The sequence below is a fragment of the Talpa europaea genome (genome assembly GCF_964194135.1).
Source record: "Talpa europaea genome assembly, chromosome: 14".
Classification (NCBI taxonomy): Eukaryota; Metazoa; Chordata; class Mammalia; order Eulipotyphla; family Talpidae; genus Talpa; species Talpa europaea.
Genome location: NC_140082.1, coordinates 85,646,490 through 85,934,847, shown reverse-complemented (window position 1 = coordinate 85,934,847; position 288,358 = coordinate 85,646,490). Strand labels below are relative to the sequence as shown.

The 288,358-nt window shown below is 42.7% G+C and overlaps 1 protein-coding gene across 1 annotated transcript; it reads left to right on the top strand.

Annotated features, from left to right (window-relative positions):
• The first annotated feature begins 92,056 nt into the window (after positions 1-92,056).
• On the top strand, positions 92,057-251,392 carry MCTP2 (multiple C2 and transmembrane domain containing 2). Its single transcript, XM_084254074.1, has 22 exons — positions 92,057-92,546; positions 104,940-105,002; positions 106,095-106,203; positions 126,400-126,542; positions 127,308-127,384; positions 127,882-127,993; positions 131,628-131,663; positions 141,418-141,582; positions 143,715-143,845; positions 153,016-153,202; positions 155,357-155,450; positions 166,251-166,353; positions 167,684-167,786; positions 179,733-179,834; positions 181,975-182,049; positions 184,525-184,644; positions 209,334-209,456; positions 212,035-212,076; positions 229,588-229,697; positions 240,987-241,096; positions 249,049-249,146; positions 251,224-251,392. The coding sequence occupies exons 1-22, from the start codon at positions 92,079-92,081 to the stop codon at positions 251,290-251,292; spliced, it is 2,640 nt and encodes an 879-aa protein (XP_084110200.1). The 5' UTR covers positions 92,057-92,078; the 3' UTR covers positions 251,293-251,392.
• Positions 251,393-288,358: the final 36,966 nt, after the last annotated feature.

Below are 288,358 nucleotides of genomic sequence, written 5' to 3'. Positions count from 1 at the left end.
GGGAGCAGCGGGCGAGACAGGAGAGGTCTGTCCCACCATGTGGGTTTCTCCCTGGCCGGCTGGGAATCAAACTCATGCTGCAGTGGCTGTGGATTGCTTCATAAATTGCGTCTTAACCCCCGCACCACCAGGGAGGCCCTGAGGTTATTTTAAATATTTCACAGAAAAATGAAAAAAAAAATCAAAATCATTTTTGTAAGACCAGCATAATATTGAAACCAAATCTTGCAGAAAACCACAGACCAAACCCCCATCCTGAAAGAGACTTGTGTAGATCATTATAAGAAACATTTGCTATAGGCAAGTTCATGGCAGGGTTTAAGGGGGCACACTTAATAGGAAATTGATTAACATAATTAACCACAAGATAAGGTCAAAATGTCAACATCTGAGAGACATGGAGATGGCACTAGATTCATGATTTGAGATAAAATCACTTGATTATTGGAATAGAAAAAGGTGAATACTTCCTCAAAAGAGTAAAAACACTCAGCCTCACAACCCAGCCTGATGCTTATAAGCCAGCCTGATGCTCAATTGTGAGAAACCAGAAACACTTCAATTAAAGAACAAGATTAGGACATCACCTGTCATCTCAGGTCAGAAGTCAATCAACAATTTGAACACAGGTTTGCTCCCTACAGTGGGTGTCAATTTTGGAAGAGGAGGAAGCCAAAGGATGGATCCGTCAACACATCAAAAGACATTATCATTTGAAAAATGTGGATTACAAATCCATTTTCGGTAAGCTAAACTATGAATACTTAGATTAAACATTTGCATATTTATCTCCTCTTCATATGTTTTGATATGCACAGAAAAGATGTTTCCATGACCCTGGACGGACGCATCTGATTTGCTACTGATTTGCTACTGTTTATGACTTACGGAGCTGCCTCAAAATCAGTGAAAAAAACAAATTTCCAATACAGGCAAAAATAATGAGTCACAGGAATATTATGGCAATTGCTATTTATGAAAATATTTCTATGGCACAAGGAGAAGCATAATTTCCCTGCCAAAAAAAGCCAAAGAAAACAATTTAAGAGAGCAGTTTTAGGACTATTTAAAGCTTCAAATAATGAACGCTTGCTTGGGGGACTTTCTTTGAAGAAAATAATAAAAATCAGCCTTCTCTTCCAGTGACAAGTGTTCTGGGGGTTATTTGAACATCTTCAGCCCCAGGAGACCCCACGGGAGCTGCTGCGGTGGTCCCGGGCCCTCAGGGTGCCCTGACCCCCTGGGGCCTCCCTCGGGCCTCCTGGGTTTTCCAGGAACACGGGAGCTCCAGGCTGGCAGGCGAAGGTTGAACTTGGCTCCCATTGTGTTTTGTTTTTCCTGCTGTAAATTATTTGAATTAGTTGCCAATCTTGGAGAATTGGGAGACTCCCACATAAAAATATCCAGATCTGGGAAACCCTGCGTGGAACTGACTTGCCCCATGGCCTGCGCGTGGCTGTGCCTGGGGGGTGGATTTTCCACACCTGGGCCTGACAAATACTACAAAACCTGCTTCTAGCCGGCACCTTAAGCCACGGATGATTGATGAAGATGTATTGTGCTGTCAGGTCATGCAGACTTTTCATGTCATATGAAAGCCATGCTTTCTGGTCTACATTCCAGGTACAAACCCGGCAGGTGAGATGCTGTTTGGCCTGAAATAATGCCAACCACCGGGAAGAGGCAGCCTCTAGAAGAGTCACCTGTGGAGTCCAGAGAAGGTAACGCTTGCTTTCAGTCTGTGGGGATGGGCTTTTCTGTGAAACAGGCTTTACCTCGCAACTTCAAGCAAGGCTGCCACCCTGTGGCTGCGGCCACCAAGCGTCCCCACTGCCCTTTTGTGGGGACGGGTCTCCACCTGCTGGGCACTCTGGGCATGGCCTGGCGTGTCTCAAAACTGGAGGCCCAAAATATCCCTGACCTACAGAAATGTCAATTTGTGCTGGTGTGATTCAAACACTGGCTAATGATCTGTGGCTGGGGCGACAATGCCAGTTCAGTGTCTGTGGAGGCCCTGGTCTTGGTGCTAGAAGACTATGATTCTGCCCCACCCCCAACCCACCCCTCCACCCACCCACACAGTTTGAGCGACAGGTGTCTTTGTGAATTAAGAGCTTGTGTATGTGAAGTGGCTTGGAGCTCTGATTCCCAAATGATTTCTGCTGGTTGTGTTAGAATCAACTTTGGGGCTAGTTAGAAATCTGCATCTTGGTTCTAAGTGAGAACTACTTGGGATTTATATTTTGATGAGCTGCTCTGATTCATCATCCACTGGGTGGCGTGGCGACATGGCCAGTCAGAGGGACCAGAATGCATTCACTCCTGCTCAGAGTCCACTGTCTTGGTGAGTGGGCTGAGCGAGGCTTCTTTCCCAAGTTCACAGCCCCACCTCATGCTATTGAATGCACAACTACAGGTAAATTAGCAAGGCCATTTTGCCCCTGCAGGAATGTCCGAGAAGGCAGCTCTCCATAAGCCATCCCAGTGAGGACAGAATGGCTTTTCAGGAAACTGCAGGCCCAGGCGCTGGTCAGCAGGGAGAGAAAACCACATTTCTAGGTCAAGAAAATGCACAGTGAGTGGCTATCTGAGAGGCTGGGAGAATGGCATTATTCCCAAACTGTAACATTTTCAGTGCTGGGGCAAGCCTTGCCCTTAAGTAACCCCCCCCCTCCAAAGGAGGTCCAGAAAGTGTTCATTATACCGTTGTAAGTAGTGTTATTTAAGAGAGAAGAGTGAAGGCAGATGAGAGAAGCTGCTGCAGAGGGGAGAGCAGAGACAAACTCACTGCTGGGAGAGCTGGGCCTATGATGGGGAGGGCATGACCATGGCATCAGAAAGGAGGGGTGGCCGGGGGGCACCTCCCCTCTGGGCAGGCGGAGATGTGGGCTCGGGCCTGGAGGCCAGGCAGAGGGAGAAACTAAGGTCTTCCCAGGGCTAATATGTCCTGTGCCTGAGCATCTGGGCCGAAGGAGCTGTTATCCCCAAAGAAGGAAATAACAGCAGGTGAGATGACCAGGGATGTTAGCATGACGATGTGGAAATATTGTAGAAATATCTAAGAATTAGTCAGGAGTTCGAAGACGGAGGCTGAGCTAGTGGCTTGGGTGTGGGAGTTAACCATGGATGTGGGTGTCAGCGGTCAGTTGTAGAGACTCATAGACTATCAGGAGGAGTGACCAAGGACTGGGGAGGGTGGGCTTGGGAGGATTCAGTGGGAGGAGCAGGCAGAGGGGCTGGAGAAACAGAAGTCAGTGAATCGAGAAGCAGAATGGAAGACCCCGGGAGGGAAGAGAGTTCCAGAGAAGCAGGGATGGTGAGTGGTGTCCAGGGCTGCAGAATGCCCAAGTAGACGAGGTGTTCACTAGAGCACAAAGGGAATCCCAGTAGCCTATTAAGAGTGGTCACCAGTGGCAGAATAAAGATGAAGGATATTGGGGGCCTTCCTGCTTGCCTAGGGGTTTGGTCTCAGTGCTATCACCACGGCCTGGGTTCAATTCCAGGCCAGGGATCAACCCACATGGCGCAGCAGACCTCTCCTGGCTGGCCTGCCGCTCTCCTCAGCGGTGTATTTCACTCAGTCTGCCTGTTCTGTTCCCCACTCTGTCTCTGGTGAGTTCTCTCACCCCCCACACCTCTGGCCTGTACCCCAGTTCTTTTAGGCAAATAAAAAAAGTTTTTTTTTTTTTTAAAAAGATGAAGATTATTGGGTTCTGAACTGAAACTTCCATCTTACTAATGACAGCAGAGGACATCTCAAGTTTGGACCCTTACCCCTACTTCTGACCTTGTTATAACTCCTGATTTTCATGGAGAAGAGGAACAAAGCTCAGAGGCGCAAGGTCTGCCTTCCCAGGTAGCATCTCTCCCTTCCAATGGAATTATCAGGGCCCCACTGCTCCTTCAGTCTGGAAGCTTCCCACCCCGTCTTTGCCTGCACAGAATCATTGCATCCTTCTAGGTGTGTCTCCAGGGCCAGCTTCAACACGAGGTCCACGCAGACCCCAGCACCATTGGTGCATCTTGGTTGAGTCTCTGTATCACTTACTCGTGAACACCCACGATGATGCCTACTGCTGTGTGTGTCTGTGTCTTCCTTCTATTTATTTATTTCTTTAAGGATTTGTTTTTTTAAAGATTTATTTATTTTTATACAAGAGCTGCGGTACAGGCCAGATGTGCGGGAGGGTGAGTGGATTCACCAGAGATAGAGCAGGGAGCAGAACAGGCAGACGGACTGAAATACGTTGCTGAGGGGAGCAGCGGGCACGACAGGAGAGGTCTGCCACACCAAACGGGATTCTCGCCAGCCAGCAGGGATCGAACCCACACTGCAGAGGCTGTGGACAGCTTCACAGAGCAGCGCTCAACCCACTGTGCCACCAGGGAGGCCCTCTTCTTTCTATTTATGACCAGGGTTTCATTGTCACACCAGGCGGAGGCAGGCGGGGGCAGCACCAATCCCCAGGCTGGCTGCCAAGTTGCTTCCTGAGCCCACCCCTGCTCTCAGCTAAGTCAGCACAGCTTAGAGTCTGGTGGGAACCTCGCAGGCCTCGGGCCTCCATACGCAAGTCCTCCAGAACACTGATCTGTGAGGAGGCTTTCTCGCATTAGCCAATTTTACCAAGCTTTTCAGAGTGTGCATAATGGAGTTTGGCGTCCTCAAGTATTGGTGTGTGGGGAGGTCTCGGAATCAAGAATGGCAGGGATTAATTATATGAACAACATAAGTGCCAATATCAGCCTGTACTTCTCAAGAGGATCTCTGCCACCCTGGGGCTTCACTTGTCAGAGGGGAGATGCGGGGAGACGAGAGGTCTGCTGAACCATGTGGGTTGCTCCCTGGCCACCTGGGGATCAAACTCTTGCTGCAGAGGCTGCAGATAGTTTCATAGTGCTGTGTCTTAACCCCTTGTGCCACCAGGGAGGCCCCTATCTGTGTTCTTTCTGCAAATAGAGGAGAATGCAGTGGGTTAGAGCTTAAGTTTTCCATATTATAATCTGTCCTTCTGGACACTATGTCATACAACCTTACTTTCAAAAGTTCTCATATTCTTAGACCCCATGATAATTAGCCATTTCTTGCCCTCTACACCCCATAGCTGATCTGGATCCATCCATTGTGTGAGGCTTTGACTAGTGGGACTCCCAGCAATAGCTCAAAGGTGTGGTCTGCACCGTGTCCCTGGTGTCCCTAAGGCCACATAGTATCTGGCACTTTTGAGGTCCCTGCTACAGAGCTTGGCTCAAAGTTCTCAGAAATATTTCAATTGTCTTAAATGTGTCCATTCAGCTGTTTATCCCACTCATGAGGTAACCCTGGCACACTGCCTGGACTTGAAGCATGTTGGAGCCACTACTGAGGCTTGGCACTATGCTAAATAATGTTTAATTTGTCATTTAGTTTGCTAGCTCCAAAACTAAGGACAACTGCTAGCCTTTTCAAGTGAGGAGGGAAATCATAGTGATTGCATGGGATAAGCCACCTCCACATTCCACAGTCCTTGTGAGACCACTTTATCCAGGTGTGGCCTCGGAATCAGTATCCCCTGGGGACTTTGGGACAGAGCACACAAATTGAGTCAGAAACTCTGGGCTCAGGACTTCCCTGTGACGCAAGGGGTTAAACACAGCACTATGAAGCTATTTGCAGCCTCTGCAGCACAATTTCATTCCCCAGCCAGGGAGCTGCCCACATGGCACAGCAGACCTCTCCTGGCTCCCCACTGCTCCCCTCAGCAGTGTATTTCAGTAGACCCACCTGTTCTGCTACCTACTCTGTCTCTGGTGAATGCTGTCACCTCTCCCACCTCTGGCCTACACCCCAATTCTTGTATGCATAAAAAATAAAATAAATCTTAAAAAAGAAAAGAAACTCTAAGCCCAGGGCTGAACCCCATATCTTCACAAGTCCTCCAGGGGGAGAGGCTGCTGCCCTGGTCTGTCCAGGCCTCACACATGACTTCAGTGGCTCTGCCTGCAGATCAGCCCGTTGGGTCTCATGTAGATGCCCACAGGTGTTGATGCTGAGTGGCATCTACACAATGTGTGCAAGGGTCACACCCAACCCTTGCAAGCTTCAGTTGACATTGCAGAATGGGTTGATTGCAGAGTGGAAAGTTCCTCCAGGCAGATAGCAGGTGAATGATGAAGTCACGGTGAGTGGAACTGTGTGTCTCCTGTAAACATAGTGAAACATCAGAAAAGAAGAAAAAGGACGAACTCTCACTAACATGCCCCCAATGAGGTTGATTATCAGCCGAGGGATGGGGAAGGGGATGGTCTCATGTCTTATTATTATTATTATTATTATTATTTTTGGTCTTTTTTCATGTCTCGCAGTCTGGGTATTTTGCACTGACCTGTCTTACAGTTCACTGATCACCTGTTCTGTCATTTTTAATTCTCTCTTAAATCCATACATTATTTTCTTACTTTCTGATAGAGTAATTTCTCGATTATAAAATTTCAATTCAGATTCTTCTTTTCTGATGAAATCCCCCATCTTTATATCCATTTAATTTTTTTAAAAGATTTACTTTTTATTCAAGATTTTAAGAATTTTTTTCTGTAAGATTTTAAGATTTACTTTTTATATAAGAGCTGGGATGTAGGCCAGAGGTGAGGGTGGGTGAGTGGATTCACCAGATGCAGAGTGGGGTGCAGAACAGGCAGATGTACTGAAATACACTGCTGAGGGGAGCAACGGGTGAGACAGGAGAGGTCTGCTGCACCATGTGGCCCAGCTCCCTGGCCGGGGATCTAACTTGCTGCAATGGCTGTGGATAGCTTCATAGTGCTGAGATTTAACTCCTTGTGCCACCAAGGAGGGCCCTTTATTTCCACTTTAAAAGCAAGTTAATTATGGTCTAAGTCTAACACAACCATCTGGATCTCCTGCATCTGTCTGTATGCTCTTTAATTTTGTTTTTCTTTTGAAACAGTTGTTGCTGTCTTCTGTTTCTCCTGGTAGCTGTCAGTGGATGCGTGACATCACAGGTGGCTTAAAGGTTATTTCAATGTCATCCGCCTCCTCCTCTAAGTGTCGTCAGGTTTTCCTTTGGGAGAGAAGTTGGGACTAGAGGTCACTGGAACCTACTTGATGTTGGATTTCAGTGTTTAGACTTGTGGTACTTTAGTTTCGCAATTATTCCTACAAAGTGGTTCTGTCTTCTAAAGTGTGGTATTCATTCCAAGGCGGTGGCCTTTATTCCTAGGTCAGGGCTAAGTTCCTCCCAAGTGTCAGGTATTTGATTTCAGTAGCAGCCCATTCTGTCTGGCCTCACGGAGGTTGCAACCCACTAGACTTCACACTCCTGACCTGCCATATTCAGGAATGACTTCAGCGGACTCAGTTAAAGGTTTGGGGGCTTTCTCTGTAATTCCCTACTTCTGAGGATTTGCTTTTCAGGCCGCAGTCAGAGCGGCAACTCAGAACTCTGATTTCAGTATTTTTAATTCCAGTTAGACAAACACTTTCTGCTTGGCTTCCATCCAATTCTACAGAAAACTGGAAAATGTCTTCATGGAAAAGGCCAGGATTCAGCAATCCCCTTGGGTGCTGTTCTCTTCTCAGAGTTCACAGTCATAAAAGCTGCATCGCTGCTTAATGACTCTCGATGAGCTCCAAGAGTTGTTTCATAGAAGGTTTCGACCTATTCAAGCGAATCCATCTGTCCCAGGAACAGACATCTGCAATGCTCATTATGTTTTCTCTGGCAATTTGAAGTATCCTGTATTGGAAGGTGTTTCTTTGAAATTCCATTTTGCCCTATTTTCCTCAAAAGACCAAAATTTGTAATAAACCATACTACTTGAAGAGATCCATTTATAAATATAAATGTAGAATCATCTTTTCTTCTTAAATTTCAAAGTTATATTTAATCTCCCTGGACAGGTACTTTTGATCTATTAAGTGACTTAGAGTCACATGTGTTTTTATTTAATAACCTATAATTTTAAGAAGTCAGAAAAAGAATAAAGGGGTGTCAGATAGTTCAGTGAAATGTGTAAGATTAGGGCCTCCCCTGGTGGCGCAGCAGTTTGAGCGCTGAGCTGAGAAGCTGCCCAAAGCCTCTGTAGCACTGGTTCGATCCTCGGCCGCCAGTGAGGGTCCCACATAGCGTGGCAGACCTCTCCTGTCCTTGCCTGCTGCTCCCCTCAGCAGTGTACTTCGTCAGTCTGCCTGTTCTGTTCCCCACTCTGTCTCTGGTGAATTCTCTCACCCTCCCGCGCTTCTGACTGTACCCAGTGCTTGCATAAATAAATAAAAAAATCTTTAAAAAAAAAAAAAAGAAATGTGTAAGATTAGAAGCAATAAGATAGGTGACCATTTGTACGTTTCTTAGCTACAATTTTCTCATTTGTAAAATGCAAATAAGAATTTCTCTTCCTTGTGTGGTTGTTATACAAAGTACAAGATGTGGTGTTTTCCACAGAGACAAGTAAACAGTGTCCATGTGTTTCAATAACTTACATTTTACCCACATGAAACTAATATACAACCATTAAAAAATAACTATAGGGCCTCCCTGGTGGCGAATGGGTTAAAGGACAGTACTATGAAGCAATCTGCAGCCACTGCAACTTGAGTTCAATCCATGGCTGGCCAGGGAGCCGACCCACATGGCACAGCAGACCTCTCCTGTCTCCCTGCTGCTCCCTTCAGCAGTGTATTTCAGTCAATCCTCCTGTTCTGTTCCTCACTCTGTCTCTGGTGAATCCTCTCACCTCTCACCCCACTGGCCTGTACCCCAGTTTGGTATACATAAATAAAAAACCTTACAAAAGTAGTAACTATAAACCTTGACTTTGGGGCTTCCTCAGAGGATGGCAATAGAGACATGTGAATGCAATTTTAAAAGTCTGTGCATTATGTGTGTACACCTGTCCTTATATGACATTGAGGAGAGCAATGGAGGGGCTAGCCTTATGTTAACATGTGTTCCCTGGATGAGGGACTGTGGAAGGAGAGGTGAAGGCAGGCGGCTATGGGAGAAAGAACAAAAGAGGGAAAGAAAGAACAAAGGGACAAAAAAGATATATTTAAGAACTGCAAGTAGGTGATGGTCACTAGAATACAATTTTATAACATGTTATTCATGTTGTTTATAGGAGGAAATTGATGTTTTTTAAAGATTTATTTATTTATACAAGCACTGGGTACAGTCAGAAGCACGGGAGGGTGAGAGGATTCACCAGAGCCAGAGCGGGGAGCAGAGCAGGCAGAAGGACTGAAGTACACTGCTGAGGGGAGCAGCGGGTGGCAGGAGAGGTCTGCGCGCCATGCGGGACCCTCACCAGGCGGCCGGGGATCAAACCGGCACTGCAGAGGCTGCGGGCAGCTTCGAAACCCAGCGCTCAACCGCTGTGCCACCAGGGAGGCCCAGGAAATTGATTTTTTAAGTGCTGACCTTTTGATCTTAGATTTCAAGTATAAATGCAGTACCAATTAATGTAAGTTGTTTTAACAAAGCACTTGAGTCATAAAAGGCAGTTACGATGAATAGAGCTGATCCTAAACTGGACTGATGTCTTGCAGAGGCAAACCATCACACTTACTTACAATCAAGTCTTGATTCCTGAGTCAAGATGTTCAACCAGGCAGTCGACATACTGGCCTGCCACAATGTGGCTTGTGGGTCTGATATTTGTCATGCTCGATTGAGTTCTAATGTTCTCTATTTGAATTCTGATCATAGAAAGGCTGATAATTCCAGCCAATTCTCTCTTGACAATATAGTCACTGTCTATAATTCCTTCCTTGGTTCCAAGTGAATGGTTTGGCAAAAGACTTTCAGAGTGCATCTGAATTTGTGGCCATAGCTATAAGCCCAAAATAGTACCAACATGCCCTTATTTACCTGAACCTTTCCAGCCCTTCTCCTACCTTCACCATGCTTTATAAGTTTCAAATAGTTGTTTTATAAATAATAATCAACATGCCTGCCAGGGAACTCAGAAATTTCTAGATGGCCAGGAGGTCAGTAGAAAAGGCTGAACAGGGAATGATGCTTGTGCCCCTGGGACCAGTCCAGCAAGGGTCCTGCCAGTCTCCAGACTGGGAAGACATCACACATCTTACATTCTAAACTACATTGATTTACCCTATTCATAAATGTTTTGGGGGACCCAAGTCCACGCTGTGATTTGCGAAATGGCCTTTGGTCTTTGGGCTCCAGAGATTTGGTCTAATGTGCTGAAAAGGCAGATACCTGTGGTCAAAAGGTGTGAGCTTGTTAGCAAAAGTGACTCATCACAATTGCTGACAATTATTGAACACATTTTCTGCCTCCAGGGCTTTTGATTTAAAACTTTGTGCAGAAAAGAGTCCTTAACCCTCAAAACCATCCTAAGAAGTAGGAGGGATGATTGTTCTTATTTTATAGATTAGGAAACTGAGGCACAGACAAATTAGACAAATGACTAACTTGGATAAAGCACCAGGTGTAGACGGCAGAACCAGGAATTGAACTGAGGGATGTAAATCTACATGCCATCCTGCCAGGTCCTGGGTTGGGTCTGTTTAAGGCTGGAATGTTCCACAGTAGGCAACATTCTCATCTACTCCGAACTGTGTGAAATATTTTTCCTACCTCAGAACTAGGAAAAAACTGTTATCTTAGAAAATAATAAACTTCTTGGGCCTCCCCAGTGGTACAGCAGGTTGAGCGGCATGCTGTGAAGCTGTTCACAGCCTCTGCAGTGCAGGTGTGATTCCCAGCCTGCCAAGGAGAGACCCACATGGCACGGCAGACCTCTCCTGCCTTGCCCGCTGCTCCCCTCAGTGGTGTCTTTGGTCCATCTGCCTGTTCTGCTCCCCACTCTGTCTCTGGTGAATTCTCACACCCTTCCGTGCCTCTGACCTGTACCCCAGTTCTTGTATAAATAAATAAATCTTTAGGGGAAAAAAAAGAAAGTAGGTGACACATTTGTCTTTAAAAAGGGGCCTGTAGTCAAGAAAAATTGGGGAGACACATGTCATAGATACTGCCAGTCACTAACACTCCTGGGAGATATCTACAATGTTCTTTACATTCTACAAGATGCTAACAGTAGTTTGATTTAAATCTAGTTGAGTGCTCAGGAAGGAATTCACTAAACAGTGCCACCAACCATAAACCATATCCCTAAGGATATTGATGTACGTACTAAATGCTGTGCTCAGTGATCCAGCCCATCCCATGCCAATTTATTGGTCTTTGTGACCAGGTACTACTCAAGCTAGGCTGGCAGTTTAAGAGTAAATAAATTTATAACAGACCAAGCCTTTAAAAGTTATAGACTTACATGATATAGATCTCAACTAACAATTATTTTCTATGAGGGTCTTCTCTCTTGCAAAGGAACTTGGTTGGGAGAGTGATGGTGAAGAAATGTGTTCTGGTAAATCTGGGAACAATGCTAAGAACTCAATGGAAAGGAATGAATATGAAACCTTTGGGACTCGTAGAAAAATATATAGTGATGATCAATTACAAGGTTGGTTGATTAAAGAATTCAAAAAGCTGTGTCGTAGATATAAAAGACCAGAAACACTTATGCAAATGAAAAGCACTAACTTGTTGAAAACTAGGGTAAATTATGTACTGTGGGATAGTCGATTTCACATCTTTACCACGTGGATATTGGTCAACATTAAGCTTATTCTCACATCATTTATAACGCCACTGGTTTATTGGTGTGTCAGAAAGTGGTACATATTATATGTCCGTAACACTCAGGACTGCATAGAACCATGACCACACCCTTCCCTGTGCACTACTTTCTTCTCCAAACTTTTTGATTAGAAGTTCACCAAGAGTGATTGCATGCTTTTTACAGGAACCATGCAGTCATTCAAATGTGCAAAGAAAACAGATAAACACTAAACACCCAGCTAATAAGAGGCAGAGCATCCAAAGGTGAATTAGAAATGAGTTTGGAAAGGGAAAAATGTCCCCATGGCTGCCATCTTGTGTCAAATTCCACCTCTTGATTCAACTCTGTGCTTGTTAGACAAATGCAGTGTGTGTTTTTATTTAACTGATGTGGGAACAGGGAGAAATACCCTAACAGTCTAGTTGCACAGTTGCGATTTAGTACAAGCCCCCAAATCTGACAAAGATCAATGTTTTACAGTATCATAGATTTTGTTAATAGATGAGAAAAAATGCCTTTATCTGTAAATATCAAGCAGGAAGGAGTGATATATTTTCATTTTGGAACATTTATTTCCTCCTAGACTTGGGTAAGGACTGTAAGTTTGTGTATCAAATTCAGTCAGTACAAATTCATTGACAGTCCATTAGTATTTGACAAACCCTAATCTAAGGACTTGAGCTAAATCCACACAACCCCCTGCCTGTGTGATACTTTTCTCTTCTCCATCTTTTCAACTTCATCAAAAGTGATGCATTATAAACAGACATATTTATCTTCCAGCTAATCCCAATGGAGAAATAAAGAGCTTGACACCAATTTTAAGCTTTTCTTTCTTTTCTCCCTAATCATTTATTACAGAAGAAAAATAGCCTTACAAAAATGGATTTTTACTGCATGCTCAATAAATCCTAGATGCACTTCCTTTATTCTCAGTCCCACTGCAAACATGTCTCTATCAAGATTAATATTAAACTCAAACCAAGGCTGAGCACCCAATTTGAGCAATGACAAATTCTTCACCATTTCCCCTCAGATCTTTTACTTTTTCTGCAAAGTTGTGAATTTCTAGCTTGCCTCCAAAATAGATTTGATGGAAAAGCTTCCTTGTCACTGTCAGTTAAGCATTTTGAACTCGCATTCACAAACTGGTACAACTTTTTATGTGTCTGTTGATCTTTTGTTCTGCTCATTTTTTTGGACTTCTGCAAAAGTTAGATTGTTCATAGTTGAAATTCGGTTGAATGTCTTGAGAGAAGAACAAGGAATTATATCATGTTTTTATGTCAGTTTTCACCCAGTTTTGAACTTGCTTTTTTGTCTTGCATGCACAGATTATATACTCTTTCGATTGGTGTCACCTTATTTGAAATATTAATATCTGTCAAGGTCAGTCCCTCTACCTTTTTCTAATTCAAAATTATTTTAACTTTTAAAAAATTCTTTTACCTCTGTTTTCCATTTGCATTTTATAATGAACATTCTAAGTTCTACCAAATACTCTGATGGGATTTGAAAGAACCACATGGAATTTATATGCTAATTTGATTACATCTCTATGAATATGTGTTTCCCAATCCAAGAGTTTGCTTTATTCTTCTCTGTATGGTTCAATAAAGTGTTATTTTCCCTCCATGAACATCTAATATGTTTTGTTAGAGTCATTTTTACTTTTAGCTATTTGCTGGGCTCACAGAGGGGACATACTTGATTTGTTTATAACCTGAAGAAATATTTCTACAATTCACCATTGAGTATAATTAAGGAGTTTCGTGGGATTAAATTAGATAATCTTTAGAAGTTAAGGTTGTTTTCTTCAACAGTTAATGATTGTGTGTGTGTGTGTGTGTGTGTGTATAAACCTTGAATGAATATTGGATTTTAACAAATGTTTGTATGGTATATATTTATTTATTTATTTTAAAGATTTCTTTATTTATGCATACAAGAGCTGGGGTACAGGCCAGAGATGTGGGGAGGGTGGTGAGAGGATCCACCAGAGACAGAGTGGGGAACAGAACAGGTAGACTGACTGAATTACACTGCTGAGGGGAGCAGCGGGCTAGACAGGAGAGGTCTGCTGCGCCATGTGGGTTACTCCCTGGCTGGCTGAGGATCAAACTCGTGCTGCAGAGGCTGTAGATTGCTTCATAGTGTGGTGCTTAATCCCTTCTGCCACCAGGAAGGTCCATGGTATATATTTAGGTAAATACCTAAATTTATTCTAGTTTTATTCTTTAGTTAATGTGGTGAATCACCTTGATAGTTTCTCTCCCTCATATTAAATTATCCATACAGTCTCATGAGAGATCCTACTTTATTATAATAGCTTTAAATATGATAAATTGAAAGCTTACATTTGCTAGTATTTAGTTAAGATTTCTGTGTTTACGTTCATGAGGTAAGTTACAAAGTAATTTTTGTGCTGTTCTGTCCTACTTTGGTGTTCAAGTTATTATTAGCTTCAGAAAATGAGTCAGGGATCTGAATGACTGTCAGGGGGAATGAAAAATTTAGGGCCTCTATAAAAAATGCATGGAGAGTCCTTAAAAATCTAAAAATAGAGGGGCCTCCCTGGTGGCGCAGCGGTTGAGCGCTGGGTTGCGAAGCTGCCCGCAGCCTCTGCAGCGCCGGTTCGATCCCCGGCTGCTCCCCGGCCACTGGAGGAGGGTCCCACATGGCGCGCAGACCCCTCCTGCCGCCCGCTGCTCCCCTCAGCAGTGTACTTCGGTCCTTCTGCCTGCTCTGCTCCCCGCTCTGGCTCTGGTGAATTCTCTCACCCTCCCGCGCTTCTGACTGTGCCCAGTGCATGTATAAACAAAACAAAAAACAAACAAACAAATAAATAAATAAAAGCATGCCTCTATAAAAAAAAAAAAATCTAAAAATAGAAATACTATATGACCCAGCAATACTGCTCCTAGATATTTATCTGAAAAATATGAAGACACTGGGGCCTCCCTGGTGATGCAAGGGGTTAAGACGCAACTTATGAAGATATCCATAGCCACTGCAGCATGAGTTCGATCCCCGGCTGGCCAGAGAGCAACCCACATGGCGCAGCAGACCTCTCCTATATCACCCGCTGCTCCCCTCAGCAGTGTGTTTCAGTCAGTCTGCCTGTTCTGCTCCCCACTCTGTCTCTGGTGAATCCTCTCACCGCCTCCCAACACACACACCCCTCTGGCCTGTACCCCAGCTCTTGCATGAATAAATAAACATATCTTTAAAAAAATATGAAGACACTTATTTGAAAAGATGCACTCCTGTGTCCTTAGCCTTAGTGACAGCTGCTGAGACATGGAACATCCTAGATGTCCCTAGGTGGGTGACTGGAGAAAGAAGTTGAGGTACAGCCTTTCAATGGCTTTCTACGCAGCTATTGAAAAAGATGAAATCTTGCCTTTTGTGACAACATGGATGGATGTTAAGCAAAATAAGACAATTATCACGTGACTTCTCTCATATGTGGAATATAACCAAATCAACCAAACTAGCAAATAAATTCAGAGTATGTGAAAAATATTAGGGTTGCCAAAGGGGAAAAGATGGTGGGGGTGGGGTGGATAGGAAAGGTGAGGATGTGAACTCAGTCGTGGAAAGGGCACAGGAACTTTGGTGATGGGGGAGGTGAGGCTTATACCCATAGAGATGAAGGTATACCCTAAATTTTATATAAATCAATGGGAAATCAATGCAATTGTATTAAAGTAATTGCAATTTCCATGTGAATGGGGTCTTTTGGTTATTCTGTTATCATTTTCTAACTTATTGTCATCAGACATTGCAGACTCTATGCTATTAATGCCATATTAATTTGCTTTTGGGAAAAATGCATGAGCTTAAAAGCCAAGACGTTGCTTCATATGATTCGTTACTTTTCCTGATGGCTATGCTTTCCCGACTGATCGATTTTAAGATCTTTTGTGTGGTTTTAGAATTATCACTCTCTCTGCTGTCTGGGTTGCAAACATCTTTTCCCAAATCTGTTTTTCCTATTGATTTTACTAAGTAATCTTTTATCATACAAAAGTTTCTATTTAATATTTATGGAGTCAAATGTGCTTATGTTTTCTTTTACTGCTTGGGGGTTCCACATTGCTTATGAAGGACTCCACCAATTTAATGGACTATTGGATTCCTATAAATCCCTGCAGGAATTGCATGCATTATTTTTTTCAGGTTAAGAAATTTATGTATTTCCCCAATACACATATTTTTATTGACATATTTTTTGGGAAAATTCAAGCAAGCACAAAAACAGGTATAAAGTGAATATTTGTTTAGATTACTAAAAGAAATCACAACAAAATAAAAAGTTTATTCTGTTGACAACTACCTCAAACATCCCCCAAATTGAAAAAGACACACTCACTATAAAAGACCACTGTGGGGTTGTCCCTTTCATATAGGAAGCCTGAAATATTGCATTGCCTACAAATAAGAACAACAAAGAAGAAATAGATGATGCATTTGTAATCATATACATCATATTCCCCAGTCATTCCTTGAGACAGGCGAACTTCTGTTTTGAACTGGTATCAATGAAAATTCTACCTTCTGCCTTCAGTTGTGTGCCTTTAATGATATAGACAAGTTTCTGCACATGGACTTCTGGCCCCACATGGTCCAGACCTTGCATATCCTTCAACTACCCTTGGCTGTGGGTGCTTTGGCAGGACACGATCAGTGTGTCCTGGGTCTCAGTGCGAGGACACTGACTGGTCAGTGTGTGGGCCGTGCTGGTGTGCTGGAGGTGGTTGGATACCGGTATGGTTACCTATAGTTTCACACACAGAGATTAGACGACATAGTGACTGAGCCAACTAGGCCTAACTTAATGTACTTCTTGTTCAGCCTTGCTCCCTGCAGATCCCATAAGTGCCTGTGTTTTTTCCAGTGCCATCTGAAAAGAGCTGTAAGAACATAGTGGAAAATGGAATGACTAGACCTGGTTCGCCAGGGTCTTTGCTGAATTTAAAGAAATCCCATGTCCAGGAAATTCAGACAGAAGACTGATTGTTCTAGAAGGGAAGAGGCAGTGGTGTGTATATACACACATGTAAGTATGTATGGATGTCTATGTACATCTGTGTTATATGTATGTACATGTACGAGATGATATATGTATTATATATATGTATTAAGAGTCTAAACAAAATATACATGTGTGCATAACTGGGTCAGTAAATGACATGCTTCTGGGTGATAAACATCATTTCTTAAACTTGTTTACATATAATTACACTAACTTCTTCAACAAAGGACTTGAATATCTTGAATTAACATCAGTTCATATTTAAGAATATATTTATTAAATCTAATGTAAACAGAAGGCTAAAATTTCCCCAAACCCCAAATGCAGCTACTTGCCACCCCTGTCCCCAACAACTTCCAGTTAAGGATCAGCTTGACATCTGAAATGTACAAGGAAGAGCCCAGGATGGGTCACTTCGACTTGCCTTCAGTATTTATTTAACTGCTAGATATTTTAAGCTTTAGGGGCGAGGTTGAGGCTGGGAATACCATTTACATCTTATCAGGAGAAGGTGAAATACACACACTAATGCCCGTGTGCTTGCTGGCTGTGAGTGCTCAGCTGCTGACATCACAGACTCATCACTCCCACGCCTCCATGGGCAGGTCTGCTCAGCAAAACTCATTACAGATCAGAATGCCCAGAAAAGCAGAGACTGGGGCCTCCCCAGTGGCACAGCGGTTGAGCGCTGGGTTGCGAAGCTGCCTGCAGCCTCTGCAGCACCAGTTCGATCCCCAGCTGCTCCCCGGCCACCGGAGGAGGGTCTCACATGGCGCGCAGACCTCTCCTGCCGCCCGCTGCTCCCCTCAGCAGTGTACTTCGGTCCTTCTGCCTGCTCTGCTCCCCACTTTGGCTCTGATGAATTCTCTCACCCTCCCCTCCCACGCTTCTGACTGTACCCAGTGCTTGTATAAATAAATAAATAAATAAATCTTTAAAAAAAAAAAAAAAAAGAAAAGCAGAGACTGTCAGATGATCGATGGGGCATCTCAAACCTGACTGGGGGAAAGGCATGGACATTAAGCCACCATGTCCAGGTTCTCATTTTGGATCCAGTCCTTTGAGTTGTGGGGTCTCCTGCAGGGACTCTCTTTTGCTCTGCACCTTTTTTCCTGTTTGCCACAGTGGAGATGATAAATAGGGTTGTTCGGAAGAATAAATGCTCCAGCTTGTCCCAAATATTATTTCACTTCACCTTCACGACCATCCTACAATGTCAAGGCCATTAGCTTTATGGAGGAGAGGCTCAGTGTGTCAAGATCTCAGCAGAGGATGCGCGGGCTTCAGTGCCAGGTATGCCTGGCTTCCTTCCAGTTCATCAGAACTCAGCAGGTGTCTGCACTGGAGCTGCTCCAGAGCTGCCTCCCCGGGGCACGAGCCCATCTAGGGCAATGCCAGCTGCACATCTACCCTTCAGCAGAGGAGAGCATGCTTTGCCCCTGTGCCCATGTATTCAGAGACAGTGCTGTGTTGCTGTCCTTCCTCCAGGTGCCGAGCGGCCCTGGTCAGGCCAGTGTCTTCTTTTTTTTTTTTTTAAGATTTATTTATTTATACAAGCATTGGGGTACAGGCCAGAGGCACGGGAGGGTGAGAGGATTCACCAGAGACAGAGCAGGGAACAGAACAGGCAGAAGGACAGAAATACACTGCTGAGGGGAGCAGCGAATGAGACAGGAGAGGTCTGCCGCGCCATGTGGGTTTCTCCCTGGCTGGCCGGGAATCGAACCCGCGCTGCAGAGGTTGCAGGACAGCTGCGCTCAACCCACTGTGCCACCAGGGAGCCCTCAACTGGCTTCTTTAATGCACTGACCTGTACACTCTGATTTCATTATCAACGCAGGAGCAAAAACAGACCATGGAGACCCCGAGAAGCTCATGGAAAGTGTCACTAAAATTGTTACCGTTTTTATTGACTTGAAGGAAATATTCAGAGAGCTATAAATAAATCACAAATATGAACCCATATTGAGTGAAAAGGAAGTCCAGCGTTCATTAGGGAATCATCACCATCTCTCCTCACCCAGCAAGCCATCCTTGTTGGAGATGGAAACTTAGGAAACCTCAGCACAGTCATCACTTGGCCAACCAAATCGGACATTTCTGGAAATTACATGCTTGAGGCCACGTTTTAAGTCCTAAATCTGGATGGCCCATCCTAGCGCAACACATGGGGTTGGTCATTGTCCATCCTGGGCTAGAATATGAACTTGGCAGTGGGATTGTCTGTCCTTGGGACTCAGAGTTTCTATGCAACCAGACTTTTCTGGGGCATAAATAAATGAACAGATGTTAACGTACTTAACATATAAGGAGTACAAACATTTATCCTGTCTGCAGACAAGCAAAATTATTTATTTATCAGAGACAAGCAAAATTCTTACTCCATCCAGGACACCAAGGTATAAAAAAGGCTTACTGGCCCTAAGAGAGCGCGGTGAGTGTCAAATTGAATTTTGGCCAGAAATAATGGCAGAGGAGATAGAGAAACAGAGTTGGAAGAGGCGTATTTGAAGGTCTCCAATCTTTCTCCCTTCATCTCCTCATCCCAACACAAGTCCCAGAAAAGCTAAGATGGTCTTAGGAGAGGAAGCACCAGGCAGCTGCCCTGAAAAAGCTTTGATTTCTTCCCCTTCCTATTGCTGCTTCTCTCTGTTTGCAACTTGTGCTAAGAACTTGAACGGTACAATTTCATATCATTTAAGAAAGGAGGGAGATTAGGGAGTTCAAGGGGCGGCCACTTGGCAAAGATGAAAGGCTACTTCAGCACATCTTTATCAGCTCCGTCCCCATGGGGGTGCTCCTCAGAGCTGCCCCCCTGCAGGGCTAACAAAGCCTTCCAGACCATTCCCTGGCAGCAATTAGAGAAGCTTCCCTCACCCCCAGCCCAGCCTTTACTTTGCCCTGCGATTGCTGGGGAGAGGCGCAAACAGCATCCAGCAGGGAGTGAGTGCATTACCTGTTATCATCATCATTTCCCGGTCTAGTTGATGTTTGGCTGCCTTAAATCCTGGAAAAGTAGTTTTACTTAAAAGATGGGGCTCTGCACTTGCGCATTTATCAGAATAAAGCAGAAATCAGCCCGGGCAGTTTTAAGGACACGAGGAATAACACAGTTTGGTGACAGGAGGCTTTGAATTACAGTGGGTAAAGATAGCTAGGTTCTACTTAAGACTTTAAACATCCAAATAGGTGCATTTCACATCAATGCCCCTGCAGACTCCATCTGAACCCTCAAGCCTTTTGTTATCAGCATAAAGTGAGCATCTCCGCGGGGGGTGCTCATACATTCCCAGGATTAAGCCCCACGGATTGCATTTGGGATTCAGTGGTGCATCGTGAGAATGAAGTGTCTGGCTGGATGCTCTTCTCAGAGGCAGGAGCTGGAGTGGCCATCTTTGTTTGAGACTTTAATTTGGAAATGATAATAGTTATTTACAGAGTACTTTCATGTGCTAGCAGAACTATTTGAGTTCTTTATGTATAATTGCACGGAACATTCACAAAACTGAGTAAGACACATGTAGTATTCATGAAGAAGAAATCGACACTCAGAGAGATCAGTAATTTGCCAAAAACCAAACACCAGTAGTGGAGAGCCAGAATTTAAGTGGAAAGAGGTTTAAGAGGGAAGCCTTTCATGCTACAAAATCAATCCTTTCCATCAGTCGCACCTCCAATATATGCAAAATAAATGCTATTCCCTTTCTCCATGTCGAAGATGACATCAGTAGGAAGATTCACGTATCACAGAGGGGGAAAAAAATCTAATTAAACTGACAGACCATCAATTCCAAGGCATATTCTAATTTCAGAGGTGTAAAAATGTGGAGATTTAAAAGAATACCCTTGAAGATTCATGACAGATATCCATTTCAAAGTGAGGCTGAAGTGGGGTGAACAAGAAGGAACGTGCCCACCCAGCTGGAGGGCAGGTGGACTTTGCCACCAGCATGTTCTGGCTCCATCCAGCTCCCTCCAAAGAGGACGATCATACCCAGGCAGGAGCGCCTGGTGGGCGTTTCACTCCTACGACCGGCAGGTGGCAGTGCAGGCCTCTGGATGTGGCCTTTGGCCTTCCCAGGCGGAGGGCTGCAGGCACAGGACAAGCTTGTTTGCAGCTTTAACTTGTGTCACCTGGGTCAGTTCAAACCCTCTGTCACTTCCCACCTGTTTTTCTCTTCCCTTCTTTTTTTCATCTGCATCTTCTTTCACTCCCTTCACCATTTCCCCCCTGTATTCCCAGAGCTCAAAGCAGGCTGATTTGGGATGGAAACAAATGCATCCTCCTATTTTTCCTTAGGAACTTCCGATCGGAATTTCAGGAATTAGCTAAAAAGAAGGAATTGAGTATCTCTTTTTCTATATCTTTATTTCAGAAAAGTCAGAATATATAGATGAGTGCAAAGAATTAAAGGGCATCTACCCTTCCCCCACCCTGCCCGATTATTCTATTATTCTGAGATGTTCTGGTGTCTTAACTATGTCTACTGAGAAAATGTTCTAGATAGAATCTCCAGAGAGATTATTCTACCTAGAGATTCTTAGGCAGGTCTTCCAACTGTTGTTATACCTGTTGATCAAATCTGTTTGTAACATTTTCCTAGAAGAACCCTCCAAATACCTCCCCACGGTCCATAAGAGGATGTCAGAACATGGGGACCCCCTCTGGGCTACTTCTGCCCCCTCCTTGCACATCACCTACCAGGCTCTGGCAAACCGATCACAGAACAGAGCCCCAGGCTACCTTCTGCAATGTTGTTCCCCTATTCTCTGCCATTAAAACCTTATTCTTCAGGGCCTCCCTGGTGGTGCAGGGGTTAAATCTCTGCACTATGAAGCTATCATCAGCTGCTGCAGCACAAGTTTGATCCCTGGCCAGGGAGCTGACCCACCACCCCGCACCTCTGGCCTGCACCCCAGTTCTTATGTGCATAAACAAATCTTTAAAAAAAAACCTCGTTCTTCAAAAATGAGGTTCAAGATTGTGAATAAAGCTTTTCCTCATGTGAACCCCCTTGTCCTCCAGAGGCACCCACAGCCCTGAGCAGATCTCTGTGCTCAAGTTCATGGTAGACTGGCCACTTCACTACCCAGTTGTCAATGTGTCAATCTCTCCCCTGCTGCTTTATTTCTGTCTGTATCTCCAGCACCTAGCACTTGGCTGGGGTTATGGTAGATACTCTGTTGATGTTTATTGAATGAATAATTGAGTGTCTCATCTCTAAAATATACCAGCGCCAATGTTGTCTAGGGAAGTTATTTTTAACAGTTGCACATGATAATAACCTGGAGAGCTTTTAAACTCTAGATATTCAGACCTATCACAGACCGATGAAATCAGAATCTCTGAGGCGTGGGGCCAAGGCATTGGTGTCCTTTAGAGCTCCTGAGGTGAACTCAGCCCAAGCTGAGCCTGGCCACCAGCGCAGTGCTTCTCAAAGTGTGGTCCTGGAACCAGCACTGTCAACATTACTGTCACTTATTTGACAAGAAAATTCCTGGGACTCACTCCAAACTATAGAATCAGAAATGGGGAGCAGGGGCATGACACTGATCTGTTTCAACAAGCCCCTTGGATGACGCCCACTGAAGTTTGAGAAGCACTGCTTGGAGGTTTACTTTAAATAAATCTGCATAGCTCCAGGTGAATCCGCCCCCCTCCCTTTTTTCCCTGATTTGGTTCAGATTCTAGATATAATTTCAAGATAGAGACTCTTCAATCTGGACTTTATTGCTCAGGTAGGTGCTCCTTCTCTTGATGTCACTGGTCATCAATTTCTCTGTATCACTTCCCTCCTATGACCCTTGAGTTCCTCCCAGGGGCCTCATTCCAACACATAATCATGTCTGTAGACAGACAACAAATCCCTCTGAGTTGAATTCTTTTTCTTTTTTTAATTTTATTTTTATATGAGTTGAATTCTTTTTTTTAATATATTTTTTAAATTTTTAATTTTTTTTAAAGATTTATTTATTTATTTATTTATACAAGCACTGGGTACAATCAGAAATGTGGGAGGGTGAGAGAATTCACCAGAACCAGAGCAGGGAGCAGAGCAGGCAGAAGGACCGAAGTACACTGCTGAGGGGAGCAGCGGGCGGCAGGGGAGGTCTGCGCGCCATGTGGGACCCTCCTCCGGTAGCCAGGGATCAAACCGGCGCTGCAGAGGCTACGGGCAGCTTCACACCCCAGCGCTCAACCACTGCGCCACCAGGGAGGCCCATAAGTTGAATTCTTTTCCCCAAATCCAACTTGGTCTTGTGCTCAACATCAATTTATAGTAAATTAGCTTGAGAAGGCACTTAACATATTTTCCCCCAAAATATTAAAGCAACCATGGGAGTATATTCTCCTATTTTTTTGTAATTTATGGAATAAAAATGGAGCCATCTAATGTACAGACATCGTGCTGAGTAAGCCCCTGACACTACCTGGCATGAGCCGTGACACCAGGTCCATGGGTGAGACAGGGCAGGCTGGAAAAGGACTGGTGACAGGACTCTAGTCCAACATCAGGCTGTTCTGTGGTTTTTCAAGGTCCCGCATGTCCTATTTTCTGGCAATCTTGTACTTTGGAGGAGAGAATCTGGTGCTCTCCAGAATTCCTGGCCAGCTCCTGAACAAAGAACTCCGAGCACATCTACCCATGTTCTTCACTCATTTGGCCAAATGGACACATAAGGGCGGCCTGTTCTTCTAAAATTCTGTCAAAGGGCGTGAACTCCATGCACATGGGATTGGGAAGGTGGTTTTCTTCTAGGGAGACTACATTCTTATAAACTTACCCTCTGTGTTCCTAACATAGGGTTGGCATTCTTGGTCCTCCTGAAACTGGTTCCTTGTTGAATCCAGCAATATCATAAAAGTTGTACTGCATTAGCCTCTGTGGGGCACAGCCATGCAAAAGAGCAACCAGAGCCCTCTGATGGACCTTCGAGAAGAACCCTGAGGTTAATAAATCAATGAAGTGCAGCGTGGTTGTTATGGTTGTGTTACCCAGGGCAATAGGACAGAAAGTGGCCAGATCTCTCTGGACTGAACTTATATTGAGTGTGGGTGTAGGTGTATGAGTGTGAACATGTGTGTACATGTGAGAGGAAGTGTGTGCATGTGTGAGTGTGTGAGTGCTTGTGCATGTACGTTGGTGTACTTGTTACAGGGCAGGGAGAGGGGCACCCCAAACCCCCCAAAACCTGCCTGCTCTAAATAGGTTCTGCCATCTGCTCCATCAATACAAAATATTATGAGTCTTTAATGGGAAGGAACTTTCATACAATTAGGAAACAATACAGGAAAGGCAAAGAATCTAGTTTCTAAATCAAGCACCCAAAGTTCCCCGTCCACTCGTGGACAAAAGTCCACCCAAGCAGCATTGGCCCAGAGCAAGGCCCCAAAGCCTGTCACAGGTCTAAAGCACCTTCCAGTGGGAACCCACAGAAAAGGGTCAGAAACAACCAGACAAGTTTGGAGGGAAAAGAGAAAAATCAAGATCAAGACAAAAACCGCCACTGTCACCTCCCCACGGGTCTCACCCACATCTGTGTCACCCCGTCCACGACCAAAAGGCAAGCACAGTTTCTTCACGAGTCTCTCGGCTCCATGTGCCTCCTCCAGGTCTCCTTCTGGCTCCATCCTGCTTCCTTCCTTCCTCAGTCTCCTCTGCAGCTTCTTCTCCCCCTGCTCAGCTCCACCCTCCCTTGGGTGGGGCAGGAAACCTGGAACCTCCCCCTTTCCTGGGGACCACCCTGTTCTGTTACATACTCACACTCTGAAGGTGTGCTGGTGGTTGCCAGGAAGCGAGGGGGCAGTGGGTAGTTGTAGCTCAAGGGCAGTTTCAAATTTGCAAGCTTCACATTTCTAGAGAGCTTTGCACGACTATGCGGCCATCATGAGCACTGTGACCTATAAACTACAAACAGCTAGGATGGTAAATTTTATTTGTTTTATATCAGTATTAAAAAATACTTAAAATGGTACCAAGGAATGTGCGCTTTGGGAGAGGAGTAAGAGGGTTAAACTTAGCTCCGTCCTGGAAAACGATTTCATGTTACACTGTTTCAGTTTCTTCCCTAATGAGGGGAAGGGACCAGGGGTTGAGGACTGGGCTGTGAAGCTCTGCAGCACCGGTTCGATCCCGGACCCCGGGGGCGGGTCCCACATGGCGTGCAGACCTCTCCTGTGGCGCCCGCAGCACCCCTCAGCAGTGTATTTCATCAGTCTGCCTGTTCTGTTCCCCATTCTGTCTCTGGTGAATTCTCTCACCCTCCTATGCTTCTGACTGTACCCGGTGCTTGTATAAATAAATAAATAATTCTTAAATAAATAAATAAATAATGGGTCCCTATTCTCACTTTAAAAAAAAAAAGAATGAAAAATATTAAAAAAAAAAAAACCTAAATAGTCTTTAATATCCTTGCCAGTTCTAACTCTCTTGCCTTGCTCGACTTACCAATGAGGATAAACCAAACTGCATTGTGGTTATAAAGAGACTATCCTAGTCATTGACTCCAAAGAAGAACAAAGGCCTTGACAGTGCAAAATCTTGTAAAAAGTCCTTCTCCTGGCCTGCTGTGCTGTCAGTGGTGTTGTTATAGGGCAGCCCCAATACAAAACAGGGTGCCTGACTGTGGGTCCTCACCCGCGCGCTTAAAAGGACTTATCCATGCTCTACTGCAGGCACACGCGAAAGGTTCATAAAAGGTTTATTTACAAGGGAAGGAGAAGTGAGGAAATGTACAGCTCAGGGAGAAAAGTGGGAGACAAAGTTTTAAATGAGTCCTACCCGATCTGCTGATCTGGAATCCCAAATGGCACTGTGAGAGCTGGCCGGCTGGCCGTGAGCCAGGAGCGGTGAAGCCAGGAGGCAAGCGACAGAGCAAGAGACCCCAAGGCCCACGTGTTTGCTTTTTATACCACACCTGGCTGCTTAACTCCACCCTCAGGTCCCAGCCACCTTCCCTTTGATGGTGACGGGATTTGTCTTTCCCCATGTCTTGATGGCTTTGGTCTGGAGAGGGGGTGGCGTCCACAAAACCTGTATGGGTTTAGCTCAGGACAACCTTTCCCCCTAACAGTGTGGGAAAAAAGGCCAATCACATTCACTCTCTGCTGGTCGGCCTCTTACCAAGTAACTCAGTTTGCAATAACATCATGATTTGAAAAGTGCCTGCTTCCCTCATGTAAAGGAGTGTCTCCCTATTAAATATTCATGGTGTGTTCGTTCTATTTTGATTACTCATCTTTATTGTGTGTGTACATGACAAAGTGAAGCAAGGTCATTGGAGGAAAGAGGATTATTTTAGAAATGATCTAATAGCAGATGAAGTAAGCTGGAGACAGAGGGCTGGAAAGGAAGGGATAGAGATGAAAAATGTGGAGGAGCCAACCGAGTAGGCATTAAAAATAGAGGAGTTGTGAGCTGCTCTGAGATTATGTAGTATAGAGGGGTTGGGGTGCCAGGGATCCCAGCAACATCTGGAAAGTCTGATACTTTCAAAGACACAAGAAAGACATGGGGTGCAGAGATAAGAGGTATCTTGATGAGAGCCTTTGATAAGCCTGTTTTATGAGAGGGATGAGCAGCCAGCTTTGGGGCCGCCTCGGGGCAGAGCTGCGCTTCCTCAAGTTACTGTATTTACAAAAGGTACCTTGATGTTGTACAGTTTAATGAATAGGGAAGTTTATGAATAAAGAAGTAGCTCAGAGAGGGTGTAAACAGGAAGGAGGGAGGTGGAAAGGATGAGGAATGAGGCCAAGAGGCAGAGAGTGGCCCGAGAGAAGCCGAGGAAAGTGCTGGCAGGAAGGTGAGCGTGAGTGGTGTCCGTCCTGGGCGCCCACGTGTATGGGAAGGACACCCAGAGTGGGAAAATTCCAGAAAAGGCAGGAAGGGGAAAGATTTCTAGGCACAGATAGGAGAAATCATCTTGGAAAGAACGATCATAGAAAGAGTTTATTAGCGGGAACTCAACGCTGTAAATCACAGCAGAAGAAAAAGCTGGAGGGTGGAAGACAAGGGCTGCGTGCTTTTATTCACACGTGGAATATAGAGAAACAAGGAACTATCAGAACTAAACCAAAAGGATGTCTAGGGGTGACTCCAGAATTGAGGCCACTAGAAGAGGGGGTGGGCAGGGACAAAATGGGGAGGGGTCCCCGGGGTATAGATGAAAGGATAGAGTGCTCTGGGTGGGTGGGTTTGTTGGGGCCCAGGGGTGTTCAGGGGCCCTGAGGTTCTTGACTTCTAAGCAGGAAAGACTTCATGTGTGAGTCAGTAGCTGAGTTAGAAATGAAACTTTATTTTTTTAAAAAGACTTATTTTATTTATTATGCACATAAGAACTGGAGTGCAAGCCAGAGGTGCGGGGAGGTGAGAAGATTCACTAGAGACAGAGTGGGGAACAGAACAGTTGGATCTACTGAAATACACTGCTGAGGGGAGCAGCTGGTGAGTCAGGAGAGGTCTGCTGCACCATGTGGGCTGCTTCCTGGCGGCCTGGGGAATCGAACTCGTGCTGCAGAGGCTGTGGACAGCTTCATAGGTTGTGTCTTAACTCATTGCGCCACCAGGGAGGTCCCCAAAATGAAGCTTTATTGTAGATGAAAGTACACACTCAGGAGTGAGGGTGGGCAGAGTCAGGGGAGAATCCTCCTTGGTTTTCAGGCCCTTGATACAAATACTTGCTTAGTTTTAGTTTGAGGGGAGGGCTTATGGGGAGGGGGATCCTGAATTGGGTTCCTACAACTTTTGCTTAACAAAAGGGGCAGAAATTTACAGGGTGGGGTAAGGAGATGTGGCCATTTTGTTTAACAAAAGCCACCTGACCCTAACCTCCAGTTGATTAGGTAAGACAGGAGTTTTACAACTAGTGGCTCCAGGCCTGAGATAAGCCCACAGGACTTGAAGGGAACTAGTAGGCTTGAGTGACTTTGTGCTGAAATGTGCCGAATTCCTGTAATACCTTGCACATGATGTGAATCAATGTTACCCCAAACGATATTTTGATAAATAAACAAAATAACAAATGTCCTTCTTTCAATAAAGAGCAAAACAAAAAGAACTTAGCTAACTCACCCAAAACAGAAAGTTGTTAGAAAGACTTTGAGGAAATTAACACTTGCTTAGATACAAGCGGGCAGGAAGAGCTGCCCCTTACTGGGGGCAGCATGAAGTTTTACCCTCTTCTTTTGGTGGGAAGGGGCTCATCTTTCTGAGTGGTCAGAGTGTTAGATTTTTGCCAATTTTGGACAACTATGCAAAACCAGGAAGGGACTGGAGATTCCAGGGTGGGGCGCAGGCATTCCAGGGTGGGCCCAATCTCCTATCTCAGGCTTGTGCGTCACTCCCATAGTAGTCTGATCCTGCTCGGGTCTTCTGCCTTGTGAAAGGTACTGTTAGGGGAAAAGGCTGTCCTAAAGCTAATTCCTTACAGGCTTTGTGGACTCCACCCCCACCCCAGGCCAAAGCCAAAGACACTGGGGACTCCAAATCCCATCACCACCCAAGGGAAGGTGGCTGGGACCTGAGGGTGGGGTTAAGCAGCCAGGTTGGTATAAAGCCAGACACGTGGGCTTTGGAGGGGTCCCCCATTTTGGCTCTCCACCAGCTCGCAGCGTCTGGCCAGCTTGGAGAGTGCTTTTTGGGTTTCCAGGTCGGCGGATCGGGTAGGACGCATTAAAGACTTTATTTCCCTATTTTCTCCCTGAGTTGTACATTTTCCTTATTTCCTTTTCCCTTGTAAATAAACCTTTTATGAACCTTTTGTGTGTGCCTGTAGTGGAGTATTCATAAGTCCTTTTTAAGCGAGCGGGTGAGGACCCACAGCCAGGCAACCCATTCAATATCGGGCTGCCCTATAACAGTACAAGTGCCAAAGGATCATGACCTCTAACATTAGGTTAATGGTCATGTTGCTTCCCTCTACTCTCACCTCCTTGTGAGTCAGGTTCTGGTCTTGGGGTACCTCCTTTCCAGTCTTGCTATTCTTCTCCTCCATCATTGACACGGTGATGATGGTGACGAGTGGAGATGCTGTGTATTTTTTGGGGGAAAAGGGTATTCTGAACAAACTGCACAAATAGGTTTTTTTTTTTTAAAGATTTATTTATTTTTATTTTTGTACAAGAGCTGGTGTACAGGCCAGAGGCGTGAGAGGGTGAGAGGATTCACCAGAGACAGGGTGGGGAGCAGAACAGGAGGATCTACTGAGATACACTGCTAAGGGGAGCAGCAGGGAGACACGTGGGAATCTCCCTGGCCGGCCCGGGAATCAAACCCGTGCTGCAGGGGCTGCAGACAGCTTCACAGTGCTGCACTCAACTCGCTGCACCACCAGGGAGGTCCCACAAATAGGTTTTAAGGACCCCAGCCCACTACAAATCCCATAAAGTCATCACCACGGAAGGGAGGGCTGCTGGCAACTGAGGGTGGAGTTAAGCAGCCAGGTTTATTCTATAATCAAACCTGTGGGCCTTGGGAGTCTTTAGTTTTTCGCAGACTTTCAGCGTGCTGTTGGGGTTCCAGATCAGCGAAACTGGTAGGACGCATGCACCAATTTAGCTCTCTCTCCCCCTGAATTTTTCATTTCTTCATTTCCCCTTTTTGTAAATAAACCCTTAATACCCTTTTTGTGTGTACTGCGGTTAAGTCTCATTCTAAGTCCCCTTTAAGCGCGCAGGTGGGGACCCCCAGTCAGGCCACATTTTACACTGGGGTTGCCCTGGAACATCTTGATGATGTGAACTCCTCCTGATAGTCGGAAAGGAGGGGCAGCTGCCCCCAGAGGCACTTGTTTTGGGGAAGCTGGAAACAGACAAGGCAAAGGCAAGGATAGATGAAACCTGCTGCCTGGAGGGGTCCCCCTATATCAAAATTAACAGGCAGTCCTGATAGATGCCCCTGAAAAGTGAATAAATATAGGCACCGAAGTTGAGACAATTGGAGGTGCTCTGGCCTCCAGGTCCTTGCTCCAGCAGCTTCTCCAGACTTTGGAAGAGTGGCCTGGACACCTGCCCCAGAAGGGCCCCCCCCCCTCCTCCCTGCAGGGGAGGGGTCCTGATGCTCTCCAGACTAGTCCTGCCCACCTGAGTGCCACTCTTCTGGAATTTTGCCAAGAGATTCATTACCTTCCCCTTTCCCCCCTTTTATCTTTCAATTAAATTGTAGGCCTATATTTATTGCAACAGATGTCCCCCAGTAAAATTCATAGTGTGGTTACATGCATTTGACTCGAGTCATGAGTGACATCTTTCTCTTTGCAGAAGCCAGCACTGTAGAGATCATGAACCCAATAAAACATCAACCCAGAGCTGTGAACCCCCAGCTGTTCCCTCTCTGACAGCAAATATCTTATGAGCCGAACCTCCACCACCTGCAGATCTCCTCTACCATGAACTCCAGGAAGACCTGACTTTTCTGCTTTGGAACACAGCAAAACTGGGCCCAACAGGATATCCAGTGCAGAAATTCTCTCAGAATTTCTCAAAGAAAATTTAAGTAATCCACGTCCATCCCATCCCATCCCACCTTGCCATTCCCCAGACCTGCTCTTTGAAAACAAATCCAAAACCCACCTTGAAAAAGATTTCTACCTAACATAAAACCAGCTCACCCTGGTATACCTGAAGATTTCCTGCTCCTCAACTGAGCCAATAAAACGTCCCCCCTTCATTGATGCTACAGGTGAGAAAATTAGTTAAACTATCTATAATTATTCATAGAGAAGAAATGTGTGAATTACCGTTTGGTCTCATTGATATTTTTATATTTTTCATGGAAGGTATACATTTTGTAATTACAAGTAGGAAAACATTTGAAATCCTAAAAGCAAGTCAGCAACAGAATATTCTGCTGCATTGGAGAGGCACTGACAATGCTTCCTTTTTTTTTTTTACTTTTGGCTCTGTAGTAATCCTTTCCTGGATATAGTGCAAACCACAGACTAATCATGAAGTCAGAAGACAGATACCAATGAACATGCAATCTGGGTGCAAAGAGACAAAAATCAGGGAAGTTAGTTAAAATACATGACACAATAAGGAAGGAAATTCTGGGCAAGAGCCCTAGTCATCTTCTGTGCTAAAGGACTGGGCAATTCTGAGCAGACACAGCAGCCCATCCTCTGCGTGTCCACTTTGCCTTTTTCCAGCCCTGGGGGGGTTGGCAGTTGGGGGGTGTTCCGTGCGGTGACCCAAAATTACATAGGGGTCCTATATGTGTGTGTAGGGTTTTGATAGTGTTGTTTTTTTTTTTTTTTTAAAGATAATGCATACAAGAACTGGGGTGCAGGCCAGAGGTGTGGGGGTGAGAGAATTCACCAGAGACAGAGTGGGGAACAGAACAGGTAGATTGACTGAAACACACTGCAGAGGGGAGCAGCGGGAGAGTCAGGAGAGGTCTGCTGCGCCGTGTGGGTCACCTCCCTGCCTGGGAATCGAACTTGTGCTGTAGTGGTTGTGGATATCCTTCATAGTGCTGCATGTTAACCCCTCCGCCACCAGGGAGGCCCCGAGTTTTGATAGTGTTTTAATGGTCCTGTTAACTTTCACTTTATTTAAAAAAAACACTTTATTCACATATTGAACACTTGAAATAAGGGCAGCTCAACCCTACCATACAATTACTCAATCATGTCCTTCCCCACTCTGCATTATGATTATCAGCCAATACTATTCTTGATTTCTTTATGGGGTGCTATGCGATGTAAAATCATAAAAAGATAGTTATATCCCTAACAGGTAATTCCAGTCCCTACTCAAGTCCTATACAAGTGGCTCCAATTGTTTTATTATCAAAACAAATCTTTTTAAACACAAGGTGGTTTAAGAATAAATCAAAATAACTGAGAGCCGGAAACCAAACTCCAGCTCTACCTGTGTAAACGGCGAGGACCATTTGCCTCTCTCTGCTTAAACTTTTTCCATTCAAAATAGAAGCAGAAATCATTCACACTGGAAATTCTTATTCCATATGTAACTGTAATGTGCTGAATTTGTCCCCCCAAAGTCATATATGGAGGTCCTAAATTCATCCCATATGTTCATCCCCACACCTCAGAATGTGACTGTATTTGGAGATAAGGTTTTAGAGAGATAATTCAGTTAAAATGAGGCCATTAAGATGCATCTAATCCAATCTGACTGATGTTATTATATATAAGAAGATGAAATCTGGGCAGAGGAGGAGGCACCAGGGATGAGAGTGCACAGGGAGTAGATCAGGGGAGGACACAGCATGAAGGGAGCCAGTGAGAGGAAAAGAAGCTCACCCTGCTGTCACCTTGAACTTGGACGGGCAGCCTCTGGAACTATGAGAAAATACCCTTCTGTGTTCCTGCTGGCTAAGCCCTTTGTGTGAGGTCCTCTCTCATGGCCCGCCACCCAATGCATAGCACCAATTTAAGGAAGCAACACAATTATTAGTAGAATTGCTATTTGGCTTCACTGATTTTTTAAATATTTTTCATAGATGAGAATACATTTTGTAAAACAAGGAGGACAACAAATTCGAAAACCAAAAAGCAAGTTAACAGTAGAATACTCCTGCTGCATTAGTAAGGCATGTAGAGCACCTGCTCACTAACCAGATAATTGATGACAATTCATTATTGTGACTTAATTATTAGTCATTTGTGATTTGCTGGAATAATTAGTGGTATTTGTGAATCAAAATACTGTTTGTTTCTTGACCTCTGTAAGCCCCCATTCTGACCATGGGAAGCAAAGGTCCAAGAACTGATGTTGTGTATGGCCAGTGTCCAGTGAGTCCAGAGAGATCCTGAGTAGCTCAGCAATATAATCCTGATAAGTGGCTGCAGCAAAGTTATATATATGTCCTTCTGATTTTGTTTATCAAAGTCTGTCCTCAGGGTTGGGGGGGGGGTGTACTGACAATTAGGCAAGGAGTCACAGCATTTTTATTCAAATTGGGTCTCTGTTCTCCAAACCAACTTTCTAGTTGGTTTTCAATTATAAAAACCATAGACAAGGGGATTGGCCCTCGTTCAGAAGCTAGACTAGGTGTATTTATCTCTGTTTTTCTCATTAAGTACAACAAAAAATCCTGGACTTTACTTATAAAGAAGAGCTAGAGCAAGTCCACAAAGAGAGTTGGAGGTTTCAACCCCTTTCTGTCAACAATGGATGAAATAACTAGAGAAATAATCAGCAAGTTCTATAGAAGAATTCAATATACCATCAACCAATAGGATCTAATTGACATTTGTAGAACATTTCACTGACAACAGTAGATTAGACATTTTTAATTGAGACATATATGAAGATAGGTCATACACTAGACTATAAAGTAAACCTCAACAAATTTAAAAGGACCAAAATTATATAAACAATGCCAGGAAGACAGAGGCAGCTGATTAGCTTAGAAGGTCAGAGACATCCTCAGGGAGAGGCTGGACACATTATAGATCCACCAGGGGAACTCTTGTGTCCTAAAGTCTTCAAATTATTTCTTTTATCTTCTGTAATAGAACTTCTGTGCAGGTTATAAGCTGTCTCTGATGCTGGAAATGAGAACTAAAGTGGTAGCTGTTGTTTCTGTTATCACTATTGTTGTTATTATTATTAATTATTATTGCCATCACCTTCATAATCATTATCCTGATTTAAGTTATCACTATTCATCCTACATAGAATAGGTCGGTATTTAATAAAAACATCACACCTGGGTATATGCACATGATTTCTTTTTCATCGTATGTGCTTTTACAGACAGGGTGGAATAATCTTTCATCCAAAATCCCTGCTCACATGTGCTTTGGAGTTCAGAACTTGTGGGGTTCTAGGCAAGTTATGCAGTCAGCAAATTTGGGGGCAGCACCAGCAATCAGTTACATTCAACTCTGTCAAGGGTGCCCTGGATGCCCCCGCCCCCCAGGTCTGGTGATTTGCTAGAAGGACTCACAGGACTCAGCATATAGTTGTGGTCATGGTTGAGATTTTTTTTTTAAGGATTTATTTATTGGGCCTCCCCAGTTGTGCAGCGATTGAATGCTGGGCTGCGAAGCTACCCGCAGCCTTTGCAGCACCGGTTCGATCCCCGGCCACCAGCGAGGATCCCACATGGCACGCAGATCTCTCCTGCCATGCCTGCTGCTCCCCTCAGCAGTGTATTTCGTCAGTCTGCCTGTTCTGCTCCCGGCTCTGGCTCTGGTGAATTCTCTCACCCTCCCGCGCTTCTGACTATACGCGGTGCTTGTATAAATAAATAAATAAATCTTTAAAAAAAATTTATTTATTTATGCATACAAGGGCTGGGGTACAGGCCAGAGGTGCAGGGGTGAGAGGATTTACCAGAGACAGAGTGGGGAGCCGAACAGGCAGATCTACTGAAATATACTGCCGAGGGGAGCAGTGGGAGAGACAGGAGAGGTCTGCTGTGCCACGTGGGTCAGCTCCCTGGCTGAGGATCGAACTCCTGCTGTAGTGTCTGCAGACAGCTTCATAGTGCTGAGACTTAACCCCTTGCACCACCAGGGAGCCCCCCACAGCTGAGATTTCTGACAACAAAGGACTCTGAGCAGAATTAGTAAAGAAAAAAGACCCAGGGGTCAAGGTCCAGAGGAAACAGACCCCAGCACCGCCCCACCCCCAGGGGCTTCACCCAGGCTGGTCTCTCCAGCCACCAATTGTTACCATGTGAGTAAAATGCTGAGAAGCTCATTGGAGACTCCTGGAGCTCAGGGGGACCTGCTCATATCCTCCCCCTGCCTAGCTCGCGCCAACATTTGAGCCTCCCAGAAGGAAAATGGGTATCAGTCAGCATGGGTCGAATTGTCTGTGAGCAGCTCAGACCCTTGATATTAGGAATGGGGGGGTTGGTCCTGAATGCCACGTGCCCCTGGCCAGCCAAGAGCCAGCTTTGCAAGTAGACCTGTCTAAGGGGCATCTCAGGCCTGCTGAACCAACTGTTCAACCTTCTCTAGCAAAATCTGAGACTGATTGTGCTAAGAGGGATAGACATTATTTGGCTTCATGCCATTTTCCGTCTAGGTCTTGCCACCAAAACTACCAAATTGACTCACGTTAGGTGGGTGCTGCTGTGCAGTTTTTCATGTAATTCTGGTTCAGAGCTTTTTGGACTTTGGAAGTGCAGATAAAGGATTAGAGTTCTATTTTGTTGTCTTTCTCTCACTTCTGCTCTTCCTTCTTACCTTTAACTTTGCTCAGCTTTTTCATGAAATAGAATGTTTAGCAGCAGCACAAAGTCAGGAGGTGAGAAACAGGAGCACAATTTCTGGACTTTACACAACATATAAAGGGTGACATCCCTTGAAAGCACACGGGGATGTTTTCAAGGCAAACCCTAAAGTCACGGCTTAAATAGAAAATCAAACATTGCCACTAGTGAGTCAAAAAAGAGGACAAAAGAGAATCGCAAAGACATGTTCAATTAATTCCAGGGAATGCAGAAAAAGGGAACAAAGAGCAGATGTGACTAATAGAAAATAAATAACAAATGATCCAGTAAAGCCTAATCTTTTCCCTTATTGCCCTCAGTATAAATAGCCCAATATTCCAGTCAGGAAACAAAGTGGATATAAAAGCCAGTCCTGCCTGTATGATGCCTGGGGCAAATGACTATCAAAAAGACACAGATGAAAAAGGATGCAAAGTGTCTATTATACTAGCACTTAGTAAAAGTGGATAGATGTATTATCACCCCACAAAGTAGTATGTTAATATTCAGACAAAGAATATTAGCAATGAAAAATAAGGTAATTCTTTTTTTATTTTTTTAATTTTTGTGTAGAAGAACTGGGGTGTAGGCCAGAGGTGCATGGGGTGGGGGCAGTGAGAGGATCCACCAGAGACAGAGTGGGGAGCAGAACAGGTGGATCTACTGAGATATACTGCTGAGGGGAGCAGCGGGTGAGACAGGAGAGGTCTGTTGGGCCTTTTGTGGGTCAGCTCCCTGGCTGGGGATGGTACTCAGGCCACATGGTGATAGCTCAGAGACTTAACCTTAAACCACCAGGGAGGGCCCAAGGTGCTTTCCTCATAGTTAAAATACCCATTAATCAAGAAGATAAAACAAATCTGAAATGCTTAGGCACCTAACAGCTTTAAAATTGAATAAAATCTACTGAAACTGCAAGAAGAGACAAACTCACAAATAATAGAAAATTTTATATACCTCTCCCTCCATAAATGATAGAATAAGCACTTATAAAATCACTGAGAATATAAGAAAGTAGGACAAAACGATCAACAACTGGACTTATACTAAACAATTCACTCACAACATCGGAATTCATATTCATTTCAACTACACTCAGAACATTTTGAAGATACAGTGGGCCAGAAAACAGGTTTCAATACATTTAAAAATATTGAGATCATGAAAACAATGTTCTGTGAAAAATTCAGAATTAAATTAGAATTTGAAAATATAAACATCTCTTGAAAATTTCTAAAATATGAACACCAAATAACACAAGTCTAAGTAGTCTGTATGCCAAAGAAGCCATCAAAGGAAGGAATAATTTTGATTGACAAAATAAAATGAAAATAGGACTTATTAAAAAATTCTAAACACTCTAAAACAACAGATGGTCATATTTATAGTAAATATGGCTATATTTGAGTATCGCCACTCAATCATATTTATAGTAATAAACTTTTCTATTAGAGCACATTTCTCAAGTCAGTGATGTAAGTTTCTGCCTTAAGGATCCAGGGGATAAGAGCATATTAAACTCAAAGTAATTAGAAGAAAGCAAATAATCAAGTTCAAAAGGGGGAATCAATGAAAACAGAAAAAAAAAAAAATAACAGCAAAAATAAAAGAAACTAGGGCCTCCCCTGGTGGCGCAGCGGTTGAGCGCTGGGCTGCGAAGCTGCCCGCAGCCTCTGTAGCACTGGTTCGATCCCCGGCCATCTGGTGAGGGTCCCAAATGGTGCGCAGACCTCTCCTGCAGTGCCCATTGCTCCCCTCAGCAGTGTATTTCGTCAGTCTACCTGCTTTGTTCCCCGTTCTGGCTCTGGTGAATTCTCTTACCCTCCCGTGTTTCTGACTGTACCCTGCGCTTGTATAAATAAATAAATAAATCTTTAAAAAAAAAAAAAAAGAAACTAAATTAAGATTGATAAAATATTGAATAGAGCCCAGATAGATGCATGGATACTTAGATGGATGACTTTGTTGTTGTTGTTATTTCTTAAGATTTTTTATTATTTATACATAGGAGAGCTGGGATATAGGAAGGGTATGAGAGTCTTCACCAGAGACAGAGTGGGGAGCAGAACAGGTGGATCCACTGAAATATGCTGAGGGGAGCAGCAGGCAAGACAGGAGAGGTCTGCTGCACCGTGTGAGTCAGCTCCTTGGCCAGTCCTATTGCAGTGGCTGCGGATAGCTTCATAGTGCTGAGACTTAATCCCTTGCACTGCCAGGCAGATCCCTACTCTGATAAAAATCTTAAAAATTCAGTTCCCTAAAAATGGTTTTCCTGATAGGTGCAGATGTTCCTAATGAAATGTTTCATCTTGATCACTTAGTTGAAAGTGTAAGATTTCTGAGTCATGTTTCCCCATTTCGATGGGCCCTAACATCGCTGAGAAATTTTAAGTTCTTTCTTCTTAAATGCTGTTTTCTAGGAGCCTGTGGGGGTTAGTATGTCTGCTAGTGGGTAAATGAATATGTCTTGATGGTGGTAATGATTTCATGGATGCATAAACAAGTCACAACTTACTAAATAGTACACGTTAGTATGTGTACTTTATTGTAAGTCAACTATATTACCTAATTTTTTTAAGAGTTACAGTAAAACTAGTAGGGCCCACATCAAATAATAACACATTTAATATACTTGAACCCAAAGAGATTGATTTGAAAAATTACAAAAATCTGCGAAGGAGTGCTTTGACAATTCCTTTTCAATCAATTTCTCACTGAAATGAAATTCAACCAGTTAGTGCTTTTTTGCTTTAAGATTTAGTTATATGGTTCTCTCTGTGCAAGGCTTCCAAAAAAAATTGCAGACAGCAGAAGTCTGTTTGTAGACACCACTGGAAAATGTGTCCTTTAGGGAAGGCGTCCTTCCTGGCAGAGGATCCTCGGCACTTGCATGCCTGGAGAGCACCCCTTTCCCAGAGCTTTCGACCTGAGAAGCTGGTACAGGAGCCACTCAATCTGCAGCCAAACTCACTGTAGCTTACCCTAACAAGTGCCTTCCACAATGGAGCACACGGCTTCCTTTGCTGTTTCTTCACAAGCAAGTAGGATAGGCTATTTTGCACCATGCATAAAAGAAATATTCTCCCTTTTTCTGTTCCTTGTCCCCTTCCAAACTCATCCCTTCGGATGAGTGTGTTGTTGTGCATGAAATGATCCACGCAAGCACAGGTTTTTACTCTTAAAATCTGGCCTCTATAAAGAAAGATGCCTGGGTACAAGCTATATAAATGAAGAGAAAAATCATCCTTAAAGAGAAAGAGAAAGTTTGCTATGTTTAGTACAGTGTAGATATTTTAAGAAACACCTTTGCTGTCTCACTTACAGAGGTGGGGATGTCTGAGGTGTGATCCTGTTATCCTTGAAAAGAGGGCAATAGAGACTTTTGCCAACACTACAAATATAAACCTGGATGAGTCTGAGAGACCTGGAAGACACTGCACTGCTAGCTATCTCTGCATCTCTCTCCCTGGCACCTTAGGTCATTGCAATGAGACTGCTCATGTGCCAGGACACATGTGCTCATTTTATGGGGCTTGTGGAAGGGGCGAGCTGGAGCTTCCCTGTGGGTGACTGGAAGCCAGAGTTCCTCCTGCTCTGACTTGCATGGGGATAAACCAAGCACCCTTTAATAGGGCTGGTGGTTTTCTTGTCCTTTCCTGTTTGGAGAAGGATATTGACAGTGCAGCATGCCTGGCCTCTGACTCACACACCATGGGGACTCTGGATTACAGAGCAGAAGACCAGATACACCTCGTAAAGGTTATGCGCTCATCCTTGTGTTGAAATTTCCAAACAAGATGCGGAAAGAGTCACTAACATTCTGAGCAATTTCAGTGCGATGACTGTTAATGTCACCAGTGACATCAGGAGTGCATCCTGTATCCCGCACAGTCTCCAGAGGCTGTGACAACAGAGACACTTCCTGGAGCGGGGGATCTTTCCTAAAAAAATTAGTCCTCAGTCTAATCAAACAAAAAAACAACAGACCAACCCAGTTTGGAGGACCTTCTAGAGGTCACCTTGCCAGAACTCCTCGAAATGTTCAAAGGGGTGGACAGAGGGATGGTCACAGCTGGAGGGGACAGGGAGGTGAGGATGCAAAGTGGTCCCTGGGCCAGATTCTGGAACAGAAAGAAGCCACTAGAAAAATAGAAAAACTGGTGAAATCCAAACAAAGCCTGGAGTTTGGTCGATAGAAACTACCAATATCCCTTTTTTAGTGATGACAAATGTACCTTAGTATTTTAGGACATTAGTATTGGGGCAGCTGAGATGAAGATGTATGGGAACTCAGTGTACTTATTACTGGGCAGGGAGAGGGGCACCCCAGACTCCACAAACCTGCCTGCTCTAAATGGGTTCTGCCATCTGCTCCATCAATACAAAATATTATGAGTCTTTAATGGAAAGGAACTTCAATACAATTAGGAAACAACACAGAAAAGGCAAAGAATGTAGTTTCTAAATCAAGCACCCAGTTACCCGTCCCCTCGTGAGTAAAAGTCCACCCAAGCAGGATTGGCCCAGAACAAGGCCCCAAAGCCTACCAGAAGATTAAAGCACCTTCCAGTGGGAACCCACAGAAAAGCATCAGAAACAACCGGATGAGTCTGGAGGGAAAAGAGCAAAATCAAGATCAAGATAAAAACCGCCACTGTCACCTCCCCAAGGGTCTCACCCACATCTGTGTCACTCAGTCTGTTAGGGGGAAAGGATGTTCTGAACTATTCCCATACAGGCTTTGTCCACAGACAGGCAACCCGTTTTGTATTGGGGCTGCCCTATAACAAGCCCACGACTAAAAGGCAAGCACCATTTCTTCACGTGTCTCTCGGCTCCATGTACCTCCTCCAGGTCTCCTTCTGGCTTCATCCTGCTTCCTTCCTTCCTCAGTCTCCTCTGCAGCTTCTTCTCTCCCTGCTCAGCTCCACCCTCCCTTGGGTGGGACAGGAAACATGGAGCCTCCCACTTTCCTGGGGACCCCCCTGTTACATACTGACTTTTCAATGTTTCTCTTAATCTAAAATTATTCCAAAGCAAAATGATTATTGAAAAAACCTCAAACATGATTCTGAGAGAGGATTCTTAGGTGTTGTTAAAGCATAAGTGACTGGAAGAAAATGTATAGTGACAAGGATAATGGGTAGGTGAAGTTATCTAGGCAGGTGATGCAAGAAAGTCATTGTCTCTGCTCTGAATTTCATTGCTATCTTGCAAAAAAATAATTGGAAATTTAGGTGAACTAATGAGGAATTTGAACTTCAAAACGTACAGTTTTTAGGAAAGTATTAGCCTTTACATCTATGTGACATGTTTGTCAAGGAAGGGAGGAAGTGTCGTTGGATAATTTCCCTGTGCTGCCCTTGTGCAAACACACGTCTGAAGTAACACACAGCCCGTGACTGCTCTTCACACATCACAGCCTTACTTTCCTTGTGAGGCTGAATCCCATAAGTGAAAAGTCACCTTTGGAATCATTAGATATAAATATAAATAAATCCCACTGCCAACTCATCAGCAGAGACTTTGAATATTTCTCTAAGCCATACTTTAATCATAAATTTATGTCCTGCTAACTAGTCTTCCCAGATGGCTAGGATTTTGTAATGTTTAGCTCATGTACTCAATATACGTTAATATCTTTTTTTTTTCTTAGATGTGGGAAGAAAAACATGTTCTTCGGTTGAAATCCATGGCTGCTATTGCATATCCGTCCAGATAATCTAATTTTAACTTTTCATCATCTGTCAACTGTGTTATAAGGTGGTAAGTATAAAACTTATAATGATGGTAAGCAATTCTAGCACTTTCTAGAATTGTATAGATATGCAAATGATTTCTACCTAGAGGAAGGAGGTTTCTTCCCTACCATCAGAGAAGGCAGTTTGGCCCCATTTGCAATTTCATCTCAACATTCTTTCATTTCATATCATTTGTAGATTGTTGGCTTCCCCCTTTGAACTGATTATAACATTTTAGCAGCGTTCCCTGATTAACAAGTTAAATAAAATCTCTGACAAATGTTAACTTTATATCTATATGGTAGCCACAATTTCACCTTTTATTGTAGAATTATCTTTTCATAAGGACATGCATGTTATATATTCATCTTTGCATTCCTGGTCCCTATCCTGATACAGGATGTGTAATAAATGTGCATCACATAGAACTGATGCTGATTTGCAATGGGTGGACAGCTGGGAGAAAGAAATCATGTGGTCAGAGATGAAATTTGACAAAGATGCTGGGCTACTTATTCAAGACCTTGACAGCACAGTAGGTAAACATGAAAGTTCCAGTAAAATCAGGAGGGTTTTCCTGTGGGAGGCAGCTGTGGCCTTATTTATTAGAGTCCAGAACCCGGTTAACTTCTGCTTAGAAGGAAATGCAGCTACTTTGTGGCTCCACAGAAGATGCAAGCTTTGCCATTTAAAGGATGCTGAGGAGTCTCTAAGGGTAGTGGTTTAGCATTAGCAGTAATAATCATTAATGTATACCTTCTAACTCCCCACGTAAGCAAAGAGTTCATGCTATCCCTAAAGGCCTATGTGAAATGCTTTAGACCAGAGATTTTTACATTTAGACCAATCAAGTTTCAAAGTCCAGCATGTTCCAACCACTGGACAGTGGGACTGGACATTTTATTTGCATGAAAAGCTGTGTCTAGCATATAGTAACACTCAATAAAAGTAACCTTTACAGCCACTTTAGAAACAGGCCTGGATTTACCTTATAAAATTGAAAATGGAAAGACAGTATGACTCAGCAACCCTACTTATGGATATTTATGCAAAGGATATGAAACCACCAGCTCAAAACCTTGTATGTGCTGCAGTGTTTATTGTAGAATAGTTAGAATGGTGAGGACATGGAAGCAATCTAAGTGCCCACTGAATAGGACAGAATTCAGAAGCTGTGGTACATCCACACAATGGAACACTATTCAGTTGTAAAGAAAGATGAAATGCTGTCATTTTCAGAAAAATGGAAGGGAATTATGTGTGGTAAAGTGAGTGAGAATGGCAAAGATAAAACACTGGGTATTTAGAAAGCAGAGAGTTAAAATTAGACCAAAGAAAATATTTTTAAAAAGTAGTGGATACTCATAAAGCGAGGTTTCAGAGCTTAAGAAGGAAGGGTCAAAGGGATAGAGAAAAGAGAATAGGGTGGATGAAAAGCTATCTTTTCCTAGTTGACTAAAATGTAATCTGTATATTATAATTACTAGAGAATTGAGATTCATGCCAGAAAAAAAATACCAAGGAAATTTGAGTATTCCCACGGAAAGTTAGCGTATAGTCACCTTACTTGAGTTGATAATCTAAAATTGTCTGCATTAATCACTACTGTAGTTAAATATCTCTTAGAGTTCCCTGCCCTCACTTCACTACTAGAAAACCAAGACCCATGGGGCTCATTGAGGGGCTTTCTCCAGCTGGCTCGGTGACTGCCCATCGGAGGTGATATTACAACACTCGACTCCCCATGTCTGAAATAGGAGGCTTTCTGAAATCCAGCATTGACATGAAGGCCCAGATAGATGGTGTTTCTGATCCACCAAGTCTTTACCTGATGGACAGATCAGATACTGACATCAGATATTTGAGGAAACATCTTTATTTGTGAATTGATTGGCAAGGACGAAGGAGATAAACTCAAATCTACCTCCCCTATTAAGAAAGGAAGTGAGGTTGGCTTTGGGAATCAAGGTTGAGAACAAAGGAGTTAAGTTTCGTTGGCTGAAAGATAGGTTAGGAGTAAAGAAAGGTGGGCTTGGCTGCAGTTCACAAGTCCTGGAGCGCTACATACGTGCAGTATGAATGGGCTTTTCTTTAGACAACTGGGTTTGCAATTTCTGTTGGCTCCCCCTGGCCCCCTCCCCAGGTACCTCCTTCCTCTGTATCCTTCTCTCTTTTGCTTTTGAGTTTGAGGCCAAGTTAGTCCTTTAGCCTTGGTGTCAATGGTAGACTGAACAGTTTTCTGTTCAGTCCATCAGAGCACATAAGAGAAAAAGATTTAAAAAAAATGGATGCAACTTAAAGGAGCAGGAGAACCCAGTTACCGTTATCACACAGAGGGATAGATAGTGAGATTGATATGTAAAAATATGATTGAACCCAGGGGTAGATATGCAGATTTCCATGGTAGGTCTTACCAGCTTTTTTCACACCTGAAATAGTTCATAAAATAATGCTGAAAATGGGCCTCTGCCAGTGGCACAGTGGGTTGAGCGCAGCGCTGTGAAGCTGTCTGCAGCCTCCACAGCGTGGGTTCGATTCCTGGCCGGCCAGGGAGAATCCCACATGGTGAGGCAGACCTCTCCTGTCTCACCCGCTGCTCCCCTCAGCAGTGCTTTTAGTCAGTTTGCCTGTTCTGCTCCCCACTCTGTCTCTGGTGAATCCTCTCACCCTCCCGCGACTCTGGCCTGTACCCCAGATCTTCTATAAATAAAAAAATAAAATAAAATAAATCTTAAAAAAATAATGCTGAAAAAAGACTCAGTGAATTTAAGGAGGAAAGGATTACTTACATGGAACAAGTGTTATCATCATCATTATCACTACAATATACATCAGCTGATCATTGAGAATCTGCTTTGACCCAGATACATTCGAAGTACTTATTGCCTTTATACTGATTGTCTGATGTCAAAAATATTCCAACTCACATATAAGGGAAATTAATTTTCTCAGAGTCACCAGCTAAGAAGCGATTGAGAGTATTTCTATTTTATACCAGGTTTGCTCTATTTGTTAATTTTCTTGTTAATGCCTTTGTTTTCACTGTGACCATCCTACTTCCCCAGTTTGGGTCAAAAACAACTAAAATAGAGCACAAGGTTTTAGTGGCTGAAATTTGAAATTTTGTTTTCAAATTATATTTGGGGAAGCAAAAAAGAAAAAATGGTCAACGTGAGTAATAATCCCATGGGTATATATGGATAAATTAGGCAGAAGAACTAACTTCAAATGGGATTTTACATGGTATATTTGTGCTGCAATTGACACTAGCCATGATATAGTCCCAATGAATAACAGGAGCTGATGGACTGGATTTGGGTCCACAGGAACATTGTCAGTTAAAGCATCTTGCACGTACTGGGGTCACTCATCTGAACAAAAGTGGAGAGCCGGCCACTTCTATAGGGACCCTTGGGTGATGTATGGGCACCTCTGTTCAGCTTCCAGATGAATAATATCTGCGGGGGCGCTGGGTCCTGAGTCCTGTCCTTGTTTGACAGTTACCTAGGGGCCCACGGTGCTCGGTGACCTCATGCTTGGTGGAGTCATCTCTAAATTACATTAGGTGACATTAATCAAGGGGATAATGAGATCTTGTCCAAGTATCTGGAGGAGAAATCAGCATGCTCTGGAAATATTTCAGACAGAATGAGAAACAGTTCCTTTGTTTGGCGTCCCTGGGACCTGCACATTTCCCTGGTTGATAATAAAGAAGATGGCGCACTATTCCCAGTGGCGATCACTCTGCAAAGTCCCCTTGTTTCTGCTGTGTGGTGATACCATTTACTATCAAGGCAAAGGCTGATACTATTTAAATGTTAGGCTCATAAACATTTATACTTAGTGAGAGTAGACTATTTCCCACAATAAGACTGTCTACACATCTAAATGTGGCGCCCTTGATTTTAGCTGGAATTGGATCCATTCGGTGAATCAACACTGATGAAGTCTTGGCCTCAGCCCTCTGCCTGGGTGTTGGTGACATGACACGAGGCAGGTCCTACTTCTCAGAGCTGCCGGTAAGACACTCATTGTAGCCAAATTGAAAATAATGATAGTAATACAGTGAATTTTTTGAAAACACTAAGAACCTTTGATCTGCTTTTATCTTTTCAGGAAATTGCCTGGGAAATGACAGTATAATTTGATGAGAAATTAAATTATGAACTCAGCTATCCCCACTCCTGGTGCACTTCTCTGTAATTTTTAGAAGCTTTAGTTCACTTTCTTCGCCAGTAGAATAAATGCCATGCAGGTCACTGAGAGCTTATATGTTTGCTATGGAATCAAATATCTATGATTGGACTTCAGTTTCTGGCCAGGAGAGATTTACTTTTCTACAATTAAAAAATAAGCCAATGAAAATCAAAACCAAAATATATGAAACAATGATTATCAGACAGTAGACACAGATTGTACAGAACTGCAATCTCTAAGAAAGGGGACATCAGAGTAAACCCTCTGGTTAGCCAGGCTCAGAGTCTGGGGAGTTTCCAGGCATGGCCCAGGAAAGGGCAATCATGCAGAACCTGGTTGCTTCTCTGATTTGAAAACTGATTCTAGAGACCAAGGTGGCCAAACTTTGTGGGGAGACAAACCCAGAAAACCCAGAAGTGAAGCAGATTATAAGAAATAGTAGATGGGGCCTCCCTGGTGGTGCAAGGGGTTAAGCACAGCACTGTGAAGCTATTGGCAGCCATTGCAGCATGAATTCAATCCCAGGCCAGGGAGCTACCCACATGGCACAGCAGACCTCTCCTGTCTCCCCGCTGCTACCCTCAGCACAGATCTGCCTGTTCTACTCCCCACTCTGTCTCTGGTGAATCCTCTCACCCCCCCTCAGCTCTGGCCTGTACCCAGTTCTTATATGCATAAATGAATAAATCTTTTAAAAAAGAGTTAGAAGATAAGGAGAATTAATCAGCATTATTATTATACTCACTATATCCACCAATGCATAGGGAAGCATGAGCATGATAAGAAAAATAAAAGACACAGAGTTGAAAATTCTCAAAATGAAAAAGTGATGAAGACTACATTGGGCAGGATCAACAGCAGATATACATGACTGGAAAATAATTAACCTGGCTACATAGAAATAGAAACTATTCAACATGGAACACACGGAGGAAAGTTGCCAGAAAACAGAGCGGAGTATTTGTGAGCTGTGGGTCTACATTCAATATCCTTACCTCTAGGTAACTGGGGTCCAAAAAGATAAATGGGGGGGGGTGTCTTCATAAAAATACTTGAAGAAATAATGGTTGAGAAATTTTCATCAGATCTAAATTTGATATGAAAAGTGCAGACTCACACATTCAAGAAGCTCAATACACTGTAGGCAGGTCATACATCAGGCTCTTACTGTCTACTCAGATAAATTTGATGTGATAGGAGCCTTTAAATTTATAATTTTGGCCTGCCTTCCTCCCGTATGTGATGAACATAATAATTTATATCTAAGGAATAGAATATGGTGGGCATGACGGGATGTCATTGCCAAGATTGTAAAAAAAAAAAAAAAAAGATAACTTCCATCATTGTCTCCCTTGATCTCTGATTATTAGTTGCCATTTCATGAACCCCCCTACCCACCCCCACCCTGGCCACACATATGGAGCAGCCTGCATAGTGAGAAATTATGTTGCCAGCCACCATGTGGGGATCTCAGCAGCAGATCCTGCAGTCCCAGTGATGTTGGCAGCCCCGGTAATCAGCGTGGTTACAACCTCCTAAGGGGTCCTGAGCCTGCAACCCATCCAAATCGTACCAGGATGCCTGTTCCACAGAAAAGCTGAGATAGCAAGTCTTTTGGGCCTTAAGCCACTGAGTTTTTAGGTAATTTGTTAGACATCAATAGATAACTACTACAACGGTATCAATCTGAAAGCAAAAAGATATGTTCTATAGATTGTCGTTGCACAGACTAGATGTTCTAGAAATATTTGTCAAACAAACACATATCTGAAAGATAATATAGGCACCTAAAAAAACTCTTGTATAGAGACAAATCAATTGTTCTTTATAAAAGCATTTGAAGTTAGGTAAGGATGTTGCTATGCAGGTTCTTGGGAGAAGGGATCACTTCTGGTTGAGGAAGGAGTGGATCCTTCGGGGGGAGTCTGTTTTGTGTGGACTGAGAATTGGACTAAACACTCATTGTGAATCAGGAAGGTGGTAAGAGAGATGGGACATGAAGGGAGTTTATAGGAAACCAAAATCAGGAAGTATATAAGAAAGAAGACATTGCGAGAATCAAAGATAGTTTTTCCACAGATAATAATGACTTTTGTCTTGAGTTCATTAGCACAAAACATTAATTTTTCCAAATAACTCTTTAAAATGATTCTTTACTTAGTAACGAGTCTATGCATCTACCTGGGTTGAATTGACAGGGATGCAAGAATGGGCTTTCTAACTCCCAGAGAACAATAGATAAGGCACAATGGTAATCTACTAGTGTCGTTGTTAAGCAGAGTGTGACTGTATTTGAGAAAGCTGTGGTGGCAGCCACATCTTGAGAGAGGTGTGATCACAAAAAAGAAAAATCCCCTTTTTTGTCTGACTTACACAATGGCTGCACGTAATTAATATCCAGTTTGATGATGTTGGATCATTTGACTTACTGACCATTTGATTTGACCCACTTACCTTCACATTTTCTAATTTTCTTATCCTGATGGCTCATAATAGCTTTCCCTCACCAATTTAAATTCCAGCTCTCTTCCCACACTGTTCATTGATCACTTATTTTTCACGTGTCATTTCCACCCTTTAGACTTCCAGTCACACTTTCTGTGGCATTGCTAATTCTGTCCTTTATTCTGCTGCCACATTTCATCATTAAGACACCTTGGAAGATTCTAGTTTGTGGAGAGCACCAGCTTCCTCAAGCACTCCTTGCTAAAGTGCTCTTGGGGCCACACATAGGACAGTGTCTGCACAGGCATTTTAAATGCTGGTCCTCTCAGCCCCCATCCTGACTCTACTTCTGGCTCTGCTCTGAGGGAAACATCCTTGAAGCTAATAGAACTGAAATTCATGTTATCTTTGAAAATACACTTTGCTCAGGTGAAGTAGTGTGATGTAGGGATTTGCTTGGTTCTCTGGAGAAGTGGTTCCTCTTCACTGCTGGGGAAGTTGAGTTGGTCTTTTGGAAATGAGTTGCAGACAGAAAACGTGACAGACAGAAGGGTTTCCTCTCCTGGGTGAGTATGACCTTGGGTTTGCATCTTAGTTTTCATGAAATCCTGGGAAGTTTGCCAGTGAATGTGTAGAGTGAAACAGACTCCATCTGAAACACAGGCTGAGATTTTCAAAGGACAGGTATTGAGTAGAACGACATTTTACAGAGCCACTAAGCAGGGCTCAGTTTCATGGAACCCACCAGGAGTAAGGAGACTGGTCACAAAAATCTTCGTAAAAACTCAAAACTACAAGAGTAAGACATAGAAAGAGTGGTCTGAGACGCTCTCTTCCTTTTCAATGTTCTAAAATATATTTTGTCTCTAACGAATAGGACTTTGTCCTTCTCAATAAATTGGCTTCATGGGAAGTTCAAGTGGTGAACTTAGCAGTCCACACACATGTTGATTTATAATGATGCATACCTGGAACTTATATAATGATATAAGGCAACATGGCAAATAAAATATTATAAGAAAATCATTCTTCCTCCCCAAAAACAAAGTTATATTTTTTGAAGAATAAGCTCTCAGAAGGTATAATTTTCAGTATAGTTAGGTGTGTTTCAATAAGGAAAAAAAAAATTAGAAGTTGTGTGCTGACAAGAAATTCATCTACTTTTCAGGTCAGTTTATTTCTGTATTTTTTCTGTCTGGGACCCAGATTTTCTCAGGAAGTGGCAACAATAGTCATTAAAAAGAGGTATCTAAAAAAAAATCAGTACATCAGGTAATTGTATATCAAGCCAGCTTGAAGATATTGTTATGGTCTTAATAAGGCCCCATGTATTTCCTGATTACTTTTCAATCCATTAATTAGAGATTCTGAACATTCTTGAAGGTCATCATTATAGTCAGTAATTGGAGGTTGGATGAATTAAAACTTAGTCAAATTACATGTCCCAGACAGGCAGTCACTAAGTTAGACTGGAGACAGACATTGAGTTAAAAATTTGTTAATGTCTTCAGCCAAAAGGATCTTTATTATTTCTCCTTATATGTCTAGGTTGAAATTTTCTGATCAATGAAGTTGAATTGGTTTCCTTCCCCGAACTGATCTTTCCTTGCCAGCTGAGTGTGTGCTGGTACCGGGGAGGTTGAGCTGGATTTCCCCTGGGGAGGGGCTCCTTTTCCAGCACCCGGGGGTGCCCACCCAGAGTCACTGATGCTAACAAACCAATTGCTGTTGGAAAGCCTTGATTTGCTCTCCTGAGGGGAACAATGGCTTCTGCCTTGGATGATCTTGAAATAGACACTGGAATTTAAAAACAATGACCCTGGCCAGCATTCCAAGTACAAGTTAAACAATTTTGGCTGGAGCCTGAAACACCCTGCAGGAAGGCCTCTGCCATCCCACAGCACCCAGCCCAGCCTACACACCTGCCACATATGGCCCACGCAGTAGTAGGGTGTGCAAGCTCTCCAGGGCAGTGTCAGCCTGGGGAAGGTTTAAACAATTAGCTAAGTGGATAGAATTCAGATCCCCAGACATGAAAATACTGGTGCTGAAGGGGGCCTCCCTGGTGGCGCAATGGGTTAAGTCTCAGCACTATGAAGCTATCCAGAGACCTCTCCTCTCATGCCTGCTGCTCCCCTCAGCAGTATACTTTGGTCAATCTGCCTATTCTGGTCCCCACTCTGTCTCTGGTGAAACCTCTCACCCCCCCCCCCACACACACCTCTGGAGGTTGGATGAAAAAACAGGCTTGAATGAGGCTAACTTTCACCTGCAAAAGTAAATTTGACCAGTTGTCCCATCTGATGAACAGAGACTAAGATTCCTAATATTTACCCTCCACATCCAATAAGTTTTTAAAAGCAACAATTGCAGAATTTCATTGTGACCACAAACATCCTCACAGCAGCTTATTTGTCTGTTCCCTGTGTTACATAGATGGTGTGGGAGTTTGAAATAAGATACGATATAGGATTGTTAATATGACAATCACAGGTGGAGTTGGTTTCCAAAGATAGGTTTTTTTTTTTTTAAAGATTTATTTATTGATGAATATAAGAACTGGGGTACAGGCCAGAGGTGTGGGGGTGTGTGTGAGAGGATTCACCAGAGATAGAGTGGGGACCAGAACAGGCAGATCTACTGAAATACACTGCTGAGGGGAGCAGGGTTCAAGTCAGGAGAGGTCTGCTGCGCCATGTGGGTAGCTCCCTGGCCGGGGATTGAACTCGTGCTGCAGTGGCTGAGGATAGCTTCATAGGTTGCGTCTTAACCCCTTGCACCACTAGGGAGGCCCCAAAGATAGATTTTATAACGAGCCTCCTTTCTGATTGGGTAAAAAGTGAGAGCCCCTTTCTGCTGGGCCCCTCCTATGACACATAGGACAAGAGCTGGAACCGTCGCCCCCACCTGCAGGAAGCAGAGCTGGTTCAAAGGAAGAGCTGGTGTGTGTGTCAATAAATTTGGTCTGTCCACACCTGTCACTATATGAAGCGGGCATGCTTTCTATTGTCTCTCAGGACAATTTTACAACAGGAAAAAACCCTGAGTAAATATAATGACAAAGAATAAACACTAAGAATGAAAGGACTGCCAGTTTTCTCAGTGCCCGTAACAATGCAGATGCTGCCTTATAGCACCCAGTACACATCCGCCCCTGGATAATGGGTCTGTGGACTCAAATATTGCCTTAAGCATTACACTGGTTTCACCTCCTGATTGGTCTCTGTCTGTGTTTCTGTTGCAGTTGTTTTTCCACTTTCGCTATTGTTCTGCAGAAATGACAAGAAGCACCAATGAAGGAAAATACGAGGGACCTTCGGTGTCAAGACTATAGATCACTACAGCAGATCTCAGAAACCTGTTGGGCAGACAAGGGTCTTGCGTGAGCAAGATGAGGTTAGATCCTCCAGCAGAGCCACCCTGGGCTGACTGCCAGGCTGGCTCCTGGGTGGGTGGTTGGGGGAGGTATGGGGAGATTGTGCCATGGCCCTGCTAGCCAAGAAGTGCAGGCATCCTGGCTTCTCTGCATTTTCAGACTGGGTCTTTCTCTGCAGACAGCTTTAACTCCATGGGCGCTGATTCTGGGTGATGACAGTGACGGTAACTTGTCCTGTTAAATCGCACTTGCTCATTCAAACAGGTCCAGCGACATCATGAAGTCACTGCCACTGCAGAGTACCTGAATGCGTAACGGCAACATCCACCAGACAGAAAAGAGCACATGGGGCACCGGAGACACATCTGCCATCCCAAATTAAACATTTAGAAATATTGGGGCCTCCCCTGGTGGTGCAGTGGTTGGGCGCTGGACTGCGAAGCTGCCTGCAGCCTCTGCAGCGCCTGTTCAATCCCTGGCCAATGGCGAGGGTCCCACATGGCGCAGCAGACCTCTCCTGCTGCCCACTGCTCCCCTCAGCAGTGTACTTTATCAGTCTGCCTATTCTGCCCCCTGCTCTGGCTCTGGTGAATTCTCTCACCCTCCCACGCTTCTGACTGTACCCAGTGCTTGTATAAATAAATAAATACATAAATAAATCTTTAAAAAAATTTAGAAATATTCAGAGATTCAGATACATCACCCCATAATCATTACTACTAGTAAGATCCATTAGTGAAGAGAAATTAGAAATTGAAAAAGTAATAAATACAAAAGAACAGGTGAAATTACATGGTATGCGCCCATGCACCTGTTGTCTAAGATGTAAAAGCAGCCGTGTCTGGTAGGACTGTGACAGAAGCGTGAGAACTCTCCATGGGCAGCAGAGCTGTTCAGGGAAAATATATTATTGGGGAGTTAGGAGGCAAGCTAAGGCAGACAGTCTAAATAAATATAAGCAATTTTATTTTTTTAAAAACTTGTGATCTTGACATCATTGGCAATGCCTATGGTAGAAGATGTACTTCAAAACCGGTTTATTTATTTATTTTTAAAAGATTTATTTATTTATGCATATAAGAACTGGGCACAGGCCAGAGGTGTGGGGTGGGGGTGTGAGAGAACCCACCAGAGACAGAGTGGGGAACAGAACAAGCAGATTGAAACACTGCTGAGGGGAGCAGTGGGCGAGTCAGGAGAGGTCTGCTGCGCCATGCGAGTAGCTCCCTGCCTGGGGATCGAACTTGTGCTGCAGTGGCTGCCGACAGCCTCATAGGTTGTGTCTTAACCTCTTGTGCCACCAGGGAGGCCCTCAAAACCGGTTTAAATGAAGAAATTCAGAGAAACGACAGTGCTGAGAGAGACTATTTGCCACACAGAGGAGTCCACCACTGTGCCGTTCTCAACTCATGGAGGCAAAAGGCTAAAGTGATGCTATTATCCCCCAGATGGAACATACTAGAAAGAAGCACCTAACACGTTTGAACAATTAAAAAACAAAAAACCAAAAGCCTTCAAGGAAACTGGACAGAAGAGTACATTGTGGTGAGTCGAAGTTCTGACCTTAGATGTCCAGCCTTGAGGTGTCTCACTTTCTGCAGCGTTTAATGATGGAAAGATGTTGTGAGTCATTTTCAACTTGTGGTCTGGCTGCAGGAACCACAGAACAGGAACTCCATTGTGGCAGGAGGCAGAAGCAAAAAGCTTTTTCTGTGGTTCACTTACTATTTTAATTCAGCTGTATTATGCGTTGGTTTTCAATTCGGCTTCTCCCATCTTGTGCTCTTTCTCACTTTTATGGCCTTTCCTGTGTTGCCTCTGCTCTCTAAGGCAGGGCGGGAGCCTGCAGGGAAGAACCTAGACTTGCCATCAGCCTTAGGTAGCTCTGCCTCTGCGAACTGACTTCATCTAGACCTTCAGGCTGGTTACTTCATGATTCTGAGCCTTGGACTACAGACGTGATGACTTTCCTCACAGTTTTCTGAAAATTAAACATGATCACATTTTGCGCCAAGCACAGAAGCCGGTAACTAGTCGTGTTCATCACTGATTGAGGCACATTGTTCAAGATGATGTGATGTGGCTACTTTCTCTCATTTTCTCCCAAATTGCCATGTTTTCTTCTGATTTTTTATCTCCCTGTCCCCTCTTTTTTATACCTTATTATTATTGTCATTGATCAGCCTTTAGTAAGCACCTGCCATGAAGAGGACACTGTGAAAATCATCCAGTGGTCTCTCAGCATCTATGCAATAGCTACTGTTTCAATCCTGATTGGCTAAAGGGAACGTTGACATTTATAGACGTGAAGTGACCTGGAAATCTTGTGCAATTAGCCCACCAGCCCGGGTTTGACTCGAGGTCTCTGGGACAGAAGAACAAGGCGCTCAACCACCAATTACACCATTTGAACTGCTCTCCCGCTTCAGCTCACCCCCATCCAGAACCACCGGACAGAATGCAGGTCTGCCCCACACCCAATTTAGCCTGTTTCCGTAATGCTCTTGAATTTGCATCTCATTTCAAAACTACTGTTGTGTGGGGGTGGTGGGTGGGCGTGTGAGTTCCTGCCCTTCCAGAAGAGAGGGATCATATCCTGTATATCCACCCCCAAGTCACCCACACCTGTGGGCACAGACTCGGTGGCCAGCAGCCTTGGCTCATGATGAGATGGGAAAAGACACTGGCCAGGTAGAGATAAAGAGAAAATAAAGCGCCAGATTATAGGTGGAAGCAATGGGCAAGAAAGCAGGAAAAGACTGCAAGAAAAAAGAACACCAGGCAAATATTGACTCAACACCTCGGTGCCAGCCTGGTCTCTCCTTCTCTTGTAAGGTCTGAGCTCCCTGGCAGCTGGCTGGGCACATCCGTCAGTTTGAATTTTATAGAGGAGGGACTCCAGCCGGGACAAAAGGAGCTGTGCGCATCAGGTCGGCTGACTTCCACGCCCATGGGCACGTGTGGCACAGCTTTCAGGGTGCCAGGCTGGGGCATGACCTGCAGGGCCAGGGGGGTCCTAGCTGGCTGCGCTCTTGCCCTGATCCTTGGCGAGGGAGGAGAGGACCAGGGCGCACGCCTGGGAGTCTCAGTTGAGCCACGTGAAGTTTGCAAGTCACGCTGCTCCTCCTGCCTTACTTCGAACCAAACGCGCGGGTTCGCTCTCCTTGTCACTGCAGACTTTGGGGACACATCTTCCTTGTCCTGCGAGCCTCGAGTGACCCCCGAGCCTCCCCCGGGGGCCGCCAGTGCGGGGGGGGGTGGCCCCCAGTCCGCGCCTCCGGGCCCCCGCGGCCGCGCGCTCAGGTGACCCGGCGCCTCCTCCGGGAAGGCGGGGCTGGCGCGGCCGAGGAAGTTGGGGCCGCCGGGAGGTCCCCGCCCGCCGCCGCGTCCCGGCTGCTCCCAGCGCGCGCGAGCGGCGGCCGCCCCGGCAGGTCTGCGCAGGTGAGGGGCGCGCGGGGCCCCCTCGGCAGCCCCGGGACGGCTCCTCGGACAGGTGAGGGCGATCTGGGCACACCTGGCTGCGCGCACGGGCGGGCTCGGGGATCCCCAGCGCCTGCGGTCCCCGGGGCTAGGCATCTGCTGAGTTCGCCACCCAAGGGGGCGCGGGGGACCCTCAGGCTCCAGGAAGGGATCGCCCTGGAGTTCCCAGCCCCGAACAGCCTGTTCAGGGGGTCGGAGAGGTGCGCTGAGTGAGGACGCGAGGCCGGAATCCCAGAAACCCTGGAGCGGGGTGTGGAGGAGCCTTGGGGCGGGGTGGGGTGGGGGGGCGACCACCCCGCAGGTTTTTCCAAAGCAGCGTCACCGCCCCCGCCGGGACTCGGTCTGCTGAGGTTCGCCCTCACTTCGAGGGGGCTTGGGGGCGCTCCTTCGGGGGGACCCGCAGAGTCCACTGTGGTTTGCTCCGCTCGGGGCGCGCAGAGAGCGTTAGGGCAATTCTGTAGGTTGCAGAGGGTCTGCCACCTTAAAACAAACATGCAAAACTGGTGACCGGAGTGAACTTGAGGGCAATTGCGCCAGCACGCTATTTGTTTGTTAAGCCAATGGAGCCGGGAGGGCTTGTGAAATGGCTGGGTTTCCATTAGTGGAGAAGAACGTGTGAACGAACTTTCGAACCTTGTCCGAGCGCTTCAGCGCGTCCGCGTGCTGCCCGGAGCCTCTTCTGGAAGACTCACCTGCAGCACACAGGTAAGAGTTACAAAGAGAATCCCCGGAGAACCTGGGGATTTGAGAACATCGACACCCTGGGTGAGGAACAGACCTATTTGCATTCATTTCGCTCGAGTTCCTTTCAATGCAACACAGATTCTGTGACCCCTGCTGAAGGGAAACCTTTAGCGAGGCAGGTGGGTGTGCTGTTTGGCAGCACAGGTGTCGCCCGCCCTGAAGGGGGGCGCTTTCCTCCCAGGTGGATGTTCAGACATGGCTAAAGGTTTGGACCGGTGGCTCAGTGTTCTTCTGCCCCTGTCGAACCTCTTATCTCTGGTGATAAGCATTGAAATGCAGGTAGAATATAAATCTTGGAGGACTCACGCTCATTACCTGGTGTGTCATCCACAGTGGCAAGGCTGGATGATCAAAGCCATCCTTAAAATAAGGTGATTGAGAACCCACTCTCTGCCATGCACCACCTAGAGTGCTTTATCTTGTTGCATAAAACATGCAAAATGGAAATTGCTCCCTTTGTGGAGAATAGAAACGGAGGCAGGGAAGTATTCAGCAATTTGGTGACTGCAGCTGGTGGGCCTGGGGATTGAATGGGGATTTTTCTAAGTTCAGGAACCTGGTTTTTCACGGTTTCAGGCTACCTTGAGAATGGAAAAGTTCAATTCAGTGTATTTAATGGGAATTTGTATTCCTAGAGTGACCCCTGCCCTGGGTGCGGGGGGTGTTCCAACTCGTCATCAAGAATAAAATGAACACCGTGTTTGTTCTACTTGTGTGGTTAAACCTGGACCAATCGGGGACAAGAAGATGAATAGCTATTTTTAAAATGTAAAATTGATTATGTATTTTCCTTACCTGTTTTTTCAGGGCCTGATCTGTGCCAGGGGGAATCAAATGTTTACTATGCAAGTTAGTACAACTCTGTGTATTGCTCATGGAGGATCTATTGAAGTGACAGCTCATTTTTTCTGTGGCTCATGTGTTTGAACATTTCTGCTCGATTTCTTTCCATTGCTTCTAGGTGGATGGAGACCACTGTTGTCACCTCACAAAGGCCTGTGCATGGGTCTAAATCTGTAATCGTAGATGAATATTGCTGACCTTGGCTTTTAAAGTTATATCTATTTTTCTTTAAATCTTTCTCTAGAAGTGTAGTGAACCACAAAGTGCTTGTTTGGGAAGGAATCCTAAAATTCCTCATTTAACCTTTGAGTAAATAATCCATACAGCTCAACTGACAATTTCTGTAAGTGCACATAGGCCACAAAATTGACTTAATTAAAATTATTATACTGTATAGGAGGAGAGTAAAACTAGCCCTTAGAATTTTAAATAATATTTTCCTGACATGGAGACTAGCTTTTTTCAAACCTTTCTGACATTGTTGATAACTAAACACAGAATTAGAAGAGGCTCAATTTTAAATTGCCCTAATGTGTTGGAGACAGAGTTTTTTGTTGTTGTTGCAGAGAGAGTTTTTTTAAAACCTGTGTTGAAAGAATCAGGTAGGATATTCTGCTTGGATTATGCTTGACAGATTTTTTTTTTTTTAATATAGAAAATGAAATCATCACAGAGAAATCAACAAGACATCTTGAACCATTCTCTAGGAGCTTTTGAAATCCTGCCTAGAAGGTGTTTGCAAACGTGTACTTGACTTCAAGGTTAAGGTGTTTTCATGATGGGGCAGGATGGGCGATGATTCTGAGAACAGTCAAATGGCCAAGGAGCAGAGTGGACAGGGCGTATGAAGCAGGGTCAGGTCCAGAGAGACCTGAAAATGAAACAATTTGGATATCCTTTTTAAGAGAAATCACATAAAGTTATTTATGAAAGTGAACCTTTTTTTAGAATGAGAATAAGAAATAATTTGCTGGAGACATGTCTCTTCTGTTGAGTTGTTTGGGTGACTGGCCAGAAACGCTTCCATGGACATGCGTCCAGACTGCAGCCTGGCTTCCCATCTCGGGGAGAGCAGGTAGCACTCCTCGGGGCCTGTGCCAGGGGAGGTGTAAGCTGATGCTTCATGGTATGAGCAGGGCTGTGGTTCTGAGAGGAAGACCTCTGAGTTGGTCTTCAAGACCCTCCAGTTTGGTTGGTTCTCCAAGGATGCCTTTGACTGCTGCTTTCGAGTTTTCACTCCATCAGTCACTACTTATTGAGGGTTTCCTGTGTTCTAGGCAGTCACCGAGTAAGCTCTGGGCCTCCTGGAGCTGATTTCAGGGATGCTGGTTCAGTGGTGTGTGTGCAGCCGGCATGGAGGCGGGGGAGCCTCCTGGAGTTCAAGCCGACTTTGGAATTGCTGGTGGAGTTCTGGGAAGGAAGGACATAGTCGGTGTGTGTGAGGGGCCGTGGAAAGCCCAGGAGGTTTGGACCAGCGTGCTCCTCCACTGAGGCCTCAGACCCTTAGTTGGTGTTTTTCAACATGTCCTTCCAAACCAGCAGCTCCCACACTCCTGAGATTTTCTCTTTAGCAATGGATGTTTTCAGCACCATGCTCCCCACCACCGACCCTGACCCTTCCAACAGGCAGCTTCAGTTGTTGCAGCTCAGCAGCAATCTGTGTTTCAGGAAACCTTCCAGGTGATTCTGGTGCATGTTAAAGTTTGAGAACCACTAATCTCGGCATTTAAGAGAACTCCCTTATGGAGTTGGAAGGAAGGGCTCAGTGCTAATATTTCATTATTGAAATATACTAATAACCTGAATCACATCATTAGCATTTATCAAGTAGTCAGATCGTGCCAAGCTTTGTGTGTGGTTGTCACTAAGGCAGAGGTTTGGATGGCCATGGGATTGGATAAGGCCCAGCCTTCCAGGAATAGAGAGTTGAAAGGATTAGGCTTTAGGTGGTCACTGAATGATCGACTAATTATCAACTAACTGAAAAATGCAGGTGATATAACAGCTGAATAGTTGAGTGGGTTGAATAATTGCTCGATGCCATCTATGGAGCAGGCTGATTAGTGAGAAGCAGGTCGTGAGGGGAATGTGGACATTTCTCCTCTGGCTAAGGGGGGACGCGAGCGAACCTTCCAGCGCCTTTGGTGTGATGGTGAAAATGGTCTATGTCCATTCATGCGTTAGACGTGGAGATGGGTTATGCATTCCCATAGGCCTTTCACCTATTCACTGGGTCCCTGGCCTGGATGGAGGCCCTGATGTGGAGAAGCAAACAAGAGCGCAGGAGCAGGTGCCAGAGGAGGACTTGCTGGGAGCTGCTTTTCAGCACTGGAGCCTGTGTCTTCATGAGGGAAAATGCGCGCCATCTCTCCTCTCAATTTGTTGTTTTTTTATGATTAAAAATGCCGCCATTTCCATAGATCTTGTCTATTGTAAGTTGATTGTATCATTTGCCTGTTATACAGACTGGCCAGGCTCTTTGGCAGGTGCTGCTGTTCCATGATTAAATTTTCCGTAGGATATGCTGGTGTTCTTAGGGGCTCAGAGTTATGTTCAAGTCATATTTAAAAGGTGTTAGCTGAAATAAAACTGTTATTTTGTCCTGAACATTTTAATTGAGCATGTTGTGTAGCGCTCTGATGTGATTAAAACAGAAACCCCCTGTCCACCTGGAGCTCAGTGGTTCACTTGTTCTGTCAAGGAAAAGGCACAGGGCCCTGTGGCCCTGGAAGGAGGAGGCAGCGTGCAGAGCCACACTTAGCAGAAGCGTGAGCAGGGTCTCCAGCTGGGGGGGCTGGTACAGGGCCCTCTAGGGTGGGGCTTCTGAGCTCATGAAGCTTTGGAGAGAATGGAGAGGTGGCTTTGAAGAATGGATGGATGGATGGGGGCTGAGAGTCCAGGGGGGCCTGTGTCACCTTGGTCCTGAGCAGTCAGCACATGGGCACAGTTTTGAGAGAGCTGAGGACTGATCACGAAAACTAACCAGAAAGTATTAAACTTCTCTGTGTGATTGTGACCTTGTCCAGATCCAGATGCCACCGAGGTGACAAGGCAAACACCAATCCAAACCAAACCCAGTCCACCCCAAGAACAAATAAAAAATATCGATTTTGTGAGACTCTTCGGGAGGTGGCTGGGGGGATTATTTTTAGCCTCATGAGAGGGTTGGGGTTTGGTGTCAGACTTAGGTAACCTGTCAGTAAAGAACATTCTATTGCTTGAACCACAATGACCAACATAGTTGCTGTAATAGATGTGCTTAATATAAAAGAGTTAGAAATGTGTGTGGTGTGTGAAAGGGGCTTAGCTTCCTAGGTTTGTCGTTTGGAAATGGTGCCAGGGTCTAGCTTGCCCCCACCCCTTGCCTTCGTGGGAAGTGGGTCCAGAGCTGCTACAGGCTTGTTTACCCTCACATGGTTAGTTGGTGACAAAATCGATCAGCTGAAATATGTGCTGCACAAAAAAAGCTTCTAGAATGTTCCTGAAAGAGGCCCTGGAGTTAGCTTTCTTTGTCTTCCTGAATCTTTGCCACCTCTGTCCTTATGGGTATGTTTGTCATGCCCTGTCTCCCTGTCTCTGGTATCCTTGTCCCTGTCTCCTTGTCACTGGTATTATGCTTTGAACCTGGTAGAAATCTTTGGCAGAAGTTGCCTACATCATGTCAGGCCTGTGCAAGCAGGTACAAATTCTCCGACATTTCTTCATTGTCTTCAATCTCAAGACAGCTGACACACAGACATCGGGCATTAGCAAAGAATGAGAAAGACAAATCTCAAGAAGGTTCCTTGGTTAATATTTGAACCAGAAGACATGGCAGAATGGAGAAGGTGCACGATGGATTGCTTTTAAACACCCTGCACTACTTATGTTACGAAAAAGTGTTTGAACAGGGAGGTGTGGCCCTGCTCACTAATAGCAGGTTAGTGTTTCTACGCCTCATTAACTGCTTCCTCTCCAGTTTCCAGCCTTCTGTCCGTTTCTACCTTTGTCACTGCGTGGGCAGGATGCTAAATCACTGGTTTATTGTTTAATCTGGTGTTCATTGCCGGTGTGTGCCTTTCCATCAATAGTGTTTTTTTTCTCTTTAATGGAAGAAGGCTTTGTAGTCTCCAGGACATCCAGGCTGATCCGCTGAGTATTTCAGGTGACTGAATGTGCCAGCCACCTGACAATGGGGAGCTTCTAGAAGGGGCAGTCTCTTCTAGAGTGAGGCCTAGTCTTAGTCACTCTAACCCCCTCAGGAGCCCTGCTAGCTAGGCAGTACCCCCATTTCATAGAGAAAATGACTGAGACTTAGAGAAGCTGAGTGACTTGCCTGATGGGGTCACCCCGTCACTGGAATGTCACCTTCCCCTTCTGTTCCATTCCAACCAGTGCTGCTGCAACTGTCCCCTCTGTCTTGTTCCCATGAAGTTGTTTAACCACCAGGCTCGAGGTTCCCCCAGACCCATTCTTGCTAAGATCCCAGGAATTCCTCCACATCTGGGCTTCCAAGTACTGCTCTCTGCATTCCCAGGCTGAATGAAGAGCTGAAACGTGTCCCCTGAATAGGCAGTGGCCAGGAAACCCTAGAAACCTGGGAACCCCATTCTGGAGATGGATTTGGCAGGATCTCAGTAAATAGGTGACTTTGGAGCAATGTCCTGACAGCAGATGGTGAACACACGAAGCTGGTGACTCTGAAAAGGCTTTTCTCCTTCATCTCACCCAAGTGATGCCTTAAACGTGTAATTGTTAACAATAAATTGGTGGAGTCAGGCAAGGCGTTTTCTCATGTTTGTAAGTTGAAGAAGTATGTACAGATGTTTAAATATATATTATATTATATATAATATATATTATATGTACAGATGTTTAAATATATATTATATATTTAAATATATATTATATATTATTGATGGGATATAGGTGTTTTCTGTCACTCATTCATTCATGCCTAAGAAATAGAGCCCACTTAGCAAACGGGATCTTCTGAGGGTTCAGATACAAGTGAGGTTGCTATTCTGGTGGATAGGGTCTTGAGTGGGGAAGCTGGAGTTACATTTAAACTTTCTATTTATTCCATGGGGGCTTTGGAGCTACATCCTAGGATCCACCTTTCATGTGGACACAGAGAATGTGGCCTTGTAGAACACGCCAGCAGATGCTGGAGCCAGGTGGTTGTGGAAAGTTGGAAGGGTTTAACTAAAGCAGCCTGAGACCATGCCCAGCCTTGTGCCTTTGAGAGGAAATTCCTCAGTGCCATCTGCATCCATTCCAATGAGAAGCCAGTCATTGTATGTTTTCCTTTTGATGTAATTTTACTGATCAATTTTAAATATCTTGTTATTTTGCTAGTTTCTCTGGTTTGTAGTAATATCTGGAGATGTCCAGTTAGAAAACCAACCTTTTCCTGTGAAGCACTGAGTTTGCTGGGGACTGTGGGCAGAGCTGATAGTCCATCCAGGGCATTGGTTTTATTGTTGCTTTAACAAAGCGACAAAGTGACAAAGCGTGGCATGGAAGAGCACAGAGCAAACCCCTTCAACACGCACATGTGTGTTTACACTACATGTTGGTGCAGGGATATATTTTTTCCTGGAAATGAGCACTAGAAGCTGCTCCTTTCTGGGGCTGGCATAGTTTGGGCTGAGTCACTTCTCATTGTGTGCCACTCTGTACAATTACAGTTTCCTAAAGGCAAACCTTTGGAAAAATACTGCCAGCGTTAATTGGGTGGTGAGCGAATAGGCTTTTTATTTTTTTATTTTTTGGTCTTTAAAATGTCATTTTAAAAAAGTCATCCTTGGACCTGAGAATGTTAAAAATACTTTGAATTTGTCTAACCTTTCAAAGCTTGTAAAACATCTTTGGTATTATCAGATTTTATCAGCTTCTTTGGAATGTAGAGATCTAGTCCTTTATGGCATGGCTGTTGATGTGATGAAGAAGAGAAAGTTTCCGAGTTACTGTTCACTCATTTTGCCTGTTTCCTGAAGGCCACCCTGCTGAGGTCAGTGTCAGACAGGAGGACTTAAGAACCATCCACCATGTAAGCCAAGGTTATGGAGGCTGTCCTGTCCCTACCCTCACCGTGACCCAGTGGTTGGGCAGAGCCAGAGATGGGGCTTAGATAAACCTCAGTTCAATCTGTCATTTATAGGACTTGACCATCTCCAAAGCTCAGGTTTGGGGAATGGAGGTGGAGATACTAATGGGGGAAGAGGGAGGGCTGTGAATATGGATGATAATCCTGCAGACGGTCTGTCTTCAACAGACTGGAGACTCCACAAATTCCCATTAACAAAGAATAGAAGCAGTTGGCTTGGTAGGAAGTAAACCTCTGGAGGTTTGGACTGGTGCTCCCCACAAATCAGGGGAGCATTCCCCCCAAGATCAGACCCCTCTGACTGCTGAGGCTTTGTTCTCTCTTCTCATCTAAACCAGGCTATGGACAGGAGAGGCTAACTCTTGGATAGATCTTTGGTGGGGTGTGAGAGGTCTGATAGATTTATGGAGGTGGGAATGTGTACTCGTGAAATTTACCTGGTATTTTAAAAGAGAAGAAAGAAAAAGAAAGGCAGAGTGGACTTTGGGTGGTTTTTCCCTTGTAGGGTGTACCCGTGTCGAATTGTAGTGTTGGATCGCTGAATCTTCTACTAGAATATGATAAACCAAAGTGATCCCCATTTTTAAAAAAAGAATAACTGGGCCTCCCTGGTGGCGAAAGGGGTTAAGCATCGCACTATGAAGTAATCCACAGCCTCTGCAGTGCAAGTTTGATCCCCAGCCGGCCAGGGAGAAACCCACATGGCAAGGCAGACATTTCCTGTCTCTCCCGCTGCTCCCCACAGCAGTGTACTTCGGTCCATCTGCCTGTTCTGTTTCCCCACTCTGCTCTGGTGAATCCTATCACCCCCTGCATCTCTGGCCTGTACCCCAGCTCTTGTATGCATAAAGAAATACATCTTTAAAAAAAAAGAATAGAAAAGGATAAGCATGAGTAAGAGCTGGCTCTAAATTACAGTGTTAAAAAAACTAACTGGCCTTTCCTTTTGGGGGCTTAAAATTCTCTAATTCAGTTTATTTCATTGAACTTGAGGCTGCCCTTTTTAAAGATGAAAAAAGCAACAAAGCCCTCCTTTTTTTTTTAAACAAAAAGAAACTTTAGATTTTTACTTTCACTTTTAAGGTATTTTTCCCTTTTGCATTTTTAAGTCAGTCCTGCGGTTAGAAGGCCGGTATTGGACATGCACACATCCTATTGATTGTGCTGGATTTAGCGTTTTCTTGGTGATTACTGTAAAGCTGATGAAAGCCCAGCCGCCCTTGGGGGAAATCTGGCAGTGTTTTCTAAATATATATGGACAACAGAATACCGTGGGAGGCTGACTTTGGAAGGTGAAACCCAATCAATGCCCCTCCTGGGTTCACCAGCCTACGTTTCTGATTGAAAAAAATGAGGTATTGATTAGTTCCAGCTTTGTGTTTAAATAGGGCAACAGAGAAAATAAAAGGGGTTCCAAGTTCCAAAGAGCTAATCTCCTTGGAGAGTCAGGACCCATCTTGGCAAACAGATTACACATCCTGGCCTCATGGGAGCAGAGAATGTGAAAGGCAGGTGAGCTCTGTTTAGGTGGAGGCAGAGGAAGAATGTGATCCAACATGGAAAGATGTGGAAGTGACCCTCCAAGTCTGGTGGGGGTCACCAGGAAGAGAGCAGCACTGTTCCTCTCAGTCCCCCCAATGGTATGTGGCCACCTGGAACTTTGCTGAGGAACCTTTTCTTATGTTGCACATTTTAGGACAGAAAATTGTGAAACAGGAAATGATGTGGCAGAGACTGAAGGGCAAGGTGGCACAGTGATCAAGAAAATAGAGTTGAGCTCTGAGATCCCATTAGCTGTGCAACACCAGACAATCCCCTTAAGCCTTCTGTGCCTCAGTTTACCCATCTGTGAAATAAATCTTTGAACAGTACCTAGTTTAGAAGGTAATAGGATTGAATGACAAGCTGCCAAGAGGGCTTCATACATGATGCCCGAAGGGTCTAATGCTAATAGGAGCAGCAGCTGAGGATGCTGTTCTTTGTGACATTGGTGGTGGTGAGGCTCAGTTTAGCTTGAAAGAACTGTCCCATGTCCCGTGTGCCTATCTCAAGAGAGCCTACTGGCTGCTTCATATTTCAAAACTCTTTGCAGTATTTCAGTTCAGCAGGAAGATTTGTTCAGAGGTTTCCGGTTGCCCCAAGCCTTTTCTTAGTGGATAAAATGAGTCGCAAAACTCATGGGATGATAGGGGCCTCCCTGGTGGTGCAAGGGGTTAAGTCTCAGCACTATGAAGCTATCTGCAGCCACTGCAGCATGAGTTCGATCCCCGGCCAGGGAGGTGACCCACATGGCACAGCAGACCTCTCCTGTCTCTCCTGCTGCTCCCCTCAGCAGTGTGTTTCAGTCAGTCTGCCTGTTCTGCTCCCTGCTCTGTCTCTGGTGAATCCTCTTACCCCCCACACCTCTGGTCTGTACCCCAGTTTTTGTATGAATAAATAAATAATTCTTTAAAAAAATAAAGAAAATTAAAAAAAAAAAAGAAAAATGGGAAAATTCATCTGGCAATGGAGGCTCTTAGCTGCTGTCTGCTCCATGGAGAAGACTGGCATTGATGGTCTCAGAGTGGTGGGGCGGGAAGGGATCTATGTAACCTTTTTAAAAGATAGACAGTTTTCATATTGATAATAGTGGTCCTTACCTTTTCATTTGAGAGATGCTGCTATAATGGAATGCCTTCTAAATACTAACATGTGCTGTCTACATTCTGGTAGATTGCTAGTAAGTCCTTTGGATGTTTTGAGTCCAACAGTTCTGGATCTGAGCAAATGCAGTTTTCATGTATCCCTGACAGGCTTAGAAATAAATTCTTCACATAAAAGTATTTCACACGAGTAGGAAATAGCCGCTCATCTGTATTTTTAACATCTTTCTTTTTTTTTTTTTTTAGATTTTTTTTTTTTTTAATAGAGGCATGTTTTTCTTTATTTGTTTGCTTGTTTGTTTTTGTTTTGTTTATACATGCACTGGGTACAGTCAGAGGCGCGGGAGGGTGAGAGAACTCACCAGAGCCAGAGCGGGGAGCAGAGCAGGCAGAAGGGCTGAAGTACACTGCTGAGGGGAGCAGCGGGCGGCAGAAGAGGTCCGCGCACCATGTGGGACCCTCCTCCGGTGGCCGGGGAGCAGCCGGGGATCGAACCCGCGCCGCAGAGGCCGCAGGCAGCTTCGCAACCCAGCGCTCTACCGCTGCGCCACCGGGGAGGCCCTTTAACATCTTTCTTAACTCACAGATAAGGAAAGGCTTGGGCTATGTGTGAATATTCATTTAAACTCATTTATGGCAATTTCCCTCATTTGCTTCAAATACTTAGATCAGTTTTGAGTTGCTCAAATGCATATAAGTAAGTTCCTTATGAATGGCTTGGAGATCTCACCTGTGGCCTTATGTTGGGGGTACCCATGTCTGCAGGGTCTTCCGGATGGAAAAGCATCTCCATGGACCAAAATGCAGATGCGGGTGGGAAAGAGGGAACAGAGGGTCAGGCTTGAAGACCCCTGCTGTAATCATGTGGGAGCTTCTGTTCTCTGTTGACATTTTGAAGATCAGTTCTGGGGCTTCATTCTATGGTAGAGTGAACTGTCAACTGGTTGGTTGTGACTTTGTAAAGGTGGCGAGAGGAGTGGGTTGTCCTACTGAGAAAGGATTGGGAAAACCAGAGGGGAGAATGCTCCGTCCTCGCCAGGCTACCCCCAGCCTCTGGTGAGGCTGGGTCAGGGCTGGAGGCCTGCATGCTGGTGTTATGTTAGACCTGATAGTTCTGAACCCCCTGGAAATGAGGGGCCTCTCCAGAGGCAGGGCTTCACTGGGGAGCCTTCCTCCTTGCACACACCCCACATCACCTGAACTTTGCAACCCGTGAGAGCTCCTTCCATCTTTACTTGCCGACTGCCCTGGCCAGCTTGGTGATCCAAGAGCTTGCCTTAATTTTCCTTCATGCCTGGAGTATATGTAATTTCACTGGATGCTTTTAGTTTTCTGTAAATGATGCAGTGACTTGTCTTATTTACACTCTGACAAGATTCTGACCACTTGTGTCAAGATACCTAATGGAAACTAGTTTTCTCTTCTTTCAGCCTTACTCTTTTTGACCACAGATTATTTTGAGACTTGTTCTATCATTTATGAAATTTAAATTGTTTTGTGTATTTGCAGAAAATGAATGGAAGAAGCTGGTGCGGCTTTGGGAAAGTTCAAGTGGCTGTATCAGGAACTCTTTGTGTTCTGTTAGGGACGGCTAGGTTCCGATGATGTGGCTGGAATTGCTTCTCTGTACATACGCTTTAATACATGAAGCCAAAGTACAGGTCAGGACAATTTGGTTCCTTCAGAAAAGAAAGGGGGGCCTCCCTGGGTGGCACAGCAGTTGAGCGCCGGACTGTGAAGCTGCCTGTCAGCCTCTGCAGTGCCGGTTCAATCCCCGGCCACAGGCGAGGGTTCCACATGGTGCGCCGGACCTCTCCTGCCACACCCGCTGCTCCCCTCAGCAGTGTATTTCGTCAGTCTGCCTGTTCTGCTCCCCGCTCTGGCTCTGGTGAATCCTCTCACCCTCCCGTGCTTCTGACTGTACCCAGTGCTTGTATAAATAAATAAATAAATGTTAAAAAAAAAAAAAAAAAGAAAAGAAAGGGGGTAGGGGTAATACCAAATGACAACTCTCTAGAAAAGCAGAAATTTACCAAGTAGACTATTAAACCCACACTTAGATGTCATTCAAGCGCTTGTATTGTGTGTAGTTAATTGTCATACAGGCTGTTTTCCCTCTGGAAGCTTCTGTTCTACCCTGAAGTAATGAGCACAAAAACATTTTATTGCCAATAAGTAGGAATTCTAGCAACCTAGTAATGAAACTGATGAATTAGATGTCTGTGTGATCCTCCCCACCCCCATGTGTCTGTACCATGGGAGTGAAGTGATTGATTCATTTTTAATAATTTATTTTTAGAATATTAAATTCTAGAGCAGTAGATGTGGACTTTTATCTATTGACTGTTGGACAAGTATTGGACATGTCATGCTTTGAGTTGTCAAGGATTTTTGAGTTGATCTAAGTAAGGGACATCAAAGAACACTCTCGGTTTTTCCAAAATGTGTTCTGCGTTTCTGATATGAGTTTCAAGACAGAGATGGCAAATAACTGGCATCGAGCCCCTGCTCTCATTTCCAGAGCCCAGGGCGTATGTTCCTGCTGATGATGTCACATTTCCTACTGAGCTTGAGAATCCTTTGCAATAATAGCCCTTCAGGCAGCTGCTGTCATTGATCTGCCCTGGCCATCAAATCATGTTGCCTCCAAGACTGTTCTCCACTGAGCTTTGCCTTTGTGTTGGGAGCAAGCGTGTGCACACACAGCCACACACAAACACACACACAATGTCACAGCACACATTCATTGTATTTTGCATGTAATTTGTAAAGCAGACAGGATTTCGTCAATAATGGATTAAAACTTTAAACATTTTTTTAAAAGCAAATATTCTCTGCCTTCAAGAAATGAATCATTAAACAGATTTTCTCTGTTTCAGGTCTGGTCCATCACTGTACAGAGATGTAGACATAGTTGAGGTCTGATTTTGTAGGTTTGTGTGTTTTCCACTTAAAATTGTATCATAAATCATTTTGTAGGTGGCTACATAGCATCTGAGAATTAATAATTAATGGCAGCACTAATTAAGATTAGTGGGTCTTACTTCTGTTCATGATGTGTGAGTATCTCTGTGAATACATCACTGAAATATATGCGTCCGGTGTTAATTTCCCCAGGCTTATCATGCATTTCCATTTCCATTAATGTGATTATCACCTTGTGCAAACTGGGAGAGATGTTGTATTCTTCACATGTGGTCCTGGGGTAATTGAAAATTTTGCACAAGGAGCATGTATTGAGAGTTAGTCTAGAAATGTATGGACTCGGTATTTTTATATGTATTTCTTTATTATATGCTAACTCTAAAACACATTAAGGCAAATCCCTGCACTCACCAAAGAGCCAACACCATGGTTCTTGAAAACACATTTATCTAAGTGAATTTATACCTTTCTATGGAGATTGATGATTCTGTATTTTCCTTTTATTAGCTCGGTGAGGGCCTTCGTGCCTTGGCTGTATTAAATGACATGAGCTCTACAAAGGGAAATCACTCAGAAGGCAATCATAAAATTAAGAGGAAAGTGACCTGAAATAATGCATTTTGATTTTTTATGCTTTCCTATAGAAACCAGCATGAAGAGCTGAAGATAGTGGAATCGACAAGCCCTAACTCAACAATTTTAGTACAGAAATGATCCATTCTGGGAAAATCACTATTTCTGTTGTATTCTGAGATGTCAATTGACAGTGAGTGTTGATAGAGTTAGAGGCAGGAGAAAATATCCTCAGAGTCAAGTTTTAGTGGAGATCATATTCAAATGAGAAGCAATACCTCGATAGTTACATAGGGACAGAAGGAAGAAGAGTGTGAGAAGTGAGTTGTAATGAGAGCTGTGGGATGGTTTTAATTTGATTGCCAGTGTATGAAAATGTGGGCATTGAATTTGGACATATGGGTGAGGAGCCTCTCTTGAAAATCCAGGGTGAGGTCACCTGCAGGCCTGTCCCGCAGGAAGCTGTGGACAGGGGACTCTGGCCCTCCAGGGAGCCCTGGTGCTCTAGCTGCCTCCACCCTCATCAGCCACCTTCTTTCAATGGGCACAGCTCAGGGGATTTTTTTGTCTGGCATCGGTGGCCCCTGAGGTTTGACCCTGCTGTAGAAATAGAAATGCCTTATTTTACCAAATACATTCTCTTAAATGTCCCATTATCCATCCATATATTCATGCCTACTTGACTTATGACTCAGTTTTATAACTTATTTACTTTTTTAAAATGATGGCAAGACACACATAACATGAAATTCCCCCTTCAATCATTTTTTGAGTGTATGATTCAGTGTCAGTAAGGATATTCCCATTGCCGTGCCAGCCTCGCCACCACCCTTCTCCAGAACTTTGTCCTCTTGCGAAACTGAAATTTTGCCCATTAAATAACCTTTTTTCTTGCAAGACTGAAATTCATTTATCTTTTCCCTTTTTTTTTTTAAAGATTTATTTATTTATGCATAGGCTAGAGGTGCGGGAGGGTGAGAGGATTCACCAGAGACAGAGTGGGGAACAGAACAGGCAGACAGACTGAAAGCACTGCTGAGGGCAGCAGTGGGCGAGACAGGAGAGGTCTGCCACACCATGTGGGTATCTCCGTGGCTGGCCAGGATTGAACCCACACTGCAGAGGCTGCGGGCATCTTCACAGCACTGCGCTCAACTGCCTGTGCCACCAGGGAGTCTCCTATCTTTTCCCTTCTGACTTATTTCCAGCACCATCCATGTTGCCTCAAATGGCATGAGTTCATCTTTTTTGATCGCTGAGTAATATTCCATCATGTATATACACTGCATTTTTTTTGATGCACTCATCTGTTTTGGGCACTTAAGTTGTTTCCATAATTTAAATATAGTAAATAATGCTGCAGTAAACATGGGAGTATAAGTTTCCTTTTTGGATTAGTGTTTATGAATTTTTGGGGTAGGTGCCTAGGAGTGGAATTACTGGGTTGGATGGCAGATCCAAATTTAATGTTTTCAGACACCTCCATACTGCTTTCCATAAGGGCTGGACTAGTTTGCATTCCCACCAGCAGTGTAGGAGGGCTCCATTTTCTCCACACTTTTTGTTTCTGTTCTGTTCCATATGGGCCATTCTCACAGGTGTTGGATGGTATCTCATTGCAATCTTGATTTGCATTTCTCTAAAGAGTGATGGAATATTTTTCCATGTGTCTGTTTGCAGTGTGATTGTCTTCTTTGGAGAGGTGTCTGTTTAATTCTGCCCATGTTTTGATTGGGTTATTTGTTTTTTGTAGAATTTTATGAGTTCCTTGTATATCTTTGAGATCAGTTCTTTGTCATATGTATGGAGACGCAACCATTTTCTCCGATTCAGTAGGGTGTCTTTCTGTTTTCGTGATGGTTTCTTTCACAGTACAGAGGTTTTAGTTTGATGGATTCCCAGTTGTTTATATTCCTCTGACTCACTCAACTTCCTTGATCCTACTCTCTTTGCCTCCCTAAATCTCTTGTACCTCCTTGGCCTGTGTTTCTCAGTTTTTATTATGAGTTCCTTTTTTTCTGTGCTGCCACTTAAAGTCAGATCACTTAAAGAGATCACTGTGGTTCTGCCTAATCTTCTTTTCTCTTTACACACTCGCTTTGGTAGGGGGGAGGGTTCCCATCTCCCTGATTTCTATCACAGACGTCATTCCTAGACTTAAAGCCTAAACATCCAGCTATGCTGTCATCTGTCTCCATTTTGACAACGTATCAGTCCTTCTAGCTGAGCGAATCTAGCTTCAGACCCATCTTTTCTTCTGTATTTTGGATTTTCTTCTGGATTTTGCTTCCATTTTCCCATGTTTCTAGATCTTTCCAATGGGTTCCCTGCTGCCCATCTAGAAAAATTAAACATCTGTCTGCATCACCTCACTTTTACCCTCCCAATGCATATAATCGATTGATTTTATACTTCAACTTCTCAGTCAGTCTCCACATTTCCATTCTAATATTTCCTTGGTCTAGACCCTTCACAGGACGGGTTGATGCATTGCCTCCATTCCCATTGCCATATTTCTTAGCACCTCCTAGGTCATCTATACCATGCCGTCCTGGGGTTGCTTGGTCTGTTACTCCATTGAACTCTGAGTGGCTCAGAGGAATGAATGTGTATATGTTAGCGCTTGAGTCAGTGCCTAGGGAAAAGCATCATTGCCTCATTACCAGTGTACTCCAGTTTAAGAAAAAAAGAACAAATTAAAGAGACGAGCAGTAAGATAGTTTCAGGTCTTTTCAGGTCACAAATCTAATTTTGTTGCAAAAATTCATAGAGTTGAAACAACTAAATTCACAAAATGGAAAAAGAAAGTTTTCTCATCAACTTACACAAAAATCTGGTGTTGTTAGAGCTCACTGGCCGGTTGAAACCAACATCTGCTTTGAACGTAGCTCTTTATGCTCCAGAGAACTCTGTTTACTTTCACCTTCAATGAGTCAAACTTCAAACTGAGTCAGTCAAGGCTGTCCATGCTCGGACAAACAGGATGCGGCGCGGTGGGCAGCTTTGAGTACTTCCATGGTGGACTCACGGTGAGAGCACATGTTTGCTTTATCGTGTTTGGATGTTCGTGCAGTTCCTTTCTAATTGCTTCTGTTTATTTTTGCTACTTATTTCATGGGGTATTTAGATCCCATCACTTTTAAATTAATTTTTGTAATTTTCTGTAATGTTTCCCACTTGAATGCACCAATAATTTTAATGTAGACAGTTGAGTCTCTGAGTTTTTAAATTTTTATTTTAGAATTTTGATTGATTGACTCAGAAGAGAAATGCGGTGAGTCCCCAGGTGGGGATGGGAATGTAGCCTAAGGGAGAAGCGACAGAGAAGCTGGTTCGAATTCTGGCACTGCCTGGTTAATACTCTTTGTCCTTAACATCACAGATCTAATCTGAGTTGTTTTTCCCACCTCTGGGAGGACAGGACTCAGAGAAAGAACTCTTAGGCAGAAAGTGTCATAGTCACCACACGATGAGGGGTTGCAGTCCCTAAACTGTTGACCCACTTGACTTGGAACAAATATCATCTATGCCTGTTTCCTTGAGGTAATTATTTCATATGTGGGTGGAACTGAGCTCAGCATAACTCCCATACAAATGTTCAGAAAGCACAGATCTTACATTCTGATGACTCCTTAGCTGTGGGCATATTTGTTGAATGAATGAATTTACTTAAATACTTGTCCCTAGGAGAATGTTCATTTGTCATTAACTACAAACTTTTATGAGTGATTCATTTAGAAATGAATGACTTCACAAGAGAGAATTTTCAAACTCTTGGCTTGTGATCTAAACTATGGCACTGTGTTATTTCTCTACAGTTTTCAGGTGGGTTCAATCTGGTATTTTCATATAAGATACACTATGCTTGGGAAAGGTCAGTGAATGTGGTGCCAGCTTTGACAGAAATGATATTTATGAAAATGTAATTTTTTAGTCGTCTCCTGTTGGGAGATCAGACATATTCTTCCTCCTTTTCCTGGAGACTAAATTCAGCAGATGACATAGATGAAAAAACTTAAAAAGTAGTCCCTAAGCTTCTGCTCTTATAGCTTCATATTAATTTTCCCGATGAGATGGTCCATTGAGGGTGAGGACTGGTCACAGAAATGACTCCTTTGGGAGACTGCTGGATTTTAAATTTAGTCAGCCAGGTAGGTTCCTTGCAGACCACCAGAGAAACAAGGGTAGATGCATTTTGCATTTGTTACTATTTCTTGTAGAGAAAGGGTTTTCTTCTCGGTATCACCGATACGTTAAGTCTTGGCAACCATTTAAATATAGATGGCTAGAAAATTGACTTGATTTTTTTAAGTTTTATTTAATTGTCACATGTGACCCACACATGTTTTAGTAATAATTTATTTGTAACTGTTTTCCCTGAATTATGATCCACCCTGTTTAGAAAAAAAGCTCAAGAACATATGTGTGCTACAACAAAGGGGTTTGGCCTGGGGTGTTTGTTAGCAGGGAATGTCTAAGGGCTCTGGGCTTATGCTGGACCATTTCTTTTTTTAGAGATTTATTCGCTTATGCATACAAGAGCTGGGGTGCAGGCCAGAGGCATGTAGGGGCAGGGTGAGAGGTTTCACCGGAGACAGAGTGGGGAATAGAATAGGCAGGTCTACTGAAATACACTGCTGAGGGGAACAGTGGGGAGATAGGAGAGGTCTGCTGTGCCCTTGGGTTACCTCCCTGGCCTGGGATCGAACTTGTGCTGCAGAGGCTGTCTCGATAGCTTCATAGTGCTGTGCTTTTTAACCCTTTGTGCCATGAGGGAGGCCTCCATTATGGACAGCTTTTTTTTTTTAAATTTTTATTTATTTTTATATTCCCCATACAATTGCAACCCCCTGATTTTGACCCCGATCCCTCCTTTCCCCGCCCGCCCCCACCCAAAGTGTGTCTCTGGTTCATAGTTGTTTGTTGATTTTGATTTTTTTCTTTCTTATAGTTATTCTTTTTCCTGGTTCCTTATTTAGGTTTTCTAGATTCCTGCTATGAGTGAGACCATCTGGTATTTTTCTTTTTCTTTCTGGCTTATTTCGCTGAGCATGATCCCTTCCAGCGCCATCCATGTTGCTGCAAATTGCATGTGTTTATCTTTTTTGAATGCTGAGTAATATTCCATGGTGTATATGGGCCACATCTTCTTGATACAGTCATCTATTTTGGGGCATTTGGGTTGTTTCCAAAGCTTAGCTATTGTAAATTGTGCTGCTATAAACATAGGGGTGCAGGTGCTCTTTGGAATTAATGTTTCTGTGTCCTTTGGGTAAATACCTAGGTGTGGAATTGCTGGATCCTATGGAAGCTCTATCTTCAGCAGGTTGAGGAATCTCCACACAGCTCTCCATAGTGGTTGGACCAGTTTGCACTCCCACCAGCAGTGCAGGAGAGTTCCTTTTTCTCCATGACCTCCCCAGTGTTTGTTGTTGCTAGTTTTTTTAACACGTGCCATTCTCACTGGTATGAGATGGTATCTCATGGTAGTTTTGATTTGCATTTCCCTGATTGCAAGTGACGCTGAACATTTTTTCATGTGCCTGGTGGCCATTTGTATTTCTTCTTTGGAGAAGTTTCTTTTTAGCTCTTCTGCCCATTTTTTGACTGGATTATTTTCTTTGTTTTTGTTGAGTCTCATAAGCTCTTTGTAGATTTTTGTGATCAGTCCTTTATCATTAGTGTTGTGTGCAAAAATTTTCTCCCAGTTGGTGGGGTTTCTCTTTGTTTTGGTTACTGTCTCTTTTGCTGTGCAGAAGCTCTTTAATTTGATGTAGTACCAGCTGTTGATCTTCGCCTTCACTATCGCTGCTTTGGGTGATGTATCTGTAAAGATGTCTTTGAGGTGCATGTCATGTAGTGTTTCACCTATATTTCCTTCTATATATTTTATGGTTTCAGGCCTTATGTCTATTTCCTTAATCCATTTTGAGTTGGTTTTTGTGCGTGTTATGAGGTAGTAGTCAAGCTTCATTCTTTTGCATGTAGTGACCCAGTTTTCCCAGCACCATTTATTGAACAAACTTTTTTTATTCCAGTGCATATTCTTTGCTCCTTTGTCAAAGATTACTTGACCATAGATCTGTGGGTTTATTTCTGGGTTTTCTATTTGGTTCCATTGGTCCCATTATGTACGGTTTTAAGGAAGAACTGGGTGTGGCGGAAGCTGGGACCAGTCCTAGGGACCCCCTGAAGCCAGGGTAGTTTCACGATAGGGTATCCCAGTAATCTCTGTTCAGGAGGCATGAGCAGCTGGGCAAGTCGGGAGAGCTGGCATGAAAGAGATGATCATTTGCCCCCAGAGGGTCAATATGCTGTTGGCAGCAAAGGCCGGGCTTGGGAAACGTCTCTTCCTCCCCTTGCAGGGACTTTTCTCTCAGTTAGGACATCACGGTGCCTTCCACAGTGATGGCTTTTGTTTTCTCAAATATCCCATGAAGACTTTTATCTCTTACTTATGGCCATATTCCAGTGTCCAGAACAATCTTGACCTTTGGGAGCAACAAAATCCATCGATCCAGCCCCCAAGTCTGTTGAGGGATCATAACTTTGCTTCATGACGAACTTAACTTTGCCCTTGAGCCCTTCACCTACCCAGCAGGCTGCTTTCAGACAGAATTAAAGTCCCTGCAATGCTGTAAAAATCGCACATGTTGCTTGGAGGGGGAGCCTCATCTGCTCCAAGCACATCTCGGGAAGGTCGGCCCTCAAGGGCATGGTGTCTTTTTGGTGTGTTGCTTAGTGAAGTCAGGGACTTGATTTTATGAAGGAAGTGTGACTTTCCTGTGTTCTTATTTCCTGTGTGGACTCTATAGGTGAAGGGGTAATGTAAGATGTGGTGTGTGGTGTGTGGTACCTCCAGCTGTGCTGTAGAAATCTGAATAACCAGAACACTAAAAATAAAATAAAACAAAAACAAAAACAAAAACAAATAGCACACCCAGAACCTTTGATCTGGTATACCTAGATGCTCTCCGTCCTCTGACACCAGATCTGCTGGGACAGGTCCCCCAAGGCTGCCAGTAGGATCCATGAAATCCACAACAGATTGAACATCCTCTGACCAACTTCATCGCCCTTCCCTCAGATGGTGATGTGCCGTCCAGCTCCCTGAGGTCAGAATCTGAGGTCTTTGTGGGCTGAAGTGCCTCCTCTGACATTTCCTCACACAGCACTTTAGATGCTGTGGGTCTGGCTTCTGAATCTCTTTCCTCTTCCTGGAATTTAGGGAACATGCTTTTGGCCGCGGGACTCTGCCTAGACTCTTCCCTCTGTCTGGACTCCTCAAATTGCCAGTGTTTCTGCTTCCTGTCACTGAGGAGTCTGCTCAGATGTGACTCCTCTCTGAAATGGCTCCACCACATGGCATGTGAGCACCCCCTGAACCTCAAACTTGGAGAGTGCAGGACCCTACTGCATTTGACCTCTGAGTTGATGAATGTGGAACAGGCTGGGTCAGGCTTGGAGCGCTGGCTGATCCAGGATGTCCCTTCCCAGGAGGAGCTTTCTGAGTGTCTGACAGGACAGACTTAACTCAACCCATCCCCCAACAAAAAGCTGTTTGTTTTTGAAAACGTCATCATTGCCACTCTCTCTTGGTCATCTCTGTATTTTGACCTATCACTGTGCTCTGGTCTCATGGGGGTTTCTCCTGGACATCATCACGTAAAATGCACTTAAGTTGGTTTCTGTTTCTACCTTTCATTGTGCTGCATCTCAGGAGTTCTAACCCTGATGTTAATCCTGATGATGCAGCTAAATCAGGTTCAATGCACCAAATTTCTCTAACTCCTCTCTCAGTCCATGTGTTTATTTTGAAATTGAGGGTTTGAATCGCTGCTCTAATAATGAGTGAGACCTCTCTCAAAAGAGATGTAAATTTTTTTTTTCCCTCTACCTCCACCCATCACCTGGGTCCACGGAAAGACATCTGCATCAGTTTGTGAAAATGCAAATGATAGGGATAGACCTGCAGAAGCAGAAGGAAGCCGTGCACAGTGTGGCTTGTGAATGTGAGCCTCAGCTCTAGATGGGGAGATCATTTGTTGAAATTAACACTTAATGAATTTCCCACGAGAAACACCCTCTTTGGCAGAGGTGACAGAACTATTTACTGAAAACACTATTTAAATCACACATCAAAACACAAAACAAAACACACTTCTTGCTGATTTCAGCTAGTCTGGCTCACATTATTGTTACCTGAACCTCCTTTCAGAAAGAAGAGATGCTGCTCTGAAAATAGTCCTTGCCTAAAGCGAAAACACCGATTCTTTTCTTAGCATTGTAGTGGGTGTTTTTTTTTTCCCCTGCAGATTAAAGGATTCAATTGTTCGGGTGCTTTAGAAAGGCCTTCTCTGTGTGCTTTTGATCACACACCTATCAGCAGCCACTTTCTGAGGAGGCACACCCAGTATAAGCTCATATATTTACTTATAAATTATGCACATATTCTGTGGTCCCGATCTCGATAAAACATACACAAAAATAGAAATGAAAAGGACACTTAGAGCTGTCTGGAAGTTCCAGAACCTTCTTTGCTCACTCATGGCTACCTGGACCCTCCCTGGGGCATTCTCAGTCCACTCTGGGGACTCCACCCACAACCCCCAAACTAGAGCACATCATGTATTTGCAGGATCCTGGTTAAAAGTGTTTAATGGGAAGGTGCCCAAACTCTGCACAGGGAGGCTGGAAGGAGAATAATTTGCGGAAGGTCCTGAAAGCAACTCAATGACTCTTTACTCTCCGCCTTCAGAGCGAGCATGTGCAGGCCCAGCGGGCACCTGGGGCAGGGTAGCGGAAGCAGAGCCGCTGAGCTGTGGCAATTTCTGCAGCTGTCACTGTCTCCTAAACCTCTTGTCCAGTCTTTCAGAATTCAAACACTTCTGAAAACGCAAAGCATTCTGAAAAAACTTACTGGACAGCAAACGCTGAACTCTCTCGAAGCTGTATGAGCTGTTTATCGCAGCTGGCGTGGATCCGCCTGCCTTTGGCGATGGCCTACTGACCCCAGCACCGGTCAGGCCGGGAGAGCATAGGCAGGACTACTTTTCTGAAAGCTTAAATTTTGAATTCCAGAGCAAACCCAGTCCCAGGTTTTCATAAGGAAAGGGAGAAATTTGCTGTTCTTGCTCCCACTTTGAAGACTGAATTGCTCCTTAGCTCATGCACTTGCCAGATGACCATTGTTTTTCTACATTAAAGTGCCATCGTTTTACATCCTTGTTAGTGTTTTGACATAATAGGGTCCCCCCCCTCAGGGGTGGTCACTGAGATGCTTGCTCCACCCAGCGCCCTTAGTCTCTCTACATACCCCATCTCATCCCTGCAGCCCCTCTTGCCTCAGCTCTGTGGTCAGCTTCAGGGGTTACTTGGAAGTCTGCGGAAGGCCATTTCTGTGAAGGGTGACGCTTTTGGGGGTTCTTGATTATTTCTAGAGACTAACTCAAGTCTCTGGCAGAGAAATGAGTACCTCAGCTCTGTGGTCAGCTTCAGGGGTTACTTGGAAGTCTGCGGTAGACCATTTCTGTGAAGTCTTAGGCTTTTGGGGGCTCTTGATTATTTCTAGAGATTAACACAAGCCTCTGGCAAAGAAAAGAGTACACCTGTCCTCCTGTGCCACTGTGCCTGTGCTGCCTCTTCAGCCACGGGGGCCTGGGTGTTCCTGAGGCTGGCGCCTCCTCACCACCAGGCGCTAGCTCTTCCCAGGGCCACGCACCTGGCCCTCTGACTGCTCATTGCTTTCCCTTCCTCAGCCCCTCTCCTCTATGGCAATTCTCCAGCTAAGTCACTGGCTTTATCACAGGAATCTGTGAACGACCCTACCTCCACCTTGCTCTGGGTTCCCCTTTGTGGAGTCCGGCTCCCACCCTCCATTTCTGCTTTCTCTGCTCACAGAGCCTTAACAGGTTCTGGTCACTGAGCACGATGGTGGAGGTGAATCTGTGTGAAAGTTCCTCTATAACTCAGAACCCACTGGACTTCTTCAATGTGTGTGTTTAATTCTAGAATATTCCACCATCTCTTTGTCCTTCCTTCCCCAGCTGCAGTCTGCTCTGGAAACCAGGCCCAGTCAGCATTCCCGCTGCTCAGCTGTTGGCCTTCTGGTCACAGTGCTCCCCAGGGACAGTGGCCATGCTTTGCAGAGGGTGCTTCCAACCTTCTTTTCCTTCTGTTGCTGCTCAGGGAGAGGACCTGGGGGATCCTTGGTCTGATCCCCCCTTCTAACAACACAGGCGGGCAAGCTGGAGTGAGCAGCCGCTGTGCACAGCTCCACCCAGTGGGCTGAGGGGCCCTGCTCCCAAGCCAGGAAAGGGCTCTCGAGTCCTCTGGTCAAGACTGAGATGAGGACACGTGATGCCTACGAGGGCAGGTGAGGAGTCAGCAAAGATGAAGTTGAAGAGCAATGATGGAGCTCCAGGACTCCTCCCTGGGTGTGAGTCTCCTTGAGGTGCCAGGGTTAGGAATCTATATAGGTCTTAGTGAAGTCGGTTTGGGAGAGGTGTTGGGTTCAGAGAGTGGGGTTCTTGGGTTAACTCTGGGAAAAGTTTCAGCAGAGCTCCCCTGCAGTGAGTTTCTCCATGAGACAGAGGTGTTAATTATATGCAAGAGGGCAGGTTTACTATAAAATAAAGGATAGAAAAAGAAAGAACACTTGCAAAGACACAGCAGGGAGAAAGAGCTGCCCCCAAAAGGGACAGGTTTGCTTAGAGAGAGGCCTGCATGGTCACAGGCGGGCAGAATGGCCGCTGTCCATGGCCAGTGGACAGAAATTGCCCTGCTAGAGTTTTCTCCTCAGGAGAGGTTCACTCCTTCTTGGAGTTGTTAACCTAATTACTTCCAGGGTGTGACTAGGTTGATTTGTAAGGACCAGTGATTCTCGACGATGGCCTCCCTCTCCAAATCCCACTTCTGGCCTGTGCCTCGTGATACTCCCCATAGCAGTCTGAAAACTGTCTGTAGTAGTTGGTCCCTAAGGGTTTTTCCTTTAGTTTCTGTAGCTGATTTAACAACTATGTGAATCACTTCTACCCCCACTTCCAGTTTTTGGCCTGGTTGAATCAAGTTTCTAGTCTTGTGGTGCCCCCTTTCCAAATTTTACACTTTTTTTAAAAAAAGATTTATTTATACGTACAAGAACTGGGGTACAGGCCAAAGGTGTGTGGGAGGGAGTAAGAGGATTCACCAGAGACAGAATGGGGAGCAGAACAGGCAGATCTACTGAAATACACTGCTGAGGGGAGCAGTGGGCGAACCAGGAGAGGTCTGCTGCACCATGTGCATAGTTCCCTGGCTAGGGATTGAACTCATGCTGCACTGGCTGCAGATAGCTACATAGGTTGCATCTTAACCCCTTGCACCACCAGGGAGACCCCCCAAATTTTCTACTGTTAACCTCCATTATTGGGACTGGGGCATGAGAACAAAGAGAATCAACTTTATTGGCTGGAAGGCCAGGAGAGTGGACTTGGCTAAAGTCCATGTGTCTGTCAAGTGTGGCTCATTCTTGTGGCCAGTGGTGAGCGCCCATCATCTGTAGCCGGTACCCGTGCAGACTTGTGACTGCCCCATGTTAGAGTGTCCCATGGAGCCTGTGTGTCCGAGTGCTCTCTGACCCAGCCTGGCCTTAAGGTCTGTAGCTTGTTAAACAGGCTGACTCTATCAACTGCAAAGAGATAACTCAGGAATGCACAGACTTGGAAAATATCAGTTAAAAAAGACCAAAAAACTATAGGCCAAGGAAATTTATGGCAGCAGGTGTGTGGCCTAGGGTCAGATTTAGTTAACCTCTTGGTTACCAGGCCAGTAGAAACAAGGAATGGCAAGTTTCCGTCCTCGAGCCCTGTCCCTTTGTTTCTGTCCCAGGACCCTTCGGTCTCAGTGTCCCCGAGTGACAAGACACTTGGTTCTTCTGCAATGACTTCCTGCTGGCTGGAGCCATAGGCCCTACCTACCAGTGTGAGGGGTGACATTTGTCTCAATAAGAGAGAGAGAGAGAGCGCATGGGATGGATTAAAATCTCTGTAATCATTTTTATGTCCATGTTGAGGCCTTGACACCAAGAGTTTGAACAGATAAGGCTTCACTATTATGAGGATAAAAGTAACTACTAGAACCCCCAGGAGTGAGGAGACCTAAGGGCACCATCCCATAAGCCAGCTCCATGGCCTTGACCTTCCTTGAATTCTACAGCCTTCTAGAGACAGAGAGGACTAGTAACTGGGAAACAAGGGCCGATGATCGAATCAGCAGATTCTACTGACAGTAGCCACAGTGGAGTGAGGGTCCCGACCATTGAAACCACTTGGAAGACCTTGGGTTTTTTTTTTTTTTTTTTTAAAGATTTATTTATTTATGCAAGCACTGGGTATAGTCAGAAGCATGGGAAGGTGAGAGAATTCACCAAAGCCAGAGGGGAGAGCAGAGCAGGCAGACTGATGAAGTACACTGCTGAGGGGAGCAGCGGGTGGCAGGAGAGGCCTGTCACGCCATGTGGGACCCTCGCCGGTGGCCGGGGATAGAACCGGCGCTGCAGAGGCTGCGGGCAGCTTCGCAACCCAGTGCTCAACCGCTGCACCACCGGGGAGGCCCCCAGAAGACCAGGCCAGATTCATATTTTTCAAGGGCCCAACTCAGGTTCTTACATACAGTTTCCAGCCAGCCCCCAAGCTCAGCTCAAGGCTGTTGCTATTATTCATCTTAAATACATGTTTCCAGAGCAAGTTCAAGAAGTTTTTCCTTTTGTGCTCATAAAGAACAATTTAGCCATTTAGCCTCCTTTGACAACTAGTCATAAACTAACCTGTCCCCCATGACACAGAAGCGGAGGATGGAAGACGTCATGTAGATCCATGTGGAGTGTGTGAAGCTGCCAATCTCTGTTGATTAGTAAACCCTATTTATTTAAGGACTTTGGAAAAATATTGTAAGTTCTTACATATGTCAATTAATCTTAATTAGACAAATATTTAATTACTTTATTACTTTCAGGAAACAAAAAATATTCTGTTTCCTAGCCCAGTAATTATTGTCAATATACATTTTATTCCAGCAATGTAATCTAGTATTTTAATCAAGGTAGTTTATCTTTTTTCAAATTATAACAAACTAAATTGAAGGGCTATTTGTTGGAGTCACATAAAATATTAGAGTATTACTAAATGCCAATAGATGAAGCTTTTTTATATTTTATTGCATACATATTTCTATGTAAATATTACTCTGTGATACCCTTTAGTATATGTAATGTTTGCTAACTGAGCTTCATTTGAAAAGAATTGTTGAAGATTGCTGTTTTAATTTATCTCGTGTGTGTGTGTGTGTGTGTGTATTTCCTAGACAGTCTTTTAGCTTATAAAATGAACTGTTTCTTTTGAGAGATGACTAGGAAATCATTGGAAATGTATTGGCTTAGCATCATTTATTAAGATCAGTGGTCTATAACTCTTAATTTAATTTAATTTTATTTTATTTTAAAGATTTATTTTTATGCAAGAACTGGCATACAGGCCAGAGGTGCAGGAGGGTGAGAGAATTCATCAGAGACAGAGCAGAATAGGCAGACTGACCGAAATACACTGCTGAGGGGAGCAGCAGGCGAGACAGGAGAGGTCTGCCACACCACGGGTATCTCCCTGGCCGGCTGAGGATCAAACCTGCACTGCAGAAGCTGCAGACAGCTTCACAGCGCTGCACTCAACCTGCTGTGCCACCAGGGAGGCCCAAACTCTTAATTTTAACTTGAGTTATGAAAGCAAATTCAACAGTAAAGTATGGCTTAATAGAGAAACTTAAAATGGGAAGGATGAACTGAAGATGAAATTAACAGTATATAAACATTTTAAAGCTTCTAAGTATAAAAATCCTTCAGCTCTTGTCCAACTTATTAATAATTACTCATTTTTGCAAAGAACAGCTTGATTAAACATGTCACTTTTAATCACTTAATTGCTTGACTTCAATAGAAGCCCACTCTAGGAGGATAATTACTGCTCTTTAATACTTTGTGTGCTTCATTATTAGGATTATCTTTAGTTCACTTAGTTTTTTCAGTAACACTAGGTAGCACTTTTAGTCTCCCTAGTCAGGTCTGTACATCCATATGTGATATTAAGGTTGCAGCAAGCAGCACCCGAGGATCCTCTGCCGATCGTCCCCTCTTGTCCTGTGAAACCCCTATTCTGCCCTCAGACCGACTGACATAGGCTGGTGCTTGGCTGATGTGGATGAGTTGAGGGGACCATGGTCTCTCCCCTTTCCTAATTTTATATTTCTTCATTGGTACCTCTCATTATGGGAATTGCCGGGGTGTATTTTTGGGTTTGTTATATTTTTGGTATAATTTCTTATCTGTCTCCACCCCTAGGATGTCTAGGGGACTCCCCACCCCTGCCCCAGTCTAGGGACTTGCTTGGTGCATTGTGTTATTCTAAGCATTTTGATCAATTCTTGGCCAAAATTCTTGACTCCCTGAATATTGTCAAATGAGTGAATCTGTGTGCATATTCCATTTTAGCCAAAATGAATCTTTAAGTACAAATAAATATTTGCAGAAATTCTGATTATTTTCTTCCTGTCCATGCTCAGACACTCACACCCAACTCTGGAGACCCCTGCTGCAGGGTAGTGGCATGTGGGTAGTGTGCAGGCAGGTGGCAGAACACAGAGCCAAGAGCAGATACTCCTAGAGAGACCAGACACTACTTCTGGCATCTGACGTTTGGGTCAGATCCACCTGACAGTCGTCCTTTTAAAAAGGATGGCATGACTGTTTAGTAAGCAAATGAAATAGGCAAATATAACACTTTATCCAGCTCAACGGAAGGTGTTTTTGAATTTTCATGCAAAAGAGGTTGCTAGAGAGGTGTGAGGGATTTGTAAGGTTCTTGGTGGCCCAAGACTTTCCACACTGGCCGGACTGGATTTCAGTTCCATCACTGGGATCCTGAGCTGGTCACATTGTCCTCATCTGTTAAGTGGGCAGAACATCCCAAAGAACATATCGTGTGGTGTTGAGCGGTGAGCCAGGGTCATATGCATACCAGGAAGAGGAAGGAATTGTTAGCAAGCTTTTGAACCCTCCAGTGGCTTCTCAACCCACCCAGAGTAAAACCCTACATATTGTCTAGTGGCCTCTAGGTAGACAGAAAAACTCAGTCCATTCTAATGTGCTTAGACAATTTCACTGATGACCTCTAGAGATTTGCAACCAATTTCAAAACACATACTCGAAGACAATTATGTCATTATGCCCTTATGTTAGTCTATGCAAAAATAAAAGTGATGGAGGGCCTCCCCGGTGGCGCAGCGGTTGAGCGCTGGGTTGCAAAGCTGCCCGCGGCCTCTGCAGCGCTGGTTCGATCCCCGGCTGGTCCCCGGACACTGGAGGAGGGTACCGCATGGCGCGCAGACCTCTCCTGCCGCCCGCTGCTCCCCTCAACAGTGTACTTCGGTCCTTCTGCCTGCTCTGCTCCCTGCTCTGGCTCTGGTGAATTCTCTCACCCTCCCGCGCTTCTGACTGTACCCAGTGCTTGTATGAATGAATGAATGAATGATTGAATAAATAAATAAAATTAAAAACGCTCCTCCCCCCCCCAAAAAAAATAAAAGTGATGGAAGAATCACAAAATGGGAATCACATTCTCGAGCGCTCACAGGGACCTGAGCTCAGCTCTCCCCTCTGAATTCAACCTGTTCTGCTCCACACTGCCTCCTTGCTCACCTTCTCACTGAGATCAACCCCACTGTGGAGCTTCTGCTCTCGTTCTCTCTTCTGCAGGGAGGTGCTTCCCTGCAGTCACCTGCCTGGCTTTCTCCATCCAACCTTCTACAACCTGGGCTCCCGGTCTGAGTGTGCTTCTCTGGATGCAAAAATGAACCCCGGTTTTCTGAGAGTCCCCTTCCTCTTACCCAACATGTTGATTTATTTCCCCTACTGTCTATCTCTCTCATGTAGAACATATGTGCCATGAAAACAGAGTGTGTGTTTTGTTCACCAGTGTTGCCTCAAAGGCTGCTATACCCCCTAGGACCTTGATGCCCCGGGGTACTTCATGTTATTGAATGAAGGAATGATGAAAAATAGCAAAGGAAAAGAAGTTGTATTTATTTTTCACTTGTATGCTTATGTTCTGTGGTGTGTGTATGAAAAATAATAATAATAATAATTTATTTTTCCTATTAGTTAACAATTTTCTAATCCAGATGATAGAATTAATTCTTTTTCAGGAATCTCCTCCTCTAAACAATGTTGAGAAACATTGTAAGATACAGCAGACACCAGGTTGTCTGAGAATGACATTCTTGTGCTCTGTACTGTCCCATTTTGTGATTCTTCCATCACTTTTATTTTTGCATGAGACTAACTTAAGGGCATAATGATGTAACTGTCTTTGAGTATGTGTTTTGAAATTGGTTGCAAATCTCTAGAGGTCATCAGTGAAATTGTCCAAGCACGTTAGAATGGACTGAGTTATTCTGTCTACCTAGAGGCCACTACACAGTAAGTAGCTGCTGCTTCTATGAGATTAGGCTTGGCCTGGGGAAATGCTTTGACAGGTTATATTATAAAAGAAACTACTCCTGGACATAGGGAAATGATAAATTGTGTGTTTTCGCTTAAAAATCTAGGGATTTGGTATTTCAGGCAAAATTTCCATTTTTCCTTTTATAGGTACAACCTTTTCTCTGAAAGATTTTTCTTTTATTCTGAAAAATTTGTATTGACTCGGTGGCCTACAAATATACACAATTTTGTTAAACTTGCTCATTTTGCACCAGAAATAGCATAGAGAGGTATGTATAAGCTTTCCTTTGTTCTAGATGTTTTTTCTAAGCTACACATTCTATCATGCTCAATTACCTAAGATAACTTTTGCAGTGTGAAGTTTACCCCAGTTGGATAAGAGTTTTACTGGAAATGAACATCCCCATGCGTTATCTGGCAGTGCAGTCCTAAAGGTCCTTTAGCTGTTCTTTTTCTGCAGGTGATTCCTAGACAAGAAAATACTTGAGTGTGATAATAATGTTAGGCAGGAGATTTGAGACTTGGCAATGTTTTCTTTTTAAAAAAGATTAATTTATTTATGCATACAAGAACTGGGGTATAGGCCAGAGGTGTCGGGGGTGAGAGGATTCACCAGAGACAGAGCGGGGAACAGAACAGGCAGACTGACTGAAATACACTGCTGAGGGGAGCAGCGGGGAGACAGGAAAGATCTGCTGCGCCATGTGGTTCACCTCCTGGTGGGGATCAAACTTGTGCTGCAGAGACTGCGGATAGCTTCATAGGTTGCATCTTAACCCATTGTGCCACCAGGGAGGCCCGGTTTTCAGTATTATTGAGTTTAATTTGGATTTTCCTTCCTTTCCCATTAAAAGGATGGGAAATTTTCTTTCTTCTGGTAAGAAAAAATATCTTGATGATTTACTAAAAAAGATATCTCAAAAAAGAGCCTTTCTGACTAGTCACACCTACTTCCTGCTCTGTCATCTGGATTGATGTTCAGATTGTGAAAGCAAACCCCTTTCATCACGTTTACACTAAGGAAGAACACGAGGAGGCCCGATTGAGTCAGCATTACCGAATAACACCAAAATGCCTGCCAATTACTCTGTTGTCTTCCTTGATCCTCTTCCCTTCCTTGTGTTTCTCATTCAAATAGTGGTTGTGGTCCAGCTTCAATCAGAAACTTTGGGGCTGGCATTTAATAGGGATCTTGTTCTTTTTCCATTTGCCCAACTGCTAGCAGCCAGGTGGAGAGGATGTCTGGGTTAAAGCCATAATAAATGAAACTTCCATTAGGCTCTGTGGCGTGGGGCGGTTTCCTGTAAAGACCTTCTCCTGCCGTTAGTGGTTTGAAGAAGCAGAGTGCTCATATTCGCTCGATAAATGAAAGCTGATGTTCACTAGCGAGGGCAGTTCAGGTGTCCTGTTGGAAGAAGAGCTCCTCCTCCTGGCAGTGGTGGTTCACAGGGCCTGGGTTGCATTTTAACTGTAGCCTTTGGATGTTTCTGATCTGATAATAACCTGTAACTTGTGTCGCTGTCAAACACAGGGACAATATGCCTGTTTTTAAATATCCTTTGAGTTGAAGAAAACTGAGTGTATTTTTTTTTAAGATTTTATTTATTTATACAAGCACTGGGTATAGTCAGAAGCGCGGGAGGGTGAGAGAATTCACCAGAGCCAGAGCGGGGAACAGAACAGGCAGACCGACGAAGTACACTGCTGAGGGAAGCAGCGGGCGCAGCAAGAGAGGTCTGCGCGCCATGTGGGACCTTCCTCCAGCAGGCAGGGATGGAACCAGTGCTGTAGAGGCTGCAGGCAGCTTCGCAACCTAGCGCTCAACCACTGCGCCACTGGGGAGGCGTGAAAACTGAGTGTATTTTGACGCTCAGATAGCTGAACTTATCTCACTAACCTTTCCTCAAACTCAACTGTTCTGTAGATTTAGTCCTTCTTGACTTTCCTTTATATTGAAGAATGTATTGTTGATGGGAGAGGTGACGTTTAGTAAACATAAAAATTGCAGTTCGATATCGAATGACTTCATGCACACTTCCGAGACCACTATTTTTGGGCACATATTTTTGTGTTTTTAATGCTTGTAGTTGTGTACACTTGGTTCTGTACTGCTTGGCACTGGGAGGAATTATGATCAGTGCCAGAGTCCTAGCTCTGACCGGGATGGGTTTTCCGTAAGGACGAGATGGCGCTAGGTGAAGTGGAGGGTTGGAGGGAGGGAGGATGAGGTAGATGAGGTAGTGAGGAGACACCGACACTTGATCAGGATGCAAGTATCTCCTACTGATAGCCTCCACGGGCCTTTATTTGTACATCAGAAATTCTTTATGTCATCATTACATCATACAATCATGTGATTTCATTTTTACATTGTTTCAGAAATTATTAATACTCATTAACAGTGCACAGTCCTTTTTCTAATTTTCCCAGTATATGATTAACTTGGTTGCTTGGTTACATTAACATGGCTACATATTTTCCTAGGTGATGTATGTTATTCATAAAATAGAAACAGGTGCTATGCACAACGTGATTCCAGCAGTCAAGCTAGGTAACTAAAACAAGGCTAAGTGGGCATTGTAAAATCAAGGGTGGCCTTCTATTTCCTTTATAGAACCAGGGGGTCCCTGTGTCATGGGAACAGCATGTGGTATGTTTTTCTCAGACCCCTTTGCTTCCCGGGGCATCTCAGGAGCTTTCTCTGGTGGGAGGACTTTTACTGGGCTCAGTTCCATCAGTTCTATCAAGTGTGGTTTGTTAGAGCACTCAGTGTTACTCGTGGTAACTGAATTACAAATTGGAGGATGTGGAGAATTATTGGAAACGGTTTCATTATCAATCATGTTGGAAGGCACATTTTTTCAAACTCCTGAGGTGTGCATTACTGAAACTGGCATTGATGCCAACACTCACTGTGTTAGTCTAAAGCTTATAGAAAATTTCCATTGTTTCAATAACTGCCACAAACAAATGAAAGGAAGTAGCAGGAGCCAGCTATGGAGCTTTCTGACTTTTCAGAAATTTCCGCCATGCCCGGACCTTGTCAGACAGCATGGGTAGCATGGCCCGCGCCAGATCAGTATGCTTTTGCAAAACTTACTGAAAGCCTTTACCCCCAACGGACAGCTATGAAACATGGACAAAATGCCTGGGAAGCTAGTTGAGGTTGTTGAAAAGTAGACTCAGCATGTCAATTAGGGAAGAATCTCAGAATTGAGGCACCACTGAACTCAAGCCGAGCTTCCCCACTTTATCCTTTGGGCTAATTCCCCACCCTTCAAAGTGTGGAAATCACCTTGGGAATTGTGTGTGGGGAGGAGAGATCTAGAGAGTGAGAGATCTAGACAGGTCTAGACAGAGATCTAGACAGAGAGATCATGAGAGAGATCTAGAGAAAGAGCTGTTCCCCAGAAAACAGCTTCTACTTCTGCTTCAAGAAGCAGAACGGGGAGCTTAGCCCCACCATCTCAGGGCTGAGATGGTATCAGTAAAACAGTAGGAGCTAAAGCAGTGCATTTGGGGAGTGTTTTTTCTATTTGGTGAAGCTGTAGTTCTGAGTGGTAAAGCTAAAACACTGCTTTCATTTTTTTCTTTACAAAATATCCCTCCTGCTATTCTCACTATTCCATATGATAACAGAACTGGGTTGTTTCTACTTAGAGGGACTCTCAAGATATGAGACAAGGGAGGCAGCTAATAGGAGGGGCTTGGGAACTGATCCTGTGAAGATGTTTGTGAATTCTTAGACTTGCCATTACGTGCAAATGCATGGATCTCAACCTTCTTAACATGCCAGGGACTCTGAGAATTTCTGATGAACAGAACTATGCCCAAGTGTCAGAATGCCCTCTCCATAGCACACCTCGGGCAGTTGAGTGGCCTTGCACAGCTTTTAAAATGGAACTGAGGGCCTCCCTGGTGGTGCAGGCTGTTGAGCGCAGCCCTGTGGAGCTGTCCGCAGCCTCTGCAGTGCCAGTTAGATCTCCCCCTGGCTGCGGAGATAACCACATGGCGTGGCAGACCTCTCCTGTCTTGCCCGCTGTTCCCTTCAGCGGTGTGTTTCAGTCAGTCTGCTTGTTCTGTTCCCCGCCCTGTCTCAAGAGACTCCTCTCACCCTCCTGCGCATCTGGCCTGTACCCCGGTTCTTGTATAAAAATAAATAAATCTTAAAAAAAAAAAAGGAACTGACATTGAATCCACAACCCAAAGGAGGTTGGTTGGAATTTATGACTGGAAAATAACCAGATTAAGTGTCTGGAAAAAAATATTATAAATATCTAATTCCTCGTGGATTTAAACAGGATTTCAAAAGAGAACAATTAAGATTTGAGCATACAATCCATATGGGCATATGAAGAAAACTACAAAAATCTCATGGGAAGACAATCAACAGATGACAGTGAACAGATGACTTTACAGTAGCTATTACACAAATGCCCCAATGAATGAACATGAATCCTGAAATAAAATACAAGAAAATATCAGTGAAGAAATAGTAGATAAGGACTAGAACCAAATAAAATATAAATATAATGGCCACCCTACCTGGCCCCCCAACAAAGCAAAAAATAACAAGAGACACATCATTAGATGGATTCAATAATAGAATAGACATGGCACAGGATAGTAAACCTCAAAATAAACCAATAGAGATTATTCATTTTGAACAAAGGGAAGGAAAAGGATTGAAAAATATTTAACATGGGCCTCCCCAGTGGTGCAGTGGTTGAGCGCTGGCTTGCAAAGCTACCTGCAGCCTCTGAAGCACCAGTTCGATCCCTGGCCACTGGGTGAGGGTCCCACATGGCACGCAGACCTCTCCTGCCGCCCTGCTCCCCTCAGCACTGTATTTCATCAGTCTGTCTGTTCTGCTCCCTGCTCTGCTTCTGGTGAATTCTCTCACCCTCCTGTGCTTCTGACTGTACCTAGTGCTTGTATAAATAAATAAATAGATCTTAAAAAAAAAAGAAAAATTAAAAAAAAAGAAAAATATTTAACAGAGACACCGAGACTGTTGGATAAAAACAAAAGGCACACTAATAAAAAAAAAATGGTAAAAGAAAGAGAGTGTGGTTGGAAAAAAAAATGCATCCCAAGAGATACTAGCTGAAAACTTTCCCAAGTTTGGCAAAAGACTGACTAAATCGGTAGCTTCAAGGAGCTCAGTCAACTTCAAATAATATAAACGCAAAGACATGAATATGCAGGCGTATCATGACTGCTGAAAACTAAAGACAGTCAAAATCTTGAAATCAGCCAGAGAAAAGTGACTTATTGCCTATGGAAAAAGTCATTCAAATGACTGAATTTTCTCAACAGAAATCATGGAGGCCGGAAGGAAATCACAAACCATTTTAAAAGTGCTAAAGGAAAGATTAGAATCCACTCAACTGTTTGTGGGAGATACTTTTCCTTAGTGACACTTCTCAAGCTGAGACTCTGAGGTTTCCTTTCTGTAAGATTTCCATTATAGAAATGTTGTGCTTCTGATAGGCTATGTCAGAACAGTACGAACATCTCACTTTTTTTTTTTTTTTTTTTAAGATTTATTTATTTTTATACAAGAACCAGGGCACAGGCCAGATATGCGAGAGGGTGAGAGGATTCACCAGAGACGGAGTGGGGAACAGAACAGGCAGACTGACTGAAATACACTGCTGAGGGGAGCAGCGGGCGAGACAGGAGAGGTCTGCTGCGCCATGTGGGATTCTCCCTGGCTGGCTGGGATTGAACCAGCGCTGCAGAGGCTGCGGACAGCTTCACAGTGTGGCGCTCAACCGCCTGCGCCACCAGGGAGGCCCCCGAACATCTCACTTTTATCAATGATTTTCTCTCTAGTCCCTCAGACTTTAATATACATTTTAAGGATACTGGATAGAATCTTGGTTTATTTAAGTGTGTGTTTTCCCTTCGTATTCTACTCTGGCACAGAGTATATGTTTAATGCAGAAATCAGCAAACTACAGCCTGTTTTGTAAAACTGAAAAATGGTTTATTGGACACAACCATGCTCTTTCACTGAGGTGTTGTCTGTATTTCCTTAGGTGCCACAACAGCAGAGTTGAGTGGCTGTGACACACCCTCTTAAAGTGTTTACTAACTGACCTTGTTCAGAAATTTTGCCACTCTTGGTTGAGGGTGAGGCCAAGACTCTGTATGACATGGGAAGACAATCTTGTTCACACTGGTTAAAGATGCTATTATTGCTCTGATAAATGTCTTTAGCATTGCTTTTTCTGGACAGGAAATAAGAAACTAGTTTTCCTTTTCTTTTTCATTTCCTGGAAGCTTTATTGAGGTATAATTGAAAAATGAAAACAGTATGTGTTTTAGGTGTCCAGCATGATTTAATATACATTTACATTATGAAATAATTACCCCAAGCAGGTTAATCTATTCATCCATCACCTCACAAGTTTAAGGCACAATGTCCAGTGCAGAGAAAGTGTTCAGGGAAGGAAAGCTATATTTACCTACAGGTGATATTATTATCATAATATTACCAATTATTACCAATACTGAAATCTTAGTCAAGGTACATTTCTGTGTCTGGGTGTGGTGAGACCACTTAAGATCTACCCTTATCAAATCTCGAGTATACTTGGCTATTATAAAAAAGACAAAAGTGACTATTGACTAGGATGTGGAGGAAAGAGAAACTGTGCACTGTCAGTGGGAATAAAAATCCCTACAGCCATTATGGTAATCAGTACAGAGATTCCTCAAAGATTTAAAATTAGAATGACCTAAGATCTAGCAATTCCACTTCTGGATATACTCCCAAAGGAAATCGGTGTTTCTAGATGGTCTCTGCCTGTCTCTTTCACCTAGCATTTTTCATAGACCATGATATGGACACAACCTAGGTGACCATTGAGGGTTGAATGGATAAAGAAAATGTGGAACAACACACATACAATGGGGTATTAGTTAGCCATAAAATGAAGGGAAATTCTGCCATATGCAGCATCAGTGTTGGAGAACATTCTATGAACTGAAATAAGCCGGTCACAGAAGCCAGTATCCTTATAAATGACTTTGTGTGTCAAGCTCATAGTGTCATTCATTGCTTTAACTTTTCTATAATTACTCTGATAAATTTTTTTTTAAAGATTTATTTATTTATGCATACAAGAGCAGGTGTAGGCCAGAGGTGGGGAGGAGGGTGAGAGGATTCGCCAGAGACAGAGTGGGGAGCAGAACAGGCAGAACTACTGAAATACACTGCTGAGGGGAGCAGCGGGGAGACAGGAGAGGTCTGCTGTGCCATGTGGGTAGCTCCCTGGCTGAGGATCGAACTCATGCTGCAGTGGCTGCCAAAAGCTTCATAGTCCTGAGACTTAACCCCTTGCGCCACCAGGGAGGCCCCTACTCTGACAAAAATCTTAAAATTCACTTCCCTAAAAATGGTTTTCCGGATATGTGCAGACGTTACTAATCAAATGTTTCAATCTTGATCACTTAGTCGAAAGTGTAAGATTCCTGAGTCTTGTTTCCCCATTTCGATGGGCCCTAACACCGCCCAGTAATTTCAAGTTCTTTCTCCTTAAATTCTGTTTTCTAGGAGCCTCCGGAGCTTTCAGCAGAGCCCCCTCTTGCCGAGTGACCCCTGGGTCTTCATGAAACCATGGATCTGGATAAACCGTCTGTCTGGGGCTCACTGAAACAGCGAACCATGCCTCTGTTAATCAACTTGAGCAAGAAGAAGGGGAAAAAGAATGCAAACAAACCCCTTGACTTAAGAGCAAGACACCACCTGGATCGCCGCCTCAGCCTCTCTGTCCCTGATCTCCTGGAGGCCGAGGCCTTGGTCCCAGAGGGCCGACCATACTCGGGGCCACAGTCGTCGTACACCTCCGTGCCCAGCAGCCTGTCTTCTGCCGGGATCCTTCCCAAGAGTAGCAGCAGTTCCTTGAAGCAGTCTGAAGAAGAGCTGGACTGGAGCCAGGAAGAAGGGGGCTATGCTCATGTGTTGGAAACAGACTCGGAGGAGGCCTATGTCTCTCCTGCTGAGGACCGCAGGGCCTCTAGCAGTGGCTTCTTTGATCTGCTCCAGAAAACTCCCCTTGTGGAAGATGCGTTGGAGGATCCAGAGGTGAGGCCAGGGCCGGGCATGTCCCTATTTCTTGACTTTTTTTCTCCTTTTACAAGGGCGTTAGGTGCCCTTGGAAAATTTGGTTAGGAGTTATTTTTGTGGTTAGCTTCTAGGGAGAGATGTCATTTACAAGAATTTAAATTAAGGTAGTATTGATTGCACCCAGTGTCCCCATTAGTTTTAGGGTTGACCTCTATGTATTTTAGAACTATTACAAAAACCTTTCTAAGACACTTTAAGGCATTAAAAGCCCAATTGGATGAGTTTTCCTTTTTCTGTCTCTTGGCAATGAAAGCAAGAGCTCAACTTTTCCCATCTCTTTTTTGCCAAGTGTGGGACTGTTTCCCTCTCTCCAGTGTAGCCCAGCCAGAGTGCATCATACTGTTCGTAAGAAATGTGGGAAGGTGTGTCTCCCTTTGACTGCCAGATACTCTAAACTTCCTCCTGGAAAACATGTGTGTGCACGTTTATCTGGGAGAGTTCACTCGGATCTCTCTCTGGAAAGTCCCCATTTTTTTTCAAAGTCCCAAATTAAAAGAAACAAATCATTTTCCAGTCAGTGATTTTACTGTCTTCCGATAAAAGAGTCAAATATGATTATGAGATAAATCTTACAATTCTACAATGAGTTTAAATTCAGTTACCAGATCACTAAATCATAATTTGGTGAATAAATTAATTTTTTTTTTTTAATTCCTCCATCAATCATGCCCAAGTAGGTTGCAATGTTGAGGGAAGAAGTTAATTTTCTACATTCCAGGTTATTGTTATAATTCCATTGGATATTGGTTATTCAGCTGGGATTTTGGAGTTTACTTTTAAAACTAAAACCTGTGAGATAAGTCATATATTTGGATTTCACTGGGGAGCAGGATCCTGGATATTTGGAGGGTGCTGATATTGTATAGTTTTGGAAGCGTTTACTCTGTTGAGACACCACATTTAATAAATTTTCTTAATTACTTTTTTTAACTTTATTTATTTTTTTAAGATTTATTTATTTATTTGTACAAGCACTGGGTATAGTCAGAAGCTGGGAGGGTGAGAGAATTCACCAGAGCCAGAGGGGAGAGCAGAACAGACAGACTGACGAAATACACTGCTGAGGGGAGCAGCGGGCGGCAGGAGAGGTCTGCGCGCCATGTGGGACCCTCACCTGGTGGCCTGGGATCGAACTGGCGCTGCAGAGGCTGCGGGCAGCTTCGCAACCCGGCGCTCAACCGCTGTACCATCTGGGAAGCCCTCTTAATTACTTTTTTTTGCTACCATTAGCATTTATTAAATCCTTATAAAATTTTTCTATTATAAAATTAACATATGTGTTTTCACTAATCAAATTGTTAACTAAGTGAAATTTTAAACCAGTTCAATATGAAGGCATTATATACTGAAGTTAATCTTTATCTTCTTGTTACTTATTAACTGACCAGGAAAAATGGGTTGGATTCTTAGATTTAACATGTTAACAATCTCAAATTGGAAGAGTTTCTCTTAAATTGATAGGGCTAAAACTGTTTTACTATTCCCGTGGTCTTTGTTGTAAATAAAGTACCCAAATGCTGCTTTAACTCAGGTGTCACAATGGTTGTTGCTGGAAGTAGAAGCCAACAGCAAGTGACCCTGCCTTCAAGTTCTCACCTATGGGGAGACAGCTTTGCCTAGCACTGAACAGTCTGTGGGAAACACCCAAGCCTGGTCTCGGAACAGCTGGGTGGAGCTCAGTGTGGGGCCCAGGGCGTGTGCTTATATAAGACAAATGCCAAGGTGGCTCTGAGATTAAGTAAGATTGCACAGGTGAGGAGACAAGGTGAACAAGGTCCTGCAGTGCAGGTGGGGGACAGGGGTTGGGGATGGTGGCCATTTTACTCTGCAAGAACAGAGCCCTGTGTAGCTTTCTGCTGTGCTCTCTGGAAAGTGGCCTATGCTGAGGGCCTGGTCAGTGATGGGGAGTGACTGGCAGGTACATGGTTGGTAGTGGTTAATGCCATCTCCCCTGATTAAATGCAGAGCAACCTAGAAAAAGCAGAGTCTTTTAAGAGTAATTTAAAACAAAAACAAGCTCTTAGGTTACAAGAACAAAATGGCGGTCACCAGAAGGGAAGGGGGAGGGTGCCAAAGGGGATACATTGCCTGGTGGTGGGTGGAAAAGGAATTTCCATAGAGATCATCATGTGGCACATGCCGATGGTGGACTCTGCTCCTGATGCTGCTGCACAGTGTCACACAATATCTTGCAATTTGATAAATAAAACAAGAAAAGAAAGGATAGGTTTTCCTGGGTAATTTGACTTTCTTTTTTAACACAGCCATTTTTTTTCCAAATTCTTTCTTGAAAAAGAATTTTGTTTCTTTTTCATGTCTGAGTAAGAACTGATAGAGACTAGGAGGGAAATGGCCACTTGAGTGCACTTATTTGCTTGGTGGCCTGTTTGCAGAGGATGGAGGGACTGGACAGCAGCTCCCCACACCTACAGGATCCCCTGAGGTCAAGTGCATTGCTCAGCCTCCTCTACTCCCCTCCTCCTCTGTGACTCCCACCTGAATCGCCTGGATTGGTGGGTCCTTCTTACTACTTGAGGATCCAGTTCATCAGGTGGAGCAGCAGGGAGCCCCTCCCTTGCTTAGCTCCTCCACTGGGCTATGCTATTCTGGGGATGGGTGTGGTAGAGGGGTCCTATCTGATTGGTCTTTGATGTCTCAGGCCTGGACTGGGTGTCTTGCTCATAACCTGTGCTCCCTTAACACTTGTCAAGACAGACTCCAGTTGGGCAATGTGTGCATTCTGATTAGTATGCCTTCTTAGGGTCTTTGTTGTAAGTTCTCTTCCACTTACAGTTTCATTAAAGTCAGCGTTAATTTTGGGGGTTTTTAAACCCACCATGCTATAAATGAAATCTCTTTTGATATGCTGTTAACTAAACATGTGGAGTGATTCAGCCGGGCTAGACATTTCAACTCACATCTAATGCTAACTTTACACCTGAATTTATATCCCTGCCTTTTAAAGGAAGGTGGAAGTGCTACTAAATTCTTTTTTTCATGAATTCACGTGAGTTTTGGAGTTGGCTCACCTGTCTCTCTGATGTGGTGGCCACTTTCTTCTTAGTGAATGGCCATTGGCTTTTGATCACTTTCATGGGGGAAGAAGCCGGAAGGAAGGCAGGGGTCGGAGGGACAGCCCTGGTGTGCAGGGACAGTGGCATACCTGCCAGAACCCTTGGCATCGGTTATCTTGTTTGTGGCTTTAGGGGGTTTGGGAAGGAATATCTGTTTCCTGAGTCACCCATGGGCTTGTCTCACCTGTTTTCTGTGCAAGGTCTCATGGTTCCAGGCTGAGCCTGCAGAGATGGGCTGGGAATCAGATCACAGCACTGGCCAGGCCTGTGGTATCCACTGAAGGCAGAGGGGCCAGCTGCAATGATGGGAAAATGCAGTGATGAGGCAAAGAAGAAACTTAAGGATGAAGGAAGGGGAAGGCGTGTGAGAATGCAGAGATGGAGCACGGAGTTGTCAGTGCGGGTGTCACACTCACTGTAAAATCGAAAAGGGAGTCCAAAGTCAACCCAGGTTAGAATCACATGGTATCAGGGATGGTTTTGTGGATATGCATCGCTGCAAGGGGCACCCCATGAAATGGCAGCTGCCTGGCATCCCTCTCAAGATAGAAAGTGACTGCAGATGAGAACCTGATGTGGTCACGCTTTGTTAACTGGAGTCTCCAGCATCCACCCCACTTGCCAGCCCACCGTGCCAAGGAAGCCAGGGCTCTCAGAGTCCCAAGCCTCATTCTTCCTCGGGGGTCAAGTGGACAGGATCAAACTTTACCCAGGTTTCTTTGCATAGCCTCTCCTTTCCTTCTGAGTGGCACTTTATTTCATGAGCTGTATGTCATCACTTGTTGCATTGGGCAACACCACACTGATAAAGAAATGGGAGTCATGGAGCAAGCTACATAATTCAGGCTGCTGCTGAGGAGCAAGATCCCGGCCTTTTTATTGATATACAGCATAAGGGGGAGGAGAAAATGGAAAGGAAAAGGAGATAAAAGAAAGGGGAAGAATGTAGAAGATCAGGGACTGTGAGCCTGCCCTCCAGGCACTTCTCATCTGCTTGATGACTGGTATTGTCATTGAGATCATGCCCTAATCCCCCAGCCATGGTTTTAATCTTATCAATAATGCCTTCCACTGATCAGCTTCTTGGGTTCTTTGTTATACATGGGTCCTCAGCCCCCTGGGTGTCTTGGTCATACCTCGAGATGCATAGCCTTCCCAGTGTGATCCAGCATTGTGCTCTTGTTTGATATGAAGGGCATCTAGCAGGGTTGGGCTCCTGTACCTAACTGACCCAGCTGTTGTGGATTTAATAAATCCACACTGTTTAGGATTTAATAAAATCCTAACATCACTGTTTAGGATTTAATAAAATGGTGGCTAAACAGGCTGCTTAGGGGTAGTAGACCCACAATCACTTGCAGACAGGCCAGTATTTGATCATGGTTCCCTGAAAGCCAGATTGTCTCCTTTAGGTGACTGTGTGTCTGCCCTCAGGTGGGTGAAAAGTGGTGTTACCTTATTCTCATCACTCTCCACCAAGACTTGGAGCTTAGGAGGTAGAAAGGGTACTTTACACAGTACCCTTTACTCAAGTAAACCATCTTGAGTTTAGAAGTTGGGCTCTCTTGGGAGACGGGTGCTCCTGAAGAACCCTGATTGATATCGTCTTTTTTTCCTTGCACCAGTCCTTCTGGTTTATGTCAAGTATACTGACTCATGTTGTCTCTGCAGTTGACTTTCAAGCCTCAGGCCACTGTCAGGTACTGGGGGTGTGGGGGTGGGGAGGGCATTAGAAAATCAGTTGGGTTGGGGAAGGTGGTGGCACATAGAGGCTCTGGGTGGGTAGGGAGTTCCCAAATATCAGATTAAATATGAAGAAGCTAAAGTTAAGCAGACTCGGGGGGGGGGGGGAGGGGAGTAGCTGGTTTTCTTGTTTCCTTTTATATATATATACTTTTTTTTTTAAATTAGACTTCTTTCCTTTTTATCTTGATTTTTCTTCCCACTTCCTTCCCTAGTGAGCAATCTCTACTGCTTCCTTCCCCAGTAGTTATTTTATAAGAAACTTTCACATGGCTTGTAAAATCAGTTAAGTATTTAGAAAATACAGAAGTCTGCCTCTGGTTCCTGTTCTCACTGTTGATGACAGCATTGAGATTAGACCCAGACCCTGGAAAAAAATGACCTATAGGTGGAGTCACTCTTGAGTCAGCCCAGGTGCTTGGTGGGGATGGGGGTGCTTGCTGTGAAGAGGTGGTCAGGAAACACTTGCAGTGGACACGTCGTAAGGACGTGGATGAGTGGAGAGTAAAGCTCAGTAGTTAAGTTTCACATTTGAGAGGTGAGCACGGCTGTTAGCAGAGCGCATGGCCATGCCAGGCCCCACTGAGGACTCACTGATGTGATCCTGGACACATTTATTAGTGTTGTTCTGAGTATTTTTGTTATTACATTTTCAGAATGAAATTGAGGGACAGGGAGGTTTAAGCCACCCAATTAGTGATGTTATAGCCAGGATCGAATCCAGGAGCAGCTACCAAATTGTGCAGCAGGAGTTTGAGGTGCAACCCTGTACTTGGACAGTATCAGAGCTGGTGATCTAAATATGCTGATCTCAAAGGAAAACATTTATTTTCTTTGTCCATTCTCTTTCCTTTCAAACGCAGATATAATTATGGTGGTCCAATGGCCTGATTATATCATGGTTAATAACTACTTACCACAAATGGAAGGATTATTTCCCCCTATCATCTGTGTGGCCCCACAGTGGGGCACATGGGGTATACATCCATCTCTGTCATTTCATTTGACATTTGAAGTTTGAAACAACCGGCTTTGCCACTAGTGTATGTGGACAAGTTGAGTGGTTTAGAGAAGTACCCTACTGGGATATTTCCAGAAACTCTGCTTGGCAACCACAGAGCTTCAGTTTAATAACCACAGAGAAATGACAAACCACAAAGGGAAGGAAAGAACTTGCAGCTTGTGAGATTAAGCAAGTGCTCTTTTCTTTGTATGTCAGTTACCTGTTGGGCATGACTTTTATTTGATCTAGAAAATCATGACTTGACATTGCGGCAGACCTGACAACTGCATCCCAGGGTCCTTCATGGACCTGGCCTCTTTCCCTCCCTCCCTGCTTCCCCTCTTGTTGAGCACCTACTATGTGCTGATGCTGTTCCTGAGCACCTACTGTGTGCTGATACTGTTCTAGGCACTAAGGACTCAGCAGTCCACACAGCAGATCAAACTCTGTTTCCTCATGGAGTTCCTTTTTGAACAAATGGTGAGAGGCCATAGATCTATCCAAAACAAGATGGGTTACCGAGAAAAATAAAGCCTAGGAGACACTTGGAGGTGCCGGGTTCACAAGTTGCTCTCCTTGTGAACAGAATGATCAGGAAGGAGCTCCTCCGAGATGATGATGGATCAGCCAGGGGGCCAGGGATCCCCGGAGCCTCCTTTTCTCAGTTCTTGTCTTGGCAAAGAATTCGGCCAGACCAGATTTAGGCAGAATGACAAGAGATGTCCTGACAGATGAGAGAAGGGACAGAAAAGTTCTCTGAGCAGAGAGGGGTCTCAAGTGGGTAGCCACTGAGGGCACAAGAAGCAGGTGCTTATATGGTTATCGAGGGCAAGGAGTGGGGCTTTGGCCTTTGGATGTCTCTGGATTGTGTCTCTTGATGATTGGTTGGGGCTTGTGGGGCCTCGTCAGCTGCCAGGGCCCACTGAGCTTTCCCATGTTACCTGGCCTGTCTTTGCAGAGCCAACGTTGGTCCATTGCTCTAGCACTGTGTTATTGTGTTGCTGTGCTGAACGTTCCATTTTTTTTTTTTAAGATTTATTTATTTATTTATATAAGCGCTGGGTATAGTCAGAAGCGCGGGAGGGTGAGAGAATTCACCAGAGCGGGGAGCAGAACAGGCAGACTGATGAAGTACACTGCTGAGGGGAGCAGCAGGCGCGGCAGGAGAGGTCTTTCACGCCATGTGGGACCCTCGCTGGTGCCAGGGGATTGAACCGCACTGCAGAGGCTGCGGGCAGCTTCGCAGCCCAGCGCTCAACCACTGCGCCACCAGGGGAGGCCCAGAATGTTCCATTTTTAACTGGATTTTGGGGTGCCCTCATGGTCCAACAATTGTTTCTAAACCAGACTAAAAAAATGAACTTGGGCAACCTGGGCTGGGGGCTTTGGGGCACCCTGTTTCTAACTAACTACCTGCACCCATTTCCTTACTTCCTCCTTCAATAACACTTAGCGAAGACCTAGAGAGGTATGGGAAGCAAGCCATGTGCATGTCGGGATGAAAAGCAGCTGTGAAAGTGAGAGGAGGGAGCGCCAAGGCCCCAGAAGGCAGGTGCATGGCTGGGTTGTTTCCAGAAGAGCAGGAATCGGTGGGGCTGGAGAGGAGCGATGGAGATCCACAGTTACTCCTGAGGCTGCAGGGTAGAGGCTTCTCCATGCTGTCAGGCAGCTCTGCTCCTCTCTACCCACCCTGTAGACAGGAAGGAGCAGGACAGGCGGAATTCCACACAGAGGCTCAGTGCCCACATGGGGGGCTCACAGGTGTTACAGCTGGGTCCCTCGCCTCCAGGCAACGCCTGCTCTGTGTGCCCTAGACCTGGAATAGCAAGAAGCAGAAGCCGACCTTGCAGGAGACCGTGCAGAAGCGCCCAGGTTGCTGAGCTGGGCTTGGAAGGGAGCTGGCCTGCTCCCTGCATCATCACCAGCTCTCCGTTTCTGTCCTGCTAGCAGCCTTGGTGAGGAAGTAATGGTGGGGATCAAGGCCGGGATGTGGCCTGTGGGCCACTTGCATTGTGTTTTTTCTCCAGTCTTCCCAAGCACATTCTCTGTCTTGGCAATAAGCGTCACGGCTGACTAGCAACCCAGGCCCGGGCTGCCCAGCGCGGTGGAAACACGGTCTCACTGGTCTCACTTCACTCTCTGCAGACATCCTTGTTTGCTGTCCAGCTCAGGGAGATGGTCAGCCCATTCCTTTTGAATAAATGAATTTTCCTCCTCGTAGCCACTCAGGTGAGCTTCTTTTCTACCCTTTTAGAGAAATACCCGTGTCTTGAAATTTAAGTAGATTGCTCAATGACACAGTGCCTGGTAGTAGCAGAGGTTGGCCTTGTGCGAGGTCTGTGGCTCTCAGCCTGCCAGAGGAGGTGTCCTGCTTTTGGATCTCCTGGTCCAGGACACAGTGGTGCCTCAGTAGGATGGGAACCTGGGATATCAGTGAACCCTAACTCCCTGCTTCCCTTGAGTGACCATTTAGCCTTTTAACGCTGACTTCTTTCCTTATATTAATAAGTGGGTGATGCCGATAATGGCAGTGTGCAGACCTCTAGGAAGGTAGTAGGGATCTATATCTGATATCTGATATCTGTAAATGATAACCACCCCGCTCCCCAGCCAGTATAAAGGGGGACAGTTATTCTTTTAAAGTGCCTACTGTTACTAAGCATAAAAATTTTTGGTAAGTCAGAGGACAAATATTACTGAAGATGGAAAAAAGGGTTTAGAACATTTAGAAGGCTTAGACTTTTTTTTCTGTGAAGGATCCGATAATAAATATATTCAGCTTGGCAGGACTTGAGGTCTCGCAGGTTCTCCACGCTGGTGTTGACTATAGTGTGAAATCAGCATAGATTTATGTAAATGAATGGGCAGAGTGTATTCCAATGTTTCAACGTTCATAAGAACAAGTGGGGGCTTGTAAATTGCTGAGACTGTTTTATACCACATGATTGAGTGGGGCATGTGTCCAGGCATGATTGAGTAGGGTATGTACACATGTGTGCATCTGCCTTGTATTTGGCATATTAGATCATATTCCCGGACAACCACTTTCAGAGAACAGTCTTGGGCACAGGGGGACACTGAATATGCTTCCTGGTGTTGTATGACCAATAACCTGTTGTATGACCAATTTTCCACGCAGATGGAAAATGCATGGACTCAGCTGTCGGTAGACCTGATTTTTTTCTGAGCACACATTCCAATTTTGTCCTCCTTGGCCATATGAATTGTTTTGATCCTGCCTCTGTGTCCAGGCACGATGTAGGCATTTTTATTTGTGCTGCTATCATCCTAAGTATTTGTGTTTTCTTAATGTGGCTTAAGTCATTAAGTAAATATGTATTATTTATCTCTCTATCGTTTGCTATACTCATATACTTTGCTAGAGTTTTTTTCAACGATGATGGAAGGTGGTCTCCTCAGCCAGCTTTTCATTCTTAGTTAGCTTTCCTGGAAGTGGGTTTTTGTGTCTTCCTCTGCAGTTGACACAGCCAGTGACTGCTCATGGTGTTTGTAGTACAGCTTCCTGTGTGTGCCTCATGGTGAGATCCTTCAGCGACATGGGAGGTGGTGTTTGTGCAAGATCACATTTAGCGTACACAAAAGGAAGATGATGTTTACTTACATCAGTGTCTTGCTCTTAAGATCTTTAGTGAATAGAGAACATTTCCTTTTTTTAAATAATTGACCCATCCAGTCTAATACCACCCCTTCCCCCATGTTCTCCATGTTCTCCTGAATTTTAGTAAATTTGCATTCTTGTTGATAGAGGAGTCTCCCTAAAGGCAATCAAAAGTTACCTGAAAGGCAGTGATGAAAATTGATAAGAGACAACTAACTTTCTAGTAATTTTCATGCCAAGATGTTAACTTCTGAATGTTTGTCTATATGTAATTAGGCAGTTCTGTTGTACTGAGATTTTTTGGCATTGATGATATTTAAAATTATTTATCTTTTTCAAAGTTATTTATCTTTTGTTAAAACCAGTGCTTAACAAATTAATGGCACCACATCCATACAGTGGGATATTAGACTTATTTTCATATGAACATCTTTTATATTGACAATTTTTTTAAAGATTTATTTATTTATGCATACAAGAGCCAGGGTACAGGCCAGAGATGTGGGGGGTGAGAGGATTCAGCAGAGCAGAGTGGGGAACAGAACAGGCAGATCTATTGAAATACACTGCTGAGAGAGCAGCGGGTAAGACAGGAGTCTGCTGCACCATGTGGGTAGCTCCCTGGCTGGCCGGGGATCGAAATCGTGCTGCAGAGGCCGCGGATTGCTTCATAGTGTGGTGCTTAAACCCTTGCACCACCAAGGAGGCCCTATATTGATGATATTCAAAATAATTTGTATTTTCCTGAGTCTGTTCTTAGAAACAATTTGCTGGAAATGGTTAAAGCCAATGCTTAATGAATAAATGAACTAGAATACCTTCCTAAGGTGGAATACTACTCATCAATGAAGAATAAACTATTGCTACAGACAAAATCTTGGATGGATTTCAAAGACTTTGTGCTGAGGGACAGAAGCCAGTGTCAAAAACTTTGCATACTGTTTAATTCTATTGATATGCTGCCTGGAAAAGGATGAAACTGATGATAGCCCACCTGTGGTTGCCATGCCTTCTGGATCGGGACCCTCTGACCACATGGGGCAGCATGAGGAGTTTCTTGGGTGATGGGACTTTCCTGTGTCCTGACTGTGCCAGTGGTTACAAAGCCATAGCACTGTACACACATGTGAAAGGTCAATGTTACTAGGAGTTATTTTTTTCAAAGGTAAAATTAAACCAAAAATTTGAGTGCTTGTTAAGACTTAATGAGAGCATCAAAAAATGATGGGATTTTCTAATCTTGTAATGATAGTGGGATGCCAGGGATTCCTGAAGGGAAAAGTCTTAATTATGCTCTTTTTTAATGAAAAACTCATTGATGTATCACTAGGTTTATAAAGAGGGTAAGAAAAAAGGACTTAAACTCTGTGGGCGGAACCGTGACTCAATGCTGAGTGGAGTGGCGGCCCCCAGCAGCTGTCACTTGGTGTGGGTGTCCCTGTGTGGGTGTTACCTCTCTTCTTTCTGGTGATCACTCCCCCTCAGTGGTGAGTACATATGGTGTGTGACAGTTACGGTGGCTACAGGAACCCTAACTTTTAAGTTCTGTGACTTTCCGTGAGTACCACCAGCCATAATGTGGAATGAATCGTTCTTCATATTTAATTTCCATGTTGTTGTAAGTGGAAGACTTACCACATGTTTGAATAAAAGCTCTGAGTGCGTTTATTTTATTTTATTTTATTTTATTTTTTTAAAGATTTATTTATTTATTTACTTTTACAAGCACTGGGTACAGTTAGAAGTGCGGGAGGGTGAGAGAATTCACCAGAGCCAGAGCGGGGAGCAGAACAGGCAGACTGTCAGATACACTGCTGAGGGGAGCAACAGGGGCGGTAGGAAGGTCTGCGCGCCATGTGGGACCCTCACCCCGTGGCTGGGGATCGAACTAGCGCTGCAGAGGCTGCACTGGGCAGCTTTGCAACCCAGCGCCCAACTGCTGCGCCACCAGGGAGGCCCTCTGAGTGCGTTTTTGATGGCCTGCAGGTGATGGGGGTTACGTGCACTAATTTTGTCACTTCATTAGTGCCAGGTATTAAGTAAGTGGGGCTGACTTGGGAGCACATGTATCATGAGCCTTCCAGAGAGGAGATGCTGTCCACCCTCCCTCCCATCTGCTTCTCTGACTGATGGTAGAAGATTCTGGGTATAGGGTCTCAGGTGCTTTGAGCAGAGATTCTGTCCCTGCACTTGGAGTTTCGCAGAATTGCCTTTGAACCAGACTGGTTAAAGCGAGCCTTGGTTGATTTCATCAAACTGGAGACTAACCAGGGATGCTGGGGCTGCAGGGGCCTCGATGTGGTCAGTCTAGCTCTTTTGCCTTTGTGAGTCAGTCAGGAGAGGGATTGCTGAGCTTTGGGATATAGCTGAACCCGAGTGGAAAGAAAGGCCCTGACATCTAGAAAAGTCTGAGGGTCGTCTGCAGCTCACCAGGGAGAATGTTTACCTAAACCAAAAGAGAAGGTGCAAGAACCTGAATGCAAGGGTATTACCTGAGCCCCTGGGCCCTGCTCACCACTGAGGTTGGCCGTTTGCCACCCCATGGAATCATTTTCTGGGTGTCTGAGGCACATCTGAGACAGGAAACAGGCCCTCCGCCCTCCTCCAACGTCATGGGTTCCCAGTCTGCCTTTCCTACTTTGGGGTTGGTGGCTGCCCAGGCCATGAAAGGCTGACGTTTGCAGGCCAACTTGCGTTGCTGGCTCCTGAGCTGCCATCTCCCTGTGCTGGTGGGGCCAGCGGGCCTCCCAGAGGCTCTTGCTGCCCTGCTGAGTCAGGCCTCCATGCGGGACTTAACACACGGGGGCAGTAGCTGTGCCCCTGCCCCGAGGTGCCCACCTAGACGTCAGATGATAGTCCTGTTGCATAGCATAGCAGGCTGTTGCATAGCAGGCATCTCTTTGTCTTTGCAGAAGCCATGTGGGGGTGTGGACCTGAACGCAACTGTGCCTTCCCAGTCCCTGGAAGAACCAGAGGTGAGTGAGGCAGCTCGGACATAACCGGGCCGAAGGGGGCACTGACTGTGCTTCAGCCGGAGCTGGCCTGTGTGTCTTTGCCACTCTTACTTCTAAAGGGCATGGGGAGAGACCATCTACAGAGACAGGCCTTGCAAAGGAGAGCTGGAAACGACTCATTCAGGGCCTCTTGATTTGTCTGACTGGGATGGATTCTTCTAAAAATGCAGAACAGCTGCGGAACTGAGCGAGGTTGGACGGAAGAGGAAGACATTTTGAAGAGCTTTGCGAATGGGGGGGGGGTGTCACTTTCAGAACAAGACTGTCAGGGATGACTTAGCCACGGAATGTCAAATATGTGAACAATAAATTGTTTCATCTGTTTGGAAAGACAGAAATTTGAACGAGTTCAAAACTCTGATTGGATGTATTTAATAGAAATAGCTGTTATGAGCAGGAGTGGACGCCTTCCTGGAGGAGGAAGTGACCACCTTGGGGGTGGTGAGACAGTGTGGGGAAGACCTCGGTCCCAGGAAAGGTCGGGCTGTTGTGGAGACCCCTGGAGACCCGCGTGGACGCAGGCCAGGGGCTCGCCCTGGGTGGCCAAGCAGCTTAGGGGGTTACAGTCTGGGCTGGTCATGAGGGAATGTTCTGGTTCCACGTGGAGTTGGTGGGGACCCTGTGGGAGGGGAGAGGTGAAGGGGGACTTGGCTCCTGGGTGTGGAAGTGCAGGCACATGCAGGTGAGGGCTCACCCCACACTGCACCCTCCTGCCTCCTCCTGCGCTGCACCTGAGCTGCAGGATAAAGGATCTGCAGGCCGTGGGTGAGCTGAAGGGCATTTCAGAGGCTGGAAAACCACCTGCCTCCTTCTCCTTGGGAAGCTGCCATGCTGGTGGTGCCATGGTTGCCTCTGCATCCCGATAGAGCCCCACGGGGGCAGAAACAAGCTGGTAACCAAGCAGGGGGCCGGCTCATCAGCACGGGTGGGACGTGACAGCTGAGAGTTGCCTTTGGTGTGACCGTGTCATCCCCTTCCACAAGGAGACGTCCCTGGTTTCTGACTCCCTGCGGCTGGCCGGCCCCTGGCTGACTCACCTCTCCCCCTATGCAGGCTCTCGGAGAGGCCAGCGATGGCGTGAGCACCCTGCCCAGCTCCTTCGCCTACCTGCTCACCATCCACCTGAAGGAAGGCAGGAACCTGGTCATCCGAGATCGCTGCGGTAAGGCTGCCTCCGCTCCATGGAGCCTGCAAGCCCTCTGCCCTTGACTGCCCTTGACCTTGTCCACCACTCCTGTCTGTCTCCGTGTGGTTGGCAGCAGATGGGGGGCTCGGCTCTCAGCACCTGCAGGTGTCACTGTCCATTACTAAACGACAGTCATAATCTCGTGAAGTTGTTCACATAAAGATCTTCAGAGGTTTTGCATTTTATTAGATGCAAACACATCTGTTTCTCCATTGTGGTCTCTTTTCATTCATTTTGTTTGGTAGGTGGGAGCCTTTTCGCTCTATAGGATGTTGTTTTTCTGCAGCTCTTCGACTGGTTTCTCCTGTTACTTCTCGACTGTTTTGGATCTCCCAGGAGATGAAGGCAGGAGCCTGGCCCCTTCCTCTGTCTTCTGCAGCTCTCGCTTTTCTTCTTCATTCTGCTCATTCTGCTCCCCTTTTAGGCAGAATTCCTCAGCTTGGCCCCTCAGCTTACGCAGTCCTTGCTGACTGCTGCATTGTGCTTTCTGTTCCTCTACCTTATTGCCTTTTGAAAATTGTTTTCTAACTGCCTCTTTCTGTGTCATGGATGAGAAGATGCCACACGCTTTCTGCGAGCACTCGTGTGCACACGCACCTCCTGCTGGGCGTCCAGTCTCCTGGACACCAGTGCGCCTGGCTTGCCGTCCATCACTTTATTTGCTGGTCTGCATTCTGCATCTGTGGGTGCTGCTTACTGCACCTGCCTCCCTGTGTGAGGAGGGCTGGGGAGGCAGCTAGGCAGGGTGGCCATGCCCTTCTATCCTTCAGGCTGGGTCCTCTCCATTCCTCGCAGGATCACCCTTGCTGCGCACAGCATCCTTCTCTTGCCCCCTGGCAAGCTCGCTGCTCCTGCCTGCAGGCTCATGCCTTTGCTGGCCTTTGCTTGGCTCTGGATGGGGAGGGCAGAATGAGCCTACCGGGTGCTGCCCAGCCCAGCTGCCCATACCTGCCTGATCACCGTCCGCTTCCCCCACGTGCTGCACTGAGCTTGCAGCCCCCACCCTACCTGTGCCCTGGAAACCTTTTTTGCTGATTCTCTGTCATGTTTCAGACTGTGGGTCCTTCCACCCCTGATGTCACCCTGTCTTTCAGGGTTGCATACGTAGGCCCCGTGATTTTTTTAAGCAAAATTTCTCTCTCTGGTCTTTTTGTATTTTCTCAGATACAGCATTTCAAAATCATGGAAAAAATCTCATTTTTCTACTTGTTGGTAAATAGCGTGCTCTGTCAAAATCATCCTATCTTATCTGTCAATTGTGCAACTTCTTGTGTTCTCTGATGGCGTTCACTTTAGCAGAGGCATGTCTGGTGTGATTTGAACGATCTGCAGGGTGATAGCATTTCCCACCTGAAATAGCATGTGGGGCATGGCCAGAGGCGGGGCCAGGCAACCGCACCCTTGTCCAGGTGTGTCTGCCTGTGCTGCCATCCAGCCATGGTCACTGTCAGGTTTGTTTTGTCACAACTTGTCTGGAGATGGAAATGTGCTCCACAGAGAGAGTGTTAACCCTCCTTGGAAGAAAGTGCTCAGGACTGCTCAAAAGCTCATCCTGTTTTGAGTTGTGTAATTTGTCTGCTACTGTGTCCCCCTCGGTGTGTGCCCAGGCCTTGGCCCCTTTCACTGCCAGCAGCTCCTTCCCTGGTTTTCCCATTTTTTTTTTTGTTTTTGTTTTTTAATGTAACATTTTGTTCTTTCTTTCTTTTTTTAAGATTTATTTATTTATTTATTTATTTATTTGCTTATTTATTTATTTATTTATTTATTTATTTATTTATACAAGCACTGGGTACAGTCAGAAGCGCGGGAGGGCGAGAGTATTCACCAGAGCCAGAGTGGGGAGCAGAACAGGCAGACTGACGAAGTACACTGCTGAGGGGAGCAGCGGGCGCGGCAAGAAAGATCTGTCGTGCCATGTGGGACCCTCGCCCAGTGGCCGGGGATCCAACCGGTGCTGCAGAGGCTGCAGGCAGCTTCGCAGCCCAGCGCTCAACCGCTGCACCACCGGGGAGGCCTGGTTTTCCCATTTTTGCTGGATGTTTCTCCCGAACTGACTAGATTTATCTGCCCACTTGATAGATGACCTATATGTCGAGCAGAGTCTTTGTTGCTCTAGTAGTTTAGCTGGTCAGTAAATTGAGTAGCTGATAACAAAATCCCCGCACACGTTAAGAAATGACCAAAACACCAGGACTCGCACATGCTTGCTCCTACCTCACTGTTTTAGGGCTAAAGGAAAGACTGCATCTGAGTTTTCAACCCAGCCTTTGTCATCTTACCTACCTCATTCCACCAGAATTAAAACATCAGATGACAGTTGGGTTTTATTTTGTGTGAACTTATTTTAATTTGAATACAAATCCCCAGTATGAAATCTAGATTAGAAACTCTCAACCTTTGCTGTTGTAACCAGGGATGACTTTTCCTGTGTGGTGGCTTTTATCTATTGGGAAGAGTCAATTGTTGCCCCTCTTGGGGGTTCTCTCTTTTTTTTTTTTAAGATTTATTTATTTATGCATACAAGCACTAGGATACAGGCCAGAGGTGCAGGGGCTGGTGTGTATGTGTGTGTGTGTGTGTGTGTGTGTGTGTGAGTGTGTGAGTGAGAGAGAGGATTCACCAGAGACAGAGTGGGGAACAGAACAGGCAGACTGAAGAAATACACTGCTGAGGGGAGCAGCGGGCGAGACAGGAGAGGTCTGCTGCACCATGTGGGTAGCTCTCTGGCCGGCCTAGGATCGAACTCGCACTGCAGAGGCTGAGATAGCCTCACAGTGCTATGCTTAACCCCCTGTGCCACAAGGGAGACCCTGTGGGCTCTTTTCTGTACTGTGGGCTATGGTGTGTGTTTCTGTCCTGAAGCTGTTCTGCTTGCTGTGTGAGTTTTGTGAGCGTTAAGTTTGTGGTGTGTTGTGGAGCCCACTCGAGGTTGAGTAGCACGGGGTCCACTGTGAGTGGATGCAGGGGTGGACCTTGTGCTCCTCCTCCTTCCCGTTTTGCCTCCCATGATGTTCGGCATCAACGCAGCGCTGGTCGGAGCCCATGCAGCCTCAGCATTTCATTCCCTGACGTCCTCGGGACTGGTAGTTCTCACTCAGACCTAAGCTTATGAGCATAACTGCCCGCATCAGTTTCTGACTCAGCAGATTTGGGGTGCAGCGTGAGAATTTGCTTTTTTTTTTTTAAGATTTATTTATTTATTTATACATGCACTGGGTACAGTCAGAAGTGTGGGAGGGTGCGAGAATGCACCAGAGCCAGAGCGGGGAACAGAACAGGCAGACTGACGAAACACACTGCTGAGGGGAGCAGCCAGTGCGGCAGGAGAGGTCTGCGTTCCATGTGGGACCCTCGCCGGGGGGCTGGGGATCAAACCGACACGACACTGCAGAGGCTGCGGGCAGCTTCACAGCCCAGCGCTCAACAGCTGAGCCATCAGAGGAGGCCCAGAATTTGCATTTCTAACAAGTCCCCGGGAGGCTTTTTGTGGTTGCTGATCCAGAAACCCCAATTTTAGGAGCCATTGCTCTAGGCAGCCTCTCTGTACAGTGGGGGCCACAGCGGAGGGCCATATGAGAAGAAACACCTGCTTCTCCTGTCAGGTAGAATTTCTATTCTGTATTAGCTACAACCTTTTCTGTTTTGGGCGCTGTACCTTATTACATGTTTCCTCTCCAGCATCAGCCTCAGGCTTTCTTTGATTTGCATTATCTGAGCATAATTTTTAAAAAAGATTTGTTTATTTATGCATACAAGAACTGGGGCACAGGCTAGATATGCGGGGGGTGATATGCGGGGAAGAGAACAGGCAGACTGATGAAATACACTGCTGAGGGGAGCAGCTAGAGAGACAGGAGAGGTCTGCCACGCCATGTGGGTTTCTCTTTGGCTGGCTGGGGATCAAACTCGTGCTGCATATTGCTTCATAGTGTGGTGCTTAACCCCTTGCGCCACCAGGGAGGCCCCATCTGAGCATAATTTAACTGGGGTTTGCCCAATGAACATAATTAGGTACACTGTGATATGCCAAAGTGATAAATATGGAAGGATTTTTAAAATTTATCTATGAATTGATAATATTTTATAATTAATAAATAGGATTTATATATTCTATATATCATGTTCTCCAATTCTGGGGATGTACTATTGATAGCTGGTTGTTACAATACTAAATATTCTTCAAGATCTCTTTTGTTTAAAAATTTATTTATTTATTTATACAAGCACTGGGTACAGTCAGAAACACGGGAGGGTGAGAGGATTCACGAGAGCCAGAGTGGGGAGCAGAGCAGGCAGGCTGACGAAGTACACTGCTGAGGGGAGCAGCAGGCGGCAGGAGAGGTCTGCGCGCCATGTGGGACACTTGTCGGTGGCTGGGGATGGAACCTGCGCTGCAGAGGCTGCAGGCAGCTTCGCAGCCCAGCGCTCAACCGCTGTGCCACCGGGGAGGCCCACCTTCAAGATCTCTTTAAATGGTGTCTTCTCCTAGGAAGACTTTATATTTTTCACCGATACAGATCCCTGTCATCCCAATCCTATAAAACTGTTACCTCTATAAAACCTACAGCTTTCTCTGTAGCTGGATAAATGACTTGTCCTCCCTATTACTGTATCAGCTGGGAGATAATTTTATTCACTTTTGTATGCCTTGATGTGCCTTACTGGAGTTTTTCACATAGAACGCATTTAATAAATTTTAGTTCATCATTCGGGATATTCAACTTAAGTGCTGTACTTAAAGAAAGGAAGTTTGTAATAGTTTTTATTAAGAATGGGAACTTCTTCCCTAAAAGGAATAGAAGCTACTCACTCTCTTCTTTGCTCAGTCAGTAGGACAGAGCACTTTGAGAGAAATTAGCAAAGTGGTCCAATGTTAATTTTTCCTTATGACAAGTATTATTTCAAAGAATTGAAATACATTGTGCATTTGACTATAGAGTTGCTACTTCTAGATATTTAACTCAGTTTCTCAGTCTATATTTTTTAATTTTTTTCTTGCAAAATACCAACTTTTGATGAATCATTCTCTGCTACAGAAGTTCGGTGTTTTCTTTTGATTGTTACGTAATCACCACTGCTTATGTAACTTTTCATTTAGAACATGGGTTGGCAAACTTTCTGTAAAAGACTGAAAGTAAATATTTGTGGGTTTATGGGCCAAGCAGGCTCAGTTGCAACTGCTCAGCTCTCCGGGGTAATGCAAAAACAACCTTCAATAAAATGTAAACTAGTGAACATGGCTGTATCCCAATGCAACTTTATTTACAGAGAATTGCAGTGGGCTGGATCTGACCCACAGGGCAGGGCTTCCGACCTCTGTCTAGAATATTAAGATCCACTGTTGGATTTTTACTCTCAGAAACTGCTGTTTACAGTAGCAATGTAGAAACTGTATTTAGAATAAAGAAGGTAGCTAATCAGAAAGTGAAAAGGTTTCGCATTGTCTGCCATCAATTGATGTTTCTCAGAAGCATTTCAGTAACATGACATAAAATACTGCAGATATTGGATGATAATAATATAATGGAGATATTGGATGGAACAATCCATTTCTTCATTTTCACCTAGCCATCAAAGTGAAAAGTCATGGCATCCCTCTAGGGAAAAGGCATTTTGGCTACGCCTCAAGAAAGGATATTAAAAGGAATATATCAGGTTTGTGACTGAGGTTCAGAAACTTGGTCCATGTGGAAAGTTCTTTGAAAAAGAGAAGCTTCTCAGGAATCAGAGAGCCTGTCTAATGTGTGATGCAGCCAGCCAGGTGCTGGGAGATGGACTTCCTCAGGCAAAGACTTCTGTGGACATTTGACCAGTTTTCCCACTTGCAGGGTTCAGACTCAGGGCTGGTGTCTTAATTATTTCCAGGCATTTTTGGTAAAGTGTTTTAAACTACCACGTTGCTCATTGCTTATTGTTCCTAAGGCCGAATCAGGAGGGAGCTTTGAGCTCGGACTTCAGAACTCTGTGAAGGTTTAGTGACAGTGTCTTAGGAAGTGTAGTTGTATGTGAGGATCTTAAATTTAGTTGCCCACTTTTTTTTGGCATAGAAGAAATGCTGTGGGGTGTAGGTCAGAGGTGTGGGGGGGGTGTGAGAAGACTCACCAGACACAGAGTGAGAAACAGAGCAGGCTGATTGATTGAAATACACTGATGGGGGGAGCAGCGGGCGAGCCAGGAAAGGTCTGCTGCACCATGTGGGTAGCTCCCTGGCTGGAAATCAAACTCAGGCCACAGTGGCTGCGATAGCTTAATAGCATTGAAACTAACCCCTGCGCCATCAGGGAGTCGGGAGGCCCCTAGTTGCCCACATCTTTATCCTTGGTTGTATGTGTGTGTGTATGTGTATGAACTGAATAACTCCCAGAAAAAGTCTTCAAATCATCAGAAGGAGCTGTAGTTGGGGTGACAAAGTACTAACTCCTGACATGAACATGCCCCCTAAACCCTAGATCTAAGCACAGTGTCAGGGAAGCCCAGAAGAGTTTATCAGGTGCCTCTGGAAGTGAGGTCATGGCTTAGTCGGTCAAGAATTTCCTGCTATTCCTAGACATACCTCCAGTCAGGGGACCTCAGTCCTGTCAGCAGCCTCCTGGTTTTGCCCACAGGTCACCACATGTGTCTCTGAGAAGGAGCCGGCCTGGGCTGCCATGCACCGTGCAGATACTGCCTTGAGCTTTCCCAGGGAGCCCTCTCTAGAACATTCTCTGCCCTGCCCCAGGCACAACCTGTCTGCAGGTCTCTGTCCAACCCTCCCCCTGCCTGTCCTCTTATCTTCCTTTGCTGACTTTCTACTTCCCTTTTCCTCATCCCAGCTCCTTCCTTTTACTCCTTTATGGTCTCCATTTCCTTCCGTTTTCTCCCTTGAATTTCTACCCACTGCATTGTTGTCTTTTTATTTAACTTTTATTGATGTAGCATTGTGTTATAATATTGCACGTTTCAGGTGTGCACTCTTGCCGATCAGCAGTGTATCTCTTACCTTAAATTGGCCTCTAAAAGTCCTGTTTTATTCTCTACCACACCCTAGACCCCTGCCCCATTTTCTTTTTGAACAAACAGGACACACACTCTTTTAGAGTCTTAGTCGGATCCACAGCCTAGTAATTCCTGGTGGTGCTCAATTTTGAAGGATTCTCACAAGACTGATCTGTTATTTCCTGATGTCCATCTGCTTTATCAATGGGTTAGCCCACAAAAGGGACAAGAGGGAATATGTCCAAGGAGAAATTTTGGTGTTTTCAGACCGGAAGAGGTCAGGCCTGCAGCCATGTGTTCTAGGCCTGTGTGAGCATCAGTTGAGTGATATGGGCTGGCCTGCTGTTTTGTGAAAATGCTCCTCTCAATGCCCTTCAATCCTAGAGCCTTAATCCCTGGAAAACAGCAGACCTTCTTAGAGCCCTGCCTCTCCTTGATCAGGTGGTTGAGTCCTGCAGTGGCCAGATCAAATACTGTGTTGGAGACGCCCTCTGGTGGTTACTAGCTAGTACTGCAACAGGGAAAGAAAACTATTAAAGTTCCCATTAATATCGTAGGGCCCCAGGATGGAGGGTCCTCTCTTTAATATGACTTTTGGGGAATCAAAATTCATCACCAATTCATCCATCAAGCTGTTCTCTCTTTCCAGTCCCAGCAGAAGTAACTAGAGGACATTTCTTTTTAGAGCAGTGATAGCTTCATTTGCAGATTACAGGAAAAATGCACTGGATAAAACATTTTCCTCTAGAAAAGAATGACTTAGACCAAAGACGTAAAGATCCACTGGTGTGAAAAATCTGCTGCTACATAGGTATGTAGCAAAGTACCAAACTGCTCTCGAAAGTTCAAGTGTAAGATACCACCGATCGTAATCCTTTACTCCTTTTGCTTTTGAGTGGGTTAATTTCTTCTGATTGTACTTTTATGATAACACATTAATCTTTTTTTCCTTATAAGTAGATTTATTTTTTTTAAGATTTATTTTATTTTTATTTATTTATACAAGCACTGGGTACAGTCAGAAGCGCGGGAGGGTGAGAGAATTCACCAGAGCCAGAGCAGGGAGCAGAGCAGGCAGAAGGACCGAAGGACACTGCTGAGGGGAGCAGCAGGTGGCAGGAGAGGTCTGCGCGCCATGTGGGACCCCCCCTCTGGTGGCCGGGGAGCAGCCGGGAATCGAACCAGCGCTGCAGAGGCTGCGGGCAGCCTCCCAACCCAGCGCTCAACCACTGCACCACCGGGGAGGCCCCACATTAATCTTTTTTATATTGATTTTTATTTCTTATGTTCTTAGGAAGTAACATTGCGTTATAGCATCATAGTCATTCCAGGCGTGTATGCAGCATTACAAATCAACATACATTAATTAACCACCGAAAGTCGAAGTTCCAACCTTCCCCATACAATTGACTTGTTCGAGCAAATTTATCCCCTCCCTTTCACCATCTCTTCTGATAACCAGCAATTGATTTTACAGCTTGAAAGTGTATTTTTGTTTTATTTAGTTCATCCATTTGGTTTCTTTACATACCACATCTAGGTGAAATACAGGCTTTGCCTTTGCAAAGAGAGCCTCTTTTTGTCTAGAACCCAGAAAGCAACCATTTTTGTGTGTTGGGTGGTGGCTGTAATTGAGGGACAGGGGTGTTTCTAGCACTGTGTTGTGTTCCAGGGAGCAGCTGAGTGGCATCCCAGCAGACGTGTCCTGAGCTCTTCCTCCCTCTGGCCTGCAGGGTCTGCCCATCTGCCTCCCTCCCTTTTACCCTCTGGAGCTAGCAGAGCTGCCACTGTCCAGTGCCATGATGTGAGGTCTTGGGCATCAGTGGACATTGGGTAGGAGTCGTGGACTCTGCACGAGGTTTGACCACTTGCTCAGCCTTGACTGTGAGGATTAACGTGTGGTCATGGGGACGTGGGCAGGAATAACACAGAGCACACCACAAACATTAGCTGTCAGTGTGGCAGTGTCTGCTGCTGGTGAGATGCACTTTTGCCTCTCGGCCTGGAAAATGGGGTGGCCCACAGTGTTAATGGTGCCAAAGTCCTAACTGTCCCCAGTTTCCTTGCAATTTGTTTGCACCTTTTGCGTATCTTTTGCTTGTTTTCTCTTTTTGAGATAGATTTTTATGCCCCCCCCCACCCCGCCCACATCTCTCCACACACCCACACCCACACCCACAACAGGAGCAAATGACTGTGATGGAAGTTCAGGGTGTTTTCCGAGGCAAATTTCCACTTTCTGTTGTGGGACAGCAGAAATGAAAGCAAGGATAGCTTTTCAAAATGAGTATTCGAATAAAGACCGTATTTTGGACTGAGGGTTTTTATCTTTCTCATCTTAAGTTTGACCCAGAAAAATGGCCCTTCAGTTTCCCCAGCGTGGCCTGGGAAGGCATCCTGGCAGGTCATTGAGTCTACTGCACTGGTCTGAGCTTCTTAAACCTATTTTTCTTTTGACAGTCCAGTCCATGTGACTGTAAATTGCTGGCTTTCTTGCTGGTGTTCCCCACACAGATTCTTTTTTTTTAATTATTATTACACAAATCTTATCTCAAAGATTTATTTATTTGTTTATGCATACGAGAACTGGGGCATAGGCCAGAGATGCGGGGGTGAGAGGATTCACCAGAGACAGAGTGGGGAGCAAAACAGGCAGACTGACTGAAGACACTGCTGAGGGGAGCAGCGGGCAGCAGGAGAGGTCTGCGCGCCATGTGGGACCCTCGCCGGAGGCCAGGGATCGAACTGGCGCTGCAGAGGCTGCGGGCAGCTTCGCAGCCCAGCACTCAACCGCTGCGCTACCCGGGAGGCCCCAAGGTCATGTGTATTTTTGCAGTTCATCCTTTCCCTTATAGTTTTGCTTATCCAGTTCTGGTTACAAACATCTTTCCAAGTCTTTCAGTCCCATTCTGGAGAGTTTCTTCCTTTGCTTTTGCTCTTAGGAAGCCTTTTCTCTCTGGAGAGAGAGACATGTATTAACCTCTATGTTTGTTCTCATTTCTGTTTGGATTTATATTTTTCATTTATCTCTTTGATCTGTCTCAAGTTTATTTTGATTTCTGGCCCAGAGTAAGAACTTAGTTTTATTCTTTGCCAAATGGCTATTTAATTAACTAGGACTGAATATTCCTTCCCCTAATGATTTGATCGCCACCCGTTAATCATGTATTAAAATGCAATACATGTTAATGAGGGCCTGTTTCTTGGATTTTTCTCTGATTCCTAGAGATGTGTTATTTTGTACAGGTGCCAGGACCACGCCACCGTTTCACTGTATGGAAAGGTCAACCAGCTCTTTTTAATTTTACAAACTGGGGGGGTTTGCTCTCTTTCGAGTACCGCCTCTGACCGCCAGGGGGCGTGAACTCCCTGGTGCTTGGGAGCCACTGAGCATCTGAAAGAGGGTCATTCAGCCTTTGAAGGTCATTTGAAGCCTTCCAAGATGCAGACACCCACCCCCGACACAGGTAGCAGCTGGTTTTCCTCCTCTTGATGTTTCATACTCCCCCAAGGCCCCGCAGCATGTAAGTGGAGCTGAGCTTCAAAGCCCATGTGAGCATCGTCCTTCCTGGCTTTGACAGGAGCGTGTCCTGTCAGCCTTGCTCTCCTGGCCTCCTTGTCTAACCACAGCTCAGCCTTTCCTCCCAGATTGGGTGCTGCTGGGCAAGCTTTGAGCCTCTTTGCACCCTCAGGGAGGAAGAGAAGATGAGAAGGTTTGGCTGTTCTCCCGCTTTATAGAGTCGGCAGCTGTTCTGCAGGTGACCCCACCTCCATTCCTACCAAGTTCCCTGGAGCGAAGCCACGCTGCTTCCCACCTGTGCTCAGGTCATAAAGCGCCTTCCACCTGGCAGGTGATCTTGGACTTTAATTTAATTTAGCATGTTTGCACCGGGGTGAGTGGAATTTCCCCATACCAGTTGGTTTTACTGACTACTCGTTTCTGTACCGACCTAAACCCTGTGTGGGGATTGTTGTGTTTTGAGGGGCTCTTTTTACTTAGCCTGCTTCATCATCTGTGGCATTCAAGAGTGTCTTCGTGAGGCGTATGCATGTCTCACCCCACAGTGAGCAGCCAGGGGTGCCACTGCATATCTGACGTGGCCATCATTTTACCCATACCTGGGGCTTGATTTTCTGCCAGCATTTCAGGGCTGTCATGCCTCAGACTTTCACAGCTTGCTGAATTGAAGGGGGCAGCGTGGCAGGCTGGGGAGAAAGGAGTTATTTCAGATACCATCACATGCAACAGTTACCCTGAAATCTGAGCACCCCAAACAACCGTATTGGTGGCTCTTAGGAGAGTGGATTTGGACAAGGCTTGACTTTGCTGCACATGGTTTGGGGCCTCCCCTGAAGAGACCTGGTGGTTGGGTGTGCTTGGCCGTTGGGACTGTTCATCGGTGGACTTGGAGGCCTATTCGTGCCCATGTTGAGCACTTATGGAGAGGCCTGGAAGATGAGGGCTGCTGCACATAAGGGCTCTGCATGCAGCCTGGGTGTGCCAGAGTCATCTCACGCCCAGACCTCTGGCATACAGTCCAGAGCACGAGGTAGGACCTGCCCACCTCTTCGGGACAACCTTGGGAGGCCTCAGTGTTGTCACATCAGGCTGCAGGCCTGACAAAGTTGCCCATTCCAAGGAATGTCGGGACAGGCCCCCTACTTCTTGATGACAGGTGGAACAGAATTTGGAGGTTATGCTTTGAAATTTCTCCAGGGAGGAAGGCCCTGAAATGCAGCGGGCCTGAGTCTTAGGCTGGGCCTGGAATGTGTAGGCTTTCCTCATCCTTAAGGCAGTGTTGCAAATAACGCTGGTCCCCGACAGCTTCGGGGGAATGACCTGAGACCATGCCCATCGCTGATGTTGTTACTACTCTCCAGTCCTGTTCTCTTTTCTGTCAAGGTACACATCTGTCCCGTTTGAGTTATGCTTAAACATTAGCTCGGGCTGGAGACCTCTCTAATATTTTTTAATAGAAGGGAGGATGTGAGGCCTCATATCTGTGGGGGTGCCTTGGCAACATGGATTCCTGACATACACGTGGCACAGAGCCCTGGGCAGTGATTGTCCTTGCCTTTCACTTCCTTCCCCTGACCTTGACTTGGCAGCCTCTTTAGAGATGCACAGAGCTACAGCCTCTCCTCTGCCCTTGGTCTCTGCTCCTGCCTGCCTCTAACTTCACCTGGGGCCTTATGTCTTCTGGTGTTTCTGGAACAACCATACTCGCTGTCTGTAAGCAGAAGCTGAAACCCCCACCCCAGGCTCTGATCCCCTGATCACAAGCAGAGGGGTGGAAATCCTGGAGGGTCCAAAGCCAGTTTGTTCAATAATCTACTTACCCAATAGTCCATTTGCTGAATTTACAGAATTCATCACTCTATGGGTGATGTTTTTCTTTCATCTACTTAAAAGGTATTTATATGCATAAAGTTAGGGAATGAAAACTTTTAAAAATAGCATTTGAAAATCTCTGACTCATGTTTGTTCATTGGTAATGAATACAAAATAAAAATACCTTTTAAAATGATATTTAATTTGGCCAAAAAAATGATAGAAGAGACCAGGCATGTCAAAACTGTGTCTGCAGTTTCCAGAGAGGGGGGTGACTGCAGAGGAGAAGATACTAGGTGGCAGGGGAGGGGCTTAGTCTGGGGGGACAGGGTGCTGGGGGAGCCCTAAAGGGAGTTTAGGGTTCAGGGAGGCCATAACTCAGGGCAGCAGGTCCCAGAGGGACCCACACCCCATCTCCCTATATCCAACTCTTTATTCCATACACACTTTGTAAGTAACTAAAATCACAAGTTTGAGTAAAATTGATCATTTCAGATCATTGATTCCACTGTGAGCTGCTCCCTGGAAATTCTTTCAGCTGCTGGATTTTGGGAATTGTCATATTTCGGGGTTCGCCTGAGGGTGGTTCTGCCTACAGGGTCTGGGGCCACACCTGGCAGGCCTGGTAGGGAAGGGCGGTTTATTGTACTCAGGGTTAGGGGGCTAGCTCAGGGTCAGGTCAAGCAGGAAGGGCTCAGTGGCCAAACTATGACACTGAGGTGGCTGTTAACAAAAGGACAGTTTCTAGAGGCTTCCAGAGGCTCGGCCATCAACTGCAGGAAGATGGGCCGGGAACCCGGAACGCCTCATGTGCCCTGTGGGTGTTAGTGGGTAAAACAGCCCTTGGAATTCTGCTTCCTTGACCTGATGCTGCTATGCAGTGCTATGCAGCTCGCGCTAGAGAGGAAACACACTTTCTTCTTTCTCCTGCCAGTGTGGAGACTTGCCCCATGACTGTCCCTGCTGCTCTTTTGTGGGTTCTAGAAGCGGTGGGTGGAGGTTGCAACCCTGGCCAGACTTGAGCTGGAAATCCCATCTTGCCCGCTAGGGGGCAGCAGCGGCCCTGCAAACGCTTAGCCTCAGAGAAATCAGGACTTGGGGATCCTATAAAACAACAGCATTTTGCTCATTCTCTAGTAAAAGCAAAGCTCCAAAGTATGTGGCTTTATCAAAAAAGAATCTCAATGCCTGTGTGCAAATAGAGTAAATAGTTAAGAAAAAAGTCAAACTTCCCCTTTTCATGTTCCCTAGCACTGTAGGTCGGTCAGTTTCCTAAAAACTTGAGAGATCTTTGTTAACTCGTAGCTGGACTTTTAAGATCTCCTGACCAAAATTATCAGATATTATAAAATGTGAAATACAGAGTCAGTGTCTTTTCAGGAACAGGTTTGCTGAGAAGTGCATTTAATTTAGATGCTTTCCTAGCTTGAGGCCAACTTTCTTTTGGGGAGACTACTTGGCTAATATCTTTAACCCGGAAAATGAGGACAAATAAGTAGGTTTTGCCTACAAATACTGCTTCTGTATTCTATGCAATAAATTTTAAGTTCAAGACTGGAGTGCTAGGTGCTTTTATATAGGTCCTATATAGTAAGTTTTCATATGTATGTACAAACATACATGGATATGATCATGGAACTGATTTGTAGACATGTATTTATGGGTACAGAGGGATATGATACAGTATGAATAAAATATAGCATGAAGACCAAGGCCTTTGTTTGTGAAAAGTGTGTGTGTGTTTGTGTTAAGTCTGTACATGTCAACATATTAAGGTTTCCTAGAGAGTGGTGGTGACCCTTCCTCTCTGTCCCTCCCTCCCTGCCACCCCTTCCTTATTTCTGTCTTCAGTGCATCTTGATGTTCTGCTTTCTCTATAGTGGCTGTGAGTTGTTAATTACAGCTTCACTGCAGCTTTGTTTTATTGTCATATTAGAAGGACTTTTGAGCCTGTCAACATGATACTGTCTTTTTCTATGAACTGCTTCCCCAGATGCTACTGATCATTGTCCCCATAATAGTCCCAGCGTGGGATCTCCCTGGTGGCACAAGGGGTTAAGCGTCAGCACTGGGAAGCTATCGGCAGCCACTGCAGCATGAGTTCGATCCCCGGCCAGGGAGCTGACCCCCATGGCACAGCAGACCTCTCCTGTCTCGCCCGCTGCTCCCCTCAGCAGTGTATTTCATCAGTCTGCCTGTTCTGCTCCCCACTCTGTCTCTGGTGAATCCTCTCACTCCCCATGCCTCTGGCCTGTACCCCAGTTCTTGTATGCATAAATGGATAAACCTTAAAAAAAAATAGTCCTAGCATGGCAACAGCCTCTCAGGATAAGACATAAAATGGTAAGTGGAAAACACAATTTTAAATAACATAGTTCTTGAAGATGCTGCTAGGACTGACTTGAGTTGTCATCTGTCCTCTTGCCGAGATAGATCATCAGGTTCTATCTGCAAACTGCTCTGAGGTCCTGTGTGCATGAATTCATCGTCAGTTTAGTTTCTTATACAGACCGTGCCCTCCAGGAAAGCAGAGATTGGTTCGTGGAGATTTTCCCAAGCCACCTGCGATCCTGTGAGAAATATAGGGGTTTCCTATTCCATTTATGAGGAGAGAAGGAGATGTAGATTTCATACTTTTAGAGATGCCATAGAGGGAACATTCTAGAGACAAATCACCAGGCAGGTTTGCTTGGCCAGCTAAAACTAAGGACACGAAGATGGGGTTACTAGTACATACATTGTTATACACTCTCCCCATTAGCTGAGCAGTAACACTAAAAACGGTGCTTACTGTGGGACTTTCTCAATAAATGACTAGAGTCTGCTTTCATTAAAGTATATTGGTTGATTCAGTTCTCAAGATAATCCTATAAGGTTGGTGCTTTTCCATCTACAGGTGAAGACATTAAGGCATAAGGAAATTGAGTAAATTGCCCGCTGCATATTAAAAGGAAGGACTGGGGTTTTAACCCATTATGTCTCTCTTACTCCGGAGTCTATTTTTTCATTTATCACATATTGGTAATACCCACCAAGCATGTAAGGCAATTCTAGACTCTTCCCTCCCGGAGTTTTGATTTGGAGGTGTTGAATATTATGGCTGCAGGTGCTTCAGTAAGATCATGAAATATGGAGTAGACGGGTTTGAAGCTGTCTTTATTGTTGGTGTTTGCCTTTAATACACTTCTTAGCAGAGTTTATTATTATTCTTTACATTATGAAGTTCCAAGTGAGGGAATCGTAAACTGCGTTCCCCGGTGGATGGGTGACATACCCCATCTCTGGAGAGGAGGCTCCATGGACCACGCTTTGTGAAACCCTGGAAGGCTACTTCTTCCATCCTGGTGTAGCTTTCTCAGCCCGCAACTCCCCGAGGCTCTATTATCTCAACAGCCAGGTTGGCTTGCTTTAGTCTGTCTCTTCTTCCTTCTAAATTATAAGCTGCTGCCAGATTTATATTTCTAAAGTTTGGCTCCGATCATTTTACTCTCCTGATCATAAGTAAACCTTCCCTCCTCCCGCTAAAATAATTCCAGATGGACCAAAGACTTAAGCGGAACAAATAAAAAACTACAAAATCCGTGGAAAGAAACACGGCTGAACTAATTTAAAATCTTGCAGTGAGAAAAATTCTTACACGCAGAGTGTTCAACACAAAGCCTTAAATGAAATTTTGGCAAATTTGACTGAATAAAAATAACATCTCGCAGGAAATTGTTATGTAAGTTTAAATAAATTATAACAAGATGTACAGCCAATGGCTGGTTTCCATAATTAAGGATTCATTCCAATTCGTAAGCAAAAGACAAGCCTTGAACCCACAGAAAAATGGACGCATGGTGTGAACGAGAATTGCACAAAGAAAGAGAAATCTAGGTCACTAAAATGTGAAAGATTCTAAGCTTTATTCAAAATATTAGAGAGAAAAATGGAGCTACTTTTTTTTCACAGGCCACTGGTGTAAGGACTATAACATCGAGTGTTAGAGAGACACAAATACAGAATGTGTACTCTTAGAGAGTCTGCTTTTTTAAATTTCTATAAAAATTTTTATTTATGCGTACAGGCCAGAGGTGTGTGGGGTGAGAGGATTCACCAGAGGCAGAGTGGGGAGCAGAACAGGCAGACTGAATGAATTAAACTACTGAGGGAGCAGCGGGGAGACAGGCGAGGTCTGCTGCGCCATGTGGGTCAGCGCCCTGGCTGGGGATGGAACTCAGGCCGCAGAGGCAACAGCACTGAAACTTAACCCCTAGGCCACCAGGGAGGCCCTGAATGTATACTCTTGGGGGAGAAAATGAGGGGTGTGAATTTGACAGACTTTGCACCAACAACTTGACGATGTTTGTCAGGACCAGAGGAGGCACGTACTCATTTGCCCAGAAGTACCAATGTTAAAAAATACCCTTTGAATATAATCACTTATGAATGGCAGAGTCGTAGAAGGAAACTTATTGTGTTTTACTAGTTAAAAGAAAAATTGAAAGTGACATAAGTGTCAGTAAATGTGACTAGTTATGTAAATGAAGCTATAACACGAAGATTTATGCAGTCAATAATAATGAATTCACAATAATGCGAATCTGCAGGGCTATTACGGAGAGCAACGCAGGGTACTGAAGGGAGACAGTGTGAGGCCAGCCCTCGCGGGTCACGTTTGGGGTCAGAGTAGGTCTTGTATTTTTCCTGCAAAACACCCAAGAAATGGTACATTGGAGGAAGGGGAATAAGGAAAAGTGACAAGTTAAGGGGGTGTTGCCTTTTATCTTTTCATATGTTCAGAGTCACGTTCATTTGTTAGAAACATCAAGAAGAAAGAGAACAAGAAAAAGAAACCCAAGCTATATTTCTTACAAACAAAGCCCTAACATCCTTATTTTGTTTTTTTTTAGGGCCCTCATCCTCCCAGTTGAACTTGCCTCTTAAACTTTATTTCTTGTTAAGTTTGTTCCCTGTAATTTCCAGATACCCGGAAGTGCTCTGGTGACACCTGCTCACTCACCTGGTGACACCTGCTCACTCACTCCAGCTCGCCCCCTGCCCATCTTCCTGCTGATTCCACGTCAGTCCTCTGCCAGCCTGGATCCACCCTGATCTCCTTGCTTTAGCTTCCCTGGGTCCTCCACCTGAAATGAGTAACTCCACCTGTGAGCTCACGTCACCCCGCGTTCACTTCTGTTGTGACTCTTACCTTCGGGCCTTGCTTTGAGTGTCCAGGGTGCCTGCGGCCTGCCAGCACAGAGAGCAAGTCAGGGGGCGATGTGCCTGGTAGCCCCCCAGTGCCTGGCAGTGATGGTGTGAGCAGGCTGGCCGGTCCCCCAAGGGGTCTTGGCCTTCCACAGTGTCACTGAACACGAGCCTAAATAAGGAGTCACACACTCGTCAGGAGTGTCGTTGCAGCAACAATCTTGGAGAACCCGGGAATGGTTTTGTCTCTTCTGGCACCCGTGGGTCCCTGGGGGCTTTCAAATGAAGCGGGCAGCTCGGCCCAAGGGCTCTGCCTGGAGCTTCTCCACTCGAGGTGCTGTGCCGGCCTGGGGTCCGCCCGGCAGAACCGGCCGCGGCCTGACGCAGGCCTGGTCTCCAGGCTCCTCGGCTTCATTCTGCTCCCCACCTACCAACCACCTCTTTCTTCCAAAGAGCCTCATTGTTTGGGAAGCTCCCGAGGAAGAGGTTAAAGTCCACCCATTCAGGTGTCATCCCATCATGTGAATAATCTGGGCGCTGCATTCCTGAGCGGCGACCCCTTTTCAGAACCTGCCTAGTTGAGATGTCACTTCCCTGACAGCCAAGCACTTAGACTCTCAGAGAAAACCGCCAGTGCTCCCTCTTTCTCAGATGTTCCCTAACAATTAACGCGGCCCTCACTTGACACCCTCTTCCCGTGTTTGGCTTTGTAAACCCTGGTCCCTTTTTCTATGAATTCCAGACATTAATATTTTCTTTCACGCAAAGGCCGCCATTCACCCGTGAAACAGTTTGAACATTATGTAGCTGTCAGATGCCTGGGGATTACCCAGTATGCTTTGCCTGTGAGAAAGTGACACCACCGAGCCCAGTTTTGAGATGTTTATTTTGAGAGCACGCTGACAAGCATGAAGGCCTGATCCCAGAGTGGTAATTTCATTTAATTAAAGGCCTCTTTTTATTATAGCCCCCCCCACTTTTTTATATCTCTATATCAGAATGATGGTTAGAGCCTGACTTGCCAGAGGTACCCCCGATACTCAAAGGGGGTAGGCAGGGGCTCACTCACCCATGCGCCCTTGCCTGCCAGCGCACCCTCTCTGACGTCCCCTGCCATCCAGCCTGGGTGTGTTGTCTGCAGGTGTCCTGGTTTAAGCAGGCACTGCTGGCCTTCGGCCCAGGTCAGTACTGGACTTCAAATGGAAGTGTTGATTATGTCTCTGTGCGAATTTGTACTTTTGGTTCTTTGTCTGGAAGTCAGTGGCCCTGGGCACCGGCTGGGCTTATGAGTGAGACTTGTAAGCAGGCCAGTCCATCATCTGGCTCTCATGTGATGCCACTGCCACTTAAAATACTTGGGCCATGTGGCGCCTTCATTTTCAGTCATGCAGCTAAATCAAAACAAAAGGAAGCTGGAAAAAAAATAAGAGGTTGGCTTCACCAAGGATGGGAATTGATGCTTTGGCAAATGTTCATCACTGAGAATCTGCTCGATGATTGATCTGATATTCTTAGCTTATGTTGGCTTGACTCGACTATCAGAAGTTCATGTCTGTAGATACACTGGTCTCTGCGGGGCATGGTCTGGGGCACCTGGGACCTGTCACTGGACAGACAGGCTGTGGTGTTGGTGCCTGTGGTCCCTGTTCTGTGTGACCATCAGTCCACACATCCCGAGTCCCCAGTGGAGACGTTTTTCCTTTGTGCTGTCTGCAAGCCTTGGGTGATGCTCTCGCTGATGGCTCATTCACATGTGCCTTCTGTATTCATCATGTGCTAGTTATCAGTGAGCACGTATGTTCCATGCATGCTTGCACGCCTGTAACATACACATGGACACATAGTTCATGGATTATCATTGCAGGCACTTTTTTCTCCTTTGATCTGGAGAGGATGGAGGAGGGTCCGTCTTAGGCCCTTCTTTTTGCTTTGGACAGAGGGGCTGAGACAGATTATTCATTCCTTCTGGCGTCTGTTTCAAAGCTCCCAGGAGGAGTGGCGGGTCAGGGGTGTCACCCCAGGGCCAGCGGAGGGCCCGGCTGCTGTGACGTTCAGCTGGCCTGGGTGAGACAAAGCCAAGGCTTCGCTGCAGGTGCAGCAAGCAGGGAAGAATGCCACTCTGTCGGCTTGATCTTCATGCCCCTCCCCCCCAGGTCCAGCCTTCATGGGTCACCCCAGCTTTTGAGCCAGTGGTTCCAGAGGTGGATTTATTTATTATGAGTATCGCTAATGCACAGGGTTCTGTTGAGTCAGCCATCAGGCCCAGTGTTTGCAAATGGTTTCTTTCCCTTTTCATGGCCTCCCTGAAATTCTGCAGAGAACTGGGCTCCTCCCCAGGATCCTGACACCCTGGACTGGTGCTGGGGGAGCACTTCTTGAAATTTTGCGGGTGGTGTAGGGATGACGTCTCCACAATGAAACAAAGCAGAAAAGTTCAAGCGGCCGGTTTATGTTCTACCACAAAAGGCGAAGAAGAATCAGGCATTTATCCCAAATGATTTAATTTTTCTCTCCTTCCCAGCTCTGGGGTGTTCTGTCTCCACCCGGGAGACATTTGTTCTGGGTGTGCCCGGTGAAATGCTGGCTCCCGGGAGTGCGGAAAGGGGCTTTACTTAATGGATATCCTAGACCTGAACGTCTATTTTTAAGATCTGTCTTGTTCTCTTTTTCTTTTAAAGGCACGAGCGATCCCTATGTGAAATTCAAGCTGAATGGGAAGACGCTTTACAAAAGCAAAGTCATATATAAGAACTTGAACCCGATTTGGGATGAGATAGTCGTGTTACCCATACAAAGCCTTGATCAAAAGCTACAAGTGAAGGTAACCCCAGATGGCTTTCAAATCTGCTCTTTTATTTAAAAATCATTTCTTTCTCAGCAATCTCTGCCCTCTTAAAAGGGAGCGTCCCCAAATGAACTCTTTTATTATTCCTCAGCACTAGGTTAAAAATCTTAGTAGGCCAGGGATTCCTTATACCCTTGGTGGGGACTCAGATCAATGAACTATGAGCTACCGAAAATCACAGGGAAAATAATTTCTCCATTGGTTGTGTTTAAACTTACCGAATGTGGAAGAATTATTACTGTTCAGCAGCAATGCCAAGTACGAAAGCCTTTCTCATTAGGAATAACTTTGTACTTAATAGAGCTCCCAGCTACCGGTTATAAGCATCAGTTGCTCAAACATCTGGGTTAAAATTGCATGAGTTGAGTGCAGGATGGGATTGCTATAGAATATTTAGCAAATTTCTATTTAATTGGCAGATTTGCTCACTGTGAAAATACTAAATTTTAATGAGAGACCGTTTAAACTACAGAGACTGGTCCATTGCACATAATATTTTAATGCATGTGAATACTGCCTTAAAAGTATTTTCTGCTGTTGTTTTGGCTGTGGAAGGCAAAATCGGCAAGTTTGAATCATTTTTGTTCTCTCTCCATCAGCTTGGTGAAATTCCTCTTTAGCTGTTCAATGCAAATTATGTTTAGATCTGGAAGACTGATTTCCAGCTTCCCAGCCTGTTGCATTTATTAATGTTTGATAAACTCATGTTTATGTGTCACTGGCCTCCCTCCCTGCTTGTAGGTATATGATCGAGACCTCACTACTTCAGACTTCATGGGCTCTGCTTTTATAATTCTCAGTGATCTGGAACTAAACAGGTATTGTATTTTTTATCTTGAATTGTTGCAATGAACCTAGAGGGAACTCAGGACAATGTTAAATGTCTTCATCTAGATCAGATGACCAAACTGTCCTGAACAGATGAAGGAGAGCTTTAAAATTCACATTTTTCTGTGATTTTTTTCTTTTTGAGCTTCCCAAGATATTAATCAGACATTAAATCTTCCTTCGCATGTTTAAACATTTGTGTTGGATTTTATATTTTCCTTTGTTCATGTTTGAGTTAATTAATGCACCTCACTTAAAATTAAAAGAGTACTTGAGCTGTATTTGGGAGAAAGGGAAGAAGTATCGCTTAACCAACTGTTGAATTGGACAATGCTCCTTTCTCTCCCCTGACATTGGTTGGTTTGCACTGAATTTGGTGCTTTTTTAACTGTCACCCTTACTCGGCGGTGGGAGATGAACCACCAGCTTCACGCAACTCTCCAACACTGTCAGGACGTGCTAACGCTTTCTTGCTCTTTGCTTGTAGAACAACTGAACATATTTTAAAATTGGAAGATCCCAATAGTTTAGAAGACGACATGGGAGTGATTGTGTTAAATTTGAATCTAGTTGTAAAACAGGGCGATTTCAAGAGACACGTAAGTGTGACCCTTTTGTTCTTTTTAAAATTCTTCATGGCTATTGTCCTTTGATAACTGCACTACCGGGTGACTGACAGTACTATCATTATTTGGGGGATACAGACAATGTTCTAAAAACTTGTAAGACCCTATTTGGGATAGAGATGTCCTTTCTTTTGGGATTTCGGAAAGAAAATACATTAAGGGGTTAACTCTGTTTTGGTTAGGGGTGCACATTGTTTTGCTGTATTAAAATGCACACGGTGCTTATGGTTTGCTTAGAACATGTCCTATGAGAGATACTTTTACTAATGTTAAGGTTTCCTCGTACAGTTTTCTTAGGCCTGTTTGACTGTAACTTATTTGAAGGCATTTTTAGATCCTAACCGAAATATTTGAAAAAGGACCAAAGTGTATTGAAATTGGGCATATTTAGAATCTGATATGAAAATCTGAATCCTGTTTAGATATGAGGCCTCTGGTAATACTTCTTGAATTGAGGCAGTGGGGTCATTGAGGAGAATATTCTTCATTTTGACATTACCTTTGCTTTTAGTTTTAATTTATTTTCATGATGACCATCATGACTGATTTACTAGTAAATGCACAGATGATGGTTTGAAGAAGCAGGAAAGCTGCACACAGACATTTCGATCTCCAGAAGGTCAAGTACGTAGTGGCTATTTTTAATTTGAATTCTGAGAATTTACTTGACAATAAATGAAAAAAATAAAGCTCCGCTTATTAATTTTTAAGAGGTGGCACTGTGAGACCTCAATAAAGCTGATATTTTGGTGCTGAAATATCTTAATGTTGAAAATAAACTTTTTTTCTTACCAATATAACAAAGGAAGGATTTTCTTTGGCTTCTCTTAGTCTTAGCAGCCTCACCACTGGATAGGATGGAATCCATAGATGACCGGAGCTGGGTACAAGCTTAAAATAGCATGCGCTGCATCCCAGTATTGTTTGCTGCAGCATGCTTAAGCAATTGCCAGCTGGTATTTTTAAAAAGCATTTTTTAGGTATTTAAGTGGGTTGGTAAAACCAGGTAGTTTTTCCAGGTAAATAGCTACATATTTGTATTTATTTCCCTTATGAATATTTCTGTGGTGTGTTGGAGTACGTTCTGCCATCACCCTGGCTTCAAATATTTTTAAAATGTCTTTCTCTAATGCCAGATGAAGAGTTTTAAAGTCATGCCTTTATAGTTCAAATGTATTTCAAATTGCAGAATCATTAATATTAGGTGCAGCTCAAGTTTGTTTTTGTAAAACATCTGAAAGAGTATCACTGCGAAGTCCAACCAGCAGGCACACTTTTCCTCTTATTTGGTGTGTCTCTTTCCTTTGACACACCCTCTCCTGTTTTTGAGAGTTTGTCACACAGCATATCAGCTCACACAGGAACTTTCTCATTTTCTTTCCTCTTGTTTGAATGGCAGAGGACTAGTGTCCAGTGTATTTATTTTAAATATCTCTTGTGGGGTATTGCGATACCCCTGCCAGCTCTCACACAGTCTTTTGTCTTTCTGTGTATATATGATAATAATGATGATGATAATATATGTGCTCTGCATATGTACACACATAATATATGTGCACACACACACACATTTGGATTGAAGTGTATCTGAGCAAGGAATACTTTCTTCTGTGGTTTTTCAGTGTGCATATTTGGATATAGTAGATACTGTAGAAAGTATATATAAAATAAAATAGTCTTTATTGACTTGAATTTCATATTGAAAGATTTCTACGCTGGGCTTTTAATGGGAATAACTAACCCTGGAGCCTGGAAAGACAATGGGCTGTTTAACTGGGAATAATTCCTTTATAAAGTACATTGTTAACTTACAGTTTGGTGGAGACATTTCAGTTTGAGTCCCAGTTTTGTTCCCATATTTCCCCTTCATCATAGAGCTGCTGGTGCTTGCTTGAGCCCAGAGGTGTGAGTGCAGAAGAGCAGGCAAGGTCGTGGCTGGAAGCTTCTCAATCCTCCTCTGTTTCTTTATTTTTTTTTTTCCCTAACCAACAAAGGATTGCTCTTAGAATTAGGGGCTCTGCTTTCAGATCGCTTGGGTTTGTCGCCTAGCTTGCTGGTTTTGAGAAGCTAAGTGATCAGGTCAAATGCAGGGACTTACTTAACCTCTCTCAGCTCCAATTTCCTCATGTATAAAATGGAAATGAAAACAAGAGTATCTATTTTACAGAACTGTGAGGATTAAAACGAATAGATTCAGTGCTTGGCATGAGGCAGCCACTCTGGTGGCTCTGAGGATGTTGCTAAACTGACACTAAGAGGCACATCCAATCATGTCCTTATCCATTTTGTTTATCTTTTATGATTACTATAAAAATCAAAAGAACTGCATATGAAAAGGCCCCAAATAACCTGATGGACAGTTAAGGTTATGATTCATTTTGGTGGTGGTTTGGAAGAAAGTGGCTGTCTCTATGTTGTTGGGAAAATATGACGAGACTGGATCGCAATGCCCGGATTGTAGTGTCTGTAGTTCTATGTTCTGGACTGAATGTGGGATTCACAATTTCACCCGGGGAAGTGTTTCTACTGGGAAATATTTTCAAGTCATTTGTATACCAGTGTTTCTACTTGCTGGTCACTGGCATGTAAACACATTTCCCCCAAAGACTTTGTTTTCAGGTTTCTAATTTATTGGGAAGACGTATTGGCAACGTGGAGAGGTCATTTGCCTAAAGGTATTTTTTCCTTAAGCATAATAGTGAATGTGATCTGCTCGATTAGATTCATAATTGAGTTGTAATCTCCCAAATTTATCCAAGTTTTAACATCCAGTTAGCTGGTTAACCAGCCAGAGTAGAGCTTTGCAGTCCTGGATGGGGTAATGAGAGGATTTTGCTGGAAGAGAATTCTAATTGTAGCTGAAATTCAGCAGCCTTAGCATGACAAATGAGAGTTCAAAGACAAGAGTGGTGAAGTTAAACCACAGTTCCACTGGGTTCAGAAAATGTTTTCTTTTTTTCCTCCTGGCTTTCTAGCCTATATTTCTTAATCGTGCAGGAGGAACTTAGAATTTTTCTATGTTATTCTGAATATTGAGATTTCACCAGTGAGGTAATTGGAATTATTTTTTCTAGCATTTAAAGCTATGGAGATTTATGCATACAGGAGCTGGGGTACAGGCCAGAGGTGTGTGGGGGGGTAAGAGGATTCACCAGAGACAGAGTGGGGAACAGAGCAGGAAGATTGACTGACCTGAACATCAACTAACATTTCCTGTGAGCTTCTTAAAAACTTTCATAATCATTTCTGGGTAAGAGAGAGTAAGTAAGAGAAAGCTGCTTTTCCTCTTTGCTTTTAGAGGTAAAATTCTTGTTTTTGAGGCAATTAAGAACGAATGTGCTCTTAAGAAAGGAGTGGGTTCCTATGTCCTTGTCTTTTCACTGTTGAATATTCTGAGAAAATGATTTCAGACAACCCAGAAATTTTTCTCTCTCTATTTTCTTGCTCACATGGGTGTTTTCTCAGTAACTTTAGAAGTTGGGTGTTGATTGTTGAAATGTAGCCCGCACCTTCTCACTCATATAATAATACGACAATGTCATTAATGATTTTCTTTCTCTTTATTCCATTTTTCTATTTTTCATCTTTCCATGGATACAATCCTTAGCGGTGGTCAAATCGAAAGCGACTGAGTGCCAGCAAGGTAAATATACTTGTTTTTTTCCCCTTTGTATCATTTAGTAAAAAATCATCTTTGTAGCAAACACAAACATATATATGATGGGTATTATCCAACATTTACATATAATAGCATTCTCTCCCTCTCACTGCTGTTACTGCTATGACAGAAACAACACCCCCTTTGAAATTTCATTTAATAAGGGTCTAGCCAGATGTTTGAACTTCCCCTTGTCTTAGTAGTGACATTTCATATGTACCGACCATGTCAGACTGTTACACTTCATTAAGCTTGGATTATTCGGAGTAGTGCAGTTAGCTTTAATCCTTTAGGAAATTATTTACCATTACAAGGAACCCAGCTTTCGTGTGATAGGGGCAATGAAAAGATTAATTGAGATGAATATGTCATAAATTTCACAAACCTTTTTTATATCTTCTGAACAGCCATTTATTACCTTAAGTTTCTTTCAAGATTGTTTCATGATGTCCTGGTAATTTTTCACATTGTTTGTCTCTTTTTGAGCAATTGCACACTGCTGTCTAATTTGTAAAAAGTATAGGTATCCCGAGATAGGAATGTGTTCTGAATTTATCAGTTATTAAATTAGCAAGTTGCAACATAAGTGACTAATGTCAAGATTACGGTAAAAATAAATAAGGTGATGGAAACAAAAATAGTGTGTGTTTCTAAGACTGTGTGTGTGTGTGAGAGAGAGAGAGAGAGAAAGAGAGAAAGAGAGAGAGAGAGAGAGAGACTGAGCAAGATGGAGATAGAGCTAGATAGAGAGTCAGACAGACAGACAGACAGACAGAGTTATAACCTGACTCTCCAAAGTCATTTAGGAAGAAGGCGCACTTTGCAAACCTTGTTTCTTGATATCCAAAGCCCTAGTTCTGACTCTTACTAGAATGTATATCCTCTTGCAAGTGCATTTTGAACACTTCAACAATAGCTGTGACCAGGTGCTTTGTTCTCCTCCTAATTCACTAGGTTTCTAAGACTCGGCTTGTTTGGAGAAATAAAATTAAGAGATCATAAATAATACTGAGAAGCTGTCTCAGAAATCCCTTCAACTTTTGTCTTATTCCTTTATAGTCACTAGAGGGTAGAAGAACATCATTTCTTACCGCAGAAGGGAGCCAGCTCTTGCTCTCCCACGGAAGGGTTTCTGTAACCATCTGAAGCAGTAAAGTTTCCCAGCATGCCTTGGTGAAACCTGACAAAGCAGTATTTTCTCCTTTATTGATTCTGCTGCTGCACTAAAACACTGGTACTGTACATCAATAACCATCTTTAGTTAGGGAGCCCCAGCCTGTGGAAGACCACTGGTAGTTTGTGGAAGAACATAAAGGCTAGAAAGAAAAATTGTGAGCTTGGGGAATATAGGTGCCTGGGGAGGCCAGGAGAGGTTATGGAGCGATGTCCACGGGACGGAGAGGGAGACGAAGAATGTTGCCGGCCTGGATAAAGACATCCACAATAAGAAAGGAGCGGCTCCTTGGAGCAGTGTTTATGTGTGTGTGCAGGGCTGCAGGTTCCACGAAGCTGTTGTCTTCTTTTTTCCCTATTGTGGAAGTTTCTAGAATTTTGACTTCATTGTGCTGAACTCAGAGGCTTCACAAATGCCTAAACTTTGTATTTATGTTTAATCAAACCTTCAATGAGGAGAGCTCGCTGAAGGCTCTTCGTGACTTTATTTGAGGGCTGAAATTTATATCTTGGGGGAGAATTTCACTGGTGAGGATGCCTTTATGCCACTGAGAGTTTGTAGTTTGGAACAGAAAAGCTTCTAATGTGGCTTGGGAAAATGAATCATGTGCAATATCTACAGATGCGGTGAGATCCCTCGGTAAGAGCAGTTGGGGTACCCTGGTCGACCTACCTGGGTGTTTCTTTTTTTGTGTTATTTAATTTTTTTTAATTTTATATATTTTTTACATCATTTTTCATTTTTGCACAATGTATGCATTTTCATCTTGGTGATAGTCCCCATACAAATCCCCACCCCCCTTGTTTTGATCCTACTCCCTCCCCACCCACCCATAGTATGTCTCTGGTTTATAGTTGCTTGTTGGTTTTGATTTTTACTTTACTATAAGCTGCGTTTTCAGGATTTCTTTCTACTACATGTCAAAATTAGGTAACAGAAGTTTGACAGAAAGGAAGGACTTCCTACAAGTATCTAAACTATTAGTAGTTCTTACTAATGTATTACCTATAAAATGTCATTGACCTTTTCACCTCAATCTTATTCTTATAATAACTTAATTTTGTTTAGATAATTACTTCTTAAACTCATGAGTTTATAATTTTGCACCATCCCAGGGGGCCAAAAATTACATTGTTTTTACATTCTCTTTTAAAGTGCTTCCTTACCCACTGATTTTAATATGGTAAATACAAGGACATTGGCTTTAGAAATAAGTGTGGGCTTCACCCAAAAGCCTTTTATTTACCTTTTGATGAACAATTTAAAATGAAAATGGACAATAGGTTTGATAGGGCCTGACTCAGTTGCCTACTCCTTTTTGGGTAGGGACTGCATGTGAAAGATCTGCTTTTACACCTTACTCCTCTTTAGAATTAGTGTAACACTTGCCAAGAGAGAAAATTCACAGCAGTGAGCTCCTCTGGCACTAAATAGTCTAATGGGGAGAAAAATGCAAAGATAAAGAATGGAATTGATGAATCTTTGCTTATTTTTAGAATCTGCACACACACATGTGCATGCACACATATACAGACACACTTGCACACACACATAGGCACACATGTGCAAACACATGTGCACACATCCAGGCACACACATGTGCACACATGCACCCCTGCGGCCACCTTGGCTTGCGTAGGTGCTGTGGGTGACCAGAGCGTCCCTTTAGTTCTGGATTTCCCTTATTTTAGATGAAGTTGCACTAAGTATCTATTCTTACCTAGCCCTTCTTCTGACCAAAATTTTAATGCATTTTTATGGCAGCTCTCCCAGGGTGGAGACGTGTCCTATCCCAGGGGCCTTTATTTCCTGCAGATGACTTGACCATGGTGCCAATTTGGGGCCTGTTTGACCTCTGTTACCTGGGAGACTGGCCTCTGCAGTTACCCTTGGCCGCTGGCTTTACCCAATGAGTAGAGTTGGCAGGATAGAGAGTAGGAGAAGGGAGAAGCCAGGGTATTTGCTGCCTTTTCCCTGCGTTTCTCCATTTCCCACCAACATGGGCTGCATTTTGCTTCTCCTGAGATAGCTGGGCCTGCTTTGGTTTCAGCTTCCACCTGCTGCCCCTGATCTCAGCTTCTATACTTCGGTCTTTCTAGCCCAAGGGCTGTTAAGCTTGAACCTGAGGACAAAATTCAGCCCTCTGTCTGTTTTTTGCCAGTGAAGTTTTATTGTCACAGTCTTGCCCACATATGTGCATCCTGTCTCTGGCTGACAGAGGCAGAGTTGAGTGATTGAGATGGAACCTTGGGCCCCTGAACCTACACACTACTCTCTGCACCTTCTCAGGGACTGCTGTCCCCTGCTCCAGCCTGAGCGTGTTCACAGTCCCACTGTTGCTGCCCGGGCTTCTCTCAGGCCCAGCCATGGCCTTGCCTGAGGAACTACTGTCTGCATTATTTTCCCTCTGCTTTCAATACCTGGAAGGATTTTCTTTTCCTATTGGATTCTGATGCAAATTGTGGTGGCTAAAACCTTGCCTTTTTGATGCTCTTTTTTAGTGTCTTGATTTTGCAAGGGTAGTGATCTGCATGGTAAGGGTTCTGCATAAATTTAGGTTACAGTGTCCCTGTCTTTTTTTTTTTTTTTTAACTGCAGGTGCAAGCACTTTGCAGACAGCTGTTTTAGAGGTGTTATTGTTATGCTAAGGACTTGGACTTTGGTGACCTGGTTTTAGCATATTAAGATCCTGGCAGGTATCTTGCCACAAAGCAAGTTTAATGTGAGAGAACGTAAATTGAAGAAAGACAGTCAGAAGAATTTGAAGGGAGACCCACTGTGTCTTTGCTCTATCTATCTAGCTATCTGCCTATCTACTTATCTATCTTCCACCCATCGGTGCATAGGGATGGGATTAAGGATGAGATGTTGATGGCCTTGTAAGACAGAAGGCACTTGGGCTCAGGTACCAGCCCTTCCCTTGCAGAAGTGAGTGAGCACCTCCTTAAACTGTTCACCCCACTGTCTCACAGGTGTAGGGAAAGAGAGCAAATTTCCTCTACCCCTCTGGGTTCCTTCTGGGTTGGTAGAGCAATCACATTAACATAGAACAGATTTGTGGTAGAAAAGAGAAAATTCAAGGACATATGTACACGGGAAATCTATGTAGACATGGTTTCCAAGGTCAATGAAGAAAATGCAGGAATATCTCCTGAGCTGAAAGATGGGGTGGAGTATGGGGCCTTCAAGGGGAGAGTGGGAGACTCACATGATGGGGAGAAAGGAACTCATGCAATCAGATATCTTCCCTGCATGGTGGAAAGCTTATTTCTTATAAAAATCCTAACCCTGGATAACCCCACTATTTTCATTCTTCTAGATGGTTAAGGGAGTGGTAAAAGTTTCCCATGAGCCGGCAGGGCCTCAACTGATCTCAGTTTGAAATAATCCATATGCCAATGTGTGAGGTCTTGGGAACCTGTTCTGGACATCTTGGGGAGGCCCATCTTTCACTGGCTTCATTCTGACCCAGCCCTGAATAGGGCACCCCTGAAGTACTGTAATTCAAGGAGAGACATGGAAAAACAAGACACAGAAATGAAGGTTGGCAGGATGATACAGGGGAGTCAAGCAATACTGAATATTACTGAAATACTGAATATTGAAATACTAGATAAACAATGGCTATTATTACAGATGAGCACAGTATTTAACTTTGAATCTACTAGAGGTCAGGGCAAAAAAAAATCTTGCTGGATCACATCCCTTCATTTCCACCCTCACCCCCTTATTCCTTAATGCATTTGAAGTATTTTCTTGGTCCTGAACACTGAGAGTTATTGAGTATTTATAAACTCTATCAATTGTTTTCATCTTCTCTTATCTAATTTTGATTTTCAAGTGCAAGAAGTAAGCTCTTAAAATTATGATATTCCCTCATGATTTAAAAATATTAACTTTAATTAAAAAAAAGCTTTTCTAGCCAAGGCCTTTGTACACAGATCATTCACATCCCTGGGAGTGAGATACAGTTTTCATCTGCAAATATAAATCTCATTTTCCTTGTCCAAGTCCATATGGAAAATTTAAGAGGTTTTCTTTATATCTTTATGCAAAGATTTTTGTGTAGCTCGAGGAGAATTTATGCCTAAAGGGCCCTCTTCAGATGATATAAAGGAGCCGTCAAGTGGCATCTCTTCTGGAAGCCTGTTCTGTGGATGTGTAGATCTTCTCATTGACGTGCTGTAGGGGCCGTTGACAATGAGCAGTCTTCTCATGTGTTGAAGAGGCTTGAAAGGAATATTTCAGGGAGACCTTTCACAGACTCAGTGTTCTCCCTCAGCTTTTCAAAGCAGTGGCCCACATAGCCGGAATCTTGCTTTACTCCTCATTTTGCTTGCAAAGTTAACTTTTTCTCATGCATTTGTTGACCTTGAGTATCTACTTTCCCACAATGACTTAGGAGAAATGATTCATGAGCGTCAAGTAGGACGCCCTGGAGACATGAAAAGCTTATCTCTTTATATTCCAGAGTTCAGCTCTGCAGCTGACCACAATGGAGACGTGGCTAGATCACTCACAGAATAGTTTGCATTCAGTAGGTGTGCCCTGTCCCAGGCTTTTTCTCCTTGTTCCTTCTTTTTACTTTTCACCTTTTTATTTTTTGTGTTTCGTTACTTCCCAGGGCAGACTTTGAAGAACTGCTCCACAGCGTTGTCAGCATAGGCTGTTCTGGAGTGTGGCGTAGCTAAAGTTAATGTAACTTTTGGTGACCTGCATTAAGATGACAGATTTCCAGGACAACCTCTTCTCTGTTCAGGATTTTTCTTTACCCCACACCTCTCTCTCTGCCCCTTTTCCTGACCCGGGACACATAGGAGGCACCGAGCTGGCGTGTCTGTCATCCCTGGGTTTTCCTTTCTAAGACACCAAGAGAACAAAGTGCTGAGTCCCCATCACCACCTCCCGAGCCTGCCGCCTGGCCCAGGTCCTCAGACTGTCCCCAACTGCTGTCCATTTTGAGTGTCCCAGAAGTGATCAGAAACCCTGCAGTTTCTTCACAACTGGCTCCTTGCTTGCTTCTGTGGGATTACCATGAGCTGGAAGTAAATTGTTTCTGAAACTTTCAACTTTGTGAAAGTCAATCTGTTTCTGAGTTGCTCATCCCACCTTGTTTTCACTATTAAATTTGAGCATGGATGCTTCCGAAGCCCACTGTCTGTTTAGAAGAATGGGTGGTAACTGGGGGTCGGGGGGAGGGTTCGGGAAGGTAGGGCCTATGAATGAAACAACAGAGAAATAGTAAAAGGTTTCGATCCTTTGGGAGGAAAGAGAAAAATAACAAAACCCTCATGTACTATATTTTATCCATTACGTCTGCTGAGAAATTAGGGTCAGGACCCAGAAACTTTGCTTTATCTCCTGGTGTTTGTTTCAGCTCAGGTGGGGTGGGCTCCTCCTTTGATGGGTCATTTCCTTCTCTGCTTTCACATTCCAACCTGCATTAAGATGACAGATTTCACTTATAGGCGAGGGCACACACATGAAAACCTGAGCTATTGAGTTAACAGAGTGAGTGCAGAGGAGTCGATTTATTGTATGGAGTGTGGGAGCACAAGCAAGAGCTCAGCTCTGCATCCGGCCACAGCCAGGACGCCCTGACACTGTCCCCCAAGCAGACTCCACGCTCAGTCCCATGCCAGTCTCGCCGTGGAAGAGAAATGTTAAAGTAATTAAGCCACTTCCTGCAAACCCAGGCACCCCTACCCCCCAGATTATTCTCTCCTGGAGGCCACCTTTTCTGAACATCCCAATGGTGAGTTTTGCAGAAATAGTTAGGGAGAAATAAATAGAATAAAGGTCTTGTGTTCTTTTCTATCTGTGAACACTGCAATAAATACCTTTCTCTTCCTACCCTGCCTTTAGTCAGGGGGAAAAAAAATTGTTGGAAGGCAAAGAGCAAGTCTGTCACATCAAACGTGACTGTGTTAAATACTAAATGTTCAAAGTCCGACTGAGATAGATAAAGGCTTTGATGGAAAGTGGATATTTCCCAGGGACATTACAAGCAATAATCCAGATGTTCTGGTGTAATGCAACGAGTGTCCACGGATAGATCAGGAGCTCCAGCCAAGCCGCGCCTGATGGAGGCTTGAGTCTTGCCCTCCATGCTGTTCTGCCATATGGAATCTATCTCCAGTTCCCCTTAATAACCAGCTTTGGATTCCATTTTCACAGAGCTCATACAGCTAAGTGGGGCTGTTTTATGGACAAGTTAGATAGAAGCCTTTCCAAGATAAACATCCAATTTGAAATTAGGACATACCAAGCCACAAAATTATTTTAGGGCATATTTCATGGAAGCGTGGCCATTTTTCTTAGGCAATTGCCAGACTGTAGGATGCCCTTTGATCTCTTGTGGACATTACTCCCTTCTTTATAAAAAGGATTTTGAAATAGTTGCAGTGTTTAGGGAGGAATAGATCTGTCGGAACTTTGAAGCATGGCCATGGGACAGGTCATGCTTTAGCTCGTTGGTTGGCAAGTCAAACTTTTAGAAGAAATATATAAAAAAAGGAAATGCCAGCAGGATATATGAATCAAAATCTCATTTTTGCTTCAAAGATAGAAGTGTTCAGCCCATGTACTTATTAAACTATAAAATGCATTAAGTATATCCACCTCTGTGTACACATCTGCCAATAGATAAGCACACACATGTGTCTGTCTGTCTGTCTGGCTGTAGATTGTGATGCTGTGGATGTGTTTTTCACAAGCATAAAATCACTTAACTGTAACTGTTTCATAAACTTTCATTATTGACTATATTTTATTCACAGCCTATCGACCAACGGAAGTGAATAATTGTTCACATTCCCCAAAGGAGAGAATTTTTTGCTTTGAAATGAATTCTTTCTCTTTCTTTAAATCACTTGTTGGTCATTTACTTTTGTTTTACAGTATGATGCATTTCAGGAGTATAGTTTCACAGCTCAATATACAAATTAATTATTTACTTAAAAATAAATAGAACTTGTTTTTGTCTTCTGCCCTCCCTGCGGTGTCTCAGCACGCTCATATGTATGTTTGAGTGTGTATATTTGCATGTGTGTGAGCATTTTAAGGGAAAAGTAACATGGATATGAAATTTGGAATATAGGTTTCCTTAAGTGTATTTTGTTTAAGATTATCATCAAATGATTGACCAGGTGCCTGGCTTGGGGTTGTTCTTCATTTGTTAAGGTGGTGAAGTGATGTGTGTTGGGTGAGGTAAGCCGGTATACAATTAATATGACTGACAGACCATTTGTTGTATAAATTGTGGCTAACTGGTGTCCGAGCAAATTGGTGTCTGCGTGATCTCAGAGATACAGCGAGTGGATGACAGGAACGAATATATGGGGTTAGAAATTCATTGCTTTACTATGATACTTAACGCCATTTGCATTCTCCAGTCCATTTATTTCTCCTTCAAATAAAGCAGTCCATGCTTGTGCCATTTCACTTATTGAACGGAGAATGTAAATGAACTCCACTAACTTAATGCAGTGTGTGGCTCATATGGGGATTCTCACTCAAACAAACTAACCATAAAAAGGCATGGCTGGAGACCATCAGGGAAATGTGAATATGTGTTGGGTATTTAATGATATTAAGGGAATCATACTTACTTTTGTTGACTGTGATCATGGCATGGTGGTTATGTAAAAACAAATACGGATTTTGCTCTCAAATATTTCAGCCAGAAAAATATAGTGAAGGGAGAGATGAAATCAAATTGGTGCAAGGCTGAATGTGGTGAATAAGCCTGCAGGCATTCATTATACTATTATCTCTACCTTTGTGTATGTTTGAAAATTTACATAATGAAAATTAAAAATAAATAAAATGTGCCTATTCTCCTTTATAATTTAATGATAGGGATTGTTTGCCTTTTTCTGTATTCTCTCTCTCTCTCTCTCTCTCTCTGTGTGTGTTCATGAGTAGCATCATTTAAAACAGGGAAAAAAAAAAGTTAACAGTTACTGAGCCCCAACTGGGTGCTATGTACTTTATTTATCCTTCCTTTCCCTCCAGATCTACAAAGCTCATTTAGCTGGCTAGCTGATTACAGGTTGTGTCTGGAGTTGTGAATATCTCTGTGGTTGTTGAGCTTTTTAGTAGTAGCCCAAGGAATAAAGGGGAGTAGGGACAGATTCAAGTGTGAAGGATAAATTCAAAACTGTTTCTGCTAAATGCCCAGAGGTATTTTGTTTCCCTGCAAAGCTTTGCCTTGTTCTTCTATCTGTATCCCAGAATGCCTTTCTTCCCTTCGTACTATTAAAAGAGCCAAAGGCGGTGTGAAGGATTCTTACCAAAGACAGCATCTGGGTGGGAGAACAGACCTGGGCCAAATGCAAGTGTTACTCACAGTCATTCCCTGATATAGTGTGTTTCCAGTCCAATGCTGGGGAAGGAAATGTAACTGGAATGGCAGGTTTGCAAAACCAGTGAAGTAAACCCCTCTCACCAGGCAGGGAGTGCTATTTTTAATCAAATAGGGAAAGCTGGAATTCCTCTAATCACCAAAGTCTCACTAAAGTATGATCAGCCAGTTTATACGTCGTCCTTATTTTTTTGCTTTAGTCCTCTTTGATACGTAACCTGCGGCTCTCCGAGTCCTTGAGGAAGAACCAGCTCTGGAACGGGATTATAAGCATAACTTTGTTGGAAGGAAAGAATGTCTCAGGAGGAAGCATGACAGAGATTTTTGTCCAGTTAAAACTGGGAGATCAGAGGTATAAAAGTAAGGTAAGTTCTGTCAATTCCTTAAGGAGAATACTTTCTTTAAGAATAAAAGAATTGAAAAAGCATTTTTCCCAATCTCAATTTCATAAGCATAAACTTTATTTTGAAGCCTCTTAATTGACTTAGGAGAATCCCAGAAACCAAAATAATTGTATAGGTGCGGTCCATTAATATGGAGATTTGATTGCTTCATATAAATTATTTTAATATACTGATGAGAGCTAGAGAAAGCTCACTAAATAACAGATTAAAGACTAGATTTATTTTCATTTTGAAAATAAGCAAGTATGTTTCTTAGAATGCAGGAAAATAATTAAATGTTTTCAAAATCCTACAAAAAATAGTGTATCTGCATTAAAATAATTGAGATACCTAAAAATGTAATTTTAAAATTACATACTCAATGCTTTCTCTTACTTAGTAGTATTAACACCAAAAAATAGTCTCCCAGTGCTGCCGATTTTTGCTGTGACTTCTTACAAAAATAAAGTCTCTGATGCATTAAAAGTGATTTGCTTTGAACAACAGTAATGGCATTTTTAGCTGTTTTTAGAAATCAATCATCGTATCCTCCTGATCCAAATTCCACTTAATTTTTAATCTTAGTAATTTGGTGTGGTTTTTATTTCAAAAACCAGAGTCTCCAAACCATGGTAATTAATTAGTTTTACATAATTGTCAGACAGGACTATTTCTTATGTTTTATGGATTGAGGGAACAGGGAACTTGAATGTTCAGCCACTTGCCAAAAGCCACATAGAATAAAAAAAAGGCAGTGGAAGGTTTTGAAAGTAGACCCGAGAATATTGCAATTCAGGCTTCTCCGTGCAGAGGACCTAAGAATTGCAGACAAGCTGAAAACAATTTTAAGGAGGCAAGAAGTTGTCACCGCTGCACGATTTTCAGTGCAAAATCAAATATGAAATGTCATTTACCCCAGCACCTGGAGTGGAGAATTGGAGCTCATGTCAGAGAATCATTTATAAGAAATTCAAAAAATGGAGGGCAAGTTACGGCAGAAATACGCAGATAATTAGTTTAACCAGGGAGTTGCAGGCTGTATCTTGGTGTTCGTATCCAGGGTAACCACATCTCCCCACCAAGATTCCTTTAGCCAGCCGGGGTCAGGCTAAGGATTTATAGAAAAATTATTCATTGCTAAGCACACTTAGCCCTTTGGACTAAGGAGAAATGTAGAATTAATCGAATATCTGCTACACTCCCCTTGGGGAATATTGCATTTAATTTGTGATCTAATAGGGATTTTTTTTTTCTCCTCCTTGGTTTCTAAATTCTGTGATCTGACAGATGAAGCCCAAAGTGAAATGAGTTGAGTCAAGTGATGTTACGAGGCACGGGCTGCGAGCCCAGGTCTGTGCGTCCCTATTTATCTTGCGTGCAGAGAGTTGGCACAAAGATTTAATAGTTGATGTTGTGCCCTTACAACATGAGACGGGGTGGCTGGCACTTTTGCTCACTTTTTGTTCACAAATTGACTATGCACATGATACAAACATGAAAATCCCAGCAGTGGACCCATGTGGACACATGAGGAGTTTGAAATTGCTCTTGGAGATACAGAAACACGTGTGGAACTTGCAAGCCATGCTCGTTAAGGTTTAAGTTTGCCTACAGGGAAACTTCCTCTCTAGTGCCCAGATGCTGTAAACTCGAATTTAAAACTGGGTGGCAATGGACAAGTGACAGTTTCTCATGTCGTGCATCTGACACATGTTAATTAAGATCCCACACTATCCATTCATTTAGTTAAGCCACCACTGAATGGAGGTGACAATAAAAATGTTAGCTTGCTTTGATTCAGCAGTTATCTTACATAAGAGAGGACAATTGTCAAATATCTGTTGTGATATGGCCGATATATATGATTTCTGGTCCCTTGTGGGGTGGTGGTAGTCTTTTTAACTTGATGGCTGACAGATTGACTTGGGGATCAGCTAGAAGAACAGTGAGGTGTTGCCAGTTCCTGAAACCTTTTCGTTCCAAAAGGGAAGTGTAACTTGATAAGAGCTGTATCCTCACGACCTCCTGCAGTGTAGAAATGAAATGAATGTGTAGCTGCTATGGCGATGAATGGCATTTTAAGAAAATAAATATTATAACTGCATGTTTTCTAGACACTGGTTAAGAGTGCAAATCCGCAGTGGCGGGAAGAGTTTGACTTTCACTACTTCTCTGACAGGATGGGCATTTTGGACATTGAAGTGTGGGGAAAGGACAGCAAAAAGCATGAGGAGCGCCTGGGCACGTGAGTCAGCTCTGCTTCTTACAGGTTGGGAGGGGTGCGGGGCTTATGTCTGCATGGGGCTGGGCAGCAGGAATGTCTAAGGTGGTCCCTAACTGGGATAGACTTTTGCCTGTAATTGGTAAATATCATTTGATATTGATTAAAATGTAAGGATGTAGTTATATACCGGGATTTCTCTGAAGAAAGGTGAGGCGCGATCTCAGGCTATTTGGGACATGTTTCTATCAATCTCCAGTGGCTGCTATAATGTTGGTTTCCCTTGCAGTGAAATATCATATAATTTAGTAAAATTCTATAATTATCCTGTAATTATATGATTACTGCATAATCATAGAATTACATAAATATCATATAATTTAATGGAGCTTGGTATCCCAGCTGATGGAAGCTTTTCAGTGTGCTCAATACACTTTGAGGCAAGCCATAATGAAATCGATTGAGGCCAGATCTGCTTTCTTATTTCTTTACTTTGAACCCTCCCAACTTAATTGAGGACTCGCCCCTGCCTGGGAAAGAATTCCAGAGGATTGTGGCTCCCCTGCTGGGCTGCAGCAAGGATCCGCTTCCATGAGGTTGTGCTGCCCATGCTGGTCCACTGCAGCATGGGGAGATGTCCTGGAAGCAGAAGCCATCTTTGCCCTTTCAAATAGCAAGTCAATGGCCTTATTCTCCCCTACCGACGAGGACATGGCATATAAGAGGCCCCGTGTACTTCAGGCAGACAGTGCCAGCCCCAGACTTCTGTGATTTCAAAGACCAAATTTTTTTTTTTTCACCTTCTCGCCATCCCACACGGATGGAGTCTGTATACGCATCTTACATTTAGACGAAAGTGTTGGCCATCAATGTCATCATCTTTTTCAAGCCAAGTTTTCTGGAACCTTGGATGCTGAGAGATAAGTGTTTGGGTTGTCTCTTGGGGCCGGAGGGGTCATCCTAACACCTCTTCCTGGCCACGCTCTCCGTGGCCTAACCCTTGGAGTCACCGGGTTTTATTGCTGAACAGTCAAGATGGGAAATCACTCATGGCGCCCCTTTGATTTACAGACAAGGGAATGAGCTCCAGGGAGGTGAAGGGTTTTCCCACCCACCAGGAGTTTAGAGGCAGGAATGGGAGAGGCCCAGCAGCTGGACACCAGCCCTGCTTTCTGTCTAAAATACCTCCCACCTTTCTGCTTATGCAGACATGATGGAGGGCAGATCCTTGTGGAACCTCCCAGTGTCTGAGCAGTGGCATCTGGCTGGCCGGCACACAGCAAGGTGTTAGGCAGACCTGGCTGTCACCCTCCTGATGTCAGTGACTGTCCCCAGTGATTGTGCGGGAATCACGCACACCAGGTGCAGCCACATCGCGGTGCCCCCGGCTGCCCAGAGCAGGCTGCTGAGTCCCTGCTGACTAGAGCTCCACTGGCCTGGCAGGCAGAGCTCTGGTGGCCTTGGCATCTCTCATGCGGTGCGTGTGCATCAGAGTGGCCATGGAGCCCACAATCCTCAGCTGGTGCGGGGAGTCCTTCTGCGGCAAGTGCTCCCCAGAATCTGCCTGGCCATCTCGCTGGCCTCCATCCTCCCTCCTCCACTGACATAGGGAAGTAGGGGGACTTCAGACACGGCTCAGTAGTGCTGACACTTGTCACACTGGTGCCCTGACAGCATCCGTGGTGGGGGAACCAGAGGCCCTGAGCCGGTCAGATGGCAAGGGGCATTGACGTAAGAGCAGAGAACTCCTTGTCCCCAGTGGTGTCTGTGGGGTGGGAGTTCGGGCCTTCAGTGATGGATGACCTGACTGGCTATTATTCTAGGAGGTGCAAAGAATAGTGCCTTTCACATGTCACTGTGCTATCACGCTTCCTTCACCTAATAGGAAATGCTTTTCCAAATGAGTGTGCAGTGGCCTCACAAAAAATAATTAAAGATGCCCCTTTTAGTCTATGAAATGTCACTGGGCATTCATTTATTATGTTAGCGCTTTCCTGTTTGTAACTTAGAAGTGCACCTGCCCTAGCGGTCATCTGTCCTTCCTCTTCTTGGATTTGAAGGATTTGGGGAGGGTATCCTTTTCCTATTTCCTCTCCTGAGGTACAAAAATAACAGGCGTCTGTAGGGAGCTGGCTGCACAGCCCCCCCACCCCAGGAGGGCGCTTCCAGGTGGGGTGGCCCTGCTCTAAAATACCTGGAGGGAGAATGGAGGCCAGCAAGAGATGGCCAGGCAGGTCCTGGGGGCTTCTCTGCCTCACAGGAGGGTTGATGGCCTTGGCCACTGCATGCAGCTGACCTGTTCCTTTCCTTTTCCTTCTTATTTTATAATTTTCACTTTTTCCCATTTCCTTTTCCTTGTTGTTACAATTCTAAGGCTCAGTTATTTTCTCTCCCAGCTTTTGGGAATTACCTTTTTTTTTTTTTTTAAAAGATTTATTTATTTATGCATATAAGAGCTGGGGTACAGGCCAGAGGTACAGGGGTCAGAGGATTCACCAGAGACAGAGTGGGGAACAGGACAGGTGGATTGACTGAAGCACATTGCTGAGGGGAGCAGCAGGCGAGACAAGAGGGGTCTGCTGCACCATGTGGGTAGCTCCCTGGCCGGGGATCGAACTTGTGCTTCAGAGGCTATGGATGGCTTCACAGTGCTGTGCTTAACCCCTTGCGCCACCAGGGAGGCCCGGGAACTACCTTTTCACATGCGGACACCCTTCAGCAGCGTGAATGAATTGTGACTGTAGCTAAGGCCTGTCTCTGTCCCATGTTTGTTTCTCGGTGTCACCTGATGCTGGTCATTTAAAGCTCCCTGTGGCCTCTTGGGAAATTCTCACCAGGAAGCTCCCCCCTCATAGATAGTTCCCTCCTCCTGAAGGAAGGACACCAGGCTGTCAGCTGGACATGCCGGGCTCACGAACCGTGTGATCTGGGACAGTGGACGTGTTTTGGTGTGCAGTCCTGTGTGCCTAGAAGGGTCAGTGGCCCCCACACAACATCCTCAGGACTGTTGGCAACAAGGCCCATTTGCTACTTAGGCCTCTGAGCGGTCAATGTAAATTTTATTATATTATTAATTTTGAGATTCTTCTGCTTGGCAACTATAGACCCATCACACACGTAACTAAAATTATGCCATTTAAGAGAATGAATGATATTGATAAACACATATTTCTGTTCTTTTCACAAAAGTTTGGACTTTTTGGGGGCATTTTTTCTTAGAAACAGGAGTGCAATCTTGAAGAATGTATTGGGAAGGACATCACGTGACTGAAGGGCTGGCTGACTCTATAGATTAGCCTGAATGGTTGTGGGTTTTGTAGCTGGACTGGGAAGCTGGTGGTGTGGGCCCCATGTGAGGAGAGCCTTGTCCATCAGCCTTGGTGGGTGGCTAATGGAATGATGTGGAAACCTGGCCTGCCTGGCAGTCACCCCTCCAGGCTCCCCTGAGACCTTTGGGACTTTCTGAAACCCCTAGTCCACCTGGAGGATCCCACGGAGATACAGTCACACCTGAGAAGGCCAGGGCTGCAGAGGTGAAGGTGTTAGAGCAGATCCTACACCCACGAAGCTTTCCAACTCCAGTGTTTGCTCATGGGCAAGAAAAAAGCATCTGATCTGAGAGCCCAGCCATGGTGCAGGCTTTAAAGGAGGAACTTTAGGAGGAGTAAGAAATCAAGCTAAGTTTAACCTGCTTCAACTTTTAAACAAAATGGCCAGAGTGTGAGTACAGATCATGCCGTGGCCAACCTGTGCTGTTTCAAAAGAACCATATCATTTCCTTGAGCTATGTTTTACTTTTCAAGGTGATTCTAGAGGTAACTCAGTATAGAATGTTCTAGACTTAATTTCATTTGGAGAAGCTAAGAATGAGAAACATAAAGCCCATTTTGACCAAGTTGCCTCAGAGTCAACGGTGCCTGTGCAAATGGCTGACGTTCTCCAGGTTTTATGAGTGACTGTGATGCAGAGGCCAGTCAGCGTTGGGGTTATTTCTCTCGACAAATTGCACCCCATGCCGTTGATCTGCTTTTACAGCCAGGCTTGACACATTCACTGTTTTCTTCCTGTTCACCCTCTTCCTCAGGGTCTGAGATTTACAGCTTTTAAAACTATGGCTCTCTTTTCACCCCCTTGCATTTAAGTTAAAAGCTGACCAGTCTGTAATATAAAACATAGAATTATGGTAATGAATAAGAGGTTAAAAGCTATCATGGCAAGTAAAAGTTGAGCAGGTTTGGCTGACTGATACGGTAAAATTATGTGTTGAATTAAAACATTAAAACGCTGTGGGATTAATGGAGAAAGACAAGAACAGCAGGTCAGAGCCGTTGCTAACTCAGCACATTAACTGCCTGCGGGCTGGAGATGAGGCCCCAGACACTGGCCGTGGCGGTGGGCACAGGGCTGGGCCTTCTCTGTGTGTGTCACACCTACAAATACATTTATGTCATGGCTTTGTGACATGGGAAAAAACAGAGATGCCAGATATTGTGTGGGTAACACAAAGCATGGACTTCATAGTGTTGTTTTTCTACTTTGGGTTTTTCATGCCATTGGCATCTATTTGCACTTTCATTTTATTCAGCGACCATAGAGCACGCGATGTATCTCGCAGCCTGGGAGGTGCCAGGGCAGGGGGGCAACAGTGGTGGGAATTTTGCAGTGGTGACTCCTGCTACTCAGAGTCTCGTCCTATCTCCTGCTCTTAATAGTAACTAAACATATAAGAAAAACCTAGGAAAGAATAACAGATTCTGTTGTGCCTCAGTAGAATTAAAATTTAGGTGCCCCTGAATTGTTTATAGTATTTTCACAGGATAGACTTGTCACTAATGGAAAATAAATGACTAAGCCTAGATTCTCCTGTCAAATTTTTTACTTGAAAAAAATCTCTCTCATGAATGTATTTCAGAATGTTTATATCTCAAAGATTTTAGAGGATTTATCTCACTGGAACCTAAAAGGAGCCATTTTTTTCCACACTTTTTTTTTTTTTTTTTTTTTTGTTCTCTCTTTGGAAGGTATGATGAGAGTTGTGGTAAAAAGTATCTGAAATTTTGAAGTCTTTTTATCTAATTTTTTTCATCTTTTATTTTGCTCATAACACAGTAGCCCCTTCCTGGCTTGGGGTTGATGTAAATCATTCTTCAAGCTTCTGGCTAACCCCCAGGGCTTCTGAGTCTCCTTCAGTGTTTAGGACAAGCTGGACTAGTGTGGACAGAGATGGAAATAAAGTCAGAGCCTCAGTGGAGAAGGACTTGTATGGAAGACATTTCCTCTGCTGTCTTCTTCCCTTCTTTCTTCCAGAATGTGGGGATAGATAGGAAAGCAAGGTGGGTACAGAGAGCAGTTTGATTGTGGAGAGTTTATGCAAAGTCATCTTCAGAGGGAGCTACTTAACTAAACTAGGGAGGAGAAGGTAGTTTTAAATTTATTCTTGAGACTTGGCATCCATTCACATGATGGGGCTGGGAACCCCAGAGGTTGGGTCATAACTCATGGGCAGAAGGACCAAGGTTTAATGTTGGTTGACATGATGCTGATCTATCAATTTAATTTCTCCTTTCAAGTCACTGAGAAAATAAAAGTAAGGATTTAGCTGAACTCACTCATTAGTCAACTGAGAATGTAGAATCCATTAAGTTGGTCCTGAAGACCCAGACGGTTGCTTTGGGGACTGTATTGTCTAAAATAGGTGGGACTTTTTCATGCAGGTGTGTTCTGTCCATGTTGTCTAAGTAATCAGAGTGAAACTTTTACACCCATCTCATGATTGAAAAGTTTGTGGAAATGATAATTTCTGAGGAGAAATCAAGCATGTTCTGTTTCATCTGACACATGATTCAACTTCTGTGTGAAGTAATGAACTTCTCTCTTTAACCAACTTGTGCCTTTAGACAGTCACTGGGAGAGTTTGCAGGGTTAATATTAATCTTCTCAGAGTGCTCAGTTTTTGTAGATGCCCTTTTAGAAATAATGCCAGGTCCATTCTGAATTATCCAAGAAAACTTTTATTATTTATTTATTTATTTTTAAAGATTTATTTATTTATTTATACAAGAACCGGGGTACAGGCCAGATGCGTGGGAGGGTGAGAGGGTTCACCAGAGACAGAGTGGCAAACAGAACAGGCAGACTGACTGAAATACACTGCTGAGGGGAGCAGTGAGCAAGAAAAGAGAGGTCTGCTGCGCCAGGTGGGACCCTCGCCGGCCCCCCGGGTTCGAACCTGTGCTGCAGAGGCTGCGGACAGCTTCACCACACTGTGCTCAACCGCCTGTGCCACCAGGGGAGGCCCAGAAAAAACTTTTATTATTGCCTTAGCATGCATCATTTTAAACCCTCAGACCCTCATTTGCTCCATAACTTCTGATAATTCAAAAACAACCTCCCTCACCTCTCAAAAATAACCCTCACAACAAAACGGTCAGTTTCAAAAGTAAATTGCCATTATTAATGGTATTGAAATGAGTGTGCCAAAAATAATTTATTGCTAATTTGGACTAAAAGTGACCACTGGAGAAAATTCTTACAAATCTTGATCATTCATTTTGTATTATGAAGAGCTTTCCTAAAAGGAAGTCTTTATGATGTTATACAATAATACTTAGCAAAAAGGCCCTCCCAAGGTATATTCCTGCACTGTTGGTGAAGAAGAATTTGTGGGGACTCCATTTTGTTGAGATAGCAGGGCTAACACACTTGACAATCCTTTCATTTTGCGGAGATGAGATTTATTTCCATACAAAATTGATTTCCCACTTACATATTTGCTTATGAAATAAACTTTTGCAGCTACACCTTTTTTCACAGTAACTGTTTTCTTGAAAAGTTTCCTCACAGCTACAGAAAAAAATGCTTTGATTCAAATCATAGAGGTTTATTTTAAACGATATATTTTTTGTAACGTGTCTAATGCTTGATGAGTTTCTTACATGCAGAAGCTCTAATTGCTACCTCTTGCCATAAGTGGAATCACTTTTTGTAATTGGGAAATACATAGCCACATATATTTACTTCTATTTCTACATAACAGTAGGTAAAATATTTTTATTTTGTAGTAAAAACTGGCATATAATTTTGCTGGTGTAGTTTTCTTTCTAATTGGAAAGGGATTGCAAGTTTTCTTTCAAATTTATTTCCTTGGAACATTTTACATGAGTTTGTGGTTGATGATTGGCATTGCTTTACAGATCAGGTAAGCATACCTTGTTCTGATAACCTGCAAACATACAAAATCCACTGAGAACGCGTGGTAAGAACCATCCTGGTACATTCTGAGAGGCAGTGTCTGTACCCTTTTTTCAAGACTGGAATAGTCATCTCATTTAATAAGGACAGAGGACAAATGAGAATTGAAAACACACCCACAGTAGCGCCAGGACCTACCCATGGTCCCCCGTCTTTCCCCCTCCATACCCTGCCCCCCTCACCACCTGTGTAGGAGCCAAGGTAGTGCGCGCCAGGGCACGCGAGTTTGCAGTGTTAAAACAACGAAAGGATGGAGCACCTCAGCCCTGCTGCCCTGTTTGCAATTGTATTTATTTATTTATTTATTTATTTATTTATTTATTTATTTATTTATTAAACTTTTGTGCACCTTTTTAAAAATATTTATTTATTTATTTATACAAGCACTGGGTACAGTTAGAAGCGCGGGAGGTTGAGAGAATTCACCAGAGCCAGAGCGGGGAGCAGAGCAGGCAGAAGGACCGAAGTACACTGCTGAGGGGAGCAGCGGGCGGCAGGAGAGGTCTGCGCGCCATGTGGGACCCTCCTCCGGTGGCCGGGGAGCAGCCAGGGATCGAACTGGCGCTGCAGAGGCTACAGGCAGCTTTGCAACCCAGAGCTCAACTGTTGCGCCACTGGGGAGGCCCTGTAGTTGTATTTAAATGGATACTGAGGTTCAGTCTCCCCGGAATGTCAGCTGTTACCAAGCAGAAAATGCAACTGAGAGTGGTTGGCCCAGCCTCACCTGCAGCCTCCCCTGCAAGCGCTGCTGCTGTGGGATCTCAGCGCGTCCTCTGGCTCCATTTGGCCCAGAGCCCCACCTGAGACACCCCGAGATCCTGTGCCTGTTCGGAAAACCCTTAACCTGATTCTTGAAGTGAAACCTGCCAGTTATCATGACCTGCAAGAAGTGGTCTCTGCTGTCCTCTCCCTCTGTGCTCCTCTGTCTGCTCCTCTCAGTGAGCTGTGGTCCTTCATTCCCGTGCCAGGAGATCCGGCCAGGGAGTCCGCACAGTGCTTAGGCTTTGAGACTCCCCCCTCTTCTTGACCTCACAGTCCTCCTGCTCAGTTAAATTTAAGTGTTGGGGTGCCAGGGGAAATCCACTCTCTAGGTTCTTTCGTGGCTGGATGGCCAGGCACATTAAGATCAGAATAGGTTAGTGGGAGGAAAAGGCCCAATGTGATAGTGCATAGGCAGAGACTGTCCACAGCAGGCGAACCCCAAGTTTCTGTTCTGTGCTGGGGCACCTGCGACAAGGGCGAGGGGGGGGGTGGTGCTTCCTGAGACAAGATCTGCCTTGATAGATTTCTCCAACTTAAAAAGTTCTTTCTGGAGACAGAGCCCTGCATCTCAGGAATTTGCGTTCTGTAAGTCATGTGGTTTCTCCCACGGCTCTTAGGGTCTCCGCTGGTTGGCCTTAGTTCCCCCACCCAGGTGACAGGAACTCACAAAGGCCTGTCCTGCCCTCTTGACCTGACCCTTTTGGGGAGATGTCACCCAGGCTGGCAAAACCCTGATGCCTTTCCTTCCCCTTGCTGTTTCCCCCACACCCCATTCCTCGGAGCGTCTTTCCCTTCTTAATTTTAGAGGGTGTCAGGCTGGGAGTTTGCACACCAGGTCCAGGGACAATGCTGGTATTTTACAAATAAATGAAGAGCATCTGGTCAATGTTGTTTCATTATAACGCTGAGAAAAAACAATGTTGGCTGATGTAGAAGGGAAGGACAGGATTTGATTTCAATACACGTCCTATCACTGAAGTGGGTTTCCAATAACCCGAGCATAGGGCGAGGTGGGGTCTTTATTATGAGCCAGGGTAACCCCTGAAATCTTCAGAGCCTCCATCCACCCAAGTCCAGACAAAGTGAGATGTGGGGGATGACGAAATAACAATCAGCCTGGCTCTTCAGGGGCAGCCCCTTTTAAAATCACTCTTTTCCTCTGACTGCTGTGACTTCTCTAGGTGTAAGGTGGACATCTCAGCTCTTCCTCTCAAGCAAGCCAACTGCTTGGAGCTGCCGCTGGAGAGCTGCCCTGGGACACTCCTGCTGCTGGTCACGCTCACGCCCTGCACGGGAGTCTCGATCTCCGACCTGTGTGTGTGTCCCTTGGCAGACCCCAGGGAAAGGAAGCAGATCGCCCAGCGATATGTGAGTGCCTGGCCTGTGCCACCTTGGCTTTTAAGTTGGAACAAGTTCTATGAGTGAAAAAAGTACATGTAGGTGTTTGCGCAAAGTGTAATGGATGTGTCTCATAAAACAAGACTTCAGACCTAGAGATTCAAGAAAGTCGATTAGATTGTGAGAAGATGAAAGTTGATTAGAATGTGCCTTGCCATTTTAAAACCTAAACAAGGTATTTTGAATTTTTAGCATTTAGGAAAAAAGGCTTATTTATTTTTTTTTTTAGCCCACCGTGAATGCTTGCCATGTTATAGAAGTTTCCAGAAACTTTAGCAGCAAGTGAAAAAAATGCTTGTGCTTTATAAAGCAAAGCATTAGGCAGACATGAAAGACTCCACCATGACAGATAATAATTGTTGTGTGTGATTTTTGCCAAATAATTGCAATGTGCTTAAAAGTCTACTCAGCGTTGTTAATGGCGTGGCTCCAGTCTCTTCACTTGTGTTTTGAGTCTGACTTTCGAAGGGCCTGTATTTACATTCTATTTGACACTATCTTCTTTGTAAATCAATAAGTTTATTTTATTGCCACACATGAAAGGCATGTTTTAGGAAAGTGGCTTGAAATCAAGCAAAGATGAATCCTTATTTAATGGAAATATTATTCTCCACATAAAGTTAGCACTTCCAGAATCCCTCCCTGGGTACACGTATTGATTAATTGAGTAACTATTTCTCTTTGGGAATCAGAAACCTAGACACATACCTTTCTATTGTCAACATAGATTCTGCATGTAAAGTTGGCCTACTCTGAAGAATGTTTGACAGAATTCATTATTAATATTCTCTCTGAGGACATTAGTTAAATCAAGGAAAATCTGATGGTGAAAAAAACAACTTTTACCTAAACTTTTCTCATGGACAAATTGCAAAATTTACCAAATTCATGAGGAGTGCCATGTGCTTTTAAGGAAGTATTAGGTGAAACCATCATGACTGCTTTGAATAATTCTCCAGGACTTGGGGAGTACGAATGGAGAGTGGTTTGAAGAAACTACAAACAAAATAGAAATATCAAGTGATTTTTCAACTAGCAAACTGGCTAGCTTGGTAGAGAAAGATAATTTTTTGTTACAAGACCAGAGCTCCAGATGCCTATATTTACTTTGTAGATGTAAGAATAGATAATCTTTAAAAGCATTTCCACCCCTCAATTGTAAAAGTACTTTACTTCAAAGATTTTCATCTTAGCTTAAAAACTAGTTTTGATTTTAACCTGAAAATAACAAACAGCAACAACTTTCAAAAGTTCTCAGGAATGGTGCTATCCAGTCAGATAAACCTACACTGGTTAGCTTTTGTTATTCTGTCCTGAAATGCCTGAATAGCAAGGATTTTACTATCCTCCCTGGGGTCTGCTTCTCACAGGTTTTTAGCTATCTAATGATGACGGAAATACTATATGCAAAGGTTTGGAAGCAGCATCCTTTTCAACAGATGTGTTCTGCAGGCATGTGGAGCACTGATCTGCTTCTCAGCTCCGAGCAGTTTCTCACGACGCTGTGCACACAGGTTCTAACGTTTGCCATGCGTGCTTAAGGATTTTTAGTAGCTGTTTGAGCTTTGGCTTATGCAAACTAAAATATTAAAGTAAATGTGAGTACAGAGGGATGCTAGATGCTTAATCTCTAATTTAATGAGTTAACTAAAACACAGACCAGAAAATTCCCTCCATTTCCATCACTGCTCTCTTTCTAGTGATCCTGAGGCTCTTTGAGAAGTCCATGCTTAATCCTCTGGTATCCATAAACTTGGCGCTAACTAGGTCAGAATGATGTTGCTTCTCGGGTGATTTAAGGTTTCGTTAATGAGAAAAGAGAGGAAAAGTGAGAGCAAATGTAATTCCACAGACATTTTCACGGTGGGGTATCTGTGCTATCACCAGGGGGCGATGTTAAAAGGAGATTGTCTGTGCTGTGTAATTTGTTTATTTTGAAGCTGCAGTTAATTAATTCTCAATCACTTTTAAACCGGTTGCTGTAAGTGTCCGGCTGTCCTGTTGACTGATATAACACATTCTAAGAATTATGTAAGAAAGAATGTACTTCTCACAGGGCTTGATGGCAGTAAGAGGTACATTAGAAAGCTATTTCCATTTGCGATTCATTTTTCTCCCCCTTAGTGCTTACAGAACTCTCTGAAAGACATGAAGGACATTGGCATCTTGCAAGTGAAGGTTTTAAAGGCAGCAGATCTCTTGGCAGCAGATTTCTCAGGTATAAAACATGCTCATCTTTAATTCATTATTTGTTGCTTATTTTTCTCCTGCTTTGAAATAATCCTACATGCAAAGAAAAATGTCTTAATACAAGAACCATAGATACAGTGATCATCCTGTTTCAGCAATAGTCATAGAAGGAAAAAAGTAGCAGGCAAGCAATTTGTTCACTTAATGACTATTTTTCCATAATTACTTTTTCAAATAGTTTTATTATGATAATGCTATTTTATTCGGTAATCATTACAAAAATGTACTTATCTATTTGAGTTTTAAATATATTTGTGGATTATTAATGCTATGGCTTCTTTACATCCTAGGGTAATTTTTTGGTAAGATTTATTTATGCATACAAGAACTGGGGTACAGGCCCGAGGTGCAGGGCCAGGGGCTGAGAAGATTCACCAGAGACAGAGTGGGGAGCAGAATAGGCAGATCTACTGAAATACCCTGCTGAGGGGAGCAGCGGATGAGACAGGAGAGGTCTGCTGCTCCATCTGGGTAGCTCCCTGGCCCGGGATCGAACTCATGCTGCAGAGGCTGTGGATAACTTCATAGGTTGCGTCTTAACCCCTTGCACCACCAGGGTGGCCCCCAAGGTAATTTTTTGATAAACCTTTTCTCAAAAGACAGCTTCCACTTCTGGCCTGTGGCCCTTGTGGTGCTGTGTGGGTAGAGGTGTTAAGTCTTCTCTGTGCTCAGTACTTAGTTTGTAAATTAAACCTTACTACTCCTCAAGCTGGCCGTCTCTATAAATGTTACCAAGTCCTGCCTATGGGACCACTTTGTGGTGTACAAAGCTTCTCTTGGTGCTTCGTCAACTTGAAATTTTGGACAGATGCTTGGGCAGGCATGTTTTGTGCCACAATGTACTTGACCCCCAGGAGAGTGTTCCACATACTCCGGTGTCTGATGGGAGGGCAACTCTCCATTGATTGACACATTATTCCCTTGCACTGATGGGCAATCCAGACACTGGCCTGAGAGATGCCATTTACCAAGTGAACCAGTGGACTCAAGGGATACTCTGAAGCACGGATCACTCTGGATATGTTTTTGTTGTTTTTTAAAAGCTCATATTTAAAAAATTGTGGTCTGCTCGTTTTCTGTCTTCCACACAGAAACTATTACACTAATGTGCATAACCTCTGAATTTCTGAGAATAAGTTTCAGGAAACACAAACTTTGGAGATGAGAATTTTAATTTTAAATACTAGTGTTAGAAAAATGATGAATAATATGAATATATTTTTAAAGTTTTCCTCACCCTCATAAAAATGAACCATAGAAATCACTATTTTATAAAGAAATGCCCATTGAAATGACCTAAACTGGTTTTTTGGTCAATATGGATATATACATTTCCAAGGTTGTAGATGAAATACATTAATTTAGTCGCAAATGTTTATAATCTCATATTGACTTAGAAATTCTCCCTTTTCTTCTTTTAGCTAATGAAAACACCTTACACATTTCAGGTGCTTTTGTCATTAGTAAGCACATTTCATTACCCAATTTTCCAGAGCAAAATCCAGAGCAAATTATTTATTTCCATCTAAGTATTTCGATATAGTCCTTGATGAGTTTATGTTTGTCATTGCTTCTTAAAGTGTTGTCTAAGCCTCTGACACTCATTTATACCTTCAAGCAGTATTTGCAAAACATTTTTGCCTATAGTTGTATATTTTGTGAACTCTAGCAACTATTCCAGTGCATTAAATGTTTTCTTCTTAAGACCTGTTTTTGTTTTTTTTTAAGATTGATTTATTTATGCATACAAGAGCTGGGGTCCAGGCCAGAGGCGTGGGGAGTGAGAGGATTCATCAGAGACAGAGTGGGGAACAGAAGAGGCAGATTGACTGGCGCAAGGGTTAAGATGCAACCTGTGAAGCTATCCGCAGCCATTGCAGCACGATTTCGATCCCCCACCAGCCAGGGAGCAACCCACATGGCGCAGCAGACCTCTCCTGTCGCACCCTCTGCTCCCCTCAGAAGACCTGTTTTTAACAAACTCCTTTATTTTATTCATTCTCTCACATGACCTCCATAAAACACCTCCCCTCAAACTAGCCTTTATTGACAGGCTGCTGTCACCTGCTCCAGAGGGCACTTGTGGCTGAAAATAAGCATATAGGAAGGAGCCTGAAAAGTGGATAACTGGGAAGATCTGATTACAAGGCAAACCCTCTTCTGAGGGGAATTTTGTCATTTCATTATTTTCTTTATATTCAAGCTATTCAGCCACTAGTTTTGGAGCAGATGAAAGTGAGTCCCTGAGGATTCCAGTAACAAAAAACAGTGGTAAGGGTAACAAGCTTGACTCTATCATTTAAGAGAGAATTAGATCACTCTTGTGAAACAAAGATCCTTGCCACTAGCTACGCATCTTTCATCATACTGATCTTTATTTTTAGAATCAAGTTTCACAGTCTAGTTTCTTTGCAGAGTCAGGTTCCAGTGTGAGAATCTCCTTCCAGGTTATTCCCAATCAGGGCCTGGCCTGATGGTTACAAGGTGAACCTAAATCAGTTGAAAACTTTTCTATGTGAGAACGGAAGTGGATTCAGATCACACTGAGGTAGTGATAAGGATGGACTGGTGGTCCTTGCACTGCCCAGGTGCACTTACATGCAGATAATCTTGTAAACAGATGGTGTAAACTTAGGGTAACCCATGAGGCAGTACAGATGACCCCTGGCAAGTCCAACGCTGTCCATGTGTTTTCTCTTCCTTATGAATTTCTTCATGACATCTTCTCTCTACCTGACTTTATTGTAAGAATTCAGTATATGAGACTTAGACAAAATGAGTGTTCTTTGACTGTTTCAGTCATCAGCTGGCTAGTAGTAGTTAATTGGGGGTAGTCAAGAGTTACATGTGGATTTTCAATTGTATAAGAACGGGCATCCTTAATCCCCAAGTTAAATTTAAATTTATTGCTTGCATTTTTCAAGTGTATGACATTAATTTGTGTATAAGTGAAGGAACTTTTTATTTTAAAGAATTTGGAGTCATGTATTGGTAGCCTGTGCCTCTAAAGCTGGTGGAGGTTATTTTAGTGTTCTCAGGTCCATAGTCAACATTGGGTGTGATAATAAGAATAAGAATAAGACTAATAGTAACCATAAGTAGTCATTCTAACAGAGGAGTGAGTCAGACACTTATTAAAGAACTCACCTCAAACACCTTATGCCAGTCATAACCTAAAATCTTTAAGCACAGGTTACCCAGTGTGATGTCACTACTTCTGCAGTAAACTGGGGCCCAACATCAGTGCAGCAAACATATGCTAAATTGTTCTCTGAGTCTCAGACATAGCTCTTTGCAGTGTTAAATGAGACCAACCTAATTCAGTCAGCTGCTGCTGGTCTGAAAACTCAGCTGTTTGCGAAGAAAGTAATTCACATTCTGATAATTAAATGTGAGGAATGTTTTGTGCAGGACAAAACTGAGACTTGATTAGTGCAACAGGTTGCAAATCCACAGCAGACACCCCCAGAGAGAATGGGCTGTATATTTAGCTTAGCCCCAGGGGCACATCAGATTTATGAGTTAATATTGTTAGAAAAATTGCCAGGCTTATTTCATAGACTATAAAAAGATAATAAAGTAGATGATAGGTAAATAGAAAAATTGTTAGAGAACTGAAATATTTTCTGTCTGGAATTGTATTTTATTCAGTACAAACAATAATGTCTTTTTACCTAAGGAGTGGTCCTGCTGGAATGTTCAGCATATATGCAGAGCTTTGTTCTGAATAATCTTGTCATGATGGAGTTCTAGAACCCTGTGGGGAGGCTGCCAGGATGGTGGCATGTGGTGGTTGTTTCAGCCCAACATGATGGTGTGGAGACCATCATGGAGCCATTTGCTCAATGGCCATGCCAGATCCAACCTGTTGTCAGTGATTCTTATGTTCTTAGAATCAAAACATCACTTCCATATGTCTTCCTGCCTCTTAATTAGACTTTATTCATTTTGTTCTATAAAATAATTCTTAATATATTGACTCACTTCCCCCTAAGGAATCATTCAGTAGCAAGACTGATTATTCTTTAGTCTCCTGCTGTTTTAATGCTCTATCCAGTTGCCACTGCCAGGATGCCCCTGCCTGCTAAGAAATAGTCTGGGATAAAATAGCGAAGATAGACATTTTGGAGCGTTTTCTTTACCCCATCACGCTAATCTTAGCAAAAGAACAAATAGAGTAGCTTTGCAAGCACAGCTCAGTGCAGGATGATAGTGAGTAATATAACATATGATATATGATATAATATGATCTAACACAACACAGTTTAATCCAGGTTACAATCTCCCCTCTTTTTGTAGCACACTCCACTTTCATGTTTGTGTCATTCAAATCATCTGTCATGATAAGAAACTGGTGAATTTTCAGGAGGCAATGAAGGAACTAACGTGCTAATGCCATTGTTTTTTTTATAAGGTTTATTTATTTATACAGGAACTGGGGTACAGGCCAGAGGCACAGAAGGGTGAGAGGATTCACCAGAGACAGAGTGGGGAACAGAACAGGCAGTCTGACGAAATACACTGCTGAGGGGAGCAGCGGGAGAGTCAGGAGAGGTCTGCTGTGCCATGTGGGACCCTCACTGGCTGGCCGGGGATCGAACCAGCACTGCAGAGGCTGCGGGCAGCTTCACAGCACTGCACTCAACCACCTGTGCCACCAGGGGAGGCCCTGCTAATGCCATCTTTACTCATAGTTTGGAATTACTTGTTCTCCAGGGAGTTTTCTTCTACCCTTGTAACTTTGGGACACTTTTCGCCATACAAAACCCACCCATCAAATGCAAGAAGTTTCCAATCATACCTGGATTCTCTTTCCTTTTTGGCAATAAGGTTGTTACATGGGCCTTTTTCTGTCTCAAGTACTGAGAAATAACTCGACAACCAAATGTAGTCATCTCAAAATATCGTTCAGAGGAATGGAAAAGACAAGATGTTTTTAGACAAGAAAAAATGCAGGTTATTATGAAGTAACCTTACTTGATAGCATAAGCAGATGCAGGATCCTCATTGTGTCCCACCCAAAGGAATGAAGACACATTTAGTGTCAGAACTTCCTGGTTCTTTCCAGGGAGCCCATTACAGATGTCCCAACTGCTTTTTACATTTTTCTTAAGAAAAGCCAACTTGGAGATAGATGATTGTCAACAAATTCTGATTGATCGCTTGCCCTATGTTAGACATGCTTAAGAAGTCTGACCCCTTCATGCCCCTCCTCTTGTAGAGTATCTCAGTAGGGGGCACTGTGTAACATCGCTGTGGACCTTGCTCAAGATCTGTGTGGCCTGTTGGCAGTGCCATTAGGAGGTGCTGTTGGTCTATTCTACACACAAGCTTGATCTCCTGGGACTGATGTAAAGAACAAGAACCCTTTCTAAGTGACTACCACTCAGAAATTAAGTGAATCAACATTCAGTTCAATGACTTATTCACTGAAAATGAAAATGAATTCGCATATTTTTTTGCCCTTTATATATATGGTAGCTGCCTCTCATTTTAGTCTGTGTATATGATGGTGCAGACGATGTATAGAAATAGAGACCCAGACCTACACATTGGTTACACCACCTAGTGGGGTCCATTTGAACCTTTACTTCCTCATGGGTATTTTCAGGGTTAAATTCAAGCCTAAATGAACATTTCTGACACATATTACATGCTCAATAATACTATTCCCATTCTCTACGAAATCTGTATTATTAGAGTGTAGTTGATACAGGGAATTTCACATTTTATTGTCTTCTTGATTTTCTTTTCATAATTTCCCTAATTTTACATAATGACTCTGTAAGCATCACTAATCACTGTTAGCTCTTCAACCACTTTTAGAAAACTACAGTTATTGCTCTACAATTTTTGTTTGTTCTGTTCCATTTCTATTGCCTGATAAAAATGAAGAAAAATAATATGCTTCATGGTAGGAAAAGAAATTCTCACACCAAACCAATTTTGTGTCTGCATTCACATTTTGATAATCTGGATAATGGCTTAACAATATAAATGTCTTAGTGGGCTCACCAGTCATTTCGTTACATATAAAAATGCTATTCGGTTGATCAAAACACTGCATTTAGATTCCACATTATAAAGTAGAACTACTCCAGCCATATGCTACAATGGTGGCTTTTGAGTAGTTTCTGTGAATTATAACACTACCTGTACATTTTTGTTCTTTTAGCTTTTGCTTATAAAACACAAGGCTACTTCTATCAGTGAGAAATGATTCCATAAGTATTGTCCACTGGGAATTTTAAATCACATGTCCACTTCCTGGTTTGGCTTGGTTTGTGAAGCAGAGTCTCTTGCAATACTCTCCTCCTAAAGATGTCCCACTTTCATAGGGAGGACTTCTATGCAGTTCTAGAAATCTCAGCAGAAGTGAGGGAGTGCTTTAGTATTATTGTCACGAGAATCACATGGATAGCTGAACCCAAGTCAAGACTAAATTTTATTTTAAAGATTTATGCATACAAGAGTTGGGGTGTAAGCCAGAGGTGTTGGGGGTGAGAGGATTCACCAGAGACAGAGTGGGGGACAGAACAGGTGGATTGACTGCTGAAATACACTGCTGAGGGGAGCAGCAGGCAGACAGGGTAGATCTGCTGTGCCATGTGGGTAGCTCCCTGCCCGGGGATTGAACTCATGCTGCGGAGGCTATGGATAGCTTCACGGTACTGCTTCTTAACCCCTTGTGCCACTAGGGAGGCCTCCAAGACTAAATTTTAAAAAACACATCACAGGTGATATACACATGCCTTTGGCAGGCCATCTTGCCTTAACAGCTTCCAAAACACGTGAGTTCTAGGACTGTGAGGTTAGGAGTCTAGGGATGGCTCAGCAGTCTGTGGCTGCTGGCTCAGAGAGAGTGAATGGATCCATTTCATTTGTGTTGTTCTATGAATAAGCAAAAGGAGTCACTTGGTGGATCCCACTGCTTGGTTCTTAATGACATCTTAATTAGTTCCCCCTCTGGGTAAAGGCCTGTGGTGGGTCCTGGTGACCTGATGGGGAGTGGTAGTCGGCCACTGTCCTCACAGGAAGTGGCTACTGGTCAAGGAATAGAAATAAATTTGAATTTTTCAAAAGCCTTGGAAAATAGTGAAGGCTGTGAGTGCCAGGTGCTAAAACATCAGCCCGGAATGGAATCACCCATGTAAAACAGCATCCAGATGACACGGCCTCTGGGTATGGACGGGGTCATCTTCATGTTTGACATATAAAGACAGGTGGGGCAGCAGCCCGGGTATCTATATGTCAGTCGGCCTGGAGCTGTCCCCTCCACACCATCGGGGACCCCTTGGACATTCATTTATTATAGGAGATAATTTTCCCCAATAAAATATTCATTATTTAAATTTTATTTATGGTCTCCTTTTATCTGGAAGCTTTTAGGCCAAGCAATCAGTCCACAAAGTGTTCATAAATCAGGAATTACTCTATAAATGTTTGACTGCCTTTGTTTCGTCTTCTCCTCCCTGCCTGTTTATACTGTAATATTAATAAATGCAGCATTTTAATGAGCTTTGACGGAATTATCTTCAGAGAGTTGGTGCAGCGTGTTCCTGGGAGACTCATAACTGAAGTTCCCAGTTTCTGGAAGGAAGTCTGCTCCTCATTAGCTGGGACGGTGCGGAGTGAGCCGGCGCGAGGCAGGGACCCGCGCTCCAGCCCACCTGTGCCTCCGCAGGACCGGCCCGTCTCTGCCCTGCTGTGGGGTAACCCGGGGGCTTTCATTAAAAGTGTCAGATGGTGTCCCCAGAGCCAGTGCTGATGGGATGTCATGTGGGGGTCTCTGGAGGGGAACGCTGACACCTACTAACAGTCTGACAAACGGTTAAGTAGCTTGGATGGAGGAAGGAGCGGCTCCTGCCTGAGCAGTGAGCTCCAATTTGTCTCCTCTTCCATGTTCGTGGTCACTGAAGAGGCCACGTGTTCTTCTACATTGGCAGGTGCATCCCCGCCTGCCCCTACCCTGCCCGCTGCACAGCATATTCCAGAGGAAAGCTGTCTTGAAGTAAGCAAGAGACCTTTTGCTGACACGGAGGGATTTGGTGTAGCTTAGATTTTGGCTGCCCCGTGTTGGAAACACCCCCTCGAGTTGGGGCATCTGCCATGGTGTGAGTTGGAGGAACCCCCTTGCAGTCACAGATGCTGAGAGCCAGTACCCCACTTCTGAGCCCTGGTGCTTAAGGTGGGGGCACTTAGCTAGCCGGGACCATCAGAAACGTCCCTCAAGGTCCTTAAATCTACATCAGATGAGGCAAAAAAGCTCGAGGAGAGGATTTATACTGGAGGCAGCCACACTAGGGCCAGGACAGGAGGGCATGTGGTGCCACATCACATTTTCAGCTGGGGCGATACTGACTGGGAAGGTTCCGGTATCCCTAAGCACGTGTCCCTAAGCACTTTTGACTTCTAGTAATTTTTTGAGACCTGATTTTCCAATCTTTGAATTGATTTTGAGAGTTGTTTGCTATCATTTGAATAAAGTCCCTTTTTGCTACATTTAGACAGCACCTCCTTATGTTGTTTGTAATTGATTGCAAAGTATTTGCAACCATCCCATGTGTGTGGCTTGATGGTTTCCCTACAGACCACTGAGATACTAGCAATGACTTAACAGCTCTGGCCCAGCATTGGCATTGGAGTGTCCAGGCCACTAGTCAATTGAATGAGATCTCCTGTTTAGTAATAATGCCTCTGACCTGTGCTCCTGCACTTCTTTCTTTTTTAAATATAATCACCATGCAGGCCCCAGCCCGTGTCAGTCTATCGAAGCGCAGTAACTCAGAGCTCTGGTTATTAAGTGAATTAGATGTAGGTTCATTGATCTAAATGGTCGGCCAGTAGGTCAAGAGCTGGCTCACTCTTTTGCACTAGACCTTGGCCTGGGATTCAGGCCTTTGTTGGAGAAACATCTGCCCTCATGCCCCCAATTAATTCAGTGTGCCCAGATCTGTGTCAACGTGCTGAGGAGTCTGGGCCTCTTCATGCCATATGGTCCTATATGGTCCTTACAGAGTCTTCAGTCTCTCACTCAAGGCTCCCCGCCACACCCAACAAAATAAGACAGAATTTTTACCTGGTTATTTTTTGGGTCCAACTTGGAATTTTGACTTCTCTGACTACTTCTTCTTCCTCCTCCTCCTTCTTCTCATTATTATTATCACTATTACTACTATTATTTTGTTTTTTGTTAAATCTTTTTTTTAAAGATTTATTTATTTATGCATATAAGAGCTGGGGTGCAGGTCAAAGATGCGGGGGTGGGGGGTGAGAGGATTCACCAGAGACAGAGTGGGGAACAGAACAGGCAGACTGAAATACAGCTGAAATACACTGCTGAGGGGAGAAGCAGGTGAGTCAGGAGGGGTCTGCTTTGCCATGTGGGTTTCTCCTTGGCCGGTTGGGGATTGAACTCGTGCTGCAGAGGCTGCAGATTGCTTCATAGTGCGGTACTCAACCCCTTGTGCCACCAGGGAGACCCACTATTGTTATTTTGGGTGTGTGAGGTAAGGTGGAAAACAGGCAAAGAGGTGAGCTCTAAAAGTAAGGGTTAAGCTTCATGGTTTTTAAGATAAGAAGTTGGGACTTACTCTACTGAACGATGCTTCACATGTGTCAGAGCACCAAACGTGTGTCTCGTGTTCTCAAGATGTACAGAGTTGCACAGGGGCAATGAGGCCATTCACTCCAGAGGGCAATTTTAACTCCCAAATAGCCTCTTTGGTGCTGTTCTCACTTCTCACGGCCACACTCAAGCCGGTACATTATTAGAGGTTCCTGGTGAGAGAAGATTATATAATTATACAGGCTCAAAGAGAATTTGGAAAGGAAAAAACAAAACAAAACACAGAAGAGGCCTCTCTTATGGCCACATTGTCCTCATCCCCATAGTGATTGGTTCCCAAGGCTTCTCCTGGGTGTGTATCAGGCTGACCCACCAATACATTGGGTCCTTGGACCACATAGGGGTTGGAGGGGTTCAATCTCCCACACAATAAAAAAATCTGAGGGCCTCCGCTGGTGGCGCAGCAGGTTGAGCGCAGCACTGTGAAGCTGTCTGCAGCCTCTGCAGCGCGGGTTCGATTCCCGGCCGGCCAGGGAGATTTCCACATGGCGCAGCAGACCTCTCCTGCCTTGCCCGCAGCTCCCCTCAGCGGTATATTTCAGTCCTTCTGCCTGTTCTCATCCCCACTCTGTCTCTGGTAAATCCTATCACCCTCCCACGCCACTGGCCTGTACCCCAGCTCTTGTATAAATAAATAAATCTTAAAAAAAAAAAAAACCTTTAAAAAAAATCTTAAATCTTAACTACTAACAACCTGCTGTTGACCTGATATCTTATCAATAACACTAACAGCAATGAATACCTCTTTTGTGTTGTATGTTTTGATACTGTCTTATTATAAAGTAAACTAGAAAAGAAAAAATGTTTTTAAGTAAATCATAAGGAAGAGAAAATACTTTCATAGCACTGCTCTGTAGTGGTTGGTGCCCTAAGTTGGCACCATCTGTGTACAAGAAAATCTGCGGTAAGTGAACCTGACTTGTTCAAACCAGTGTATGTTCAGACTCCAACATGGGTGGTCCTGCACAGCTCCTGAATTTCCACATAGGGCGTCCACAGGGTGGGCTGGAAAGAGAGCCCCGTTTTATTGTTATGGAAATGCTTGGCTTCCTCTACTTGGCCCCTGTCACTAGCACCTTCATTTTTTGTTGACCGAGGAGATTTATTTGTCTTTAACCAATGTCTGTGTTCTCCTTCCAGGGAAAAGTGACCCTTTCTGCTTGTTGGAGTTAGGTAATGACCGGCTGCAGACGCACACCATTTACAAAAACCTCAACCCTGAGTGGAACAAAGTCTTTACATTGTAAGTGTTTTAGCTTCTGGAATATCAGGGAAGGGCCTTAACTAGAGACCCGTCGTCCTTGTTGTGTTTGGGCCAAGATGGATGTTTGGCTGGAGGTTTGGGCCAAGCTGGAGTGAAACTCTCTGTCCATCTTTATGTGCAAAGAATGGACTTTATTTATTTATTTTTTCTGAAAACCTTTTCTCCTTTCAATTTATAGAGTACAGTGTTAATAGGAGAGGGAAGTTGGAGATGCAGGGAGTGTTAAAGGAAGCACGTGTAAAGAAGACCATGTAGCGACTCAATTAATCTAGGAGTACATGGAAGCTTCCATATATCTGGACCAATTCATTCCTGGGTTAAAAGAAAATCATAAATGAAGACCTGCCTTAAATGTAGGGAGTTTATCTCTCGTAACATTATTTCAATGCCTGAAAGTCTTGGCTTCTGCCAAAGTCTTTCAGAAAATACAGACAACCTGTGATTCCTTATCAGCTCCCTGTACTCCATCCTCCATCACCCTCTCTATAACGAGGCCCTGCAGTTTTTTCAAATTCAGGAACTTGGGAGGCTGGATCTGTTTCCTAGTTTAATTCCGAAGGCCCTTCATGCTCAAAGTGGGGCCTCCGATGAATTTGGGTGAAAAGGTTGGTCGCTGCTCTGGCCACACTGAAGAAATGCTCCATGATGCTTCTCATTGAAAGAATAAAGTCTGTTTTGAACAGAGTTGATGACATTAATAGAAAGATCCCCAGAATCTAGGAGAAGTTGATTAACTGCTAAGCAGGTTTGCAAATTGCCCTATGAAGAGTCTCTGGTTTCCCCAGCACATTGCCAGTACCCTGTGAGACTGACATGTGACTTCTGGTCAACATAAATAATGTTGCTAAACATGGGGTTACTGATATTTTTGTTTCAGTGATAGACAGCTTTCTATGTGTCTCTGAAAATAGTGATTTCGAGCACCCTTTCTTAAGGGAATTATTTATTAATGGAAAATCGAGAATAGCTTGACTTTGCTCTTTTCTCTTGGAAGTTATGTTGAAATCTCTGTCTTTTCAGGCTTTCTCTTCGCCCTGCTTCCTCAACCCTTTGCCTTGAGGGCATGTAGACAGGGAAAGCATCACAGTAAAAAGTTGACTTTTTTTTTCATGTGGATGTCTGGATCTCCTATGATGGAAGGTTTGGGAATACAGTCAGTTTGATTTAATTTTTGGAGTTTAATTAAATGGTAGTTTTATACTCTAAGGACATACAGACTTAATTAGTGAAACCGTGTTTTCAGATCTTCACGGAACAGACTGCACTTGTGTGTTTTTGTGTATAATACGCAGTGTGTTTCTTGTTTCAGTCCTATTAAAGATATTCATGATGTTTTGGAAGTGACAGTGTTTGATGAAGATGGAGATAAACCCCCTGATTTTCTTGGAAAAGTTGCCATTCCCTTGCTGTCCGTAAGTTACCTTTGTTAATAAACAATTTGTGAGTCATATTACAAATTGATAAGTTTCCATGGTCTAGTGTTTCTTTATCTTTGTCAATCAGGGGGAAAAATCCCCTCAGATCTAGCAGGAAACAACTGTTTAGCCTTTATTCTTACTCAGTATTTTCAAGTTTCAGATAAAAAGTAACATAATTTTTTGTGTGGTCAGTCTAATGCTAAGCTAACCACCCAGAACATTTTGATTGGTCTTTTAATCCACCCTTAATCTCTTCGTCTGCAGGTGGGACTCTCCCTTTGGTTCCAGGGAATCCATAGCTATGAATAATTTTCCATTCGTTAAGGAAAAACATACATGTGTTTCTTTATTACCTCTTTACTGCCCGTTTCTTCAAAGATTAATTGCTGGTTACGCCACCTTTGTTCTTGGTTCTGCTAAAAAGCATCATTTTCGAACGTTCTATTTGTCTTTTTAGAGTCGTGTTTGCCTTCAGTCTCAAAAACTGCTTTGTGGGAGTAAGCGGAGAGGCTCTTGGAAGGCTGTGTCTGGCAGTCCAATTAAAAGATAACATAGTAGAGAGTAAAGTAAGCTCAGCACCGAATGGAAAAACACCCTATAAAATTCCTTGCAGAAAGCACAAAATAATGCCTTTGCATGGGTAGTGGGGGACACTGGGGTCTGATGTGACTTATTCATTGGACACTAAAGTTTGTGCAGGTGGTTTTTTTTTTTTTAAAGATTTATTTATTTATTTATTTATTTATTTATTTATTTATTTATTTATTTATTTATTTATTTATTTAAGCAAGCACTGGGTACAGTCAGGAGCGCCGAGGGTGAGAGAATTCACCAGAGCCAGAGTGGGGAACAGAACAGGCAGACTGACGAAGTACACTGCTGAGGGGAGCAGCAGGTGCGGCAGGAGAGTTCTGTGCACCATGTGGGACCCTCGCCCGGTGACCAGGGATTGAACTAGCGCTGCAGAGGTTGCAGGCAGCTTCACAGCCCAGCACTCAACCGCTGCGGCACCAGGGAGGCCCATGCCAGGTGTTTTCTAGAGGAAGGCGTTTTGTTTTTCATCCAGCTACTAATACAACATGTCATGGGGTCGCTGTGGCCTTATCAGTCAATACTGCTTTATGCATTTCACCCCAATCTTCTTTCTTCCAAAACTGGGGTGCATTTTGTATTTGCAGCCGTCTGCAATTGAACCCTCAGGTTACACTAGCTCATGTGATGTTTGAGAGGGGGGCGACATACTTCTCAATTCCTGGGCTGTTTTTGATCATCTGGCTAATTTCTCTCCCAGTGCTCCTACCCCTGATGTTTCTGGAAGAGAGTGGGGAACAGCTGCTCCCTGGTAGAGGCAGCCCCTGGCTGGCTGCTGAGCTGCAGCCTTGCTGGATCTGGGACAAGAGATGGTAATATGGGATTTCCCTCCTTTTTTTTTATTACAACTTTGTCAGCTATTCCTGAAAGAATACGTGTAACGAGAACATGGCACAGCTTGGAGAGAGGGCTGAGATGAGATGAAAGATTCCCCTTCACCATTAGTGTCCTCTTTTTGCTCCTTTTTTTTCTCCTTCCGGGCAGCTCTCCTCTAGTTTTTATGATAGCTTCGTGAGTTTGGTGTTTCCATAACCCAGCAAGCTGACCCTCTGTCTCCCCTCCTGCCCCCCATAACATGCAGTGTCCCTGCGCTGATGAGTTGGAGCCCAGAAATGACCTGAAGCCCCTCCACACTACTGACGTTTTGGAGTGGATCATTCTGGCTGTGTGTGGGGGGGGTAGGTCCTGGTACATTGTGGGATGTTTAGCTGCCTCCCCTGGCCAGATGCCAGTCACACTGCCCCCTCCCACCCTGTGGTGACCACCAGCAACATCGGCAGATGTTACCAAAGTCCTAGCATAGTCACCCCAGCGGAGGCCTCTGCACTCCATCTCGTAGCCCCCATGCCTCACGGTGCCAGGCATAGTGAGCCACGCGAGACCTGACCCGTGTACTTTTTTACAGATTGGCGATGAGATGCTCCAAGATCTGGGTTCACTTGTTTGATAAATGTTTATCAAGTGTCCGCTTTGGACACTAACTTTAGGACAGAATGTCCTAACAGTGACTGCAGTGGTGTCCTCCTTTTTGGGAAATATTTTGGTTGCAGGAGATAACATGCAAACAAACAAACAATGCAGCAGTGCACGGTGTTTTGGGGGGAGGTGTGTGGCAGAGCATAAATCAAGGCTGGCCCCTGTGGACCGGGTCAGGGCCCGGTGCAGCTGCTCATGGCGGCCCGGGAGGGGCATTTGAGGGAGGCGTGAAGGAGGGAGGCGTGTGGATGTCTCAGCAAACTCTTCCGGGCAGAAAGTACTGACATTCGAAGTGTTGGTTTGACTTTGGAAATAGCAGGGGGGCTGCCTGGACGGAAGGAGCGGCTGGTGGGAATGTGGGAGCTGGAGCTAGTAAAGGATGCAGAGTGGGGGATTGAAAGGGGGTCCTGTGACTCAGGCAGCTGGAGAGTTTGCAGGACATGAACTGTTGGTGGTGATGGAAGCTGCCAGAGTAGGGGGTGGGGGTCGGGGGTGGGGAGGGGTGTTGATCGGGGTCTACTATTTGTTTCTGGTTGAAAACGCCAATGTTCCCAGGCCAGTGAGCCCAGATGGGACATTTCTGCATGGTGTGAAGGCAGCGGGCCAAGGCCTTGTTTCAGTGGCTTTGCTGAGTGTGGCTGCTTTAATCCAGATTCTGATCCAGTTCTTTGACCAGTCCTCTGGGAGGTGGAAGCACCTGGCTGTGACCCAGTGGGCTCCTCCAACACTCAAGGACCCCACTCAACACTCATTGTCCAAGGCACCGAGTCCCACACCCCAGTGTGGATAAAACTGCCACAGAAAAAATGCCAGAGCCCTTGGATCTATATTAGACAAATGATAAATTGTTAATCAACTCATTTGATCTCCAGCTATTTCTCACTTGTTTTTTAGAGGGTATGTTTTAAAATCTAGTTATTTGGATCTAGATTTTTTCTTTTTCAAAGATTTATTTATTTATGCTGGCAAGAACTAAGGTATAGGCCAGAGGTACGGTGGGGTGAGAGGATTCACCAGAGACAGAGTGGGGAACAGAACAGGTGGGTCTACTGAAATACACTGCTGAGAGGAGCAGCGGGTGAGTCAGGAGAGGTCTGCTGTGCCATGTGGGTAGCTCCCTGGCCAGCTGGGAATCAAACTCATGCTGCATAGGCTGCCAATTGCTTCACAGTGCTGTGCTTAACACCCTGCACCACCAGGGAGGCCCCAAGATCTAGGTTTTTCCTTTGTTTATATCTACTGAGCAATACTTACCTAGCAAATCTGGTGCTATGCGCTTTTCATTGGCTAAGTCATCCCTTCTCAGACAACTTAATGGGATGGTTTTTTCTTATGACCACTTAGAAATGAGGGGGCTGGGCACGGGGTAGAACATGTAGCTGGATGTGAGTGTAGACTGTCTCCTCTGAGGGCCTGAGCTCCTGGGTTTGTCACCTGCACAGTGGGCATCCATCATGTAAATATCAAGCCCACAACAAGAAGCAAGAGTCTTCTGTGCAGCCAGTGGACTGGGAGCTGTCAGGGTACAGGCAGGGGGAGCACAGAATTGGAGATATGCATCTTGGTGTGAATACACAGGAGTGAAATATCAATTGCCATAGAAAAGGAATGGTGAGAGCTGGGCTGCGAAGCTGCCTGCAGTCTCTGCAGTGCAGGTTCGATCCCCGGCCGCCGCCGGCGAGGGTTCCACATGGCACGCAGACCTCTCCTGCTGCCCGCTGCTCCCCTCAGCAGTGTACTTCGTTAGTCTGCCTGCTCTGCTCTCCACTCTGTCTCTGGTGAATTCTCTCACCCTCCCGTGCTTCTGATTGTACCCGGTGCTTGTATAAATAAATAAATATTTAAAAAAAAAAAAAAAGAAAGAAAAGGAATGGAAAATGCAAGGCAGAAGGGATGGATTTCCCCTTAGGAAGACTTTAGGAAATTGAGAGCTTGAGATGGTGAGGCAGGAACAGGATGTGGATAATGATAGCCGGTGAGGTGAGGGATGCAGCCTTTCCAATCAGAAGGTGGAGCATGAGCAGGGATGCAGAAGAGGACCCCACGTCCAGATTCTGGAAACAGGCCTTTATGCCTCATGCAGAGAGTTGAGCGGGGAGGTAGGGAAAGAGACAAATGCGGATCATGAAGGGTGAGGGAGGTTGGGAGTTATTCTATAGTAGGGAACCCCTGAAGTCTTTTGACCGGGGAATGTAGATATCTGAACAGTTGATTAAGGAAGTAAATTTAGCACCAGAGTGAAGCAAACTGAAGTGGAAGAAGACTCTTTTGGGAGGAATTGGTTGAAACTGCAAAATTAAACATCCAAAGGAAAACCCTTAGACATCATGTTTTGTGTCTTGTAGATGAAGGGTTTATGTATCTGCTTTTTCAGTATAAGAGAGAATCCTGGAAATGCATTGTGAGTGCTTCACGGTTATTTTTATAGGGGATGGACAGTATTTGATAATAACCTACAAAAAATAAAAGTTGTATTTTGCAGAGAAGTGTGAATATTTTTAGGACAATACATTTCTTTAGTCAAGTCATAGACTAAAACGACTTATAATTTTAGAGAAAATGCAAATTGCATTTTAAAATATCTAAGCACAAAGTATCTCTAATGTATTTCAACTTTTAATCTTTCTCAAAACGGTAATATGCCAAGGGCATTTAAGCCTGTTTGCCTGTTCTGAATTCACTATGTCTTAAATCAGTATGAAGGTACTGGTTGATTATTGGCTCATTTAAAATCCATATTCTAAGATCATTATATCTGCTAATGCTGGTGAATTGTTTAAAACATACATATGTACTTCAACGTGGGTCGGGACTGAAAAAGTTCACACCAGTAATCCATACTTGCCTGTGTTTCATTTCTTTTCAAAATTTTACTGAATACTTATTTAAAAAGTGATTTTCTGGGGCCTCCCTGATGGTGCAGGTGGTTGAGCACAGCGCTATGAAGCTGTCTGCAGTCTCTGCAGTGCCGGTTTGATTCCCGCCGCCCTCAGAGCAACCCACAGGGCGAGTAGATCTCTCCTGCCTTACCCGCTGCTCCCCTCAGCAGTGTACTTCAGTCAGTCTGCCTGTTCTGCTCCCCAATCAGTCTCTGGCGAATTCTCTCACCCTCCCATGCATCTGGCCTGTACCCCGGCTCTTGTATAAATAAAATAAATCCTAAAAAAAATTAAAAAAAAAAAATTAAAGTGATTTTCTGTACATGTAAAACTTTTTACTCATGATTAAAAACAGTTGAAAATTGGGATCTGAATGGACTATAACCTGCAGATTTTAAATACTCGCTTCCACATTATCCTTTCTCTAATCAGTAACATAGTAAATACATGTTGGAAAACACAAAGTGCATTTTCGAGGTTCAAACATTTCACTCAAGGACATTATTTCCTAATAATTATCTGATTTATTAGATTTATTTACCATTTCTACCCTCACTTATATGATCCCAAATCTGTCCTAAAATCAGCTTCATTTTCTTACCATCGTGATTTTAATTTAATAAAATTGTTAATCTTCTCACAGTTCTTGTTTATCTTCTCACAGTTACCTAACCAGCCAACTTAGGAATGCTTTGAAAATCAACTTTCTATAAAAAAGGGAAAGCATCTACTGATTGTATTTCCTAATATGCAAAAAGATCCTTTGCAGTTAGATGAGATCCTACGTTCTGAAACAAATTTGTCTCCTGTACATGCCAGCCTACCCTGTGCAAGTGCATCAGAAACTGTAGTCTTGGGGCAGCCCTGAGTACTCCTGCATCTCTTTGCACAATGACTGGCAGCACCAGTAACAGCTTCACTTAATTAGTTTTATGGGACAAATTTTCCATAATTGCTTGTACCAAATAAATGTCCATGTAAATCTTCATCTGCATTTCCAATTAAATATTTGTCCGAGTTTCACCTGTGATGGGTTTTGCATTGTAATGGGTGTATATATTTTTAGGTTTGTTGAAATATGGCCACTAAAATCAATACTATGTATATTTCACGTTACATTAATATTTATGAATGTATAACTACATGTGAAATTTAGTAGGGCTAAAATAGCGGTTTTGAATGTAAACTTTGAACTATCTTCCCTTCCTAATTCTATTCCAGGGTGGCCCCTGAAATAAGTAAAGGAAGATCAAATAAGGCAACTTTTTTAGTGACTCTAGAAGTGAGAAAAGGGTGTTTTGGCATGTTGCAAAGATTATGAACCTCATGGAAGGTATTGGGTGGGTGATATTTGGTTAGTATAGACAGCCAAAGGGGAAAAGAAGGACCAGTAGGATTCCTTTAATCTTCTGTAACAATAAGATGGCAAGTATAAATCTGACCACATCTGGTTGACACTAAGTGTTAAAGGGGTTAAACTTTTCTTTTAAATGGAAAAACCTCTTATAATATGTCAAACAGTGAAATCTGACAACTGTTTCTTAGAGACGCCTAAAATATGGTACAACAGAAATAAATGAACCACAGTATAATAGACAGATGTAGAGAAAAGGGGATTCAGAAACCTACAAAGGTGATGTGATGAGCTACAGAACAATTATCAATGTAGTTGCAGCAACTGTGAATCTTTTTGTGACTCATTCTACAGAAATGTTTATCCTACAGAGATATAATTTCAAATATAAGAAGACATAAAAGTTACATCACATAATGATAATATATTACCTATTCAGCTTTAGAAATGCCAGAAACAAAAAGTAAATATGATTGTGAAGTGGTGTTACTGGAAGGCTCAGCTGTCTGAAGGTCCCAGCTTCCTGAAGGGTATGAATAGTGATGGGCTCTGCGCACTGCCCTACAGCTGCTAAGTTTGTGGGGATTTGACTCTCTAGTCTCCCCCTGCTAGCAAGGTCTCAGAATAACATAGGCATACTCAAGTGGGGACTCTCAAACTTTAGAGAGTAAATGAAGAGCTGAATCTAATGCATGAGTGTGTGTGCGCACACATATCTAAAATATTCTGCTCTAATACCCTTTTACAAGTTCAGATATTGATCACTCCCTGGCTCCAGAAAGCCTTCCAGGGCTGTGGTCAGCTACTATGGAAACAGAAGTTAGTAACAAAAGTGAGACAAAGTAGCAAAACACTTGGTGAAAAAAAAATCCCAAATTGCTAAAATAGATACCAAAACTGCAATTTTAGACTTCTTAGAAATTGACAATGAAGTATTATACATAAAAACTGTGGCTAAGGGCCAAAAGTATTATTCAGAGGAAATTCTTACTTTGAATGGCTTTATAATTAAACATGAAAGGTTGAAAATCAATTAAGCATCTTAACAAAAGGCACTAAAATAAATAAAACTTAACAAAATTAGAAAAAAATATAATGATTAAAAGAGGGCTACCATGTAGAAATTATGTAAAGAGTGTATTTGTATATCAAGTGTTAGTCCCCTCCCCAAACTAATGAAATAGATAAGTCACTTGCAATATTAATAGAAAAAAGAGAGAAAACATATAATACTAAGGATGAGAAAACTACTAGAAAAAGATGAATCACTATGAAGAATATGATTAAAGTTTAGTGAGGGATTGGAGAGAAAGCCTGAATAAATATAGACACATACCTTGGGAGATCTTTAGTATTACAAGGTATAAAATCCTCCCTAGCTGACTACAAATATAATAAAGCTACCCATTTAGAGAAATTAGTGTGTAAAAATAACAAAAAAAATCTTAAAAAAAAATGAGGAACAGAACAGATATTGACTGCACTGTTTAGTGAAAATAATTAATTATGAAAAGATCAGAAAAAGATATCAGGCAATTTCACCCTTTGCTCTCTGCGTTCTTATTCACCCAAATAAGCAAACCACAGAGCCATGATGTTTAATGAATAACTTTTTTAAGTTCTATGGAATGGGTATATTTTGCATTATCATATTCCCTGAGACAAGAATAACTGGCATCAAAAACACAGATTTAATAAAAAGGAAATTCTATACCTTTCATGGAATACTAGTAAAACTCAACATACTAGGAGATCTAACTGTGTAACTTATATCATTGATATATTAAATCAATAGAAAACTGGACAATCTAATTAATGTGGAAGGGGAACTTGATAAAACTTGACATCTATTCTTGATTATGAAAAAAACATTCTAATAAGTCTGTAATGGATGAGCAGCCTTAACAAGTGAACAGTAGCTATCAGAACTGCCATTGCCCCTTCTTACCTGTGACTTTGCTTTCCAGGGATTATTACCCATAAACACAGTCCAAAAATGTTACCTACAGTAAGCTATTTTGAGAAAGAGAGATACAGAGAGAAAAAGAGAGAATATTTCACATAACCTGTATTGTAGTATGTTGTTACAGTTGTTTTATGTTGTCACTATTAATTTTTTGTGACCAATTTATAAATTAAACATTATCATCATAGGCATATCATAAATTAAGCATTTATGAATAGAAAAATACATAACATATATACATATGCATATATACAAATATGCATATATACATGTACACACATTCATATGTATACATACATATGAGTGTGTGTGTGTATATATATATATATATATATATATATATAAGTATATTCATATGCCCATACGAGTATATTCATATATGTAAGTAGGGACACAGAGTTCTAGCCACAGTTTCAGGTATCCACTGGGGGTCTGGGAACGGATCCTTCTGGGTCCAGGGGACTGTTGCCCCACTAATATCAAATTTACTGCTCATACACGGGAGATAATCCTGACTCTGTTGTCTTACAATAACAAGGGTACCTACTAGTGTTGTTGCAACAATTGATGACTTTCTACATTAGAAATGAGCAAGTAGAAATTAAGCCTTTTATGTTATGTCAGATAACCAAAGCAAACATATTAAAGAAGAGGAAATTATGTTTTAATAAGGAAACATTATTTGCAGCTACTCTATCTGACATTATTTGATATTATCTATAAATATAAAGAAAATTCATAGACAATGTATTATCATAAATTGAAAACTGTCATTCCTTTCTGCCTTGCCTGACAGAGCACTCAAAATTTAACTTAGGTTTTCACTGAAGTGACTATTTCATACTTAAAGAACAAAATGTGTGTGTGAGAGAGGGGGTGTGTTGCGGGGTGTCCATGTGTATCTGCTCCTCTGAATTTTCTTTTGGGTTCGCTTCAATTGTCCCGATTAACAGAGGTTTTACAATTATAGACTGTTAGAAATCACTTTTAGAGTTCTATGTCTAAACAAGAAGCATAGTCCTCAACAGGAAAAAAAATATGAGTTTAGCTTTCATTTCTTATCATGAAATATAGGAGATTGGAATGTAACAGAATTTTTTATCCTATATTCTTGTGTTGAAACTTCAGTTATATGAAGACAGTGGGACATTACAATGTCTTCAAATAATTTCTTTGATTACTTGCAGAGTTTAATCACACCACTAAATATTCAAATGCATTCATTTTCCTTTACCCAACCATATTCCAATTACAAAGTAGAATATTCTTTCCCTGTACTTTTTATTGGCCCAAAAAATTCCTTGTAGCATAAAGACTGAAAAAGTGAAATCAACCAAATGCTCATTGATAGGAGCAATCAGTTTTAATACTTTTAATCTTATACAACAGTTTCAAGAAATGAGGCTAATTTATTTACTAATATGGAAAAGTTAACAAATCTTATGGATAGATACAAAAGGAAGTAGCAGAATTCCTACAGTTAAACACTTAGACAAAGAATTTAAAATACTTTATATCAAGGATAGATTTATGAATATAGATTCTTAATAAAAATGCCTATCTAATTTCCATCTTGAGAAATGGGATTGTGACATTTTTGGAAGTTCAAAGTGATTTTAGTTTTTTTTCTATAATTTTTCAAGCTTTTATAAATTTATCAACTTGTAATTTATATATTTTAAGATCATTTAACATTGAAGTGTCAAACATGAAGAGCCTTAGCACATGTCTCGGGGTAGATTTTGTGTTAGATTGTGTCACTTTGACATAGTGTTAGGGCATAGAGGAAGAAGACAATCATTTACCAAATCCAAAAAAAAAAAAAAAAGAGAAAAGAATAGAAAAGTGAAAAGTGAACTTACTTCTTTTACTAGAAAAGATTTCTTCACCTCTTGTTCTTCTCTTGACCTTCCTTCACCCTTAAGAAATCATGGAAATTTTAAGATTACAGTACAATGACAGTGGGGTTGGAGCAACACTAAGTTGGCCCACAGTCAGCTTGGCAAATTGTCATGCTGTTTTTGTATTTATTTCTTTCAACTTTAACACCCACAATTTATTAAGTGAGATTGTGGATAAAAGAGGAAGCTCAGAATCCTGTTTGGACACCGTTTAGGAAGGAAACCAAGGCTTTATGGGGTACCCCCTTCCGCTGAGCCATGGCCAGGAAACCATCCTTCTGTTTAAAATCTATTCAATCAGAGAGAGGTGGGGTGACTTTGGGAAGGAAGGTGACCTCTCCCTTGTAAAGTGGAATGGCTCTGTTCTCCCTACCCCCGCTCCATGACGACTTATTCAACTCATTTCCCTTTCTGTTTATAAGAACACTTGTGCTGAGTACTTGTAGTGACAGCAATAGTTCTTTAAAATATGGCTCAAATTCCATGCCCTCAAATTTCCTCTGTTATTTCAAATCATTGATCATCATGCTCCCAAATGGAATTGTTGGTAAGCTTGAGTTTTGCTGATGCCCCTTTGAGTTAACAGGTATGCTTCTTAAAAGCCAGTGGTTTAATCAATACATATTCTACTATTGTGTATAATAAAAGCATTGCTGCTATCAAATCTGAAAGAGAATGCCTTAATAGGGACCAAATAATTTGCATTATGATATAGGGGATGCTTTGATTAGATGTCTCACATACTGGAATCCATAGGCAGCCTGGCATACGGAGCTGGTGAGTCTGGCAGCTCCAGTGAGGATTATCCATAGACCCGACCTGATATATTTTGAAAGTTTGCCAGCTATGCCCATTTTGAGTATTTTCAGATTTTGACCTCCACTTTAGCTCCACTCTTTATTCAGTTTGCATAGCTTCATAACTGTGAAATGCTAATCATTTTATTAGCCTTTCATGCATTTAAAAATACTTAAATAACCATTTTATTTTGGAATAAATTTAGTCAAAAAATTTCAAAGAATATACAGAGTTTCCATATATTCCTCGCAAGAGTTTTCCCTAATGTTAAAGTCTTACATTATTGTGATACATTCTTTTTTTTTATTTGATCAAAGTATTATTTTTTTTAATAATAAATTTTATTTTTATATTCCCCATACAATTACAACCCCCTTATTTTGACCCCAATGCCTCCCCTCCCGCCCTCTACCCCCCATATAGTGTCTCTGGTTCATAGTTTCTTGTTGATTTTGATTTTCACTTTGATACATTCTTTAAAGTTAAAATCTCCAGTCTTTATTTGGATTTCACCAATTTTTCCACCAGTGTCTGTTTTCTAATCCAACCCAGGGTATCACATTGGATTTAATCATCTCATCTCCAATCTTCTGCTTGGTTATAATATCATAGTCTCTGCTTTTTGCCATGACCTTGATGATCTTGAGAAGTACAGGCCAAGAATTTTGTAGAATAATCACCATTTTTTAATAGATAAAATACGGGATTCTTGAAGGGAAGGAAGCTCTTGTAGATTTAATGATAATTTGCACCCCTCAGTTTCCACGTTTCTACCGATATACCAGGTTCAGCCTGTTGATTGTTACTTTATCTTACCAGTTATAATAGCACTATAGAATTAAAAGTTGATTTATGATGGATTTAATATTTGATTCAACTCTGTCTGCTTTCTGCAATCCTAATTGAGCCAGTGTTTATTCATGTTATTCAGTATAAATCTCACAGAAAGTTTGTGTTTTATCTTGTTTATGACAGATTAGAGATGGACAACCTAATTGCTACATGTTGAAGAATAAGGATTTAGAACAAGCTTTTAAAGGAGTTATTTACTTGGAGATGGAGCTCATCTATAATCCGGTAAGTCTAACCGGGCCAAACTTAGCAGCTTCTCTAGACCGAAAGTGAAAGAGGGACCAGCCTGGAGACATTCATATCCATGTCAAATGTTTTAGAATTGTAGCTACAGAGAATGAAGAACTGTGTTTTAAAACCCAGCCTTAAAATCAGTGCTAAACACTCCAGCTCCCAGCTCGTGTTGATACGATCAAGCCACTAGAATTGATGGAGTTTAATTTTCAATAAATCTAGAAGGCAAGAATAAAAGAAACTAAAGGAGGGAGTTGGCTTTTAGCTTTTTGCCCATAATCTTCTTCCGGGACAACAGTTGACTATTGTACAGGTTGCTTTGCAAACCTCTGGCCTGTGATTTAATGATTACAGTAGGTTTCCCACTATCCAAGATTATTAAAACAAGTAGCTATCACCAGGAAACTGCAATTAAAGGAGGAATTTTTCAGATGTATCTTGCACATTTAATTTTATGTTAATATATATTCATTTGCCAATAGTTACATGTACATTAAATCATTTTTTTAAGCATGGATCTATTATTTTTAGTTTTGCAGCTTTTGTCTTTCATAAGCCACATCTAAGACATCTATAATAATTTCTGGTTTCAGTATCTTCAGTGTGGGGTATACTTTAAAAACACCCATGGATATAAAATTGAATATCCGAATATAGAGTACACTCATATGTATAGCACTGAATATAGAATTACATCTGAATATAGATTGTTTTGCATAAAATCATGCCTTGGTAAGTGACCTTTGTCAAGCATTCTAGAACAATGTCAATTTCAACACTTTTCATCCATAATTGTATTGCAATTATTTATGAATAATCAATTAAAATATGGAATTGCAGTAATGGTTAAAACTGGCATAAACTTCTTGGGAAATAGCAGGGCTGTTTCATGGTGGACACACAGGTGAGCTGTCGTCAGCAGGGATTCCTGGGAAGCAGGGAATGCTCTTGTCACTGTGAGCATTCAGTGGGCTGTAGAAATCTACAGGGAGTTCTAGGGAAAGAAAAAGGCAAGGTTTATCCAGCTGGTAGTGAATGAGAGTGTTGGGCAGTGGTGCTTTTACAGTAATTGCAAGACTGGCTGCTGTCTGTGGGTCACTGCTATGTGCCAGGCTCTGACATTATTTCACCAAACCCTTCCACTCAGCCTGGAACATCAGTATTATTAGTGCCATTATGATGAGTAAATGGAATTACCAGAAGGGCTGATGTGCTAGTGAGTGAGTCAGGCTCCAGGTCCTCATCTTTCTGACTCTGCTGTCTCCTGTGCCCTCTGCTTCTTGTTCAGCATCTAAGCAGCTATTCCCACCTCTGTGCAGGGGGCTGTGTATTTCATTCCCAGGAATGCAGGCACCCTGGGACTCTGTTTTTCTTCCTCTGTTCCCCATGTTTTCCCTTCCCCTTAAGGGGAATAGTGTGTGTGTGTGTGGTGTGTGTGTGTATGTGTGTTGCCCCTCAGATCATCCTTCAGCTCATGTTTTCTTCTGGAAAGCACTTTTTATAGATTATGCTTACAGATAAAACCTGAGTTTAAGGGGGTAAAACCTGAAATAGAAGTGATTTTTCTGTTCTCTTTCTGATGTAGAGGAGAAAGATTTGAATTTTACGCTCTGAGGTTTTCCTCAGGAAGGTGATTTGCACAAACCATCTAATCCCTTTGATTTTCAGTTTATTTCCTATAAAATGGAGCTAAAATGACTCATGTACTGGTTTTTCTGGCTCATGGAGAGTAGAACAATATTTTGACCAGCTGGATACCTGATATTCACAGGCCAGGTATTATTGGGGAAAGTGTAGTTCCAAACCTTGGTGTGAGGGAAATGTTATTTCTTAGAGATTTTTCTTTGAAAACCTTATCATCCCAATCTCTGCAGTGCTGGAAAGTACTTTCACTGAATTAACAAAGTGGATTCTCCCAGATCCCACCAGACTTATCCAAATGAGGATCATGAGCTAAGTTCCCTGAAGTAGGTGCAGGTCATGTGGTATCCAGCCTCCACCCGCCATTTCTTTGCTCCCTGCAAAGGCCGTGAGGCCTACTGTGGCTTTCCATGTTCTTCCAGTCATTAAGAATAAGATGAAAACAAAGCCAGTATGAGTGCTGTTCTTTGAACCAGTGATGTCTTTCTAGGTCAAAGCGAGTATTAGATCCTTCACTCCCAGAGAAAAGCGCTTCATTGAAGATGGCCGCAAACTCTCTAAAAAGGTAGGTGGGGGCTGCAGACTGGTTTGCTGTCATTTGCATGTGATGGATGGCTACTTGGGGACCCCAAACTATTGAGACGTACATGCTCTAAAAGGGGTTCTTGCACAAAGGCAAAGGAAGCATGATCGTAATGTGAAAGACTTTTAATAGCATTGGTGGAGAGAGAGTGGGGTGGGAGAGGAAGCAGGAGAGGGTGAGGCACTTCAAATACTAGTTTCCCATTCAAAAATGACCCTTTGCCTTGTGGGCAGGTTCCCAGCCAAATCGGCTCCGTTCAAAATGGTGCTTCTGAGCCTGTAACTTGCCACCAGCCTAAGGCACCTCATGGCAGGGAGCCACAAGAAAGGTGGTAGGCAGGCCCCAGAGAACTGGGACAGAAGGGGAGACTCAAAATTCAAAATATACCACATCATTCACCATGAGGTCATGCTAATGGCTGCCACTGTCTCCTCCCCTGACCAGGAACAGTCTCCCCACTTGCGTGTCTCACCCACCTGCCTCTTCCGAGTGTCCCCTCAGTTTATATCTCCACCTGCCTTGCTCTCTCCCTGTGCCCCCTGAAGTTCATGGGAAACTGAGAGTTGTGGTCTGGGGTGGCTGCCCTGTCAGTGGGGGAGGGGAGATGGACACCTATTCAATGCTCCCCCCCCTTTCACAGAGATTCTTCTGGAAAGTTGATACTCTCCACACCCTGCACCTCAAGACCTTATTTGTCTCTCCATGCTTGCATCTCTTCCCCTTTTTCTCTCTCTCCCTTTCTCTTTCCATCTCTTCTTTCTCTTCTCCTTAACTTGAGGAGGTATCCGCCCTCCATTAACTTCTGATTATTCTACAAGCAGAAATTCCTAGTGATAAGACCCCACAAGTTCTCCTGCGTGTTCCTGCGCTGCTGGCCCTCCTTGATTCCTAGCCATGTTTATGTCCATCCTGTGAGGTTTCAGGATGTGTTCTGTCTGTGGAGTTGACACAGAAAATAACCCAGTGGAGCTTGAGAGTCCCCTGACCTTGGATTTACCCTCAGCTACTCCTTCCTCTTCTGTGGTGTCTAAATTTGGGATGTGTTGGCACTTTCCCTCCTATTGAATTAACTCTCTCTCCCTTGCTGTTGCCCTTAATTCCTCTCTCATTGCTTCAACCAAAAGCAAAGACTGGGGCCCAGAAGGGAAAGTTTCTCATTTTTTTAGCATGACCTTTGCATTTTTTTCAAGGTCCCTCCCTGTCCTATTTAGACACAATTCAGGATTTCATTCTGTACCGACTGTCCCTCTTCAGTTGTGTGACAAAGAACAAAGTGTCCTCTTTTGAAAGTGTTTATTACTTCCACTACTTCCTGTGGGGTGAGCAGCTGTGGATTTCGTAAAGCAGTTAAATATAAAGGCATCTTATCATCCCTTTGTTTCCCATGAACTTCTGGGCACATTTGGAAAGGCTTTAATGTCTTCTAAGGCACATCCAAATGCTTTGTTTTGGTCTGCCATAACATGCGATGTAATATTTATTTTGTGTAATCTGAGCAAATGTCTTTTTAAAAACATTATTATTGCTGCCTTTTGCTCTGTTTACTTGAAAGTTAAAACTTGAGTTGGGGTAGGTGGAGTAGCTGCTTTGCAAACAAATTGAAATGTATCTGCCTACAACTGGGAGAAAAGACATTTCCTTTGCCAAACTCGACCTCCAGTGAGGTGGCCTTTGCTTCTGACAGCAGCAGGGGTTTGGGGTTGAGCTCCTAGGGTATACTAGGACCCTCCCCACCTGCCTTTCACCACTTAGTGCTCTGAAACATTCATAAAGTTGAAACTTGTGCTTGTGATGGAGATTCTTACAAGCTCCTTTAATGCATTAGACATAAAGCCCATTAATTCTCTCCACAATCAGGTTATTATAAACTATAATAAAGGTTATAGTATTAACATCAATCCCGTTGTTTATGAGAGAGGTTAAGAAACTTCTCCAAGGTTGTATGGTTAGGAGGTGAGGACTGTATTTCCTTCCCAGAGCTATACTTTTTTTTAAATAGACTCTTTTGCTAGATTAGATGAACTAGAATACCTAGACATTGTACTTTTAAATTTTAATAGTATAAATAACCATTTTTTTCCTAAACTAAACAGTATTTATACTCATTCTCTCTCTCTCTCTCTCTCTCTCTCTCTCTCTCTCTCTCACACACACACACACACACACACACACACACACACATATTTACACACACCAAATACCCTGCTACTCTAGTTTTTACCATCGCAGTTTTATTTTTTATCAAATAGAACTAAAAATACATTTGACTTTTTTCCCCTCTATGGATGATCATATTTTTTAAGAGTTTTAGAAATATTAGGACTTTTTCTTTTTATTATATTTTCTTAAATTTGCAGCTATAAAAAAATACAATTTCAATGATCACACTGCCTTTTCTGAAGAGAATGTTTGCTGTATTTAAATCTGATTCCCAGTTTTCCATTTTTTTTAAATCAGATCTTATCGAGGGATGTGGATCGTGTGAAAAGAATCACCATGGCGATATGGAATACAATACAATTTCTTAAAAGCTGCTTCCAGTGGGAATCTACATTGAGAAGTACAATAGCATTTGTGGTAAGCTTCCCTTTTTACATTCAGTTTATTCATTTTTTGCTTCTGAGTCTCAAATCCAAATGCAGATGTGTTCTATTTTATAAGCAAGAAACAGAAAGATACATATTCAACACAGCTGAAGTTTATACTTGTAAGAAAATTTTCATTATAAATGTGATCTTTGTATACTATATGACCCTTAAGGTGATTATGGAGGAGATGTCTTGAACAGTAGTTCATCCTGTGGGTATAACGTAATCATAGAATCTCAGAGCTGCAAGAGATCCTAACACAACCCAAGTCAACTACCGAGTCCGAGAATTTGGCAAGGACCTGAGAATTGACATGAGGCCCTCATTTCACATCTCTCCCTCTTTGTAAGGGGACTTGTTTTTGATCAGATTGGGTTTTGTTGTACAAGGGAGTAGAAACCAAGTCTTTCAACTGCCAGTCTTTTACATCTCCTGTGGGGTCATTAATTTGGGGGTGTATGAAGATTGCCATTGAGTCTAACATGACAAGAGTGATTGAGTGGTAAGTCGTGGTGGTAGTCCTTCTGTCCTCTGTTTTCTGTTGTCAGTATTCTCTCTTCACTCACAGGAATATACTCATTAAAAAAAAAAAAGAGCTCCAAAGGTCAGTGGGTTCAAGGTCACTTCCACTCTTATTATGCAAGCAAGTATATCAGCCCAGTAAGAAGATATTCTTTGCTATCAAAGGCCCATTTTGTTTTGTCTAGTTAATTATAGCTTTTTATCTGCTTCAGGATATAGTGGATCTGGTATGGCTGTGAACCTGACCTTTAATATACTTTTATTTTGGACTGAAGTTGCTAAAACAATGGCTCCTAATAAAGACATTAATGAGGATTTTGTTAGCACACATCTGTCTTTGCCATCTTTGCTGTATCTACCCACTACTGTTTCTTGTGTTCCCCTCAGCTTCATGTGTTGGGGAGCTTGTCAGCCTCCCACCTCCACTTTCCACTTGAATTCTCTTTAAAAACTTTCCACGGAATCTTGTACGCCATTCTGGGCAAAACAGAAAAGTCAGCGGCATTGGTTGCTTCTTCCCATCAGCACCACAGCCAGCCCTTTTGAGAGGGGATTTCCTTTTTCTTGAGCTAAGTTTCTGGCACTGTAATTTTTAGAAAAACAGAGATCTGATGCCCTGGGTTCTGTGGGGGAGTGACAGAAATGATTAATGGACTGCAGGCCTGATTTTAAGACAGATTAGAACAAATGAATAGAAATAGGTCGTCTTTTGGGGGGCCTTCTAAATGGGCAGTGGCCACTTATGCACGCCTGTCCCCATGGACACCACCGAGCCCACAGCAAGGCTGGCAGATGGGGCTACCTCACTGTCCTTTCAAATCTCTAAGACCTCCGGGAAGGGAAGGGGAAGGTGCCTCTTCATGCTGTTCACAAAAGTGTGATTTTGCTGGGGTACATGAGTTAATGAGACTGTAGGGGGTGCCACTGTGTGTGTACAGCCGCCTGTTTTCCACATGGGCAAAAAATGTAGAGTCCAAGAGTGGGTCTAATGCATGCTTACATTTATGAATGTTATGCATGATGCAGGAATAAACTCTGTGTGTGTGTTGTCCTAAAGAGTGTTCCCTTAAAAACAAATGCTTTTCTGTTTTCATTTGAAATTTTGTGCATGAATATTTATCTAACATTTGCTCAAGCCCCATGGAACTCAAGATACTGCAACTATAGAAAGGTAGATGTCTCCCTTCCCTCAACTGATGAGGTGTCATTTTATTAGAAAACTATCTCTGCTCATTAAAAATATATGCACACTGGAATACCAGTGAGCTATAAGAAGTAAAGGTGAAATCCCACCATTTGCAACCACGTGGATGCACCCAGAGCCTATCATGCCAGCAAAATAAGTCAGACAAAGACAAATGACACATTATTTCACGTAAATGATAGATAAAGAAACAGATGAAGGAGTAAAACAAAACAAAAGCACACTCTTAAGCTACAAGAACAAAATAGTGGTTACCAGAAGGGGAGGCAGATGCTGAGTGGGTCAGTTGGGTAAGGGAGGTCAGCTGTTGGGTGATGGGTGGAAACTGGACTTTCTGTGATGAGCATGATGTCATCTATGCTGATGTTGTTATGTTGGTGCCTATGCCTGAAGCCCACATACCATGGTAGTCAATGTTACTTTCATTAAACAAACCAAAGAGTGCCGTGAGCTCGGGGATTTAAGTACTCTTCAACCCCATTTATTTGTGAGTGTCTCAGCATCATTCTTTTTCTGTAGCTACAGGTTGGTGAGGGGATAAATATGCTAATGTAAGCACACACTCATTCTGATGAAAGTTAAAGCCACACATAAAGCAAGTGGATATAGAGAATGTATTGTTGGGATAAAATTGAAATATATATATATTCTGGTTTCCTCTTTTTAAAAAGAGACATGATGAGTAGCCAGGTCTTCATTCATTTGGAAAGAGCTTTTCCTCCATAGATCTTGCCTACCCACGTGCATGTTAACAGTTTGGAGAGCGCCTAGTGGCTCTCTGCTGGGGCTTCTGTTGGGCATGGCCTGTGAATGTGGGATCCATCATGGGTTGTCTTTCTGAAAAGCGTTGCATCCTAGTTGACCTGGACAAAGAAAGTGATAGGGTGGTCGTGACACTGAATCTGGCCTCTCCTCTCCCTTGTTCCCCTGGAGTGTCGTATTTGTCACAGGCAGTGCACTGATGTCCCCTTGTGATCTGCTGAGGACAGGAAGCTTTCATTGGTTTTAATTCATTGATGTGATAACTTATGTTTCAACCACTTGCCTCAGTATGACACGATTTCATGGTGGTCTGAAGCAACGTCTTAACCCAAGGATTTATTGAACAACAGGATGGCTTTCGAAGATCTTTCTCTATTGCAAATTAGAAAAAGTGATATAGGGGTTCACTTTACTGATGTGTGTCTTTGGCTGAACCAGTCCCTGGTGGGGGTCTTCCTTCCCCTGGAGGGACAGAAGGTAACTCTAGCCCCAAATTGGTATCAGTGTTATTTTACCCACTTTCTGGGAAAACACTTAGATCAGGTAGAAGAGTTTTCCAGGGGAGAATGAGGACTGAAAACAATGACATGAACAAAGCTTTTCATATTTTCTTCAAGAATTCCAGGTTGTGCAAAATAAGGGGTAAGTGTAGAGAAGGGAAACTATCTACATTAACACACTCCTGCAGAATGTCTTAAAACAGTAACTATCAGAGATATAGGTTCATATTTCTAGTGTGTGTAGAGATGCTGTATGTAATATACCCTTGACTCTGTACAAATACATTATTTGGTGATAATTTAGATGAACTGAATTTGGCCTCAAATAGAATTTTGCGGTGTGATATTTATAAGGTAGAACTAATTGAATGCATGGTTTTTATTTTGTTTGTCTGTTGGGTACTTTTATTTTACAAACCCCAGTATTTTCTATAGAAAGACCTAAAGTCATATTATGACAGAAATGCCTTATTTTTTTTCATTTAACAAAATACCATTGACTTGACAGATGGCTTCATCGGAAGATTATTTTTAATAGCAGAGTCCTCCTAATTCTGTGCTAGAACTGTATTCACGTAGTTTCATTTTCTGCCAATCTTTCAGGCACACCTATTGCATCAAGGAGGCACGTCTGAGGGGCATTGATGGATTCCTTATTTTATTAAATTCTTACTTGGGCGTTTGATGTTAAAAAGTAATCTAAATCTATCATATATCAGTGGGTATCTTCATAAAACTATGATTTTAACATCTGTGACTTTTTTCCTGTATATTTTTGAGTGTAGGAAAATGAAGAATTTCCTCTTCGGAGTTGACAGGGTCTGCAACGTGACACATAATTTGAAGCGTCAATCAACTTCCCCCTCCCTCAATAAGATTAAAAATGAAGTTCTCTCCTTTTAGTGATAGTCCGTATTTACATATGCAGAATTCTTAGCTTTTCGGGATCTTAGAATGTTGAGAAATGTGGAATAATCCCACTTTGCATTGACAGAACTTTCAACACAGTGTGTTGCAAGTATCCACTCCCCAACACATGCACATGGACACACATGCATATCTGCACATTCACACATATACATATATGCGTATCTGCACACACATGTACACAGTCATTTACAGCCATGAACTCATGTTCACATGTACACATAGTATAAACATATACCTGCACACTCATGCCCAAATACACATATAAACACACACACTCAAGAAGATGTGGAGGTCATTTGGAAAACAAAATGTTTCTCTGTTGAACATTTTATGAGAACAATTTAGTAAAAACTTCACAGGACACCTTGAGCATTGCTTTTGTCCTGATCCCTCCTGTGACCCAAAGAACATTCGGATTGAATTTGCCTCGGTCCAGATGACAAATGCAATGGAAATTTTGTTTTCAGATTGGACTCTTAAAATAGTGCTGGTCAAATATCTTTTTGATGCTTTAGGTATTTAGGTGTTAACTGTATCTAGAAGATTTGCTTTTACTTTATACTCTATCACCAATTTACTCACAACTGGGTGCACCTGCATTCTATTCTATTTTCAGTGGTTACTCTCATAGCCACCAGAAGTCACACTGTACATGTGAAGCAGATAGCGCCATGGCAGTGGGTGTGTGCACTGCGGGAGCTCAAAGTTTAGCAGAATCTTATTTAAAGTTGAAATAAAAATATCCACAGTTATAATGTCCATTTTGTCTGGAGCAAAGGGCTTTTTTTAAAGCTATCTTTAATGCATATATATGTATATGCAAAATGTATAAATTATAAAATTTATATGTAAATTAAAACAGCTAAAAACAGCCAACTGCTTATTTAACATTTATTAGATGATTTCTCAAATCTTCCTTCTCCCAGAAGACTGCATGGTACACTTTCAAAAATATTTTAAAGTTTTTTCTGGCATTTTTTTCATAAGAACAATCCATCATTGCACATTGTGATTATAATTTTTACAACATAATTGCACCTTCTATTGACAACTCCTCAGGCATTAACTAATTATGCCATTTAATAAAATTACAGTAATTGCATTAAAAGATTATCTGTTGAAAATTTAAAAGGACACTAGTAACTATTTTAGCTTATTTTCATGTTTACATTTTTCAACTTTATAATTGAATTGCACTTTCATCCGAACATAGCTACAAACTCGGAAGCCAGTTGGTATTGGGGACCATCCCCATTAGGACTAGTAAACATTCAATCTTTATTTTTCTGCTCCTGCAACAGCAGATGTTGTGTGTCTTCACACATGCTGCTATGTTGTTAGAGAAGTGGACAGTTAACTCCCCCTTTTATATGATAGGTCCAGCCCCAGGGGACCCCTCTCTCAATCCCCACTGCCCTCCCCAAGATTCCTGATGAGATGCGTTTGCAAGCACATACTCCCATAACTGAGAGTTTCTGGTTAGGATCCTGGCCTTATGCAGATTCCAGTGAGTTCAGTTTAGGCCACGCTACTGTCCAAAGATATCCTACTGGTGATTTGTTGTTGTTGTTTTTTTAAAGATTTATTTATTTATTTATTCATACAAGCACTGGGTACAGTCAGAAGCGCGGGAGGGTGAGAGGATTCACCAGAGCCAGAGCGGGGAACAGAACAGGCAGACTGACGAAGTACACTGCTGAGGGGAGCAGTGGGCCGCAGGAGAAGTTTGTGCGCCATGTGGGACCCTCACTGGTGCCAGGGATCAAACAGGTTCTGCAGAGGCTGTGGGCAGCTTCACAACCCAGCGCTCAACCGCTTTGCCACCAGGGAGGCCCTCTTCTTGTATTTGAAACAAAAGAGGTAACCTTTTTTATTATGAAGACACAACTTAAGAAAAATGAAATTTGCCCTTTTGATTATAGGCATGGAAATATATTTAAAAATATGAAATGAGCCACAGATGTGGGTAAGAAATATGCAAACCATCTAGTTGGCTTTACACTCAGAGAATGGCCTCGAGCGCACATGCTCATCCACGTACACACACTCACTCATGGAGTTGCTATTTCATTGCTACAGGTTCTGAGACTAGGGCACTGGCAGAGAATAGGGTACAACTGTAAACCTTTGCATCGTGTGCTTGGAATTAATGTTTCAGACTCAGCCATTGCCAGGGCCGATGGATGTACATGGAGCCACCAAACACCAAAGCAGCTGGTTCTCTCTCCAAGACTGTGAGTGTCCTTTTCACGCTTGGCCTAATTAAGTTCTTTGCGTCGACAACAGAAGGGATTTTGCTTTGATGGTCTAGTATCTCAGGTTAAAGAATTAATCCACTGAATTAATCCATTAGCATAGCCTAATGATAGAAGGATTGCTTTTGGGTGCTATGAACTAGAGAGCAGCAAAGGCTCGGTCTTTCATCTTTGTGTATGTCCTTACTGCTTAGAATACTGTCAGGTATACAGCAGGTGTCTATGCAATGCTTGTTGGAAGCATGCTGGAACTCCTGTGAACTATCTGTGTCCAGATATTGATTTCCTTTTATTCCAACTACTCCTCTGACTAAAATGTCTGTGGCCCCACCAGTAGGTAAAATTTAGAGACTACCTACCACTTCATCATAATCTCACTTGATGTGCCTTTTTCTGGGTTTTCTTGACCCTGCCCACACAGGGGTGGTAGAAATCACCATTTCGCTGCCCAAAGGCAGTAGGAGAACCAAGAGAGGTGGTGGCGAGCGGTGCTAGCAAATCGCTCACCTGGATCAACAGCCTCTGAGTTTAGGGGTATTTTATTTTTTGATTCTTCCAGAGTTGGGTGCCTTGCTCCTCCTGTCCATCTGTTTCTCTCTGAGACACCTGGGTAGCAAACATTCTGCATGATGCAAAAATGGAAAAGAATATTTAGAGATGAGAGAGAGCAAAAGAGAACCCATGCCCTAGGGTGTGTGAAAACAGTTATAAACAATTCCGGCCTTTGGTTTTGACCTGTTGAACAGCCACGCTCAGCACTTACTTTTCTGGCTAATTTGATGTTGCCTTTTTTGCGGTCCAAGCTTTGTCATCTGTTTCTAAGCTGTCATTTTTATTAGCCTCGCTGGCTGATCTTCTGGGACTGCCCTTCAGGTGGTGGCTGCAGGATCCGTGGTCTGGCTAGACTTGGCGAGTCCAGGGTCCTTTTATTGCTGTGTGACTTGGGCGCACTTGCGGGGAAGCCTGTAATTAGAGCCACCACAGGTGACACTTAGGAAGGAGGCTGGTAATCATCCCAGCTGCCTGACCTGATGTTTATGGAGAGAGACCTGCTTTGAGGTCTGGTTAGGGTTTACTAGGCTGTGTGGTCCTTTTGCCATTTGATTTGTGGCTTAGGAAGGGGTCTCTGTCACCTCGCCTCTCATCTTGGGGTTGTCATTGGCTTTTTAAATAACTAGAGCTGATGTTTTTAAGGTTTTCACTGGCCTGGTAGTCTAGCTCTCACTTTTACCAAAAAAACAAAAAAGGGATAAGAAGACAATTAAATCAAAATCCAATTCAGTCTGTCCTCAGCTCAGCTGTGTCCCTGGTCTGTGTTCGTAACTTTTAATTTTACTGGGGATTCACTTGAAACCCAAATCCATGGTTTTTAGCCCTTTAAAATGATTTCTCTATTTCTGCCCAAGCTATTAAAAAATTTTGTTCCTACTAATTGCCAGGGACGCTTCCCTTTGTCAAGGGAAAATGTCTGTATTTCTTAGCTCAATTGGAGTAAAAAATGAGACCCCCTCATAGCTACTGTTTTAAGTTTGGAAAAGCATGGAACTAGGGAATGTTCATTGAGAGGCTCTTTCATGTTCATCCACTGGAGGAGAGCCTGGAGCATCCGAAATGTGATTTTCCCATGTTCTTGAGACTTCTTAACAGACGACCTCGGCCCTACACCATTATTATACAACGTGGGACTTGCGGTCTTAACATCACAATTACGGGTTAGTTCCTGAGTATGAACCACATTTAGGGAGTATCCAGGGATCCTGTTATTAAAAGACATAAAAAGCATATTTTCCCTCAAGTCTTACATTAAAAAGTATATAATAAGTCTGAGAGTTGCTTCTCAGAGGGGGAATGTGCCCAGAAAGCACATAAATCCGCGTTTCTATTCCTTGTGCATTGGGCACTGGTCTCCTGCAGAAGAAGCATCTCCTGTGCAAGGCTTTATGGCGACTGCAGTGCTGAAGATGATGACGTGATGACAGAATGATCTTCGTAGTCTGTGCTTTTGTATTTCAGAGCTGGTGATTTTTTTTTTTTTTTTGATTTCTGCTGTTAAAACACGGTCTTGCTTTTATTTGGCTCCAATAACACTTTTGAATGAAATACTGTCTTGTGTTTGGCCCTCTGTTTAGAAAGCAACAGAAAACTGAGCATGGATCCCTGGTTACCAGTGTTTCTTCTGCTGTGGGGTAAGCCAGGTACAAGAGAGGATAAACTTTTTTGTAACTGATTGCACAGTGAGAGCTGTTTTCCTTGGAAACCACTGAAGTCCTCACAGTTTTTGTAAGGAATTTCCTACAGGCTGTTTTCCCTCAGAATCCTACTTTGCAAAATAGGGTGATGGGATGTATGTTTAGCTGTTGAAAATGCTGGCTGGCTGTGGCCTCTGTCATCTGCATCTCTTTCCTTGAATTTAATTTTGCATTTTATTTGTGATTTTTATACTTTGAATAACGTATATGTTTACAAAAGAAATGTAATTCATTTCCTGGAATGTAGCAGGCGCACACACACACACAGACAGACAAACACAAGCACAAGGGGAGAAAAGGAAGAGGAAGAAGAAAAGAAAGAGAAAAGAAACTGGAAGAACCAAGTCTGGTCATTGCCTGAGTTTACGAAAAGATAGTCCTGCAGGTGGCGATAGAAACTCATAAATGGTGAAAAACCCAAAGTAAATTTCTGTGGACTGTTTCTTGGGGATTTTAATTTCAGCAATTTATTTTTAATTTGATACAATCATCTATCAGCAGAAATCATTACATTAGTAAAAAAAATTCAAATTCTCATGTTGTTGAATCTCCTGCTCCATTTTTATAATTCTCACATTTTCTATGGTGTTCTCATCTTTATGCACATGGATAAAACCCAGATTATTTCCAAACTGGTACAATTTCCACAGAGTAGCTCCTCACTTTAAACCTGTTTCCTTTCCTTTTCTTGTACAGTCGCTAAAATGTGATTTCAGTGCTATTGGTTAAATTTTGAAGTTGCTTAGGCATAGTGTGTGTGTGTGTGTGTGTGTGTGTGTGTGTGTAGAAACACCTTCAAATCAGAGTATCAAATCCTTTTGCTTCCAGACGGCACTTCCTTTCTTAGCTAATTACAGAAGATTAGTTTCATTAGAGCAGAACATAAATTCCTTGAAAGCTACAAAACCTAAACAGTTTCTTTTAAAACCTTAGAAAATGCATAGTGGATTTTTTTTTTTTCAATTATTTTAGTTGTTTTGTTTTGGACATTAGACATTGTCAAACTGAAAGTATTCAGTGAATATTTTCCCCCCTGCCAATGAAGTTTCGAAAGTTCATAAATTGCTTTTTGTAGATATATATTTTAATTTGCCATTTTTCTTAAGTTTAGGTTTGAAAATGCTAACTCTAAATTTGTTTAAACATAAAGCTGGTTTCCAGCTCTCTTATTTCATTTTAGTCTCATTAAAAAAAAATCCTTGGGCCTCCCGGGTGGCACAGCGGTTGAGCGCTGGGTTGCGAAGCTGCCTACAGCCTCTGCAGCACCGGTTTGATCCCCGGCTGCAGGCGAGGGTCCCACATGGCGCAACAGACCTCTCCTGCTGCCCGCTGCTCTCCTCAGCATTGTACTTCGTCAGTCTGCCTGTTCTGCTCCCCGCTCTGGCTCTGGTGAATTCTTTCACCCTCCCATGCTTCTGACTGTACCCAGTGCTTGTATAAATAAATAAAAATTAAAAAAACAGTCCTTCACTCTGCCCATTGTCAAGGGGGACCCATCTTGATTCTAAGAAAATGTATTTACTTTGGTCTAAATTCTTTAGGTTTCAGATCTTGTGTCAACAGCAGACAACTGGGACAGTCTTGAGCAAATCATGTGGATTTCAGTCTCTGTCTTTCATTCACCTCAGCATTTAGCCAAGTCTTATGGTGAAGTTCAAAACCAGTGAGGTTTAGTATCCTCTGCCCTCAGATCCAGAATTCCTTATCATAGAAGAAGGGGGGGTGGGATGAAAAAAGAAAATACTAGAAAAGAAACCTTCTAGTCTTCTTATATTCTGTTTCAACTGTTATTCCTGTTACTTATGAGCAAAGTGGACGGCAGGGAAGACCCTCTGAAAACCTATACTGCAGCCTTCATAGAAAGAATATTCTGTTCTCTGCTCTGTTAGCAGCTGACCAACATCTAATCCATTAAAAAATATATTGTGGGCCTTTCCTTGTGGCACAGCAGTTGAGCACTGGGCTGCAAAGCTGCCTGCAGCCTCTGCAGTGCCAGTTCGATCTCTGGCCACCAGGCAAGGGTCCCACATGGTGCACAGACCTCTCCTGCTGCGCCCGCTGCTCCCCTCAACAGTGTATTTCATCAGTCTGCCTGCTCTGTTCCCCGCTCTGTCTCTGGTGAATCCTCTCATCCTCCCGCTCTTCTGACTATACCCAGTGCTTGTATAAATAAATAAATAAATCTTAAAAAAAATCTTTAAAAAAAAATGTATCATGTTAAGCAGTTCTTGAAAATGTTTATAATAAATGGTAAAAAGCCAAGCTTCCGCGGTGAGATTTTCAGTGGGAACAGAACTTTTTCATCAGGAAATAGGTGATTGCCTGGCCAGTGAGTCCTGCTATCTAACCTGCAGTGTAGATGAAGGTTTAAAAGCTTGCAGTGCAAGGTATTTGATTTCCCCTTTCGCTTTCTTTTGCATATTCCAGCAGTGTCTATCATACATGGTGCTTTTCTCAAAGAATCTATTATGAAGTTCATTTCGTAGACCCAAAGCATCGGATGTTTTTGCCATGCTCATCAAATGACCCATGTATATTAATGTAACTAATTCCCTCTTACAGAGTGGACTTTGTGGTTCTAAAAAATAATAAGAGAATTGTGAAAGAGTATTTTTCAGAAATCTGGACTCACACCCCTCTTCTCACCCCCCCACCCCCATCCTATTTTAAAGACACAGGAAATAGCACTGAGGATCAGGCTCAGAGTGTCTTTCCTGCTTTCTGCTTGATTGCAGTCCCCTCTCAGAGCTGGTGGATGGTGGCACTCATGAATAATGCCTTGTACGTGGATGATACCTATGGCAACACAGGAGTGACTAAGAGATCAAAGACACTGGCTAAAAAGCCTTAGGGAAGCATTATGTGTCTGAGGTCTGATCTGTCCTCTGGGAGGTCGAAGAGTGTTAATGCACTCTGCAAAGATTACACTGCCTCTCTAATTGCTCCGACACTTCCTTAAAGGATTTAAACAGTCAGGAAAGGTGACGGTCCTTGTCAATTTTTGTCTTCTGCCTGCAGTTGAAGTTTATCTGTCTTTCCACTGAGACCACTTGATCAAGTACCCAGCCAGTGTCAATGGCATAAACTGCAAATTAAGAGTGAAAGCAACGAGAGATGTTATTTACAGCACCATCATTGCTTGCTTTTTAAATGTTTTGGATTCCACGTCTGGTGTTTACGTTGTGAACTGGACAGCACATCTATGTTCAGATGTGGGGTTGGGGGTACCCTTAAAAGAGTTCAAGCCTTCATTTTGACTTTTGATCAGATTTGTCTTCGTAATCTTTTCTCAATGCCATAAGGTTGAGTGTGGCATTTTGCATTTAGGTTACTTCGTGAAAGATGTGGAGAGAAGTGAACTTCAGCAATTTCTTGTGCCTCTCTTCCACCGACATGCAAACCATTCTGAAATGTTTATCCTGACTTAGGGCACTTACAAGACTGACCCACACTGAGGACCTGATTACTTGGTCCAAACATCATTGGTTTTTGTTTTATTTATTTATTTATTTATTTACTTATTTATTTCCTTTTTTATTTAAATAAAGATTTATTTATTTATTTTTATACAAGAACTGGGGTACAGGCCAGATGCGTGGGAGGGTGAGAGGATTCACCAGAGCCAGAGTGGAGAATAGAACAGGCAGACTGATGAAATACACTGCTGAGGGGAGCAGCAGGAGCGACAGGAGAGGTCTGCCGCGCCATGTGGGACCCTCGCCGGCCAGCTGGGATTGAACCCGCGCTGCAGAGGCTGTGGACAGCTTCTGCAGCGCGGTGCTCAACCGCCTGCGCCACCAGGGGAGGCCCAGTCCAAACATCATTGTAAATTTCAAATATTGTGCCAACACATTTTTTAAAAATCTGCTCTCTGCACCAGAGCATGCTTACTCAAACCTGTGTGGTAGGAGCTGATATAGTCATTTTATGAGGTTCTATATCTCTTATCTTCTTTTGATTATAACAGAATTTTCTAAATGACACTGAAATGCTGAAATGAAGATTTTACCAATTCTTCCATGATGGTGGTTTAGGAAACCTTAGGGAGCTGTGTGTTTGAAAGAGTTTGCTGAACTCCCAAAACACATAGTCTGTCAGCTGGAGGGGCGGGAAGCCAATTTGGATTTCACCCTAGCATTTTCTCTTTTCTTTGCACAGCTATCTCCATCGAGAGGTAAGAATTCCTCTTCGATCAGTTCAAATTGCTAACGTATGTGGCCTAGAACATGCAATATAGTATTTCTGTAGCTGCTGAAAGAGACTTGGGAGGATTCCCGTAATTCAAGATGGTAGATGCATGATGGGTGTTGAGGGTTTTTTTTTTTTAAATTCTTGTTTGTCTCTTGGGATTTTCACACTTTCGCCTGACGGCGCTGTATTTTACTCATACTGTACAAAGCTGTCAGGGTGTTCGTTCTGTGTGTCTCCCGAAGATGCTGAGCAGATGACAGCACAATTGCTGGAGGGGGAAAACACATTTGAATCACAATCTTCAGAAGACGATTTTTCTCCACTATGTTCAGTTCCTGCTCCTGCGTGGCCACTGCCCCACACTTCTTGCTGCATGCTCTCCCCCACTGCTGGTAGATTGCACTGAATGTTTCATCTGTATATAAAAATTAAAAATTCAAACAAAAATCTGGCCCTCATGAAGAACAGGCCCTTTGGGCATATGGTTCATTATGCATATTCGTTTAATTACCAAAACACTTGGGATGACTTTCCTGCCCTTGCTTTCAACTTGCAAAGTTGGAGCTCTTCTACTGCACAGGAAATGTAGCCTAGAATTCTGTTCTGAAGGAGAAAGAAAATGAGCCTTTGAAGAAATGATTGGAATTCTCCAAAAGGTATGCTTCTCAGCAGGAAACCCGGGCAGTAGGAAGTCCTCCTGTCCTCTCTGTTTTTGTCTGGTCCTCACGCCCATTTCTGTACTGGCCCTGCAGGCGAGTTCACTGTGCTTCGTTACTAGAAGGTTCGCAGGGCAGGAATGTGAGACTGAGGATTTAGGTTTCAAGAGCTTTTCCTCTGAGCGACTCAGGGCTCTCAATGAAGCTGTCTAAGTTTTATTGGCTAGAAGGGGGTGTTATGAAAGTGTAACTTTAATTGATTTTTCAGGGCAAACAGGTGGTGATGGTTTTGCTGTGCCCTGGCCTCCGCGCCACTCCTAATTTGGCGCCATGCATAGAATGGCTTTATTAAGATAAACAATCTCTAGGCTTCGCTTTTACTTGAACATCTGCCCCTTGGTTTTTAAAAGGCCTTTTGGAATATTTCCATTCTGTGCTTAAATGTGACCGATCCTAAAATAAAAAGACTTGACATCCAAGGAAGATTATTTTGTATTCATATCATCAAACTCATTTTTGGTCTAAAGTGAAAGGCATTAGAATTCAAATAGCATCTTGACAAGAGTTCCTGTTGTGTCAGAAACCGGCTGTGGGCACGTTTATTTACATGATGCAACAGAGTTTGAATGGAACGCGCCAAAAATTGAATTTGTCAACTGCTGGTTTTTGCTTTGAACTTTTAGTTCGGTGAGCAGCGACATTGAAGTGAGCATCCGTGAGTGTGCATGGCCTTCATTAAACACTGGGTTTTGGGTTTCTTCTGCCACGATGGTACAGCATTGTAGGAAAGTTTCTGGACTCCTCTTGATAAAAACACATGCATTTTTGGGGAAAAGGAAAATCCAGACCTCTTTGTTTTTAGTGGCAAGTCTGTGCAACTCATACAAGCATAGTTTTCTTTCTGATTAAGCAAACACATATCCACTGAGTAACAGGAGACCATCCAAGACATTCTGGAGAGGCTTCTTAAAGGAATTGTTCTTTGTTATAAATAGCATCCCACACTGATGACTCTTGGGGGGGTTCCCAAGTTGAGGTGCCTCTGTCTGTTGAAGCACATTGAATAGGGGCAGAGCCAGGGTGGCTTATTGTGGACACATTGTGACTCTGCTTCCTTTGGTGCCCAGAAGGAAGCTGCGAATGGAGTGACTCCAATTCCTTGGGGAAAATCGAATGAGGTGTCTTTCCTCGTCTCTTAGAAACAAAGCTTCATCGACTAGTTCTGCTTCTCACTATTGCTCTACTGATGCTGATGACACCCACTGGCTCTATTGCCCAGAGCATTTTCCTGTATTCACTCTGATCGCATCTTTCTGTGAACATGGAAGAGTAAATTGTAGTGTTAAGTTAAAGCTTTTAGTCCAGTTGCAGCCTGAGAGCTTCATGGGTCTGAAGGCAGAGTGCATAGTAGAGAGTGCTTTGTCCACTCAGAGGGCAATCGGAGCCCCATCAGACTTGGTCCAGAGAAGGTGTCCATAGTGCCAACATTGCAACTCTGAAATGAGGGAGATGCTTACTGCAGTGTCTAATGAAACTTTCTCTTGACCTCTTCCAGATGACCAGCTTTATGGGGAATAAATAAATGTGTGAGGATGTTTTTCTCCCTTTCTTTAATCAGAGTGGAGAATTCGCTGATGGCTTTGAAAGACATATTTACCCAAATCAGACATTCAACTGCTCAATTACCAGCTTCTGCAGAAATGCATAATGAGAAATTTATTGTCTGATTCTAGACCTGAAATTATGATCATTCTAGGGGGAAAAACCAATGGCTACAGTTCATTAGATGTTCTTTCTTTTATTTAGTTGAGTGTTTTTCTACTTTTTAAACTAGTGGTTCTGCCTTTATGAATGGTGTGGGGATTTTTATTGGGCCATACGTGAGTTGTTGACTTTTCCCCATTTATGTAAAATCATCAAGAAATGGTAAAGCATAGGGTGGTCAGTGACATGATATAAACACTAAAACTACTGGGTTTTAATAGGTGTTTCATACTTAAAAGAGGAAAGAGATTAGGCATGCGCTAAAACACACATATAAATAGAAGCAATTTTCCCTCTTTTTAAAAAAATCTCTTAATACCTTCCAAACAGAAAAAAAGTCAATGAAAACACAATGCCTAGAATAATGCAGTTTAAAAGTCTCCAGTTTATACCTAATATTAGGGTTATGTGGGCTTTTTATTGTGTAGACTTCCTCTAACATCTAAAGAAATTACCTGCATTCTTCATAGAAATGTCCTTTGAAGTAGAATGTTATTTGGAATTGGCAGTTTAAGAATTACATGCATTGTTTGTTCATATAATCTTAGAGGGCAATTGAAGTGAAAACACATAATCCAAGTATCTTTCTGCAAAAGCATTGAGAATAAACTACCAGTTGGGATCATTCCCATACAAAAATAGAACTAGTTGATGGAGCTTTGTCTCTAAGAGACAAGGAAATATGTAGAAATTGTCTAAGAAAATACCAAATAAGCATTAGATATGGTGTGTTTTGACACTCAAGAAAATCGATGGTCAATAAATGTTGATCTGGTAAGTGCTCTTTGTATAGTGACAGCCAGATCATGACTTAGGGCAGGAGATAAAATATGAAGGTTTTATGAGAAGACAAGGGGGCAGAGTAAAGTCAGGCATTTCAGTTCTGAGCCCTGTCCCTATTGAGGTTTGCCAAAACCTCTCTTCCATGATTAGTGTCTAGTTTCCCTCACCTCGTTCTAGATGAAGATTACACCAGAATGAAGGAATCCCTTTCTAGACCCCCTGGGTGCTTCCAAAGGTATAGAACTGGTTCCCTCATCCATCTCTATAGCCTTTTATAATTTCCCTACCCCATTTACATTGTACCATTTTATTAGTTTTCTGTTGCTGCTGTCAAAAATTACCATGCAATTAAGTTGATTTAATGCAATGTATATCTTGATAGTCAGGATCTTCAACCCACAGGTCTTCAACCCATGGGACTCCCTGGGCTAAAGTCAAGGTGATGGAAGACTCTGTTCCTTTCTGATTGTTCCAGAGGAGAATTTGCTTCATTTCCTTTCCAGTGTCTGTAGGCTGCCCACATCCCTTGGCTCATGGTCCCTTCCTCCCTCTTCAAGTCCAGCAGTGGCAGATTGTTGACTGCTTTTTAAACACCCTAGTGGTGACATTGACTCAGATAATTCATCATGGCTCCCTGTCTTGATGACTTGCACACTTATCTCCATCAGCAAACTATTACATAAAGACACTGTTATGCATTTTACAGCAAACAGAGAGATAAATTACACATAATTCATGATTTCAAAGACCAAAACAATTCTGGTGAGGGAAGTAGACTTGAACAAAGTAACCCTGATGCCAGGTGAAATATATGTGAATGGTATTTTATGATGCCAATTATAATGCACTATAAAATTATAATGCATTTTATAAATTATAATGCATTATAAAACACCAGGTGAAAATAATGGCTTATTTCAACTAGGAAAACCAGTGAACAAGAAAAAAAATAACATTGCCAGGCACACTTTGGATTGAAACAATGAGAATGAAAGCAAAGACAGATATTTTTTTTTAAAGATTTATTTATTTATATATTTATACAAGAACCAGGTACGGACCAGATGCACGGGAGGGTGAGAGGATTCATCAGAGACAGAGTGGGGAACAGAACAGGCAGACTGACGAAATACACTGCTGAGGGGAGCAGTGGGCGAGACAGGAGAGGTCTGCTGCTCCACGTGGGACCCTCGACAGCAGCCCCAGGATCAAACTGGCACTGCAGAGGCTTTGGACAGCTTCATAGCGCTGCACTCAACCGCCTGCGCCACCAAGGGAGGCCCAGCAAGGACAGATTTTAATAATGATAAAGCTATGTACTTAATGTTTAAGAAATGTGGTAGAGGAGTGAGAGAAAGAAATGTCAATATCAGTTCAGGCTATATTTTGATTTGCTGGGATTTGAGGAATAAATTAAGAGTTTTAAATTTTGTCTATAAAGAATGGTAAGAAATAAAGGCTTTGAACAGGAAAGTAGCATGATCGTAACTAAGCTTTGGGTGGTGACTTTGGGCATGATGTGAATAGATAGGAAGCAGAGAAAAGCATTATGAGTAGTGTATGAATTTGAAGTGTATTAGAGCAATCTGTGTGAGAGACTCTATGCTTGCAAAGTAGGAACCATATTTGCTTCAGTGTGTGTGTGTGTGTGTGTGTGTGTGTGTTTTGGTTGGGTTTGTTTTTTATAGGAAAATTCTGATAAGCTTCTGTTTCATATAGAAAAACTAAAGTTCACATCTGCTTATGTATACTTTGGTGAAGGATTTTTGGTGATAAACACTCCTGACTCATGTTTTCCTGAAAATATCTCTGTTTTAGTCTTCTTTAAAGACAATTTGCTAGATACAAAATTCTAAGTTGTAGGGCTGGAAGAAGATATATGTTAAGTTATTCTACAATCTTCTTGCTTCTCTTGTTGCACGGAGATATAATGTCACTCAAATTGCTTTTTCTTTGTAGTTGAATTATCTTCTTTCTCTGTAGCTGATTTTAAATTTTCTTTTTCCTGCAAGTGTTTTTCAGTTCTCCTATGATATTTTTCACTCTAAATTATTCTCTGTTTATCCTTTTAGGATTTGGTGTGTGTGTCTGTGGGGGGGATGTTCCTATAATGGTACCTTTCAACAATTTTGGAATATTCAAAAACATTTCATCTCCATATATTGCTTCTTCCCCATTCTCTTAATAACAGCCCACACCCTGAACACCTCTCAGATATACTTTCGGTCTTGTAATTTCTATCATCCTCATCTCCTAACCACTCTTACATACTGAGTAATTCCTTTGGAATTATTTCTCAGTTCACAGATTTTCTCTTCAACTGCTTTTAATTGGTTAATTAACACACTCAATGTGTTTAAATTTTGTGTTCTTTACTTTGTATTTTTCCTCATCAATTAATTCAGCTCAGATTGCTTGATCTACCTTTAAAGTTTTTTTTTTTTTGTCTTCTCTATCATACTCAGTTACCAAATCCTCAGGAAAGCATGGCTATAGAAAAACACATTTAGTGCCTCCTGACAGCTTTATTATATTTATATAATCTGTTCTCTTTTCCTCTCTTCAAGACTGAAAACTCCCATCTGTCCACAGACTTTAATAACTTCTCTCCATCCTCATTTACCATGGTAGATACAAGCCCACATTAGTCCCACCCCCACCTTGTCTACCCCTTCCCCAACATCTATGCCTGTATTTTCTGATTCCCTCCTCTAACTATGAATTAACTGAATTGTTGCCACATGAGACTAAGTCCTCCGAAGACTTTCTTATATGCTGCCTTGATCACCAACCCAGCCCCCCTGCCTGGCATTCCATTTCTTTCATCCATTAACTTTTTTGCCCATGGTAGTTTTCACCTTCTGATATAAATATATGTGTGTATGTATGTATATATATAAACAAATACATATATAATTATAATACTTATTTATTTATTTATTTATTTTTAAAGAACAACTTTTTTTTTTTTAATTTATTTTTTTTATAGAGGCATATTTTTTTTTATTTATTTGTTTGTTTGTTTATTTATTTATACAAGCACTGGGTACAGTTAGAAGCGCCGGAGGGTGAGAGAACTCACCAGAGCCAGAGCAGGAGGCAGAGCAGGCAGAAGGACGAAGCACACTGCCGAGAGGAGCAGCGGGCGGCAGGAGAGGTCTGCGCACCATGTGGGACCCTCCTCCGGTGGCCGGGGAGCACCTGGGGATCGAACTGGCACCGCAGAGGCCGCGGGCAGCTTCGCAACCAGCACTCAACCGCTGCGCCACTGGGGAGGCCCTAATTATAATATTTATACATATATTATTTACTTATATCTTACCCCCAAGCCCCAAGTACAATGTAAGCTCCATGAAGAGGGGTTGGTTGTTTGCTTTGTGTCTGAATTAATGCAGGTGTAATAATTGTTTATTAAATAAGTGTTGAGGGAAAGCTGAACAATACATGTATGTATGGAGTGATGAGTGATGGATTAATGTGTAGTGCTTAGGGATGGGATGAGGGAGCACTTCAAAGGTGAGAAAACACTCAAGCCATAGCTTTCTGAATGAGAATGGTATGTTCAGAGGCAAAATCCTGAACATCATTGCATGTCTTGGGGTCTTCAGATGGTGCATCATGATAAAGCATCTAGAATATGTGGTAAATGTTAGCTTGTGAAATGCAGTCAAGTGTGAGCCCATTCCAGGGAGGTCTTAGGTGTAGTGTTTTGTAGAGTTATTTTGTAGTGTTTTGTAGAGTTTTGTAGTTATTTTGTAGTGTTTTGTAGAGTTATTTGAAGACTTGAATGCATGTAATTTGGCTATTTCTTAGTCTTAAATCCAATCTCAAAGTAAAGAAAGACAGACTTGAAGATGATCTTCAATGAAGAAGTGCTAAATTATTTGGGGAAATAGCCTTACCATTCCACTTTGCATCCCAAGTAAACAACTGTGCTGAAGCTATTTAATGGATTGGCTGGTCAGTCCCCTTTTACATAGTTAATTACAGACTACTTCATAATGAAATCTGACAAACAAACTCTGATTTGTTCTTTAAATGTTTTGGTGACATAAGGTATCATCCTTCTCAGGTCATACCTAGAGGATTTGTTCAAGTGTCTGTGACAAGCCTGGCTAAGTTCTTCAATCATGGCTGACTAGGCTGACTCCCTAAGATTATTTCTGTTGTTAAAATTTTCCCCAGAAAACATTAAGTCTCTTTACAAAGCACTTTTCCTCATATGAGATTTGAGTTGTTTATATTTTTGTAACCATTTTTATAAAAACTCTAATAAATAAATTTGGGGGCAGGAAGTAAAGAAGTAGTTATTTAAATATGCATTTAAAGTTACATTTTTGGGGAAAATCATGATCTTGTCACCTTTGCATCTGCTTCTCGGAATGTATGAGCGATACACACGTGGTAGAATGAGAAGCTTCCTTGGTGTCAGGGAAATCACACTTCAGTCGCTGATTCTCATATTTTATAGGTGCTGGTGCTGTTTGATTTCTGAGTAGAGTTCCACGGTATGGTGATATTATGTTCAGTTGTTGGTGGACTTTAGGTTGTTGCTGTTTTTTTTTTCTTTATTGTTGTTGTTATTTGAAATAAAGCTGCCATTCTATGAGCATTTGTGGGCAAGTCTTTTTGTGGGACATATGTTAACTATTTCAGAGTAGAAAGGCTGTGAATTACAGTAGGTGTATGCTCAACATTTTGAGAAACTGCCATGTGGTTTTCCAAATTGGTTCTATCATTTTGAATTCCTACAAGGAGTAGATGAGAACCCCAGTTGTTCCACATTCTGTCCATGCTTTATCTTGTCATTCTTTTTAATTTTATCTTTCTAGTAAGTGTGCAGTGCTATTTCATAATGGTTGTCATTTGCATTTTTCTGATGGATAATTATCTTTCCATGTGCTTTTAAGTATTCATTTAGGTTTTTTTTGTGTGTGTGTTTTTGGATCTGGTCAAATCTTTTGCCCATTTTTATTGAATTGTCTTATTAAATTGTAAGAATTTTTATATATTCTGGATGCAAATGATCTTTCAATATATGCATTGAAACGTTGTCTCCAATTTGTGACTTGTTTGTTCATATTTTAACAGTATCATTCAAACAGCAAAAGAAAAGTATTTTTGATGAAGTTCTATTTTTTCCCATTTATTACATTATTTTTTATAAGTTTTGTAGCTTAGGAAATCTTTGCCATTCCAAGATGGCAGAATTTTTTTTACTGTTTTTCCAGAAGTCTTAAAGTTTTAGTTTTTACATGTCGATATATGATATATTTAGTCAATATTTTTATATGTTAAGCTATAAGGGTTAATGATAATTTTTCCTTATCTATTTTCAATTTTCAGGTGCCATTTATTGAAAAGATTCATTTCTCTCCTTGACTTAATATGGCAGCTTTCTTGAAAATCAATTAACTGCATCTATATTCTCTGTTCTTGATTTTATGTTCCATTGATCTGTAAGTCTATTTACCAACACCATGCTATCTTTATTACTATATAACTGTATTTTAAGTTGTGAAATCAAGTAGTGTAAGGGCTGTATGTTAAAAGCACTTTGCCTCATGTCATTTACATTTCCATGTAGTGTGCAAGATCAGCTCATCAGTTTCTACTAAATTGGGATGACTTGCATCTATAGATCAATTTGTAGTGAATTGTGACGTCTCTGTCCATTTATTTAGAAATTCTATAATGTTGCTTAAAAACTCAATCTCCAACCTCCCTTATATCCCTGGAGGTCTGGAGTTGTCAATGGAAGCTGCAGCTCTCTAATTATATGATTGGTTCATCTGGCAACCACACCCCATTCTTAGGTGTTTCCCCAAATGTCCCCTCATTCACAAAGAGAAAGTCACATTTACTGCTCTCAACATGTAGGAAATTACAGAGGTTTCAAGAGCTGTGAGTCAGGAACTGTGGGATGAAGCCTGAATGTCTGTGAGAAACCTATTCTGGTCATCCAAATGACAAATAGTTATTATAAATAGTATCATGGATGGAGCCTTTTGACTTTTCTGTTAATCTACTAGACTCAAATTGTGAATTCTGTCATACCTCCTGTGTGTGGCCGCCTTGATGCCAGACTAGAATTCTGTGAGTTGGCCCCATTTGTTTAGTAGAGGTGGTAGCAGAGTTTATATACAATTCTCTGCTTGCTTATTTTTTCCAGTGTCCCTGTCTACCAGGAATAGAGTCTTGGTTGCCCAAATCTCCTTTGCCTATTTTCTCCATTAAGGTAGAGGCGCCATTTTTCTATAGAGGTTGAACCAGCTGGTACCACCTCTATGACCAGGGCTGTTCTAGATCAAAGATGAAAAAATGTTCTAGTGACCCTGTTTTCTTCCTCCAAATTTTCTCTCTCTTTTTTTTAAAAGATTATTTATTTATGCATATAAGAGCTGGGGTACAGGCCAGAAGTGTGGGGGGTGAGAGGATTTACCAGAGACAGAGTAGGGAGCATAACAGGCAGACAGACGAAAGTACACTGCTGAGGGGAGCAGCGGGTGAGACAGGAGAGGTCTGCTGGCCATGTGGGTCACCTCCCTGGCAGGGGATCAAACTCAGGCTGCTGTGGCTGCTGATAGCTTCTTAGTGCTGCGAATTAACCCCTGTGCCTCTAGGGTGGCCCTCTTCTTCCAAATTTTCAACTCCCTTGCAAAGATTAACACCTTTGACTCAGACTTTTAGATGGCATTTGTTTGTTTTAATTTTTCCCAGGATTTCTATTTGTTTTTGCTGGAAGATGTTTGTTAGGAAATTAATCTTTAATTATAGAAATAGAAAGTATGGATTGATTTTAAAAATATTTCTAAAGGCACTAGTGTCTGACTGGGAAAGAGTTTTAGGCCTTTTGAATGTGATGTTTAAATGTGGCTCAATTATTGTGAAACACTTTCTGGGATTGCTTAACTATGCCTGAGAGAGGTGAATATTATGGCAAATGAGGTGCCATCCTTCCAATATTGGTATAAGTGATTTTGTTAAAGACTTTACTAATAGCATTATGATGAAGAAAATAAAAAATATGTGGTTTCCTAATTTTTCTTAATAATTTTATGTCAACCTCTCTCTGTACTTGAAAATATTTGGCCATTTAAAAAAACATTAAATTCTCACTTAGCCAGTAAATAGACATTAAGAAACAGTAACCATTTAGCATACAGTTAAAAACCCTAATCCTAGAAGAACTTTGAGATTGGGAGAAGAGAAATAGGTAACAATTAGGAAAATCTCTAGCTTTACCTAATGGAGAAATTGCTATATTATATCATCTACTTTTCTCTATATCATTCATGATAAACAAAAGCAAAACAAAATAGTAAAAAAGAAACCTTAAAAGATAGAAAATCATAGGAAAGTATTATGAAATAGTAAATAAAAGAAAGTTGATAAAGCATGCCACATTATTAGACTGGAAGAAATCAATAGCATCGTAGTCTACACTGACTGAAAAAGTACTTCAAAAATTCTATGCTTACTAATGTAAAAAAATGTTTTGTTTTGTTTTGTTTTGTTTTTTTTTGCATAGAACTGAGGTATAGGCCAGAGGTGCAGGGAAAAGAGTGGTGAATGGGTTGAGAGGATTCACCAGAGACAGAGTGGTGAGCGGAACAGGTAGATCTACTGAAATACACTGCTGAGGGCAGCAGCAGGCGAGACGGGAGAGGTCTGCTGCTCCATGTGGGTCAGCTCCTGGCCAGAGATTGAATGAACTCAGGCTGTTTGTAGATCTTTGCGCTGGTAGCGCTGAGGTTTAACCCCTAGGCCACGAGGGTGATCCAAAGAATGTGATTTTATTTGCATAGCAACTGAGAAAAGAAATACAAAATGTGCACAAGAAGAAAACTTTAAAATGGTAAAAGTTTTTAGTAATAGGCACAACAGAACTGCTTTGGAAAGGAAGATTAGGTATTTACGAGGTAGTAATTTGCTGCTTCTAAGGTGTTATGTTGCAAGAGTGACGTTTTCAAGCACTTAGTTGCTGACAGCTAATAACCACAATTATTCTATCTCATCTTCTCAACTACCTGTGAGTTCAAAAAGAAAGTGAGGCTTAAGTTTTGAAGTAATGTGTCCAAAATTTCACTCCTGGCTCATGTTACACCTCTCCTGTGTTCTGTTCTTATTAGTCTTACTAATTAGCTGGAGGTAGGGCCATGTCTTATTTGCATCCCTGTCGCAGCTACCATCATAGAGAGATTCTTGGCTTCAAGAGGTCTCACTCATTCTGTCTTCTAAGGAAGAGCCACAAATTCTGAGGCTAATAAAACTGGATGGGTCAGCATATACCTTGTCTGAAGCAGGCAGTGCTAGTGCATTATTTTCTTGTAGCTGACGGCCTTAACATTGGAAGAGTTTTACGATTTGTAAAGAGGCTTTCAAAATTGGAAGGTTTTATCCCAAATGTTTGGATTTTTAAACACTGACAGCTAATTTAAAAAGTAATCACTCTTTCCAGTTCAAATAAGCCTCACAGGTGGGAAAATTTGACCTGTGGTCTGCCTGGTTGTGGCCTTTATCTGAATGCTGCTATGTTGTCTAAATCCTGGCACACAAAATGGAGGAGCTTGGTGAGGTAAAATGTAGGGAGGGCGGTTGCCTTTCCAGGTGTGTAGCTGCTGTGTCTGTGTATTCCAGAACAGGATGGGCCAACTCATGCTGTATCTTCAACTCATGCTACTACCGGTTCTAAAGCTGTACTAATGTGTGTGTTATCCTGTCTGAGAGTGTTTCTATAAACCCTAGTGCATTGATAGTGCATCCTTGGTCCAATCTCCTTACGTCAATGAGTAAGAATTTAAGATTGCTCCCCTACCACTGTGTCAAGCAGCCATTAAGTCCTGTTTGTCTTCCAATCAGGTATTTCTGGTCACTGTGTGGAATTTTGAGCTGTACATGATCCCCTTGGCATTATTGCTGCTCTTCATCTACAATTTCCTCAGACCCACAAAAGGGAAGGTCGGCAGCATCCAGGACAGTCAGGTGAGCCAAGATTCCATTCGTGCTAACACTTGACTAGAAAAAATGGTGTTAACAGTAAACCGCCACCACCACATCATGCTCCATTTCACATGGGACTCAGGGAGCAGCCGGCGCTGGTAGTACCAATAAGCAGATCTGTTATCGGAGAGGTCTGGCAGCTGCCTGCTGTGGTGTCTCATACTCTGGGACTCAGGCCCATTCTCAGCAAAGAGCTCTCTGGTCCTTGGTCATCATGTCCATGCTGGAGGCCCAAGTCTGCGTCCCCACCTGGTTCTATGCCAGCTTCCTGGGAATCGCAACCTCAGCCAATAGAGATGGACTTTCCTGGCCCCCAGAGCCCATCATGGCCCCAGGACCCCCAGGAGGATATCCACCCCTTGGGATATTTGCCTCTGGCCTGAAGGTTTAGTGGACTCTTTAGGCCTCGCCAGCTCCCAGCCATCCGGACCTGGTTGGCCTGGGTCTCTGTATTGTTGAGTGCCCACATTTTCCTTGTCATTCACAAGCTCCCCTTGAGTTGAAGGAAGCCCCTGCAAGCCTCTTCTTAAAGACATTCCCCGCATCTTTTTTTCTGACTGTCTCCACCATGCTCACACCACAGCCCAAAGCATCCTTTCCTGATCTGGGTGGACAGGAGCTTGCATTTTTTGGTTTGCTTGATGGGCTCATCTTGGCATTCCAGATTCAAGAACCAGGCTTTTAGAGCAAAAATCTAGAAACTGAGCATCCTTTCGAAAAAGATGACCACCTTCACATCAAGAAGCTCGCTGCCCTGCCTCTACCCATTATTTGGAAAATGCTGTCATTATTTAAAAAAAAATCAATGTTAAGGATGTTTCTGATTTCATTTGGGTTAAAAGGGGAAGTGGAGAAATTCTGACATTTGCTTGTTAGTGCAGGATAGACATGGGCACAGACCCATAGTGAGGGCTCATTATACAGCACAGGCTTAAGGAGTTAGTTTTGCAGGGGTACAGATGAGGGGAGTTTTTACAGAAAAATGTCTGTAGCAAGAAAAGCTGTCAACTAACACTTTTACAATTTTTAATCATTATCTCTCTTTCTAGCTCTATATGTGATGTGTGTGTGTGTTTCTAGTGTATGATAGATGCATGTGGTCTGGTGTATGCCTTCATGTGTAGGTTATCTCTTCCTCTCTCTCTCTCTCTCTCTCTCATATATACACACACACCCCACACACACACATCTGTATGTAAGCTTATGTGTATATGCATGTAATTTGTGTGTGTGTCTAAAACATTTTTAATTTACCAGACATTCACCAATTTGTTGCTTAGTTTAATCTTGATAGCAGAGCCATGAGGAGCTACCATTTTCGTTTCATGCTGGATGAATTAAGGCTCAGAGTGGCAAAGCCATTTACCAGAAGACACACCGCAAACCAGTGCTGGGACAGTGTCTCGGGCTGAAGACCGGTGGCCCTGGTGATAGTACCTTTGTCCAGAGCAAGTGTTCATCACATTAGTGTTCATCACATTCATGTTTATCCATTTGCTTTTGTGCACTATATCCACTGCCGATGGTGAATAAGTTGGTTTTCCAGCATCATGTGTGTCAGACAAATTGCTCGCTGCAGCTCCTGGGAATTCTGGGAGGCAATGAGGTGCCAGCCCTGGAGAAATTCCTTGATGACTACTCATGGGCTTTATGGAGTATAGTAGACAACCCTCTGGATACTTCTGTCGGTCCCTTTTAGAAGCACACTATTGACAATGCTTTTTCCTATTAGAACAAAGACATCTAAGTAGCCTGCCTGACTTTTGCAAGGTTAAGCAGAAAGGTATTAAAGCTAAGAAGAGTTCCTGGTTTTCTAATGCCCAGTACTTATTCTGAGCTGATGAACCCATTGGATTGTGCACCAATGTGTGTTCGCTTTAAATCTTGCAGGGGTATAATTGACATTTACCTTTTAGATAGCCAAGATCTCCAAACTCACCTGCACCAGCCTTTTCTCAGTACAGCTGGTGCTGCAGCCCCTGAACCAAGCTAAATGCCCTTTAGCCCAGATCAGAGCCTTGAATTCCCTTCCTGCACCTGCCCCTCCCAACCCCGAAGCCCAAGAAAAACAATAACACCTTATAGAAACCAGTCACCTATGCTGAGATTGCGTGTGTTTGCACTAAAGCATTTTCTGTTGTCTGATGTGTCAGCAATGACCCCAAAGGGGAAAATCATCCAGAGAAGAGCCAGCCCAGCACCGAGAGCCCGGTGCTCTCAGCCTTAACACAGCGGTTGGCTCATTTGTCAGAGTAAGAACAAAACTGTTTACCGAGCATACAACTCAGCAACGCATTTTTAAAGCCAGATGCCTTCAAAGGGCACTTACCTAATAGCTTTATGTCTCGTGAATAATTTTATGTAAATTATATGTAGTGTTTATCGTCCTGGCCACGTGTCCCTGAACTTTCAGAGCCATCGTTTTTCAAGAGGCGATATTGTATTTAAAAGAGATGAGTGCTCGCTGGATGCAGCAAAACTTTTAAAAGGTGGATGAGCTTCATTTGCATTTGGTCATTTCAGTGGCTGTTTTGTTAACACACGTGGGTTTTCCTTTCAGGAGAGCACAGACGTGGATGACGAGGATGATGAGGATGACAAGGTGAGTGTGTTCCAAGGGGTCCCCCACTCACTCCCTCAGGTCTGCCGCAGGAGCCATGGGGTCCCCCACTAACTCCCTCAGGGACAATACGGGAGGGGACATGGGTGTTCGCCTCAGGGAGCTTTCTTTCATGCCGAGTCTGGTTTTATTTATTTATTTTTTGCACAATAGACTAGCCAGCATAGTAATATTTTTGCAACGTAGAAAGGCTCTATCCATTCAAAGATTTTTAAAATGAGGATGAAAAGGAGCGCAAGAGAAGGAATTATTGAAATGCTGTGAAGAGCGCCCCTGTAGGAAGCCTGTCATCTGAGGCAAGCCCAGATGAACCTGCCCCTTGGTAGATGAAAGGGAACGTGGGAAGTCAAAAGTAAATCAAGTGAAATGGCTGTGCCTTTAGGTTCCCGTCTGCGCTCGGTGGGGTGGTCACCCACTTCAGAGCCTGTCACTTCCCCAGCTGTTGCTGGCAGCGTTTTCAGCTATATGTCTGTGTACATCTGTCCTTTTGCTTCTCCTGGGAGACTCTCTCAAATCTGCTGCTTTTGTTGTCATTATACTTTCAGACAAACCTTCTGGAATAAAATGGAAAAAAAAAATGCCATGAGATGCTACTGGCTTCATGGATGTCCTGTCACCCCTAGAACCCCGGGGGTGTCTGGGGCTGGTGATGGGGGTGCACAGAGGCTTGGGGAGGAGGGTGGGAAGAGACAGGTAAAAGGCGAAGTTTAAGAGTAAGTCGCTAATAAAAAACCCCAGGAAATAGAAATGAATCCAAAAGCACTGGCTCCCTGACAGAAATAGCCTTATCATGAATCGGCTGCATAGATTTGAAGGAAGTTGGGGAGATTACAAAGTCATTCATATTTGTTGTGCTGAGATGATCATTGACAGCAAAGTGAAGTATAATATTTCGAGAGGGGATTGATGCTTTTGGGAAAAAAGATCACGCAGAGTCAACTTTCTTCTTAATGAATTGATGTACAGGGCCTCTGAGTAATCGGACTCCTAGAAGGTAAAACTAGAGCCAAGCAAATTACATGAAGTATGCTTTGTCAAAGGAGACCCATGTATGAGGGAAATGATTTCAAACCTCTACTCAGCAAAATACCGAATTTTCTTAACCAAGACTTGGAAATGTTAGTGCATGACCTTGGGGCACCCAGGGGCCCCAAGCTGTTAAAGGGGTACATGCTGTAAAAGGGGTCTGCCACACAAAGGCAAATGAAGTAGACTCTTAATGTGGAACATTTTTTTTTTAAAGATTTATTTATTTATTTATACAAGCACTGGGTACAGTCAGAAGTGCAGGAGGGTGAGAGAATTCACCAGAGCCAGAGCGGGGAGCAGAACAGGCAGAAAGACTGAAGTACACTGCTGAGGGGAGCAGCAGGTGGCAGGAGAGGTCTGCTTGCCGTGAAAGATTTTTTTTAAAGATTTATTTATGCATACAAGAACTGGGGTACAGGCCAGAGGTGCGGGGGTGAGAGGGTTCACCAGAGACAGAGTGGGGAGCAGAACAGGTGGACTGACTGAAATACACTGCTGAGGGGAGCAGCAGGTGAGACAGGAGAGGTCTGCTGTGCCATGTGGGTCACCTTCCTGACTGGGGATCAAACTCATGCTGCAGTGGCTTTGGATAGCTTCATGTGTAGGGTTAGGCCCAAATGTGAAAGATTTTTAATGGAATTAGTGTGCACAGAGGAAGAAGAGAAGAGAAGAAAAGAGAAGAGAAGCGAAGCAAAGAGAAGCGAAAAGAAGAGAAGAAGAGAAGAGAAGAGAAGAGAAGAGAAGAGAAGAGAAGAGAAGAGAAGAGAAGAGAAGAGAAGAGAAGAGAAGAGAAGAGAAGAGAGACTAGTCCTAATAGTAGCTTCCCAGTAACCCCCCATCCCCACCAATTCCCCACCCCTTTGTGGGCAAGTGCTCAGCCAAACAGGATCAGCCCAAAAGCATGCCACAAGTCTAAGGTACCTTATGGCAAGGAATCACAAGGAAAAAGGTAGGTTCCAGAGAGCTGAGATAGGAGAGACTCAGAATTCAAAGTCAAAGTGCATGTAAGTGGATCATGTGAGTGGGGACAAGCAGAATGTATCTCCCCTGCACAGAGTGTTCTTGTATCAGAAGTGAGGAAGCTCCCTGCTGTTTCAATCAACCTGTTTAAACGAAACGTCCCTGGAAGAGGACATCACCTGCATGTTACACGTCACTGTGCCCATGTGTTTTTGACCCACTGGGTGAGGAGAACATCCAGTAAGAAGGTGATGAATGGAACAGTGGGGTCAGGTCATCACAGGCCACAGATTCAGGCCAGGAAGTGTAGACCAGTGGTCATCGGCCTCAAACCTTCTACTGAGATGCCTCCAGGGTGTCTAAAAGCTTGGGGGCCTTGGAGGTAGAATCCTTTGGACTGGGTTCTAGTCCTTTCTGGGCAAGGATGACTGCAGTGGAACCACAGCCCTGCAAATGAATGAGCCTTGGGGCTGTTGCCTTCATTCCAGCATCGCCAGCACCACCTGTTGGCCTGACCTTGCTGTGTTCCTTGCTTCCTCCAGGGCCGTTCCCTTCTTGAGATGCTGTGATTGCAGGATGTTTCATGGGGCCTGTAGTGTCTTCCATGCTTATTGACCTCTTCAAGTTGATATTTCTTTTTTTTTTTTAAGATTTATTTATTCATGTGTGCAAGAACCAGGGTACAGGCCAGATGCGCGGCCAGGTGAGAGGATTCACCAGAGACAGAGCAGGGAACAGAACAGGCAGACTGACAAAATACACTGCTGAAGGGAGCAGCGGGTGAGACAGGAGAGGTTTGCTCCACCATGTGGGATTCTCGCTGGCTGGCCGGGATCGAACCAGCACTGCAGAGGCTGCAGACAGCTTCCCAGTGCTGCACTCAGAACCACCTGCGCCACCAGGGGAGGCTCCTGAAGTTGATATTTCTATGACATCTTCTAGAGGAGCAAGTCTAAAATGAAGAGTTGATATTTATGCCTCTTCTTATTAACAAAACCTTCAATTGCTAGGGGAGACTGAACTTTGCATTCTCCTCCATATCTTTTTATTTTGTAACATTAACTGACAAAATCTTACATGATTTAGTGGTGCAGGTCCTCAACTCTTCAGGTGTATGGGATCACCCCACCCCCAGCAGCAGAGCACCCATAATCCTCCCACACACTCCTTGGGGACTCTCCCACCTTTGTATCCTGCTCGCACCCTCCCCCCTGGTAGCCTCAACTCTACAGTCAGATTTTGAGGGTTTGCTTTGGTTTAGTTTTGTCAGTTTCTTTGTTTCTCTATAGTCTACACAGGAGTGAAGTCATCTGGTATTCTCTTTCTCCTTCAGACTTAGTCACTTAGTATCATCCCCTCCACTGAGTATCATCCCAGCCCTTCCATCCATGTTCTCGCAAATAGATTTGCAAATGAGCGGGATTCTCAACTGGAAGACCCCAGAACACACGTCATCCACATAGAGATCACAGTCCTTTGTTTCTTCTCCATGTAGGGCAGCCTCCACCCACCAGCTGAGCTGGTCACTGACTTGCATGCGCCCTCCCAGGCCATGCTCCCTGCCCCCAGCAGCCCCCTGTCTCCTAGGCCTTGCCAGCAGAGCCCTCTGGCTTCTGTTGCATGTTAGACATGACAGATCACGCTTCTGGGAACTGTAACACACCCAGCGAGAGACGAACTGTTTACAAATGATAAACACACAGTCATTTCCTTCCAAACCAGAAGAGGAACTCCTTCTGCCCAAACTATCCGTCTTGAAAGTGACACTCCGTAATTGCCAGTGCCCCTTCCCACCAAATACCATCGTGGACAGCCGAGGAAGATGAAAGCTCCCAGGGCCCCTTGGCATGGCTTCCCTAGGAGATGGACACGTTCCCATATTCTGCTGTCTCTCATGCAGAGACCAGGACACCGTCTGGGGTCTGTCATACTTCCACTGTCTGCAACAGGGATTGTTGCAAAATGACATCACTGTACCCTCTTGCACCTCCTCATTGACAGTAGCCCATGGCGGGGACCTATATTAGCAACCAGGCTAGCCCCCACAATTTTGCCATCTTTCTTTTGTGGGTTCAGCTTTTTGCATTTTAGGAAACTAAAGGTACAATCTAAACTTCGAAGAGAAGAGATCTTTCTTTTTTATAGCTGATGGGCCATGCAAGAAACTGCTTGTTACAAGTATAGTTCGCTGAGGACTCTGGAACAGTCAGATAATGGCGAAGTTCAGCCAACAGCAATCAGCTGACATTTCCTATTTGTATTAGATTCCATATGTGGAAATCTTCTATGTGGACCTTATTTGTATGGATGGATTACAATGAAAATTGCATTAATTTTCTACACAGTAAAGGTCAGTAATTGCAGCATGAACCAAGAAACTATTGTGTAAAATGCTGTATCTCATACTTAGGAAAGGTCATGCAAAGCAATAATATCTTGTTTTCATTGCAGAAGGTATAAATACTAGCATTAGAGTTTCTTTTTTTTCCCAGTCCGACAATCACTTACATAGACAATTTTAAACATTTGCTATTAGCATCAGGAAGAAGGAATAACACACACATACACACTCCCTTCCTATTGCTGTCATAGCCTGTGTTGTGATGCCTGTGTTGTGGACTGGTTTGCTTTTCACTCAATTATCAGTAGGACGACTTGATGGATTAGTTCTTTCAGGTTTATCAATGAGTTCAAAATTGCCTTCCAGTGTTCAGAGGGCAGAAATCACCCTTTCATATTAGTTGTAGGTTGCAAAAGAGACATGGCTGTTTTCCTTTAAGAAAACGAGAGACATTTAATATATCTTTGCTGGTATGTGGAACATTTTGTAATGAAGGGATGCAAATGAATGTTACATCTATGTCCTTTTTTCACAAACTAGGATGTTGTCATTAAAGTTTTAAGTGCATTTTGAACCATCCATTTTAGTGTTCAAAATGGTATTCAGGGCCTCTCTGGTGGCACAAGAGGTTAAGCACCACACCATGAAGCTATTCGCAGCCTCTGCAGCATGAGTTCAATCCCCAGCCGGCTGGGGAGAAACCCACACGGCGGGGCAGACCTCTCCTGTCTCGCCCGCTGCTCCCCTCAACAGTGTATTTCAGTCAGTCTGCCTGTTTTGTTCCCCACTCTGTCTCTGGTGGATCCTCTCATACCCCGCATCTCTGGCCTGTGCCCCAGCTCTTTATGCATAAATAAATAAATCTTAAAAAAAAGAAAAGCAAAATGGTTTCTGTCCTCCAGATTAGTTAGCCAGTCACCAAGGTCCATAGAAAGTGAATCACATAGAACATGCATTTGTTTAGGGAGAGTCCTTGCTGTAAGTTTACCTGAAGACTCCTTGGGATGGTGGGCGGGTCCACCATGCTTAATTCCCTGGCTTTCCTTGTTCTGAAGAGAGAAGATACTCTGTAGCATATCAACCAGGGGAGACAGTTGTCTTGGGGATGTCTAATAATGAGAGTAGTTTTATTTATCATTCCTTGGTGCCTCCTTCAAAATATCTGAACCAGGGCCTCCTTGGTGATGCAAGGGGTTAAGCACAGCACTTAGAAGCTAGCCAAAGCCTCTGCAGCATGAGTTCGATCCCCAGCTTGCCAGGGAGCTACCCACATGGCACAGCAGACTTCTCCTGTCTCGCCCGCTAATCCCCTCAGCAGTGTGTTTCAGTGAGTCTGCCTGTTCTGCTTCCCACTCTGTCTCTGGTGAATTCTCTCACCCCTGCACCTCTGGCCTGTACCCCAGCTCTTGTATGCATATATAAATAAATCTTTAAAAAACAAAAGCAAATGAATAACCCCCCAAATATCTGAAACACAGCAAATTTGTTTCATTAGCTATTTTTTTAACTATTGACCAAACAGTGGAGCTTTAAGATGGCAATGAATGTTTTTTTTATAAAAACATATTTTTATAAAAACCATATTTTTTATAAAAATAAAAAATCAGAGTATCTTTGAAGTGTTAACAATAGTTGAATATACACATTCATACACATTTTCAGTGCATATATTATCTATATTCAGGGCATATTGTACAGAACCTGCTTATGGGTAATTTTCAGGGAAATAAAGTAAATGGTCATTCTGATTTAACTCCCTTTAATTTGATTTAATATAATTTTTAGTGATGATTTAATTGCTAACATTTCTACCAAGCCATCTTACTTTCAAGACTTTAATATTAAAATGGATGCCAGCCAATTCTTAATTATCAGTGTATGCATGCTTTGAATGAAAAAGGATTGACTTCCCTATTTCCTGTAGTCCTTTCTCTGACACATCAACTTGCTCAAATTTTCTGTTTCAACATCAAATCTCCATTCTTAAAACTGTGTTGGTTTTATTTCCTGTAGAAGTAAGCCAAAAGTGTTACTAATCTGACCTTTCAATGCATTCTTCATCCTGCTTACAATCAGGCTCGCTGATATTCCAAGAATATGTGGATTTTCTTCACAACTTCTCCTGTAAGGATTATACTTGGTATATCACTCCCAAATATTGTGAAACATGATACACCAGACTATCAATTAGATGGATTATTTATCTTCCTATTTAATGTGCACTATCAGGATACAGTTGAGGGCTCTCACTTTATAAACTCTACTGCACCTAGATATTTGATTTCTATTTTCTAAAATACAATGTACTGGCCATTGTAGCTCAATTACCCACCATTTATTGTTTTTCTAAGGATAGTAGTTATCCTTTTTTGTCTTTCTAATGAAATCCCTCTTTCAGTGTGGTTTGCTCTAAGTCCCAATTATTCAATGAGTTTAAAAGATAATAAGTAATGTACAAGATAATTGATAAAAGGTGGGGGCACCACTTTCCCTCAAGGGAATGTAATAATTTAAAGTAATATTAGATAAGACATAATTATTTATTTTTATTGAGGTATAATTCAGGTGTAGAATGTAATGATTTGATATTTTATAGATTGCAAAATTATCACCATAATAAGTCTATTTAATATCCTGCACACACATAATTTACATTTTTTTCCTCCAGTGAGAACTTTTAAGGCATACTCTCAGTATCTTTCAAATATGCAATATATATTATCTATAGTCACTATGCTGTACATTATACTCACATGATTTTGATTTTATAGTTGTAAGTTTGTGCCCTAGTAAATTATTAATTTCATTTATACTACAGTAAATTAAGGCAAGGTCAATTTGAGTAAGAATTAGCTAGATAATTATTTCTAAAATATTAGCATTTATAGAAATTTACAATTTGTAGACTATTTCCATATGCTTTAGTTCATAGTATTCCTGTACCAAGAACCACTGAATGTGATACCATTTTCCCCATCTACAAATGACCAAGTCTAGGCAAAGAGAAATTGAGTAGTTTGTTTAAGATTTTTTTCAACCAAGAGAGTAGCAAACTCAAACCTAGTTCTTACTTAAATCCCCATTGTTATAAAGGAAACATGCCATTCATTTATTGTTCTATTTTTCTGCATTACTCTTGACAATGTTTATGGAGTATTTTCTTTGTAACAGAGCTTCTTTGGGTACAAAGATTTCAGTTACCACCTATGTGTCATTTAGTGAATGTGATACATTCTGAGAAAATTGTTGCCAAGCAATTTCATATTGTACAGACATCTTAGAATGTAATTACACAACCCCACATGGTTCAGCTTGTGCATACATAGGCTGTGGTGTAGCCATTGGGACCACCATGTTTACTGAGTCTGCTGCTGAACAAAAACAAAACACCTTAAGAAATGTATGACTCTATAAACAAGGTGTTCACAATAAATAATCAGAGTGCACTATGATTGCTGCTTTCATCAAAATGTGTCCACTGTGGTGGGCAGGGAGATGAAGTACTTGAGTAAATCAGGACTACGAAAGGTGGTGGGTGATGTGTGAGCAGAGTCTCAGTGTAGTAAGAATTGTTTGTTGCATTGCTTGGTCTCATCCATATTTTATTATAAACCCTTCTTCACCTGGAAGAAAAACTAAAGGACACACAGTTAAATCCCTGGAAGAAAAACTAAAGGACACACAGTTAAATCCCTGGAAGAAAAACTAAAGGACACACAGTTAAATCAGCAACAGTATCTCATGGTGTTCATCTACAATGTTACAGTCAGATGAAACCATCATCCCTATTTGCTTGGAAAGGCCTGGCCTCTTTCAAGCATCTCAGAGAAACATTTAATGAAATTAGTTGTTCCAGCTTTTAAATCGTAAAAAAAAAAAAAAAACTTTTTTCTCAACTCTAAGTTTCTCACTGATGTTCATTCCTTTGATATTTTTAGCCTTCCACTTTAACAAAAAATGATTGCTGTTGCAAATCAAAAAAAAAAAAAGAAGAAGAAGAAAGAAAGGGAGATAGAAAAGGAAGAAGAAAGTGCTGGTAAATTGGTGTCAGTGTATAAGCACTTTATGCAATAATCAGATAGTTAGAGTGTAGAGTGGTTAAAAACCACTTAGAGATGATATTGATTCAGAATCTAAAGTCTGTTTTATATTCACTTCCCAAAGCAAAAGTACTGCTTGAGAAAGAAATATTCTGCTAAAAGTGTCAAGGTGTTTGTTTCCCATTTTAATAGCATGCACCAGGGAGATGACTCTGTGTGTGTGTGTGTGTATGTGTGTGTGTGCATACATACACAACATACCTCATGGAAAGAATTCTAAAGACAGTTCCCAGTGTCTTAAACCAGGATTCCCAAAGAACAATTTTTAATCTCATATGCCAGAAATATTACTTCTTGTTCTTTGTTATGACAGATGCTAAGAAGCTTTTTATTTTCCATGCTACATGCCATTCAATCTATTTCTGACGTTTTTAATTCTTCGAGTTTTCAAATTGCAGGCTTTTAATATTCAGTGGGATGATATAGGCCAACATACTCCCATTTAAAGTCGAAAGTTATATTTTTATGTGTTTACTTTAGAGAGATGAAATTATTGTGATCTTGCAATAGAAATTTTGCACTGATCCCTTTGGGGAATTCTGGGTCTCCTGTGACAAATGCTAGTCATTTTTTAACTATGTCAAAAGAATTTTTTCCTGACATGGTCCGTTTTCAGAACTATCTGGTTTGACTTAGATAATTAATAGAGAAATCAGAGTTTTTCTTTAAATCAGAATTTGTGGGAAAGATTTAAAGTAACATTCTGATTACATAATTAATTCTTAATGTAAATTCATTTTGATGGTGTTAATTCTCTCCCAAGGGCTTGAAGCTAGTTTATTGCCCCTACTGGGCTCTCTCTGGAGTCTTGGGGAAGACAGCAGTCCTTATATAGGGACAATTCACTTTGTGATTAACGTTTTTGTTGTGGGTGTGTTTTTTTAAAGAAATAACAAACACATTATAACAGAGGAACATGCAGCTGCTTAATTCAACTGCTTAAAAAATTAGTCAAAAGACTCGTTTTTTTTTTTACATTTTATAAACAAGTGGACAATGAAAAGATACTGATTTTGTAGTATACATGGCTTAGGTACTCGAGCTGTACTTAGTCATTTTTCTTGCAGTGAGTGCCTCTGTTTCCTAATAGCATATGGAAAAGCTAAGCATCCTGGTGGTGCAAGGGGTTAAGCACAGCTCTGAGAAGCTCACCATAGCCTCTGCAGCACAAGTTCGATCCCCAGCCAGGGAGCTACCCCCATGGTGCAGCAGACCTCTCCTGTCTCGACTGCTGCTCCCCTCAGCAGTGTACTTCAGTCAGTCTGCCTGTTCTGTTCCCTACTCTGTCTCTGGTGAATCCTCTCACCCCTGCACCTCTGGCTTATACCCCAGTTCTTGTATTCATAAATCTTAAAAATGAAAAAGCAAAGTGTGCTCATGAATCTTGAATTCTAGATCTGAAAAGTTACCTATTTTTATGTCTTCTCTTGTATGGCAATATATATTTGCTCATCAAGTAGACCCTAGTTCATGTGAATTTTACTTGTCTCATGTTTTTTCCCCAAGTTTTGTTGTGAGAAGGCAAATCCATTCTTAACTCAAATGGAGGAATCTAAAAATAAGTGTTCAGCCACAATTATCTTGTTTATGTGTTTAATCACACCAGTGACCAGCTCTATTTTTATTATACCATTCCCTCTATAAATTGGAAGCCTCATATGTTAAGTGAAAATGAAAGTACAGGGGATAGCAGCTCGGTCTTTCTGAATGAGTCACTATTATTCTTCTTAAGCAATTTGGCGGTGGCAGCAGATGTAACGTTTTTGCTAAACTGTGTTATCACCACATTCCCTGGTTCAATCTGAAATGTGTAAATAAAGTCAGCGTGATGCAGAGAGAACTGCCAGATGATCTCTCTTGCAGGCCGGGCGACATGAGCAGACTTGTCCACAAGGACCCTTTCCTTAGAAACTTTAATGAACTCCAGTTATCCTTAAACCAGAGAGCAGGTTATCTGTTCTTTGTCTCTTTGTATTCTTGAGAAGGGGTCATTTTTCTGAAGCACCTAAAATATTCCCATCGCTTTACATAGGATCTAATATTTGATTCTCCAAACATTCTAATCAGGGTAAGGCATAAGATCTCTGTTTTCTTTCTTTCTTTTTTTTTTTTTAAGAGATTTATTTATGTATACAAGAGCTGGGGTACAGGCCAGTGCGGAGGCTGAGAGGATTCACCAGAGACAGAGTGGGGAGGAGAACAGGCAGATTGACTGAAATACACTGCTGGGGGGTGGGGCAGCAGGAGAGACAGAGAGGTCTGCTGCACCATGTGGGTAGCTCCCTGGCCAGGGATTGAACTCATGCCATGCTGCAGTGGCTGCAGATAGCTTCATAGTGCTCAACTTAACCCCTTTCACCACCAGAGAGGCCCAGATCTCTCTTTTGTTGATAAAAAAATTGGGACTGAGAAATGGTAAGAAGTGGACTGTCCAGTCCTCTGACTCTGTAGCCTGGGTATGTAAAATGATTAGATCTGTGTACTTGGTACCCATTAAGGTTTTACTTTTCCTAACTTTTCATCTGTTGGTGTAAACTCTGGTTACTTTGGCTCTTAGATAAGAACAGAAACAAATATTTCCCCAAATATTTTCATAAGTCATACTTTTGAATTTACATGAAAATTAGGTAAAATATCACTGGAAGTAAATTAATAAGTTAATTCTGAAGTGGACTTGATGTTTTTTTAATCTAATATATGGACTCAAACAAAAGCTTTGCAAGTTAATTTCAAAAAAAATGAAATCCCAGACATCAGGAGGGCCATTGTTAATTTAGTTTAAACATTTAATGTTGATAGTTATTTAATTTTGTAGTGATGGTGTGAATGCAAATTTTGAGGAAGCATGGCTGCAGGCTTGTAAAATAGTCTTAAAAAATGAAGGGACCTATGAAGCAGAAATGTACTTGGGATTGATCAGGGTACCCTGGTCCTCCACGATTGCAATCAGATAAGCAAGGATGCTCTACTAATTGAATTAGAAGCTGCCACACCCACATTTCTATTTTATATATGTTTTATATATATACACATATATGCACACATATATACATACACATATATGTATATACACACATATATACGTATATATGTATATACATATGTGTGTGTGTGTACACACACACAGAGCTGGGTAGTATCGGGGTGCAGGGGGATAATCCCCCATTCCTCTGAAATCTTCTCAGCTAGAGAGCAGACAAATGAACATCAGACAGATTAGCAAGAGTAAAAGCCATATTTAATTATGTATCTGTGGAGAATTTCCATGGCTGTAAATTCTAAAGGAAATGGAACATACTGGGAATTTATATCCCAAGCTGAGGAATAGAATTGGGACCTGGAGTACCAGGAAGAGAGAAGGGGTCCCACAGAATCAGGAGGGGGTGCCCTCATAAGACAACACCCTGTCTCTTGCTGTTTGCTCTGCCTTGAGATAGGATTCTCAGTTGAAACAGTTAATTTTGGAAATGTCACTAAATCTTGGTGATCTGTATTTTTAAGATTATGGTAGCAGCTTCTCCTGACGCTCATAGGTTTTGATTGATCTTAGTTGCGCACACAAAGGTGACACATGTTGGAAACATCCTGCTCTGGACATGTTGGGAAAAACCTATCTGAACATTTTCAGGAAGGTTAAACCTACAGTAGCAACAACAAAGACTTTATGCAATATAAACAACAAAGTTATGTCAAATATAAAAATAGACCTCAGCTTGGCATAGGCACCCTCTCTCATCAGGCTGATTTTAGGAATGTTTGAACCTTTGAAGAATTCTCAGTGAAGGCCCGTCCGGAAGTTTTGGAGCCTCCACGAGTGCTGCGGTGCCCCGAGGCAGCATGTGGCGGGCTCTGGACAGGAGACTCCAGGACCCCGTGCAGCTGCCTCCGTCCTCTGTGCTGGACCCCAGCGCCCCTCCCAGTGCCTCCTCCAGAGCCCTCGTGCGTCTGTGAGAGCAGCGACAATGGATGAATCTCTGGTCACCACCTCAGGAGATTTTTTAAGCGTGATATGAAACCACTGCCATCCTTGGAGGGCCTGGAAAGATCTTAGAATATTGGCAGGTAGCATTTTTAATAACGAATGTCATATGTCCTTGGGCAGCTTCTAGGAGCAAGGAAGGCAAACAGAATGTATACTGATGGGAGAAGAGACGGTGGTACTAGAAGACACTTATGAGCTAAGAAATATCTGGAGGCTATGGAGAGATAAATCACTGCACCTTCCAAGATGATTCTGAACCACCACTCAAACTATTCTTTAGTGCCCAGAAATGTATGGCTTCTTCTACTTAATCCATTTCTTCTATACAACGTGAAGAAAACAAGTGCAAAGGATAGACTAAGGTCATGGACTACAGGTGCTTTGCTGGTTTCTAGATTCCTGCTATGAGTGAGACCATCCGGTGTTTTTCATCTTCTTTCTGGCTTGTTTCACTGAGCAGGATCCCTTCTAGTGCCGTCCATGTTGCTGCAAATTGTATGTGTTTGTCTTTTTTGAATGCTGAGTAATATTCCATGGTGTATATGGACCACGTCTTCTTGATCCAGTCATCTCTTTTGGGGCATTTGGGTTGTTTCCCTATATTAGCTATTGTAAACAGTGCTGCTGTAAACATGGGGGTGCAGGTGCCCTTTTGAATTGCTGTTTCTGTGTCCTTGGGGTTGATGACTGGGAGTGGAGTCACTGGATCATATGGAAGCTCTATCTTTAGTGGGTTGAGGAATCTCCACACAGCTCTCCATGGCGGCTGGACCAGTTTGCACTCCCACCAGCAGTGCAGGAGAGTTCCTTTTTCTCCACACCCTCGCTAACATTTATTGTTGCTAGTTTTTTTAGTTTGTGCCATTCTCACTGGTGTGAGATGGTATCTCATGGTGGTTTTGATTTGCATTTTCCTGATTGCAAGTGATGTTGAACATTTTTTCATATGCCTGTTGGCCATTTGCATTTCCTCTTCAGAGAAGTTTCTTTTTGGCTCTTCTGCCCATTTTGTGACTGGATTATTTACTTTGTTTTTTTGAGTCTCTTCAGCTCACTAAGAGCATTCATTATTCTATGAGGACGTCAGAAGTCTGCATACTTAGATCTCTAGAAACTTCTAAATATTGATTTTACACATGATCATCACCAAAGAAATCTTTCAGGATCAGTACAATCCTGATTACTTTCTGAACTGTGTAGGTTTTTCTTCTGATTCATCCATGAAAGATACTTGTTTTAGAATTGAAAAATCCCCATACTTTGCCCCCTCTTGTCACTGATGAAGACATGGAGGTGCCGCTGAAAGCCATCTTCCCTCAGTGCCCACGGGCCCTAGGAGGAGACAGTGATGATCACTGAGGGAAGGGCAGCAGTAGTCTCTTCTGACTTGCTGGAGAAGCAGCTGTCAGTAGTTCTCCTGAAGCCTCCTAATAAAGGTTAAAGGCTCCGTTTAACTAAGCCCCTGACGGGGCCTCCAGGGTGGCCTAGGGGGTTAGTCTCAGCGCTCTCACCGCTGTGGCCTGAGTTCAAGCCCCGGCCAGGGAGCTACCCGCAAGGCGCGTGGGAGTTAGCCCCCATAAGGGGGCATGGAGCTAGAGCGCATGTGGTGCAGCAGAAGGTCTCTTCTCTCTGTGCTGCTTAAACCAAATAATGTGAATATCAGTCGTGATTAAGAACTACCATGCCACTAAACACCCCTCTGTATGTAAAGTATCTGTTACCCCATAGTACCTTGAGTTTTTAATTTTGGCATTTGATTTATATTATAAATCAACTACACCATTTGTTCTTTCCCTAAAAAAAAAATTCTCAGCGAACTTTGACATTCCCCAAACTATAGCATTCTCGTGAAAAAGGAAATCTTTTAAATTTGCATGGCATTTTGGCCAAATCCACTGGAAAATTTTAACCAAAATCTTTGATGGCTGAAGTGTTAAGTAACTTCATCTTTGGAAGCTCTTAGAGAATGGGAGTGAATTTTTTAAAACATCTTTTTGGCAAAAGATGTTGGAAAGTTTATATGAATGGATAGAGAGTATAGTACTTTGGAAATATTTAGTATGAAGTATATACAGGAGGTGATATTTAAAAAATAGAATTGAGAATGTTCTCCCTTTGTCACATTTTCCTTGTGAGTTTTCAAGGTACCTCAGTGCCTGCAGAGAATACTTCCCTAGCTCCAATTTTGACCTATAGCAGAGTCAAAAATGTCAATTTAGGGCCTTTCTGGTGGCGCAGGGGTTAAGATGCAACCTATGAAGCAATCCGCAGCCACCACAGCATGAGTTCAATTCCCAGCCGGTCAAGGAGAAACCCACATGGCAAGACAGACCTCTCCTGTCTTGCCCGCTGCTCCCCTCAGCAGTGTATTTTGTCAATCTGCCTGTTCTGTTCCCCACTCTGTCTCTGGTGAATTCCCTCACCTTCCTGTGCATCTCTGGCCTGTACCCCAATTCTTATATAAAAATAAATAAATCTTTAAAAAACAGTCAATTTAATGTCTGCTAAATATAACTTTGAAGATTAAGGACAATTTTATGAAATATTACAAATAAAAAGGTGACATTTGAAATATATTCTTTTGAAATATGACCCTGAGGTGCGATAAGTAGATATAACTAGGTGAGCAATTATATATATATGTATATTATGAATAATCTTTCTATATTGTATGTGTATAAATATTCCGATAATATAGACAAGTTGCTTTTGTTCTAAATCGTTAAAATATATTGTAAATTTTGAAACAATGTATTTAGGAAATTATATAAAATGAAACCATTCTATAGCTCCATCAATTTAATCAAACCGAGTTGTCAGTTGATTAATATTTAAAAAATTAAATAACTTGATCACTTTTACTCTTAAAAGTGTATAGATTTGACCGGATGGTCTCACTCATAGCAGGAATCTAGAAAACTTAAATAAGGGACCAGGAAAATGAATATAAGAAAGTGAAAATCAAAATTAACAAAAAACTATGAACCAGAGACACTTTTTGGGGGGGTGGGGGGCGGGAGGGGAAGGATTGGGATCAGAATGGGGCGTTTGCAATTGTATGGGGGAATATAAAAATAAAATTTATTATTTAAAAAAAAATAAAGAAGATAACTGGAAAGAGGAAATACTATCAGGCTTTGTTACCAAAGAAATCTCAGAGATAATAAGGCTCTGAAATAGACTGTGTAAGAAAGCAGCAGGAATGAATGATATGTAATAAATAGTGATGTACGTTGTCAAAAAAAAAAAAAGTGTATAGATTTGGTTGATAAAATACCCTAGATATTCTGGGAACTTTATTCTATTCTTTGAATGTTGAATACTCAAATCAGACATCAAATTAATCATTACTTATTTTGCTAAATTAACGGATGCTTTTTTTACACGCAGATCCTCATATTTTTGGTGGTTCATATGGGGAAAAAACTCAGTCAACTGAAATAAGAAATTTTTTATGACATTAGCCACGTGGAAATTTGAACCATTCTCCAAAGAAACTGTTTTGACTAGACTCTGTGCTGTGGGAAAGAAGCCACTTACACCCTCTGGGTCAAATGCCCTAGAGCTTGCAACCCCCTTGCACAGAACTGTCCTTCTGTGGCAGAGATGTGATGGGCTCTCGGGCAGTGTGGCTCATCTTGATCTCAAGCTGCTTGGAGAATTAGAATTAGTCAAAGAGCAAAGGGAATATGAAATTGAAAATTAGGGTGAAGAAGTGAAAATATCTTGCAAGTTTGATGCTGCAAGGAGAGATGTGTCTAGAGTAGTTGCAGGGAGAGGTACAGACCCAATGGTAAGAAGTCCTGAAAGCACCTCATACCTGCCACTAAAGAGGGGTAACAGGGGGACCTCTGCCCCTCTCTGCAAAGTGGCTTCATAAACAGGGGCATATGCAAGTGGGAAGTCAGGGGTTCTAAAGGTTTCTGCCCCGTCGGCGCCTGTGCCGGAGGTCACTGTGGGCTGGTCGGTTCCCCTTCACTCCCCTCTGCTGTGCAGTTGGATGGAACAGATAATGTAAGATGAGAATGAGATTTTGTTTTTCTTTTGCTGCACAGAAAGTTATTCTAGAAATGGTCTCAATTTAAAAACATTTGTTTAATAATTTGATATGATTCTAACCCAAGTAAAATTCTAGAAAGGAAATAAAGGTTTTGAAGTTTTAGGTTTCCTATGTGGGTGCAGTAATAGCCAAATCCCAGCTCCATGAAGTTTAAGGGAGATAGGATATGATTTCAGAATACAAGAAAGTGTAAAAATACCTCTCTTTCTGGAATCTTCTTTTCTTCCACATGAGAGTAATTTGTAAATTATTTTTATGCCCATTAGCTACCTAACCTGTTAAGACACACTTAATGTTTCTATAAGCCAAATAAGGATAAGGAAAATATTATTAGAAAGCTGAATTCCATTTCACATGAAGAGCCTTTAGCTCTTTCTGCTTCTAGCTCCATGAAGGAGAAAACAGTTGTTGAGCATCTCCTAGGGACTAAGGAGGTAGGGTAGCAACTGGTCCCCAGCAGTGTGTTAGGGGGTGATGCTGTAGCCTGTCTTCCAAGGCTGACTGGCACGCTCCTCAGACTTTCAGTGGGTTTAATACACAGTGAAAAATGCAGCAGAGTTTGACTAAGAGACCACCACCCTAGGAAACATGTGATTTCCTTTTCCAACATGCCCTCCACTCACCTGCCAGAATCATTTCCGAAGTGAAGGCTGAGAGGTGGGATGAACTGGCAGATCAACTTGGGAAGACCTTGCAGAAATCAGCATCAGCCAGTGGATGGGGTTGCAGAGTAGTCTGGCAGAAGCAGCCCCTCCAGGGAATGCTGCTCCAGGCCTGGGGGGCTGCCTGTCCTCTAGGCAGGCAGTGGGGCAGCGACCAGGTCATGGAATGTTCAGCGGGCTCCTCTGAATGGCTGAGTGGGTGCTCTTTGAAGTCAATAAAAATATTTAAGTTGTGAAAAATTCTCTCTCAGCATCACTCTGTTGGTAACAAGCATGGTATTATAACAGGGATAATCATTTCTATAACATGACAATAAAAATGAAGTAACTGATTTAAATCATGCAATTTTATTTCTCAGGAATCCGAAAAGAAAGGGTTCATTGAACGAATATACATGGTGCAGGATATCGTGTCAACTGTCCAGAACATCTTGGAGGAATTAGCTTCTTTTGGAGAAAGAATTAAAAAGTAAGTTCTGCATCTGCGTCTTGGTATTAGAAGGAGAGCTACTGTCCATGAGGCCCACAGGGATAGAAGGGAAGCTGGGGAAGGTGGGAACAGAAGAGACAGACAGGTGGTCAGTGCCTCAGAACCAGGGCACCCCTATGGCCCAGTTAAACCAATCATCCCTACAGAATTATTAATAACATCCCTTCTTCCCTCAAACATATCCTGCCTTGGGCAGTGAACCTCAGATGTGGAAAAAAAAATATATGTATGTTATTCAGAAATTTAAAGGGAAGCAAATATGTTCTGAAGGGGGATTTTCTTTTTCTGAACCAGAGAACATGTTAAGTGGCTTGAATGCAGCTTTTTAAAATTTTTCTTTTTTTTTTAAAAGATTTATTTATTTACACAAGAACCGGGGTACAGGCCAGATGCATGGGAGGGTGAGCGGATTCACGAGAGACAGAGCGGGGAACAGAACAGGCAGACTGATGAAATACACTGCTGAGGGGAGCAGCGGGCAAGACAGGAGAGGTCTGCTGCACCATGTGGGACTCTTGCCGGCAGGCCGGGATCGAACCGGTGCTGCAGAGGCTGCAGACAGCTTCACAGCGCTGCGCTCAACCACCTGTACCACCAAGGGAGGCTCTTTTTAATTTTTCAAAGACTGGTTATTATCTAGTGGCATCATAGATGCAAAGTTGGCAAGTTAAATCATCATGTATGTGGATGACTTAAAATACTAGTCAATATGCTTTTTCTCTGAAGGGGCAGAGAGTAAATATTTTCAATTCTGTGGGCTGTGTGGTCTCTTTACAATGATGCAGTTCTATGAAGTTACAACTGCCATAGTTGATATGTAAATGAATGGGTGTGACCTGTGTTCTAATAAAACTTTATTTACAGAAACGTGTGACAAGGCTAGAATTGACCACATATAACCCATAGCTTGTATTCTCTGTCTTAGAGCAGAAGGGCTAAATTGTCTAGTGGTGTTCAAGTGGAGAAAGACTTTCTGTGATTCATTTTGTTTGTGATTTTTTACCAGATTTACACATTCTTACTCCCACTGTCCAGGTATTAACAGAAGAACACTTAAAGATTAGTAGCATTTTTGCTTCTAAATACTAATGCCTAGAAATTTTTATTTCTTTTGGCTTCATATTAATTGGCAAATAATGCCTGAATTCAACCCCAAAATTCTTTAACAAAAGCATCCTTGTAATAGAAAATAGTGAGGGATGGGAGGGCAATTCTTCATTCACTCATTCAACTACCAGTTATTGAGTCTTAGGCATGGACATGATCTAACAATGAATAAAAATAACCACAACATGGAAAAGAGCAACATCAGCTATTGCCCCGCTCCAGCCAGACTCAGTTCTAAGCCCTTTACACATAGTTTCTTCTTCAAGGAGTTGCTTAAAGGAATAAGTGACTTCAGCAATTCTATGGAGCAAGGATTTTTTAGTGTCCCCATTTTGCAGATGAGGAAATTGAAGCACAGAATGATTATCTCATAGCCCAGGTCACAAAGAAAGTGAGCTGGGCAACTTGGATTTGAGCCTGACTTCTTGCTGCATTATCCTGTCATTACGCTCTAGTGATCTATTTTGCAATGAGGGAGAAGAATGATAATAAGACAATTAGAGTTCAGTAGCACTGATGCTAAGTAGAGGTTAGACAGGATGCGGGTGGGGATGGGGGGTCCGACCTGCCCAGATGGGAGGTAGGAGGGAGAGAGACAGAGGGAAATTGTGAAGAAGCAACAACTCAGAATCTCTGAGAATGGAAGACAATAGCTGGACATAGGACAATAAATGGGGGTCTCAGTTGGCGGGACCAGTGTGTCTGGACTCAAAGCCCAAGACTGTGCTGGCTGTAGGGAGATGTGGGGCCTGTCATAGGGGTTGGTGGTGGCAGTGTTTGGAGCTGATGCTGACCAGGCAGGGCCTCTAGCGGATGGAAAAGTCAATGAAAAGATGGAGTGAGTGATGTGTGGCGGCCATGAGGGTGAGAGGGTGTGGGGTGGGGGCAAGCCCGGGAAGGAGGGCTGTGTCCTGGCTAACACGTGCTATGTGCTTGAACATCTCTAGAGGACAAATGTGGCTGTTGTGTAGTTGATAATCGTCCAGGAACTGTGTCTGATGAAAGAAGAGGACAGAGCCATTTGAACAGGCCCCCACTCTACAGGGCTTTGAGGGGCGGCCATGCCCAGCACAGCTGTGGGAGCCACATCTGAGACGCATTTGCAGCCATGAACAGGGCACTGTTCTCCCCAGCTGCCACACAGGGAGGCTCAGAGGCTCAACTCCTATTCATTCTCTGGCCATTCATGACGACAGTGACCTTAAATCCTGCTGGGTATTCAAATGGGATGGCGTGTGTAATTCTGCTGGAATTCCATTGTGATTCTCTGCTGAAGGACCAGGAAAACTTTTACTGAATTTTTGGAAACTAGCAAATAAATAGACTTACATAAAACTCTCAGGGTGAGGCCCTCTGTTCCTAGGCGGAGAACCCCAGTGGTATTTATATGGGATGGCCTGTATTTTTTTTTTCATTTTTTTAATTTAATCATAATCTTATTAATAGATGTGTAGGATGTGTCTACCTTTTACTTCTTTGATCATCCATGAGGCAGTGAACATTCATATGCACACACGAGTCATATTTGCACTATTTTGCTATAGAGCATAATTCTGAAAGTGCAATTGTTTTTTTTTTTTAAAGATTTATGTATGCATACAAGAGCTGGGGTGCAGGCCAAAGGTGCGGGGGGTGAGAGGATTCACCAGAGACAGAGTGGGAAACAGAATGGCCAGATCTACTGAAATATGCTGCTGAGGGGAGCAGTGGGCAAGTCCGGAGAGGTCTGTTGCACCATGTGGGTCAGCTCCCTGGCTGGGGATCAAACTCGTGCTGCTATAGTTGCCGATAGCTTCATAATGCTGATGTTTAACTTCTTATGCCCCCAGGGAGGCCCAGAAAGCACAACTGTTAATAAGACAAACATTGACCTGCCAAAAATGTATCAGCTTTCACACTCACCCTCAGTTCTTGAAAGGATCTTTTCTCCCATAACTCATGTCGATGTGTGTTTTCTTTTTTTCTGCTCTTCTGTACCATCTCCAATTACCATCTCTAATATTATGCAAGTATCAAATGTATGTGTAGCTATGGCTGAAGCATTTTCTTAGCGTGTAGCCTTGTGTTATTCCTGACAGCAGGCAGGATGGGTCAGAAGAGCGATGTATGTTACGTGTCCTGCAGTCATGGAGAGCTGGTGCCACCATCTGTGTCCTCAAGTAGTTAGGAATCTCCTCGGAGGAGATCATGAGATTAAGGAAGACCTGGGACAGGGAAGGCATCTCTGCAAATGTCCCAGAGTAAGCTTGGAGGACACATTCTTGGGCAGAAACTGCCCTGATAAGGTGTGATCTTGAGAATTACTAAGCGATGAAGATAAGAGAGCAGATTAAGTATAGTTTGAATCATGGTGAGGACTTGGGAATGACAGATGGCAGCACCTTGTATTTAATTTCAGGGAGAAATGTTGAAAAAGACTAAGAAATTAGGGCAGAACGACCAGTTTGGGGGCTGAGGCCAGGTCAGTGGGGCACTCACAAGCTCCTGTACAAACTGTGTCCATGAGAAGGGAAGCATGAGTGGGGTCATCACAGGAGAATAATCCACAGGGTCTCACGACCACCTGGGTCTGTTTCCCTGGGAAGATGAGTCAGAAGACTTCTTTCATCTAAATCTGGGAAATGAGGATATTGAGTATCCTGATGCAAAGGTCAGCCAGTTGGGGGAGGAACTAGGGTGTCGACCTCATCAGATGTGGGCAAGATCATTTTTATTTTGTGTTTCCAATTTCAAAAATGATATTCTGAAGCATGCCAGTGAAACTGGATGGCTGAATGAGGGTTTCATTGAATTGCTTTTATTCAATGAAAGACTTGACTCATTTGTCTCCTTATTGCCTAAGTCAAGGGTTCCTTTCTTGGGATTTAGAGGACTCCTGGTTAGGAAAACTGGGGAAGTCAATAAAAATGTTTGATAGATGATCTGATTTTGGAAAGCTTTGATATACTGGAGTTCTTCAGCCTTGATTGTTCTGTGGAAGCCCAAATACTGCAAGATATTTCAAGAAAAATGATGAGAAGGCTGATACAATTTGAGTTTCAGAGGATTACTATGTAGTGTCCTTGAATTAAGTCCTCAGTCCTATAAACAACAATATACAATAGGTGAAATTAAGGAAACTATCTCTGCTAACATTTTCTTAAGTGTGTACTCTAGAGGCAGTGAGTATGGGTTCTTGAACAGAATCCAGATCCCTTTCTGAATCCAGATCCCAATTCTACCACTTACCCTGGGCCTGAGTGATTTGGGGCCAATTATTTAACTGTTGTGACTCATTGTTCTCTGTTTGATAGAATGACAATAATAATAATTCCTACTTCATAACAATTTTGGAAAAATTAAATAATTTCTTTCATATGAAGAGTTTAAACCAGTAAATGGAATGTAACAATCACTTTAAAATATTGGCTATTAGAAGTGTTATTTTTGGTAAATTGCTTTGATTTTCCTCCTCTGTGTCTAAGTTTAAAAAGAAAAACAGTGAAACATTTTATACTGAAGTTGTGGGTTGCTGAAAGAAAAATGTGTAAGTTAATTGACATGGTTGCTGGGAGGGAAAATCTGTTCATGTTTACAAGAGGATTTGGTACATATCTCTGCCCCCACACAAACACACACCACACACTTGTGCACAAACACACAACTGATGAGAACTTCATAAGGATTGCATTAATTGAGAAAGAATTGACACTGTGATAAAAATTTAAGTTTTCTAATATATGTATATTCTTCCTCCGCTATTCAGTTTATCTTTATTTCAATACTACTTTAGATTTTTTATATGTAGAATTTTGACATATTTATGTGAGATACATTCCCAGGTACTTGATTTGTTTCATGCTATTATCAATGAAGTTGTTTTTTTTAGATTTTATTTTCTACATATCACTGGGATAAAGAAGTAAAATCAGTTTTCTTACATTACGTTGTTTTTGATTAACCTTGATCAATTTCATTATCTGATTTTTTATATGAAGATTTTGGATTTTCTAGCACATAAATGTCACCGAGGGAAAATTTTTTTCTACCTTATTTTCCAGTCCTTACATACCTTTCCCCCCTCTGTCTTGTTGTACTGCTGATATCTCCAGTACAAAGTTAAACAGAATTGGAATACATGAACATTCTTTTCTTATCCATGATCTCAGAGACAAAGCTTTCAGCATTTTACTCTCAAGAGTGATATTTGCTATGTTTTTTTTTAAAGCTGCTCTATCAGATTAAGGAAATTCCCTTTGATTCCAAGTTTGCTAAATTTCCTTTGATTTCAAGTTTGTTTTTATCATGAACATGAGTTTTGTCAGACTTTCTGCATTCACTGAGATTTTTGTTCTCATCTGTTTTATTATGCAGTGTATTACTGAGATTGATTTTCAGTCTGTCTTCTCTTTTGGGACTAAGTCTTTGCCATGTTATACTATCCCTTTATATATTGCTGGGTTCTATTTGCTACTTTTTTTTTGCTTAGGATTTCAGCAGCTATGATCATAAGTGAAATTTGATCTACAAATTTTGTGTTCTTAAAAATTCCTGGTGGAGAGAAGTTCATTCTAGACTCAAACAAAGCAGGGAATGTTCCCTCTTCATCATTATCTAGGAGAGTTAATGTCAGCCTGGTGTCATTTCTTCCTGGAAGATTTGAAAGAATTTGCTAGTGAAGCATCTGGGCCTGGAGTTTTCTTTTGGGGACAGTTTTAATTAAATATTTAGTTTCTGTAATATGTATAAATATTCAACCATTATTTCTTCTCTCTGTGTCTATGGGTAATCATTTTCTAAGCTTTTGTTTATTTCATTTTTATCTTCTACTTTTTTGCTCTGTGGTTGTCTGTGAAACCTTCTTACTATCTTTAATGTCAATAGAATCTGTAATGTTGTTCCCTTTTTTAATGCTTGATATTAATTGTGTTTTCCCTTCTTTCTTCTTGGCAGAGATTTATCAATTATATTAGTCTTTAAAAAGAGCCAGCATTTGCCTTTGTTCATCCTCCCTGTTGTCTGTTTTCTCTTTCATTAATTACTACTCTTATCTTTATTACATTCTTCCTTTGGGATTAATTTACTATTATTTTTCTTACTCTTTAAGATGGCTAACTAGATCATTTATTTTCAGTCTTTCTAGTTTCCTGACATAAACATTTAAAACTCCACAATTTATTGTAAGCACAACTTGAGCTCCTTGCCAGACAGTTTGGCTTTGACTTCTTATTACTCAAGATTAGTAAAAATGTTTTTTAACTTCTATTTTGATTTCTTGGTCAAAATTCCATTGCTAAATTTCCCAGTATATGGAGGTTTTTCTAGTTGTCTATTTTGTGCCTGATGTCTGACTTAATTGCTTTATGGTCAGATGCAGTGAACTTGGCAAGCAGCCTATTTTGAAATTTTTCTCTGTGAGCTTGAAAAGGAGGTTACTGATTGTATTGTTCTTTATATATTCATTGATTCAATTTGTTGATTGTGTTCAAATCATTTATATTCATACTGATTTTTACTTTTGTTAGCTTGTTCTGACAGTTACTTAGAGATGTATTTTCAGTTCTGCTGTCATAGTTCAACCCTACTTCCTTGTAGTTTCACCAGCTTTTATTTTATATATTCTGAAGCTTTATTATTCAGTTATTATAATTCATATTAAATTTGTAATATTTTCTTGATGAATCAGATCATAAATTGATAATAAATGGTCTGTTTATCTCTAAATAATGAGTAAGTAGTAAATAAAATTTTGCCTTAATGTCTTGCTAGACTAGTATTAATATGTCTATACAATACCTTTTTATAATATATCCTTTTCCATCTTTTCCTTTTAATTTAACCTCTCTGCTTTGTTTTAAATATCTCTCTTCTTTCTGACACTCTCTATTAATTTTAGCATGCTGTCCCTCCAAATTTAATAAATTTGAATTCACTAAATAAGGCAGACATTCAATCAATTTATCAATACATTTAGATTTAAACCTGTGGTTTTTACAAAGTCTCTCCCATATTCTTGCTCTGTCCACCCCCGCCAACACACACACCCTCATGTTCTATATGTTTCTGAGGAATGTAAGTGCCATTCACTGTATTTTAGTTGTTAGCTCGGAGTTGACAGTATGACCCAGAACTGCCTGACAGTGTTACTTTTATTGTCTTCCCAATCAGTGTAGAAACCCTGTTTGTCTATTTTCCATCTGTTTAATTTCTCTTTGATATAGTTCACCTTTGTGCTCGCATCATGCTTTGAAAGATTTTCTTTGGATTATCTTGCACTGCCTAATTCCTTGGTATTTAAAATCATGTTTAATCCATGCACTTGGGGTTTTAATTATAATCATTGTAGTTTCCACCTTTCAAAGTTATACTTTGTTTTTCAAACCTCATGTTCATTTTTTTTTTTTAATTTTTTTTTTTTTAATAGAGGCATGCTTTATTTATTTGTTTTGCTGGTTTGTTTGTTTTGTTTATACATGCACTGGGTACAGTCAGAAGTGCGGGAGGGAGGGTGAGAGAATTCACCAGAGCCAGAGCGGGGAGCAGAGCAGGCAGAAGGACCGAAGTACACTGCTGAGGGGAGCAGCGGGCGGCAGGAGAGGTCTGCACGCCATGTGGGACCCTCCTCTGGTGGCCGGGGAGCAGCCGGGGATGGAACCGGCGCCGCAGAGGCCGCAGGCAGTTTCGCAACCCAGCGCTCAACCGCTGTGCCACCGGGGAGGCCCCCTCATGTTCATTTTCATCAACTCCTCCCTGGTCATATTTTCAAGTTTCTGTTTTGCCTTAAACACACTACACGTCACTGTTTACTCTCTTGTTTGATTTCATCCACTGAAGTCTTGGGTTTCAGATTTGACTTTTGCTTTTGCTGGCTCTTCTCATGATGCTGCTTGTCCTTATGTATTTTTCAGTTTTAACTGTGAATTCGTATTTTCTTGGGATAAGGTTTTTGCGACTAGTCAGTTGAGTATTTGGAAGAATATTCAGATGTCTGTGTTGAGGAAGCCCAAGCTTTATTTTAGCATGCAGGTAACAGACAGAAGTTCAAATTTCCATATTTGGAAAAAATGATAAAAGTGAAAATTGACTTTGGAGCTTAGTTACCTCCTGAGGTCTTAACAATACTGTTATTTCATACATTCTGGTGTTTTCTTAATTTTGTGTTCAACCTCAAGTTGACTTTCTCTCTTTGTTTTTAAAGGAAGGTTTAAAAATAACCTAGTATTTTACCTTTAATATTGAAAAGACAAGCAGTCTTCTAAATATACTAGATATATAATCACAATTACTAGATATGTAATCACAATGTATATTTCTTTACTAAAAATAATTTCAAGCATTTTGCATAACATTCTCTTCAAAACATGACATTATTTAGGTACCTTTCTTTCTTTATTACTTTTGTGCAATAGCAAGGAAAAGGAGACTAGCTGACAATGTGTAATACTATGTGCCAGATTTTGTTTTTAAATGCCTTATATATTTTAACTCACTAATACCCCTCTGCATCTCTATGAAGTATTTATAGTTATTATTCCCATTTTATAGATGGGAAAATAAAGAACTAAAAAATTGAGTAAATTGCTTATGGTCACATAGCTATTAAAATTTAAAATAGAAGTATTATTAAGTTGAAAACAACTAGGTTAATAAATGGTTATTATTACCCCAGAGTGAAAGGCAGGTAGATTTTGTTGCTAACTAGCTGTGAATTTGTCTCCACAATTTGTGTAGCAACTAACTGAGCTTCTTCTTAAAACAAACAAACAAGCAAACAAACAACAGGGCCCTAAGTTTGATATTTGTTTTTACTTGCTGTTTAGTTTCAGTTTACTGATATTTTATCTTGTTTTGTTCTTATTTATTTTTATTATCACTTTGTTATACATTCATTAGAAACTCGTCAACCAGAAAGCCTCCTCACTGTTCTCTATACCACCCTTTTCCCTGCATCTCCCCTGCATCCTTGTCATATAGAACTCTACCACTAAGAGTTTGGAGTACATCCTTCAGAGGCTTTCTCAGCATAATTATGTATATTTACACATGTGAATACATGTATAAATTTAATAGCTATTTTAAACACACAAAATTACATGTATGCAAACAAATACGGATTTCTGCAATCACGAATGGGCAGACATTATGAAGAAATTTAAAATCACATAGAAAATAGCATGTGATGGAATGGGACAAATTACTGGTTATTTAAACTAGTGGTGCCATCTCTGGGCTGGGGAAATACTTGATGAGTACCACCAAATCTAGAATTGAATAAAAACATTGATAAATGTGGTCATGTAAAATATGCAGCTTTCATATGTAAAACAAATTATAAACAAGATTTTTTTCGAAGACAAGAAAGCAACAAACTGGAAAAATGTTTGTAACTGTTGTGACAAAGGACTAATGTCTTTAGTAGCTATAGAGATACCTTAAATCACGAAGGAAAAAGTCAGGTAAAACAGCTCAAGGGAAAAGTGACATATGGCAACTTCTTTACTTTTGTTTGAATTTTCACAATGTTCCAAAAACTGAACTAACAACTTAAAATGCTGGGTTTTGTTTCAGTCTAGCAAAACTCTATGATATGGATATTGTGATTATGCCCATTTTGGTCAGAATGTTGTTCAGATTGATTAAGTCACTGTTCTGTCGTGACTTAGCTTGTTGGAGAGCTAGAGCTTGAACTCAGGCTGTAAATCACTTCTCATAAACACTGTCTTAAAAGATAGTCCCTAATAAGGAAATAAGCTAGAAATCACTGAGTAATAAAATGGACAACCAGCATATATAAATGTATTCAAATTAGCTTATCATTTAAAGAAGTGAGAGATTAAATACATACACTCACATGCACACTTTTATGTGTTAACACATGAACGTATGTATAATGTACCTCTCAATGGGCAATGATCAAAATATATTGATAGCACTCCATCATGTCAAGAGGGTTAAGCCACTGGATATCTCTTCCTCTGTTGACAGAATTGTGTCAATTTATACAAACTAGATGATATCTCTCAGCCTTGATTTGCTTATATGTAAATTGGGAATCACCCTTACTTAGTGAATTATTGGGACTGTTAGAGACTATGAACAATATTAGTGTGTCACCTGGCATATAGTAGTGCTCAACAGCTGTTACGTGTTACTCCCACCAAGTCCCTCCCCACAAAATTAAAAGACCTCACATGTACCTCTTTACATTTCAAATACAAAGTAAAGGATCAATAGGCTAGTATGTAAGTGAAAATGACATCCAGGAAGAATATTCTAGGAGCTCAAGGGCTCTCCCCAGGGCATTGGATTTGCAGATTATTCCTTGGCCCATTCAATCCCACATCCCAGGTCTAATCTGCATTTCCACGCAAGTCACAGAAGACCATGGATGCAATGAAAGGAGCCTGGAGCCCCATGAAAATAACTTGTGGCATCATCCCCTACAGTGCCTTTGGGATGGTGTGGTTATGGTTTACAGTCAAGTTCTCTTCAACCCATTTCAGGTCCAAGTGCTCCCCAATCCATTTTCAAGGCATGATTTTTAAAATAAAATGTTTATTAGTTCACTGTAGGTTTGCAAAATTATCTAAGCTTGGAGCATACAGCTTCATGCTTCAATATGTTTGTATAACTTGCCCCACACCCAGTACCAAGGTTCTAGTGCCATCCCCTTGTCAGCCGACTCCCTCTACTCATGAGGCCATGTTCATTATCTGTGGCCTGTGAGTCTAGAAAGTAAAAATTTTAAGTAACTAGAAAACACAAACATTCTACTAGTGTCCTCTTTTTTCCAACTATCTTCTGGCAGCCACGTGTCAATTAAGAGAGAAATACTGATTTAGAGGCAGCCTGACTAGCTTTAATCTGGGAACTTCCTAGGCAGAGGACCATGTGACAATACCTGCAGGTTTTAGTTGCTTTTCAGAGCCAGCATCTCCTCTGGGGAACGCTGGGTTCTGGGAAGGTACGGTTACAAAGATTCTCACAATTTGAATGGTCCTGGGTCTTGTGACCCTCACCTTAAGACTTTTGCCAGTGCCAATCAGTTTGGCCGTCTTCTATATCCAGGTGTTTAAAGAAACTTTCCAATAGGACTTTTCCAGTTGTATAATTATGAAAAACTTGGCAAAATGAAGATATCACGATTCTGGAGAAAATGACATGAGTGTGTTTTGTCTGCAGCACATTTAACTGGACGGTCCCCTTCCTGTCGTTCCTGGCCTGCTTGATCCTGGCAGTCACCACCATCACTTTGTATTTCATCCCACTTCGGTACATCATTTTAATCTGGGGTAAGTCTGGCACAGTCTTTTTGCTAGCAATCAATTCCAGGTAAGAACCAATTACTCATTTTTAAAGTGTGACCATAAACTTTAAATGTGCTCTTGTTGGCAATTAAACATGAGATGGAGGAAAGCATTTTGGGAACAGAAACTTCCAGGACCTCCCTGAAAAGGCCAGTTGCATGAAGGATTAGCATAGATATTTATAGACCACTTGCATAATTGCAATCAAATAAAAATGTGATTGTGCATGCGATTTCCCCCTGGGCTTTCATAGTCGTGAATACTCTTGAATAATATATGACTGTGGCCCAGAAACTTTCAGGAAACGCTGCTGTTCAGACAGTGAGCAAACACCTGCATCTTGCCCTTTCTGTTATGTAAAAGGAGATCTGGAGGCTGCTGGGTTGTTCCTGACACTTCATCTCTCCTGGAGGAAAAAAAAAAATAACTGAACCCAACACTTAAATCCAGAAGCAATGGTTGGAGAGAGGGCCGAGGCAAGCGGAAGGCCCCGAGTAACTACCTAACCAGTGTCTGAAAAGAAGAGGAAGTTATTTCCCAGGGGAAATCGTCTGCCTCCATAAAGTATAGCTGCTTTAAGGAAAGTAGAAACAGAAATGGCAAGCCTGAAATACAGGTCATGACTTGATTTACTGCTTAGGTTAGTACCTGGCGAAAACACCAACTTTGTGAATATTTGTGTCTGGAACGGGGTGGACTCTGGGTGGATAGGGTAGGAGATTGTGGTGCTATAAATTAATCCTTGGAGAAACTTTCTCCAGGAGAGATTGCCAGTCCTGGATTTTCCATGATTTGGTGTCTTGAATGATGCTGGGCTCTCTGCCATGGGGATTTTCGGGTGTCAGGAAGCTCAGAGAAGTTAGGAGCATCAGTGACAGGTTGAGATGCAGGAGCCTCCACTTTTCCCTATAAACGACCTCAAAGAGAACCTATAATTTTGGGATTTCCATAGACAGGGGAGGTCCCATGTTCCCTGCCCAACCCAGGGGAGGGCGGAGCTGGGTAAGATCCTAGAAATATCACCCTGTTCCAAACCCACACAGAGAGAATATCTTCTTAACAAGGAAAGCCAAACCTGGACATTCAGAAATAGAAAAAAAAAAAAATCATGGGAAAATGAAAATAATATGTAAAACATCAATAGAGAATGATTTTGAGAACGCATAATCCATTCATTTTCTATTTTGTTCAGGAGGCAAAAAAAGAAGACTCCCTCCTTTGTAGCATGTCCAAGAGGAGGAAAAAAATCTAACTTCCTTTTCATGGGTCCAGTTCATTACTCCATGAGATGAACCTCATTCTTGGGGGAAATCTCCGCACAGTCTGGGTTTAGTTTTTATCTGTCTCCCGGTTTTATTCACTTTTGCAACAGCTCTGCCACACTGGTCTGTTTGTCTCCCAGGAAGGACAGCCTGGGGTGCTTCAGGGCCCATTGATTAAGAAGATATTTTATGAAAGTATTTGCCTGAATATCTTAAATACTGGATGTTATCTATAAAGATAAATGATCTCATATTTTCTTAATTGCATTTCATAAGTAAGAGTTTCCAGATTCATTTACTGATGACATTTGGAGCACAGATCTTCAAATGTGTTGTCTGACCCTAACAGAATAGGATTCAAAATTATAATCATTTTGTTTATTGTTAAGTCAGTGTAAATAAATAGCATGGTCAAACAGCTTGTTCAACACTTTGTTCCATGGTTTCTTTGTCATTCAGATCCTGACTTTTTTTAATTGAATGAACATTGATTTACAACACTATGTGTGATGTAGAGGTATAGGATCACATCCTTCAGGTCTGCCTTACCCCATCTTACCCACCATCGTGGCCCTGAAAGTCCTCCCCTATAGCCAGTCGTGACCTCTCCCCACTTTGCTCTCCTGTGCTACCTCCACTCAGGTAGCCTCAACTCTACAGTCTGATTTCTAGGGTTTATTATTGGTTTGGTTTTACCTGATCCTTTGTTTTGTTCCCACATTGTGACATCATTTAGTATTTGTCTTTCTCCTGAGTTATCTGATTCAGCATAATCCTCTCCAGCTCTATCCATATTGTCGAGAAAGTCAAGAGTTTATTGGTTTTTTTTTTTTATAGCTGAGTATTCCATTGTGTGCATATACCATATTTTCCTAATCCACCCATCTTTCTTTGGACACTTAGGTTTATTCCATAGCTTGGTTACTATAGTGTTTTCATGAACGTGGAGTACATATGTTCCTTACAATGAATGTTTTTTAACATACAAGAATGTTTTTACATTCTTTGGGGTGATACCTAGGAGTGGAATTGCTGGGTCATATGGTAGATCTATTTATTCTTTTGAGAAATCTCCATACTCTTTTCCACAGGGGCCAGACCAGTTTACATTCTCACCAGTTGCTATAAGGGTTCCTTTTTCTTCACATCCTCACCAACATTTGTTGGTTTTGGTCTTTCTGATATGGGACGTTCTCACAAGTGTGAAATGGTACTTCATTGTGGTTTTGATTTGTATTTTCCTGAAAATAGATGATAACATTTTATCATGTACCTGTTAGCCATCTCTAAGTCTTCTTTGGAGCAATACCTTTTTAGCTATTCTGCCCATTTTTTGGTTGAGTTATTTGTTTTCTTTTTTATTGAATCGTATGAATTATTTATAGATCTTGGATATCAGCTCCTTGTTAGATGTATTATGTGCAAATAGTACCTCTCATTAAGTGTGATGTCTTTTTGTTTCAGTGATAATTTCTTTCATGGTATAGGAGCTTTTAGTTTGATGTAGTTCCAATTGTCTATATTCTGTTTTTCTTGCTGTTGGAGACAAATCCACAAAGATATCACTGAAACCTTTTTTGTGGAGAGTTTTATTTATGTTTTCTTCTATGTATGTATGGTTTCAGGTATTACAATTAAGTCTTTTATACATTTGAGTTCTTTTTTTTTAAGATTTATTTATTTATTTATTTATACAAGCACTGAGTACAGTCAGAAGCATGGGAGGGTGAGAGAATTCACCAGAGCCAGAGCCGGGAGCAGAACAGGCAGACCGAAATACACTGCTGAGAGGAGCAGCGGGCAGCAGGAGAGGTCTGCGTGCCATGTGGGACCCTTGCCAGTGGCCTGGGATCGAACTGGTGCTGCAGAGGCTGCAGGCAGCTTCGCAACCCAGCGCTCAAATGTTGCGCCACCGGGGAGGTCCTCTAACACCATTTATTGAAGAGACTTTCCTTGTTTCAATTTATGCTCTGGGCTTCTTTGTTGTAGATTAGCTGTTCAGATAGGTGTGCATTTATTTTCGGATATTCGATTCTAGTCCATTGGTCTGTGTGTCTGTTTTTGTTCCCATGTGAGGAGCAGACTTGATTTGCTTTTCTTCATCTTTCCCTCTTCAAAGAAGACTATGCTGTGTTTCCTGCTTTGATCATCCCTTTTCATCCCTCTTTCTCTTTATGCAAAATGACTTTGACTTCTCATGTTTCCTCCAGTTCTCAGCAGCTTTCCAATGCCAACTTTTTGCATCTACTTGATGAGACATTGTTTTATTTAATATTCAGCTTGTGGGTAAAATTATTTAATAACATGGGGATTTATTATGCTCTCCTGGGAAGACATCAAGCCTTTGAGCTTTATATTTTGTGTCTGGTTCCCTAGTTTTATGTTCTAGACAGGGATTCATAGTTTATTGATGAGCTTACCACAGATAATGTATTCAGAAGCCTTGACCATCAACGCATGATCTATTGCCTTCCCTCCTCATCTAAAACCTGCATTTCTATCATGTCATTTCCATGACACCATGGAAAATACTGTATAATTCTATTAGGACTTACTCTTTCCCAGGACAAGTCAGTTATTAGCTATCATGCACCCAAGATATTCTTTTGTGCATCTGTTACATGATTGTGTGTCTGGAAGCAACTTTCTAATGTGAAGAAGATAATTTTATATGTTATATTTCTAGTGTTGCTTATAACTGTATTAAGGATCAGAAGACTATTAAATACTGATTCCTTTTCATTGACTTCTAAAAGAGGTGAATAAAATACTATGCTTTCTTTGGTCAATGTTTTTAATCCTTTGAAACAAAAGTATTTGACTGTATGCTCCTTATTTCCAAATTTATACACCCAAATAATACTTACACACTTTGGTTGTATAAATATGTAATATATATATATATATATATATATATATATATTTGCACAATTGTTAATGTACCTGAATCGCTTAACATGAGAATATGAAAGCAACCTAATATCATGGTGGCTGGAAGGAACAGCTCTTCACTCACCAACATCATTGGAAGTTCTTAAAGGATGAGACATCTTCTTCACTCCCATAATTTTGGTCCTCTTCACCCCCATAATTCATGATGATGCTACCTGAAGGTAGAACAACAAGAACTTGACAAATAGTTTATGAATGGATGAATCTGCTATTTTAATACTTGCAAGCTACACAGTTGACCTTTTATTTTTCCTGCCCACCATCTCTTTTATGGGAGTGTAATTTTGCAAACTAAGTGAGAACTAACTGAAGGAAGGTATCTAAAGTTTTAAGAAATCATATTCTATTGAATTTTGGTCATTTATTTCATGTATTTCTAGAAGGCAGAGCAGTTTTTAGGATGAGATCCCATATGGGTTTTTTGTTCCTTTTGAGAACTTCCCCATATTCCTTTCATTCTATTCTTCATCAGAGGCTTTAATCAGAAATCCTTTTTAAGTGCTGGTCTGAGCCACTTCTGTTTGTCCAAAGTAGATATGAGCTCCTCATGCTAGAGCCTAAGCATCTTAAAAGAAGGAACCATGACTTTCAGAGCTTTGTATTTCCCTTTGAGAGCTCAACATCCCTCTATCCAAGGCACTTGGTGTTTAATATATGAACAAGTAGAACCCTTTGTCCCACACCATCCCTCCCATAATGTATAGCACCTGTGACTATCTGATGAGTCATTCTGATAAGTAACAGGAAAAGTGTTAGACTTTTGTTTTAAGGGAGTGTTTTCCACTGGCCATATATACAAAGCAGCCATATATTTTTTTCTTTTCTCTGACTTTCTCCAAGTGATTTTTTTTTTTTTTCTGGAACATTCATTCCATCCCACCAATCTCCTCATCTATGATCTGGGGTCGTTGAAGATAGTTGTCTTCTTAAAAGTTAAAAGTTACCCCTTGGTATTTGGATCCCAAATTTATTATTTTATTATTTTTACTAAAAAATAAGAATTCACAGCAGATATGCCCTCTATTTCTATGATTTATCTTAAAACTCCTGACTTGCTAGATAAAGCTGCAACTTCCAAAAGTGGGTCTTGGCAATGCCCAGTGTAGTATGAAGACCCTCCCGTCACTGCTTCCTTTGTTGTCTTGACTTATGGAAATCAGAGCTGTGATGTCGTCCCCTATGGTTGTGAGATTTCAGGCTGCTGAATCCTCTTGCCTGTTGTCATCCAATGTGAGTCTCTCTTTAACCTAAGAAACTGTCTTGTGTATTCAAATTGTAGTCTAAGATATCTTAGCAAGGAAGGTTAAGTGATTGGCCTGAAACCACCCTGCTAACAGGTAATACAACCAGAGCAGGGGCCCACGTGGAGCTCCTCCTGCTCCAGGACCTTGTTTTTAACACCGCAGGGTCCCTTAAAAATGACCAAGGAGTGGGCCTCCCTGGTGGTGAAAGAGGTTAAGCAACACCACTATGAAGCTATCCATAGCCTCTGCAGCAAGAGTTCGATCCCTGGGAGCTACCCACATGGTACAGACCTCTCCTGTCTTGCCCTTGCTCCCCTCAGCAGTGGATTTCAGTAGACCCACCTATTCTGCTCCCCACTCTGTCTCTGGTGAATCCTCTCACCCCCTGAACCTGTGGCTTGTACCCCAGTTCTTGTATGCATAAATAAATAAATCTTTAAAAAAAAAAATGACCAAGGAATACGTGCTCTCCTAATGATACTTTATGGCACCCAGTGGGCAATATGGTGGCAATTCTGAACTTGGAAGCTGTGACACCTTCAAAATAAGGTGTGCTTTTGAAACTTGCTATCTGCATGTGCTTATTAGTTTTATTCCAATGAAGTTTTTCAAGCACAGACAGTATCCATGCTTGGTGGACTACTTCTGCCCTTATTGGTGCACTTGAGCTACTGTGCAGGTTTATAATCTTCTCAGTGACTAAGAATGCAGTGTTTTGATCAGCTGTGATATTATCCCTGCCTTGCTGCGCATTGTACAGACTCCAGATGCGCACACTGTGTATAATTAACAATAGGAGATATATCTTTTCTCAATACGTCTTTTGTCTCCATTCATCATTTTTTCCTAGTCTGTTTTCTTTTGCCAAAAAGCCCATGCTACAATTAAATATCTTTAGAATAACAGTGAAAGTATTTCAGTTTAAAGGAATGTGTGTGTATGCGGGGGTAGGGGTGTGGGGGGGTAGCTGGAGGGGGGCGGGGGGAGGGAAGTAACATTTTAGCAAGAAACATGAAGCCTGCAGTGGGGCTAGAGGGAAGAGACAGACAAGAGTGTGGCTTTGACTTGACAGAAAGGTGCTTGCTTGAAAGGAGCCTCCCAGCCCCATTGCCGGCTGCCCTTTATGCCTGAACAATGACTGGCTGCCATTTGCAGAGCAGAGGTGACTCTGGCCCTCTAAAGTAACGACCGCAGGTTGGCATTGCATCAGGCAGACGGCCACACAGGAAACCCAGTCCTTAGATGAAAGCAGAATAATATTTAATGAAAGAAACAGCACATCAAACCGCTCATATGTTGGGGACAGTGGAACAGTTCCCGGTGACCTTGACTTCAGAGGAGGGGCCTGTGGGCCGCAGCTTAGGTGAGAGTTCTCGGTGTCAGGGGGACTGACAAGGCCTTCAGATGGAATCCTTGTTAAAACAGCACTCTGGGGCCAAACTTCAGAAGCCGCCTCCTCTTTCTGCCTTTAAAACTCAGCAAGAAAAAGGGTTGACATTTGGTGAAAAGACCACCGCTTAGGGGCTCTGGAAACAGGTGCAGCGGCTGCACGCACCAGAGCCGGAGACCAGAGGTCTAAAAAGAAACCACGGCCAGGACGTGTCCTCCACATGCCCACGAGCCCCGGTCAGCCACCGAGGAGGACACTGTCTGGCACGTTGACACCTTCAGCACTGTCCTTTGCTCATTATCATCATCCCCCTCCGAAATTAGCCACACGCCATGGCGAGGCCAGCCCACGCACCAGTGTTGTGGGCCACAAATGAAGCCAGTGACGGGAGGACGATAATTTTCCAATAATAACTTTTTCACAGTTGCCTGCAGCATCAAAGCCCAACCAACATGTCGAGTTCTGTTCTGCAGGGAGAGGAGAGGCGCCTGTGAAAATGAGGTGCAGAGCGGGAGAGCGATGTCTGCAGTTTGCTTTTAGCAACAAAAAAGCCAACTCCCGCCTCCCCCTCGAACAGCTACGTTATGTCCAGAACCCCCAAGCTGGGACTTGTTCGGGCTGGTGCTGGCCTTTTCCCATCTGGGACATCGGTTTTCCTAGCAGAGGAGGCTGTTAATCAGCCTTGCCCGAAGAGCCAGTGTGCTCTGCAGCGTGTGAGCATGTTTCTGCCGCCCTGCTGCTGGGACTGTAATGGATTTTCACAACTGAAGAAGGCAGAGCTCCTTGTGGACAATCCCGGCTTCCCTGCTTCAGGAAAAGGCCTCTGTGAAGACAGCACCGTGTGTGCCTTGAGGTCCCGTCATTGTTTTCACACTAATTTGTATTTGTGAGTGATCCCCTCCCCCAGGCAGGCGAGTTTTTAAAGATAGATGATTGATAGAGAGACAGACAGATACATATGATTGATAAATATAGATATGATTGATAAATAGATAATTCACTGATAAATTCTTGGTAGGTGATAGGCAGCTAGATGATTGATTGATAGACAAATGGATAAAGAGATCTCTTGGTGTTTATATTTTTCAGGCATAAATAAATTTACGAAGAAACTCCGAAACCCCTATGCCATCGACAATAATGAGCTACTAGACTTCCTCGCCAGGGTACCCTCTGATGTTCAAAAGGTACGTAATGAACGGTCACCACCGACAGGGACCCCAGAACGAAGTCTGGCCAGCCCCAGAGGCACAGCAAACGCACGAGGCTGAGCTTGTGTGGGTAATTGAGATAAAGAATCAGAAAATCCTTAAAGAGGCTTGGCTTGCAGGGAGGTGGCAAGAAAACCTTTGTCCAAAGCTTGAGATGATTGGGGAAAATTATCCTGAAAAAAACTACTTAAGAATGATCTGGAACTCATACTGAGCAACTGGCCACCGTAGTGTTTGTCCCTTTTTTGATTGCCACCCCCCAAAGAGGATAAGATGGGCTCAGTGAGTGGGGAGCTTGAGATCCAAAGCTGGGGGATGCTTTCTTATTTTCCTCCTCTTCTGGATGGCAGGTATTTTAGGGGAAGGAAGGGACAAGAGGATTATTCTTTTTGTTCTTGTTTGCCCCGATTATCTCCCAGACTTCCCTTCTGTCCCATTCTGTCTGAAGACTTAGGGATGCCGAGGGCAAAGCCCCCACTTACTCTAATACACAACGAGGCAGAGACGGCATGAAATAATTTGAGATCAATCGGAGTATTATTCACAGGTAATGGTCCCTTAGCCCAGCAGCGACCCGTTTCTGTGGATACACAGAGATTAACCGAGGCAACAATGCTGGAAAGTCCCATTGAGCAGCCCTTCCTGGGCCCCTGCAGCTTGGGCTCTCTAAATCCCATGGAATGAGGGCAGGCAATGATTTCTCTAATAGAGAACAGGGCTCGTAGACTAGGTAGATGCGGCACATGGCATGAAATAGCATCGTGACGATCAAAGACACAGTCCTTTCTTAGCTGAGAGACTCCCAAATCAAGTATCGATTTTTATCACTGAGCCACTGCTGTAAACATAACAGGTCCCCAGCAACTGTAGGGGGGGGGTTGCAGAAATGAGGGTTTGAAAGACCCCTCCCCCATGTGTCTTTCCTCTTCATTCCCAGTTCTACAGGTTAAAATACAGTCTGCGAAGCTATTTTCCTTTAATCTTCATTTTACGACAGAATTAGCTAGGAAAATGCATTCTCTCGATATGCATGCGTTGACTTGGTAACATCTGCGTTACCTGATTTTAGAATAATAACCTGATCCCTGTTTGCTCTGCATTGAAGATTGACAGGGGGTCATCCTTGCTTCCCGAGGGACGCTTCCTAAAACACTCGGAGAAAGGGGTGCTTCTCTTCAGGTATCTGTGTCCTCAAAGCGTAGCTCAACTTATGTGATAGCCGTCATGTCCCTGGGGACTTTGGCACAGATGCTAAAAATAATGAGCACCCACGTGCCAAGCGGTGCAATTGCAGGTTCTGTCCCTGGTCCAGTAGTGTGAGTTCTTGCCTGCACCCTTCAGAAGTGGCAATTCCCCTCAAGCCTCCCCAAGGATTCTGCCTACACAGTTCAGGCACTGACCCTCGGAGCATTCGAGAAGGTAGACAGAGCTAGTCAGAGCCTCTGTATCGGCAAGAGCGTTTTCTGATCACACAATGGACAGTTTGCCACCGGGGACTCTCCGAGAGCTCATATTTATTGCAGATGTTTTAACCATTACATTGCAAATGAAATCCACTCTTAAGAGAAATCTCTATAAGTCAGGGTTTCGGTATCCATTTCAACATTTTTCTCCCTCTCTAACAAAATAAATAGATGTAATTCGCAGAGATATTTTTTCCCCAAGATTTTAGATATTTTTAAATGAATAATTCTTAGTAAGTTGCTGTATCATATATTAAGATAAACATTCCCAAGAGGCAGTTATTAAGCTCACTTAGGGTGGAAAAGGGGCGCCCACAAAACTAAAATCATCTGCCGATGCCGAGAGCAGGTAGAGCCCATGCATCTCATTAGGAAAATCTGCTTTTAATATTTTGGTTTCAAGAAATGATGCATGACTTTTCAAATCCTTCCTGCAATTAATCCCTCCATGTTCCTGTGTTTAGAAAATGATTCATTACCTTTGAACCTTCCTTCCTTTGCCTGGGTTTGTCCTTGGGGAGCCATTAACACACTCCGCGGTGAGCTAGGGTTACCTCGCCGCCCGCCTCACGTCTTATTTGTTTTCACAGGTGCAGTACGCGGAATTGAAAGTCTGTGGCAGCCACAGCCCCCTTCGGAAGAAGCGCAGTGCCCTCTAGACCCACACCCACCGGGCACTGGCACCCGAGTCCATGTGTGTGGATGACTCCGCTGTCGTGCTGTTGTGTTTCTGAAAGGCAGACTCTCCCTTTTTCACCCGCACAGATGCACACACACCTGCACGGCCCTGGAGGCATTGTGGGCCAGCCCAGCAAAAGGGAACAATCCAGAGCAAAGGTCCAGTGTCCACGCTCGAAGGGAGATGAAGCTCGGCTGCCCTGGGCCTGGACACCATCCTTGAGGAAAATCCAGAAACACTTGCTTTGAGAGTGACTTTGAACTTGTTTTCACACCTCTGGAAGGCTCTCATTAAGATTCAGTTATTTCCACTCCCTACTCTTTACAGATTGTTGTTCATGTGAATTTTTTTTTCTCTGTCTTAGCAAGTCTTGGATAACCATTGTCTACCTAAATAATGCATATTAGAAATCAATTTTTAAATATTTGCCAGGATTAGCCCAAATCTTTGAGAATCACTCAGCTCTAAGGCCTGCAGGTAGAATTCCAGTAAAGTCCACGGTGCTGGACACAGCATGCACCAGGGTCCGTTGCTGGCAATGGATGTCTGGGAGGGTCCTCAGGGGTGACCCCTCCAAGAAGTCTAGGTTTCCTGAAAGTATCTGGTTGCCTTAAAATGCCATTTCTTTTGACTTTTCATTTTGCTTATTCCCAAAATAAAATGTCTATATGAAAACTTCAGAAAGAACGAGAAGCGGGATGAATGGATAAATTCCCAGCATACTCAGAAAGATAAAGACTAAGCGGCCAGGTTATTTCTACCTGTGGCTGCTTCCCTAATTGTCCCAATCTGTTCTTGCCTGAGTTTTTGAGCAGAAAGTAAAAATACTTTAGCAGTCCAAATTGATCTCTGTTCCCCTGTGGGCAAAATCAACTACTCGTTACTAAAATATATCTCGGAACCCTACTTCCAAAGTGTACCAACCCAAAGTCTTTCTTTAATTTTCAGATTCCTGTGTACCCCACCACTTCACTGTACCCTGCCTAAGTAAAAATCCCAACATTGTGTGTATATAAAATGCATGCAGATACCTTTGTGTTCAAATGATGTTTAAGTTATAAAAATTGTATTTTGTTGACACATACCTTGTGCAAAATATATATGTGTATATACACACACATATATGCATGATATGTATGTGTATATATGTGTGTGTATACATGTATGTATCTATATACACAGTATGGTAAAGAAAAGTTTGAGATAAAAACACTGATTTAATGGTGAGTTTTACTATGTTCTTCCCTCCTCTGTGTTGTAATTTAATAATCTTCAAAGAAAATGTTTATGAAAAATGCCAAAGATTCTAAACCTTATCATCCCGTGTCTGTTTTTCTTCATTTTATATCTTCCTGGGTTGCTTTCTGGCAAAGCCAGATTTCTGCATGATTTGATTTACTTCAAGTTAATGAAGCTGGCTGGAAAAGAGCCTTGCAGAAATTATAAAAGCTCCACTAAATCTCTTAGTTGTACATACAATAGATACCCAAGAACCTCTTTTGTTAAAGCAGTTACTCAATCTTCTGTGTAAACAATGCCTCATTGTCTCACTCCAACTATCATCTAGTTTATCATAGTCTGTCATTTTGTAACGACCTAAGTCAGACATTTTTAAACAGACATGTGAGATCTGATCAGTCATTTGAATGAAAACTTTCAGCAGCAAAAGAACCCCTTATTTATTTAAAAGTGGAACCAATACTTTATTGTTGTTCTTTTGCTATAGAATTTCAAAATGAAATAATTTACCCAAGAAAAAGCTTCATTAGTTAGACTTATTACCTCTGTAGCCTGAATGGAATTCTCAGTGTTAGGATTAGGACACAAACAGCAGCTGGAGTTCAAGATCACGACCGCATCAACCTTTAATAAATGGTATATGGGAAACATTTCTAATTAAGTAGACATTGGGCATTGAAAATGCATGTCAGTTTTAAATGGGATCTTAAGGTTTGTTCAAGTAAGCAGAAACTTGTATAAAAGATTCCAGAAAGTTTTAGATAAAATTTATGGCATATGGATTCACAGGGTGATAATTAAAGATAATTTGTTAGGATGGTAAAGTCTTGCCAAGCTCTCCTGGCCCTCTTTCGAAGCCTCACATGCCCATTTCTAGCCCTGCTGGATGACTTACTGGCACTTTTTTATGCCTTAGTACATCAGAAACTCAACATCCTCATGCCCTCCATGACGTCAGCACTCCTGGTCTGCTAGTCGCCTTCTAACTTCCTTATTTCCCTTATTGGCATGAGCTGGAAGGCCCTGGGGGACTCCCCTTTTCTGTTCTTCATGCCTTCCCCCCATATAAAATCCGGTAGACTCAGTATTAACACACTATCTTGCCCTTTTCTGGACAAGCCACCACCCAAGTTGAGTCCCTCAAACTTGTCACAAATCACATATGGTGCCAATTAAATCCTGTCAGGTTAGTTCTCAATGGGAGTACTCTTCTAGAATAACCTCTCTCCAGTCTGTCTAAATAAAGTCTATGCTCCTTCAAAACTTTCATAAGTCTCCACCACAAATAGGTTTTCTTAGTTCCTTGACTGGATGAAATGTCATCTCCTTCCCCCACATTTAATATCTTTCTAGCATGTGCCAAGTTTTCCCATTGCTCTTAGTTGCTGAGACCTTGATACCGACGCCCTCCTCAAGAAAGCCCATTTGAGGTAGCACCTAAAATACACTCTATAAATACCTGTTTAACGGACTGCTGATCAGTGCCTTTTCTTTCTTGGCATTTCATATGTGACTAGGATTGACCTCTCCTATTAATGTGATCTATCATTTGCAATACATACAAAACTTACATTGTGATATTTATCATGTTAATTACAAACCTTTAAATTAGATAATATCTTATATTTGGAGAAATTCTTACAAGCCAAAGGAAAATATACCTATTTGTGGGTGGTAAAACAAATTTTCCATTTTTATTTCTCATTATTTATAATTTCACCAACACATTGAAAACGGATCATATACCTGAACAAAACAGACTACCCCTGCTTGGTTAGAACGAGACATTAAACAGATTGTTTGCAAGCAGTGACATGACATTCTGAGATTCAAAAGAGCACTCTGACCGTACTAGGTAGGCTAACAATAATGAATGTCTGAGAAGAGGTGCTTGCATGCTCCTGGTAAATTGATGATAGCTTAGATCTTCAAATAGTGGCACTGGAAAAAGGAAAAGTATAAATAAAATTGGGATATGGTTAGGAGATCAATCAAGCAAGACTTAAAGCTTGTTTGGCTATGGGTAAGAAAGGATGGCTCTGTTTCTAGGGAGATGGTGTCACCTTTGTGGAAGGACAGAATTCTAGCAGCAGCTATAGGACGAACTGCGTGAGCCTGGTTTTAGATGATGTTGAAAGAGACAATAACAAAAACAAAGAGAAACCCCACCAACTGGGAGAACATTTCTGCACCCAACACTAATGATAAAGGATTGATCACAAAAATCTGCAAAGAGCTGATGAGACTCAACAACAACAAAGAAAATAATCCAGTCCAAAAATGGGCAGAAGAGCTAAAAAGAAACTTCTCCAAAGAGGAAATGCAAATGGCCAACAGGCATATGAAAAAATGTTCAACATCACTTGTAATCAGGGAAATGCAAATAAAAACTACCATGAGATACCATCTCACACCAGTGAGAATGACACATATTAAAAAAACTAGCAACAACAAATGTTGGCGAGGGTGTGGAGAAAAAGGAACTCTCCTGCACTGTTGGTGGGAGTGCAAACTGGTCCAACCACTATGGAGAGTTGTGTGGAGATTTCTGGACCTACTAAACATAGAGCTTCCATATGATCCAGCAATTCCACTCCTAGGTATTTACCCAAAGGACACAGAAACATCCATTCCAAAGAGCACCTGCACCCCTATGTTTATAGCAGCACTGTTTACAATAGCTAAGCTTTGGAAACAGCCCAAATGCCCCAAAATAGATGACTGGATCAAGAAGATGTGGCCCATATACACCATGGAATATTACTCAGCAATCAAAAAAGATAAACACATGCCATTTGCAGCAACATGGATGGCGCTGGAAGGGATCATGCTCAGCGAAATAAGCCAGGAAGAAAAAGAAAAATACCGGATGGTCTCACTCATAGCAGGAATCTAGAAAACTTAAATAAGGGACCAGAAAAATGAATAAGTATAAGAAAGTGAAAAATCAAAATCAACAAAAAACTATGAACCAGAGACACTCTATGGGGGGTGGGGGGCGGGGAGGGGAGGGATTGGGATCAAAATAAGGAGGTTGCAATTGTATGGGGAATATAAAAATAAAAGTTATTATAAAAAATAAATAAATAAATTTTCTAAAAAAAAAAAAATCAAATCTCCAAGTGGGGGTGCCAAGGAGGTAACAATATATGGATCTGCAATTCAAAGAAATACATAGTACTTGAGAGATACATAACTTACAAAATGGTGGACACTACATGCTTCAAGGTTTTGAACTCAGAAGTCACAGGTAAAGATAAACAGACTAAAATGTAAACACAAAAGGAATTAAATAGGAGAAAATCACGAAGCATGTGCTGTTATGGAGTTTAGTATCAGAGTGTGTTTCAGGAAAGATGTGTGGTCAATGCACCAAATGCTGCTGTGATCACAGAAGTTGAGGGTAGAACAATCACCTGAATGACATGGAAGTTTGGGGGTGCGTTGGTCGTTTCAGTGGAGTGGCAGGAATGGAAACCAGAATTGGGTTTAGAAGTGACTGAATGTAGGAGAATGGAGAATGGATAGACTTACCTTTTGGAAAGTTCTGCGGGGAGGTGAGGAGATAAGGGAAGTCACTTGGGATGAAGGAAAGTGTGTGGGGTGATATTTGTAAGGAAAAAAAAATGTGTCACGAACCAGTGTATTAAATCATAGCTACAAAAAATTCTTTATAGATACAGTTAACCATAATAATTATTTGAGAATTATGCTCTGTCAAAACCCACCTCTTCTTCATGTAGTATTAATCTTTTATCACAACAGAAATGGTTGAAAATGGAAACAAAATATCCTCTGAAAATATTATCTGTAGTCAATAGATCATTGGATGGAAGTTGAAGGGTGGCCTCTAATAACGGCATGAAGTGTGGTACCCCTCTTTAGATAGGTCTCTTTGTATAAAGCCTGCCGTTCTTTTCTGGCATTTTAATGTAATGATTTACATGCAGAAAATGGATAAGCGCATAAGAATAGGTAACATTTTATAGCACTTATCAAATGCCAGTTACTTTCTAGATATAATAGCTTATTTAATAATAATAAAAAGGAAAGATGAAATTCCTCTAAATATTTCAGGGGAAAAAAAACCCAGCAGTCTTGCACAAACTCTCCCAGAAATAGCAAATAAGTTCAACCATTTTCTACACATTTTATTAAGTTCTTATAATGCTCACCTTAAACCCAATAGGGTAATACAAGAGTGAAAATTACCTCTCAAAATCTCTTATGAATGGTGATATAAAATTATTATAATAATTATACATTATATATTATATAATTATAATATAATCTTACTATATAGCTATACTATAATATAATAACAATATAATAATAATTATTATTATTATAAGCCTCTACACTGAAAACATCGATGAGGGGAAGAAAGTAAATAGATAAAAGGATTTATGGAGGCTGGCATACTGGAAATACATATACCTCACATGAATAATCTATTCCCTCTTTCCCCACCCCCTTTTCACACATTAAAGCTATAGAGTAAAAAAGGTAATAGAACTTTTTTTGGTTTCTGAGGAAGTCTGTGTCTTCTCTATAATGGGAAGAAAGAGATACATGGATGGATGGATGGATGGATGGATGGATGGGTGTGTGGGTGGGTGTACGGGTGGGTGGGTGGATGGGTGGGGGTAGATAGATTGAGATAGACCTATAATGTAGTGTTGAGGAGGAAAACTCTGCTTTCTTAAGTTCAATAGTTGAATTAAGTCAACTGAAGATTAGCAAGAGGAAAAAACAGATTTTAATCATGCATGTACATAAGGGAGTTTACAAAGTAATGTGACTCAAAAGGCCTCAATAGACGAGTGGACGGAGGAGAAAGACATTTATGAAAAGACTAATCACTTCTTAGAGGGGGGAGAAGAGGGAAGTGGCACAGGGAAAGATAATGACTTTCAGGAAAACTGCTGTAGTTAGGCCCTTAAGAGAAGAGGCAGAGAATCCTTCCTCAGGTGTGCTACCTGAGTTCTCACTGTCTCTGGCAACGAGTCAGCCTTCCCGGGCTGCTGTGGGGGAGGAGATTGAAACCACTGTGTTCTTTGGAGGCTCTGCTTTAGTCAGATAAAAAAGTTCAGGAAAACATCCTTCATCTGTTGATTATCAAATGCCTTCAGCTCAAAGTATTTTTTATGCCCCAGAATATGTGGCATATTCTGGAAACCGTCCATCTGTATCTGTGTGTAAAGCAACCAACCCATTCCGGGCAGGTTTAAAAACGGTTCTAGCAGCCACATGCTCTCCGCCATTGTTTGTAGTCGCCGTCCCCTCCATACACTCCACTCCTCCACACTTAACACTGCACCACCACCACACCGCACTCTGCTGCACCACCCTTATAAATCACTCTTAGCGCAGGTGGACCCACTTCAGGTGCCCACCATCAGGCATGCGCCCAGGATCACAGGGCTCCCTCATCTATCCTGATGGTGGAAGGGCCAAAAAGCCTGATACCTTTTACCTTACCCTATAGTCCACCGCCTCAGGGTTTTCTGCCATATAGTCTACGTATATACAATTTTTTTAAGCAAACATAAACAGTGCAGCCATGGCCCACAAAAGCAAATACATCACAAAATGACTAAACTCAATTTTCCTAGGGGCGGATGCTTAGCGTGTCCTCTCACCACTGCCTTTACCACTCGCACTCTAAGGTGAAACTCTCCGACTGTGGTCTCTAGCCATAAGCCACGTAGTACATCCACCCCCAGGATGTCCTCCGGGATGGGCGATACATACACTTTATACTCTTTAGGGGGTCATCGCCCAATCCCCAGAGATAGTTTTACTGCTGTCACCTTGACACTCTGGCCTCCATAGCCATCAATATAACAAGTAGACCCATGAAATCTCTCTGGATTTCCATAGAGCAGAGTACATTCTGCTCCTGTGTCTACTAGAGCTAAAACCCTTTGTACGTTAGTCGGGGACCAGTGGATGGCAAGCTCCACATCTGGCCTCCGGTCCACGCCCGGCCCCTGTGGACAGGTTCCTTGGCCCTCACCCTATTCAAAAGCTATCAGGTCATCACCCGAGGACAGGGCTGGCAGCAAGTGGTCTTCCAGGCGCAGAGCGCGCGCCTGAGGCCTGGGGCTTCCAGGCTCCCCCTGAGCAGCAGCCCTTCCCATGAATGTGAACCTCTGGTCTTCTCGCAGCTGCTGCCATAATTCCAATAAATATGCATTGGGCTGCGCGTCTATTTTAGTGCCATCTACCCATGCTCTTATTAAATCCATCCACATTTGGTTACGGGTGACTTTTATAGGTTTTGTGATGCCAAGACGCCTCCTTGTCCTCCTTGACATTCCTTTTGACCTTTCTGAAACTATCCGTATTCCTTTCTGAGAGCGCCGGCTCTCAACTTCGCCCACCTGGCTATCACTGTGGTGACATCATGTATCTGACACCCCACATAGGGGGCTAGAACTGCCATGAGAGATCCAAATGTAGATGAGGGATAATCCTTTAATACCAAGTCTCTCCTCCCTGCTGTGAAACGCTCGTCGTCAGGACCCCGCGTATTCACATTAAACATGGCCCGCCGCAGCCCCAGTGCCCGAAGTACCTGCACCAGCTCGGCGTCCGTCTGCCATCCGCTCCCTGTCTCCGGCTCGTCTCCCGCATCAGCCATTATCCACTCCAGCAGGGTGGGGTCGCCCTGGCCATACCGCCGGCTGTTCTGCAGCCTCTGTCGCAAGGATGGGTGTGAAGCCACGGAGGCCAGTCTCTCCATCTCTCGAGCAGTGCAAATAATCCCATCCACCCCCAGGTCCCATAAACGCAGCAGCCAGGCTGCCAAGGGTTCCCCTGGTTTCTGGCGGAACTTTTTGCCCAAGTCCACCGGTTCAGCCTGGGTGTAAGGTCGATAGGTTGTAAATTCTGTCATCTGTGGGGGTCCCGCAGCCAGACCCCCCGGAGCCATGGGTCGCTGCCGCTTCATTTTCTGAGTCACCCCCGGGCGGGCCCGGAGCATGGGCCCAGCCTCCTCCTCCTCTCCAGAGGAGTCCGGCATCTCCGGGGTGGCGGGTTGGTTTGCCATGGCTGGTTGGGACTCAGGCACAGGTTCAGCCTCCCTCTCCCCCTCTCCTGAGCAGGGGTCTGGCATCTCTGGAGTCGCAGGTTGGTTTCCCACCACCGGCTGCGATTCGGGCAAAGGGCCAGCCTCCCTCTCCTTCCTTCCTGAGACGGAGTCTGGTGTCTCCGGAAGGGTGGGCTGGTTTCTCCGAACTTCTTCCTCCAGAATCCTCACATGTTGTTGCAGGATCCGCATCTCTTCTCGCATCTCATCCAGTCCTTGCTGGATCCTAGATTGCTCTTTCCGCCTGGCCTCCCGCAGAGCTGTGAGAAACACCCACCCCACGGCTCCTGCCGCTTCGCGGGCCCTGCGTCCACTCAGGGTTTCTTCTATTTCATACAGGGCCTGTTCCAACCGCCCCGGGGATCCATCTACCTCTGGCCATTCCTGGGGAGGTGCCCATTGGGCGAGGAGGTCGGCCACCGGGTACCATCTGCTCGTGGCCGGCCATCCGGGGATCCCTCCCCAGGTTCCAAAGTGTTTCGTCTGCATAGAGCCGTCCTGCTTCCAACCGTCCTGCCATCTACGCCAGTTGTGAAGCAACCAATCCATTCCGGGCAGGTTTATGAACGGTTCTAGCAGCCACATGCTCTTCGCCGTGGTTTGTAGTCGCCGCACTGCTCCGTACACTCCACTCCCCAACCCTTGACACCGCACGACCACCACCCGCACTCGGCTGCACCACCCTTATATATCAGTCTCAGCGCAGGTGGACCCACTTCAGGTGCCCGCCCTCAGGCATTGCGCCCAGGATCACAGGGCTCCCTCATCTATCCTGATGGCAGAAGGGCAGAAAAGCCTGATACCTTTAACCTTACCCACACTGTGCATACATATTCACGTAGATGCCTAAGTTTTTGTGCAATTTTACTTTTCTCCATAAATGGATCCATACTCCAATGAAGAACCCAAGAGCCTCGGTTTCTGGGGAGACATTCAAAGTTTGCCTTCTGCTGCATTGAAACCCCACCCTAGAGAATGTGTTCTTGGAGCCCCCACATCTGCAGCTTGCTAGCATTTGTCATCCTGTATTTAATCCAGCTTTTGTCTGAGAAATATTTTATTAGGCTGTCTGTATAACAGAAATTCTGAGATTTCAGTGTTCATTCCATTCACTTAATTCATTACAATAATCCATTCAAGCTTCTCCATGTATTGTCTTTATCACATCCGAACAGTTGGAAAAGTGAAAACCCATGACGTCATTTATTTCACTGCACAATAAACCGCTGGTGAAACTGATGTACTATTTGTAGGGTAAATGGAAATTATCAGGATTTGCCCACCCACCATTGGCATCTATGATCGACATCTGTGGTCTTAGAGGCAGCCTGGGGCCTGGTGTGAGCGTGCTGAAGGGGGCACACCTGAGCCAAGAACTGAGCATGTAAAAGCAGCATCACAGAGGACCGGGCGCAGCAGAGAGGTGTCAGGCCGGTGCAGTGGAGCTCATCAGAGAACTGCTAAGAGAGGAAAGAGCCTATCGGGATTTGCAGGGAGCCCCCAGTTGCTGTTTCCGTGCTGGCTTGTCTCCCCTAATCTGTGGGGATGATGCCAAGTGCTCCTGGATTCTCTTTCAAGCTGCCTGAACCCACAATGAACCTACCCGGCCTGGGGTTGTTGCAGAACAACTATGCATCTGCAAGGGAGATGATGGTCTGCATAGAGGTAAGTGCTCTGGTTTTGATTTTGCTTACCTTTTTTAACCCCCCCAAATCTGTATGAGATGGAGATGTAGTCCAGCGAAGGAAAGAGGGGCGAATGGGGTGCTGCTCGTACAATTAAAGGAAAGAGCAGATTATTTTTGTAGCTGAGACATGAATTACCCAGATTTTATGTTCATGGCTTATTGGGCCAACCCCTGCTAAGAACTGGAGGTTGACGGCAGAGGATCTGATATACCAATTGGGAGACAGGCTCTCTCTGACTTTGAGAAAGGGTTGGACAGCAACGGCCAGAGACGGGCTCTCTGCTCCTGCTGGCTGAGGTCACAGGGGAGAGACAAAGCCTCATGTGGTCTCAAACTAAAGATTTACCCTTGACAATGCTTATTTCACCCTCTCCTGTAGCAACTTCTGTCCCAAGAAATTTAGAAGCTCTACCTGGGGTGTAACTCCGGTTAAAGAAAAAGCTCTTTATCATATAAGAATATTTCTTCTCTTTCATATTGTCTATATTATACCTACATAGCTACATAGTTTATGTAAATTTAGTTATATATATATGGTTAAATGTGTATGTATAGATGCATATATAACTAAATACATATATGGTTAAATATATATATGGTTAAAAATATATAAATGGTTGAATATGTAATTATAGTTCATTTTAAAAAATACCTAAAATGTTTGTGTTGAATACATTTCTCTCTTCCAAATCATTAATAAAGTTGTTTTAAAACCCAAAACGGGACAGTTTGTAATCTTGATTCCTTTGTCCACTGACCAGACACTTGTCTTTAATTAGATCCAAAAAGCATTTACCATAACTGCCACTTTTAAGGAATTCATTTTTCAACCTACTTGTCTGTATTTCTTCAGCAGATTAAACTTAAGATTGGGGGTTGTGAGATGCCCCCGAATCTTCTCTTATTTAAAATAGCAAACAGATCTTATGATTCTGCTCACCACCCCCACTTGCTGGTCTTCAAGTTTAAGCTTCATCTTTTACAGTTGTCTCTTTATAAGACCCTGGGTCCAGTTCCAATCATGCCAGTAGCTACTGATGGACATTTATTTTCCAGGCACTTGGAAATCAGGGTTTTAGTCAATTACAAAGATACTTTGCATAATTAACATGGTCTGTCTGGACTTGAGGTTTCAATCTGTGCTCCAATTCTTTATTTTACATGATCCATGTCAAAAGAGTGAGGGTTGTGGGGTAGAGGCAAATACTCTGGGGCCTGAGCAATTTAAGAACTATTGACTTCTGAATGATGAGGTTTCCTGACAGTGCTCTCCCTTGCTTCTAATAAATGGCACTTGGTCGAGCTGTCCATTTTTATGGAGTGCTCATATTGGCTGTTCCTGTGAATGATTTCCAAATGAATAGCATCTCATTCATTTCAATAATTAATGCCCGCTTTCTCTTCTAACCCTTACTTTTTAGCCTAGATTTCGATTATTCATAGCCCTCTGGGAGCAGGCTTGAAGGCAATTCACACGTGGCCCCAAAACTTCCCATGAAGTTCTAACCTTTAGTAATTTCAAATTTCTCTTCCAAGTCCTAATCATCTATAAAATCGCTGCCTTATTTGATCTGTTTCACTCACTTTCTCTCTTTTGCAACTGTCCATTTGTGCTAGGCGGGAGAGGATTAGCTGAGTCTCAGAAAACTCCATGCAATGAGACCTGAACTAAGGCTGAGGCTGACTAAGTCCTTATTTGTAGAAAGCAGCATTTTCTTCACAGACGTGAACCAAGTTCACCTACCCCCACTTCCACAGTGACTGCTCCCACCTCTAAGAATCAGGGTTTTAGTCAAGTACAAAAGAAGGTCCTCAGAAGGGGTCCTAAGAAGGACCCCTCCCCAGTATATACTTTAGATAAAATAAGGTTTTCACCACTAACAAACCCTGTAGACTAAAACCATCCAGGCTGACAGTATGGGGTCCATCCTGAAGAGGGCACAGGCATGGGGAGATCACGGGTTCAAGAGATGGAGTGACCTCTTGGAAAAAAGAGCAGAGAAAGGCCCAGGACCCTTGATGATGCTGGTTACAAATGCTTTAATAGAGCCTCCATGTAAGGCCTCCCTGGTGGCCTAGGGATTAAGTCTCAACGCTGTCATTGCTGTGGTCTGAGTTCGATCTCCGGCCAGAAAACTAGGTGGATGGCCAGCTTGGCCCTCTGTTTTCTATCAAAACAAAACCCAGTTCTTTGTAATGGCCTTCTACCTTTCACTCATCCTTGATGCTGTTTGGTGTGAGTAGAGCCAGAAAGACTGAGGTTCCAGCCCAAGATTTGGGGCACTGATACTGACTTACTTAACAGCTTTGAATAACACACACTCTTCCTAGGATCCTAATTTCTTTATTTCTAGAACAGAAAGAAGAGCACCCAAATGATGAGGGCTTTGAAAAAGAATATACATATTCATCACTGTGTAGGCATAGCCTGCTTTTATTGAATTAGGATTTACATATAGAAAAACACACGTTGCATAAGGGTATAGCTTGCTGAATTTTCACAAATTGAATATTATCATGAAACCAGCCCCCAGATCAAGAAACTTAACATTATCCATGCCCAGAAGCTTCTGCTTTGCCCTCTTCCAGTTGCTAACCCTCAAGGGTACAACCTTGAGGCTTTCTCAAACTTGACATTATTGACATTAGTGGCCAGATTATTCTCTTTTTGTGGAACCAATCAAATACCAGTAGAATGTCCTCTGACCTGGCCAAGCCATGGCAATCGAAGACGGCCTATCCTTCACCATGTGATTTTTGGTGTCCAGCAAAATGCAGTATAATCAGATGTTGATTCATAAGACTGTATCCCTACAACCTATGCAAAGTTATAAGTCAATTTAATAAAAAGTGATAACCCAAAACATCTCCCAATATTGCCAAATGCTCCTTTGGTAAAGGTTGGGAGGAGGCGCTATGCCCCACCCCCAGTTGAATTGCTGAGTGATAGGGTTTACGTGAACGCAGACTTTATTACCAGTAGCTACACCTGTAATGTACAGTTTAGATCACCACATGCAAGCTTCTCCCTTGGAGGAGAGGTTTTCACTTTTGACTCAAACCAATTGCCTATAATTACAATATGAGTTATTGGGGGAAAGGTGTATTGCAATCATAGGACCATACCCCTGGAAATAAAACAGGAGAATATGAACCAATAAGATGAAATGTGGGGCAGCAGCACAAGAACCTCAGCTTTTGGGGTCTGAGTTTCACCTGCAGTGTCAGCTCGTTTTTCCTTGGTGTTAGCTCTTGTGGGAGGGCAGCACTGCTGCTCTGGAAAGTCTCTAGCAGCAGATGCCAGAATCTGGAAAAATCTTTGTAGATTTCATAAGGATGGAGCTCAAAGAGTCTCAGAATGGGTTATTTCAGCTTCTGTATGTTTACTGCACCAGAGGTACATTACCAGAGCAACCTGTTAGGTTTTAGGGTTTGTCTCTCTACAGCTAGGTTTTATCAGTCTCTCTACATCTTGCTTATCAGTGTCCTTGTCAACAAGACTCCTTTCCTTTTACCATGCCCACTTCCTGATCCGTCACATCATGTAAATATCAACCTATAAAACAGCATCCTAACAGTTTTCCAACATAGTTGTGTCTATTTACACCCCTAAGAGTTCCAGTAGCTCCACATCCTCTGACGTCATGTCCGCTTCGTTGTCACCACTTTGATGTAGGCACAGTAGGAGGTCAATGAAGCTAGAATTTGCACATCCCTGATGGCTAAAAATGTTAGCCATACCATCACATTTTTTCCTGGTCATTTAGACAGCCTTCCTTTTTTTTCAAAATGCCTATTCAACTCTTTCTTTATTATTATTATTTATTTTTTTAAAGATTTATTTTTATACAAGAATTGGGGTACAGGCCAGAGATGTGGGGGTGAGAGGATTCACCAGAGACAGAGCAGGGAACAGAACAGGCAGAAGGACCAAAGTACACTGCTGAGGGTAGCAGCAGGCGAGACAGGAGAGGTTTGTCCTGCCATGTGGGTTTCTCCCTGGCCGACCGGGAATGGAACTTGTGCTGCAGAGGCTGCGGATTGCTTCATCGGTTGTGTCTTAACCCCCATGCGACTAGGGAGGCCCTTCAACTCTTTCTTCACTTTTTTCTTTTTCAAAATGAATTATCCTGTTTATTTTTCACTGTTTCGTATAACAGTGTCCAGGAAAGAAGCTTTAGTCTATTGTTCTTGAGATCTGAGAATTCGGTCCGTCAGACCTTCTCAAGTGCTCATCTAAAAGTTGGCATGGGCACAAGTTCTTCCTAGTTTCAGCCTCTGGCCTCACTCCCCACTCTCCCTTTGCTGATACCATGTACGTTTTGAAACTCATCAACAGTCTATCCTCACCTGTTTATATTTGGAGGTTTATGGGGATGTCATGTCACAACCTCTTTTGGGTGACTTAAATGCATGAGTTTTTGACTATGTCACCATAGTTTCTCTGCTTCTCTTTATAAAATAATTTGGGAAGATAGATGATAGACACATACAGAAATTGTAGATAGATAAAATGTTGCCTTCATCATCTTCTCTGAATTTCTTTTATTATAATCGATATTATTCTCATTTTGCAGATGGGGAAACAAGTCAGATGATGTATTCAGTTGAAGAGGACTCAAATCTATCTCTATGAACTCCAACAAAATTAATATTATTTTACTCCTACTATTCTCTAGCTATTTATGTTTACTTTTAAATTTCACTTTTATGAAGTTCCCCTTTTGCCATATTTCATAGTGCACATAAGAACTTAGTTGTCTTGTATAAGTACATAGTTTATAAATAAATAAAACCACAATTATTGTGAGTTGTTCAAAATAATTTTACTGCTCAGTCTTCACAGTTTAAAAAAAGTAAATAGTAACTTAATCACCATGCATTAAATTATGTAAAAGCAGGAGGTTTGAGTACTTGTTAAAATGAAAGAAAATAAGAATCATAGAAAACAAAGAATAATCTTTATCTTCTTTGTAATAGCCAGTTGTTACACAAGATGAGACAATGAAAATACATGAGAAATTATAAACAACTGCTTTCATATTGTGGATGCTGGTGCTGTAGATATCCGATTTCATACGCAACAGAAAACACAAATTACTGAAGTTTCATATAACATTATCTGAATTGGAAAAACAACTATTTAGAGAGATAAACATTTGATGGAAATTGGCTAAACACTACACACCAGATTATTTTTTCCCTTCCTTCACCATTGGTTGTAAGTGTAATAAAGAGAAGTACAGGGAGAATATATGTAATTGACACACACCACGCGAAACTGAGGGGTAACCAGGGATCAAAACCCACACTTGGGCCTCCCCAGTGGCGCAGCGGGTTGAGTGTTGCGCTGTGAAGCTGTCTGCAGTCTCTGCAGTGCGGGTTTGATTCCAGACCAGCCAGGGAGATACCCGCATGGTGTGGCAGACCTCTCCTGTTGCACCCGCTACTCCATCTGCCTGTTCTGCCCCCTGCTCTGACTCTGGTGAACTCTCTTACCCACCTGCTCCTCTGGTCTGTACCCCAGCTCTTGCATAAATAAATAAACCTTTTTTTAAAAAAGTGCTTTCAATCATTAAAAAAAACAAAACAAAACAAAACAGAAAAACCTACACTGGCCATTCTGAGAGTAGATGCTCACTGGGTCCACAAAGCAAAGCCATCAATCTCGAATGTGCCCAAAGATTATCGATAAGAGGTTCAAAGAGAATAGTGAGAGGGAGAAGAGAAACAGGGGAGAACGTGATTTTAAAATATAGGTTCTTAATCAAACACTGAAGTCAACCATGCCCCTCTGGACAAGAATTCAACCAAATAGTAGGCCGCAAAGAGGAGAAGCCAAGGCCCAAGAGCAGAGTTACCTCCTGGCAGGAAACAGAAGAGTTTGCAGCAGGTTCAAAGGGCTGAGAGAGGAAGAGAGAACCGAAGCTCAGAATGTTCTCCCCAAGCTGAATCCAACGTGAGGAAAAAATGGTGGCCTCTGTGTCTTTCAAGAGCGAGGGATTGCACTACCTGTCACAGGGCTAAGGCTGGAAAGGAACACCTGGGCACACACATGTTCAGTATTTCAAGTCTAGCCTGGCTGCTCAGCTCTGGCCCTAGTTCCCAGAAGCTCCTATTCCCCCATCACTTAGGAGTTCAGGTCATGGCACACTGGAAATTATAATACTAAGTGCCTGAGATGTTGGCGGCATGGAGATAGGATTGGATTTCAGAGCATTTGTCACTGCTGGGGTTGTTCCCACATGCCAGCTGCCTGCTGTTTTAGCTGTGCTCTGCCCCCTCTAACACAAGTATGAAGGCTTTCAGAGTCATGAAAAACTAAAAGTCAAGTTAATAAGCAGAAATTCGCAAAGTTTAATTTTGATACACTGTCTCTTCTTAGGTCAAAAATGATCAGATACATTCAAGAGAGTCCTATTGTATTGGTTTCTATGGTCACTGTAACAAATTTAGCTTAAAATAAAACTAATTTATGTTACATTTCTGGAAGTCAGAAATGTTGGCTAAAATCAAGGGGTCAACAGAGCTTCTGGAGGCTCTTGGGGAGAGCTGTTTCCTTTTCTTTTCCATCTTTAGACACCATCCTCAGCCCTGGTCCCCTGGCTCTGTCTTAAGCAGTGATGTTCAACAGAATCCTTATTCACTGTTTTTCTGGTTCTTTCTCAGGTGCCTCTCTTGCACTGTTAAGTATTCATGATCATGATGACTGTCCCTATATCCAGGTCAATTGATTAGTGACCTTAATTTCACCTGCACCCTTAATTCCCCATTGCCATATGTGCTACCATCTTCATGGGGTTCTGGGATCTAGGATGCAGACTTCCATGGTGGGTCATTATTCTGCCTATCATATCCACTAAGATCTAAACTCAGTTGACCATTTTGATAGGAATGCATTTCTTTTTCCTTAATCAGTTCTGTCACCCAAATTTACTTTCAAAGTCAAATTTCTTATACTTGTATGTGTTATACCCACACACTCAAATGTGCAGGTACATGCACACATAAACACAGCCCTAATTTATTCAGAGTATCACTGAAAACAATAGTATGTGAAAAAAAAATCTTATTTATAATGCAAAAACATCCTTATTAAAGGCTCAAGTGCAGCATGGGATGATATAAGACCATACAACTAGGAGTCAGAAAAATCCATGTTCTTGACCTGAATCTGCCCTTTTATAAACTTGATATAAAACATTATTAGTAGTAGTATTTGAATGAGCTGTGTTGAGAGTCAGGGGCATTTATTTATCTCAAAGGTATTCCCCATCATTAAAATTCCATTAAGGAGCCTCACGACCAACTAATGGTTGGCTCCAGAGGTGAAAGATAGAAGGAGGATAATTCTAGTGTAAATTTAACAAAGAAGTAAATGCTTTTACATCATTGGGCTAGAAGAGCAGGCTCATCTCAGTTAACTGAATAAAGGCCAGACTCCCAAACTCCAATTCTTTTGTTTTCTTTGATTTTTTTTAAATTGAAGTAATATTGGTGTATAACATTCTATAGGTTTCAGGTGTCCAGCTCTATAAATGAAAATGTGTATATACCTCATCATGTTCACCACCAAAAGTCTACTTTCTATCCTTCCCCATACAATTGACCCCATTCTCCAACCTACCCCCAAACTCTATCCCCTTCCCTTCTAATAACCACTGTTCTGTGTTTTTAGTCTGAAAGCTTGTTTTTGCAAAACTATAACTCTTGATGTCATCATTAATACCAATTGTTGACAAACTGATTACTATATAATGTTATAAACTAATGTTGCTTCATTGAAAATTAAAAAAATAATTGCAATGCAGAATTGATTAAAATGTAAAAAAAGTTTGCATTTTAAAATCCATGGCATTGAATCAGTGCTTTGTGTTCTATAATAATACTCCCTCAACGGTCAAAGAAAGTGGACATTGAAATTGGTCATTAGCTATAGTTTGGGGTTCTGGTTCCCCAATTCTCACTTTCAATAAACCATATTATGCTTGTCTCTTATCATTTTTGAAAATCACAAGTTGACAATCATAATTACATAATTCTTTTTGATCAAATAGTTAAAATTAGATACTTGAAAGTAAAAATGCAATTCCTTTAAATTGATTGGTTTCGGGAATTTTCTCTCTGGACTTTGGCTATGATTGGATTAAGTAATCGATCATCTCAAGAAGATGTGGTATACATACACAATGGAATAATATTCAGCAATCAAAAAAGATAAACCCGTGCCATTCGCAGCAACATGGATGGAGCTAGGAGGAATTATGCTCAGTAAAATAAGCCAGAAGGAAAAAGAAAAATATCGGATGGTTTCACTTATAACAGGAATATAGGGGAAGCAAATAAGACATCAGGATAAAAAAAAATAATAACAGTACAAACCACAACAAAGCAAAAACAGAAAATTGTAAATCTGAGACATCCTGCAGGGGAGGAGGGAGGAGCACAGGGGACTGACGTGATGGTGCACAGGTGCATTGAGGAAGGAAATTCTATGGGGACTACACCTGAGAGGGTGGGGGATGCAACTATTGTCTAAAAAAATGTAAAAAAATTGATGTGTTAAAATAAAAAAATGAAAAAAACCTAAGTAATCAATCATCTTAATGTATACTTAAATTTTAACAATTGAGTTTCACTATTTTTAACTCACAGTAGGTAGTGATTATGTCAGAACTAGAAACCATAAAGCTAGAAATTGTGTAATGACAGAAATACTAATTCAGCTGTAACTTGCAGGTGTAGATTTGAATCTTTCCTCAAACCTAAAAGCAACAACTCTTGGCGTTGCTTTTCTGAGTTCATTTCCTATGAATATAGCGAGCTGCATGGAAGCCAGTCTTGGAAGAGATATGAGGTGTGCACATTTGGGAATGCACATATGTTTTTCAGCAAATAGACAACAGGTCAGGCTAATGAGAACCGTTCGCCTGAGGAATTCATCACATTTTAATAGGTCTGTCATATTGACATGAAGGACTATGTTAGTCATCATTTGCCACAAAGGTGAGTCCCTGCAGTGGACGGCTTTTTGCATTTTAATACTTGATGAATGAAATTTCTACCGTTGGCATCCTTACCTGCCACCTACCATCCTCCAGGACATAAATTTAGCTGGGCTTAGTTTTGTGGTGAATTTTTTTTTTCTAGCTCAAAAGAAAATTAACTTTCCTAGCTGCATAAACTTAAATCAGTTAATTTCACTGTGACTTTCTTGTCTGATTTATCAAATGGAGATTTTTGTGTGGATAAAATCTAGCAATTTCATTCAGATGAGGGAGAGGAGAGAGAAAATATATAAACACTTTGGGAAAATAAAAGGCATTTTTATCATTATTGACAATGAAACTTACTTTTTTTAGTTAAATTAGGATAATCTGTGTTGTTTAACATATAAATTTCTATATTGTGAAGTGAAGAGATTAATCCAGGTGAGATATGCAATTTATCTTTCTTTAATCCTTGAAACTGCATGCCCTGACTTCTTGTTTTGTTAACTTTAGTCACTATTATAACTCTTCTATATCTGCAATCTGGGTACCACTGTCCTCGAGGCCCACACCATGCCTCATCCTTCCTTCAAGGGGAACCCCTCTTACTCTCTTGAGTCAATTCCACAGACCCCTGGGCCAAATGTCATCCTCTTTGTTGATTTGTTCTTTGAATATACTGAAGTATAGCTAGAAACACATTCTAAGAAAGAGCAGATAGAAAGCCAAGTATCTGAGACTTTTACCAGCTAAAAACATATTTATTCGGCCCTCAGAATTGTCCATGGTATGAAGGTTAAAGTTCAGAACCAATTTCACAAGAATTTCTCCTCTGAACTCTGTACACTAAATCCAGGGACTGACGGGTTTGGCTGCCCATGTCATTCTGTGCCATTATGAGTTTTTCCTATTCTCATTAACTTTTTTTTCATTATTTTCTCTTTATGTTTGCTGAGAAATTTCACAAGGATTTATCTAGAATCTACATGACTTTTCAATCCATTCATATTAGTCCTTAAGCTGAAGTGAACCCTTTCAAAGTGAACTTTCTATTGAATTATCTAGTTCAGACCTAGAAAGCTATTGTCTATTATTTGTAAATTTATATAAATTTCCTTTCTCTCTTCTCCCTTACAGAGAAGACAGTAGTAAGATATTTTTGAATAATCTTTTCTCTTTTCTTGTCTCTCAGATTTTCATTTTTCTCTACACTCTGGGAAATTTCTTTGTCTTTCTCTTCTGGTTTTTCAATAAATAATTTAAGTTGACCAATTTTGTCTTTTTACTTCTAACTTCTTTTTTCCACGACTGTCTGCTCTGCCATGATACAATTTCTAGCTTCATGATTTCTAGTTCCGACATAATCACTTCCTAGCATGAGTTTAAGGTAATGAAACTTAACTGTTTCTAGATCGATTTTTCCAACAGCAGCTGTAGGTCTCTGCTAAGGTGAGGATGCATCCCTTCCTCGTAAGTCTATCTTTGGGCAGAGATCTCTGTGGCTCTGGGAGGGCTTGCCCCTGGAAGTATGTGCTTGGATTGGGTAGGCAGAGAGTCTGTTCCAGGTTTTAGATCCTCCCGCAGACCAAAACAGGGAAGATTTCACAGGTACACTCTAAGAATTAAACATAACCACTATCTAGTCATCAACAAAGCTATGTACTATTATTATCGCCTGCTTCACAGATGAGGAAACCGAAGCACCAAGGGTGATGGAATCTGTCCGCACACACACACCACACCCCCTCTGTCTCATTCTGGAGCCTCTGCCCCTGACACCCTGAGATTCTGTTCAACTCTCTTCAGGAAGTTCTGTGATGCTCTGCACAAGAGAAACCTCTAGTTTCATGGACCGAAGCCACAATAGGCCTCTGAACACACCGCAAGCTGCCTGTGACTCCCCCTTCCCAGAGCCTCTTCTCAGTCATGACTCTTTTTACCCTGAAAACTCCAAGGAGCTCTGTGAGGGTTGCCAAAGACAATGGGAACCCCATTCTCCCCTCCACTGGGGTTGTCTCCTGCCAGATAGCGCCCCTCCCAGACACCACCATCCCCTCATCCCCTCCACACACTCCACGGGGCCCTGTCTGCAGGATGATCCCCCCTCTCCTGACTCTCCTATAGTTACTCTATCTTCAGCAAACTCACTTTACTCACCTCCTGTGACAGAAGAGCCGTCTCCATGTTTAGTTACCTACATTTCACGGAGTGCAAATTAAAAATGACTTTTGGCCCTTACTGAGATATTTATCTGCTAAACTGTTTTTAAAGCAACTTGTTGGGTTCTTTCCATAGCTTAGCTATTGTAAATGGTGCTGCTATAAACATAGGGGTGCAGGTGCCCTTTGGAATTAATGTTTCTGTGTCTTTGGGTAAATACCTAGCAGTGGAATTGCTGGATCCTATGGAAGCTCCATCTTCAGCAGGTTGAGGAATCTCCACACAGCTCTCCATAGTGGTTGGACCAGTTTGCACTCCCACCAGCAGTGCAGGAGAGTTCCTTTTTCTCCACAACCTTGCCAACATTTGTTGTAGCTAGTTTTTTAAATATGTGCCATCATCACTGGTGTGAGATGGTATCTCATTGTAGTTTTGATTTGCATTTCCCTGATTGCAAGTGACGTTGAACATTTTTTCATGTGCTTGGTGGCCATTTGCATTTCCTCTTCAGAGAAGTTCATTTTTAGCTCTTCTGCCCATTTTTCAGATGACTAGATCAAGAAGATATGGTACATATACACAATGGGTTACTATTCAGCAATCAAAAAAGATAAACTCATGCCATTTGCAGCAACATGGGTGGAGCTGGAAGGGATCATGCTCAGCGAAATAAGCCAGAAAGAAAAAGAAAAATACCCGATGGTCTCACTCATAGCAGGAATCTAGAAAACCTAAACAAGGGACCAGGAAAAAGACAAATTATAATAAGGTAAAAATCAAAATCAACAAGCAACTATAAATCAGAGACACACTATGGGGCGGGGGAGGGGGAAGGAGGGAGTAGGGTCAAAATAAAGGGGGTGGGAATTGTATGGGGATTATAACCAAGGTGAAAATGCATACATTGTGCAAAAATGAAAAATGATGTAAAAATATGTAAAATAAAAATACCTGAAAAAACAACAACTTGTTGACTGGAGAAGATAAGGAGAAGGGTAGAAGGGAACAAGAGGAAAATTGTTTTCTTGCACTGCAGTTAACACTATAACATAATCTTTCTAAACTAGTAATTAACTTTGATTAATTCAATTTAGTCTGGTGACAGACAGCAATGTATTTTATTGTTTTCAGTATACTTAGACTTCAACATGTGCTTTGACATATAGAAGTGCTTAGATGTAATAACATGTCTGAAGACACTTGAAATTTCCTTCTGAAAGGGTTTATTGTGAAAATGTCTTCAATTTCCACCAGCTTCTTACATAAAATATGAAACCTGACTATGAACCTAAACATCGAGCAAATCTCCAGGATGTAAGAGACAAGAGATTCCCTGCCTTTAACGATGCCACTGTTTTGTGGAAAAGCTTAATTCTAGATCCACTCCTCAGGTTTTAGAAACAGGTTCTACTAAATAATAAATATTCACACTTTAAAGATTAAACTTCCTGATCGTTACCTAGAAATGAACTACTGAAGTCAGTCATCAGACACTTCAAATCACTGAATATTATTTCTACCTATGAGAGAAGAACCGTGGAATTTTAGCCAGAAACTTTACTGAAAGTCAACGTCTCCTTTTTGCATTTATCACTGCCAGTCTCGCTGTGCATATTTTTTTTGGTATTCGCCATGCATCGTTAACGGTGATTGTCATGTAATTAAATCACTGCTCATCACAAGAGCCTGTTTTTATGCTGAGATAAGCATCAGAAGTCTGCTGGAGGACCCCCAGATCAATAAAAATGTTCCCAGTAGGATTACAAAGAGGCTGGGGTTGGACAGGGCACCAGAATTAATTAGGAATGATTTCTCTTTTTCTTTCTACTTTCAATATATTTTTAATTGTTTTTCCATTTTCAATGGTCTCTGCCCTCCTTATTTTTTTTTTTTTAATTCTACACTGATGCCCTGACACTTCTTTCCAGAGATCTGTAGACACTGAGCCCTTAATCTCTCCCACTTTTTTAGTCCGATCCCCAACTGTAACTTAGTTTAGTTTTAGTGATCTTAGGGTTTCGTCTCCTTCAAAGACTCTCTGGAGCTGGAGGCCATCCGATTTCAGCGAGGTCCATGAGCATTAAAGCACAGGCTTGGAACTGCAGGTGGATTTCTTGTTTCAGTTGGCATGCTCTTGACAAAAGGTGATACCCAGTTTTTTAGAAGTATCGTCGCATTCTAAAATGAAACAAAAGCCAAGTCAAAAGTCAATTTAAGAAAGAAAAAGAAAGAAAGCTTGGTCTGCAGTCAGCTGTGGATGACATTGTCCCAGCAAGTGATGTGCGAAAGAGCTAGAAACACCAGGGCTTAGAAACTGCTCTGCCATGCACACTTCCTGCCTGCAGAAATGGAGACCCTAGATTAGTGAGTGAAAAAGCAGGTGGTGGTAGCCGTGGGAAGAAGAGAGAAAATGGGTATTCAAAGAGTAAAAGGTGGTCGGTACATCTCTAGGAATTAAGAAATAGATTTCTTAGAAAAGGAGAAAATGAAATATTCCAAAACAGGAAAGAGAAAGTGATCTATTAATGGTGACCCCAAATGACCTCATTGTAAGATTCCATTATCAAGGTCATGCTGTCACAGCTGCCCTCGACAGTGCAGATGATAGAGCCATAGGATGGTGACTTGGATGCTTTCTGTGTCACTAGACTTCAATGATTAAATCACTCCATTATTCCAACCAGCACACACTTGCTGAGTGTCCACTGGTAGAGTCGGATGACATTTAATGGGGCTATAATACTCCCCTCTCCACCTGAGATCAGATACAACCAAGGGATAGTCAAGTGCATGGAGCTGAAAATCATCTTTATCATTTTGCTGTTGGGCAGTGAGCACAGAAGGGCTTCCTGATGTTGCACCCTGGAATTAAATAGATTTACCTAGTCAGATGTAGAGTATGTATTAGAGAGCCCCTTCTCCCCACCCCCTGGGCATAACCTGTAAGACTCAGAGCAGAAAAGAGGAGAGTAAAATGCTCCTCTCTGTAGAGGAGTTGACTCCAAAGAGAAAGAGGGAGTGGGGCTGAGGGGTTGAGCACCTTCCAGCTCCTGGGAGCACTGGTGGAGTTGGGGAATCTGGGTCAGGCTGTCACAGCTCTCTTCGCTGCAGACTTTTGAGCAGGGCATAGTGCAAAGGACCCTTCCAACCAGGAGGGAGACCCAAGAGAGACACACCTGGAGGCACACATGGCTCCAGGCAGGAGCCAGATGCAGTCCACTCCCTGCCCCACCACCCCAGCCAGGACCTCCCCACCCAGCATGGAACTCGAGCATTTAGCAAGCAATCGTCATGCATGTGACCAACTTTCTCAATTTCCAGTGAAGTGTACTGAAGAAGTAGCTGGTCCTAACTTACCCTTCCAGTCCTCTGACATACTCATCCAGAAATAGAGCCACTTCCATTCAAATTGCTCTGCTCTTCAATGATAAATATATACCCTGCTTTGATCTGGGACAGTTTTTCTTCCTCTCTTTTCCAGGGGCAATAATACATTTTTTGGTGCTCTTCCCTATGCTCCCCTTTGCTTCTTGCTGATGATGGTTCAGTCTCCACATTCAATCACAAAGTGTCCACAGGCACCAGATCTCTTCGTCAGTTGTGGCACCCTCATCTCGAAATGTCTCCAACCATCTAACACAGGGCATTTAGGTTGTATGGTAGGAGGGTTTTGTCCAGTGGAAAATGAGGGATAGGGCCTAAATTTATTCTATGCATTTGTGTCTGCTCATTCCATTATCAGCTGCACTTAGGATAGTTTGCTTTCTGCCAGGTTTTGTTATTTGTTCTGAAAACATAAAGCAAATACAGTGTAGGTCTGACTTTTACATAGGAAGTCTGAAGATAATATCCAATAAATCAGTCTTACCTGCTGCTGACAATTAGCCTGGGATTCCTTGCTACCCAGGGAGTAAGGACACCCTCCACCCAACGCCAGGTCCAGGGCAAACCAGAAGAGGCATGGTCTAGGGACCCTCTCCTTAGGCCTTCTTGCCTCCTTTGTTCATGTGCTCAAATTTCCCAAATCCAGAGAAGGAGGTGTCTATTCCCCTGGCCAGAGCAGCACCCCTAACCTGCAGAGCAGCCTCAGTTCTCCATGCTGAATGGCAGGTGCCTGGTGCCATCGGAGGACACTGAAATCTAGAAGTGGCAGTCCATTATCAAAGGGAATTTGGGGTTTCTGAAAAGTTCCGAGAGAATACGGAGTTTTATTATTTGCTCTCTGCAGTCTTCATGACATCCTTTGGTCCACTCAATTTTCTCTGCATTTCGTATTTTTCATTAAACAGAACATTTTCCTTCCATAGCAGAGACTCAAAGTGACCTTCGTGCAGTTATTGCCTCTCTGGCTGTATCAAACCTCCAAGCTGTGCAGCGGGATTTCTAAAGGACACGGGCCTCAAACCTGCCAACTTATCAATTTAGTGGATAGAAAAAAAAGTGTAGTGAGCCTCGCACATGCTCCCAATTGTATTTGTAGCTAAGCTCTAGCCCAGACCACTTTGCACAGTAAGAGAAACCTATTCTCGCAGCGTTTAGATCCACTGGCCCTCTCCCCGCTCCATTTGAGCTTTTCCAATGCTTGCTTTTGTCTCTGCAGCTGGAATTGCTTCTTCTCTTTCTGCAAGCTCCTTTTCTCTCTGAGGACCGCACACAATGTCTGCAGCCAGCACTTTAGCCCCAAGCTCTGTAGAGTGGCTTGGGAGGTGGCTCTCAGTGAAATGAGGTCTTGTGGCGCCTAGGGCCTTAAAGGATAGGACAAGACCTTGTAGATCCCGGGCAATGCACTCACTCCAGTAGCTGACACTGTCCCAGTCAATCAGATTATTGGTTGTTGTGTGTTTGTTTATAACGATGTGTGGTTTTCAATTCTGATGAATTAAGAAATATCCTTGCAACTTCTTTTTTCTGCATCTAGAGTGTTATTCTGTCTAGCACCAGCAAGCGACCCAGTCAGGAAAGGACTCTTTCCCTGGTTTCCTACATAAGCTTTGAAGAGAACTGTTAGATTGCTATCTCAATTTGCCAGTCTGGAAGGAGGCACTGGCAGCTTTCGTATTTGCCAAGTGGACATAAATAACCTGCAGAATAAAATAAAATAGAGATGACAGCTCCGAGGTGCCAGTTCTTGGATCCCCTGGGGATGAAGCAAGAATCACTCCCCAACATTCCAGCCAACTAGCTCAGCCATTTTCCTTTTTTGCATAATTGATGCTGTGCTGGAACTTTGTTGCTACAGCAGGAATCTCAAAGAAGCATCTGGTAATGCAAAAGGGCTTTATTCTATACATTTTCAGGTCTCTGATTAAGACTAAGCATTCATTCATGTTTGCTGGGCTTTTCTATTTCTTGTCTTTTTATTTTTAAAGATTGGTTTATTTATATGCATACAAGAACTGGGGTACAGGCCAGAGGTGTGGGGGGGTGAGAGGATTCACCAGGGAAAGAGTGGGGAGCAGAACAGGTGGATCCACTGAAATACACTTCTGAGGGGAGCAGCGGGGAGACAACAGAGGTCTGCTGCGCCATGTGGGTAGCTCCCTGGCTGGGGATCGAACTTGTACTGCAGTAGCTGTGGATAGCTTCACAGTGCTGTGCTTAACACCTTGCGCCAGCAGGGAGGCCCTATTTCTTGTCTTTCTAATTGTTTCTCCATGGTCTTTGCCAATATTTGACACACTTCTTTTTGTTATGTAATAACATTCTACATTTTTAAAGTGTTAATTCCTTTATGTCATACATGTAGCAAATATTTTCTCCCTATTGTCGTTTGTTTTTTGACTTTGTTAATTTTTCTTGACAAAGGCTTTCTTATACAATCTGCCTTTGGCATTATGCTTTATTTTCTTTTTTATTTCTTTTTTATTTTTCATCACCTTTGTTTTTTAATAAAAATATTGCTTTAGAAACTAATAGTTGTGGGTACCAAGTTTCGTTTTTTTTCTAAACATAGGCTATTTTTAATAGATTCCTCAGTCTTTTTATGTTCTAAAATATTTACTTTAAAGGGCTTTTACTTAGAGGAAACCATCTTTAAAAACTGAACAGTGATGTGCTATGTTCATTTTTCGATAATAAAATTACTGCAGAAGTAATGTGATATGCCATAAACCACGAGTATTTATTTTTTGACTTTAATATACAAAATAAAATTGAAAAATCAAACATTCTTCCATGCTAGGAAGAACCAGAAAAGGAAGTACAGAAAAGGAAAAAGAAAATATATCTTTAGTTGTGATTGAATGAAGAGATGTACTATATTTTTTGAAGGGACTAAATAATGAATTTAATTTTAACTGGTATTCACTGAGGGGTTACAAAAGTGTAGGAATTTTCTAAATAGCTTCCCATGTAATGTTACTATTTGTACCACTCATTAACCATAGGTAGTAATATTACCCAAAACACTAGCGTGGATGCTTGGTGTGATGAGGGAATGTAAAGACAGAGTAGTTGAATGGGTGTGACAAGTCTGGAGAAAAATCAAATATAAAGAAAAGACTACACTGCAGAACGCTGGATGACTGCTAGCCACGAAGAGACTGTTTTATATAAAGGAGCATTTTATATCGTGTTTGGTCTTAAGGTCCAAAAGCAAAGAGAAAACACAGTGAAGTAGAAGAAAATAAAAATATAAACCTAGATTATCTTCTAGGACTTTCAGTGTCTCACTTGTGTTTGCTGTAAATGTGAGAAAGGTGTTGGTCATATCCTGTTCTCCCCTCTCTATAAAAAAGGTTCATCAAATAAATATATTTACAAAAAATCCCTTCTTTCTCACTATTTATTTTAGATGCTGTTTATTTTATTAACAATATATGTAATAAGCCAAAAAGAAAAAGAAAAATACCGGATGATCTCACTCACAGCAGGAATCTAGAAAACTTAAATAAGGAACCAGGAAAATGAATAACTATAAGAAAGTGAAAATCAAAATCAACAAAAAACTATGAACCAGAGACACTTTTTGGGGGGTGAGGGGCGGGAGGGGAGGGATTGGGGTCAGAATGGGGGGGCTGCAATTGTATGGGGAATATAACAATAAAATTTATTATTTAAAAAAAAAACAATATATGTAACTCCCATTCTGTTTTTTGTTGTTTCAATAGTCAGTCTGTCTTTTCCTATATCAGCAAAAACTTTAAATTATATCAGTTTTAGATAGGTCTTTTGATGTCCCACTCAATCAAACCCATTCTCACTAAATATTCCTTCCAATTACTGACCAAATCCTTCCATGCTCCACTTTCAGGGCCTCACCTGGGCTAATGACACTGTCTGGGGTTGCCTTTGTGGCTGTTCATGGTCCTCATGGTCAGGTTAGGGGGCGCTTTGCCTCATCCTGGCCTCCACACTGTGATTTTCTCTGATTCTGGTACAGTATAGTCCCTGGACGTTCATTGTACAAAAAACATGATTGAAAATAATGTCATGATTCCCCCAAAGAATGGTTAATTCAGCTCATTATTTTTAACTCCGAGATACAAATGTGTCTTCGATTTGTTTCATCCTCGATGCCATGGTAAACTCAAATAAGAAGGTCGCCATGAAAAGGGTGTGATTTTGCTCTCTTGACATTATCCTTTGCTCATGGGCTCATGGGGCTCAAAAATTTGCTCAGAAAATTATTTAGTGACTTAACAACTCTTTGATCACTTCCTTTTAGGGAACTCAAACTCTGTTCTCCCTTCTTCATGAAAAAACATTTTATTTGTGTGTGTATGTGTGCGTGTGTGTGTGTGCGTGTGTGTGTGTGTGTATATACACATGCTTTGAATTAAAAAATAAAACACAAAAGCCACCCTTCCAGGCAGCAAGCACCCCTGGTCCCGAGGTGCCTAAATTATGGCATGTGGGTACCCAGCTCCTGTTTCCAGCTTTTTGCCCACAGTTGCAGGGACCCAACATCCTAACTCCTTCCTCCCTCCTTCAAAGAGGGCCACGAGCTCCTCCTCCATCCTGGGTGTCTATCACCCGGCAGCCACCAAAAATCATTCCTCACTTTCACAAAACTGATTTCTGTTTATGGAGCAGCTGGCGGGAGGTTTCCCAGGCCAGGCACTCCCTGAGAAGTCAGCCTGCTTCTCTCCGCTGTCAGGAGCTTTTAGAAATAACACCCTCCTCTGAGGAAGTCAGAACAGCAACAGGAAAATAAGCAAAACCTATTATAAAACAGTTGTCCAAGAACTTGGGCACGGCGCAGGGTAGAGATCGATACGCTGTGAAGGTTAAATCTATTTTCACACTGTGTTCTATTTCACAGTTTAATGGTGTTTTAATGTGTCTGTCACCGGGCCCCTTCATGTCATGCAGGTAGAGTCTTTACAAAGAAGAAAGAACCCGGCTTTTCAAACTTGCCTGTAACATCTTATTTACCAGCTGCGATCTGACACTTTTGTTTCCCTTCCAGAGCGACAGCTGAGCTGCCTCTTCCTCTCATCCCCTCTGGTTCTCCTCTGCCACCCTCTTCCTTACTCTTAATTTTGCAGGAGGCAAAGTTGAGACCTTCTGAGTGACTCTTACATATGGCTCTGAAGAGCTTTCTGTCACAGATCACAGAGGAAAGCGACTCAGTCCTTTCTGCCTCTTCCACCTCATCGCCCCCCATGGTATCTTCATTTTGCTGATGATCCTGGTGGGTCAAGCTTAGTAGCGCTGCCCTGTCCCTGCTTCTGGGCTGTATGCTGAGCCCCCAGCGCTACCTCTTTCTGCACACTGCAGGTCACTAATACAGGGTATCAGAGCTCTCACCTCTTCATCCCCACCCTTGTGGAAAAACTCTTTTCTTTTTTTGTATGCAGGAAGAGAGCTCGTTTCTACCTTTACACTCTTTTAGTCATCAGTCATATGGAATCTGTATTTGTTTTCCTGGGATGCCAGAACAACAAACTACAGGTTTTGGGATTTAAAACAACAGAAATGTATCCTTTCACAGATCTGGACACCAGGGCTGGCCAGGTCATGGTGTCTGAAAACTCTGGGGAGAATCTGTTCCGTGCCTTTTGCTGACATTCCTTGGCTTATAGATACCTTGCTCCAACTTCAGCCTTGATCCTCACAGGGCTTCTCCCCACACGTTTGTGTCTGTCCCCTCTCCTCTTACGATTACAATCACAGTGTAGGAAGAGTCCACCCTCCCCCACTTGGACCTTATATTAAGTAATTACATCTATAACAACCCTATTTCCAAAACATGGTCACATTCTGAGTTTCTGGGAAGAAGATGAATTTGGAGGACACTATCTGTGATGGTTAATTTTATTAATCAGCTTAACTGGGTCAAGTGTCTCAGATATGTGACCAAATATTATTTTGGAGAGAGGATTCTTGCATGAGATTACGATTTAAACCAGAGGACTTTGACTAAAGCAGATTGCCCTCTGTAATGCGGGTGGGCCTCATCTAATCAGTTGAAAGCCCAAACAGAATAGAAAACTGATTTCCTTCCAACAATCAGAAATTCTGCTGCTGACTACCTTCAGATTTGGACTACAGTATGGACTTGTGCTAGGTCTCCAGTCTGCCAACCCAAGCCATCCTGCAGACTTTGGACTTGACAGTCTATAATTTCTTGAGTCAATCCCTTAAATCTCCATTCGTGATGGTGTATACGAGTATTGTATGATTATCTCTATATGCATAGATAAGTTACACACACACACACACACACACATATCCCACTGGTTCTGTTTTCTGGAGAAGCCTAACACAGTATCTAACACATAACATATATATAGATGAAATAGTGTTCCATGAAAGAACACATATTGTTTGCTTATGCTCGGTGATGGGGAGACAGCATTTAGACACTAAGATTTCTGCAGGTTAGAATAACGGGGCCAGATAATATCTCCCTACTTGTCACAAATTCTGAATGGCTGGGTGTTTAGTGGAATTCAAAATATTGTGGTGGAGAGGACAGACACTAGGACCAGGTATAGCTTATAGCAGATGTTCTCAAAGTCTGGTCTATGGACTCCTTAGGGATCTCTGAGATCCTTGCAGAAGATCCACAAAGTGAAAATGATTGTCGTTCTGCTATGCTCTCTTAATAGTAACATTGAGAAAGCAACACAAATGATTAATTTTATTAATTCTGACCTTGTTGTGGCAAAAAGGAAATTTTGCATGAAGCATTTCTGATCCATAGTAAAATATGAAGACATCATGAAGAAAAGCACTTGTGTGATTATTTGATTTGCTAACTGAACTAGCCACAATTTTCATGGAACACTATTTTTACTTAAAAGAACAACTGCCAAAGTGTAATTATTCAGCACTGGGCTTTGGCAGAATTTTTCTTGAGAGTGAGCGAAGTGATCCTGTGACTTAAAGATAAATAGCTGACAGTATTTGTTGAAAATGATAAAATGTAAGCTTTCAAAAGAAAATTAGAATTTTCGAGAACTTGCATCTGCCACTGTGAACTTAACAGCACTCGGATGAAATCTATGTTAATACTGATGAACATGATTTTTTTGGTATTGTTTATGAAATGTGTCAAGCTTTGGCATGTATTTTTATTTTTTACATTATATATATTAATATTTATTTATTTTTATATATTTTACATCATTGTTCATTTTTGTACAATGTTTGCTTTCTCCTCTTAGGTGTAGTCCCCGTAGAATATCTATCTCAACCAAATGACCAAAGCAACCTGTTACCAAAGAATGCATAGTAATAGATCATAGATCATAGAATAATAGATCATAGAAATAGATCCTTTCAAAGTAGAAACTATCAATTGTCAAGTCTTGATGTAATATGATAAAAAATAATTATAATCATCAAATAAATTATTTAAGTGCTCTTTCATATTTTAATTGTATATCTAGGCAAGGTCAGACTCTCTTCATATACTTGAGCCAAAACGATATATTTTAATGGAAGGACTATAGAGGTAAATAAGAGACCTCACTCTCTTGTATTAAATCAGATATTAAAGAGATCTGCAAAAAATTATGAAACAACGGTATTCCTCCACTGATTGAGATGTCTCCATTAAATATGTTATTTGTTTTGATATTGGATTTATTATTGTTGTTAAATAAATTAATAACTAATTTTTAATTTCTTACCTTTAATTTCTAATACAGCAAATATTGATAGGTATAACCCACATAAAAGTTCTGTGGAGTGTCAATATTTTTTAAACCTTTTTTTAAAAAAAGATTTATTTATTTATACAAGACCTGGGGTACAGTCAGAGGTGTGGGAGGGTGAGAGAATTCACCAGACAGTGCAGAGAACAGAACAGGCAGACGGACTGAAGACACTGCTGAGGGGAGCAGTGGGCGAGACAGGAGAGTCTGCCGCACCTTGTCGGAATCTCCCTGGCTGACCGGGAATCAAACCTGCACTGCAAAGGCTGCAGACAGCTTCACAGTGCAGTGCTCAACTCGCTGCACCACAGGGGAGGCCCCAGAGTGTCAATATTTTTTAAGATTTTAAATCTTCATGCTGAGAGTTCAAATTTGGTCTAGTACCTCTATTTTAGACAATGGTAAAGAGATTGGAATGCATGGGCTTTTGGATTTTATAAGGGAGCTTGAGATCTCTGGGTAAGAAAGGGATGGAAAGAAAGGATTCAAACTGACTCTAGTGTAGTATTGTCAGATTCAGAATATCATCCAGGAGAAGCAGTATCAGTAGATTTTATATTAAGCAATTAATTGCAAGGAATGAGGTTACATAATTGTGGGGATTGACTAGGAAAGTCCAGAATCCATAGGTTAGGTTATCAAAAAGGAAGACTGGTGCCAGACAAGAGCTGACACTCTATAAATAGCATCATTGGGCCTCCTTGGTGGTGCAAGGGGTTAGGCACAGCACTGTGAAGCTGTCCGCAGCATCTGCTGAACGAGTTCGATCCCTAGCTGGCCAGGGAGCTGCCTACATGGCACAGCAGAAGTCTCCTGTCTCCTCGCCGCTCCCCTCAGCAGTATATTTCAGTAGATCTGCCTTTTCTGTTCCCCACTCTGTCTCTGGTGAATCCTCTCACCCTCTCGCACCTCTGGCCTGCACCCCAGTTCTTGTATGTATAAATAAATAAATAAATCTTAAATAGCAGAAATTTCTTCTTGCATTAAAACCTCAGTTCTGCATTTAAGACCTTTTAAATAATTGAATCAGGCCTACCAAAAGTATCTATAATATCTGGAAGAAGATTCAGGATAATTTCTTTTTGTTAGATTGATTGTGACTTTAATCCCATTTACAGGATATTTTTATAGCAACACAAAAATCATATTTGATTAAATAATTAAGGATTGTTACCTGTAAAGGCAGGACTGGACACAGTGCAGGTTTTCTGATCCAGCAGACCGGGCAAAGGAGGAGTCAGAGTCCTCAGTGGATTTTTGCAGGTCTTTCATTGGGGTTCAGCAGGTACGTGGCAGGCAGGGGGGCTGGGGGGCTAGGAGGCTGGCAGTCCTCCCAGCCCCCAGCAAATCTTCACTCTATCTGGGCTCTTTGGCGTTCTCTGCTTCTGCTTCGGCCTTCTTCTCTTTCGGCTTCTCTCTCGGCTTCTGCTGCTTCTCGGCTTCTTTATTTCTGCTGCTCCTGGCGTCCCCGTGACGCTGCCCTTAAAAGCACAGTCTTAGCCCAGGTGAATCCCATCTACCTATGCCCACACCCTATTCCAAGTGCCGCCATGAAGCATGCATTCAGGACAAGGATTCATCATCTAGCCTGATGGCAGAAGGGCAGAAAACCCTGATATTTTCTTTACCCTACATTACCTAATCAAATTGACCATCACAGTCCGCTCCTTGTATATCTGACACCCATATATTCTCTTTAAACCATACTTAATCTGTAGGAAAGATAATAAAGTACTTGTGCTCTCCCCTAATGTGATATAGCTATGCTCCTTACAACCAACAAATAAAATCTAACACTTTCTTCAGAAGAGCAAGTAAAGTCCTTGCAGGGTGTTCTTCATTCTCCTTTGACATTCTATAACTTAAATTTTATAACTTAAAATCAACTATCATTAATAGTTATCATTAATCAACTATCATTAATAGTTATCATTAATCAACTATCATTAATAACTATCGTTAATCAACTATCATTAATAAAATCTTATGTTTAGATGATAAAGGGATAAGGGAGAAAACAAAAATTTTCACTAATGATATGCAAAAACCACTTATAACAAATAAAGAAGAAATACTCATGAATTAAGAATACTCACTTCTACAACTGACTGCATGGTCATAAATCATATTTATAAATACTTCTGCCCCTACCTACTCTACAAGCACCTCAACTGATCATGGCTCTTTGCCTGGTGAACCTCCCCAGTCACTCATTCCTGAAGGATTTAGGCTGTTAGCAATCCCGCCTGATTTGGTTGTTGTAGTTTGCAATTAGCTTTCATCATAAAACGTGGTAGCACTAAGAGATATGTGTAAGGGATCTCCTGTATTCCAAACACATATTTCTTGCATCCATTGTGTAACAGCAGCACTATGAATCAAGATCAATCACTCTAGCCAGGATAGCACCTTCTATATTTGCTGATTCAAAGGCATGAATTGTCCAAAGTGACTGGGTCACAGGTTGCTTATATTGGGCTGCTTCCATCTTGGAAGGATCACTACTTTGTTTTTTGGTACTTAGTCTGGATACAGATTTGCCTCCCCTGTGTGCTGCACTCCTGCCAGACAATCATCTGTGAACTTACAGAATACATATTGTCCTATGATTTACTTGGCAACCTTAGTCCTGAGACTATGACCCAAATGATGGCCGCTTACTGAGATGAGAAAGATGAAGAGGGAGAATTATGCAGATGGTTGGATAAATGAGTTGCACATTTCTTGGAGAGATTAGGACTGAAGATTCAGATATTTATTTTATTTTTATTTAAAGAGTTATTTATTTATTTATGTATACAAGCACTGGGTACAGTCAGAAGCGCGGGAGGGTGAGAGAATTCACCAGAGCCAGAGCAGGGAGCAGAGCAGGCAGAAGGACCGAAGCACACTGCTGAGGGGAGCAGCGGGCACGGCAGCAGAGGTCTGCGCGCCATGCAGGACCCTCCTCTGGGAATCGAACTGGCGCCGCGGAGGCTGCGGGCAGCTTCTCAACCCAGCACTCAACCGCTGTGCCACCGGGGAGGCCCTGAAGATGCAAAGTTTTAAATCATCATTATATAGAGGATGTGTGAACTATGGATGACAGAAGAGAAAGAAGAGGTAATATTTTGACTTCCATCACTGGAGGGTGAAGGAAATGAGTTAAACCAGCCAGAAAATAAGGGGAGGGGTTGCTCATGTAGGGGGAGCTCATAGAAAGTATGTATATGTGAAGATGAATGACTTCAAGTATTTTTAACTTTGTGGTTTCACAAAAAGAACCAGGTCCCTTTCTGGTTAGCCATGCAAACACAGAAATCTGGTGGGAACATTTGTACTCACTTCGTATTTACCTTTTCAAAGAAAGGAGAGAATGATGAAGACATTGGAAAACTCATTCTTCATTCAATAAGGATATTCAGAAAAAAAATATTCAAGTGACATTGATTTAGGTACTGATAATATACAACTTAATGCCCTTTGCTTCCTGACTGCAGGTAACTCTGGAAGGTTTTGAGAAAAATAAAAGACCTGAACGTAGCAGTTGATGTTGATAAGGAGATAGAAAAAGACTGAGAATCACATCTCAACTTATCACAGGATTGGACGGATGCTCAGTGAGTGTGAATTTGGGGAAATTAAAAAAAAAAAAAGGCCAGCTCAGTTAGCTCCTGAGATATTCTGAAACATTATCATTTCTTCTAGAATTGAGATACTTTTTATCACCATTTTGCACTTTCCCATTGAGGTTATGAACCAGCTGCCTATTGAGCAAAAATATTACCATCCAATTAATATTTTGGAAGCAGTGACAGGCTACTCTAACCTCCTGGCTCAGCAGTCTGTTCTGAGAGTCTGATCGTACAGGAAAAGGGATAAACGTGGGGCCAGGCAGTTCAGCGGGTCCTCCCGGTGAAGAGCAGAGGCCACTTAGTGAAGTCTGTGAATCACAGAAGGCTGTGGCGAGGGATTTTGCATTTGAATTATGAATATTTAAACAGGCTTATTAAAACCGTGTCCACAGAGAGCAAAAATGCATTTGCTTTTAAAACAATTAAAAATATAAGGGGCAGTGTGGAACAGTCACTAAATGCATAAAATTTGGAGTCAGAAGACACAGGCTAAATCCCTAGCTCAGGCACTTGGGGCTACATGGCATGGGAAAATGAATTTGACCTCTCTACGTTTTCTCCATGTCCTCTACTCCTTTACTTTCCTCACTTAGTCAAGAAACAATGTTGAGATCATGGGCTTGCAGCCACACTGTCAAGATTTGAACACTGGCCCTGTCACTGGCTAGCTTTTGTGCCTGCCATGTTACCCTTTCTGTGTGCCTCAGTTCACCCTTTCATAAATGGGAATAACATCAGTAATATGCCAAGGGTGCATTGTGAGTGAGAATAAATGAGTTGATTTATGCAATGTATTTAGAAGTGTGTCAGGCGCACAATAAACACCAAAGTAAATGTCAGCTCTGATATTACCTAACGCTTTCCAGTACACTGTAATGCCATAACATTCAGTTTCCAAGGGCAAAGCTGAAGTGTGTGAAGCTTCAGATATGAAGCTCTTCCTGACGGTCTTAGGATACATCAAGCTCAGCGATGCTCTAATTTTTTTCCCAATGACTCTGCCTTCTGCTATAGAACGCCTGTCCCACAGCTTCTATCCATCCAGCTCTTAATTCAATGCTCTGTGCTCATTTAGGATTTCCCTGATGACGCCATTTAAATGACCGGCAACCCTGCCATTCTCTGTATTATGACTCTAATTCATTTTGTTTCACAACA

Bases quoted from the DNA above. Each gene is read 5' to 3' on its own strand.
- MCTP2 (XM_084254074.1), top strand. From the start codon at position 92,079: ATGGATCTGGATAAACCGTCTGTCTGGGGCTCACTGAAACAGCGAACC. The intron at 153,203-155,356 runs GTGAGTGCCTGG...TCTCCCCCTTAG, and splicing joins AGCAGATCGCCCAGCGATAT to TGCTTACAGAACTCTCTGAA. The intron at 229,698-240,986 runs GTAAGTTCTGCA...TTTTGTCTGCAG, and splicing joins TTTGGAGAAAGAATTAAAAA to CACATTTAACTGGACGGTCC.